The sequence below is a fragment of the Ciconia boyciana genome, chromosome 5 (genome assembly GCF_034638445.1).
Source record: "Ciconia boyciana chromosome 5, ASM3463844v1, whole genome shotgun sequence".
NCBI lineage: Eukaryota > Metazoa > Chordata > Aves > Ciconiiformes > Ciconiidae > Ciconia > Ciconia boyciana.
Window position 1 is genome coordinate 81,549,528 of NC_132938.1, and position 223,739 is coordinate 81,773,266.

General features: G+C 40.2%; 1 protein-coding gene across 10 annotated transcripts; it reads left to right on the forward strand.

Moving 5' to 3' along the window:
• Positions 1-50,628: 50,628 nt before the first annotated feature.
• Positions 50,629-214,209, forward strand: CAMK2D (calcium/calmodulin dependent protein kinase II delta). 10 transcript variants are annotated; one of them, XM_072861739.1, is made up of 19 exons: positions 50,630-50,903; positions 51,838-51,932; positions 116,972-117,031; positions 145,943-145,997; positions 154,480-154,545; positions 157,139-157,211; positions 163,080-163,182; positions 169,323-169,406; positions 170,435-170,529; positions 172,098-172,220; positions 173,270-173,353; positions 174,089-174,131; positions 178,197-178,231; positions 188,390-188,438; positions 204,618-204,693; positions 205,878-205,972; positions 207,202-207,430; positions 211,592-211,641; positions 212,177-214,209. In XM_072861739.1, the coding sequence occupies exons 1-18, from the start codon at positions 50,836-50,838 to the stop codon at positions 211,596-211,598; spliced, it is 1,440 nt and encodes a 479-aa protein (XP_072717840.1). In that variant the 5' UTR covers positions 50,630-50,835; the 3' UTR covers positions 211,599-211,641; positions 212,177-214,209. The 10 variants fall into 10 exon arrangements, with proteins under 10 accessions (XP_072717842.1, XP_072717840.1, XP_072717839.1 ...); XM_072861738.1 differs by having other exon boundaries at positions 50,633-50,903; positions 178,194-178,231; XM_072861741.1 differs by lacking the exon at positions 116,972-117,031 and having other exon boundaries at positions 50,629-50,903; positions 178,194-178,231.
• The last annotated feature ends 9,530 nt before the right edge of the window (positions 214,210-223,739 follow it).

The window sequence follows — 223,739 nt, forward strand, 5'->3', positions numbered from 1 at the left end:
AAAACGAACCAGAAGCACGAAAGCCTTGCCTTGTGATCTGTGCTCCCTGAACGTAGTATGTCATGCTGAATTGCTTTTTAAAATCTTGTAAGCGTGAAAAATATTTGTCTTGTCCTTTCCAGGTTTTCTCAATTTTATTCGAAAGCTCTTTGAATTACTTTTGTAATGGTTAGATAACTTTATCATGTTAACTTATTACTATTATTATTATTATTATTAGTGGTGGTGGTGGTGTTATTTAGTTCGGCGTAAAGTTGGAGACAAAACACTCTCCTGATACAGATAAAGACCAGTGGAAGGAAGTGCCAAGAATGGTAAGTAAATCTAAAATGGCAGTCTTTACGTGTGGGTCATGTTGTAAGACGTGAGGGAAAGTCCATGCGGTTGTGAAGCTCAGTCGTGGAGGATGAGTTGCCATAACTCATGGAGTCATTAGTGTCTGAAGACATCCAAAAGGCTCCTCTATCTGCTGGGACATGAGGCTTTTTGGAAAGTGAATTAGGCCATTAAACCCAGGAACTTTCTCTTTCTCCCTGGAAGTAATGGGTGCTGATTGGATTTCAAGCTGATGAAAGAGCCCTCATGTTTCCATCTGCGCAGGATTGTACATAATGGGTTATCTGAGGTATCATCTAGACAACACGGAAGCTTAGGGGTTTGTGACCACACCGCACGGAATAAGCTGCTTTTCCTTTCTCTGTGTTTCATGCACTGCATGTTCAGCAACCAAGACTCACACTTTTACACAGCCATCCGCATTTTGAAAGTTGCTTTTTATAAAGAGCATTAGCTTTCTGCAACAGAAAGTGAGACAGCAGCAAAAGTTAGAACATACGAGGGCAGATACTGGGCTGCAGCATTTAGGGAATAAACTAGGAATGGACTTGCTGTTAAAATTTCTTTCGGCTGAAGGAGCTTCAGATTTGGTTGATGGCAAAGAATAAGAGTGGTTTCCACAATGCAATTAGGCAAAAGAAATGAGTATATCTGAATGCTCCTTAAACTACAAGGAGATACCGAATTCCTCCCAGTGGCATTCTTCAGTGCAAATGGGGTGCTGGATCTACCAGCTTCTGCTCCAAAGGTGGGTCAGAAAATCTCTGAAGAAAGAAAATGAAAGGAAGAAAATAACATACGGTATGTTTTATAGGATTTTTTTTTAAGATATGGAGATCTATGAACAAAGGATTGTACCTTTGCTGACTATTGTGCATTACACGCAAGTCCTGGAAAAAATACTTGGGAATTTTCAGTATGTAACATTCACAGACTAACTACAGGTTCCTTTTGTCATCTTGCTTTAAACCCAGTGAATATTCATCAGCGATGTTCAAGCAAAGCAAGTAAAATCTAGTTTACTTCATTCTACATATATTATAAATTATGCTATCAGTGTTAGGTCCGCTTTTCCAAAAGATAACGTTAGCTCAGAGAAAGACACTGGAATATACAACATACCTGTTGGCTACTGACTTAATGAACTGTACTCTCAGGACAGCAGTAACTTTTCTTTTGCTGCTCTCAATCTTTGATTTTCTCATTTCCAAGAACAGGCAGAGAATGCATATTCCCACAGAAAAAAAGAAAAGAGCATAAGATTTAATTTAGCAGTTAGATAACGCAAGCTTCACTTCAGCATTCCATTCCTGTTCAGCAGAGTACTCAATAACGTACTTCATTTCATCTCTGTGGAACATATGTCAAGGTCGTGATGAAGTGGAGGGGTTGTGTAAACGGCAGGCCAGTGTGAAAATAGAAAAACGTTCTCTTTCCTTGAATAATGCTTGTTTTCACCTCTGCCAAGCAAGTTAATAATAATAGATATAAATACAGTTAACAGCATGAAAGAAGATCTAATTAAGTGTCTGGATTTGAATTAATATTGCAACAAAGGTATGTTCCATGACATGGTTAAAACTTATTTCAGAAATTCCATTCGTTTCAATTATAATCAGGGCAACGTTGCTGAAGTTTAGCTTGCGACTGAAGTAGCAGAACTGATTAATGACTGTTACTGTGAATTTCCATAACGAATGGAGAACAGGGTCCTGAAATGTCATACCAACATAGCTTGAAAAATGTATTTTTTAAATTCCTTATAAACATCAGAGTCTCAGTAAAAGTCAAGTATTTAATCAACTAAAATTAGTGCAGGCCATGATGTTTGTTGTCGTTCCCTAGATTTGCTTAAAAAGATCACTTTTGAGAATTACTTGGCAAGGCCATGTTTATTCCTCCTTTAAATGCAGCTTTGCTTCTGCTAGTTAAGATTAGCCAGCGCAGAACTGCATGCAGGAGAAAGTCACAGGGGCTCTGAAAATAAGAATGGTTCTTCATTAGAAGTATATAGAGCGCAGTTTGGAAAAGGACATCACTAGTATCAGAAGGCAGTACATTTGGAGAGATTTGCCAGAATCTAATGCGATAGACTAATTCATTCCTTTTAGATAACCAAGATATATTTTTATTTTTTAAGGTGGCTAGAGAAGGAGGGGAAGCATGGCCCTGTGAGAAAATGAAGAGTACCAAGCTGTGACTGGTATCATACATGGAGTGAAGAAACTGCCACTTGCTTAAAAGGAACATTCTGGGAGAGGGAACTGAATGTCTCTAAATACTTCACCTATCATCATCTGGTTTTCTTCTAAAAAAACCTGCAACCTGCAAAGCTTCAAAGCTCTGAATATTGGCAAAATTTTAAGGCCGAGGGTGTAACGAGTAATGTCTTACCTTTGGCCAACCCTCTTAAGTCTTTCTTTGACAGCATACCTTTTTTATAGTGATTGGTTCTAGTTTTATTTGGGTTTTCATTAGCAGATTCCATTACATTCTGTCACTCTGGATGGAGTGAATATAGTTAGTGTTGAGACAGAGCATATTGGAGCTTTTTGGTCGGTGTCGTTTATCTTTACCAAATTGTTTAGGCTCTCAAGTAATCACTAAGCAATCTCTTCGCAAGACCTATTTCTAATATACTTAAATATTTGATCTCTTATTACTACGTAGCTATGGAGGACTTGAAAATTACATTTACATCATCTCCATTCTGTTTGGACAGCAGAGGAAAGTATTTGCAGTTAATAACATTAACCTCCACAAAGAAGGGTTTGCAGAGATACGGAGGGAGTGCACAGCCCTGGCCTTCAGCCCAGATGACTTCAGCAACTCACAACCTTTTGTCTTTAAACATGATTTCTTTGAGATTTTTACTGCCACTACATTTTTCTTCCTTCTCTTTGAAAGGAAAAAGGCTAAATGATTAATTTTGCTTTCGACATCGGATGTGAAAGTCTGCTTGGAAACCCCCCTGCGTAGAATGTCAACACGAGAAGAACAAGAAGTGCCTGGTTTGCATCAGGAGGAACACGCCGTGCTGCTTCCACTCCCACCGCTCTCCTCAGCCTCCCACAGCCCCAGCTACCGAGTCATTAACAGGAAAGTCATTAAACATTTTAGCGTGTGAGGATGCCAAGATCCAATAGTTATCCCCAGATAATGAGCAAGTTCAGATGAGACGGTACCCTTTCTGGTCCCTGTCCTTTCTTTCCAGTCGCTTCCTTACTTCCACGCACTGACTAAACTTGTGGCATGGTTATATTAAAATCAGTGGAAGATTTTCTCTATCACAGATTCAGCAGGCTGAGATCTCACTGACATCTGTTGCCTTCTCATCCATGCCAGCAAAGACCAGCGTGAGGACTTGTACTAGCAGACAGTCCTTGAAGTCCAGCTAAAATCGTGTCTTTCTCATATTAGTCATGGTTGTTCCTCAGAGGTACACAGGAAAGCATTTCATATAATGTAATCCTAAACTCAGCTAAATTCATAAACAAATAATAATTGTTCTCATTGTCCTGTCTGCTTATATAGTAGGCTTGTTAAATAGACAGTGTCTTGCTAAAGACACAAGCTGGCCAGGTTGCCTTTTCCTATACTTTTAATTCCCATTTCATTACTCAAACCTAGTCAATTCTGTTTAACTAGAAGATAACCGTTACTTGAGTAAACGTGAAGAAAAGCATCCAGTTCTGATTTAAAGCAGAAAAATATGAAGAACCTATTACTTCCCATTGTAAATCTCTTGCAGTAGATAATATCTGAGGTAAAAGTAGATATGCCTTCTTTCTAATTTGATTTTTTGTCTGGCTACAGATTCCAGCCTTATGTTATCTCTGTCCCCAAGACTAAGAGTCCTTTGGCACCTGGTGTTTTCCTCTTATGATTGTACATCTGTATTCCAATCTTTAATTCTTTCAGAAGCTGAACAGATCGGTTCCTTAGAGTCTAATCATTGTATGGCACTTTCTCCAGTTCCTGAATAGGAGCTGAGGCTTTTTGGCACACCTTCTCCAGTTTTTTCAGGAGACTATGAAAAACGTGGACATCAAAAGTAAATACAATATTCCAGTATGAGTTCCACTCAAGCTATATAAAGGAAGAAATATCGCCTCCTGAGAGGAAAGGAGTACTCCTCTGCCTCTAATGAATTGTATGTCCTTTGTGACTCTCAAATTGATTGAAGGTTTCTCACCGCTCCAACCATTCTACTGGTACGCCTTCATTCCTTGTTACACCTATTCTGTGCATCACTCCATAGCTGGTTGCAGTAAAACATATTTTGTTGAAGAGGCGGAATTTCTATGATTCTATGAATTTTGCAGGTGATCTCCATCACTTTGCGGTTGCCCTATCCTCCTTGTTGTATACCGCTCCAGAAGCCTTTGTGTCACCTACAAATCTTGTCTGCAGCCATTTTGTGTGGGCTGGACCCAATACTGCGTCCCGTGAAAGCACCTCCTTTCAGCGATGACTTCTCATTGAAGGCCTATCAGGTAGCCATTCCCAATGCAATTTGGTGTACGCCCTGCTCGTGCTGTCAGAGTTATTTTAACCTGTTGATTGCTTGGTTCAAGTAGCAAAACAGTTTGGCATCCAGGAGTCTAGAAAGCCTAAATCTCATGTGATGGAAGGTAGCTGTAATGTTCGAACTCTGCCCTGCAGGCTGCACTGAGCCTAGAGCATCCCCTGCTGCTGCAATCTCGGGATGGCACTCCCAGTCAAGGAGCCCAGGCAGGGAACTGGCAGTGTAGTTTGTGTTTAGCTTTGTTGTTCCATGTGAGGCAATCTTTTACTCCTCAGGTATAGTTTATTCTTATACAGGAAAAAAAAAAAACAAGTTTGAAACTGTCCTGGAAAAAGGATTTGATGTTTTCTCACAGCAATTCCATTCTTTGTCTCAACTTCTACAGCTGTTTTCTAAAAGCTCCCTGTGCAAAACAGAAGATAAAAACATATAAAATAAAGAGGATACAGAATGAACTCTCTACTTATATTTTATATCCCAAAATATACTAACAGCAGCCATGCCTATACTGTCCAATTCAGAAAAAATACGGACGTCCTTCTCTAAGGAGTAAATTTTCAAAAGTCACTTTTTCACGTTTCATGATTCCAGAGGGTAGTCACTGTTTAACTCACACTTATTTAAATCAGAGATATTGTATTTATTCAGCTATGGCCTTCAGGGTAGCATGCACAACTGGAGTGTTTTAGCGGTTGCACTTTCCCAACAGAACACGGTGAGGATCACGTGGGTGAGTAACCAGTGCCATAAAATAGCTACTCCATTTCCATCGCTATGGACAAATCGTCATTCTGATTTTCCTGGTTCTGAGCGCAACATGCTGGTTTGTCACTGCTGAATGGTGAAATTCAGTCCATCTCACTGAAACACTCCTGTGATAGACATACCTCCTTATTTCTTCCATTTTCCTTCACTGCATACACTCTTGGTTTTGAGCAGTTTCTGTACATTTACTAAATCTACCCTCACAGCTTGCAGTGCAGGGCATTATTTCTATCTCTGTTTTACATATAGAAAATAAGATACAGGTTGTTCTAAGGTGACGGAAGAAGTCACTGGCAAGGGCTGGCAAAAGCCCAGATGTCCTGAACTGGAGTCTAATGTTCAAACCATAAGGTCATCATTCCTCAAACACTTCATCCGGTGTGCTCTACTGGCATTTCGTAGCAGCAGGGTTTAAATCAGTGTGCAGTAGTACCATGGTAGCCTCTCCATTGCCTGGCTTAGCTGCTGTGTCCTGAGTTTGGAGGCGAAGAGCAGATTTGGACGTTCTCACCATCGTCCCAATGGACTGGGGAAGCGAAGGTCACATTCTAAAATCAGCTACTACCGGTGCTCATGGTTCAGCTGGGAGGAGCGGCGGGTAGGGGAACACTCAGGCTGACTTAATAATTTGCATCCTAAAATCTTTTGCTGCATCCGACAAGATAAGTAATATTTTCCCTACGACAATATCAAATAAATTTGTCGAGCTGTCTTCTAATTCCAGAATTTATTCAGTCTGTAATTGCCTAGTGATATTATTTCTCCAAAGATCTTTTTTTTTTTTTTCACCAAGTACTTTCTGAAAATATAAATAAAAGTAGAGTTGCACTGCAAGGGCATCACTACTGCTGGAAAACAGCTCTAATAATGAAAATAGGGCAGGTCTGAGAGTTTGTAGTTACTGCTGTTTACAGGTCCAGGTGAGATACTTACTGGCTTAAATGGGCATTTTGTGAATTACTAAGGTCGATGTGACAGCAGTAAACCAAAATTGCAATTTGTTGATTACGGGGAGGGTAGATGGAAGAAAAAATACTGTAGGTGTACGGATATCAACACTCTTTTATTCCCAGAGGAAAAGACATGCAATGACTCTCTTCTGCATTGTCTCCTGAGACAGAAGACTTCCCAAGGTATGAAAGGGTGTTTCTTGTGCTGTCGTTGAGATTTATCCATCCAATACTGTAACTGTGTCATATTATGGTTCCTTAATTTACATTACAGAAACAAAAAACCCCTTTACTTTTTATTGTCTATCAAATGCACTGCATTTGCTCAACACTACTTCCACCGCAACATCTCAGTGATATTTTAGGTATCCACCATTCATTATCATCGTGTTAGGTTTCTCCCGATTCACTCAGCCCTCAATCTCTCATTCTTCTCTAGAATTTTATAAGTCTTGTTTGTCTTTCTCTTCACTTGCCATTTTAATGTATTTTCATTAAAAGCAGTAATGCTGTTCGTAATTCTGGATCTGCACTGGTCCTGTAAGCGTGTTCGTTTTTAAGCAATGCAGCTATTTCCTGATCCGTAATATGCAATAAACAGGTTACCCTGTGCAAATAGATGGAAGATTAAATCGATGCTTTTGTTAGCTGGTTGAAGCACAGGCTTTTGCGAAATTATCCAGAATGCCTTTGCCTGACCATCTGTTTCAAACGGAAATGAATCTTTGGCTTTAATTATAAATCTCTTATGAATATTATTTTTCTTTTCTTTTCTAACCCAATCTGCCCTTTTGGAGATTGCCTGAAATCTCCCTGTATTGTACGAAAGGTGGGTGGGGTTACCAGAGTGGCTGGTAGTGTGATTTCATTTTTTTTTATTAGCCTTCCGTTAATGATTTTAAATCTATGTATGCACTTGCTGCAAGTTGAAGCAAAAATCTGTGTTACCAAACTGTGTTTACAAATTTGCTACAAGATACCATGTTATGAAGCAGTCTAAGTACAAACATGTTAAACCATATGGAAAATCCGCCCTAATCTTGCTAAATTGTTCCAATGTTTAATTACCCAGATCATTAAAAGTGTGTACCCTCTTTCTAATCATGTTTTCTAATTTCATGGTCTAGCCCTCAAATCATATTATAATTCTTTATGTGTTCCCCATGAAGGTGTGCGTAGATTGAGACCAAACACAAAACCCTCCTACTTCAGGTGCTGTTCTCCAACAAAGAATTACTCATCTCAGTAAGGATTTGTCATTAAAGTGCTTTGTAGATTTTTTTTTTCCCCAAAGAAAAGGTGAAGTCATTCTTTTTATTTTAAATTAACTGGGGGGTGGGGAGGAGGAAATGGAGAGCTCTGGGCTGGGGTGTCGGGGGAGTCCTTACGATTGGGAAGTCCCTCTCTGGGGCTCTTCGCTTTCATCTTGTAAGGAGTGGGAAGGGGAGCTCGCCTTTCCCTTCCTCTGGTAGAGTGGTTTCCTTTTCATTCGTGTTCTCAGCAAACCGTTCTCCGTTTGGTTTCTTCTCGCTGGGTTGGCCAACATGCCCTTCGCGTCCAGCACATACTTTTCTCCTCTGCCTACTCAGTCTGAATCATAGTACTGTCCTAACTTGCATCTTCTGTGGTGCAGGGCAGCAACTCCTTTTTATGACCGAGAAAGAAAAGAAAAACAAACCAAGTTACACTTCTTGGCACGTTTTCCAGCTCCACTAGAGAACTTGGCCCTTGCTAGTCAATAAGAAGACCTTGAGCAAGCAGAGGAATCTTCTTCCTGCCAAGCTGTCTTCCCGAGCAAAGGCCAACTTGTAGCAACGCAGTGTGGAGATGAGTCAGTGAAAAATGGACTGAGGTAAACACTGTTAACTGATGTTACGGAAATCTCTGCAGTGTCTCCAGAGACACTCGCATTTCTTTCTTCATCCAAGAACCGCTGAGGTGGGGAGGTACTTGAACACTCCTAACTGAAATCCTAGGGTATGTGCTGGTCTTCTCCTCATAACTTTCACCCCTGCAAATTTCAGTTCCCATCCCTCCTCATCATCAGCTGTTGGTGCATGTCATGACAACGCAGGCCTACGCTCGTTATGAAAGAGTTTAGCTCATTCTCTTCAAAGGATTTCCACTTCAGAAGGGTGCCACGTTACCTTTTTATGTTCTTGAAGGTATTTTCTCTCCAGAATGACCAGAGTAACTGTTATCAAAACGTACTTTATTCAAATGGTTTCATAACATTCTTAAATTAAAAGCAGTATTTTTAAAAAATAAAGACAAGAAGAAATGAAAATGAGAGGTGTTTCTTGTTTCATATAGCTAGCTTTCTCGCTACAGAAGTTGATCCAGACAAGGCATACGTAGGATACTTGCATTAAATAATTTTTAGGAGAGAAATTTCTCCACTCTTCCCTCGTGGTCAGTTAGGCTGTACTTCTTAGGCCCATTCTAAATGTACATTTTGTACTGGTATAATTTGTTGATGTGATTTTGCACCAGTGTAATTAAACCAAGACAACATCTCCATGAACCCTTCTACAGTGGTGTAAAGGTGTTTTATAGTAAGATTGCAATAGGGTTTTTTCCCCCTTCCACACAGTATATAGATAGATATACCTATATGGGCTTCTTTTGGGGGCCCAGATATTCGCTTTGCCCTCATAGGGCAAACTGCCTTACTTTAAATTATGCTTGGTAGAAGGTGGAGAATCCTTCCTGCACCCTTTGAAAGTGTTTGACCATCGCAACTCTTCTCCATTACCTTTGAATTGTGTCGATCTGCCTGCCTCGTAATTTCCCACGGGGATTTGTGCAGCGCTTCACTCTATGCAGACCACCCAGACCTGGGATGCCACGTCCCAGATTCTGTCATCTTAGCACTCTCTGCCACTGTTAAATCAGCCCGTGGTTTTTCCCCTGTATGATTTTGCTCTATTAAGTGCTTGTACAGAAAGTGTATCTACACTAAATGTTTCACACAGCTTTTAAAGGAGTCCTGAGAAGGTTTAGCTGTTACTTTATAGAATGAGAGAGGCAAATATCTTCACACTCTCCCTTCCCCCCCTTCCCCATTTCTGTACTATATTCAGTGAGTGAAAATGACTCACGATGATTCATTCTCATTCCCTCCCAAGCTGTGTTCTTCCCTGAGAAGCACAATATTTATTTTCATATTCTCCATGAATACTGTGGCTGTGACTTCTTTTTCCCGTGTTTCTCACAGAGAAGTTTAGCAGCAGCTCCTGTAAAGAATAAGCATCTGAGGAGCATCAGAGAAAAGCTGGTATTATATCTGGAACCGACTGTTCTGCACCTCTTGGAGAATAATATATCAGCTCTTGGCAAAAGGAAACATGCTCCGAGAATTGTTCAGCTGGACCTTAAAGCTTCTGGGCTACAAAATGCAGAATAATAGGATTAGAGAAGCAGGAGATGGAAGATATCTAGAGAGTTCTCGTCACGTCCCTGCAAATGAAGGCTATGGCTTTACACACTCCACCTCTGAAAAAAAATACATCGGCGACTGCACAGATAAAATTGGCTTGCATAAAGCAGGAAAGATGATGCTTCGTCCAGTTCTTCACCTGTGTTTGAATGAAGACCTCCAAACAACAAAAGCACTCGTCTGGATTTTTACACCAGCAGATGACTGTTTAAAACATGTATTCTCAATCACTTTCTATGTGTATATTTGGTACAATAGAAGATATTTAGGTAATAAAAGATAAGCCAAGAGACTTGCAAGCATTATCATATGATGTTAGCAACGTTAGTCTCATAGCAAGACAAATAGTTGTATTAAGCTACCTGACCCTGGAATTTGGGCACCATCACTTTTCCATTCACAAATTCTACTAAATCCATGGCTTCTGAGTGTTCATCGCTAGCGTTAGGCCCTCTCTATACATATGGTCCTTGGGAAATGAAGCTCTGAATATTTGTTTCAGGTTCCAGCTGCTCTGCTTTGGGATGTGAGACGTGTGCTCAGACTCATTAAACCTACAGGGCTTGGAAGCCGTTCTCGTGGTTACGCCACAGACAATATCGCATGTGAGACCCAAGTGCTGTAACTCTTTGGCATGAAGCGCAGCGCAAGCAAGAGTTCAGCAGCAGTTCCAGAGCCGACTCCAACACGTCTCTCCGTGTTTTTCGGCTGCTGACGAAAAGGTGCTTTTTTAAAAAAGTCTGAAGTTAAACAGATGTCCTCGGAGAAGCTGAAGATGGAAATATTTCTCATGTGAGCAATTGCACACACAGAACGGAGGCTGCTTTGGTAGGTTTCTCACGAGAGCAGCAGCCTTTCCTACAGGTCGTGGGGAGCAGAGCTGCCTTCCTGTTTTCTGCCTTGAGTTTTGTGGGTAAAACATGATATGGTGAATATAAATGGTGAATATATGGTGAATAAATGGTGAAGAAAACATGATATGTTGAATTCTTAAGCACAGAAAGTCCTACAGGACTAAATTTCTCCCGGCTAAGAGGGGACAGTACTTTTTCAAACCATGGGTAAGGCAGCTATGCTACCGTGCCGCTTCAGTTGCTTCCAACTATAAGCGGAGATCCAGAGGCTATTTGAAATCCATGAACTGTTTGCTCCTGGACTTCTTGTCTGGGAGGTCAAGCTGCAGTTGCCAGTAAATAGCAGAAAAAGTAGAAGCAACTCCTGTGCCACTGTTGACGGATGGCAGGGAAATCAGAAGGAAATACTAGGTAGGAAATTATTAGTTGGTGAAGGGAGGGGAAAAGAAGGAATCTTTTCCTTTAAGCTCGCTCATTTCTGAATTGAACACAGCTAACCTGAAATACTCTATTTCTTTTTAACTCTGCTTCTCGCTTGCTTTTGCATTGCTTTCATCTGGAGTGCGAAATTCCAAGTGACTGCGAAAAAGCTGCCTCAGGAATATTCTTGGCAATCCTGCAAGCAGAAAGTACAGGAAACCTCACAAGAGAGTTTGTTCCAGCAACACTGCCATCCACGTTTCACAGCTGCAAGGACATTCAAAGCAAATCTCAACGCCGTCTTTTCCCTTCTACAGAACCTTGCTGAGGCAGAAGTACCTGGGACCAGAAAAGCTTAGTTAAGTTATGCCGCAATCATGACCCACTGAAATAAAGGGGAAAAAAAAATAAATTAATCCCCGAGAAAAGTTTCACAAACCAAAAAGGGGGCAAGATAGTATAACCCAGTTCCTGCGCGACAGGCTGGCCACCAGGCAGAGCAGGAAAGCAAAGGGGAAAGATTATTAAGGGCAAACATTTCTCTGCTGCTTATTGTAGGCACATTTGGCAAACATTTGTAAGAGACGAAGCGCCGGTGCAGTGCTGACTGTTGGAAAGAGGAAAGTAGTGTTGTCTCTGCCGTTTGTCTCTCCGGTTTTGTACCACCGCGTCCGTTCTAGCAGGCCAGCGAGGGTTTTTTTGGGACGTGCTTTTGGTAACTGATCATAGGTTAGCTTTCTGAAAGGTAAAGAAAGAGAGTGTACCCATTTATGAGGGAGTTAACCTTTCCGGTACTCTTACAGGTAGCCTAATTTAGCTGCTAAGCTTTACTGCACAGGTATATTGGCTTCCTCAGTGAATGACATGAAGTCTATTACTGGTACAAGAACTTAAATATCATCGTAAGCTCTACGCTCCATCTAAAAAGTCTGTGAGATGGAAGGGGTCCTGACCACCCCATTTTGACCAGGAGATTATTCCTCCTCAATGGAGGAGACATAAGGCTGTATTGTGAAGACCTGACTGCCTCTTGAAGAGGCCAAGCCATGTTGACGTTGCCATTAAAATACAGAGGCTTTCAGTGCTGAAACTGCATAAGAATTTAAAGGGAATAAATGTGATTCAGAACTTCATTAGCTGAGTTCACCCCGTGTTTCAGTGCTGTCTTCCTTGAATGACAGAGGAACGCGGCTTTGGCTTGTATATACTGTGCTACAGTTTTCAAAGCTCCTCAGGGTGCCCCTAAAGGAAAGGTAGTATGGCCAAGGATATACTGAGAAGTATACTGGCATAAGTGCCCTTCTGTTTGGTTTTAATCTCAGTTTTGCTTTAAGTTCGCACTGTAACTAACGCTTTTCAAGTTCATTACTCTTAGATTTATTTTCCTTGTAGGTGGTAGATGTGTTATTTACTTATTGGTATTATTGAATTTTCTCAATTCTCTGTTGGAATTGACAGATCTCTTTTTCTAATCCTGGCAACTGTAACAACCACGTAACCCTGAACTTGTTATTTAACCCACTTGTCTTCATATAGGAAAAATCATCAGAGGGCTCTCCTACAGTTTAAAACCATACCTGTATAACAGTGTGATTGTGTATCTGTGTAAACAGAGAGGCATATCAGGAAATAGTTTATCAGTAATTTTACCAGTAATTTTTATGCAGAAGTCTGACTTCTTATTTTCTAATATATAATATTGGAATAATACAGATTTCACTAGGCAAATTAAGTGCTGAGTAAAACTTCTGTGCAAATGCAAATATTTGGCGCAATAAATTAGAGTGCTCTACTACTAGCCAGAAAAATGCAGTAAATGGTCAAATGCTAGGCTGGTGAAATTATTGAAAGTAAAGTGTAATCCCTAAGTAAGAATGACTGCTGATGGGCTCAAGTCTAACTGGCACAGGGTTCAGGAATTAAAAGCCGGCCTCAGCATTAAGCATAAATCACGTATAGAAATATAATTTTGGTACAGTTCTGTTCCAACTTTTGAGGATACAGCACCGACTCCAAAAAGGCATCCTGGAGCCTGTCTTTATTTTGTGATGCCTCAGCTCCAGTTCGATTCAGAGAGAAGTTAACTAACAGCATTTCATTATAGCTACGTCAAAGACTTGTGTCAAACCAAGTGTAGGTAAGTCAAAATGGAATAAAAGTCAACTAATATGCTTCTGAGACAACATTTCCAAATACATTAAGCCTAAGAAAATATCTACATGTATTCTTAAGCTATTACAGGAATAGGAGATATGATTTTCTTGCAACAAATGACTTTCAGACAGAAAATAGTAATCATGTAGAAGGGGAAAGCACTAACAAATACTTGATTGCGCTAAATAATCCTCTCTAAAAATTTTCCTGATTGTCGTGACCTTTTCTTTTTCTCACTTAGCTGATATGCATGTTATGAGTTACCAGTTGAATTGGGTGTAAAAGCAAAAACAAAAAACCCCCAAGTCTTCCAGAATGACTTAAGTAAAAACAGATGACAGTTAGAAGATAGCTATGCTAGAACACAGTATTCATTATTAAGGAAATAATATATAGCAAGCTATATAGAGCACTGGGGAAAACATTGGGAAGAGGGAGTATACATTTTTTTCCAGTTGTTATATTATCTTCCAAAAAACCAGTCAGACACACATACTGTGTTTGCAGTAAAATTGACACAGGGCAAAGAAAGGTCCTGTAAAAATTTCAGCATTTAAAGAAAATTATTTCTGGTACACTGCGCACACACACCCAAAACACCAACAGTCAACTTTTGTTGTTAACAGTAGCTTTCCTTATACTTTTTTAATAAATCAGTATGAAATCTTTGAATTATGCCATATTGGTCAAACTGTCAGAAAAAGAAAGGAATATTCTATGTACTTATATTTTATATAACTGAACTGATGTGGCAAGGAAAATAAGTAAATCTATGTGTTAGGGTAAAAAAATAAACATGCCGTGTCTTTATGCCCTTATTCATTTGACTTCAAAACCAAATTCTGTTCTTTCTCCTGTAGTATCTGTGCCAGGTGTTTTGGGACAAGATGCAAGAACCTACCTATAGCTTTCCATGCTGGCTCTTGCTGTAGTTCGCAACAGTTACGTATTGGCCTAAATCACTGTACATGGCATTTAATATGCTAAAAACTCAATAATCTCGATGTCTATAAATGGCTAGTGCCTCCTTGAGAGTTTTGCTAAGCTGTTGGATTTGGTGACTTCTGGTAGCGTTGAGGTCCACAGTTTAGTTACCTTGGAGAGGTATTTTTGTGTCAGTCCTGGTTTTCGCACCTTTAATTTAATCGAATATCATCTTGTTCCTGGGCGGTGAGGTGCAGAGACAGAAGCTTCTGAGTCACCTTCTTTATTTGATGTACTTGAACGTATCCATCTTGCGAGTTTCTCTTCAGAAAGCAGAGCCTCCGTCTTTTCTGTCCTTGGTCATACCAGAGGTTTTATAGCCCCTTTATCACTTTTGTTCTCTTAATCCTTCTGCCTCTGCAGCACACTTCATGACACGAGGTAGCGAGTGCTGTACAGACTGGCTGCAGAGGGCTGTGTTGTTGCTTCCTATAAAGGAATCGCAACTTTTGTCTATTTGTTTGCTTATTTCTCATGCATCCTACCACCTTGCTAATGCTTTTTTCACAGCTGCACGTTTTTCAGAGACTTCAGTAAAGTTTATTGAGAAGTATCAGTGAAGTAGGAAAAACGGTTAAGTGATTAGAAAGAGATATAAGTTACGAAACGTATTGAAGATAAAAGAGACTTAATATCCTTTTTTGCTCCTGGAGTGGTTATAACATCGCAAAGAGGAAACATACACCTTCATCTTTTGCTAAGGTTTTACTTTTTTTTCTTTTTCCTTTGTTTTCCTTGTATGTAAAATAAATCATCCACGCAGGAAATGAACAGTAATGGTGTAAGTACTGAAAGCTCTTAATCATGCAGTAGGCAGTGGAAGGAGAGAGCTATCTGGAGGTAGAGGGTACCCTCAGGACTTACTACATGTATCTAGATTTATTTTAGTTTTGTTTTAAGAAGCGGCTTGCCTGTCATTTTTCTTTGATGTAGCTGTCATGCTTGATTTGTACACATATTCTCATGTTAACAGTTGCACAAAATAATAGACAGGTGAAAAAGATGCCTGGTAATTTCCTTATAACTCTAGGAAAGGTTTGTTATCCATAATTTATACTGCTGTGACATTGCAACCAATGGGAAGATGCTGGTGCGACGAGTATCAGATCTGGGCAAGCCCTATCTCCCGTTAATAAAGTTGGTTGCTAACTGTGACTGCCCACTTCAGGTCTAAACCAAAGGCTTGGCAAATGCAGGAGCAAAGAGAATCCAGGTACAAAGTGAAAGCAGCATCTTAACGCAGCAAAAGCTCCAGGCAGCGAGGCAGGATTTGGTATTATTAAGCGCTGCAATGGCCAAGGGAATGAGTTGTAATAGGCAAAAGTTACCAAGTATTCATATCCGTATTCAATATCACCGTAGCACATATGGGAAATGTATTCTAATATTGTTTTCAGACGTTGCGTCTAATCAAGTGTTTTTTTCCTGGGAAGGCATGGGAGTTGTAAGTTGGGAGTGGCGATGGTTTCCAACAGAGTCACTCATTCTTGGTAGGAGAAGCGTTTGGAAAAAGTTGGCCTATCCAGTTGAAATGCTGAGAAATTTCTAGGCAGGTGAGATGTAGAGGCGCTCACGAGATTGTAAATGCTGCTTCTGCTTTGCTAAAATGTTATGAGACTTCTGTTTCATAGGTACACGGTGGTCAAAATGCAGTTTTACATCTTTGAAAGCTTACGTCCCGCTTTCCTACAGCAATACCTTAGCACTCCACAAGAGCAGGCTCTTCCTGCCGGCTTAGAAAGCCATTTTACCTACTGCAAACATGAAAACCCTTCGAAATAAACAGAGCTACAAATGACTCCTGCAGACGCTGGATTAGGTACAAAATGCCGCCGTTTGACATGGTTACCCATACGCTCGCACAAAGACCGCACAGGCATCCCTTCAGTTTTGCTAAGAAACTCTTATCTATGAAAACTTCCAAAATCTCCATTGTTGCTCAGAAAGTATCGGTATGGACTAGTAAAACTAGTGGTTTTTTCATAACTTGGCTGGAATCACCATACTGACTCTCAGCATGCAATAAGATTTTCCCCTTGGAGTTTGGAGAGAGTTAAGAGTTAAGAGAGCCGAAATCCTTTATTATTCTGGGCAGCTGTAAAGGAAAGTATTTTGCATTTGGTCGAGAGAAATGACTTGAGCATGTATTTGAAATTGAAAGTGTTCACAAAACCAAAGTGATCTAAATTGAAACTATCATAGCTGTTCACAAGCTTTAATATTTACTTTAATTTGATCAAGGAGGAGGCAAAATTATTACTAAAAAAGAAAAAAAAGTATAACCCCTCCCGCCCCCAGTTTACTATCTTTGCACTTTTTTAGGAAACTGATTATTTCTAGAAAGTGAATCAAACCCTCGTTTAATTCATGTAGTGATCCGAATATTGTGACTGCCCCGTTTTCTTTCAAATTTCAGTGGAAGAGCTATTGAGTTTCCGTAAACTGTCAAGGGTTATTAGGCTTTCTGGTTTGCGTAGTATTGGTAGCTGAGTTGTTGAAGCCTAAAGCTAAAGGGAACTTCTGCATGTAGCGACAGAGACAACGTTCAGAAATACTTATAGGCAAGAATAACGCAAAAAGAGAGTAAGTGAAAGATACATAATATCAAGAACGTCAGAAACTATCTTTAATGAAAGGGAGAGAGAATGAATGTACAAGTGGTGGCTTAAACATTTAATGCTTTGATTTCTACATTTAAATCAAGCACGTATCTAAATACTACTTCTACTGAGACTTAAGCACATGGGTATCTTCAGTTGCGTTAGAGGCCGAGAATGTTGTCTAGAGCCACAGTACGGATGTGCCTCATTCAGCATTTGCAAAAATGTACTGCTTTTCCTTCCGGCACGGCGTGGTCCTGGAGATGCGCTTGTTCCATTTCTACCACAGCTTAAGTTTGCTTTTGATTCCTGTAGTAGGAAACACGGCCATGATGGTTATCTCCTGAACAAGACACAGCCAACGGTAAGAGCAAACATCCGTTCTGTGTCGGGTGGTGGCTATGAAAATACTATCCTACCTGAAATGCCAGTATTTTATGTTTTCTGACTCAGTGTTAAATTTATGCTTATCCCAGGCAGAGTCAGCTGTGTTCTTTCCGCTAAAGGCTGACAAGATGATTTGCCTTTCTTGTGCTTTTACTTTATCTCCTCTACAAACAAGCAGCAAATTTCAGCAGCTGGATGGCTGCTACAGTCCTTCGATTATTTACATTAAAAGGAAAGGAGAAAAGGAAGAGGAGGCTATCTGGGAAAAAAAAAATAAAAGAAAAAACAAATTTGAAGCTGTAGGGAAAATAATTATACTTTCTGAGCGCAGCAATTCAAACATATCATAAATGGGGTCAAATAAAAATAAATGTAAAGAACCATACCAAATACGATGTGCACTTATTGTTCTGTAATTTTATGGTTTAATCTATCTGGCTTTTTCTGGGAAGTGCCCCATATGCCAGGATTATTACTAGTGACAGCTGTCATTTGTTGGTAGTTCCTCCCAAATTGCTCGAGGCGATCAGATAAACGAGCCTGCTCGCCTGCCATTACCAGTTCTTACTCGTTCGGTTGCGCGTTTTCCTTCATGTCCAAACTCTCTGCTCTGACCACCACACTCAAGTATACAATTAGGAAATTCAGCCACAATTTGTGTATTCTTTATAGACAATGAAGTGTTGACGCATTGACATATTATGTTCCTACTTTCAAATATATGCGTTCATGAAGTGTAAACATTTGCTGTCTTAAATATCATCATTATTTTCACCCAGAAGCCTTTGTAACTTTTCTGTAGAAAGATCCCTGCGTCAGATAGGGAATGGCTACAGACCAGTTATCTTTACCTAATCTGCCTACAGTAGAGGGAAAATGGTAATGCTTAATATTTTTTTCATGACCCGTCATCAGTCTGTCACTTTGAAAAATAAGAAGTTAAATTAATTATTCTCATATTGATTCCCCTTTGCTGGATTCATTAGACTATCCCATCCCTGCATAAAAACCCCCAAATGCTGGTCTGGGTAAAACTTGGCAGAAAAATGCATTGCCTCCACCAAATGACTCATTTCTATTTCATTGTTTTAAGAGGTTTCCTCTGTAAATATTTAATAGATGATGTATATATCTAGATGAATATCGAAGCAGAAAACTTAAAAAACCGTGACTGCAAACTTTCAGGGTTCCTGAGAAGATAAACTTTTTAATCAGAAAGGAATTAGCAGCTCACTGCTAGCACAAGCTGATCAGATTTTTACAAATCATGAGTAATTGCATAAATACTAACATCTGCCCAAATGCTTGCCATTAACAAAAAGCTTGACTTAGGAAATGCTTGCAAACAAGACCGTCGCAGTGCTTCACCTGCGTTCTTGCAAACGAGTCTTCTTATTCACGCCACCAGCATTAGGCACAAGTTCTCTTATTCGAATCAAAAGTGAATTTGTAACTCATGACGTAGAACAGAAGAGGTGTCCGTGTATTTCTTCCACGCTTCTAATACTTGACAGCAAAAACCTTAACTGACTATTTATTGGCAGTTTCTTTACATTTCAGCAGGTCCAGAGAGACCGGTGTGCTTCAAGCTTATCAGTTACAGAGAGGATGAAGACGGCTACCAAGTAAGTACAGCCATAGTAGCTCACGACGTAGTGACCCAGGAAGAGTCTCATCTGGTAACTGATGCAAAATCTACACGTGAGACTTGTAAGCGTGCAGGGGCCATCAAAATTAATTGTACTGGAGTGTAAACTGTTGAAAAGCTAAATCTCTTCAGGGAAGGATTTGTGAAAGTGCAGTATTCTTCAGGGAACCATGCAAATCTGCATTGCAATAGCCTGTTTCCTGAGGTTTCCTTGGGGATCGTAGAGAATTTATAGGAAGGCTGTATTTTTTTGTAGTTACACTGCCTTTACCAGCTGCACACAATTCCTTCTTGAACAACTACGTTCCATAAAAGCAATTACAGAAAATTCTGGGATTCTGATTTTCATTTCCTTTAGCAGTTCTGTAGAGACAACTTCTCGTTAATAAGTAACCAGAGCGTGGATGTGCAGTGATAGAGGATACTGTGAGTGAGCCTGCATGTTTATCCTTCTTCACACTGAGGACATTTGGAAAATGCTATTCTGTTTTCATGCGTGCTGTATGCCACTCAGTTGCAACAATGAATGTGATTTCATAAGAAATATTAAAAAGAGCATAGAAAGATATATTTGTTGTGCATGTGTTGGGTGGAAGGCACAAAGGGAAATGCTGGAAGCCTTCAGTGCAAACGCTCTTTGAGGAGGGGCTGGATATCTGAGGCCACGCAGACCAGAGACTGAATTTCTACTCTTATCTTTTCCAGTGTTGTCGCTTGGGAATGCGGTACTCTTATCACTACGGAAAAAAAGGTCTTTTCTTTCAAAGCAACAGCACAATAAAAGAAAGCAAAACCTGACCTCCTTTGTTGGTAGCACTGTTGAGATGAACTGCAGCTCTGACCTATTTCTCCAGAGTTACAATTATCTGCTGTAATGGTACCACTTTACTTTTTAAATCCCGGATTACTGTACTTTGAGATTTAGAGAAGTTACTCTCTTTCTGGTTACAGACCTTGTTACTTCAGGGGCAAGCCAGCGTGAAGAATGAATGCGTGCACGGGAATGAGCAAAGACAAGGCATGTGATCAAGTCATCGTAATGAATTTGTAACTTTTATTTGAATGTGTTTATACATAAATTTTATAATTTATTTATATAATTTTTTTATTTAGATACTTGTGTGTGTGTATATATATATACACAAAATGTACTTCTATATCCATATGTGTCCCCACACAGAATGATCTAAACTGAGGTCATGCGGCGAGGGATTTGGGTTTCGTTCATTAGTTTGGCAGACTGCGCTTTGCTGAGATACGATCAGCCTCTCAATGCAACATGGGAACGATAAATATAAAAGACTTTAAGAGATGGAGCTCTTACATATTCTGAACCAAACCCCTTGGTGATAGAAGTTGACATAGCTGCCTTTAAGTCAATTTAATACTTGCTTAAATCAATGGAAGGAAGTGAATTACATTACATGAGGATCTGGTATTTATAATCTGATTTTTTTTTTTTTATTAACAGTGTATCCAACCTTACAAAACAAACTTTTCTTTCCCTGAGTTTCATATTTATCTATGTCACCAAAATGAATAGAAAATATGTTCTTACGTTTTCCTCAAGTCAAATTTCCTTAGTAAATTTTCAATCGTCAGAATGAAAATCATCTTTTTTTGTTTTACCACTCGGGATACTGTTAGCAGCATCCGCAGCAACACCGCACTGGTGACAAACGTTACCTGCCAAACCCACTCACGCAGAAATCGTGAATCAGGTTCTCACAAGGCATAGGATTAGCTCTAAAACTGAGTTTTTAAAAAAAAGGGAAAAAACCCAACCCAACCGAACCAACTCGTATCTTTTCATTTACCCTCTGCTTTCTAGCACATTTTAAGCTTTGCCCCGAACCCTAACACTGACAAAACTCTTAACACCACGACTCGTACACAATCGCATGCCAACTGCTAGAAACGTAACTCTCCATTTCAACAAGAAGGGTACGTAGTCCATTCAGGCCATTCATTTCACACAGGTCAGACTGATTTTATTCAATCCTCTTATTTTTGTCTGCCTCTTCCTAATGGAAAACCGTTTCCTTTTTTGGTCACAGATCTGCTCTATACAAGGTGATCAAATAAAATGGTTGTTCGGGGCTTGGTTTTGCCCTGTTGCCTCTGATCCCTGGCAGTAAGACGCTACGAGGACCAGCCACCGCATACATGAATTGTAAAGAGAGAAAGCCTTGCAGTGGTTGCAGAAGGCTGAGTTCAAGCAAGGATAAGAAAGTAAACCATGGCCTGAGTTCCTCTTAGTGAGGGGCCTCATTTGTTTTTTGATTCCTATGCGATGTCATTAAGTTTTGCTGCGAGGGGAATGGTGCTCGATGCAGTTTTGAGGAAGACATTTATGGCTCCATCCCCGGAGGGCTGACACGCAGGCTAAGCATCTGCTAGCATCAGCTAAATATGCAGGGGATAACACGAGTATTTGGAGGAGCACTAGGATCAGCTTTGGCCGAGGCAGCTGAGAAAGATGAAAAATTGCTGCTGTTATTTAAATTACTTAAACAAATTTTAAATATTTTCCTGTCCTTTTCCATCAAGGTAGCAACGAAGTGATTCAGATTCCACTAATGGGAAGTTTGGAACAGAAGTGAACAGAAGATATTGCCATGGTTTGCTCAAAAATGAGACAGAACGTTTTCCCGTCTGAGGGACATTTATTGAGAACACGCAAAAGGTGGGTGCATTTGAAGCGACGAGAGAGTTTTGCTATAAAAATGAGAACGTACACAAAAATCTCCAACACTAAGAATGAAACAAACATTTTCCTTGTTCTCTGAACAAACCAACTCAGAAAATACATCAGGAAAGGCAGATGAATAATCTATTCAGTCTTGGTTCTCATCTCTCCAGGGAATTTCATGTACTTTTTGAACCTTGTGGCTCGTAGCATAGCCATAACATGCATTTCTTAGATGGGACTCTTCTATCGTTTTCTTCTTTTTGTCTATATACAATTTTTTTTTGGTGATAGCAAGATATATACATTAAGATGTCTTCCACTATATAATCAGTTACATCGTTATTATGGTTCTTCTCATAATCAATTACTTTGCTTCCCAGTAAAATACACATTTACTTTCAAGGTCAAGACAATTTATAAATGTCCAATATTTAACAATTACTCGCTATATACTCAAGTAAAATTCCTAATAACATCAACAGAGATCTTGATAAAGACTTAAAATTGTAAAGTTTGTCATGAAGATTTCATGGCGGATAACAATTTCCATTAGAAAAAGCATACATTAGAAAAAGCAACAACCCTATCATCTAGTTGGACCAAGTCTTCTCGGAGAATAAAACAGACTGTATTGTCGGTCACTCTGCAGGTGCTGTTGACTCCAGCTGAATACGGTGTATTGCTCCTTGCCTGTATTCCGAATAAAACACAGATCTCCAAACAAAGGGTGCGGTGAAGGTTATAGCACCAGGAAACATCTTTTTAAGCTTCAGTCCTTCAGAAGTATCGCCCGTGTCCAAATCAAACAGGACTTAGTCTGAGCTAAATTTCACCCACCGTTTCGTGTCTGCTACAAACCGTACTTTTCAAGTATGTTATCCTCGGGAGCCCACCAGCAATGTAATAACCTAATAGAGACAGACTCATGGACAAAAATATATGTATCCATTTGTATGGATGCAATATAAGTACTAATTATCTCTCAGATGATGCAATGTTTAAATATTAGGTAATGTTTCTAGACCATACATAAAATTCTGGATTATGAAGTGTATCCCATAGACTTTTTTCAGCTGTTCATCTCATCTTCCTAGAACAGAGCACTTTGCTACAAGGAAATTGTAGCAATGGCAATTCCTTGCTAAGAAAAAATACAAACACATTATTTACAATGTAGCTTGATTTACTTTTCATTATTAAAAACTTAGATTAACTTACCAATTGTACTTTGACACCACTACATCTTAAAGACAAAAGCAGAAGAACTTTATAAAGCAGTAAACAGTTTGTCAGTTTTGAATTGGATTTCAGAGTGTGAAATTTTGACCAAAATAGGGAAAAAATTGCAATTAACATTTAAAACCTGACCAGTTCTATAGTCAAATGCTGATTAAAAACAAATACGTTTAAAATCTGAAGCACGTGTCCAGCTCTCCCCTCTTCTCACGTTTTCCCTGCTAGCTCAGATGGTAGATTTGGAAGAAGAGGAAATAAAATTTCTCTTCGCTATCTGTTATCTGACATTTGAAAAAAGTCATTGTTTGACCAGTACTGGGACTGTTAGCAGCATTTGGGCTATAAATCATTAGGCTCTAATTTGCAGCGCCGGTCCATTTTTAAAGGCAAAACAGATAATGCCCTATTGTAGAAATGGCCGCATCACCCAAGATACAGAGCCTCATCCAAGCATTAAAACACAAAACAGATGGAGGAAACCTTCCAAGGGAATATACACAGGGGAACAAATTGCTGTGAAATACAAAGAAAGAAAACTCCGCCAAGCTCAACAGGACCATGGAAAGCGTTAATGACCCAAGGATTATTTTTTCCAAAACTAAACAAAAGACACAACTATGAAGGAAGATGTTCTCCTAACACAAACATCTAATCAGAAACTAGCATATATCAACATGGGATTATCCCCGAAAGATGAAATTGGGAAAGATTTCCCATCCTAGTTACATCAACTTTCTAAGGATCAAGTTTAGACGAAATACCCCAAGGCTGACTTGACAACTTCACGGAATAAGGAAAAAACAAAAAAACAAAAACAGATGTTCTGTGTTACGGGAGACTTCATATTAATGAATCATATGCATTATATAAGCAAAGGACAAAAAAAAAAAAAAAACGAAAAGGACCATCTGAAGGTCATGAAATAGATCGCTGTTGTGCTAGGCATTGTGAAAACATGGAGTATGAGACAGCTCCTGCCTCAAAGAGTTTAAGCTCTAAATAGAAATTGGGTGGGGAAAGCGGTGAATGCCAAGTCAAGGAGAACAGTGTTGTAGCAGTAAAACCGATGGGCGTTTGGTCTTATTTCCTCTGCCCCAGGGCGGTTTCCCTGGGAAGGGATTATGCGACGCGATAGAAGGGAAATGGGAAAGGAAGAGAAGACTGGGACCGCCGCAGAGGACTGACGAGAAAGGGCTGTGGGCATCGCAAAGCAAGGCAGAAGGAAATAGCTGACCTTCCCGAGATGGCGAGGGCTCGGTCAGGGCTAGAGAAAGTCTGCTGAATGTCTGGAGTCCTGGCTTTTCTGGGCGTGTGGCTGCGCCCGGGGCTGGGGCTCTGCCTGGCTTCAGGCTCAGGCTTTCCCAGGGGACGCGTGATGACGAGGAGGGAAGGTACTAGCTGGGTCCTGCCCGGTGCGAATGTTGCGTTAATCCAATGATGGTTATAGGGATTTGTGGTGCTATGGTATATCAGAAGACGACGGCTAGATGGACAGACAGATGAAGATATATGTATTTTTTTTTCTAGCAGAAATAGAAAAGGTAGATCTCATTGACTGCAGTAGAATGGGTTTTCAACAAATGTAAACGACATTTGGGTAGGAAATCTGTGAAGCATTTTTGTTGCTGTTTCTGCATTCTGTGTCATTTGCTCGTAAGAGATTATTAACATGCCGCAACATTGCCGAAGAGTACAGGCTCCGAAGGTTACACTTTGAAGCCTGCGAAGGTCCCCTCTAAATCCGCACTTTCCGCGCACCTAAGGCACATATGAATGCATCTTGGGGTTCCTACCTGCTCTGCTACGGGGGTACAAACATACCCTCTTGTATTCTTAGATCAGCAGGTCGCTGATTGTCAGCACCTTATAAAGAGACTTCCGCAATGAAGAAACATCTGCGTTACGCAGACCACGGGAATTTCTACATGCGTAAGCGTGAACCGGGCACCCTGAACGTCAGAAGTGACTGTGTCCTTTCTGTTACTGAACGTACGCTACGTGAGTGACAAAGGAATATGTTTCTTCTTCAGACTTCCGAAGCGAATAGAGTGGAATAGAGGGAATAAAGAGATCTTTGCCCTTAGGGCTGTGTTAAGAAGGCACCAGGACTCAGTGACTGACAGAGAAAATGGCTCTGCAAGTGGGGGTCCGTTCCCCGCGACAGTGACCTCATTCTCCTTGTTTGATAAACCAGTCTGTAAAGGATTAGTTTTAGCTGTTTGGCTCTGGGCAGAGAAAATGTAGTGCATAAGCTGTGGAGAGGCATAAACTGTTCAGAGAGGAGGTGTGCTTTGCTTGCCATCACAATATCTTCACTGTCTCTTGCTCTGAAAGAATAATTTTCTACCTCTTTTTTCTTTTTTTTACTTTCTGCCTTGGCTGTGGCTCTCCTCTTTCCTTCCGTGCTACAGTTTTTATTTGCTTGCTCATGGGGGAAAAGCGATAGGTAAGAAAAGCCTAATTGAGGCAAGATTAATGCAGTTCCACTGAGAATAAGGAAAAGATTTATTCTCTCCCTCCCTTCCACAGATGCCTTGCTAGGGACTTGGCCTCGCCTAACATATGTACCTTTATTCATTTACTTCCTTCTCGTCCTCCGGGAGAAGCCTATCTCATGTAATTTATTGACTTGGCTGCCTTATTTATACCCATGTTAATAGTAAGATGCATTGAACGCTCACATATTAGTCTTATTCTCAGATGCGAATGAAGGGGGTTTATCTATGTTGAAAAATATGTACACTTGGCTTGCCCCAGCTAGGAGTTACCATAAAGAAAATGTTGAAATTGGAGCCTCTGAGCTGGCAAGAAATGTAAAGGTTTGAAAGAGCGGGATCCAGCAGAGTTGCTGAAATAAAGCATCAAGTTGAGAAGAAATGGGCAGCCTTGTGATCCTGCTCTATGATTTGCTTTCTCTTAGCTGACTCTCACCTTGGGCTGACAACCGCAGCTAGTGCCGACAAACATTAGCAAGCGATGGAGGAAGGAAATATTTATTTTAAATAGCTGTTTGCTGAAAGGCTGTGAGAGGAGACGAGGAGAGCATAGGAGTCCAATTTAATTTCTATATCCTTGACTTGGGGAAGAGGAAGGAGCTTGGGCCAAGCACTGCATGCGGTGCTTTCTGGCTAAGCTTGTACGTCAGACTCGGGCGTATCAGCAGATCCTTTACAGTTCTTTCTGGAAAGGACAGCTTTGAAGGCCACCCCGTGGCATCTCTGTGAAGTTTTACTCTGTCCAAGGGACAGACCCTTACATCAACCCAGAAAAGATTTTGCCAGAGTCAAAAACCTGCCGTTGACATTAAGAAGCTCGAAAGAGGCACTGGGCCTTTTTACCAGACAGCGGTGCGTACTGAAATGGTCTGTATTTTTTGATACTCAAAATGACATTTTCATTTTTACTTTTCAGAAGAGGAAGGCTGCTGTTCTTTGCTTTCTAATATGCAACCTCCCCCTGATATTTCACAGCTTCTCACCTTGCCGAATATACAACTCCCGGAAACAAAGTGCTTTTGGGATGGTGCGGGCGATAGCTCCTGCTCTGCTTCCCAACTGGTCTGAAACTGCCATGGACAGCCCAGGGACCAAGGGTGCATTTTCAAAGCTTTCCGTGTTTCAGCTCTGCTTTCCACGTACATATTTTTGCGCCCTTTGCTTCCCTTTGCATAAAGTGCAAGTTTTCACTTATATTCACTGCCGTTGCTTTCTCCTCCTTCTGTTACGTGGGTTAGCCCACGCTTGGGAACGAAGGGTATGCCGTTTAAAGGAGCAGCCTGACTTGCACGGAAAGGAAAGTAGCAATATTTATCTTGCTCTATTGTGAATTTCATTTCTTTCAAGGCCAGGCGGCTTTTTAACCTGCAGTTTTCTTTTTCAGCTCAAGCTTGTGGCTTGGGGGGCATCTACTAGAAGGTTTTTTTATTAAGTTCTCAATTGCCTGTCACTTCCTTGAGTTTAATTCTTTTTCTCACATCTCATTTTGCACAAAATTGTTTTTGGCTTGTAAAAGTGTCTCTTAAACACCAACTAAAATATACCGTTATTCAGTGTTGGAAATGGCTTTTTGAGTTTGGGGACTTTTCTATGATTTGTAGAAATCCTAAGGCGGGTTCAGTAGTAGAGGCCTGAGGCTGCCATCAACCTGTAGATCGGTATTTACTCCTGCTCTTAGTGCTCAAGGATGTTCTTGTAGCAGAAACGAATTATTAATTCCTCTTTGTCCTTCTGTTTGTAGAGCTTTCTTCAAGACAGTAAGTGTCCAGTTTGCTGTCATCTCAGGACATCATTACCTACATTTTTTATAGGGTACTGATATGACTTCCCTTTTACCCACTGGATTCTGGCTCCAACCAGGGAGTTAGCATGTTTTTAGCAGGGATTTAGCAGTCCATTTGTAAAGAACAAAACCAAACAAACAACCCCCCGCCGAGCCCCACCAGATGCAAGCGATACTAGCTAAAATGGACGCATGCTAATACAAAATTCCAATTGTTTTTATTTATCCGCTGCAAGAGATTTCAAGTACATCTTCACTTTTGCTCAGTGATTCCTTGATATTTTTTCTTGTCGTCTTGACTCCTGCCAAGTGATTTTTGCTATCTCTTCCCTGTTTTCACTTTTCCATCCTGTGTTGGCTTAAGGGTCTCCTTACCAGCGTACCCTTGGTTCACCCTAACATGAGAACTATCCAAGACGCCTTAAAACTTTTTACACAGCCAACGCTGCACTTATGGATCTTCCTCTTTTCCTGTGGGACAGGGAGGATTTCTAATGGGATCCTTTAAGTAGTCTTTTCTTACATGTTCTTCTGAGCTATCTGAAATTTTATTGGGTAATTATGAGGCCATAAATGCCGAAGCGCACTGTAATCGATACAGATTTGCCTGTTAGCTCCAGAAACGTAACACTCCTATACACCGACCGCATGTCCTTGTTGAAGGAAGACCATTCGTATTCCTGCCGGTTTATTTTTTTACTGCAGAATCTAAAATTTATCTCAGTTCGTTGTAAGACACGCTAAACTCTCTCAGGTTGGGATGCTCAGCAGTCCATGGCTGCACATTATGAATCTCTGCATGCCAATCCTCCGCATCAGCCTTCTGAGATGCTTTCTGCACAGCCTCAAACCAGGTCAAGAAAGCAAACTTGCCCCATGCATCTCTTCATTCCCTTCAAAACTCCTATTAGTCAGTCTGTTTGCTACGGACTAATTTTCTATCATTTGTTTGATTCCCTATATGAGCACGCTGATCACATTTAGTACCTTTTGGGGAAAGCGAATGAGATGGTAATTTGGGAGTTATTTCTGAACAATGATGTTCATTTTAAAAAAGAAAATTCTGCTGCTGCAAGGAATTAGCGATTGTTTTCAGCTCATGAATAATCAGTAGTATTTGAAAATTATTTCCACTGATCCATCTCCAAATTAAAAGAGTGGCATTTCTCCTCTCAATCCGAGATCAATGCAGAGAATTTATCTTAATCTTTCCTAAACCATCCAACCTCCAAAACTAACAGTCGCAATCAGGCGGTTGGCAGGTCACAAATACCGGCCCTGGGAGGGCTGTCATGACTGTGAGTAAGCAATTTTACTGCTCAACAGATCACCAAGAGACGTTTTAACCTTAGCAATTATTTTTCTCAAGGTCAATGACATCATGAAAGGAGCCAGAAACGTATTTCTTTGGACAATTATAAGCAGAGATTGCTCTTGACCATGATATTTATAGGGTCCCAATCATCAAGAGGCTTGCAGCAAGAGCTTATATGGGTCTCCAGAGCAACCCTGCCAAAAGTTCGGAAAAGTTCCAAAACAGCAATAACCCATGATTTCATTGTGCATGGCTAATTGTTTTCCCTGAAAGAAAATCTCACGTGTTTGGCAGGTACCTTTGTAACAAAGAGATAGCAAGGGTTGTAAATCCCTGAACAGCTGTTATTGCACAATCAAACTTTGTAACTCATATATATCTCCCCTGGAAATACAGTAATATGCTGCTAAAGTCAGAAAAAAATGGGATTTGGGGCCATGGTATTTCATTACAAGCTGTACAGCAGAAACTCGAGACTATTTTTAAGAAATGATTAGTTAGGAAATGTATCAGTATGATGTATATCAGCGTGTATATGTATGCAATGTATATACAGTGAAGTGGTCTACTAGTTCACTAAATGGAAAAAAACACTATGTAGATTGTATTTTTCTAAACAAAATGGGGGACAGAAACACAACTGTTTCCCACAGAAACAATTTCTTTCCGTCTATCACTGGTCACGAGTGAAAGGAGAACACGGGTAAGAGGAAAAACTTTGATGAATCGAAAATCTGGTCTGGTCTACTCTACTCATGCCACAGTCCAAACTCGCTTTTCTTTCATGGGGAGGGGGAGTCTCCTCTTTTGGACTAAATCCCTGTTGAATCCTGGCTGTCTCTAGTTGGATGTCTGAGCATCTAGTTTCCTTCATCACTCGGACAACCATTTGGAGATAGGCTTGGTTTTATCTTATTCAAGTGATGGTTATATGGGATTTGTGGTGCTAGAATTTATCAGAATAGATACAGATCTAAATATGTTTTTCTATTTTAAGCAGAAATAGAGAAGGGCTGGTGAGATGTCCCCCCAAATAATAATTATAATGAGATTTAGACATGTAATTGTACATAATATGTAGAATTTGGCTTCACCGTATTTGAGAAAGAGAAAATCAAATCTCAACAGCTGCCAGGGGAATATTCAAGGATGACAGGGAAAAGGAAAACCTATCTTCTGATCAGAGACTAAACACAAAGACTGAAAGAGGATGCAATTGCACTCTCCACACAGAAGTGGTATTAACAGCGTTTGGGGACAAGCTTAATGGAAATTAAAGGACAACATTGGAACAGAACAAATGGCTCCAGGCTGAAAATGGATATGTATGGGCTGCATATTAAGCAAAGGTTTCTAACCGTTAATGTTGTATTGGCATGGAGCGGAATTTTAATCTGATTAGCAGAGGAAGATGAGAGGTGAAGCCTGGCCATATAAAAGACTAAAATGGCCCAGCAGCATCCTTCTAGTCCTATACGTTTAACTCCTGTGGGTGGCATGCCTAGAACAAAGACAAGGCCTGTAGGCAGGCTTCCCTGCAAAGGAGTCGCCTAAGAAAAATTGGAAAGAAACCCAAGTAGCTCATAAATTTCTTGCCGAGATTTCCTGTTTCCTCAAATGTTGTCATGCTCATCGCAATTTCAGAGATTCAATCCATTCTGTTCATTTTTATGAATGTGATCAGAAAGAAACCAAGTAGCAAATACTCAGTTAAGTGAGTGTATTTCTAAGTTAATTAAAGATGGGACAGCGAGCAAATACAGACTGTTGCCGATGGCATGAAATGGAACCACTTTTGTTCTACAGGCTTTGCTCTCAGCCTGTTTCCCGTTTTCCCTCTCGGAGGCCATTAATTTGGTAGCATTACAACTCATCTTGTGCATTTGTGCATTTTAGGTGGCAAGCAATCTTTTAGTTTTAGGCCATTATAGATTATCATAATCAATTTATTCATGCTTTTTCAGAGTAAAAATTGTTAGAGATAATACTTTTTTTTTTCCCCCCCCCAAAAAAATACATTTGAAAAATTCTATCAAGAATACTTGGATGATTCTTTGCTGAGAAAACTTATCTGAATCTTTGCAATGAGTATAAAACTCACAAACTGAAAACAGTCCTTTATACAAAACTATAATGACCATATAAGCATGTTTTTCTGTACAGCAGTACCTTCAGTGTTTCTTCTATTATTTCCTATTTTTTATCAAGAAAGACTAAACCTTTTCCTGGCTCAACAGGAAACAGAGCCCAGGTTTTTTTACACTGTTTTTTATTTTTTACAAATATTTTTCTTTTTAAATTTTTCTTTATTTTTAAACTAAAAATGTTGGCCACAAGCTTACCATGCCAGTCACCTCTTGGCTTCGGATCTGTTGCAGGGGTTATCTGTTTCCTACGTGATTATCCTTGCAGATTGTGTACCTTTGAATTGCGTATCAACTGGATTATTTTCTCTGATCCAGGATTTCCTACGGGAGCCCCTTCATTCCCTACCACTATCTTTCTAAATGAGCTCTTTCAGTTTTAATGATGACCAGGTAGTTTTCAAGCTCTCAGCAGATAACCTCTCCAGCAGGCTTGGCTGGAAAGCTGGCAATTAATCATAGGCAGGACTGAACCCAGGCTGCCCTAAAAAGCCAGCTTCTCTGTGATAAACTCATTACCTGCCGGCAACATTTAAATTCTCTGGTCGCAGCTATTAAAGCCAGAAGAGATCAATAGATCACCATGCCTGACTCCCTCCATAAAACAGACCATTACGTTTCACGCAGCCACCTCGGAACTAAGCTGAGCAACTCGGATATGGTGAAAAATGCCTTTGAGAAGAGCAGCCGGTGTTGGCTTAGCAGCATCAAAAGATAAAGATTTGGATCTTGAGCAGTTTGCTTCCTTTTTAATCATTAGGGAAACTGGGAGGTGCTTCTACCTTGAATCTCCCTGGTTCGTGTTATTCCATTCGCTAGCTTACGGTAACTTAACTTTTCAACTTGATCAAAAATTTTGACTGACAAGCAGTATCTATAATGCCCATAACTTCAACTATGGCATTCGCTTATAAATAGTTTGCATAAAAGCAAACTATGCTCTCCTGCTTTCCTTCGGTAGAGACCCACGAGATAATTCCCTTACAAGTAGTTCAGTTATTAAATGTTTTCGTCCACCTTAAAAAAATGTCTGAAAGGCAAAGCAAATGTGCTGTACTGGGAAAAATAGTAGGGACTGATCTTCAATGCTACCCGTTAAGGACAACACGCTATGAGAACGTGTCTAAGTCTCAACCGAAGCCCTCTCCTTCTTCTTATTAGCATGTAATGCTAATAGTGCTAATACCAGAAACTTGTAATGTTTCTGTGAGCTTCCCAAAATGTGCGTAATTGGTGAAGCCAGCACCATTACTGATGCTTGGTGGTTTTTATCTTCTTTTTTTTTTTTTTGCTTTGAGAAGAAATGAGTAAACCTTGAAAATGACTGCAGGGAGGGCAGAGAACTGCATAGAACTATTTTGCTTTAATCATGTAGAAAATATCTTTTCCTCAAGTCAGAGGTTTCAAGGTCAAACAGGTGTCTTATTATTTTTCAGCTGAGATTGGGAAGGTGATAAAAGAAACGATACAACTAGAGTCCCGTCTCCACATCCTGAAGTAAAGAAGCAATCTTACATCATGGATAAACTTATTCTTTTACAGGTGATGGGTGAGTTTATTCACCAGCTATTGTTGTTCATGCTTCCAGAGCTGTTAAATTATAAATGCAGATGAGGGCTGTACTCTAACGCTCAGGAAGCAGCCTTTCTAAACCCTTTGGCAGGGCTGTTGAACTAAACACAAAGCCCTTCTCTCTCAGAATCTCTTGGGGTTTATTAATCCTTCACTTGCAGGTTCGTCAGATGAAAAGCAGCTTGAATGGTTTGATATTTTTTTAAATTGTGTCTGAAATACTATCGGTGCTGTACGCAAAGCAGATAAAGCTAGCATCGAGACACCAAAAAGCTTAGGTGATGCCTCTTCATTGGCAAGATACCCAGCTGACCGGCTACGGCTCAGAAAGCGACGGCTGGGGAACAGCCCATCACTTGCAGTTCCCACTAACAAGCCCATTAGTGATGGCTGGCAAACAAGACCACGATGGAATAAGAAACGAGTTTGCCTAGGAGGGTAAGCCAGACAATTATACGCATGGACATGATGGCTACTGCGGGCTGCTAGTGTGTTTTGCCAAATTGGCAGCTATAACACTGGCTAAAGTTACCGTCGTATCAAGAGATAAACTATCGAACGAACTATATGCGAGTGCTTTGAATGGTTTCCTTTAAAGAGACATCTTCTAAGACACGGTGTCGCTCTCAGTGAACGGGAAAATTTCGCATTATCCCCTTGCTTTCTTCCCATCCCCTCTTGACCATTTATACGGGCAATATGTAATGCGTACTGTTCCAGAAGTCAGCTGTGCGTGTGGTTTGGGGACGGCACTGGACCAGGCTCTGCGCTCCGACGCCTGCGTGGCTCTTCCTTCTGCCACTGCAAGAGACAAAATACGGGGCTGGACGGGCCGAAGGTTTGAGGCAGCAGGGCACTTCTTATGCTAGTTTGATCCTACAAGTCCTTACTTATAAAGCAGTCTTCTCTCATGTAAGTAGCTTTGAGCACTCAGACGATATGTGATTCTTCATCTGAGCATCAGAGCCACGTTTGCTACAAAACAAAATAGGCCACCGTCATTTTTCTGTAAGTCTTTCACTCGACACATCTACACCCAAGGTGAATCTGCTTCGCTGGGTTTAAGTGGGAAGCCTGCTTTTCTATGCCAAGTACTTTGCCAGCCATTTTTAAAGCTTATCATACCCCGGTATTCTACACAAAAATGACACTCATTTTTTCAGCAAGATGGGAGAATAGCAGCCTAATTTAATGCAATCCCTGCAATGCCTCTTTTGAAACTCAGACAGGATTCAGAGTTGTTCAGACTGTTCCACTTCCGAATGGCTTACTGAGTTTTGAAAATCTGTTATTCAAATCTTTCTTTGCTTTTAATTTCGTTTTCTTCCCCTTTTTACATGAAATTTGTCAAAATCAAGGCAATATCTTTTAAAGTAGTTTCAGAAAGAAAACTTGACGGCTGTTTTCTACCTAGTTCTGAAGTCAGGAAGACAGAAATATGACCGGTGGGCAAGAAGTCAGGCACCGGAGCAGCACTTAGTGCTGCTCTGTAAGCAGGCAGAGAAGTAATTTTGTGCCACGAGGAAGCTTTATCCCCATTAGATACCAAAAGATACCATTCCATTAACGGCAATATCCGATTTTCAGATTGCCATTTGTACATTTGCTCATTTTCACACATTGGAGGAGTTGTACCTTCAGCGTAAAACGACAAAGAGTGCTGCAATCTCATCTTAAGCCTAACCATTTTTCCTCCACTTTCCCACCAGCAACCCCAAAGAGCCATAACTGGCTTCATGCAGAGTTAGCCATAAATGTGACAAGTGAAGAGACCACGTAGTCACCCTCATTGTATGCAAGTCGCTTGGGACTCTTGTGTCTTCTGCAGGTATATAGATGTGTAGGAAAGGGCCAAATATATCATGAATCTCATTGAAATGGATGATTAATATGTGAACATACAAAACTAATACAATGTCATGATAGCAAGAAAAATACAAGAAAACTATTTGTTATTATACCTGCGCAGAACACTAGAGACTATGTAGGGACAGCAAAAACGAGTTCACATTTCACATTTTCGTATTTCAGTTTTACCTTTTACATTGATTATTAACTTTAAGTAGTTTACAGTAAGAGAGAGGAAAGCAATAACGTGGATAGGAGGAAGGAATGAAATGACAGACCGAAGAAAAGCCATTGTTAGTGATTTACACTGCATGGCTCAATATGCCCATGAAAGAATGTGCCTGTTCTTTTTGTGTTTTAACTAACTCATGTAGGTAACTCTGGAAATCTCTCTCTTTTTTTTTTCCTTTTTTCTTTTCCCCAGGGAGGACATATACCTGTGGGTCAAGTAAAGAGGGTCTGAAGAACGACGACATCAACAAGGAAGCAACGCAGAAACAGGAACCCGAACTGATATCCAGTCATGTCCATTAATTATGCAACTCGTTTTGTACCGATGTAAGTAGATCCTTAATTCTGAAGTAACTTGTGCCTAGGGAAAAGGAGTGGAAGAGACCGTTATGTCCCTGTAGACAGCAGCTGATGGGGAGCATGATATAGTGAAGAGATGGAGAGCATCAGAGATGCAAAACCTCAAACAGTCTGAAATTCAAGAGCAGTGGAGATACCCAAGGAGAGGAGAATATGGACCTCAGGAGAAGAAATCATTTTAGAAGCATGCATATATCGGAATTTGACCCATCTTTATATCAGATGGGATGCCTGATACAAAAGGAAATCTCTGTGATGAAGAGCAGAAGGTTGTCATCAGGCCATGGAAAAATCTCTTTGAGAATTCATTACTTCCATGTTGGAATTCAGGAACAGAGGAATGTAAGATCACAGTAGCTCATATGCTGCAACTCTTAAAGCAGCTTTTTTTAAAAATAGAATCATATCTGATCTCTCCTTCAAAAAAAGAAAAGTCTTGTACAGAAAGTTACAAAAAGTTCTGGATCAGATTCTGTGGTCAGCAGCTCCAGCAGCTTAATATGATCAAAACTCCAGTCGAGTTTTTTCGAAAGAGAGTTCAGATTCCTCTGTGCATGTGCCTGTGCTCAAGTGGCGGCAGCATGACAAACATCCAGCCGGCAACAGCCGACGTGACGAAATCGCTGAAACGGAGGACAATGACAACCAGCTTTAGGGTAGAACTCCAGCTGAACCACAGTAAAACATCACCATCACTGGAGAATTAATTACCTTATGTCAGTCAATGTAAACATGAAACATAACACCAAATTATAGATACCATTCCAAAGAAAAAGACTTCAAAGAGTTCTTGGCTTTGGGCTACCTTGGTCTGAGCTCTGTCTCTGGTAGCCTTCTATAATGCCCATAACTTCAACTATGGCATTTGCTTATAAATAGTTTGCATAAAAGCGTATGCTTTCCTTCTGTAGAGACCCACGAGATAATTCCCTTACAAGTAGTTGAGTTATTAAACGTTTTCATCCACCTTAAAAAAAAAGTCTGAAAGGCAAAGCAAATGTGCTGTACTGGGAAAAATATTAGGGACTGATCTTCAATGGAACCTGTTAGACGCACGTAAGATATATATGTACATATAACAGCAGTCCACCGGCTCTGAACATCTCCTGTGAGTCCAGAAAGGCAAACAGCATTTGAAGAGGCGGCAGCCTGCCGACTAATAAACAGCACGTTACTCTGCATCTCATAAATCTCCATGAAGTTCATTTATTCTCTTCTGAGAATGAATAACTAATGTGAAGCCTCCTCTTGCCAGTTATTGTAGCACTACACAAAGCGATTTAGATGTGGGAGCTGCTATTAATAGCAGCGAACAAGCCTCTAATTGGATTGTTATGTAATGGCATTGTTAGGAAACCTAGTTTGGGTTTGACACCTTCTGTTTTCTAAAAACAACATTAAAACCCCCAAACAAATCCATGGTTAGCAGTACGTAACATGCAACAAAGCCTAAATAATTACCAATCTTTCAAAACTCAAATAGGATTAAAAAGGGGGGGGGGGGGGGAATCAATTCATTTTTCTGAATTCTAGTAGGAATGAGGTGGAAGTGAATCATTCAACAGATCTGCTGTTCAAAGGCATACTTTAAAGTAACTTTCTTTAATACCTGCCCTGCAAATACTGACAAAAAATTCAAAGAAGTGGCCTGTTTCTGCGACTTGTGAAATCTCAGGAAGTTTGTTTTTCTGTTTAAAAAAATGGGCTTTGAATGAGTACGAACAGAATATAGTTTAAGGAGAAAGAACGACCAGAAAATATCTCCGTGACACACACTGATACAAATCACGTACTAGGATTAGGCATGGATCTCTACTTTTGTAAATGACACTACAGATGTACCTATACGGTTTGACATTTTTTAAGTAACTTTTAAAAATTTTAAAAAAAAAAAGAAGAGAGAAACAAACGGGGATGACATTTTGTTCCCTGCCACACAGAAGGAGAGAAAATTGCACTCCATTAGGAGAGAAGCTTTTATGTGGGGTGGCCCTTTGCAGTGCCTCTATTCTTGGTTATCGTGAAGGCCGGGCATCACTAATGCAACGTACAGCACCAGGAACTTCTCCTCCTGATGAAACCCAACGACTGTCCTCTAGTTGTGAGGTTATTTTCCTTTTGATACATCAAACGCAGCAGCATACAGAGCCCATAAGAAGAGGGATCCCTCCAGAGGTTTGTAGTTACGTGTATGTAATGATATTTAGAGAGATGAAAATTCTTGGTCAGCACTGCACAGCTCTAGTGCCTCGTGGTTTAATCGTTGACTGTGAAATTTCCTCTCAACATGCACGGTGCCAGCAATTATTGGTTGGTCAGTGTTATCTATACCCTTTTGTGGCCGAGGTAAATCAAGGCTGTCACTCCAGAACTGCTTCCTTAAGGAAGGAGCCCAGGATTCTCACACAAGCAATCTAATGAACACTTCAGCCGTCGATCTACAAACACACATCCTCGTGTTTGTGCAGAGAAATACACGAAGTCGCTTCCAGTTGAGTCACCTCTTAAATTTCAGGAAGCTACGAGAGCGGCAGCGGCAGCGTGGGAGGGAAGCAGGGTGCGGTGGCAGCATCGTGACCTGCACGTAAAGGAATTTAGCGAGCGAGTATAGCGGCGTGCGCCGTCCTGCAGGAGCCAGGCGCAGCCTGCGTATACACAGCGATACGCACGCCATCGCATGGATTGCCTCTGTCATCTGCAGCAGTTTGGCAACGGGTAGGGTATTTTGGGTTGCGCTCTTTTGTATCGCTTTTTATCTGGCAACAGATATATTGTACGCAGCCATGTTGACTCCATGTTATTTTCCGCTCCTTGTCATTTTACATTGTCTAGGCGATGATAAAAACCCTGAGTTATCCAGCACAGTATGTTAGGAAGGGTTTATGTCAATAAAGGAAAACTCTACTTCAGTGCCTTCGTGGTTAAAGCACCCAGAGGAAGCAGCGAAAGGGCTTACAGAGATTTGATGCACGATTTCCCGGCAGCACAGTAATTACAGCAAGCGTGCCTAAAAAGCTGGGATAACTTAGGGTTCAGCAACTGTTGAAAGGAACAAGACATCATAGAAACCAAGCCAGAATCCGAGTGGTCCAGATGTCTTCCACATGTGCCCAGCTAATTATGAAGAACTAGAATCTCTTATCCATTATATGTGTGTGTGTACATACATATCACTATGCATAAATATCTCTGACTCTCTCCAGGCTATTAACTTCATTAGAATATTTCGGAATCACAGTGTGGCAAATAAGACCAGAATCTTCTCCCAGAATAAAGTATCAGCATGCTTTCCTCCTCCTACACATCAGCTGAACTGAGTTTTCTCTTAAATGCATCTTTTCACTAGCAGGATAGTTTGTCTGTAGTGTGACTGCTCTTCTGTAATCTCACTTGCCTGAGAAGGAAGAGGGATATAGCAGCTCCTCCGAGCAGTAATGCTGTTTCCTATTTCTGTTGTGGTAGTACCGAAGGGTTCCAATAAGATACAAACTTATTTTGTCACCCATTTCACTGGAGGACGGAGTTCATCAGACCTACAAAGTTCAATCACAGTCCTGAGATGTCTTAATTCTCGATTATCCTGAATTTATACTGGTACAAATTCATACCTTTACAATACTTCAAAACCTTTTAGAATACTTCAACTACTGTCTAAATCTTTAAATGCTGTTTACATTTCAAATACCTCAAAAATATTTGAAAGTTACCTTTAAACGGTGTTTAAACATGGGAATTTTTTTCCTGTGTCTGATGTCACATTTTTTTTCCTCTGTAATACTGTTTTTTCCACCCTTTGCATTGCCTTCCTGCGGCGATAGTACATCTAGCTACAACCTGCTCTCTGTATATACTGCTGATCGCTGTTTTTCCCAGGGTATGGCAACCCGAGCTTTCTCGTCGGTGAGTGCACGTAATTATTGTCTGTCTATTGTCTATTAATATCTGTTACCATTTCCCGCTGGGTTTATCTACACTTCATTTCATGTGTCGGTCGTATTTTAATTGACTTCTGGCATTTTATGCTGATGGCCCAAATTCACGAGAGCAGTGAATGGACCAGTGATTTCCAACGCTAACGTTGCAGTCAGAGTAGTTGTTTGCATGGAGAAGGAGCTGGTTTGTTCGTGGCACCACTTTGATGCTATTTTGGGAAGCCAGCTTACAGAGCGTTAAAAACCCAAACTGTTCCTGGGCCTTCTGGCGTAGTCGTTCAAAGGAAGAAACGCTTAGCTAGGTCGTGACTAAGGCTGGGACAGAAAAGCCTTCCAGGGCGATTAAGCTATTTAAGTGCTCTTTTCTCCTTTGTGCTACTTAGCCATGGAAGGTGGAATGACAGAGGAAAAATATGAGCTGAAGGAAAGATGGTTTTCCAATGGAGAAACTGAGAAGCTATTTCTCTGCAGGACATCATCCAGGAAATACCGTTTTCTGTTTTTACCAGGTTTTTTGCCTGCTGGGCACGGGCGCCCGCCCGCCCGCCCAGGCCGTTGCCTGTTTGTTGCCTGTTTTTATCATTTATTTTTTTTTTTAGTAAATGGAAAGATCTCCCTGCAATTCTGAATCAGAAAGATTCTCTACACAGAAGTCAGGATGGAGAAGGAGCTTACCTATAGCTTGTGTCAGCTGTAGGAGACGGTGTTGAATATTCACATATCGTAAGTGAGGGTAAAAACCAGACTGTACACGAGTAATTCCCGTTGATCTTAAACTACGAAGCTCCTGCAGTACAGACTGTGGCTATCATCGCACTTCTGGTACTGTTCTATGCCAATAACCAGTACTATGAGGTGTGGTAAAATGTATTCAGGAAAAAAAAAAGAAATGGAAAAAAAAAAAAGGATCGCTGATTAATTCTGGTGATTAATGTGTTAAATCTGTATTTACAGCCAAAATAAATAGTAAAGGTACACATAAAACATAAATGAAAACATTGCGTATGTCTAATCATTACTTGAGGTATGATCACACTATATTTCATAATAATTACTAGAAAAATATTTACTTGAGCCAAAGCTTAGATACAATTAAGGAGATGAATCTAATTCAGCAGGTTTCTATGCCCTGTATTGGCCATCAATTTTGCTTGAAATCAAAATGATAGTAGCACATCCATCATATTTCACAGTTCCGAGAGAAAAACTAGTGCTCCAAGTGTGGAAAAATTCCTTCTGGTTATTTATACAAGTTACTTAGTGCTAATGCATTGAAAGGAAGATAGTGCTGTAAAGCCGATAAAGACCCAGGCTGAGTTAAAGTTCCTTCCTGTACACAGTCTTTCCGAAAGCTATTTGCAACGACTTTGTTTGCTAGAATCTCTGAAACAAGGGGCGTCCATCCCACCCGAAGCGGGCGAGCCTCTGCGCTCCTCCCATGGTGCTCCGCAGGTGCGTGTGCTGTCGGAGCCGGTCATTTATTATTTGCTCTTTCCAAACAGGCGTCTAATACAGCTGCCGACGGCAGCGGAGGCTCGTGGACGGCGTTGCCTTCTGTCTAAGGTCGCCCTTTGTTTTCCTCCGTTCAGCAAAGGGCCACTGCGTGGGAACTGCTCTTGTCCTTCTCAGCGCGGACTATATTTGGGTGGCTGTAAGGGAAAGGCCTGCCTTCCTTCGCTCCTTCGGTAAGCTATCCACGCTGCTTCCGAATGGCAGGGGCGAGCAGAAAAAAATATTGAAATTGCTGATTTTTGCCCCTCGCCTGGAAGCGCTCTCATTTGGTCAAATGTCCCACTGTGAAACGTCTCTCTTCGTTTCAAGCAAGAGGATGGTGAAGGGGTAGGCTGGAGAAGACACCTGCCCTCAGCTGACCCAAATGTAAGCAAGAAGCAAACGCTTTGCACTTTAACGTATATCTGGAGAGAACGTAGGCAGAGAACTGGCAGGATCATCTTTAATTCGCTCAATAAACAGGAAACGGTAAGGATCATTACAGTAGCCTTTTGTACCATAAAAGCAGGGAGAACAAATATCATGGTACATATAACTGAAACACAGCGGTCACATTCACAGCTGTGCCCTTATCAAGATCTTCCGCGCTACAACAATAAACGTTCTGTGGAGCTCGAGATAACACGGTAAAGGAAATGTTGGCACTCTTGCAAATGATTAAAACAAAAAAACAAAAAGAAAGAAAAAGGGGTTTCTTGTATTACCGATTTCCATTTTGCAAAGTAACTCCACTCGAAAAGGAAACCGAAACTTCCCTTAGTCAAATAGATTTGTTCCAGTGAACTGATTTAGACAATTTGCACTTAATTCAAGGAATCATTTTTACTTGATCTTTTTTGGCCAGTAAATAAGAATATCTTTGTTGCTCTGAGTATTCTGAAGTATGCTGAGTGCAATACGTGAAGACGTAAGAAACGGCATTCTGACAAAGTTAAATTAGTCTACAGGCTAGCTGTTTGGAAGTTGTACATATCTTTATTCTTATTTCCTTTGAGTTTTCTCTTACTATTAGCACTCCCTGCTGTCTAGGTCATGAAACCAGTTACTGCATTTCTCCTCTACTTACATTTAAAGTCTTACAACCATGTTTTTCTCAAAAGTCAGCCTTCTCCCCGGTCAACACTGTCTCGACACTAGCCTATGCACTGGTTCTTTCAAGATCTTCCCCTTTTCTGACCAAATCTTTTCTCCCCTCTTCGGTTCAGCCTGTGCAAACTATTGCCATCAAAATATTTCCCTTTTCTCACCACTCTGAGAATGTTCCCCTACTTCTGAAGTCTCAACATGGAGTTATTTCCCCCATAAAATTCGAGCCTGCCTCTTTTCTCAGCTCTGATTAACTCCATTACTGCTTGGTTCTGGCCTCACCTCCTCTCGGAAAGCCTTTTCGTCTCCAGTGCTGGGAATGCCTGTGTATGGGAAGCAGGGGACTCTGTTACTAATTTCCTTCTTTAACTTTCTTCATCAGAAGGATGCTCTGAATCTAAAACGTACGGTAGATGAAATTACTTCGAGTCACCTCCCTCATTTGCTTTAGGAAATGCCTGAAAAAACTACAAACCAATCCCCCAAAAGCATTCAGAATGAAGACTCAGCACGACTTAAATGATTGCGTGTGATTTCTCCCAAATGAATAGAGATGTCTTGAACTTTTATTATACATCCCTGACTTTCGGTCCCTGGTTAGACCAGCCTAGGGTTTGCTCCTCGTTGTGATAACTGGCTATAAGATCCAGCAGGCTTTTGGGTGACTTCGGAATAACTGAAGCACATCGTTTTATTCCCACTCCTTTTCACCGCCTCTTCCTGGCCCAGTTCTTCTGGGAGCTGTGGTACGGGATTCATGAGACCAGCATGGAGTCACGGTGGGTTTGCAGCATTTTGGAGTTGCCTGCATTCTCTGATGCCTTTATGGAGCTTGCTTAACGCAAGGGGGGCACAGCAGACGAGCAGATGCAGACTCCTCTGTTTCCTACTTCATTTGTAGACCTGTGAGCTTCTGTGGAGTATGTCAGCCGAGATCATAGTTAATTCATAATCTTGATGATATTGAGGTTGTCATAGCCAGCTTTTCCAGATGCATATATTTCTCTTGAGTTTGTATGACAAGGTAATATTAAAATTGGACCTCTTACCACGCCAGAGAAATGCATGTATTTCTCAGAGCCTATCACCACTGAACCAAAAGTAACAAACCCCTGGGAGCTCTGGAAGGAGATATATTTATCCTTTCTGAGTCATCCAGTCATACAGAGCTCAAGGCTGGTGCTAAAACTTCCAGAAACATTTGGAAAGCAACCACAGAAATCAATCAAACAAACCCCTCAAAGAGCGGTAAGAGGAAGCTACAGAAGCACATCGGAGCCAGCACGCACTCGTCGGGACGTCCCTTCTCCGCTCCTTCAGCTTCTGCCGCACGTGCCACCTCCTCCAGCACGCCACCTCCAAAATTGCTGGGCTTTTTGCTCACACTTTGGAGGCCTGGCACCTCCTGAAACCCTGCAAGTTAGGTTGCAATGACCCCAAAGCTGCATCTAACTTAAACGATTGATCTGCTTGTATTTGTCAATACCAGTTTCCCTGAAGTAGTTCAACTGCTCCTACACGTGAAATGAGCATGGTCAGGAGCAGACCTATGCCCTTGTACAGAGAAGATTTCATGAGCAATTTTCCAACAGTAACTTGAGTTTCTGGGGGCTGATCGGTGAGTTTTGTTGTTTCTCTTCCTCTACCTTTCCTTGGAAAGAGCTTTGTCAATGTGATGTATCTCCCTGGCATCTTTCTTACCCATGGTTGATTCTTCTACGTGGCAGATCGCTTTCCCGTTCCTCCTCAAAGGAGAGCGGGGAGGAATTTAATGAAGACTGGGTCTATATGAGTTTCAGAGAAATTTGTAACAGCTATGTCTGTATTTGTCACATCTATGTTTCAGACCAGAGCAGTTTTTTTGTTAATGTTGGCAACTCTAAACAAAGAAAGTCCTAAAGTTATTAAATGTAAACTATGTTGGCCAGCTGATGGGGAGGAAAATCCAGACCGCTTTAGTGGCATCTTGGAATCATTCAATTTTAATTCCTGAAGTTAATATCAAAGATATTTTTGCTGTATGGAAAATTTTCATCATTTTATTTCTTTCTTGTGCTTGTTCTGCACTGTACCATCTAACTGCAACATAACTGTGCACAGGGGCGCACACCCCAATATATAGTTATTGACAGCATTTGGGATATCAGCTCCTGGATGCTGGACGTAGCAAATACGGATAAGCAGTGTACAGCCTAGTGAGGTCTTACAGAATTCAGTCTGCGGGCTCTTGTGGCTCTAGTGCCCAGAAGAAAAGTGCAGTCTGGAAAAATCTGTTCTGTCTTCCTCTACAAAATGACTTTTGAGGTTCAGCAGTAATCTTGGCAGACTATAAGCTAGCCTGTCTGCTTAAGAATATGTACAGCTCAACTTGTCCAAGCTGTTCTCTTTACCACGTCCACCAGGTGATCTACTGAAAACAAGGAAAAGAATCCCATTAACTTCAGTAGCTACTGGGATAAGTCCTTATTCAACTCAGAGGGGAAGGGTGATTTGCCTACGGATAAATACAACTGATGAGGAAACCAATAATAATCCAGCTGGTCAACGGCTCAATTTTAAGAAGAAGAAATATCCCCTTCCCTTTTTAAAAAATATATCGTAACTATGCAGTAATGCTCCTAAATGTTACAGTTTGTAATACCTTTACTGAAGCATTCTGGACACTTCCAATTAATCACTGGTCTTTCCTTAGTTAGATCTGAGGATTCAAAATGTTACTGCTTAGAGCAGTGGTGTCTGCTGCCTTTGTCACTGAACTCCTGAATTTGGCATCCCATTGACATGGTTTCAGTCATCAAGTGCATAAGACAGCAACCTTCTGCATGCTATTCTGTGTTCTGCTCGTCCTTCTCACCTTCCAGTCCTTGCTCCATTGACTAATTTATTCACAGCTTGAAGAATCTTTTTTTTAATAATATCTATCATTCAAATCCATGTCATGCAAGTCAGTGGCAAAAGGCAGAATTCTTGGAGTGTTGCTGACTCTGCTACTTGCTTGTAAGAAGAGCTGTGTAAATAATGTGACATTTTGTTTGCTAGGAATGCATAAAAAATTACTCAGCTCAAAATTAAAGCGCATTAAGAAGAAATCACTCTCTTCATTATTTTAAAGGAACATTCTTAATTAAAAATACCTTCAAATAGAAGAGAAGAAAAATGTATTATTTAACATTCTGAGATGAAACTTATAACTTACTAGAGCATTTCTGTTTCTGATGTAAACGAATTAAAACATCTCAGTTTTGCTAAGCCTGTATTTTTGTCCTTGCCACGCACACACAAAGATTAAAAAAACCCGCATTAATTTTTCACCTAGTTCTCCCTGTCGTGCTTCTAGAGGTAGGAGTTAGATGGCCAGCAATGCCTGCTAGTCTGTCAGGAGTAATGCTTTTTTAGGCCAGGGAGAAGTCTTGGTCTCCTGCATACCAAGAGCGTGACAGAATCACCGAGCTATCAAATCAGTTATTCTGCCAACATCTTTCTGGTTCACTGAAAAGTAAACTAATCCTACGTAAGAGTGCTCCAGCAGGAGAATAAGAGCGAGCACACACACTGCCAGAGTCAGGCAGTAAGGTGCTTGCCAGGAGTGTAAATAATGGATAAATAATTAATTTTCTTTGGGGAACCTTCAAGGATCTGCTGCTCTGAGTGCTTATGCACACATGGTGGAACAAGCGCAGCAAGGGACTGAGCAAGGTTGCTTCCCCGTGGAAAGAAACCAAGCCCTAGGGCAGGGTGCTGAGCAGCTCCACCGCGGCCGGAGACCTGGGATGCCTGGGGCTGGCACCGGTTTCTGGAGTCAGCACTGATCAGAAGGTGTCTGGGAGGGAGCTGCTCCAGCAGAAGACATTAGGACACACCTTAGGCCACCATCATCACTTGGAGATGATGGGCTACAACGAGTGAGGCTCTGGCACCCCGAGCAGGTGATGTTACCAGTGCTTCTACCCCCAAAAAACTTTATTTAGGAAAGTCCAACAGCTCCAATGAGAAAACAAGAGAGAGATACAACCTATGGTGCAACAGATAATTCAGTACTGACCTGAAACCTGTTGCCTCCAGTTCAAACTGTTACAATGAACTGCAAACCCATATATTGTCTTCTGTGTGATTTCTCACCGTTGATCCTTTTTTTATCCTGTTCTTTCATCTTTCCTTGTTCCCACATACCTGTTTGATCTTTTCATTGATTAACCTCTCTCCATTTTTCCTCCTGTCTTCAGATTTTCATTTTTCTATCCACTTTCACATCGATTATTTTTGTTTCTGACCCTAACAACTGTTTTACCTTCTTTCAATTTCCCTTTACTTACTCCTTTTTCTTAGAACAAGTTTCCTCCCTTTGTTCCCTGTCCTCTTCATTTGTTACGTTTCTGTGATTCGCCATTCCTATTATAAAACCCATTTACTCTCTGTCTTTCTTCTCATCTCTCACTGCACACGCCACGTAACTCCATCAGCCACAGGTCCATTGGTCTAATTTCGCCTTTCCATCTGCTGTCTAACACCTCTCCCTTCCTCTCGCCACCACACAGCACTCCCTCTTCCTTTTTTTGGTCCTAGTTTGACATCTCTCCTCTGACTTTTCCATGGTACTCCTACCCGCCGCCCTCCCTGCTGATTGTGCTCGCAGAAACGTTGAGCTTTGGTGCCCTACCCCGTAGATCTCGGCGTCCTTCACCGCCTTGATGCTCGTTAGATCAAGCCCACAACCACCTTGGCCAGTTCAGGGATGTTTGTCATGCATTATCAATGCGAGCCTCTGCGGAAAAACGATGATACTTTCAATGTGCTAGTAAGGAGGCATTTGGATCACATTTTAAATCAACAAGAGAGGGATATTTTACTGATCTAACCACAGGTTTTCAGCTTTTCTGCAATAACGTACCCGTAATCGCTTCAATGTTTTCACTCAGTTGCCCCAAGGCAGTAAGCCCTTTGCCACAAGAATACGTGCAACCGTGGGAAGGACCAAGGATTTCTATTCAAGACCATCTGGTCATAAAGCATTTATTTCGCTAAACCCAAGATTACTCAGGTTTTCAGGCCATTTTCTGTCTAGACCTCTGCTGTAAATGGCTGTTGCCTTTGGTCACGAACTAAATATACAATATTCCTAGCAGTCCTCATAATGAGAAGTCTACACGAATGACCTTTTGAAAGCTCTCCGACTCCTTCAAAACATAAGCAAATAGAAAATCTGTATTTGCAAGATCAGAAATACAGTGAAAACCTCACTTCGGCTGTCTAAAAATAAAGCCATACGAAGCAAAGACCTTGCTGAATAGCAAACTCTTAAAATAAATACAATTTCCTTTGCCACAATAAATGTTGTTTCAGATTCTAAAGTTGAATATATAATTCATTCCACCGCGCTGTTAAACCACAGGAACTTTAGAGGAACAGCTCTTCAGTTTCTTACGGACTTGAACTGTTTACTGCTCTCTTAAAAAAACTTCTGGAGAAGAGAACCATGCTCTGGGATGTTTTTTAAGCCTTTATTCGGTTCATTATTGAGATTTGACTTTCTGCATCCACTAGATCGACCACAGATTAATTCCTTCTGTGGCCTTAATAGAAACCTGAAGCTCTAACCAGCTTTTCGAAGGTAACCTAGTGGGCCAGATCCTTGGCTGCCATGCTGGCTGCTTTGCTCTACTCAGGAAGAATTTGGGGAATGCATGGAGTGCTTAAACGGCAGCTACAAATTGTGGTTTTGTTTCAGCTCAAGAGTGAACTACATTGAAGAGATGACTGTTGTAACAAGAAAAAAGACTCTGAAGTGTTTCCAAGCTATTCATCACTTCCCTAGTATCTCTCCTTATGGAAATGCTCCAAGTCCTATGATACTGATCTTGTAAACAATTATTTTCTTTCCTTAGCTCCTGTAATAAAATTCATGCTTGGTATTTCTGTCAGAACTCCGTGGCCTCTTCTTGGACTTTTTTTTTTTTCCCCTAGATTGGGAAATGGGAAAAAAACCAAAAGGAATTTTTTTAGAAAAAAATCTCCGTTTGGATCATGCATCCTTATAATGTCATTAAAAACCCCACAAAAACAACAGCAAGGAAAGAAAGCGAATTGACTTTAATAATTTCTTCTGAACATTTTGTTATTAAATAATAACTGTGTGGCACAGTACTAACAGATACTTTGGCCAAATGCTTGTTGTCAGAATATACGGTTAGGAAAAAATGACATAGGGCAGGGGAATTTGTTTAATTTTTGAAAGTCTGTGTATGTCCAGATAAGGAACCCGGCAGACATGCCCTCGTAAATACTCACCATCATCAGACCACTCGGGGGTTTCAGTACTGCTGATTGCGTTATTTATGCAGATATATACAAAATTATGCACAACTCCCATGGTATGTTTTGGTTAGAGGGAACTAAGAAATACGCCCAATACTCTTTTAATGCACATTCCCTTCACTGATCTGAGAATAGATTCACTCTTGCTTCAGTGTAAATTTGCTGATCTAAATTGAAACATCCTCCAGCCTTTTCGTACCCGCGCTGCTGCACAGAACGTTTCCCCGGGGAGGAACTTGCGGAGTAAACGCTTTGTACTTGCTCGCAAGTTTCAGACTTCCTTCACTGCCGCCTTTATGCCGTGAATTTCGCGCATTTGGATGAGGCGCAGCTGCCTCGCCCAGAGGAAAATCACCCTCGTACCGAGGCTCACGCCTTGCCACTGTAGGCACACGGGCGTTCACCTTAGTTTGGGGAAGAGTTGGGGGGTTTTTAACTCTTCCTACAAGATCACAGCTCTGCATCCCGATCCTAGAAACTCCAGAGCTTTAAAGCAAAAGAAACCTTTGTGGATGCGTTTTGTACGTGTCTTCTCACGTATCAAAATAAAGATTTAGATGCTTTAGACTGCCTACTTAGACTCAAGCTACCCGCTGCCTTTTACAGCGGCGCTCTAGTTGTACCGCAAACCGACGCACTCAGCGCTTTAAACATTTAAAGCGCTTGCGCAGATGTTAATTTAACTCATTACTTATCTCTCCGCCGCTTAGTTTATCAAAGGAATAAAAGCAAAACGACACAACTTGCCCAAAGTGAAGCAACTACTCCTTGGCGAAGCCTAGGCCAGAAATAGGAGTGAAGTTACGAAGGCACTGGGGGCACGTAGACATAAAAAGGGCTTTTTAAAGGAAAAATGTCGAGGTTGGGAAATGGGGAGTTTTGGTTTTGAAAATCGCTCTAGTTCCAACAACTAGCATGGTCTTCATCTGCCGCTATTACTTTAAATATTTTAGAAAAGGAAATCTTACGGACAAAGCAAATCTGAAGATCCACGCATTTTTCACTTACCCCCCAAAATTCCAACACACAAACGCCGTTATTTATTTCAACCGCATTTTTAGTATTACTGTCAGAAACACGAAAACAATTACATTCCAAACGCTTCCAAACCAAACACATATAAAGTATCTTGCCGAATTCTCTCTTGAATTTCAGGACCACTCAAGACGGCCCGGTAACCCCTCATTTTGCGCTCATTTCTGCTCTTTGACGATGCGGGTGCGTGCTATTTTAACGGAGAAGCCTGCCCTTATTTGGGACAGCAATTAGCCCAAGGTCAAAGAACCGAGACAGCTGTTCACCATCACATTTTATCGTCACCGCCGCACGTGCGCTCTCTGCTTTGCGTTCTCAACCCTCCCCGTGCATCTGTGCCGCAAATCCAGCGCTGCTCGGACTCCCTGCTCGGACTCCCGGTCTGGTGCGTGCGGTGGTCCCTTCGCAGCGCGCGCGTCTCGACGGCTCCTCGAGGCGACGGCCGACACCCATGGCCTGACGTTCCTCCGAGCTGCCGACGCCGGCGGTGACTTCCACGGTCGGCCATTCTCCTTTCGCTGCTCCCGCTCGTGATCCCTCAGGCTGGATCCCCGCGGATTCGGGGTGACCGACTGCGGTGGCCGGTCTAAGGCAGCCGGCCGCAGAGACGAGCCGAGGGGTATCGGCCTCGTCTAGCTTGACCCTAACTTCATCGTGAAATACGGACTGTCTTGCGGTGATTCCGGGCCTAAGGAGAGTTGTCACGAATTACTAATTGTGACGAAGCTGTTTATGCCACGACAGCCGGTTTATGCCACGACAGCCGGTGCGTTTATCCCACGACAGAGCGGGGCCCGCGGGTCCGGCACGCCGTGTGCCGCCACCTCCAGCAGCCCTTGCTCCTCTCCCCGATCTCCCGCCCGGCGAGGCGCTGCGGGCCGCCGCACGAAGCCCCCGCGCCTCGCCGAGAGGCCGCCGTCCCCCCGGGGGGCACGGCCTCCCGCACAGACACACACACCCCCCCCCCCCCCGCCGCCGGAGCACGGCAGCGCGCCCCCGCCAACGAGCCGCTTTCGCCCCAGACCCGGCCAAAGGGAGGCCGGGGCCAGCGCAGCCGCGCTGCGGGGGCGGCCGGTGCGGCGGGGAGCCTGGGACGGGCCCCGGGGGCGGCGGAGGACGGGCCCCGCCCGCGGACACCCGCGCCCGGCAGGTGCGGGCGGGCCCGGAGGCCCCGCGGCCGCTGCCGCCGCCCCGCGCGCGACCCGGCGCACGCGCGGTCCCGCTGCCCTCCCGCACGCGGGCAGGGCCGCCGTGACGCGGGGGGGGGGGGCGGGGCGCCCCCGCCGCTGCCGCCCTCGCGGCGGCCCCTGGCCGCGCGCGTGCTCGCGCTTCCCGCCGGGTGCCGCCGCTGCCGCGCGCGCACGGGTGGGCCGCCACCGCACACGCACGCACACACACACACACACGCACACACACACGCACACACACACACCCCCCCCCGGCCCCGGGCGGGCGGTTTGTGACGTCAGGCGGTCGCCGAGGAACGGGGCGCAGGTGCATCCGTTTCCTCAGGGCGAGAGGCGCCGGGCGCGAGCGCCTCCCGCTGCCGCCGCCGTCCCCGGTGCGGAGCGGGGCGGAGGGGAAGGGAAGGGAAGGGAAGGGAAGGGAAGGGAAGGGAAGGGAAGGAGGGCTCGGAAGGGCTCTCCCCGCTGCCGGTGCGGCGCGGGTCCCCGGCCGCAGTGCGAGAGTCTCCTCGCTACGGCGTCCCCGACCGGCGGGGCGGGGGGGAGAGAGGGAGCCGCGACGGGGCGGCCGCGGCCGGCGGGCTGGGGTCGCTAGGGGGAGGCACGGCACCGGCAGACGGGGCAGAGGCGCGGCGGCCCCGCTGGCCGGCAGCCGCCGCGGGGGGGAGCGGAAGGCGGAGGCACCCCTCGGCCGGAGGCGCCGCGCCCCCCGCCCCGGTTTTGCTTTCCCTTTCGGCGCCAGCTCCCCCGGCGGGCGGCGGGCTCGAGGGAGGCGGCGGCCGATTTATTTATTTATTTGTTTGTTTCCCGAAAGGGCGGGGGCGAGGGGAGGGGGAAGACCGAAGACCTGCGCGGGGAGGACGCGCCAGCTGGCGGAGAGGAGGGCGCGGAGGCAGCCCCGTCACGGGAGGAGGCGGCGGCGGGGAGGAGGAGAAGCCGGCGCGGAGCCTCGCCTCGCCTCGCCTCGCAGCCCCTCCGCCGTCACCGCCTCGCCGTCCCTGGCCGCCGGAGGTACCGGCGGCCGCCCGTCCTCATGATGGCCTCAACCACCACCTGCACCCGCTTCACCGACGAGTACCAGCTCTTCGAGGAGCTCGGGAAGTAAGGACGGAGCCCGTCGGGCGCGCCCCGCCGTTGGGGGGACGGCGTGGGGTAGCCGGCTCGGGGCTGGGGAACCGGGTGGGGGGGAAGGCACCGCTGGCTGTGAGGGCTCGGTGCGTGAGCCCCGGTGGCGGGCTGCCGCCTGACCGATGCTGAAAGCCCGGCGGGGCGCCCGGCTGCGGAGGGCCAGCGGGGGGAGCGTCCTGGCTCCGGCCTTGCAGCCCCCCCCCCCCCCCCCCCGACGCCCGGGCGCTGTTTGCGGGGTGGGGGAGCGGGCTCCGCGCCCGCCCGTTCCCCGGGCTAGGTACGGCCCCGGGGCGGCGAGAGGCTCCGGGCGGGCGGCGGGGAGCTGCCCTCGGCCTCCCGCCGCGGGAGGTGCGGGAGCTGCCGTATGGTTACTTATTATTTTTTATTCTTATGGCTGCAGCGGGCAGGGGTGGGGGTCTCGGTCGGTGAGGGGACGGCGGGCGGGGCGGGGCGCGGCGCCCCCCGGCGGCGGGGCGGGAGGCGGCGCGGGGCCGGGGACGGCGGCTCTCGGCCCCATCGCCATGTTGGCGGCCCGGGGAGGGCGGGCGGCGGGGCGCCGGTGTCACCGGGGGGGGCGGGGGGGGGGGACACGGGGCCGGGAACGGGGCCGCCGCCGCACGGCCCCCACGGTGTGTGCCGGCCTTGGGGTAGTGAAAAGTGCCCAGCCGCCGGCGGTGACAGTCGGGGATGGGTTCGGTGACACGGCTTCTACCCGCGTTTCTGACTAGAGTTTGCTGTTGCGGTGAATAAAATCAATGTTGGCCGGCACTTTCTGAAAAAAAAATTACTATTTTTTTAATTCTGCCGACATCACACCTCTCACTGAAACCCGTTAAAACCTTCGCGCCGGTAATGGCAGTGAACTGTTTCAGTCGGGCTGACACTTTGTCCGCTTCTTGGTTTCCAGAGGGGCGTTCTCCGTCGTGAGAAGGTGTATGAAAATCACCACTGGACAAGAGTATGCTGCCAAAATTATCAACACCAAAAAGCTTTCGGCTAGGGGTGGGTATATTTTAACCTAGTATTTATGATGCCTCCTCCCCGTTTTTTGCATTCTTGTGGTAAGCGTTAAAAAATAATAAAAATAGCTAACTGATTTATACATATATTTCTTCGTACATTTTTTAATTATTATTTCCTTGGAGTGGGGTGGGTTTTTTTTGTTTCCTTGGTGCTTGGTTTTTTTCTGTGTTAAAATGTTTCGTGGATTGACTGCGTGGAGGTCTGAGGTTGCTGTAAAGCATTTCAAGAGAAGATGTGCAAATACTAAAACAATTTAACGTAATGCAGCCTCTTCAATTTTGTATCTAAATAACTTTGAATATTAGCTTGCAAGCATTTTGCAAGCTGATTTTTTGGGGAAGATTGAGAAATAGTAAGTTTACATTATGGCTTTTATTTTAAGTATAGCTTTACTGAATTCTGTGTTTCCATTGCATTTAAACATGAACATCATGGCTTATCTGACTATGAATGCATGAGAAAAAGTGTACTTCTACCTCATACTAAACTTTGTTAGGAGAAGAAAATTATGTTAAGGAAGAAAATTGTCATTTTATGAACTAACCATTTCTGGAGCAAGTCGTTCTGATTAAGTGATGAACTGTTTTACTGTTACAACCCAACCATAATACCTGCTGCACAGTTGGTTTATACTTTCCGCGTGATGCGTATATTTCCTAGGTATTTTCAGTATCAGTGGATATGTCTTTATGATATATTTGAGGTAAATATACACATACTGTGGGTTGCTGTTGTCGAAAGCAAGCCTTAATGGTCATATGTCAATTGCGTGTTAAGTCCAAGTCGGAGTGCTTGTGCTAGGGTGTCAGGGATTACGGGTTATTGTCCATTAACGTTATCTATGTTTTGATATGAATTTGTGGTGTGGTAAAGAACGCGGCAGTGAACAAGCAAACAGTGTCAGAGTGTAAACCTGATTATGGCCTGGCTTGCTTTTGACGCAAAGGAATCGCTGCAGGTAAAGAGCAGTTTGAATTAATTCATAAAATTTAAACATAAAATATTACATATGACATGGCATGTTCTGATAACATGCTGCTCTCTGACAAAGATCTTTCAACATTGTGTCAATACTCTGACTTTCAGCTGATGAAAGTTGTGTGAAAATTCACTTTTTACCTTTTGCTGAATTTTAGTCTTCATTCTCTCACTGCGAGATTTGTTTTCCTTTATTTTTCAAAAGGTATTTAAATTTAAAATACTCCTTTGTAGAGTTACAGATTTAAAGGGAGAGAGGTTAAGAAAACGGTAATACTTGAGATAAAATATTTTCACAAGTCTGCTCAAAACAGATCTTCCTTTTTCTTTTGTTAGCACAATAATGTGATCTGTTGAATTTTGATATTTAAAATAAACCACCATATTCTGTGTGATTTCATAGATCTAAGTACCTTTCAACGGGAGAAGCTGTAGCACGATCGGCACCAGGTTACTTAAGTGCCATGGGTTTTATGTATGATGGGATAAATCTTGAAATGCTAGGCTAAATTAATAAAAACTTCGTCTTCCTTAGAAGTCATCGTTTGGAACGTAGTATATTACAAGCTTTAATTTTGTACTACTTTGACTGTTCATGCAGGACCAGGTTGGTCCTTGGTGTAGTCCATTAATGAGTGGAAGCATATTCGGGAGAATTTGGCTTCTAAGATGGAATGAGGCAAAATTCACACAGAGATTTTTCTACAGGTTTAGCACATAAGCTCATAAAGGAAGGGGTTACACTTCAAAGCTGGACTGTGAAATACCCTTTCTTATCAGAATGCATGTGATGCCATGTCCACGAATGCAGGGAATGCATTTCCATCTCGGTTTCCAGAGATCCCAGAAATATTTGAGCTTTTTTATTTGCTTGATTGGGGTTATTTTTGTGGTGGTTGTTTTGGTTTTTAGCTTTTTGAAATCTACTAAACAGCTTTTGAAGAGCAAGCTTCTTAGAGGAATCTTCAGATTCTTATTAGGCAATTCTTTAATTGCAGAAAGGTGTGCTTTAATTGCACTTGTGATGCAAAAACTAAACATTAAAAAGCCTCAAACTGTGATACTTTCTCCTGGCTGATAATAGGTATACAGCTTATAACTAAGATACTGTTTTGCAAATCTAAATTGTAGGTTTCATTCTGAACTGCTTTATGATGAGGTAGCAGTTCACTTTGGTGTTTCCTGCTTCTTACTTGAAGTACCAGTTACAGTGTAAATCTAAAGGACTGTTCATGGGGTCAGCTTCATCTGTAACCTTTGTGCTTTTAAGCTGATGATCAGTTATGTATATCTGCTATGCTCTTATTTACAAATTGTAGTCCAAAATATAATAAAAACACTTAAAAAGAAATTATGGTTTTAAATATTTGACTTTATGTGACAATTCCAATTCCATGTTTTTCTGATTTTAGTAATAGAAATAATAGCTATTTGCAATTTAAATCTCTTTATTTCAGTATGGCAAAAAATGCTTTTACTTATTCTAATAACATATATTCTCTTCTTCAAGTACTCTTAAGCTGTACTTGAAAGTTCTGAGCTTTGACTTGGCATTTACTAAATCAGTTTATTAAATTGATATTAGAATATCAACAGCTAGTTTTGTATCAATAGAGTATGTTCTAGACAAGCTCACACGATTTGATTATGCTGCTGATTTTTAAAAGGGGGGGGGGGAAGGTATGTAACTTATCCCTCTAAAATTAAATGCAACAGTGAACAAGCACACAGAAAACTAAGAATAAAGTGAAGAATGTATGTTTGCTGGTTCTGGGTTCTGTATCGTTTCACCTGATGAAGTCGTCGGGATTTTCTTATTACTCGGTTTCTAAAGTGTGCTGTTTTGGGCTTCTCTGTGTTGTTCTTCTTGTGTTGAAAGCAATGTAGATAAAAGTGAATTTCTGTGACGTGACTTTAGTTTTCCCGTCTGTTCTAAACACCAAATAATTAACAAATCATCTTTTTCTTTTTGTCATTATCTGTACATCTTTTATCTTCTCTTTTGAGAGTCTTCTGGCTTTGATCCAAACTGATTTCATATAAACAAATCCCATTTTCTTAACAGGTGTGGGCCTTGTTTTCTGACTTAAAGGATGAGACAAGTGTTTGCTTCTCTCATCATACTTGAAAAGATCAATTACTAATATATTTTCATTGGATGTAATTTTTGCCAGTAACTCATACTGACGTTTTCTCTGTAGCGGCCAAAAGCACTGTGCCTTTGATGGCAATTTGATGGCATCTGGGAGAGGAGGGTGATGTTCCATTCCATTTTCTTTTCTAGGGTGCTTCTGTAAATACTGCCTAGACACACCTCTCCCAGCCCTTAGATTACTGCAGCAGAAATACAAACCGCTTTGTTTATGGGCATACGTATTATTAAGAGTAATGTAAGAATCAGCTGGAGGTTACCACTTCTTTGTGAAAAAGCTCTCGTGAGCTTTTCAGGGACCAGCCATTCCATTAGCTTCTGTGAGCTTTTGAGCTTTAAGCCTTGGAGGCTTCGCTGGTTATTTATCTTCCTTCTTAGCAGGAAATTTCCCCAATCTTTTTCAGCATCTTCCCATTCTTCAAAGAAGAGAGTATTTCCTATGAGCTTGTCACTGCAGATGCAAGGCATAGCCAGAGGTGACCAGAGCAACTGCACTTCCCTGCAACAAGCTCTGATGGGTGAGGAGGCTGAAAACTCCACCCTTTCGGAACAGTATTTTAGTGGCAGTATTGAGTAATCTTGCTGTGGGAAGAGTATTTCAGTGTCTAAAGCTGTCCACGTAGAGCACCTCATGATCCCTAAAGTGATTTAAAATACATTAGGGAGGTGAACGCAATGTGAAGCATATGGGGTAGTATTTTTCAGAGTAGTTTTTCATGACACAGAGATAAACGTTTTTGTTGTGTCACTAGACCAGCATTTCATTTAGTCAGGTAGCCTGTGTCAGTCAGTGCCAGATGTTTTACAGGAAGGCAAGCTCTAATAAGGCTTCCTGTACTCCATAGGAGGAGAAAATAATTCTTCCTAATCTAGCTAAAGATCTTAATCTCTGCAGCACACATTTACCTGTGCAAGTTTATCATAACATATGTATTTTTAATGCTAATTTCTGTTCTTATGTACACATTAAATTATTCCCACACATAGAGTACTGTCCTTAAGGGCATTTAGTTGCCAGTGAAGCAGATTTTGTCTTTGTGAGGACAAGAATTAAGCTTGGGGTTTTAGCTGTTTTCTTCAGTATCTTGCTCTAGTCTGTTTCTCAGGTTAATTACCTGTTGAGAAGCAGTATGTTTGCCTTCGTCCATGTGTCAAGAATGTTTTTGAAAATGTTTGTTCATATTCTGTAAGAAGGCTTACCTGCTAACATGTGGTTGTTAGCACAGCCACCTCAGACTTCTTTAATGGTTTGTGCTCTTTCTGTCCTTCAGCTTAGTCATGGCATTCTTTTCAGTTTGACATAGATGTTGTGATTTGACATGGATATGTTTGCATATTTATCTGCAAGTATTTGTTTCAATTGCAAATTACCATAATTTAGCAGGCTACTCGTTCTACCTTTTAAAGTTGAGTACATTCAGGAAGCACAGAGTCGTAGAGAGCACTCGTAAGAGGGTTATTTAAAAAAAAAAAAAAAATCTTGTTTTTGGTTAGGTGTTCTCTTCTGAAGGTTTGGAGCTTTTGTTATGTGCTGGTTTTAGTGAAAATCTGAAGAGCTTTCAGATACCAGTGAGAATGAGGACATTGAAACTCATTGTGATGAGTGTTGGTTGATAGTAATTTATTCTAACAGTTTAAATGAAATTTGAACTGAATTTTCCTGGCAGTTCATAGTTAAATTATCCATGGCAAATATTACATGATTTTGATAATGCCACTTCTGTTTTTCTTTGCAAAGGATTTATTTTCTCTCTTCATTGTGACTGTTGTTGCTCTTAGGAAAGGAGATTCTCTTTATAGCTCATACACTGATGGGCCATAAACAAATTACATCAGAATTTGAAGATGCACATATTGCTCTTGCTATCATTAAAGCTTGTTGCTGGTGTTCTTACGGAGAGGTATGTACTAGAAAAAGTTAAAATTGTACCACATATTTCCACATGGAGGATGGGGAAAAAGGAATTCTAGTATACTCTGCTGCTGTTCTTGTCACATGCTTCAGAGAAATGTCTTTGATGTGTAGGTTCATAGTTTGAAGTGATACTTTAAAAACAGTGCATACAAGCTATCCTGAAAGTTGAAGTTTGTGGAAGCGTAGCCATTGATTGCGATGGACACATGACCCAAATCTAATATGTAAAATAACTTGGGGGAGGCATGCAGAATTAAAAAGGTGTTTGCATCATCTGTCATCTCAGCTTGACCAGGCTCAGTGGGGCGGGGGGGGAGTACATAAGAGACAGTTTTCTGTCTGAACTCCAAGATTATTAAGCATGCCTAAAATTATAAATCAATTGAGTGCATCTGTCCCTCTTGGGAGCTTCCCATTTTCTCTCATTGTGTTTCACCACAACTTTGGCCTGGACCCCCTCTCCACTTTCAGATCTCTTCCACTGAAATGTTAACAACAAAGGGTTTCTTGGGGACGTATTTGGCTACCGCTTTCCTGCTGTTTTCTGTCAGAAGTTGCAAATTCTGGCACCGATGTGTGCTTCTGTTTTGTGTGTTCACTTACTGTGAACTAAAGCTTTAACTGCATATCTGAACAGCTCCACTTTCAGAATTGCTTCTGTTGGGAGAGAAGGGACAACTAGAGGCAGGGGAAAATACAAACTGAATACCATTACTCGGCGTCCGCATCTGCATTCTGATACTGAAATATGGATGTGTTCTTTTCCTCCTGGTCTGAGAGAAGTTGTGTTCCCTGGTAATGTTTTACTACTTATGTCCAAATCGTACTTCCAAATGAAAGCCTTTGGTCAAATATGAAAACAAGGAAACAAGCACAATGGTGAACACGTAACCTTTATTGCAGATTGGTTCTGTCTGTTTGCACATAATACTGTGCATAGAAAATGTCGTTTTATGTCCACTGCAATCTGAAACCACAGGTCAGCTGTGGTATTTAAGTGACGTGCATCTGTCCTCATTGACAGCAAGGTAGAAATACCCTTGTTTCTGGAAGAACTGAGACTGAATTTCTGAGAGTTTGTTCTGCGCCTAATTTCAAAACCTCTCTTAGTCTTAAAACCTAACTAAAATAAAAATGGTATTATAATGTGAAAGTCCTGACATCTGTAGGTATATATTTGTCCAAATACTAAAAATTATTTCTTTGCTTTCTCTGGTTATGATTAGTGGTATGTGAAGTCATCTCTGCTGCTTTTATTTACACTATTGTGATTCCAAGGTATGGGTTTGGGTTTTGAGTTTTTGTGGTGTGGTGTGTTTTTTGGGGTGTGGTGTTTTCTTGGGTTGGTTTTTTTTTTTTGTTGGTGACCATTTTGACTATAGCTTGGAAGATAGGAGAAGGCTGTATTTTTTATTTTTTTTTTAATTGGGAGGTGCCTGATATGAGAGATTGAAATAAAAGCTAGCTAAATATTTTGCTTTACAAATGTAAATACTGCCAAGATGGTGCTTTTTGTGTATCTGTCCTTCATTTGACCTCCTGAGAAATGTAGGCCAGGGTGTTTCATACGTCAGGGTCCAGCTTCCTCCTTCATATGCATTTATTACACCTTTGTCAAATGCTTTGTAAGGATATTGTGGGGATTTTTAAAAGATCACGTGAGAAACATAACTTCTGTTCATTGTAAAAGGTTAATAGAGAACAAAAACCTAACTTAAAGATGGAAGCTCCTTTTGTTTAATTCCTTATTAAAAATAATTATGCCTTGAATTCAAAGAAACATCTGCTGTGTTTTGGAGAGACACAGAAATCCAATCTGTCTGTTTATTCCTTGTATGTATTGAGCTCCGTGTATATCTCTCTGTGCATGTTAGTGCAAATTCCTTGTCTGTTTAATCCTAGTATTATGAGAAATGTCTTGTGCATGGTATCAGAGAGAGTGGAGGATTTGTGTGACGTGGTTTTAGTATTTTCTTCTAGGGGAGACAGTTGTGCTGTTACCCAACGTCATTTTTCCAGATTGTTGTCAGCTTGTTCTGAAATGCATTGAGATTTGGTTGTTTGAATGAGAAAACTTGTTTTAAAGCTTTGCAGCCCTGTTAATTCCTGTTGCATCTGATTGGAAGCTGCTGGATATATTCTGCTGAACTAAGAGTTTACTTAATTTCTCTTGAATCTGTTGCTTCTATAGATGCCACTGGATAGAAGCACTAGCTACAGCCGAGAGTCGAAACAGCTGGGGAGGGGGAACGTAGGCAAATTTGCAAATATATCTTATCCCTGATTTAGCTTTTATTCTAATTCAGGGCCTCTTTAGTGGAAATTGAGAAGCATAAATTGTGCTACAGCACATATTTATTTTTTGTAATTAGGTTTTTAAGTCTAGAGAATGATAGTTAATATGCTGAGCAAGCTATTACAGATAAGTCTCTGCAACTGTTGGTTTAGGTTGGTTGTATTTGGTAGAAAGGAACTTTGCCTACCTGGTGATTTGAGGTAGCATCTATTATGTGAATTCCTAACCTTCCATAAGCAGCAAGTATTTCACAGGAAACTTGGAGAGTAAAACAGGCAGGCTTAATTTGAAAAACAAACCCCAAAACCTCTCAAAAGCAACAAAGTAGATTTTATTTAATAATGGAGATGTGATGCCGTGGATATTTCCTGGTCAAGATGAAACATTTCATCTTGTGATGGGCGGCATTTTTTTTATTCTTACCACTAACCAAGAATTTATACACTGCTACAACAAGTTAACATCCTGGTGATGCTTTCCAAGAGAACTGTCTGGCATCCATAAAAATAGAATGAATTTAGGTTTTGGCAGTCACTTTCACCTTGAATGTAGAGCATGCTTGTTGAAAAAGTTCACCACTGGTCATATGGGGTTTTTTTGCTCAGTTTCAGTCAAATCAGTCAATTGGGTTGTCAGCTGGACAGCCTCTCCCCCATCCTAAATGTGCTGTGTAGGGAGTTGGTTCTTTTTATTGTGCATCAGTTTTTGCTCTGCCAACACACAGTTGGCAGGGCTGTGGAAAGCATGGCTGCGGTTACATTCCACTGGATGTAGAACTTTACCCAAACCCATCTTGAGTCAGAGGTTGTTATGTGCAGAATTCAAAGCTTCAGAATCTGATCTATAAGCAAAAAAAAAAAAGTGGTATGAACTGAATGTTTGCTGGAGTGAATGAGCATGTGCATGAATTTTGACAGATGTAAGGTGTATTGAAGAATATATCAAACCCTGATGGTAAAGTTAGTTCATGGTGGTTATGTGTATAGTCTGCAGGCAAGTATACAGCCCTTCCGAACAACTCGTCCAACCCTGTGGCCTCCAGCTGGCAGCTCTCCTTACCTGTGAAACTGTTAATTGCTTTGTACAGCACTACGGGCAATGCACTGGGTCACGTGGCAGAAAGCAGTCTTCCACACGCTCTCCTTTCCCTGCGCTGCAAATGAATAGCGTACCTTGCACAACAAGGAAGATTAAGAAACCTCGGTGTAAGTGGAAAGGATAACACACCTCTGCTGTAAAGTTTAATCATCTCGGCACGTGAGAGGAAGAGACACATAGACTTGGAGCGCTGAAGCTTGTATTTGTGGCAAGCAATGTATTGCATGTGTTTTCAGAACTTTGTTCCTGATTTAATTATAGTCAGGAACTGCTTACTTGTAAATTTTCCGCAATGTGAATGCAAGTGTTGCAGCAACAGTCACGTTGCATATTCATGTTGCTGCATGAACAGATGGGGTTCCTACATAATATCCATATTTGACAATCTGATGGGATTTGCCAAGCCTAAGCTTTCATTTAAATTTTAACCTCTTGGAGAGATAGGTTTGTGATTTAATCAGTCAAGGGAGGCCTTGAAGTTATTTGTATTGCACAGCACATTTCAAGCTAGTGCTCGGGGATGATTTTGGATTGGGAGACTTCTTGTAGGAATGGTTTTAATAGGCTATTGCTCATTAGAATAAATAGTCACCACATTCAAAGATTTCTCTTGAAACCTTCTTCATTTGGCTGATTTTATTAATTTCCTTCAGTAACTGAAGATGTATTGTGCATTCAGTTAAAGCATTGTGTAACATGGACAGAGTTCTGTTGCTGTGGTACTGCCTTGGAGGGCGGATTTTGTACTGGAGGGCAGATGACCTTCAGTTTCCCTTGGGGCAGCTCCAGGTGCTACTGAACTTTGGTTATTAAAGTCGCTTAAAGACTTGTTTTCCACCTTTTTTCATAGAAAGATGTCACAAATGCTAAGCGTCTCCAAGATGCAAGTAAACTTAGTACAGAAAACAACCTTCAAAACCTACATTTTTTTTGTTATTTATGAAACACTATAACTATGAAAATATAAAGTTCACCTTGGTGCTTTTTATACTGTGTATACTGCTTTTGAAATTAAAAAAATGAAACTCAGGTGTAAGGTAGATTGCTTAGTATTTGCTTTCCTTACGCAGCATGGACAGCTATGAAATTGTGGTTAGGATTGCATTGATATATGCTCATGGGACTGAATGCCCTGCTGATCATGGCATTAAAAAAACCCCTTTTTTCATGGCTTTTTAGTATCGCCACCCCAAAAGGAGGAAGGGGAAAAAAAAAAGTTTTCTGTCAGATTTCTGCATCTTTGCATGGTGCTCTTGCTGATATTCATCATTTATACTTAGTAAATTTTAGCATGTTAAAACATTTCTAGTTGCTCACTCTTTCAATTAAAGCCTCCCAGTACTCTTTTAATACGGGAGAAGTGTAAGATTTATAAGATGATGTGTACTGGTGCTGGATGGAAGAGCTTCCAAAACCTAGTGACATTTCTTTTGTACCTATAGCACTTTATGGTCTGCCATAGCTGTTGCATTTTTGGGGGAAGGATGAAAAAAAAGGCCACTGGTGTAGTGCTCTCTGTGTGTGTGCATGTGCACATGTTAGGTGCAGAAAAAGATCCAGCAGAGCTGGTGTGTACCCAGCCAGCTCGTTTGCTGTAGGAAATGGTTTCATGCTAAAAGACCTATTAACTAACGTAATTTTAAAGTGTAATGAGGGCAAGAATTGGTGTCTTTAAATTTTTGTTTATTTGCGGTTAACATGGTTTATCTATCTAAATTAAGTAATAAATTGCTTTCAATGCCATGTTAATCAAAACATGTTTAGAAATGAGATTAATTTTCCCAGAGTAGAAGTTGCTTATGTGTGGTCCATCCCCCCTCCTAGGAGATGTGTGTTAATATTACGGGTGTTTCGGGGACCAGATCGATGACACAGCAAGCCTTGCATACTAATGCAAGCTCAGCACGTCTCAGAGATGGTTTGGGGAAACCTGAAGTAAGGGGACAAGGACTCGCGCATTGGGTGTATTTCAAATCTGTAACAGGTGGAGATTTTTTTTAAGTTTCAAAGTCAGGAGGTTTAATATTCCCTCCACATTTTTCAAATTAGTTTTATTTTGGTCACAGGACATTCTTGTAGCCATATAAATCTCACAACGTTGTTACATCTCAACAAAGTTCATACTCCTTAAAGTACAAAATATTTGAAAAAACATTTCCTTTTTCCTTTAAATAGGATTGATTCCCCTCCATCGTCTTTAAGTAGGATTGACTCCCCTCTGTCCCCAGCTATCTTGTTGCTTACATAGTTTTGAATGGTAGGCATTGGTCATTTACCAATACTCAAAATGAAAGTCAAATTTAGAGTCAGATTTTTTTCCCTTCAGTGGTCTGTTCTTGGTCTTCCTGTTTCGTGTAACAGAATCAGTCTAGCTAAAACTGATACCTTCCACTTTCAAATCACATTTATTCACTGTCAAACTTCTGCAGGGTAAGAGAACATTTGAGCATCTGTTGCCTGGGGTTGGCCTTAAGTGAAAAATGGGAAATTAAAGTGTATCCAAGGTGAAGTTGAGTCCTTCAACAGAGTAAACAGTCCCATTCCGTAATCAAGCTCTGTTTCAAAATTAACTGGGGAGGTGAGGGGCTTAGTTCTTTCTGCTTTACTGAGGAGAGAATTTAGTACTGCACTCTTTTACTTTGAAGAGTTTTCTGATTTACAGCCCAGATTTATTCAGGGACAGTGTTTGTTGTCTGTGCCTAGGTTGTCCTTGAGAGAATTCTTCATCTTTCATCAGTGTATTTATCAAGGACGATTTTGTTTCCATTGTTTTTTTTAATATCCATCTTCCCTTAGCTTCCTCCTGTATGATAGACTTGCCATTATTATGGCCATTCTTCCTTATGTATGCTCTAAGCTAATTTTTGTATGTATATATAAACAAACACATCAGGTGAGGTCTCACGAATGGCTTTAGTGATCACCTGTGTCTGCATGGGAGGATCTTGTCTGGTAAATTTTAGTGTTTATTTACAGATTCATTTGACTGATTCTGATACTGAAGGAACTTCTTTAGTAATTTCACTTCAGCTTTCCCTTTCATCACTATGTTTCCTGTCACCCCTTTTACCAGTTTCTTACCAATTTCAAAGCTAGTTTCGTAATCTCCATTTTTACTGATCCCCAGATGTCTCGTGTTCTTTGTTTCCACATCTTAAACAATGGAGCCTTGCCAGAGGCATTGATCCCTGCCTGGAAAAATTCCCCAGAGTAATGTTTTAGAGGACTTAGTGTACCCAACCACTAACTGATGTGCATAGATGTAGGTAGATGCTTTTTTTTTCTTTTTTTTTTTTGGCACAGTTTCTCAAGACCATGCATATTTGAGACCCGAGTCAAAAATCAGTTCTTTCCATCACAGTCATGTTGTTCAGTTTCTGACATAGTAGCTTTCTATAGCCTGCTGTTACTCTCACCTCTGTGCAAGGTCGAGTGGAAACTGCTGTGAAAATAGCGCCATGAAATGAAGCTAAATTAGGAATAGTTTCTGTTGAGTGTTGAATTTTGTTTCTGCAACCACAGATGCTCATCTATTCAAGAAAAGGGCTAAAGAAAATGAAAACTGTGCAAATGTACTTACAGCAGCTTAGTTCGTTGTTTGTATTGATTCACACACTAAATAAACTGAAACACTTTCAAAATGTTGCTAATTGTTGTCGTCTGGTTCAGTCAATAAAATACAGTGTGTAAAAATGCCTAACTAGCTCAGGATGGATTGTGAGGGTTTTTCCGAGTGCACTGCATGACCTTTTTTTTTTTTTTTTCTTAGAGGTCCCTTCCCCTTAATGTTTTTCAAACTCTAGTGTATAGACAACTGGTGTTTTGTAAAGCTATGATAGTGGACAGCAGAAACTTCCTGAACAGGGAAAATGTATGAGCTTCTGGTTACGTGAATTGCGCTGTGCGTAGTTCTCTTGGCTGGTTTGTATTTATAGGATTTTGTGAGGAAATTCTGGCAGTTAACAGTGAATATGTTGGTCTGAGGGGTTGTGTAAGAGGACTCAGATACTGCTTGTCTCAGGTAAGCGTGCTGGTGCTCCGTGGCACTGCCTGTTAGAGCTTTCCCTGGGAGAGGGACTGATGGAGACCGTGGGGAGCGAGGCACTTCGCTTCCCGGCGCTTCCCGTGGGAGCTGGGCACTTGATGCGAGTTGCAGTTCCATGATAAAGTGCATCTAGAGCTTCTGGAAATAAGGGCTAACTAAGTAGGCAGGTTTAAAAATCTTTAACTCGGTGAACGTGTCTTTTCAGAACAGAAAAGTTCATTATAATTAAATCAAGTCTCTACAATCTGATCTTGAAAATGAGGTGATTTTACATAAATCAACAGTGGTTGTGTATTTAGCAATAGAGGTAAATGTGACAACTGACGTACTGAATTTTGCTAACAAGGGTAAGCGTTCATGAGATCGGTACCTGGGTTTGCATCTGTCGCATTTACTTTTCCTAAACAGAAAATAGTAATTTTTATTAAAAACTATATGCAACAAGTTTTCAAACAAAAATGTTTATTAGTAGTAAACCTGAAAGCTTCACATAAAGCCACATGCTGTTTGGCATAACCTTTTTTTTTTTTTAATGTGAGTAGTGTTTTTATAAATATGGGAGGTACGTATTTAAATGAATGGAGTATTAAGCTTCCTTGCTCTTGTAAGTATTTAGGTTGATTGACTGATTTAACTTTCTAAAGTAGAAGTGTGTCCCTTGATGTTGGGTTTGTTACTTAATAAATCTTAATAACGATCAATCAAAAACTGATGCTAGACAGATTGAAAACCAAACCAAAACAAAACTCCTATTATTTTTAGTAAAGTGTTTTGATAATTTGTTGAGATTCTCCCTGCCCCTTTCCCTGTCCTAGATCATCCTCATTTAGAAGGAGGAAGGGAAGGAGATATCTACAAAGACAGTAATGCTCCCTTGTAGGACATTGTACAAGCTGCAAGACATAGTTCTACAGAAGGGGGGAAAAAATAAGATAATAGCTTGTTTCCATTATTGAAATACAAACAAGAAGCATGAAACAAGTCTATGGTAATTCAGAATTAGTACTGACTCCTTTAGTAAATAACACAATTCTATAATCATACCAAGTTAATACTAATATTATCAGAGTTCAACAGCAAAAGTCAATAGAATCAGATGCATATTCTTTACATCTCTTAAATCTTCAGCAGACCATGCAAATTCCATATAGAAAATAGGATTATGGGAATGTGAACAGAGCTATATACCTAACGCTGCAATCGCATTCCTCTCAAAAATCTTAGTAACACATCAAAGCTCAGATATCTAAAGTTGACCTGCCTGAATCTGTATTTCATAGCACAGAGTTACTGAATAATCTCTGCTGTGATTGGGGGAAAAAAAAATTCTCTTTAATTATAGTACATAAATGCATTTTCAGTGTGAGAATGACATATACAACACCTATCTGAATTACTCAAAGTGGCTCCAAAATAAGTGCTAAAAAACCCAACAATTGTCTTAAGGAGACGTTGTCAGCTCCTTTGGGAATTTTACTACTGATTTTACCCAGAAGGTTTTTATGACATTGTGGTATGTAGCTATACAAAATTATCCATGTGAATTTTGGGTATTTACAGACAAAATCTGCTTCTGGACTTGCATGCTGGGATACACAGAATGCAAGCATTTGCATTTGATGTTTTATGTCTTTGAAGGATGACATTTAAGCTAATGTGCTTTATTTCGCAACTGTGGCAGACTTAAGTGCATCCAGTCAGGAAATTCCACTCGTGGGCAATAATTTTCTTCAACTGCTGTTAACCCGATCATGTTTAGTCTAGTAGACACATACTTAGCAGCTTCCGGTGAGATAAGAGAAGGATATGGATAGTTTAGAGTCTGTGCTATTCATCTGTCCTTCTCATGCACACTTATTCCACCAATTTTGTTAAGGTATTAAATAGCTCCTGGTTTGAGAACCATTGTTCTCAAGTCTGATGCTTGAGAAGGTTTATGAAGGAGGCCTCTGAGATTGGCGTGTGTAGGTTAGATGGGGGTTTTTTGGTTTGGTTTTGGTGGGGTTTGTGTTTGGTTTTTTTGGATTGAAATTGTTACATCCTACCTCTATGAGATGGGGCCCTTATAACTTCATTGCAAGGTAATCTGATTATTTTAAATGCTGTCTCTTTCACATTGTTCCTTTTGCTTGGAATGTGTTTGTTTTCCTTTTCTGTGTTAATGTGAATAGTCAATGGAACAAAAGGTCTTGTAGTTGACATGTTAGAAAATCCTCTTTTAAAATGCATGCTTATTTGAATTGAATGTGCTTAGGTTCTGAATATATTTCAATTCTGGCATACATTTTGACCAAAATAACTTCATGTACAGCATTTAAGCACCTTAAATGTGCAGTTAGTACCACTGCAAACTGTATGCTTATACCAGAACTCTTCTTGAAACTACAGATATGTTTCTGAGCTTAGATTTGCTTTGGTTTTATTTTACGCTCTTATTCTTTGAACTCAAGTCTGCTCCAACACTGCAAACATATCCTTAGTATGCAGTAGTGTTTTCTGAAAGTTGTTTTTCTTTTGTGGTAACATTTACCCATTCCTACCAGAAACCCATGCTGCTTTAATTTTAGTTCAGCTTTCTGAATTTCAGTTTTAACCTATCTATAAGCATGTAGAAGTAATATGTGGGGTGCCAGCTGGGATCTCTTGGTGTATCAGGGGCTCTTCTCTTTACGTTGTGTGAGTATGGACTACCTGCCAGATAGAGAAGAGGTCCTGGAGAAGAGGAAGCATTGGCATGGATGATAGTCATCAAGAGAGAAACTTTATGGTTATTTTAAAGGATTAAAAATCTGGAGGGGGGAAAAAAGCTGGTTCTCTTATTTGCAAAGTGTGATGTTCATTTAACCTGGTTTTTTGTTGGTAGTTTTGCCTTCTCAGGAAGTGAAAATACTGCCCTGGCATCCCATTATCTTGTCATCCTAGCATAAGAGCTAAAGAAAAATTCATTAAGAAAAAATGTCTGCTGCTAAGAGAGTATTCAGTAGTAAACTATTAAAGGTTTATCTTGAATGATTTTACATCAAAATATAAAGCAGAATAAGACTTTGCAATATAGTTAATTTTTAATTGTATGTTTACGGTGATACCTTTACCTTATTAGTGTAGGAAGATTCTTCATATTTTCATGAGACTTTCTATGAAATAGCTCAGTAAAATGGTCCGCCACTACTTTAGCCTGATTCTCATTAAATGAATTGATATTCTGTGGTGGATTGTTGAGTGACAAGCGTTGCAAATGCACTTGAAGTTTTCCTTAATGACTAAGCTTTCTTGCCTAATATAAAAATGAAAGGCTGCGCAGGAGTGAGCGATGTTGTCAAACCTGTCATCAAGTTCTCAGAGTTGGTTTGAGTACTTGTAACGTTCTTCCTTTAATTGACTTGGAAATTTGCAAAGGTTGATTATAAAAGGGGAAAAGCAATTTTTAAAGATGGTGGAAAAATGTAGCTTCATAGTTAACCGTGCAAAGGCCTAAATAATCAGTTACAGTTCTATTGCCTGCTTATAGCATTCGGTTGAAACACAAATTCATCAGCTTGGGTTTTTTATCTTTTCTTTGGGTAGAACTCAATAACTTATTGAAGAGTCTACAGTCCTTTGAGAGTGTTTGGAGGTTGAACTAAAAAAAAAAAAAATTAAAAAAATCCTGTATTCATTTATTCGGTGTCAGTCTGTTGTCATTACCTGAGTGTCACTAGTTTTCTTACTGTCAACAAAAGGGGGAAAAAAACCACCCCACCCCACTAATAAGGAGGTCTGAAATGGAACCTTTTAGTGTTTTGGCAAATGGCAAACAGCAATCATTTTAGCAGTTTGGTGACAATAGGTTGAAAATTAAAAAAAATTATCAGCAACTGTAGTTTTCTTGAAGTCTTACGTCTTCGTCTACTGCAGAGGTGGTAGTTAGAAAGCTAAAGTGTGCAACGGCTTAGTAAGAACTTCTTTTAATGTCCTAATAATCATCTGTGGCAAAAACCTGTGAAGCTTTGGGAGCACAGCAAGGTGGGGATCTGAGAAGAATCCATGATGAACTCTCCTTTATCTGATCTTTGCATTATAAGCTTCGGTGTAATCTCCCACGTCTGTCAGAGCCAAGGGGTAGGGCAGCGTAGTTGTTTCCTGCGATGACAGCTTTTTGCTGCATTTATCACCAGTGTCATGACCAACACTTCATACTGCGTTTCTGTTGTACTCTTGTGGTGGGCTGCGTTTGATGTAATCATAATGATATATAATTCCTCCTTTGAACTGCATTTTTCTGATTCATTGTCTCAGCAGAATTAACTTTAAAGAATAACTTGTGAAACTGTTGGATTTATACAATTGCACAGTGCCAAGGACAGATGGGGAGGCAATGCTATTAAAATGGCAGATGGCTGTCTTGTACCCTCTGCCAAAGAAATTGCAATAAAAGACCAAGCATTTGCTTTAACTTTCGATTTCTGATGTTTCTTTTAGGAAATAGCATATTATGTTTTTCACTCCTGTGTACTTGAACATCAGGAACTAAATCAGGAACCAGAGAATTGCCCTTGGGAAGACTATAAAAATTCACAGTATAGAGGGCTGATTTCAGAACTGTGTTTTGTCTTTTAAAAAAAATTAGCAAATTATTGAAATGCTGTCAGTAATTCTGTTTATGTGTTTGTAAGACTGCATCCTGTGTCAAACCAAGCATAGGATTCTGAGGGTGATCCCTTCACCAACTTGGGCTGAATCCCCAAGGAGAGCTTAAATTGGTCAGGACACGTGGGTGAAATCTGTACTGTCATGCTGGCAGTCTGTAAAATTGCCATTTCCATTCCTTTCTAAAAACATACATGTACCTTTAACAATTACTTGTACATTTTTCAATTTGGAATGGCGTTAGACAGCAAGTGACCACTAGCAGTAGTCTGACAGTGTGTTATCCCCATCAGCACTGGAGCAGCTAGGAAAATGGCAGAGTATGTCACAAACATTTTATGTATGTATAGCATTGCTGCCACTCATCCAGGCAATGTTGAGCCAAATAAAGATAACTTTAACTGTTCTGATTAGTAGAGCGTATTCACAGATTCTAGTAAGTGGACTGTGGAAGGAATTTTCAGACAGTCTGTTCAAAACTCCCTTTTCATTCTCCTTTACGCCCAGTGCTAAGTACTGTTTGTCTTGCTGCTCCTTCTCCAGTGAATACCGGGGGTTTGTGTATGTCCAACGTGGACTATGAGAACAGTTTTACAAGTAGTCTTGTCAGATAACCAGTTGATGAATACATAACCTCCTTGATAGATATAAAATAGCACCTGAAACTCTGTAACATGCTTCCATCATTCAGTAGTTGCAATGAAGATTTCACTTAGATCTTGTTTACACGTAAATACAAATATTTATTTATTTAGAAGTCAGTTGACCCTTCCTGGGAGAGAATTTTTTGCCAGTGTAAGCTTTCTTTTTACCAGCGATATCCTTTGAGTCAATCTGAGATGGCTGATTTTCTAGTGTAAACCATACTGCTCTGTTAGATGGAGGACTAGTATTTTGGGGGGTTTTTTTATTGTTGAAGTCATGTTGGTGGATTTGAAATGAGACGTGTATTTTATGTAGTAATAAAATTAAAAGTAATTGTCCCAAGTGACACTTTTCCCCCAACATCTGGTCTATATCCAGCCAGTCATTCTTAGACCACAGAATTACTATACACTTTCTACTTCTTGAACTGCACTAGGTTTTAGATTTTTGAAATATTTGCTAGTAGGCTATTTGACTAATGATTTGAATAGAGCTTTCCAATGAGGAATTTTAATTTTGAAGTGAAGAACCAGAGCTAATACCTTCCCACCTCTAGAATACTAGTAATATAGAAATCTTCTGTATTATATGGGATGCTCAGTAGGCTTACTTCAAGAAAAAGATATGCTCTGTCATTTTACCGAAGACTTTGGTGATAGTGCTTTTAGTATTAGTGAAATTTGATATTACTATATGTTAAAAATCAAATTGTAAGGTGGTGAAACAGTGTTATTTAGGAAGCTTTAGATCCTGGTTCAGCATGATAATTAATTCTGTATCTTGAAGCCTGTGAATAATCCATGGGATGAAACATACCTTACGTCTGCTTGTGTTTACATATTCTCCTAAATCGTAATTTCAAATCCATTTCAAACCCAGATTAGTGATCATCTTGGTTTGCTCAGTGATTGCATAGTTCTAATAAAAACAAATGTGTATTAGTAGCACAGGTAATTAGAGTATGTGATAAATTTGGCAGATAATGCCAGTTGGTAGTTTGGTTAATTTGAAATGTGACATCTTATATATTTATATATCTCTCTAACACATGGAACAATTACCAGGGTCATTTAGACTTGATGGATATTATTTATGTTTGCTATAAAAATCAAGAGGCAAAGAAAGCTAGTGTGCAATTTATAAATTATAGAACTGAGCATCGCTACTCTTTGTTTATAATAGTACTGAAAATCTTATTAGAATGTGGCCCTTAACTAAAAAGCCGTGTGGCAGGTTTGCTCTTGAGAGGGAGGAAGAGAAATGGGATTTCTGTCCTTGGATCATAACATAGGTTAGTTGTCCTTTCCATGCGCTGTTCTGTGAACTATCCATGCAAACTGTGAACTGATTACTGGTTTGCTTAAATAATTTTCCTGTTAAACTTTGTCTCTTTCTTGCCTCTCCTTTTGGGACATAGAGAGGGGGAAATTCTTTGCAGGTAGCACTGGGAAGCAGATGGAGAGATTTGAAACAGTTGTGTAGTGTTTAATAGAATACCAAGCAAGATACACGTTTGGCACCTTGCTTGTATTCTGCCTGCCTATTGCAGCTTCTACAGCTTCAGGTGTAATCACGTTAAGGGTCTTCTACAATGATATGATGAGCAGTATTTTTTCTTGCTCCCGCTATGGCACAAACATGACAGTCCCTATAAGCTTCACTTATAACCACTATGACATCAAATCCATCAAAAATTTGAAAGGGCTGAGGTGTAGTACAGAATGTCTTGTTTTGGATTAGCATCTCTGTGTTTTAATGACACACAGAAGGGAAATGTAAGCTTCTGTTTTAGTCTAAGATGTTTCAAACCCAAGTGATTAAAAAATCTTTTTTTAATCTTCAGAAATGAACTACTTCTGGTGTCCATGTAATACTGTGTTAACCTGTGTTACTTCTTGGTCTTTATTTTCATATGCCGTAATAAAACATTCTTTAAATTGAATAATTTTTATGCCATTAGTTGACTAAAAATAGCCTAGAGCAATATGCAACATTTTAAGAGGATGCAATGCTTTGATCAATATTAAAAACTATGGAAAAACTAGGAGTAATTGATGTTGAAAACATTAAGTATTTTTTTACTGGGGGGGAAGGGTAATGGTGATGAAAGGTGAAAGGCTGTTTTGCTTTTTGTCCTAATTTTGTTCAGATTTGGCACACTATTTAAAATGACTGACTGAGCATATGACCATAAAACATCTACAGTGTTCTTTAAACAATATTATTTCTGACAGAATTTTTCTTGCGAGTCAGGGAATAACAGGCAGCCTAACGGCTGCAAAAGACTTGTTCGAGAAATGAGCCTTCCTTCTGCCTGGGATGATGTATTCCTGTTTGCAGTGAGATTTGTAAGTGACGCAATTACTGTTAGTGAAGAAGGTGTCATGCAGGGGAGATTACCAAATTGAGCTCCTCTTAATGAAAGTCTGACATAGGATGCTTGCCATGGCTCCTAGTTTTCAGATCTACTGCTACAGAGGTGCCACATGTTCTCCATGAAATACAGATCTTGTAATGCTTGTTCACCTTTCTCGATGTCTTTGCGCGTTCCTGAAAGGGATTATCTCTGATAAGCTCCTTAGTTGCTCTGCACAGGCCTTTTCCTTCACAACTATTCCCTCAAGATATTTATAGGTACAGCATTAACAACATATGCGTTCTTAGAGGGCTGAAATGGATATTTATATAGGCTTCTACAGGCTCATTTGGCTGCGGAGGAAATTCAGCTATTAGGTGTCTTTAAATTTTGCAAGATGTTTGTATAGAGCCCTATGGGATATTTGTTTCTTGTGAGCAGTGGCCCTGCTAGGTTTTTTCACCCCTCTTCCTACATTTCTGCATTCTGCATGAGACAGAGGTGGCTTGTGAACATAAAGAAAATGCAGGAGGAGAAAAGAGCAAATAGAGGGGGTGAGGATGAAACAGGAGCGTGGTGTTTTTACTTATGATGTTGGAAAGCTGAGGAAGCATGTTAGCTGTTTCGCTTTCCTTACGATGCCTTGCCATGACACTACGGAATCAGCCTTCAAGGGATGGAAAATGTCCTTGTGCTGCACAGAATTACTCACAAGAACCTTAATTCTACAAGGCAGATTGTAATGTGGAAAGGATATTTCTCTGCTATAGTTACCTAGTATATGTTTATATATACACCATCTCTTCACGAGAAACTCTTTGAAAAGATGACTGTTTGCATTCAATTCAAATTATGCTTTTTAGATGGCCGGTAAAAAGCACGTGTAAAAGATAAGAACAGCAATTTCTGAAAAGGCTACTTCACTGAAAAGCAGAAATTATCACTTCAGTTTTCATTGAGAAGTCTCTCTCATGTAGCTTAAGGTCATTTTCACATGAAATATTCAGGCTACTGTTCCTTCCATACTTAAATGTGCCTGTAAGCTATCATTAGTTACTGCATAGATGTACAAATCTTCTGAGGAAGTTCTTCAGCTATTATTTCTGTGCATAAACTGTTCTTCTTCAAGAAATTGCTAAGCTATTAATATTAGGTTATTTTAAAGAGATCTATCCTAACTGCTCTTACCTTTCTGGCAAAATTAGGAAATACATCTTGTCTTTTTGCAAAAGCAAAAACATCATTGCTGTTTACTGCTTTTAAAACAAGTTAATTCTAAGAAAGGCTTCAGTGATGTGACCTAGTAAATAATTTTGTGAGTTTTTAGGCTTTCCAGTATGCTTTCTCTTTATGAAGCTTTTCACTGTTACCGAAGCAGCCTTGGTCTCAGTTATTTCTCTTAGAATGACAGAATACCACTGGGTAATTGAATAATTTCAAAGAATGACTAGCGAGTTTGGATAAAATGATTGTGCGTTTTATACTTGTAAGTGAAGCTAGATATCTCTGGATGAGTACCTTGTTAACTTCACAAATTTTGACGTGGATAAGACAGAAAAGCTTATTTTGGGATAATTAGGGGAAGTAGAATCTTTTGCTGAAGAAGTCAAGAGGTGAAGAGATTTGTGAAGTTTTGAAAATTTCAGAAGTGCAATGAAACATGCAGAGCGAGCTCTTCTGGTTTGGAAGAGGAAGAGGGGGGTTCCCCTTTGTTGGAGGGGGAAAAAACCAAACCCAAAAACGCAACCAAAAAACCATAACAGTACCTCTAGAGGAAAATGGATAACTGAGAAACTTCCTCAAGAAACTTTGCTATCTTTTGCCCAAATTGTGAACCAAAATCTTGCCGAACTGCTCGTGGAGGAAGGTGAATGGGAAACATTGTAGTCCTCACGTACCGTGGAGGAACTGAATATACTTCTGAAGAGGAACGTTCTTCTTTTCTGTCCAGGCAGAATGACTTCTTGACTCCTTTTAAACTTGCAGGAGAAGCTACTATATTTTTGGATTAATATTCTTCTGGATAGTAAAGAAGAAATTTTACTTAGGCTGAAGGAACTGAGTAATAGTTCTGCCTAGTCTGTCCTTTACTCAAAGCTAAGTGATTACCTCTTTTTTTTTTTTCTTTTTTCTCCCTCCCCCTTGGACAGGTTATGCTTATAGGTCATAAAGAAGCACTGGCCAAATACAAACCAAACTTACTAAGCAGAGCAGAGTAACATATTCTTCAATATTTATGTTGAAAGGAATGTAAATATTTTTAAATTCTCTCTATAAATATTGAAGTGTGATTCTGATATCCAGTGATTTGAAAATTCCCAGTACATTCACTATAGCTGAATGATTTACCTTCGTAGGCTTTTTTTTTTTAACAGGTTATCTACCAGAGGCCTTTTTTCTTAATTTGAATAAATCAAACGTACACCTTTACATGTTTTTAGGCATTTTTATCCTACTGCTACCGCACACATTCAGTACTAGCAACTGTTCGGATTGAATGGCAAGATTATATGATTATTAAAAAAGTAAATAAATAAAAAGTCCCTCCAGCTCCCCAAAAGCTTGGTCAAATGCAGGCAAAATTATCCAGTTATTCATGATAGTTCATAATTTAAAATGTAATAATTATTGCTTAGAGGTGGGTTGGGTTTTGTTGGGTTTTTTCCCCCCTTCTGGGTGTGATCATAATGTGTTTTTCCAACAAAGCTACCTTAACAAGTCTCCTAGCCTTAATGAAAATGCTTCTCAACATGTTCACTCTACTGGCTGTTTACTGATGTGCTAATCTCTAGAGTCATCTGAAGAGCCAAAGAATTTTAACACTGAGTGGATGTGGGTTAGACAAGCTTTTCTGATCAAAGGTTAACTTGTTCTTTAACAGTCTCTTCCTTGGCAGCTCCTGGAATGGTTTTTGAGGATAAAAGTCCTCCATCTTTCAACCTGGTCTGAATCCTTGGGTGACATCCCAGTCCTGTTGATACTTGAGTTGTCCTCATTGAGTCCAGATTTGAAATTTTTGCTTTTGACAGTATTTTTCTCCTGATGTTTTTCCTTTGGATCTTCACTATTTTCTTTTGCTGTTGGGTTTATCTACTGTGTAATAGTAAGCGTGGCCAGTCCTTTCAGGTTCCTTTGCTGCATGATGTTTGTTTTTTCTTCAGCTGTTGACTTCAACTTCCTTTTAAGATTTTGGAGTGAAAACTTTCCTGCATGTCACTCAATAGAAGATGACAGTAAGACACTCTTCTTCCTTTCTGTGGTTTAGAGTGTCTGTCTCTCTCCGCCCCGGTCTCCCAGATGGAGAGAGGAAGACACCTGTCTACTTTAATGGGACATCAGAAGGGTTTTTGGAAGCCTATGGAGTATCATTTCCAAAAATCGGTGTAGCTGACAAAGCATTTGTGCCAGGGAATTGTCAGAGAGGTTTGGGGCTGCTAAGGCCAAAGTTACACTAGCCCAGTGCATTGAAAGCCAAATGTCGCCATTTCGTGAACATCCTTTTGAGAGCACTCTGATGTGCTGCAGCCTTAGTTCACAAGTAATTAGATAGTAGATGGAAAGTTTTAAAATGCGTGGATGTGCAATGTTTAATTACCATCAGAATACACTTTTTATTTTATCGGTTAAAATGTAGGTTTTTATTTTGTATTTTTAGAACCATTAGAAAAGAGATGAAGGCGTAAAATCTCATTGTTATTGATGAACGGACAATTTTGTTCAGTCTGGAATCCGTTCTTTTGCATCCCATTAAACCTTTTGAACTGTCTAATTTGATCTATAAGCAGAAATACTGACACATGACCCCTAACTGCAGACACGTTAAATTGAGATATGGGTGGGCAATTAAAAATGTATCTTTAAATAGGAGTGCTATCTATGCAGTATCCAGCCCATTAAGCAAACTGTCAGACTGTAGCCTGGAATTCTCTTTGCTGAGGGAAATTGGAAATTAAAGTTCTTGAAGTAGTTTAATAGTGAAGAAAATAAAAGTGGGGATAAGGAGGATGCAAGATGGGGTTTGGAAAAGGTAAGCATGTTTAAATTTCCCGTGTTTATTGAAGTAATTTAGAAGTGAAAGGCTGAACTTTGAGTTTTCTGTGAGAGATGGTTGATATTATCTCACATTATTACACTCTGAACAAATACTTGAGGGTGGGGGAGAACTTTTATCAATATTACACCAGTTTAACCGTGGAACAATGACTTTACATTACTCTCGTACATGCTGCACCTGATTTGTAGCTTCAGTGTCCTTCTGTACGCTGAATTCCGTAGCCCTTTCAGGATGCTTCATGATATTGGATAACTTAGCTTAGTGAAAGAGGTATAGTTGTATCCCATGTAGTAGTGCTGTAGTCGTTCAGAAATACAGCTTGGAAATTAGAAGGGGTTAGAGGATGGTAGTTTGCATGAAGATCTACGTAGGATCTGGAGAAATCAGAAGTATTCAGGATGAGACTCCATTTCCTGTATAACGGCAAGCTGTTTTTTTCTTGGGTGCAGAAGCTTGATTTGGTTAATTCTGTGGAGCTTAGGTTTTTTTCTAGTGGGATACTGAATTAAAAAAACCAACGTAGTCTTAATGTGTTTTTTAAAATGTTGCTCTAATTCATTGTAATCTTTTATGAAAATCTTGAGAAAATATGATGATAGGCTCTGTGGACTGGTGTGTGTTTACTGGTAAGTTTGTACACTGTGTTCCTATTAAAACAAACAAACCTTAGTTCCTGCTTTGCTTTCCTAAGCTATACTAATGTGTTATATATAGTGATGGCTCTTCTCCCTCTGTAGTTAACCAAGTAAAAATAAAGCTCATGAAGCCATCGCTCATTGCTGGCACTCAGGCACACACTAACATAAAGCAGTCCCAGCTATGGTGGTATTGGGCGAGGTGATTTATGTGTGCTCTCCTCCGGCTTTTGTACAGCATCACATAGTGAATTCAGATAGGCTGTTGCTATTTCCGTTTGGATCTGTTGATGGATTCCTGCATCAGAAGAGCTTAGATTGTCCTGGTGGACCATGTTTCTTCGCCACTGAAAAAGCTGAAGTACAAATGCAGATGGAAATCTCAATAAAAGTGTGGGGTTGTGTTGTTTTGTTTTCCCCATGAGAGTTATCAGAGCTCTCTTTCGTAGTAGCGAGCAAAGCCTTATGTGCAGAGCTTAAAGCTATTTGAGGATTTGACGCATTGATTTTGCTTTCTGCTAAGTTAGGTTGGACAATTAATTGGCTGTAGAAACCTGATAAACTTCCAGTTGCTTAACAACACCAAAGCAAACAATAACTACCATGTGTTTTCTCTAAGCTTGTTTGTATTTAAAATAGCCATGAACATGTCAAGTGGGGACATGAATAAAATGCTGTCCAGATAAACTTACTTACATAATTAAATTGAGTTTTAAGTACTCATTTGTTTCATTTTATGGTGTTGCATTGTGTAAACCTATTAATTTGGGGTTTGTACAGCTGTTTCACACTGAGACCAAAAGGTCAACTTGTGTTTCTTTGTAGTAGTCTCCTGTTTACCTACAGCCAACATCAGATCAGATGTTACAACACTGGTGCAGTGCCAAAGGTGCCCAAACTTCTCAGCTTTTGAAAGTCTCCCGATAGGTTCAGACAATTGAAGACAATGAGTTGTTTAATAATGTCTAGTCACATACATACTTTAGAGTAAATAAGCATTGTATAATCAAACCATGGATCATTTGACTTCATGAATTAGAAGTATTAATTCTGTAAATAAGACAAATACTGATCGATGCAATGGGATTAGTAGGTTACGGACAACTTTTTTGCATGAGGGTTGCCCAATTAACTGGAAAACCTTGACATTTTATTTAAACAAAGGAAGAACTCTAATCATAAAAATTTAAGTATAGAGCCTAGGTGGCTGAAAGCTTACGCAAGATTTGAAGTTTATATGAAGTAGTGGATTTGCTCCATTATCTACGAACTGCTGCATACAAAAGTAATACAGTTTCTGTACTTCAGCTGGATGGTCTGCAGGCGGTAGCCAGCAACTTGCACCCAGTTGTGCGTAGGAATGAGTTTCAGGCATGTTTTGACATGCAGGCAGCTCTCTAGTGTCCAGTTGCTGTTTTTGCTTCCAGAAATGTTGATTGGCTTGGTGGAGAAATATTATGAACCTCCAAAATGATAGCCCTAAAAATTTCTGAAGTTTACTACATCATAAAATAGTTGATGGACAATAGTTTTGTGGCCTTGGAAGGGGTTAGCATTTTAACTCTGCTGTTTAGATGGAGTAAATAAGCCCAGAGAATCAAATATTGACAAAGAATATTTAAAACCTTATTTATAGCAGTATGTGCATACAGGAGTATTTCAATTAATAGGAATATGAGTGAAGATCGGTTAGTTATGTGTAACTTAGAGAAGTTGTATGTGCCAGTGAAAGTTCAGAACTACGTAGGAGAGTTCAGGCAAGCTGACCAGCCTTGTACAGCAGGAGAACTTCAGCTTGGGACCAATTTATTCTTGGATTCATTAGTCTGGAGGGAGAAGAAAATAGGTAATTACTTAATTAACTGCCTTATGTAGCATTTCTTTCCTTTTGGATCAAGGCTTCCTTAACTGAAAGCAGATCAGAATATTATTCATTCTGCTAGTAGCCAGAGTAGATTTAAAAAATGATTACAAATAAACCAAGAAAAGAAGGTTAGATGAGATTCAAGGCCAGAGCAGTTTACCTGCAGTTGAGGTGTATCATTTGTTAACAGTTATGAATTGGTTTGCATTTCAGACAGGTTTTGGGGGAGTTTTTTCTTTCTTTTTTTTTTAAATGTTATTTTTATACTGTGGGTCATCAGCTAGGAATTATGGATCTTTACACTTGTATCCTTATTTACTTTCTGTTAATTTATGAAGCAATAGAATGATAGGACTGTTTATGGCATTTATCCAAATCTATTCTAAAATTAGAAGTTTTGGACAAACTAATCATCAAAGGTCCTTTGTAGGAGACTTGATCATTTAAACATGTACAAACTACTGCATTTTAATCCAAACAATGAATAAATGATTTAAAAAAAAAAATTCTCTGATATTTCTCCAGTATTATAAATGGTTCGTGAGTATAATAAAGATTTTTTAAAAGGGGGGGTGAGGAGAGACTCTGGTTTAAATGTAAATTCTAATCTTTCACTTATCCAAGAAATGGTTGGCTCACTTGACAGCAGAATGCATGTGACTTCTGAACTATGAACTGGGTGAATACGATCAATGGCTCCAAATTAATACTTGAGTAACCAAGTTCTTCTTAATTAGTGTAGTTAAGTTTATGCATTGCTAAAGCCCTCAAAGTTTGTTATTCATTGTAATTTTGTTGATCACTCAGATTAATCTCTGTAGTTGCATACACACATACGTCATTAATTTTCCAGAAGGGTTTTAACTAGGTAAGTATTTTTCTGAAATGCTGAGAAACACTCAGATTCATTTAGTTTAGCTGATAAGTAGCAGTTTATAGGTATACTGTTTATCTTGGTAATATACTCATTCTGTTATTGTGAAGGATTAACCCCTTAGTTCGTTAGCAATTGTAATGATTACTTTATCAAATAGCCTGAAAGTATCTTCAGATAATTACGAGGATCAGCAGTGTTCTTCCCCCCCCCGTTTGAATTTAAGAAGGCTTCCCACAGGAAAGGCAGATCTTGGGCCGTTTGCAGTTAATACAGGTAACAACTAAACAGTCATATTCTATTCATCCTCTCTTACTGAGTTGTTACTGCTAGATGTCGAACAAAACTTTCTGCACATTTTTCTAAGGAATAAAACGGATGTGGGTCAGTCAGACAGTGGCTGCTTCAGGCAAAGAATTGAAATGTGCAGTCAGAACAGGCGTATCTTTTATGCAGTGAGAAATGAGACCTTTTTATGACTCTTTGTAGCTTTTGTCTGGAAAATTTCGGTAGGTTGAACGCTTGTTGGCCTAGTTCTGGTCAAAATTGCTTTTTTTCACGTATTACTTTCCATGGGCCTTGTCTGCAGAGTTGTCCGTTGCCAAGATTGCACAACACTTTGGTCTAGCGTGCTTTTGTTAGCAGAGAAGTTCATTTTTAATCTGTAGTTGTTTATCTTTTCAGCTCCTGTTAGTGGTTCTCCCTCTTCCCCCGTTTAGTAGTTCATCTTCATCTTCTGCCAAAGTAAAGTGATTTGAATAATTTGATTAATTAGATATATAAAATAAATCTGTAATTAAATCAGTCACATAAGCTGACCATACCTCTCTCCTAGTGTATTTCCTTCACTTTGGTGACAAGACATAATGCTGCATACCTTACGTGACATTCTGACTGCAAATTATAGTTGGCTAGGCCTTATGGCTTCTTTATTGTTGGATTGCCTTATTTTACCATAAACAAATGAATAAGAAGTATGTTTTGTTCCAGTTGAATGTTGTCTTACTACTTTTTAAAGGAAAATGGACACACTGTTTGAGTTATTGTATTATTTTACAAGGGGAATTTCCTAGGTAATCACATTTGGATTAAAGTACTTATTACAGGTCAACTGTGCATGCTTTTTTCAATATAATGGTTTAAAATTAATTTGTAGCAGTTAAGATTTGTTTTCTAGTAATAACGTTATATTGTATGGCATCAATTAAAACAGTCTCATCTTCTATACTAATGCTTCTAGGTATAAATAGAAAAGTTACTGTTCATAATTTATAGCTGATGGTTAGCCAGTTAGCTGTTCAATCTCTCTCTCACCCCTCGGAAATCTAGGAAGTCCTTTTATTGTGTGACATCCTCTGAAGTGCAAGCTTATGTTAAACCAAAGTCTCTTATGTGTAGACCTTGGTAACATCAGTTTCATGTGTTTGGTGTTACCCTTACAGCGGGGTACCAGGCTGCAACGCTTCCTAGGAACCGTGTCATTTTTCTGCAATGGCTTTGTAAATGATAGAGTGTTAATCAAAGATGCGAGGGGGGAAATCCCCGCCAGTGTGGCTGGAGTAACAATATACGCATACATGTATATACAGCCACACACACTTTTCATTTGGTTCATTTATGAAACTCTAAGTCTGTATAATTTAATTTTTTTATACCTCGCTTGAAATACACACAATTTAGTTAGGAAGATCATCAGAAAAGATAACTTAGGTCAAACTGCCTATTGTAAGGAGACTTTGTAAGAGAAGCTATGAACTTCCAATATTGAGTAGCTGAGTTACTTGAGTTTCAAGATGTATCATCCCCAAGGCAATCCAGAAGGGGTTTTTTCCCTGTCTTAACTGAAGTTAAGTCTAATAATTACTAAAAGAGATTGTATTACTTTAGTGAAATGACAGCGTGCAAGGCGTGGTCAGCAATTTACATGCTAAATAAGCTTGTTTCATACTTCAGCTTGAGACCTTCAGGGTGCACCTGGTCATAAATTTGCTGGTGTGTTATTTTTTTGAGAAAACGCTTATTAGTTGAAAGGGTGACATGGGAAGTTTCTGGTTTAAATTTTTTTTTTTTTGTGAGGCAGCTTACAGCTGAGGTATTCTATACATCTGAAAGACAACGCATTGCTGACAGCGGTGTCTCTCAGATTCAGTGTTCTGATGCCTGGTGTGGTAGGATTAGGGGTCAGTGATGAGTGGATTCAAAGGTGGTTGGGAGAAGGTGAGCTGAGGAGAATGGATCCCTTCCTTTTTCCTGCTGGCAAAAAGCTGAGTTCCTCTTGGGCGTGAAAGTGGAACCAGTTGTAACTGCTACAGATGACCTTCTCTTCCTTAGTGTGAGAAATGGGAACAGGGAACGGAAAAGAAGAGGAAGAAGAGCTGTGCAAAGGCAATGATGCCTAGAAGCTTGTGACATGAATAAAAAACTTTGAGAAACGCTGTTTTACACACTATGTGATAACTCAGAAGCATGACACACCTTTGCAGCATCCTTGGAGAGGGCGATGTTCTAGGAGCAAATGTACTTGAGAATGTAGCTGTTTTCGATACCACAGCATTACAAATTTTGTTTATTGTACATTTACTGAAAGGAATCACGCACATGATATTGAAGTAATTCAACATTGTGTTGGAGGAATGCTGTCATGCATTTGGATTAGTCTACAAATAATTGTTGGTTGGATTTGATTGCTTAGAGCTGAGCATTAATCTCCAAGAGGCACTATGATTTTTTTTTGTCAACTGTCTTCTGACCAATCATACCAAACTACAAAATTTATTTAGTCATTATTTTTTTATTAGAAAAAATGTTTTCAGATCAAATAGAACCTGAGACATAATAGGTTTTCATTTTAGGCCTGATGTCTCAAAATCTTCCCAAGTTGCCTCTCCCCTAATATCAGAGCGCATCCCTGAATATCCATATGGATGCTTTTCCCCCATAATTAAATTCACTTTTTCAGAATGCTCAGTAGCAGAAGCAAGGATCCATAGGGATCTCAGCACCTTTGGCTAATATCTGTGGATAACACTGTCTATGTGATGGAGTCCTGAAATCATGTTTCTCTCTCTGTACTTTAACGTGGCTTGAGGAATTTCTAAAATCTCTCTTGTTTTTCAAGCGTTACATAGCCACGTGTAACAACAGTAAAAGGAAGATGCTCGGGAGAGTAGGGAAGCCTTCTCTCTTCTGATCTAGCCGTGAAGGTCCAGCAGAGCTGCTTTGAAACTGTTGCCCTGCTTCAAAACTACTGCTCTTCCTTCTTGAAGCTGGGGGCAGGAGCTGTTTTTTCTGCAGTCTTTGCCGGCCATCTTTCTCCTTTGTGTACTTTTTCTCCATTCTCTGCTTTTTTTCCCCTCTCATCTGCCTGTCCATGTATGTCATCTTTACTGAATTTTTTTTGTGGCAGTGCTTTTTTTTTTAAACATGTTCTTAACTACCATAAATATTACCTGAAGCTCAGTAAAGCTAGGCAGAACCGTCATGTGCAATGTAACAGCTGCCAGTTGGAGCTTTTAAGTGTAACGTATCTGCGGTGATGCTGGCAGCAGGAGAGTAAAACCGTCTTCAGGACAGTGACCACATGCCCTCCGCTTTTTCCTTGTCAATACGGCTGGGTAAGAAGTTGTGTATCGGTCATGGTGCGGTGCAGGATGTTTACTCTGTACATGTTGGGAGCGTGAATTCTCAGGAAGGGAAGAATGGCTGGGTCAGGTAGCTGCAAGGCACACAAGCGGAATGAGGCAGAGAGGTGTGATGTCGTTGCGTGGTAATAATTTGATCAGCGCTCGTGACCAAGCTTGGTACGTCGAGTCAACTAGCCATGCAGTGCTTTGTCCTGGAAGTGCTTCAGATCGCTCTTTGGTGACTTAATGTGGTCAGCAGGATGAGAAACATTATTTTGTAATTGTAGACAGCTATGATTAGTTATTTTTCAAATGGAGTGCTCTAAGTGGGGATTTGAAAGAGGTTGCATTTAAAACCATGTGTCTGTCTGGAGCTTATCTCACCTTTCAGTGTTTAAAAAGTAAGAGAATAACTATTCGTAGTGGTTCACCTATTAGATGGTTCAAAGGGAGATTTGGGGTTCATAACTCTGAGCACATTTGAAGTTGGTAAGAGTAATTTGATTAACATTAGTCAGTTGTGAATAAGGCATGTTAATCAAGAGTGCTGTTTCAAGGGGCAGTAATACTTCTCTGCTGCTTTTCACTCCTGTTTCTACTGCAGGGAATTATATTCAAAACTTCTTGTCTGTGATTTTCTTACGTGCATCAGCAGTAAAAATACTGGCCTGATTCCTTACATTATAAGGAGTCAGTTGCACAGAGAATGTTGTTTGCAGGCAGAAATACAGACAGACACAATTTTGTTTGCTGAAGTTTTGTTGTTGGTAATAATAGAACTTGATTTTTCGAATTCTGGGATGAGATTGCATTTCAGAAAAATGTTAATTCTGCCACAAAGACTGCATGGCTATAGAAGCCAAGGGAATGCAAGTTATTTTGTTCTGTTATTTTTATAAAGCTCTTCTCAAAGTAGGATCAAAGCAATAAAATAAAATGTGCCATAATATCTGCCTTGTTATGCTACCAAGTGGAATGCTATCCTGGTTATACTTAACACCGATAATTACTTGGTTGAATGCCTTATTTCGGCATTAAATCTTGAATTTACTAATTGGCGCTTTCAATTTTGAGCATGAAGTTAGACCCTAAAATCCGAATTTAGATTTATAAATCTGTGACTTTGTTTCGTCGGTGTTGAGATTCCATGTTGTTGTCAGCCATAGCCAGATTTGAAAATCTGTAAGTTGTGTTTGCAGTATCTGTGAGAGAGTCAAGAGACACATACAGGAATGCATAAATAGGCACTTGGCCAGTATGAGCTTTATGTAGAGACATGGTGCTTTGTACGTACTTGCTATCCTTTATAGATCTCTACCTTGAGAAGAACTGCCTCTAAATGCCTATGCTTGTGACCAAAAGTTGATCTGTTGCAAGTTTTGAAGTGATACGTTCCATTTACTCTGGCATTTATAAATGAAACTTGAATTGTGCGTGAGTCCCTGTGTCTGTGAGCACTTAAATTATCCCCAGGTGTTACTGTGAAGGTGTAGTGTGTCAGTGTGCCTACACTGACAGTAATGTACATAGTATGCTTTTCATAATGTGTTTTTAACTACCTCATGGACCAAACTCTATAAGGTGTTCAATGACGGAGAAAATGCTGAAGGAGTGGAGGGAAGCTGCCACTGAATGGTTCTTTTCTGCAACCATTAAGTGGGTATGGTAAAGAACATGGGGGAACCCCCCAAAACAGTAAGAAAAAGAGCAGCCTCCCTTCCTTCTCCACTTTTTCATCCTGAATTTTGGATGGGTAGACATGAAGTAATAAACCAGCTGATTGGGGAAAAACTTGATTTTATGAATGAAGATTTTGAGGCTTACTTGGAGATTTATTTGGCAAGAGCAGAGTAGAAACTTTAAGAGCAGTCTGTGGTACAAAAAAGTGAAAGGAGCAGGAGAAAGGGAGCAAAAGGGGTGGTATAACCTAAGATAATGGAAAACAGTGCTACGTAAGGATGCTGAAACTGTGGTAAGATTTTTATGTATAGTTGGTGATATTTTTTTCTTAAATCTCTCTCTGGGTGATTTCAAAAGTAGAAGACGTTGGGTTTCAAAGATCACTTGCAAAACATCTAACTTGCCTAAAATACTGTGTTTTAGAGTGAAATGATCAACCCAAGAATGTAGGAAGGTTCAATTATTTCTGAAATGAGACTCAAGTGTCATAGGATATTTTGGTGCCTCCCTTGCCGTAAATGATACTGGGTCTCTGCCCTGGCAACTCAAAAGCCTACATGTTTTCTGTATCAGAATGCTCAGCAAGAGCTGTGGCCATCGATTTCCCCAGGTTCTCTTTTAGTTTCATTTGCTTGACGCTTCAAGCTGTGAGTGCTTACAAGCCCTACTGAAGTATTTCAATGCTTCTGTTTCAGCCTTTTAGTGTATTTAAATGTTCCTGTGGGTATACAGCTACTGAAAACACAAGCCTCATTAACACATTTTTGGTTTGCTTTTTGACAAAGCAGTTGCACATTTAAGTAATGCGCTACTCACAGCCAAGCTGCTAATTTTCATAATCTATCGAAGATACTAAGTGGATAAAAATAAACGTGTCTCTTAATCTTAAAAGATGAGTTGCTAAAACTGCACGTAGTGGGTGGGCAGCTTCTTAAAACACTTTGCTTACACCTGAAGCTGTAAAATGGCTCTTTTCAGAATTCAAAATGGTTCTGTTTCTGAATTCAGGCTTACAGATCACTGGAGTTGGGAAATTTTGTATATTATTGCAGAACTCGCACATTCATGAATACTGCAATCAGCTGCTTTTAGTATGGAAACTCCAATGTTAAGAGTGGTGCGGCCTTATTTAAAATACATACCAACAGTTGTTGCTTGGGGAAAAGCATTTCTTTTATTGCAAAACAATTTAAAAAGTAGGAAAGAACTGTCACAGCATTACCAAAACTGCATTTACACCAGGGTTGCTGAAAATGCCCTTGAATTTGTGTATTTTTTAAAGGACCACTTAGTGCCATAGGCAGTCTTAGTACTTTGTGTCACTGAAATAATTTAGCTTTGCAGTTGTTCTATTTTAAGTTTTTTGCTTGACTTTTTATAGATTAATTTCCCTGAGAGAAAAGCCTTGCTTGTTTAAATTCTTAATGGCCAGGCCTTTCTTTATGCAAGATTGTGTGTTACGATGTACATCTACTATGCTGGGAAAACAGTGGTGTGAGGGTGGGGGGAAATATCTGTGTGTGTCGCCTTTTTATTTTTTTATGTACATACCTATATAATCCTAGGCTTTTCCCTTCAAATTCATTATGATTTTGATATTCTCTTCATGTTTGCCAGTGAACTGAGTCAAAAGCTGTTGCAGGTCTTTTCAAAATTAGAAGAGGCTGAGAGATTTCACTGTATACTATACATCTAAGGAGAGAGTGGGTATTGTCTGTGTTTGTTGCTTTCTGTGGTTCCTTCTTAATGCTTCTCAAAAGCTTTTTGCCTAAAGTTATTTCAAAGTTTAAAGAAAGAGTCTGGATTTTATTATCCATAATGAATTTTGGTCAGGTCTCTGCAATACCTGGGGAGGAAGCACATTCCCTGGTTATACTGACCTGTGTATCACGGTAGCACTGAAGCCTGACTCCGAAAGGGTTGTTCAGCACTATTAGCTGGGACAACAAGAAAACCAATTTTACTAAAGCTGGAAAACTTGCTGTGCCAGATGGTCGAAACAGAGTTATGTTGTTCTTTAGTCCAACTAAGTGGATTTGTGGGATTTGCTATCAGTGAACTCTTAAGTTGTGAGATGGGTTTAGTAACAAGTTGTCAGGCTGGTGCTAGATAGCTGGAGAGTATCTCTTTTACTGCAAGCACTCGGGAGTATTGAAGCTTACACAATGAAAAGTCAGTTGCACAGTGGATGCAGAATCTGTAATGCCTGAAAATACTTTTCCCCCCCCCCCCCCCCTCTCTTAGACTGCTCTAGCTCTAGGTTGAGATGCATAGGTGAAGTGGAAGCCATTCAGTGGTTACTACTTTAGCACTGCAGTCAAGCACTTTTTAGATTTGTTCATATTCTCTTAACACGTCTGTGGTTTGCTTTTGCCTTTTTTGCCTGCTTCTGACGTTCGAGCTAGCACTTCACCCTTGCTCAGTCACTTTGTCCTTGCAAACTCCACATCTCTAGCTGCTTCATACCTGTATCACTGTGATGTTTTAAAACGCACTTAAACAGGAGAGTATTTTCAAGGTTGACTTTTATTTCTTCTTTTCTACTGTAGTTAATCGTTATAAAGTACAAATTATTACATGTCTGTATCCATTACTTCCTGAGAGTATGGCATTCCATACTGAAAAAATAAATAAATTAGACTATAGACAGAAAGCTTTTTCCCAGGGAAATTCCATTATGGTGCGCAAAGATGTTATAGGCAAATAGCTCATTCTGCCTCAGTGGAGACAAATTGCCTCTATGTAGCAGAAGTCTTTTTTTTCTTGTTCCTGGGTTGAAAATGGCTTCTGTTTTTTGGGTTTTGGGGTTTTGTTTTGTTTTGTATCTAGTACTGAAGCTCTGAAACAGTTATGGGATTTACTTTCTGTTCTGGATTACACTAAGCCTTGGAGAGTTGAGGAGAGGAAAAGTTTAGGTTAGCGTTTAATTGTAACAGCAGTGAGCAAAGCAGAAGGGTTATCGCTCAGCTTGCCTCTTTGAGATCTGAACATTAAATTTGCTGTTTGTGAACTGAGGAAAATTTGTTATAGAAATTAGTGACACCATCAACCTGGAATTTTTCTAATATTTAAATCTCAGTACAATGTTATGCTTCTAGCTTCAAGTAAATTTTGGTTAAGTGTTCCGTGGCACTATTAGGTTGTTGAAATGTAGTTCTCTGTCGCTGTCTTCTACCTAGTGTAAGATTACAGATAAAATATTCAATCTGTCTTGTTTTTCCCCGTCATTGAAATGCAGATAATAGCTGTTATCTGTAGAAATGGATTGGTTTGTTTGGAGTGGGGTTTTGTTTTGTTTTTTGGTTTGGGTTTTCTTTTTTTTTAATAATAAAGGAAATAGCTTGTCTTATTAGTAGAGGAGGAATAAAGAACTAGTACGTTTTGCAAAATGCAACATACTTTGTTAAGCAGTTTTGTCAAAAGTAGGCATAAGATCTTAACTGCTTAATTTAATATCTGTTATTTTCCTTCCTATCACCAATATTTTCAGTGACTATATAGAAACAAGATTAAAAAAAAAAAAATCAGTGTCTAGAAGAGTACTTTGCTAAAATATGCTTCTTTATTACTGTAATCTGAAAAAGCCCTTTAACTAGCAGGAAGCAAGTGCTGCTGTTATTGTCTTTAAGGTTCATTAGGAAAGCTACATAAAGCGCTGTGTCTCTTCAGACAGATCTAAATTTGTTTTGCTTCTGTATCCACAGCTGATGATATAGTACTTCTCATGCAGCGGTGATTTTTTTTTTTAATGTGTGTGTAGGATTGTTTACAAATGTAGAACAGAGACTTCTGAACGCACAAAAGTGAATGTAGGCCCAATGCCCTAGGAATGGGATACACAATTGTGCTTTGCTTTTATAAACCTGTTCCAGCTTGAGAATTAAGAGGAAAATGCAAATCTTGCATCTGAAATCTGTCACTTCACATAAGAGCTTTGTGATCTGTCTAGCTCACTGACTGCTGATAATATGATAATATTTTCACATTCTACCTTGAGAAACTGGGATCCAAATAAGAAATACCTTTTTCCTTTTGAGAGAAATGTTTTGCTGAACTTTTTGTAGAGAAATTATAAATTAGGTTGATTGTGATTCCTTCCTGGTGTAGGACATCAGGCTACTCACACAGGTACAGAAAGCAAGTCAGTTTGGTTGCAAATAGGTTGTACAACAAAGTACTTTGTGGTAGACGTACGGGGGAGCTTGCTGGTTTTGCACTGAAACCCAACAGACTGAAGCTTAACTTCTGTATACTTACACCTGATTTGCTGCGAAACCATATGGTAAATTTTAGTGATCTTTTCGCTAGACTTTGTGTTCTTACTCTGTATGGACTGTCATTTTCTTGGCCTGTAATGATTAATGGACAGTGATAGAAAATGGAACGGTATCTCTGAAAGCCTGGCAAAAGTGTTTCTGCTGTTCTTACATGGTCCTTGCAAAGGTGAAGTCTTAATGTTTCTGTTAGTGCAGTGACAATACCTAAATATTTTTGCATGCTGGCACTGTTTCTCTTACAGCTCTGTTGAGCCAGCTAGCTTGACTGGGAACAGCCAGGGGTCAGGAGTGAGGGCAACTGTGTCCAAAACCTTGAATGAAATATAGCAGTGGCTAATATGCAGAATTCAATTAGTAGTGTAACTTGGACATCACAGATGATGAGAAATGTTTATGCTCCAGAATGAGATACTTGCTAGTAATAGAAGAGTCCACTTCCTGCCTCTGGATTTTTAAAGGTCTAAAGAATAGCATTTATACTCTAGCAGGAAAGTCACTACTTTCCTTTCCAGTTTGTACCTTCCGTGCTGGCAGCATATACACCAATGTACTATCAGCCTGTATCTCAGGCATGAGAGTCATTAACACTGCTCATGTGCCTGCAATCCACAGAACTTAAGATATGTCAGTGTTAGAAAAAGCTCCCCCCCCCCCCCCCCTTAAATGACTTAGCATTCTCTCTTCTTCCATACATTTCAGTAGAACAGACATAGCAGATAGTTTCCCTCTCTCCTCAGCCTAAAGTGTTTCTAAGTTATGAAACAAAGCATGACTGAATGTCAGTGGCTTCAGCCAGCTTGCTGAACCTCCAGCTACCACTCGCCTGTGTAAGGACTGGGAGGACAGGAAACAGAAGGTGTAACTGCCAGCTTGTGGTCCTGTACGTTGCTTTCTGTGTTTAGGGATGCACAACATCCCCATGCCTTCGGGGGGTTTGTGGGTTTTGTTTTGTTCTTTTTTAACATTAAGCAGGAAGTGTTCATGGATTGGGATTTTAATTACTTTATTAGTTAATGCTTTGATAGCACAGAACATTAATTTAAGATAGCAGAACACTAGTCAGTCTTTAAAGGCAAGACTGTCTCAGTGAGCAGATGGGCTTGTAAAAGAAACGTCTATTAATTTGTGATTTAAAGGTGGGGTTTTTTCTTCTAAGTCTTTTGTACTTTGATTATATTGTAGATAAAAAGATTGAGTTAGGTTTTTTATTCTCAAATAGGAATGTTGTTTTTACTTTTTGTGTATTTCTGCTGATGATGACTGGATTTTTTTTCTCTTCAAAGGCCAAGACAATAATATCAAGTATTTTCATCCCTTTCCCTAGTGGTTCATGCATGCTGAAGAAACTGTATGCACAAATATGAAGCCTCAAAATACTTTTAAGTGTAACTTCATTTTAGCAGCCATCTGACAATCTTACGTGACAGTGACACTGGCTTTGGTTGTAGCCTGATCCACAAGGTTGCATAAAGAGACAAACCCAAGGAATCTTTTTCGCAAGAGGAAAATCTTCATGTTGATTCCTTTGGGCTCAGTCGTATGTTGTCTTAATCCTGTATGCCTGATAGTTGCACAGCTCACCAAATCTTTACTGGTATCTCTGGACTACATTTTAAAAATAGAAGTAGCAATTGAGGAAATTCTCAAGAGAGTTAAAGCAGAAATAAAACCAATAAAGATAAATGAACTAAACATTGCTTCAAAATATCCAATTAAAAATAAAAGGCAACAGAAGGGTTTTTACAAACCCTGTGGGAGGAAAAAGTGAAGGCAAGCCACGTTCAATAGATCTTTTAGGCTAGCCTAAAATATATGGAAACAGTTTACTTTGTGCATATGTGTTTCTTTTACACCATACTACTGCTGCTTCAATTGATTTAAAAAAAAAAAAAAAAGAAAAAGCAGCAGCTTGATTTCTGGCTGCGTGTAACTGGGTCCCTTGAGGAGAGAGGCAACAAAATAGAAGATTTTTCGGTGTCTCTTTCAGTATTATGTGTATGTGCTACCTCTGGAGCCAGTTTGTGGTGCTGAACAGTCTTTTGGCAGCAGACACAGATATTGATATTGTCATGGTAAAAGCCAGATTGTGGGATGTTTGAGTGAATTTTAATTAGATGGGAAACAACTACAGGAGCCAAGTTTTTGTAGCATGACTCATAATTTGCGTGCCATGGACCAGTTCCATCAGTGAGAGTTCTCCCAGAATAATGACTACAGTGACTGGCCCTCTGCCAAGGAAGGGTGTGAGTATCTGGCTTTGTATGTTTATTGAGGTGCTGATTAGCTCCTCTCTGAGTTAGAGCTCTTCTAAATTCTTGATTTTAAAAAAAATCTACCTTTTGAAGAGTGGTTGTCCTTGTTCAGGACTAAATTCAGGAACATGCAGATATCGGTGGACATGGTTGCGGAGGAGATAATTGCGCTACTAACATTTCCAGTGGTAATCAAGATTTCAGCGCTCTATCATACCTCCAGGCCACAGCTGGATTCTTAGTATTTGCCTTGCATAGCACAGGTTTTACTTGCAGTATTGTACATGTGGGAGCTGGGTGGATGAAGACTGGAGACAACTGTGTTCATATGTGATGCATAATAACCTTGCACACAGTTCAGCAGCAAAAGAGTTTATGAATCAGACTTTAAGAATGTGAAAGTTAGGCAATTCAGAGTAATGTTTTCCATGGCACTATCACTCAATTCTGCTGCACAGCGTAGGGGAGTTTGTCATACTCATTATGCAGAAGTGAAAGGGTGGTACAAGGAAGCTATTTAGGACTTGCTAATTGTGAAAGCTGCTTTAGCCCTAGTGTGCTTTAAAGATAGACAGCTAACTTAAAGCGTGTGCAGCTAGACTGATGCAGCGCAGCATATTAATGCTTCCTCAGTATAATACTTTCTCATCATGGATGCATTCATTTAAGCGAACATTTGGAGCAAAGATGGAAGTAGAGACATCCCTTTTTAAAAGGAAATTCTCTGCTTATTTTCAGATGCTCTCCCTTTATGTTGCCTGAGGAGCGAAAAGGGGGGCAGATTCCAGAGGACAATCTGGTCAGCTGTATTTGCAGTAGATACTGTTGCATGTTATGTTCAGTAGGTGCCAGAAATCAACATCTGTCCGCACCATAGTTTGGGCAATTAAAGGTTTTTCTGCTATCGGCCTAATCCTGGTCTCTTTGACAGGGAGATTCTTGTCGTGATGGACATCCAGTTTAGCTAATAAGTAGCTTTCTTTCACATGTAGTTACGTAAGCAGTCAGAAAATGGTATGATGTGTCAAGGCGTGGAGTGGTTACAGTTAATTTGGAAATCTCAGAGCAGGAAATTCATGGCAGATTAGTCAGGGTGTTGTTAATAAAGTAAAAATTACCTAAGCAGGAAACTTCTTTGCATTCTTAAGCACAAAAAGATACGTGGGAAACATCTAGGTTGCACAAGTGGAATCTTGATGTGCCGGGAGGTGAGAGGGCTTTAGGAATGCATGTGCTCTTACTAGTTCCTGTGTTGCCATTAAATGGGTCTTTTGAAATTGGTATTGAAGAGCTTGGTTTAATATCAATCCAGACTCTGGAACCCTCTCTGGAAAATGTCTACAACTGTTCTTTGAAGGAATGAGGATCATGATCTCCATTTGAAACACTTGTGTTGGAAGACACTGAAGCCAAACGTTCGTAACAGTCAGCTGCCGTGGGATATTCAGCATCTAGGCTTTCTTCACGCTGGGGGCTCACAGAATCACAGAATGGCTGAGGTTGGAAGGCACCTCTGGAGGTCATCTGGTCCAACCCCCCTGCTCAAGCAGGGCCACCCACAGCAGGTTGCCCAGCACCATGTTCAGTGGCTTTTGAATAGCTCCAAAGATGGAGACTCCACAACCTCCCTGGGCAACTTGTGCCAGTGCCCGGTCACCCACACAGTAAAAAAGTGTTTCCTGCTGTTCAGAAGGAACCTTCCGAGTTTCAGTTTGTGCCCATTGCCTCTGGTCCTGGCACTGGGCACCAAGGAAGAGAGCCTGGCTCTGTCTTCTTTACACCTTCCCTTTGGATATTTCTACACATTGAGAAGTCATCCCTGAGCTGCTGCTTCTCTAGCCTAAACAGTCCCAGCTCTCTCAGCCTTTCCTCGTAGCAGAGATAATCCAGTCCTTTCATCATCTTTGTGGCCTTTCACCGGTCTCTTGCTAGTAGCTCCTTAGCGCTCTCCTACTGGGGAGCCCACAACTGGACACAGCACTCCAGCTGTGGCCTCACCAGTGCAGAGTAGAGGGGAAGGATCCCCTCCCTTGACCTGCTAGCAACACTCCTCCTAATGCAGCCCCGCATGCCGTTAGCCCTCCCTGCAAGGGCACGCTGTTGACTCGTGTTCAACTTGGTGTCCACCAGGACCCCCAGGTCCTTTTCTGCAAAGCTGCTTTCCAGCCAGTCGGCCCCCAGCATGTCCTGGTGCCTCCGGCTGGTCCTCCCCAGGTGCAGGACTCTGCAATTACCCTTGCTGAACTTCACGAGTGAGGTTCCTGCCAGCCAATTTCTCCAGCGTGGCTCATTTTCATTTTCTGCTTAACAGTGAGGTTATAGTCAGGGCTGGCATGAGGACATTATCCAACTGAAGCGGTGACACTGGCGGAAAAAAAAAGAGTGCTTACAGTCTTGGAGGTGGAAAGGGTATAACAGCTTTGGATGCTTAAGAGAACATGTTCGAGTTCTGGTCCTCAGCACCTTGTTAGATGGGGATAGATTTTTCTCCCTCTTTTTACTGGTTAGTACAAAGTTCAACATGTAGTCCCGAGGGGGGATGGGGGTGGAAGCAGCAGCAGAGATACCTCTGTTTCTTAAGTAAAAGTCATCGTCATCAGCAACAAAATATTTTGCCTTTTGCTTGCTGTTTCTCTTAGCCTCCATTGTGATTTCATTTTTGATGGAACACTGGGAAAAGTCCAGCTCAAATGGTGCCTTTCTACTAATTGGTATAGTGCTGTGAATGCATTTCATCTAAAGAGGACAGTAAAGCTTCTTTTTCTTTGAGAGTGCCCTAGCTGTTAATAGCTGAAATACCAAAGCAAAAAAAAAAGTTAAAACATTCACAATGATATTTTAAAAGTTGGTCGATGTTAAATATGCTTTAGAAAAATAGAATTGGATTAGATTCATGAGGTGGCTTCAGTACCGGTTTCTAGAGCACCGTGAGCATTAGGCAGGAGGTGGGGGGCTTCTTGGTGCCTCAGTCCTTGCCTGAACTTTTGAATTGTGCCACTGTACAAGCAGGGAGGCACCTGGTTGTCTCTAGGCTTAGGGGGCTGGTTTAGGTAGTGAGTTTCTGAGTTAGCAATGATGCAGTAAGTCATCTTTGTGTCTGGCCCAAATTTCCTTGGCTGGGCCTTAAGGACTTGCATCATTCCGACCAGCAGAGATGTGACAGAAGTGATGTTTAGCTGGTATCCTGCTCTGTCTGCAGCTGCAGCCTTGCTTAGAGGATGTTTAGATCTTCAATGGAAGGCGAGCACCTCACCCTAGGTGCCTTAAACTAGGAACTCTTGGGTAAGGGGGAAGGTTGCCAAGTGGTTTCCACCATGTAAGAAGACACCAGAGTAAATGGCAAACGATTTGATCTTAGTAAGAAGCTTGTGAGAGAATGCCGAGTAAAAAGAGAAACTTTAAATTAAATTGACCCTGCCCATTTTTGTACCTGATGGCTACAGAGGATCCTGGTGTGATACAGTAGTAATTTGTCTTGGAGGGGACTGAATTTAAAGAAATCTGTTTGAAATTTCCCTCACCTACCGAGCTTTCTCTGTTGCCCTGGCAAGGTTTCGTGCACATGTTGGTTCAGTGGCAGCTCTGCCCTTAATTATATCTTCAGCTATTTCTAATTAAGAAAGGTTGGCTAAAGTATACCTAACTAGTCTCACCCCTCTCTCTAGGGGTATTGGTGATGAAGAAAAAATAAAGGTGTGTGCGGGTGAAAAGGGGAAGAGGAAAGACAGAAAACTAAAATTTTAAAATATACCTGTATTTCTTTTAAAGAGGAGAAGAACACAAGTATCTTACCACAGCCTGTTACTACGCTGTCTGGAAGGGGACTTGTAAAAAGAGGTGTCTTTCAGGGCATATTTTCAGATTAGGGGCCAGGATCATACCATATGCCCTTATCACTAGGAATGATTCTGTAGATAGGCCTTAATCAGTTCTCCCCTTTCCCCCATAGCACTTGTTAGAAGTAGTAGGAAAAAGTCTGTTAATGAATTATTCTGAAGAGTTTATTTTGTAAGCTACCTTCCTGTCACAGACTTGTTCTCTCAAAGGCCATAGGCAGCTGAAAAAATACTGCCGTAGGTTTCTCTGCCCTCAAAACTGGAATGCGTCCGGCTGCGTGACAGGTGGTGAAAGGCACTAAAATGGAGATTTGCTTTGGAAACCGATGAGCTGTAGTGGGACGAGGCAGAAATTGCTGAGATTTGCTGTTGTGCATTATCAATGCTTTCTGTGTCAGTTCTCATGGATGTTTGAGAAGCAAAGTGAAAGTGCTGTGGTCCTTGTTCTATGCTGAACTGCAAAGCTGTTCCATCTCCCAGAGCTGTTCAATACACATACTGGCTGTGAGCTCTTGGAATTAGCTGAAAGGGTTGTGGGCAAATACAGTATATGAGTAATGAATTTCTGTTTTATAAATTTGGTATAACAGTGGTACTCTTTCCCCAGTGCTTTGCCAGCAATTTAATTAGAACTGGCAGTTTTAATTAAATAACACAACTGGAGGCTGGGTTATTTCCCTCCTCCAGTTCCCTTACCTCAGTTGCAGAAGAGAAAGGTTTTTCTCTGCAGTAGATTCAGTTAGTGAAAAAGTGTATATGGTAAGTAGAATATCCAGCTGTACCATGGAAACCACATTCAATTTGGTTGTTTAATAGTAGTGGTACATAACAGTCATAATTTAAAGTATTTCCACTAAATAACTTTGTCAGATATGCAGCAGATCCTAGAAAAAACAATGACAATACCAGAGGCTGATACCTAGAGGGAATGGGAATTGAGCAAAACACCAGTTTTTCTTGTTGGAAATAACCTTTATCTAGTTGAGGGGGTTTCTGCTGAGTAAATTGAAATTCTTCCATTTGGCTCTGAATTACATTTAATTGTTGTTGTTTAGGTGTGGTTTGGGCTGCGTTTGGGGCGGGGGGGTTTGTGGGTGTTTGCTTTTTCTTGCCGGGGCCCTGTGCTGTGATTTTTCAAAGACATGCGTGCATCAGTGATCAGGGTTTGGCAAGAGAACACCTCAAACGTACCATCTCTAATCAGAATAACAAAATTCCTGACTTAAAGTGACAATGTGGATATTTTGAACAAATCATGTTGCTGTAAATATATTCTTACGTACTTATTTTCTCTAAATCATCAGGCTAATCAAATTCAATAATTTCCCAATTATATTGATTACTTTCTTGTTGTCTTTTGTAATATCAATAAAGTACTGTGCAATTATTACCATGTAAAATATTCCAGTTTTACCATTTCAGACCGCTAATATCAATGATATTCCAGTCTTACCCTTTCAGATAGCTAATATTGGTCACTGTACCAGCATTTGGACTCTCTGGAATATTAGAATATCTGCCCTGGGGTCTTTATTTACGGAAACAAGGGATAAACATTCATTATCTAGAATGGCCTATTGACTGCGCTTGTTTTATCCCTGAAAGCTGCGTGTGGTTTTCAAAGATTGATCATGTCTTTAATGCTGGAGTTGTACCAGGGATGAACCTGACACCGTGAGAAACTGAAATGCGTCGTGTTCTTTTGCATAGCAAGATTATTGGGGTTTTCTCCTTTTGACAGCTTTTCCTCACAGCTCTGTTTCTCTCTCATGCTCCATGCAGTCTAGGATATTTTTATTTTCCTGAGGCAGAGAATGATTCACTGTCCGTTGGCAAAACGGACAGGGTAAGATAACCCAGTTTTATAGCATTTCCCAAGAAGCTCAGTAGCTCGGGAAAAGGCTAGCAGCTTGGGAATTAACACTACACGTGCAAATACGCAAGTGTTAGTTGCCCTAATAGCAGGCAAAAGCTTAAGTGTCTTTAGGCAGGTTCTGTGCAAGCACTGACCCTTAAAGAGACTAGCTTTCCTCATGGGACTTCCTGCTTGCAGCTCTAGATGGCTTAATCTGATACAGGATTTCTAGATATTTAACAATTCCTTTGACTATCTTCTGGATATAATGTATGGCACAGAGTGCAGAATCTCACGAAAGCACACATTTAAGGAAGAGAGCTTGTTTACACAATAAACCCCAGATTTGTGAAAAAGAAAGGTTTAAATACCTAGTAATGCTTGCTTTTACTTTTATGCGTGGCTGTTTTTAAAAATCCTGTTTATTCTATCCTCACCTTAATTTTTTTTTAAAAAAAGCAAGCCTCAGACTTACTTGCCTGGGAGCATCTTCATTGACCGTCTGTAGAACGAGTGAAATGATGGCAACTGTTGCATCAGGCAAGCTATTTAGGCGTGAAGGTCTTGCTGAAATAAGACAAATTAGGAATTAGGAGGCAAAACGCTTGGAGGATTTGGGCATTTATCCTTAGTTTCAAGTATTAGAGGCTTTTGCGTTTTCATGGTTCAGCCAGTTACGGTGGGTTTGCATTGTTGTTAGAAAATCAAACTGAAAGAGTAAGATATGTATTCAAACTCAGGGTCAAAACTCTCCATTAATACAAATTAGACCACTAACCTTCAATAACAGATTCACCAGTTAGTGTTGACTGAAACTACTGTGGTGGTACTTTAACAGTAACAACAGTAATCCTCTGAGATATATATTTTTTTTTTTTAATGAGAAAAGACTCCCTTTGGGTACTATCTTTTAGTAGTATGTGTTTGCAAGACTTAATAGGTTTTTTTTAAAAGTTGCTTTTACAAACTCGGTGAATTGAGTTACAAGAAAGTGATTCTAAAAATAATGTCAAGATGATCCACTTTCAAAATTAAGACCACAGTCATGTAGCTTGGAGGTCATGGCATCAGAATCCTGGTACCAAAGATTGCTGTAATATAAAGCTTCAGGTGGTTAAAACCTATTCATGCACATGGTATTTGAGGAGAAGATTTGTTATTCTCATGAGCAAAGACTTAGCAACTTGGCAGAGCAGAAACAATTTAATATGGTGGGTTAGTCATAAACCACTTCTTTCTTAAAATAAGTTAACGGAGGGAAGATAGTCAAATTACTAGTTAATGTGGAACTCCTTTCTGAGTTTATTATTATTAGTGTTTTAGCTTTTTGTGGGCCATGTAGAAATAAATACCTGCTTTACTTATGACCTGCTATTTGGTAAATTCTGAGGTTTAGTCATTAGGATATTTTTATTAATGCAATAATATCTTTAGTCCTATAGTACTAGTACAGCCTACTGTTATTTTTGAAGAAATATTCCTCTAGGCATGTGCTTATGTATTCTTAGCATTTCTTTTTGTTATGAAAAGCTTTGGCTTTGATGTGTTTAATAAATTTCCTTTGAGTCATAATGATAGTTGCCAAACCATTGTTTTTTGTTCTTTTTGGACTCGATGCTAATTCTACAGTTGTTTCCTCCTAGGGGGTTAAAGTCCGTGAGCTTTTATTAAGATAAACATCAGTGATTTCAAGTGGATTTGGATAAAAGAAGCCCTCAGTCTCTGGTAGAATAAGTGATGTGTAATGTTTAGTTTTAAAGTAACAGTGACTACAGGAAATGTTGGAAATAAAAGTTGTTGACCTTTTCTGCGCAATGGTATTTCTGCCTTTGACTACTCTTTTTTCCCTTTCTATTAAATATGGAATATTCTAGCATCCCTCAGCTATTGGTGAACTGAACAGCCTCACTGGTCATCTTCTGTTTAAAAAAAAATTCAAAAGTTTCTCCCTCCCAAACAATTAATGCAATATCTTGTTCTAGAAATGACATCAAGGCAAAAGATGGTGATTGTTGATATCCTTTCTAAAAATAAACATTGCCAAAGTGAAGAACTTAAAGTCAGAGTCCAGAAGTTGTTCTCTGCAGCAGCTTCAAAATCAGTAACTTGCTCATGTCTGTCCGAGCCAAGTGGGTATCCTAGGCAGTCATCGTGACTTGGTGTCTTACGTGTGGCAATTACTGATTTATATTAAAATTAGCTAGTGTCAGTCAGCAGGTCATGATTTATTTCAAGTTAAAAAATTGTTTGCCACCATAGTTTACATATTGCTGTAGCTGACTGTGTTTTGGGTTTATAGTAAGCTGCCTTTTTTTTTTTTTTACTATTAGACAATATTGTTTGATCAACATTTGGAGGGAAAATGAGTACGTCTCGTGTATGTGTCTCAGCATTATTTTAGAAACCTAAATACTTGAAGGTGCCTTCAGAATTTTAGTTGTCAAATAGAAGTCTGTTCAGAGTTTATAATGCTCTTAATGGATTTAATGGGTTGAACTGTTCCTCTTTAAGATGGGGTTTGTAGGACTGGAGTTCAGCAAGGCATTCAAGTATGTACTTGAGCCCATCCCTCTCCAGTGAAGTATTCAAGGGCAAGCAGATGCTTTAGTGCTTGTTAGACTGCTGAATCAAAGCCTGAAATTCCAGGCATCTCTTAAATATGATGTATTTTTCTGAACTTACTTTCAATTCCGAAGAATTTTTTTCCAAATACTGTTGTTTCCTACAAAGTTACTGCAACTTTCTGCAGGAAATGAGCTAAGAAATGGAAAAAAGATTTCCCTAATTATGGTTTAGAGCTATTCATTCAGGAGCAGTTATATAATACTCATTTTCAGTGTTGGTGTTATAAACAGGGTACGTGAAAATATGTGGGAGCAAGTACTAGAGGATTTAGTGTTTTGCAGGCCGACATCTCTTCATTTTGACTCGTTGGAACATCGGACTGGAAAATAAAACCTCTATATACTTAATATAATACAGCCATCAGACGGCTGTGTTCTACAAATCGAATACATTTATCAAGTTCCGTTTAAAAGCAACCAGTCATTATGCTGCTCACCAAGTTTGAAGCGTCCCCTGCGTGGGATGAAGCTGTCGTTTCCGTTCGCTGTATGTGCCGACTCACTCGTGCTGCATATACTCCTTTTACTTCAGGCACTTCTGGCTGAAGCAGGAAACCAAATTTGTGATTTTTGTGAATACATCATATAGCTTTCACACCTATTAGCACAAGGGGATGTGTAGAAAGGCTTTCAGACAGATGCTTCATGGAATTAAAGCGCTGATTCAGCAACATTTTGTAATTACAAATGATTTCGGTATTAGTTTCAGAAGCTCAGTGTATGAGGCAGAGTTTTCTTCAAATTGCTCTCCTTTAATCATATTCTCCACCCCTGGCAAATTGTACGATGCAAAAAGGTGGTAAGCACCCTGAAACTCCAATTGCTGAATTGTTACATATTCCTCTGTAAAATCTGAAAAATGGAAGCTGCCATTTGGCTGGAATGTGTTGTGCTAAAGCAGCCTCAGTGCTTTTGGTCCGCTTACATGCGTGCTCTGCTTTAACTCCTGCTGAGTAAGTGGAGTAAGCTTGCGTATTCTGGAATATAACTTGTCATGTTTAATGTCTGAACTACTCAAATATGAATCATGACTGAGAAGCCTAAAAAATTTAAACAAACCAGCAGAAAATAGAAGATAGGACAAAATGAGAAATACTGTATGCAGTCAGATAGTTATCAGCAGAAATTAAAAAAATTAGAGGTAGAGGGCATACAGTCTAAAATTGAGAACCAAAGATGAAAGGAGGGCAGCAAAGGAAAGGAAGAGTTCCCAGCGTGTAAGATGAAGGACGTCCATTTGTTTCGAGATGGCAGGGGAAAATGCGGAGAGCGAAGGGCTGCAAGGACAAAATGTGAAGGGCTTTCAAAACCTAGTATATAAACATCATGCAAAAAGTGACGAGTCAATTGAGGGGACTCCAGGAGGGTCACCTGGTAAAAGTGGTGGGGAGCAGCTGGTTTGAGGTGCCAGATGAGGGGGGAGAAGAGTTCTCTCTTCACACGCTGCACCGTGTGAAGTAAGTTTTCCAGCCAGAAGTGGGAAACGGAGACTGAAGCAATAGGGAACAAAAGTGGTCTGTCTCAAAAGAAGCCTTATGCTTCTGCTTTTAAATATGCTCAGGTCTTGCACGTAGAGTTATTGCCAAAAACAAATTAGAGGTCCAAAAAGAGGAAGGGTTGAAGAAGATTTGGCTGACTATTGGTTGTAAGAATTTGCAAGTTTGAGTCACAAAGGAAAATATACTGCTGTAGGGACAGAAAGAGGTAGTAAGGAGAAGATTCAGGATGAAAAGTGCATTCAGGTTTTCCTGTTAAGGCAAAAGTAAGTCGTGCATGAAGATATATTAGGGGGACGGTACAAGCAGCAGCGCTGGACAGAAGATCAGAATAAAAGAGGTGATACAGAGGGGAGATGATGGGACACAGTAAACAGAGTTAAATGTCAGGTGAAGATTGGCTGGCAAACAGTTGTAGGTGATGGTGATCAAACTTGCACTTACTGGCTCTCAGGGCCTTTCTGTTTATATTGGCACTGAAGAGTTTTACAGCATATTACTCAATTTCAGTAGATGTACTGTTTATATAAGATCTAAAATATACACTATATATAAAACTACATAGAATTGTGCATATATTTTTATATGATACATAAAAAAATGTATTCTTTTTAAAAGTGGAGATTTATCTCCTCTAACCTGATGAGGGTATTTAACCCAGAAAGAGGTAAAACGCATATAAACAATAACTACTTTTTGTTCTCTAGGGACTGTTGTTTAAAGTTGTTTTCACTTGTGCCAGTGTGGCTTGCTGGGCCAATGCAGCAAGTTCAGACTTTTACTAATGCTCTTCTTGCTTTTCTAAGTCACTTCTCTCAGAGTGAATCGCCAGCTGGCTCTTTAAATCCACAGCAAATTAGAGTATAAAAAGGGGGGAAAAAAAATAGGATTTATTAGCTTGGACTCCGCACCGTGTGAATGCATGCTTTTAAGAACTGTTTAAAGGTTCCCAACATTTGAGTAAAATCCAGTCTGTGTTCTAACAATTATTCTGTTGGTCTCTTCTGTCTGTTCATTTTCGACATCATTAAGCACAAATCATATAAAAAAAGTAAAATCTTCTTGGCTCAGTGCTTTGCTATTAATGTCACATGTTCTCTTTACTCCTTTTGTCACCTCACTTCGAAGTAAAACATGTGCTCCTCAATTTCAGCAGCGGTGCTAGAAACAGAAGAAATGCAGGAATATCCTGCACTTTTTTTGGTCATAGCTGTCATAGAAATCAGGGCTCAAGTGTCTCGATAAAGTGGCCTGAAGACACTTGTACCACCTCTGACTCTAATCTGTGCTTTGTAGGTAGGAATGAAGTCTCTGCATCTATTTATCAAATTCGCACACACTGTGAACACTAAAATATTAACATAGAAAGGGGGTGGGAAGTGGAAGAAAGCCCTGCAGGAACATTAACCAACTGAAAACTGCTATTGTTGGCGGCCTTCGCAGCTGAGCACAAATGTGCCTTTTGTTTTCTTAATGCCTTGGGGCAGAATTTGAAAATCAACAGGTGCGGTTTTTATTCATTATTTTACAAAGCATCTTGGATTAATATATTTTGCTTGTCCTTGATATTCAGAAGCCTGATTGAACAGAAGTGTGTATGCGAACACGACCACAGAAATAACTGGAGGCATACTCGGTGCCCTGATTTCTGGTCTGTTGATGCTTTTGCCCAACGGCCTAATAAAAGAATTGGCTCTGCTATTGTTGTTGCATACTCTTATCCATTACGGGCCCGGGTATCCATGGAAAAGATGTCTTTATAACAATGAACACCTGGCGTGTGCTTCTGTTCAGGAAACATGAGGAGGGGTGGGTCAGATGAGTACTCTTAGTGTCTGAATTGTTTATTATAAGAATGTCCCCTTTCTTAGCTATAAATACTAGGAAGAGAGGAATAAGTAAAGACTGTGTTTTCAAATGTTTCCCCAGGAGCAGGTAGTGAATGCTAGAGCATTCATTTTGAAAAAGTGCTTTTGGGAATTGAAGGACCGTACTCCTTAGCATTTACCTTCTCTAAGAATAGTGGAGGGGGTAAGTGAGGCTTATCTATGAGCGCTTCTGTAGCATGAACTCAGTAATGGAAGATTCAAAGGGCTGCGTGATGTACTGCTACATGAATAAATGTGGTTCTTGTTTTCCCTTATAGGCTGAAAATGACTAGGTTGCAAAGTGCTAAAGGTCTGTAAATTCTTCCGTAAGAACCAGCTCAATCAGGGGCTTAGTAATATTGTTGGTCCCCATTGATGACATCAACTTACAGAAATTATCAGTTCTAAGAAATGGAACTGGACTGCTTCCAGAGCCTTAATACTTCTTCAGAGAGAATATAAAAAATGTATTTGATGCAGTTAGCTTGTGTATAAACCGCATTCCTAGACTTAAAGCAAGTCACTGTTGCAACACCATTCCTCTTTACGCAATACACCCTTAAACCACAACTATTTACATTCCATGATACCTAGGATACTTCATTGTGCTCTATATAGTTGTCAGAGAAGTTGACAAAATAGGGGTGGGGGTGGGGGAAGTTGTATTGCTCTGTTAACCTGTGTCTCCCCCCCCCACTGAGTTACAAAGAATTGGTTTGCATAACTGCCAGGGGAGAATGTGTGGAAAGAATAAAAGAATATGGCTGCTGTTTCAGGTCACCCAGGCATCACATTCGACATTTTGGTAGTACTGAAAGGTAAACTTTCTTTGATGCCCTTTTTTTTTTTTTTCCCCCTCTCAGAAAATTTTGCAGCTCTGTGGTTTTTTTGGCCTAGAATCTGCACACATGGAAGGGTTTATCGTAATCTTAACATTTCAATTTTACGCTTTTTTTACTACATGTAGCACATTTATTTCTCAAGGGAGACCTTGATGAACTTCATCTGTGCCACTGCATTGGAACAACATCATCCATAGACTGGTTCCAGCCAGTCCTTTTTGTTCCTCAAAAGTGAGAAGGGAAAGTTTGTTTGGACAACCGGTGTTCCGGTCGGGAAGCGTGGTCCGCCTCCTGTTCCCACGTACAACTAGGCTCTGCCACTGCTGTGGGAAGAGGGCAGTACTGCTGCAACTCTGCCTTTTCTTGGCACCTAATGGTGTCAGTGCAGCCTGTGAACTGGCCCCGGAACTTCTACTTTGGGAAGATACATTCTTTGGAATGCTTTAAGGAAAAAATAAGAATACAGGGAACCTGTGCAAAGCAGGAGAGGTCCTGGCCCGAAAGTCTATAGCAACCCTAGATGTGCTTGCGGTCTGGGGTGGGAGACCTTCAGAGCTGTCTCCTTGTTGCATGGCTTGGAACGTATGTGAATGACTATGCACTGCGCAAGTCGGTAGGGAGAGTCTCGGCCCGCTTACGTGCCTCCCTTTCTCACATGGGTTAAAAAAAAATCGGGCGGTCCTACGATAAAGAGGAGCACAAAGAAAAGGTTTTGTTCCTTGGTGAAACATTCACAGACCGGCGAAGCTGTTTTCAGTTCTAAATCCTTGATCTTACAAATGTCCTGTATGTAGTGAGCGAGGGTCAGATCTGACACAGGGTGTAAGCAGACCTCAGGTGCCCCGCACCTATGTTGTGCCCATGAAAATTCCCATTCAATAGCTACCTGCCTCAATGTTACCAGGTGTTAGGTATGTCTCTGCACAGCCCAGAAACTGCTAAAAGGTTGGGTGGTGAGGTCCTACCTGACCACTGAACTGCCTAGAAATTATGTGGAGCAGGATTTAAGGTTCTAGCAAAGGGCTTCGTCTCCTAAGCAGGCTCAAAGCTCTCCGTTGTTTGGTTCACTGTCAGTTAAAAGATCTTAAAACACCTTTTGTCTCAGAGAATAGTCTCTTGATCTCTCTTGTTAAGATAGAAGAGCTTATTCTGGTGAGATTTTAGGTGCCCAGAGGTTGGGTTCTGCGACAGTAAAGTTTTAAATTCTAATACAAACAAAACATGGAGAGAAATATTTTAATGCATCACAAGGTTTCCTTTTAATAGGAGCTTTGTTTTTCTGTGAAGGAGAAAGAGTGAGCAAAAGAAAATGGTCTTTAGTCAAAGTAATACTAGCGCTAGAAAGAAAGTACAGCTGTGTTGGGTGTAGCGCACCCCATTGTCGGAATTTCTGCAGTTGTCTTCTGATTTCCACGGGAAAATGTAACAGGGCCAAGGTGGTCTGGGGTAGGCTTTAAGGTAAATCTGAAGAGTCTCTTGGGCCTTAGAGCTCCTTGTTTTCTCTTCATTGAGCCATCCAAAGAAAAACATGGAAAAAAACTTGAAAAGTGTTGAACTGTATTGCACAGAGTAGGAAGCAGCTTGTAGAGACCATCCTCAGAAAGATTAAACAAGCTGTGTGAGAGAACAGACATCATCTCACACTGAATAATAATATATCCAGTCAGTACTGGGGAAAAAAATGTACAGACAATGCAAGGGGCTAAAGATACAAAAGTTAGCAGTGGGGTGTTGTGCTTTAACCTCAGCCAGCAACTAAGCCCTACCCAGCCGCTCGCTCACTCCCCCCAGGTGGGAGGGGGGAGAGAATCAGAAGGGTAAAAGTGAGAAAACTCGAGGGTTGAGATAAAGACAGTTTCATAGGGAAAGCAAAAGCCGCGCACGCAAGCAAAGCAAAGCAAGGAATTCGTTCACTGCTTCCCATGGGCAGGCAGGTGTTCAGCCATCTCCAGGAAAGCAGGGCTCCATCATGTGCAACGGTTACTTAGGAAGACAAACGCCATCGCTCCGAGTGTGTTCCCCCCCTTCCTTCTTCTTTCCCAGCTTTATATACTGAGCATGAGGCCGTATGGTATGGAATAGCCCTTTGGGCAGTTGGGGTCAGCTGTCCCGGCTGTGCCCCCTCCCAGCTTCTTGTGCCCCCCCCCCCCTCGCTGGTGGGGTGGGTTGAGAAGCAGAAAAGGCCTTGACTCTGTGTCAGCACTGCTCAGCAATAACGAAAACATTTCTGTATTTGTCAACACTGTTTTCAGCACAGATCCAAAACACAGCCCCATACTAGCTACTACGAAGAAAACTAACTTTATCCCAGCCAAAACCAGCACATTCTCCACCCCCTTACTCCATACCATTTACATCATGCTTAGGTCCCACACTATCCAATACATCCTCGCTAACCACCATCCCCCTTCCCATCCTTTGATATAATACGCAGATATCATTCCCTTAGTCTATGGACCACCTCTGTGAAATGTCTGTAAAATGTCCACAGAATGTCCACTGAGTTCATTTAGTCCATGACTTTGGGCTCCATCTGTTATGGTGGTCACTCAGGACAGGAGAAGTGGTGTGTTGCGTGGAGCTACTGGGCACCAAAGCCAGCTCAGGTCAGGTCAGTGCTGCACTTACACTGCTTCTTGTAAGACTTGTCCTCCATTGATTCGGGTGGTTCCTGCCATAGTAATTCCTATAATTCAGATCCTGGGTTAGAACAATTTAAAGGTATATCCGTTACAGTCTCCACCCCGGGTCCCTTAGGGCCAGGTTATAGGGTTTAACATTGCAATGAACTCCTCCCCTTGCTCCTAGCCTGGCTAGCAGCAAGGGGTTCCTGCTGTAGTACTTCCTAGAACACGCAACTCAAATCCTGGGTTACAATTTAAAGGTATTTCCATTACAATCTCCACCCCTGGTCCCTGTGGAGCAGACCATCAGGTTTAACACTGCAATGAACTCCTCCCCTTGCCCCTGCTCTGGCTTGGACTTATCCACAGACTGCAGTCCCTTAGGGGTGTACCGGCTCCAAGTGGAGCCTCCTCTATGAGCCACAGTCTCTCCAGGGGTCTACCTGCTGTGGCAGAGACTTATCCACAGCCACAGTCGCTTTGAAGTGCACCTGTTCCAGCGTGGCCTTCTCCATGGGCCACAATGCCTTTACAGGTAGACCTGCTCCAGCATGGCCTTACCCACAGCCACAGTCCCTTCAGAAGTGAACCTGCTCTAACATGGCCTTACCCGTGGCTGCGGTCCCTCCAGGGGCGTACTTGCTCTGTCATGGGCTTATCCATGGCCACACGCTTGAGGTGCTCCGGCATGACCTCGTGCACGGCCACTGATGCTTCAAGGCATACCTGCTGCAGCATGGAGTTACCCACAGCCACAGACGCTTCGAGGTGTACCTTCTCCAGCGTGGACTTGTCCTTGGGCCACAATCCCTTCAGAGGTGTACCTGCTGCGGCACAGACATAACCATGACCACAGACTCTTCGAGATGTACTTGCTGTGGACTTATCCGCGGCCACAGACGCTTCGGGGTGTCCTGCTCCCACGTGGACTCATCCACAGGTCACAGTCCCTTCGACTCGAGTTCACGCTGGAGTTCCAGCCTGGCCGGTACAGCAGCGATGCCCTGTTGTTCGAGCCAACATGGGGTTTGAAGGGTTCGAGATAATGACAGATTTGATTGGAATGAATAGATTTGATTGGAATTTGAATTTATAGCTGTTATAGTCCACCACATTGGACTCTGTAGAACATCCCTGTGTTATCAACGCTGTTTTCAGCACAAATCCAAAATGTAGCCCCATATTAGCTACTATGAACAAAATTAACTCTACCCCAGCCAAAACCGGTGTGTGGGGAGATGCACTTACGTTATTCACTGTGGACTGCAAGCTCTAATAATAAAATAACAAGAGGAAAAAGACAAAAGTTACTACAGATTATTGTTAGAAAGAGGCTTTGCTTTGGAGAAGTTTGACTTTTAGATACCTATGTTGATAGGTGGGGAGCGGTAGACATTTCTGCCACGCTGATAAGCTCAATTTGGGTGGTCATGCAGGATCAGCACTTTGGATTAAGAATCATGACACTATGGTAGAAGAGATTTATGCTGAAGACATTAAGGATATCCTTCTTTAATTATAAAATATATTATGACTTAATCCAAGAAATAGGTATAGTCTATGTATATCAGTTTTTGTAATAGTAAATTTTGATACCGCTTAATTTGTTACTTTATTTGCCTACTTAATATAATCTCTAGACAGACAGTCTGATTTTCTGATGCAGATGTCATAAACTGTAATAGGTGTATTAGAATATCAAATTGGGATTAGTTCAAGTCTTTACATTCATACAGTCTGTCAGTACCCCACATTTTACACATCCGTATTCTGTTTGTTTCAGGTTTCACCGAATTTCATTCGTTATTGTAAAGGCTGAATTTTTCATGGCTTAGTGCATTAGATCTTTTTTGTTTTCTTTTTCTTGGCTATATGTCACACTGAAGTTGTTTGAAGCTGGCTGCAAGGTTTTTTCCATTAATACAGCTGTATTATTCTCATTGCTGCCTTCTTTCTGGTTGTATCAGTGTTTCACAGGCAGTGATCTTTTTCCAATCTTGATAACTAGCTGTTGCTGTGATAGATGCCATTGTTCACAAATGGAGACTTGCTTTCGTAAAATAATCTAGAATTTATAGAGCATTCCTTCTTCTGCATTTGCTTTGCTGCTTTTTGAGCTGCTTATTTGTGTTTTGCATTTAATTTTCTTCCAGTTTCTTATGTAGACAGTGTAGGAGACCTTTTTGTAATCAAGTATAGGTAATTAAATGAGAGCAAAGGAAGCAAGTATATAAATTTACTTGCGTGTTCCATTTTTATTACATGTTTGGCTTTAAAGCTTGGCTTCCTCTTACTGATAATCGTTTTTCCCTTGCCAAACTGACAGGTGAACACAGTTTTAGCTGATGAATTATATACTGTCAAAAATGAGAGGAATTAACTTTTTGGTTTTAGGAAGTGACCTGCTATTGAATTTATTTTTTCTAGGGCTTTTCCTCTGATACTGTTGTAGCATAAGCGTTCTATGCTAGATGCTATCACAAACTTTCTGAGGATTCGTGGGATTTTGCTGCCTGCTAGGTAATTTCTCTGGCTGTCCTTGTCACGGCAGGACACTTCTTTCCTAATCAGCTCTTGTGCAGCGGCACACCTTCTTACGCTTCAGATGTTTGGGTGCTGAGTGCTCGAAGTATTTCGGTTTGACCTGCCCTTTGACATTCACCTTCGGATCACCCGTAATTGAAACCTGGCTGAAAAGAGGGCAGCAGAAATAGATATTTATGTACAGCATTTGCAGTTGCATGTGCTTGTAAAGAAGCTGCGTGGAGGAAGGAAGGAACACAGTATTTCCTGAAACGTGTAGAAGCAGTGTGCAGACTTTAAAGGCGAGTTGTCTTCTTGGGTACTCCAAAGGTTAAACTCACATTTGGTTCCCCCCATAAAAACTTACATGCTGCAAACTTACTCAGCAGGTTTCTGATGCTCCTCTGACAACGCTAAGGATTACTTTATTTCTTTGGAAGCGCAGCTGTCATCTTTTGGACCTTAATGTCCACTTAAATCCGTGACTCAAGGAGTGTTCAATGCTCTTTCTGCTGCCTCATGGCACAGCGTGCATGGTGTGAGGTATCTCCATTCACTTAGCATTTCCTTTTACAGCGGGTGTAGTAACAACTACTCCGACACAAGCAACTGAATGAGGTGAGTGCAGAGAGCTCATTATCATAATTTGTGTGACACCAGGTACCACCTAATCAGCACCAGTCAATATACTAGTTAAGTTTGGGGTGAAAAATCTGGGACTATTATGCAGTCAATAATAATAATGATGATGATGATGTAACCTTTATATATTGCAGTGCATCCTGCAGCATGTCCGAGTAAGATGTTTTTATTGTGGTTTACAAAAATATCAGGCATGCTTTTTTAATCGATACAGTTATTGTCCTTAAATCATGCAATAACAACGTAGCCTATCATTCATACCTGAAAATGTTCAGCTCTAGTATTTGTTATTTGAGCACACTATTATGTCTGTAAATAAGAGCTGAATATGAACCCTGTCTCAGCATGGTGCGCTACTTACCCTTTTACTAGTATGTGATAATTTCGTGAATTATCCTCTTGTTTTATGGCCCAGTCTGAAGCAGCCTCCACAGGCACAGCTACCTCTGACCGAATACTGTGGGCGTATGACACGCGGGGCACGTCCTTGCTTCGGCACGTAAGCTGTAGGTGTGAGTAACAACTGTATTCACCGGATGCTTTTAATTGGCAGGCTTTCCGATGTGAAGCTTTGTCTCTAAGAAATGGTATTAATTTATCAGTTTATGAGGGAAATGTGTTTTTTTCCAAGAAATGTACTAGCTGAAGCATCAGAGTTAGCAATGTGAAGTTCAGTAAGCAAGAAGAATTTAGGTAGTTGAATAAATGAAGTACGTTGTTCAGTTACAGTGGCTGTCATTTCAGAGTATTTCAGTATGTGAACACATGCAGATACCCTTTGGTTTTTTATTCACTTGATGCTAAAATCTCAGTGACGTGAGTGGGAGCCAAGGGCTGCCAGAATCTTGCAGGTTTAGACTCAATAAGTTGTTTTCCGTTAAATGGAAGAGCTCCATCTAGTTTAGGCTCTGTCATTTGAGACTTCATTTCACCTAGTAAATTGTGAAGTCATGTTTACTTCTCTGGTTTTTTTCATCTTGTTTAATTTACTGTCTGTCCACCGGAGCAGGAGCAACATGTGTGTCATGTTCATCATGCATCGTATGGGTTAGTTCTCTAGACTGCCTTTCCCAGGTGGTACCTGCCTGCTCTCGGTGGGTTCAGAGTGCTCTCAGGTGTAGTACGGTAACAGTTAAACGACGGATGAAAATGTTTAATGTATGTGAGAAATGAACCATATACGGTGTCAGTTCAGAAGCTGTGGTATAGCAATTAATAGCAAAGAAATTTCAAGTGTTTATATTCAAAGTCGGAGATGAAGTGCTTTATTATATCTGTGTTATTCCTGAAGAGTCGACATAGGAGGTATTTAGCACTTCGGAGAAGACCTTCAGACACCTTCCAGGTTTCTAGCTATGCTGGCTAATCCTGTAAATATAGATTGAGGTAGTACAGAACAGCCTTTTAAAGTAGTGCGGTAGTGCACCAGAGATAGACATCTTGTGCCAAATGACCAATAGTCCCTTGATTTTTTTTTTTCCCCTTTTTTTCCCCCGAGACACTGATCGTATTTCCATCTTTCTTCTAAAACAAGCTTAGTTTAGTTTGCATTCCAGGTCGTCTCTCTGTATGCTGTGTATAATACGGCAATTGGTCAATCCGTGATTAAGTTACAGCCAAAGCTGATGGGTGTGAAGATGCTGTAACTCTATATGTCTGTGCTTGTGTTTCAAACTCGCTGCAACTGAATTTACAAATCTTAGCATAAAACCTCAGTGGAAGAGTTTAAGTTTATAAAAGAGCTTTGAGCTTACCTTGCAGATTTTTAAAATATTTTTTAATATATTTTTGAACTTCCAAAATTTAAAATTACTTTTTTTTTTTTTTAAATTAACAATAAAGTAAACACGGAAGAAGGTTAAGCTGACATTTTCTCATGCAAGTGGCGTAGGCTTTGAGGCCTCACGGAGAATTATGATGGTTCAGTTGGCAAGTGGTGACTAGCTCAAGAACTGTACCTCTGGGCAGAAGACTGCATACGTCTTAAAAGAGTATAAAAATAATCCAAACTCAACATATGTAGAACTGATTCAATTGTTCTTATTGTTAAAGTTGACTGAAAATATCGGGAAGTACAAATTATAGAAAAAGTAATGAAGTTTCCTTTCTTCTTTTTTCCTCCAGATTTAAAAAGTGTTTCACAAACTTGAAGTGCTGTTTTAAAGATGGGGTTTTTTTCTTTTTATATTTTATTTTAAATGTGTTGTTACAGTCCTTTTGAACATACATATCTAACTACCTGGATGCTTTGCAGTAAGGATTGAGCTCTTTAATTTTCTTTTAACATCTGATGCTAAATTATTGACTCTAAGAGTTGTCATCCATAGCAACTTTTTCTAAACTTGTTCATTTCTTAGTATTTTCAGAACTAACCTTACCATGCAATTATGGTGACCCATGATAATTTTATTTAAGGGTTAAAGCACCGTATTTCAATTGTAGCATATTTTTTACGTTCCAAACAGTTGTATTTTCCAAAATTAGTATTTTGGGAAATTTGTGATGCTTATTGTAGTTGCGTCATAGTAAATCTTGTAATTTAATGTTCGCATACTTTATTTAAAAGGGTACAATTATTGTAGAGAAACCAAACTGAGTTATGCTGTACATCTCTGCTGGGCTTCAAAAAGTCTTGGAAACTTTTCTTTTAGCAAAGAATATTGTGTTAAAAAATTATGTCTTCATTGGTATGATCTGAATGAAAACAGCTAGCTTTTTATGTGTTTAATTTGTGTATTTTTTAAATAGGAAAAAAATACGAGAATAGCATGCCTAACGGGGGAAAATGTACAAAAGAGCTCCCTTCTAATTAATTGATATTTAAACATGCTTAAGCTGTGTGTTATTTGCCTTCAAAAGTTACTACTCTGACTTAATTATTCCAAATGTATTGCAGGATAGTGCTTATTTTTCTAATAAAGGGATACATTTTTTTCTTGTCAACATATTAAGTTAGATTTGCAATGTAGAAACCAAATACTTGGACTTCTCTGAGCGAGTATATTTGCTGTATGTTTCTGTATTTATTTTTTAATTCATTCTGCCTGTAGAGGCTGACATTTTGCACTGCGACTGTTTTTTCCCTTTATGATAGAGAGAACTGTGAGAGCAGCACAACTCCGTGTGTTTGCCTTCATCTCTACTCCTGAATCAGTGCGTACTTTACCATTATTTGACTCTGGAAATCTCTTTTACTTTCAGAGAATGTAAAAGTAAATAATGTGCCTTTATATTTAGTTTTACATCATATATTTCTCTATCATGGTCCTCATATTTCCTTTTTTTGTTACTATAGCATTTAAGTGTTACTGACAGCTGTGTCCAGCATATTGTGATGTTTCCCTAACATTCATACCAAATACAATTTCTGCTATCTTTTTATTCTTGCAGTCAATGGTTCTCTGATTTGGATTCCCTCTCAATTCATGAAAAGGCCCTATACAAATGCTGCTTATATTTTCTGCAAAAAAATGATGTCTCCGAGCAATCCGATTATGGTTACTGCTTGTTTTGGCCCTTTTTTTTTTCTTTTTTTCTTTTTTTCTTTACACTTCAGGTCTGTGTTGGTGAGTCACCAGCCAGTTTGTGTGTGAAGCCTGGTACTCTGTTCCTCTTGGAACAAGGCTTTGGCATCCCTCTCCTCGTATCCCTTCTACTGGAGCTGCACTATAGTGCTTGTGTCACAAATACAGATTTGCTTGCACAAGATTCGGTGGATAATGACCGTGTGTCCCTCCCTCCCCTATTTCTTGACGTTGTCCTAGTTTAAAATTTGTTCCAGTAGTTGAACAGCTATAATTTTTACAGGACTTCTTGCATACAAATTCATTGCTGTTTGTCGATGAAGCTCGCTGTTGACATCATTAATTGTGCTTACTGAAGTCTTTACTGATTAAGCCTAAATCAGTTGGATGGATGAAACGAATTACCAAAAAAATAGTGCTCATTAATTGAGGACGATTACTTGATATTAAGTTGTCAAGATCTGTCAGGAGAGCCGGAGACTTAATGTATCTCTTCTATTGCTATTTGATATGCTTTAGTAGTTTGCTTTCCACACATAGGTAAACCAGGTCGGTCAGTCTCGCTTCACCCAGATTGGTGTGAGGTTAACTTTGGGGACCCGGTTCTGAATGTTTCAGACCCAGAGCTGTCTGCCAAGTGTCTCTCCGCTGTAAGGGTGCGTGCTACACCTGAGACATCTTCCGCAGGAGAAGGTTAGGATTTTCCTGCTTGTCCGCATGTGCTTTTAAACCTGGTAGTCAAGAGTCATCTTACTGAGTGTGATAAATAAGCCTGTGTATTTTCTGACTTGTATACAGACCGTGCTCTTCAGGCTGTATTATGGCACTTTCTAGAGGTAAGCTTGGTTGCTGTTATTTATCTTCAGAGTTCCAGGCTTATGCTTTGCCAGAGTGTGACGCTTGGGTCTGTATGTATAAACCTTTGGTATCCTGCTCGAGTTTTCAAGAACATTTTAATTAAGTGCAGCAGGAGGACAGAGGAGTTGAACTGTTTGAAAAACACCCCCCCAACCACTCCCCCAAACCCCAGCTTCCACGGGTCATCAATAAATTTATCTTTGATATATTCCCCTAGCCATCATTGCTTTTGTAAGCCCCGAAGTATCCCAAAGGATTGGAATTATTACTATTTGTCATTTTATTCATACCATTATCACACTTAGGAGGTTGTGCCTGCAATCAGGAGCTGATTGTTCAGTGCACGGTGCAAACAGGCTGCCGAAGCTGGCTAGCGGGTAATGAACACAGTCAATGGCAGGAGAAACAACACTCGAGATCCCAGTTCAGTCCTTAATAGTAATCGCTACTGGAACAGCCAGGATATGTCAGTAATTTTGTGACTTGAGCCGCCAACCTGGTGGGAAGATGCCTAGTTTGTGGTCGTCGCTTCCATCACAGCTCACGCGTTTTATGCAGGGGCTGTTGATGCTTTTCACGTGACGCAATCCTCACAGCAGCGAGCCCGTGTCTTCCTGGTCCGGTGTGAACGCCCAGGATCGCTGCCACATGCCCTCGCACACCCGCTGCTCCCACCCGCGCCTACTGCTCTGTCCTTGCTCATCCAGAGCGTCTCTCTGTCCTGTTTGACGAGCCATGTGTCGAGCACCTCCGCAGCGGCCAGGCTGGAGCCAGAGCGATCTTCGGCAAAGGAAAGTTGCGGTTGCACGAGATGGAGGTTTTTGGCAGCACCCTCGCCGTCGCACCGTGCCGCCCTGTCTCCCTTGCTCTGGCACAGCCATCTGTGTAGAATTTAGTTCTGCCACTTTCAGGGCGACTCTGCTGATCTATGTTGAGATTAAATTCTCTAAAAGGAGTAGCACCCAGCACTTGATTGGAAAGAGTAGAGCTGGAAGTGCACTTTCCACAGAGCCTGGTAACTGCATGCTGGTTCAATGTGGCCGCAAATCAAGGGGCTGTCACCCCTTGGCTGCTCTAGGAAGCAGAAGCTTCTGGATTGCGGTCGGCTTGAACAGGGGACATCAGGACTCCCCACCGAAGAGAAAGGTGAAAGGAGGAGTGCTGAGGCAATTTGTGGAGTCGAGCACCAGCTAAAAGCAGAGTGTCTGGATCATGCTACTGTACTCGGGCACCTGGGAGGAGGGGGTTTATCCTGTGTTTTTTCTTGACCCCTGTTCTGACTCTTGTCCAATAGATGCTGATGTCAAACCGGTATCAGAGGAACTATGATTTAGTGGCTTGGAAAGATAACCTAGTTACACTGACGGTATTATGAGAACAGATAGCATAATAGATCTGTAAGAGTTCCATTACAAAAACAGGTAACTTCTTCGTTTTTGCTGTAGTATTTTGATGCTTAACATTCTTTTGTAGATTAAACTTCTTGTAGTCTCCAACTGCTGGTTATTCAACTCAAAACTTACTGTGCTACGGTTCTTATGGGGTGGAAGGACAGTTAAGAATTTCCCCTTTCAGTTGTGAGGAGCGTTCTCAAACATAATGCAGATAATTAGGATTGCAGAGATAGCACAACCCGAATTACTGGTGTGACATGTGAAGTTTGAGTCCCTATGAAGGACTGGTTATTATAATATCCTTGGATATCAAATTGGAGCTAGTTAAAATAATAGCAGAAGAGCCTCATCTCCAAGAACGCTTTACGGTTTATTTCTCTTCTAATTTTGAAAAATTATTTTTAGCTAATATTATGAAATTGAATCTGTGCTGCTTTTCTGCCTCTTGACAAAAGCTTAGTATTCTTAGCAGCCATAGAAATTATGCTGCAGAAAGTGAGGATAAATGCACTAGAAGTCTGTTGGAATTACAGGGTTACAGTAGGCAGTAGCTAGCTATTTTTATTATCTCCAGATTATGCATTTGATTGTCTGAGTTACCTGTGTGTGTTTTATACTGCCTGACACTAGACATTTTAACATACCTGAAGACCTTCAGGTATTTCCAGTATAAATAATTCATGCACCCCCCCAACACTCTCATATATATTATATAAAACAAGTATTATATTACTTAACCAAAATGCAGCAGAAGCAGTACTATAAATGGTGGTGTTTGAAGCAAATATTACAAAAGTGTGCTATATAAAAAAAAACAGCGTAAGTAGAATGGAGCTTGACGCAAGTAGTAGTATTTTCTCTCCAGAAGTGTCGTTAGGGCTCGATGGTGTACAAGTTCAGACCTACAGCCTGCTGCTCTGCCCGAAGGTTAAAAAGAATCAAACTGCCGGGAGAGGGGGAGCCAACAGATGGTAAACGTGGACCTACATGTATCTTCAGGTTAATGAATAATCAGCCTGAGAGGGAGGTCAGCCCCGCCGGGAAAACAATAACTGCTGGTCGTTCGTTATCAGAAGTTCCCGTAGCGTCGTATTGCGGTGGGAGCACGTGGTGGCAGGAGTGCTGGCACTCTGTCGGGGTGGCTGCCGTGTGTCGAACTGTGTTACCTGGTGCACTAGGTATCATTAAAGCAGTTAACGGGTAGGATTTAAGGCAACGCCGGAGGTTCAGGTTGTCCTTATTTTGATTAATGTTGTAACGTGGTTTATTGCCTGATAATTATAGGTCGTGGCGTGAATATTTCCTGTTCTCCCCAATAAATTGGCAGCTTGATGTTTCTAACGGAACTGCCTGTGGTAGTCCATCAAAGAAGTGGTTGGATGCAGTAACCTAATTCAATATTACAAGCAATTTGAATGTAAAATCTGAATGGATCCAAATAAAGGAGGTATTTTTTAAAGATCGCATCAGATGTTGGGGGGTTTTTGCCTCTGTAAAGCAAATACACTGAACTATGTTAATCTGCATACTAAAAGCAACTATTTTGCTTTCCTTTGTTGCAGATCACCAGAAACTGGAAAGAGAAGCTAGAATCTGTCGCCTCTTGAAGCATCCCAATATCGGTAGGAACATGTAATTGCTTTATACAGTAGATACCAGTTTAGAAAATTGAGGGAAAATACAAAATAACAAATACAAATAGCAGCTTAGGGAAGTCAAGTGGAAATATTTCCAGGCAAGACTGTTTCTTTATAATGTGGTGCTCCTCTCTAATTCTACTAACGGGATGTAATATCCCAATAGGTCACCTAAAGCAACGTGTACTGTTCTCATCTTTGAGCTATTGCTCTGCCATCAATGAGCTGTCTATGCCAGGTGTTTGGGGTTTTTTTGAGCAGTGTGTAGGAGGAGTTATTTCCAGTACTGCTCATGACTTTTTGAGACCTGCAGAAGAATTTCATCTAACAGCATATGTTGCAAAATGAGACAGACCAATGTCGATAGAGTTAGTGTTGTTTTTACTGAGATGCTTATTTTATCCTGTTTTACTTTGCGTTTGAGATTCTGTTCTTCTGTAGAAAAGACAGGTAGGTGCAGAAAGCTCTGCTCCTCTTATTTCCAGAACTGTATGTTTTCTACTCAAGCATTCATGGAAATCAAAAAAAGATATTGGGGGTGGGGTGAGGTGTGTCTCTTTAGAAACAGTAGAAACAGATAAGTACCTTGATCTTCAAGGAGCTGTATCTGGGTTTTTCAGACACTGAATTATACAGCAAGGGTATCTCTCACAAGAATATTTGCTGTAGCTGAGACTTCTGCGGAAGGGCAGGATTTTCCTGTCCATCTTGTTCCTCTGTCCCCATGTACGTTCTTAAAAGTTGTCGTCAAAAAAACTAACAATCTCACTGAATGTTTTAAATAAACACGTATGCTTGGTACTCTAAAAGCACTTGGCAGTCTGCTTGCTCTTCCTTCTAGTTAGTTTCTATCCTTTTCATTTTTGACTAACAAATATCGGTCTTCGTGACATTTTTAGACTAATATAATTGTTTCATGCCTGGGAAATAATCAGCTCCTTCCTTTTAATAATAATCATGAATTGAAAACAAATGTACCACAGTTCAAAATGAAATGTGGAATCTCTGCAAAAGCCCTCTTGTGCAGTCTCAAAAGCTTAGAGGTTTCACATGCAAATTTGGTTAGAGAGGAAGAGTAGCGTTACCTGCATTACTTTATCCCAGCCAGAGTTTTTGCATTGTACAGTGGTGCGAGACAAGGGAATGTACAGCTTGTTGCAGGGAGGAGGTGCGGCTCTTCTGCAGTTACGGAAAGCAGTGGTTACACATACGGTGCTAGTCTGACTCCAGAGTCATTTACCTGTGCCTTGCTGTAACCAGAGTGCGTTTCTGAGTTTGAACAAGCCAGGGAAGATGAATAAAAACCAGTAATAAACTGATGAAGCGGAAGAGCTGAAGTGCACAGAAGAATTCAGTTGAAACAAATGTCTAAATTGATTTCATGCGGTCGCACGTCTTCAGTTTGTTGAGTAGCTTGGACCCATATTAGGATGGAGTCCAGATCCTCTGCGGCAGGCCAGCTATTCCACATCCAGCCTTTGTATTTGTGAACGTATGACTTGAAGTGCAAGCAGGCGATGGCAGCTTTGGTGACAGGCAGGTAGGGTTCTGTAAGTCAGCACAAATTCTGTGCATCGCTACCTGCACCAGGGTGCACAGTTCAGTCAAAGGGTTATAGACAAATTCTTCTACTCCTGTTTCAGAAAAGATGCCATGTTCCTGATCTGTCTGAGAGAAGATTTTCATGACTCGGAATTAACGTGCCAGGGTTTGGCAGCAGGCATTATATTCTGTCATCGTTCCGCTTCTACTGTCAGCTGTTCTGCCAGCCCTGCCTGTGTTATCTGCCCGAAAAAAACCTCTCCCAATTAGTGTGGTTACGATAGTTCCTTGTTTGCATAATTGCTCGAGTGAAGGCCGCTTGGTATCTGGTTTCTCTCTTGGAGGAAGATCATAAATGTGGTCTGAAAGTGAGAAACCATTTTTATGAACTTAGAAAGGTAACTCTTTTCCGAAGTAATAATTTCAGGCCTCTGAAGCCCTATCACGGAAGCTCCTGGGCTGAAGAGGTTCGTGTTTGCGTGCGGAGCTGGCCGGCCAGGTCCTGCCCTCTCCGTGGCCCTGGGGCTGCAGCCCAGCCCCGCAGCCCTTCGCTCTCGCCCCTTCTCCCGCCGTCGTGCCCTCAGCCAGCTCCCATTCGAGGTGCGTGCTGCCCGTGCGCGACCGAATCTCTTATTCTTGGGTCACTGTCACATCCCTTTTTTAACAAAAAGTCCTCTCTAACGGGTAATAGTACTACATCACACTAGAAAGCACTAATAGTGAAAAAGGAAGTACACCAGAGTGAGGTAACTCAGCTGTAACAGCCGAGATTCTAGTGTGTTTTATACGTCTCAGAATGGCAAAGATTAACCCTTGTAAACAAGTTTTACTTGCACTATGTGTATGACAAAGAGTATGCATGTTTAAAACTATGAGCGAGTCCACGAATGTAAAATTCATGCTTTTCTTTTCATCTATATTTTCTCCTGAATTTACTGCCATGGATTAATTTCTAATAGCCCAGAAAATAAAAGATGTTTTGAAAAGGAACTTGTCATGTTAACAGTAAGTATGTATAATTTAAGAAAATTAAGAAAAAAATTACAAAAATTAATTTTTCAAATGCAATCCCTGTAGGAAAGCCGAGATCTAGTTTAATTGGTTGGGCAGTTTCTCAAAGGTCATCTCAGTGGTTTTCTTTATTTTCCTCCAAAGTAGTTTTTTTTAGTTACTTGTCTTTTTGAATTACACATTCGTTGCAGAGCGGCAGATTTCTGAAGTTAGAATTCAGTAATCCTTTCTCTTTTCTTTCAGGCTTATTCTTCTTTATTCTTCTGAGTTAGCATGATTAAATCTCCCTTCTAGAAGTGACTTAGTGTGAAGGTGTCAGTTTCAGGTTAACTTTGTTCCTAAAATAATACATATATAACAGTACTCCTTTTTAGACTGTTGTATGGTCTCTTCGGATAATTATCTTTCAAGTCTTAAGACTGTACCAGATAACTTTAGGGTGAAAACCCCTTTTTAGTTACCTTTTTCATACTTTCCCTCCAGTCAGAGTAAAGCAGCACAGCTGTGGTGAATCACATTTTTAGACTTCAGCCTGTGAGTAAACACGTTGTAATTTTCATGTGAGGAAGATTGTTTTTCTGTAGAGAAATGGAGTTGAAAAAAAATTCTAAACCACTGGAAATAACTTTCCAATTATCTTTCCAGAGAAAACAGAGAATTATCAGAAACTTTTACAGATCACTGGTTTTGTATTTTCAAGGTAGGTGTCCAATTAGTACCTAACTAGAAAAATACTTAGTATTTAGTTATTTCATCAGGATAAGAAAATTCAGGACTGAACTTCTTAACAATCGACATACCTATTTTTAGCTTCCCAACAATACCATTTTTATATCTATTTCATATCTGGTTCGATAGTGGTTTTATTTAATGAGTGCCATTATGCAGTTAGGAAATCTTAGGATGACATCTGAAAAAGGCTTTCAGTTTTAGTCTGTACTCATACGCACTAAACTTCAGCAGTTCCTCTGCTATTGGCAGAAGAGTCTTAAAATTGGACGTGGGTGTTTTAATTTGTTTTTTTTTTTTTAAATGTAGAATTTGAACAAAAGATTTGGAGAAGCACAGCAAATGGGGAAAAAATAGAAGACTAAATCAGAATGCTTTATTTGAAAAGGATAAAGCTCTGAAATTTGGAAATTAAGGAGACACACATGAAAATATTTTCATTTCAGTTCTTGATTTGAATCTCCCCAAGTAGTCACTGTAAAATGTTAAACACAAAAAAACTGAGAGGAAACAAACATATTTTCTGCTGCCTTTTTGGAAGTATTTATGACATCAGATTATTATTTCAGGAATCAACATATCTACCAAATGTTCACAAATAAAGTATTTAAGTATGTCTTGAGGGAGCATAATTCTTATTAGGCATTCCTACTGAAAGAATGATTTTGAACTAGGGTAAGATACCAAGTTCTGAATTCATGTATGAAAATTTAAATCGCTGATGATTATTCTCACTAGACAAGTGTTGGGAAGGGAAGCTAACTACATCAAAATCCAGCTGTCTGGCACTCCCAAATCCTTACCAATTGAATAAATCCCTCATAATTCATTTTGATACACAGATGTTGTGTAGCGTGATGTGGATCCATATGTTTATGCATAGCTACACCTATAGGAGCATATGGTCATTTGAAAAATGCTTTTTAGATGCAGCAATTTTTTTTTAATAGAAACAGATCTTGCCAAGTGCACTTGATATCCTTTTAATGTAGTCATGAATCTAGCTGCTAGCATCAACTGCCTTCTCTAAGGCGTTTGTTCTACCGCTGTATTATGTGCTAATTTTTTTATTAGGGAAAATCAGCATATTCTTTATTAGGGATATTAGGAAAACAGATAACCACAATAAAAATGTGAGACGGTAGTTCTCATATGATGGGATTATCTGTGGCAGAGTTCTAAAGAAGTCTCATTCAATATTTTTATCAACAGATTTAAAGAAAAACAGTGAAGTGGTATCAGTTTGATGTGGCGGGACTAAGGAGCCTTACAGCCAATATATGTGAGCTCACATATCTAAGAACAAAGAATGTACGTCAGTCTTAAAAGAGGAGTGCCTGCATCTTGGAAAAGAATGACTTTGAAAAGCCTGTGATGACAGGAAATAACTACTTGAACACAAATCTCATTGGTATGTTGTAACGCCCAGGGGAAATACCATTCTCAGATGCATGGAAGTAACAATCAGAAAGAGGAAAATAGTATTTATTTTGTATCTGCCAACAGAAGTCACTTCTGGAGTACTGTGCTGAGCTTTGACATCCACATGTCAATAAGTATGACCTAGGTAAAGGGAGTGATTTGAGGAGGTCTACCAGGCTAACCAGAAGGTGTTATTTATCAAGAAAAAGGCAAAAAGAAACATGATTACAGTGATGAAGTTAAACATAGGAGTTTGGTTTTTGGCAGTGAAGGTATGAGAATTGACTTAGGGGTATGATGTTTTGTGACTTGAAGTGTGTATTTTTTTTTTTAAGCTTTATACTAAGAACTGTCTATTACTAAAGATGTATTTACTCCTGGTATTCAGAACTATGTCCAGGCCGTTATTTTTGGAAAGCTGAATATTGCTGAAGAAAGGCTGAGAGGTAATGATTCTGTTTCTGTAGTGCTTAGCAAGCCGGACAGTCCTTACTGGTTATGTTTATATCCAACACAGAAGTGTCATGGAAATCTTCCTTGAAGATGTTTTCACTTCATGTACAAGTATAGCTCCACGATATCTCTGAAAGCTGAATATCTCTGTCCAGACACTGCTTTGCATGTAACTAATTCAGTTAGTTTTTCAGCATCTCTTTATTTTATTCATTTTTTTATTTGAAGAAATCCTTGATTTCTTCTTCTCTATCCAGTTATGTAGTCATGATGCCTAATGAATGGTGTAGGAAAAACGCCTAAAAGGAAAGTGGATTAGAAATAGTATTTCCTGTTCTACTTTTTCAAATCTCCGTTTCCCACTTAAGTAACGTGTATCTGAAGGTTTGTTTAAAAAATTCAGGATTTCCTCGTACTTTTCACCTACAATTATTCCTTTGCAATACTCATTGCTTATGTTGTGATTTCTGCCTCTTCTCACCTCAGTTCTTTGTTTCAAAGTAATTGTAGTAGAAAGCGAGCCCCGCTGAATTTTGTCTGAGAATTAAAATGATGCAAAATTCAGTAGCTGAACTTTCAGGCCTTGAGAGAAAATTTTGTGGGGGCTCGGCGTCTTTTCTTCCTGATCAGTCTTTGGCATTACTGGTATTTTCTCCTTTTCCAGCATTTCTTGAGTAATCTGGCCTGCTTCTTCTCTTACGTTGTGGTAGGAAATTTCTAGGCAAACATAGCTCAAGTTCCTTTAGTAACAGAGCTCCAACAGTTTGTGCCGGGCTGCGGTAGTTTGTACATTAGTCTGATTTTCAGCATTGCTGTATTTCTCAGGTTCTTACCATGATGAGATGACTGTAACATCAGTGTATATAGGTTTTCTTTTTCACTTACCACATCTTGGTAACATTATAAATAGAGTTTAGAATGAAAGATGGAAATGTAGGTTAAGCCTTACTCTTTGGAGAACCTAGTGCTTTTTCTTTGTAAGATTACACATCAAGTTATATTAAAAGCTTACCTCCTTTACTGAAAAAATACCCATGAAGGATTTGACATCTTGTGTAACTATTACTTTTAGAGCTGTTACGTGTACTAATGCTTCCAGTTTTTTAATTTAGAAATTTGGAAAGAAAATGTGTAAGGAAAATAATCATCTCTTTGCCAAGAAATCCATTGTCATTGTCCCGTTTTCTGGCCTTTATCTTCTTTTGGTGAACTTTGATTTCTCAGTCCTCTTTTAACTTTAGGTAAAGTTGTATTTTAGCACTCTGATTTCTAGTCTAGCAATCCACATATTTTTGATGGTGGAACACTGTTGCACCATCTTATTATTACTTTTGATGTTGATTTAGAGCCCACTTTGGTCATTTTGGCTTATGAGGTCCCAACAGATGATAAAAACTGCATTAGCCTGATGATGCAAGTCCTGTCCCAGTCTGGAAAACTGCAGAGTCAAACCTGGTAAAAATGTGGGTGTTTTTCCGGGTTGAGTTTGTTCTTGCGGAGTTTGTGCTGAGTTTGGGTAGTATTTTTCTAAACCAGAGTTACACTGTCTCTCTCTGTAGCTACTGGAAGGGCTTCTGCTGTCTTTACCTTCCCACTTGTCAAAAGCTGTACGCAGCAAAATGGTATGTGCAGTGTAGTAGGATCACGTAAATAACCAGAATCTCCTGGTTTTCACATGGCAGTGCTAACGTGTCTGGCTTCATTGCAGCACATCGTTCCCTGCCTGCTGCCGCCTCCTCCCTTTGCTTTATAGACGGTGTATAAGATGTGGCAAGCAGACAGGATCCATTAGCCAACTACATCAAGCTCAAGTCTGACTCTGATGAATCTTCATCCCTTCCCGAAAGGCCACAGCAGATTTTACTGACATGTGGCAGCCCTTCAGGTGATAAATGAAGTCCTTTTGGCAACAGGACAGGTTGTCCCTGAATGGCTTTGTAAGTCAAGATATTTAGAGGTAAGTAGGACTGCCAAGCAGAAACGGTGCCATGTCAGCTCTAATAGGCCTGAGCTGGTTGTGTGCAGATCTGCTTGCGTAGCCTCGGTTGGGCTGGAGCTGTGGCATTGCCGACTAGCATGAGTTGCCGTGCTTGGGAGGGCGGAAAAGTCCTTCTTCTATAGCTGGACCAGCATATGGGAACATGGAGCAGCATCTTTCCAAGGAAGGGTGGCTTTGCAGCAGGTCAAGAGGCAGGCTAGATGCAGGACAGTCTGGGTCACCAGGAAAAAAGGACAAATCACAAACTGATTTCATAAATGTGTTGGTGTCTATTTGCAATCTGCTCTGGTTTCCATGCTTGGAGCTGGGAACTTCTCACAAATTGCTGAGGAAATTTACTAGGTGTTAAAGCTTTTGTCTCTCTTTCGGTTACGGCATAATGCTTTTATTTGGACAAGAGTGGCATTGAATCTTTAGGCTTTACTCTTCTGGGTTACCGTGGAGCATAAAAACGTCTTTTAGTATAGACAGTGACACTACTCTTTGCCACACGAGGTTAATTCTCTTTCCTTTTAATGGACGACATTATTATATATAAGATTATTCTAGCTCAAGTGAAGCATTGCTGGTTGTAATATCCCTGATAACTGTAGCAACATCTGTAATATACCGAGGAAATGAGGTTTCACTAAGATTTGCCACAAATTTTGTCATTTTTTGCCTCGGAAAGTTTATGTATAATTTGCACCAAAATGGGTCATGATAAAGTATAAATCAAGTGTGAACCAGACCTTGAAGGATTTTCCTTGCCTGCTTATTAGCTGGTTTTGTACGTTTTCTTAAATGCATGAAATTTCTTTTCATAGTGTGTCCAGATTCTTCTAAACGTTTTTTCTTTCCATAAAGTCAGTTACGCTTGCGTAGCCAGTCATTTTAAATGTAAAATAGAGTAATCCACAGAAATGGGAAGTGGAATTTAAATATCTCTCTTGAGGAACCTGCTGCAGGGGGTGAGTACTAGGATGGCTGCCACACTTTCCACTTGTATTTTGATCTCTTGCTCTGTTTTACGTTCTATATATGCTTTCTGGAAGGAAAAGGTTCATAATTGCATTGCTGACTTCAAGAACCATATAAATAAGCTGGATTAAAATTTTACACACACAAGATGAATCTTTGAGAACTTACAGGTTTTTTTTGTTTGCAAGCTTTGTTTATTATGAATCTGCAACCACGTGTTATGCATACGGATAGACATCGTGACTCCCAGCTAAACCACAAATATGTAATTTTCCTCTGGACCCTTTCCTCCAAAAACATAGATCTCTACTACTTAAGCTAAAGTAAGCTTTTTCTTTCAGTAAAGCTAGCACAGACATTTTTAGAGCATTTTTAGGGGATATTGTAAGTTCTGTTCCCTTTGCTTTGTGCAGACAACGTTGTTGACGGTTTAATAGGTGAATTCTGCACTGGTTCTTGGATCAATACCCAAATGCTGGAAAAAATATTGCGAACCTCTTACCTGAGTTGGGGGGGGAACCGAAACAAACCCAAACTGAAAAGAGGTTACAGTATATTCGGTAGCGTGGATGGGTGTCACTGTTTGGATGGCATCAGTGCAACTCCTCTATGGGTGATAAAATTGTTGTCGGATAGTTTCCATTATAAACCCAGCTCCAGCCTTGACATTTGTGGCTGTGGGCTGAACCCGCTCTGTGGGACACTTCTGTCTCGGTCTGTTCCCTTTCCCAAGAGAAAATAGTTATCATTCGGGCAGCTTTTGTTTCCCAAGCAGCCTAAATCTGCCCATGTGGAGTGTTGGGCATCCTAACCGGAGGAGGGTGGGCTGTCAGCCTCACCAGCAGGGAGGCTGGGGGAAGGATCGGTACGTGCCAGCTTCTGGAAGAGGTCTCTCCAAGGAGAAAGTGTTTGGCTGGCTGTACCACCTCAGAGTGGAGTCCCACCCTTACCCCTCCTCTCTGCTCTCTCCACTTCAGTTCCCTGAGACGTGCAGAAAAGGATAAATTCGGAGACGGGGGCAGAGGGGGGGGGGGGGGGAAGGGCTGCACGACCGGTGAGGAGAAGGAAGGACATGAGTGAGGGAATGGGGGAGAGCTGGGGGTCTGAGCTGGGAGCGGCGAGAGGCGAAAGGAAGGTCTCCTGACTTTGGACCATGGATCATGTTTTGACTTAAGCGATCGTAAATCAGGAGTGGTGCTTTGAGAGCTCGCTGTGGAGCTTAGGAATGTCTTTGCTTCTCTTCCAAAGACGATACAAACCCAGGAAGCTCATTAGGAGAGGCAAGCCTCAGGGCTACTCCCATCTGTCCAGACATCTTGCTTTACTTACAGACCCTGCCCCCTGAAAAAAAGCATCGTAAATCATGGAATCATGCGGGTTGGAAGGGATCTCTGGAGGTTATCCAGCCCCAACCCCCTGCTCAAGCCATGCCCAGTAAAATTAGGTTACTCAGGGTCTGTCCTGCTGAGTTTGGAGAACCTCCAGGGAAGGAGGATGCAGAGCCACCCCAGGCCCCGCTCCAGTGTTTGACCACCTTCCTGTCAACATAAATAAATAACGTGTCTTTATGCCTAGCTGGGATTTTCCATACTCCAGCATGTGTCCGTTGCCTCTTGTCTTGCCACGTGCACCTTGGAGAAGACTGTCTCTGCCATCTCGACAGCCTCCCCGCCGGTAGCGGATGGCAGGAGCGAGATGCGTTCCAGCCTTCCCTTCTTACGGCCGACCGAGCTCCTCCTCATCTGCCAGCTGAGAGGAATAATAGCTAGCAACAAATGAAGCTGTCCTAATAAGTACTTAGGCCGGGCTGAAAGAAAAAGTTAATGTCACAGGTTACTTCAGAGGCACAACATAGGATGTAATTCAGGGTATGGTCCGTTTTCATGCTCGTAATTTTAGATCTGAGCATCGCATTAGTCTGCTCTTAGGATGCTTTCCTGGGCAAGCTGCTGCAGAAGAAAATAGTTTAGGGCAAGGAGCAAGGCGTTTGCAATGTTTCGTTCTCTAAAATCTTGCCTGCTGATCAGCAAACAGGGTACTGGAAGGAAAAGAGGATATTCTTGAATACAGCTGCATCCCTGTTAAGATGTTTCTGTTCCTTTCTTAGAAATACATCCGCTTTCATGTTTAAATATTGTGACATAAATTCTTAATGAAAGGGTAATTTGACTAAAAACTGTAAACAGGGCCTGACTTTTTGGAATGCAGTTTGTAATTGGTTGCAAGGTGTGCATTTGGAAGTACGTTTTATAGGCTGAACTTTATAGGTCTATGTCATGTCACATGCAGAAATCCCTTTTCCTCTTGCTTTTTGCATTTCATATGCATCTTCTGACTCTCTACCAATGGGATGCCCATTCAGTAAGAGATTTTATAGTATCTTGGATATTATATATTGAGAACAGCACACGGAAAATCTGGTTACTTTCTAAAAATGTAGAATTTCACATAGAAGATAATGAGCCAAGCACAGTGGAACTGTGTACTGCTGTGACACTAGGAGGCTGGCTGAACATCAGTCCGTGGCTCTTCTCTGTTTAGCAGCGTAGACCTAGGGTGTGTTCTCTGTCTATGCAAATGCACCGTATGAGTAGTGGCTGTACAAATTATCCCCGTGTCATGTTCTGGAGCAGTCACGAGAGAGGAAAAACCATAGTACAGTTTCTTTCCTTGCTGAGGTTGTGGTAACTGTGGTGGTTTTAGTTAGATTGATTTTAGATTTTAGATTTTAGTGATTTAACTGCCTGCTAGAGACTGCTGGCCAGTACATCTCACAGAAATCACCAAAAACTTCTAGATTTTGGCAAGCTTCTTGTCTACGTCTGTGTTCTCCTAAGAGAAGTTCTCTTGTAAACTACTTACCACAGCAAAATGACTTTTTTTTTTTTAAATAGCCACAGGTCTGTCCTCATCAGGACTCAGGACTGCCTCCTTAGCCTGGCACGTCCGTAGCTCTGCTGGGACGTTACCCTTTACTGTCCCCCTGCGTGGCAGCGGTGTGCCAGGGGCTGGTGCCAGTCTGGCTAACCTTCCCCTTGTGCTCGAGGGTGAGGGGACAGAATCCATCAGTTCCAGGCCGACAGCCGTCCCCCTAAGCATTCCCTGTCTTGTAGCAAGTGTTTCAGGTGTCCTTTAGGATCTTCCTCGCTCCTTCCAATGTTTGCCTTTAAAAAGTCACAAATTCCCTTTTCATCGTGATGGGAAGCTGTTGTGTTGCTCTGCTCCTGGAAGCGTCTGTCAAAGCCATGGCATACCAAAGGATGCTAGCTGGGCCGGTCTCTCGGCTTTTCACATGCTGCAACCTGGCACAGAGTGAATGCTTTTACCCTGCAAAGACCACTAACCTCCATCACTGGCAGTGGACAGATATCTTGTAATTGCTCAGTTCAGTCTGGCTTTTGCAGATTTCTGCACTGAAGACTTTCTTACTCCTACGAAACTGCTGATCCAGGATTTTTTCCAGTTGATAGGGGTTTAATGATACCTCTCTCCTCCCAGTCACCTTCCAAATTTGGAAGTTCTTTTTTTAGTGGCTTCACCAGAGTGTTAGTATTCTCATGGGCTGCCCATGGGAATGTGCTTCTAATTTTAGTTTGTCCTCTAGATGTCTGTCTCCTTTAAATACATCCAACTTCTCATTACAGCCACGCTGGGCCAAGCGTGGCCCTCTGCTCCTGATACTTGTATATTGAAGATGTTCTGCTATTGTATTGCAATCAAATCCACAGCTTCTGCTCTTGTGCTGCACAGCAGGGAATAGCACTCATGCGTATCAGCAATCGTATCATCCAAGTAGTGCTTTTTAATTAATTTATTTGTTGTGCATTTATTTACCAGGTGACCTTGAGAGTTATTTAATTGTATTCCATCAATTATACTTGGTCTAATATTGATGAGGTTACTGCTAGGATTCTGTTGAATTTGGCTCTACAGCCTTGCTGGGAAATAATTTGTTGGTGATCTGAAGTCATAATTGCAGCAAGTCATAATGGCTTGCAGCTATCTCCTGTAGGATATATATTTTGGGAGTCACTGGATGTGCTAAGTAAGAGGAATATTCAGAGAGATGCTTGAACTGCAACTGTAGTCTGGTTTTGTGAATACAGACTGGCTTCCAGCTCGCTGTTGCAGCTTCCCTTCCATCCAAGTTTATGTGGGTTTTCACTGAGCTAATTACAATCTTACAAATGCTCCCGTGGGACAGGACAAACTCTCTAATTTCCATTTATTGTGAGACTGTGATTAAAAGACAATGGCAGTTTCTCATCATAAGCCTCAAGTTTGTCATCTATTAAGTTAATATGCATTCCCTGCTTTTTGTAAAACAAACCCTTTCAATCATTTGGGATCATCGTTCACTTGTAAACTTGCACGTTAGGAAAATGATAGTAATTTATAGTTGTCTTCAGTTCTGGTAGCATGACTTACTCTGATAGTTAATTGATAGAGGGGGAAGCCACATTCACTCAGAAAATAATACAGATGGTTTTGAGCCCAGCCCAGTGATAGAGATGGAGTGGGATTGTTATGGAAACACCCTGTCTTGGTATAGTACTTTGAATCTCTCAGTCTCACGCTCTGTTAAGTTACTGAAAGCTTCTACTGCTTATACGTTGTCTTGATTAACTGCAGAAGCATTTGGTTTTCTAGGCTACGGCAAATTTTTATTCACTATGTTTGATGCTGTATGGATGTCGGCAGCATCTTACAGATAGCTAGAAATAAGAGGCTAATTACGTAACCTTATTTTTTTTTCCTTGAGACTTTTCAGACAGTCTGCTTTTTCAGATCTGTAGTGAGTATAAGAAACAGGCTTCTTTGCATCTTCACTGTAACCTGTGGCGTAGCGTAAAGATGCCTAGGCTTGCTTTTTGGTTTTGCTGATGTCAAAGAGCAGGTTAAATAAGTCAATTATTTATTGATACAATTAAACTAATAGAGGTGCACAGACCAGCTTGTTTAAAGTCAGTTTGGATATCTCTACACCATGTTCCCGTTTGCACTAAAGAAATGCCCTAGGAAACATGCTGTAGCTATAACAATTACAAATGAAAATATTTATCTGTAATTGTTGTGTGCTAAATCATGCCCTGCTAAGAGAGGGGGGAGTAGCAGCAGAAATCCTTCTGCAAAGTCAATAATCTTTGGAAACGGCTTGAACTAGTCAGTGTTAGCTAGAAGCCTCCCTTTCTGTGCTGCTGGCTCTGTGGGAAGCTCTAGCCCGGCCGCTTGTTCGGAGGAGGTAAGCTCTTCCACCTGCCGTAGCCTATTGCCGTTTTGTGTACCAACACAGCACAATGCTCAGTTAAAACAGGATAAATTAATGCTATAGTTTTATGTTCATATTTAGCAAAGAAGCGTGAGCCTATCTGCTCCCCGACTGCATACGTTCAGGGAGTTTTCACTGCGTAGTAACCAATATATTGTCATGAGAAACTAATCAGGTCCTAATAAAACCTCTGTAATTTTCTTTTCACAATAACTCTTTTCACAATAGTTACGGCCTCCTCAGAAAACTGATGGAAGAAAAAATGTAGTCCCTACATTTCCCCTGTTGCTACTGTAAAGAAGCTCTTGCATAAAGGATGGGTAATCTCCAGTCTGAGGGGACATCTGACTTTTATATACAGCAAACTGCAATGGTATGCATTGCTGCAGTGGTATGCTGGGTTGATCATATTGCTCCCATGCAGGATATTCAGGCCTGATATTTGTGAAAGAGGACACCAAGGACAGAGATGTGATTATAATTATCCTTTAGGACTGTTGCATCCATTTCAGGTCTTTTTCCTCAAAGCTGGTAACACAAAATTTGAGGACCCGATCCTATGAAAGTGGCTTCAGCCTTATTTTCATGCACAGATATAAAAAAAGCTATCAGATAAAAGCACAGAGAGGTTAAATTTACAGTGGTACTGTGTAACATAAGAAAGTAATAGATTCATTCCCCAAAATGTAGACTGTGAAATGAGAATAGGGCAAAAAGATGTTTTCTTTTGCCTTGGTTCACTTGGAAGACGTTATTTTAATTCACATTTTGTGAATGAAAAGGTCATCTTATAGAAACGTTTAGACAGGCTTCACCATCTACAAAGAAAAAGTATAACTGTGATGAAGCAGTCCACAGAGCTGAAAGATGTAGCCGAGTAGGCATAAACTGCAAGAAAATGTATGTAGCAAGATATACTAACAGTTGCAAAACCCGACAAGGTAGGAGCGTTCTGTTTGCATTTGGTCCTTTGCTGACGTGAGAGGTGCAGGAACGGCTGCGTTGGATCGGATCAGGGTAGCTGTGGGGGCCTGGGAAGGACTGTGGAGATGCACGTAACGAGATTTCCCCCGAATACTTCCCTGGTCTCCAATAATGGCAGGCCAGAGCTTCCTCAGGAAATGAAAGCTTGTCTGTATTTTAGTACCAGCGTGGGTCTCTTCTATGAAGTTGACTTTATTGTCCTAGAACGAACTTTTTTGCCAGAGCAGGTCCGTGGCCTGCAAATGCTGCCGTCACTTCAGAATACAGCATTTTCTGATCTCCGAGGGCTACTGCGCATTAGAATAATATACAGCATAATCAAGAAATAATTTAGAGATAATGCTGAGTTGGTATCTTAGCTTTTTTTTATTATTTATTGTTTTAATTTGGGAAAATACTTGTATCACCGTTTTAATGCCATATTCTGATATTTAGTATTGCAATCAAAATTGGATTCAAAATTAGAGTCTGTCTTAGTGCCTGGAGTAGAGGATAAGTGATTCGGTTGTCTTGTTACCGAACTAAATAAATAGTCATTAAGTTCCAGATGCCCTCAAAAGGTGGTACCTGTTGTGATTAAGTGAATTGGTGTGCACTGCTGGTGGTCGTAGTGCATGAAGATAGTTGTGTGTAGGTCTCCAGAAAACGAGCTCAGATCTGTTTGTCTAATGTTTATAACCGCTTCACTAGAAAGTGTGACTACGTTTATAACGTAATTCATGAGTTCTAAACTTCCCTGTCTTATAGAGAAGATAATGATACAATCCGTGATCTTCACTGCAAATCTGGAATATTTCCAGATCACACTGATTTCTGTTGTCCACAAAGCTAATGATTAAATACGTTTAATCTTTCATGAGGGACTGGCAGTAGGAGTTGCATTTGATGTAACACTTCCAGCACAACGGTACTTAATGTTAAGCTTACCACGCAGGGAGTGGAATTTTAGGTCTATCTGCATATAAAAGCTGCCCCAACTTAATCAAAAGCTGATTTATTTTTAAACTGCTGTAGCTATTTTTTTGTGGCCATCTACTGTTCTGTCAACTGGGAAACTGTTTCCGTTTAAATTAGCTGATATTTTGTTTTAAGCTGAATTAAAAGAGTATAAACTTTGGGTTTATGCCGACATAATAACGTAAACTAGAGCGTTTTTCTCTTGCGGGCAAAGGTCTTCACAAGTAGTATTTGTAATACTCGCTCCACAGTCTCCAGTGAGAAACAAGGGGAAATAAAGTTTCTTTGTCTATTCTGTTGTCATCTTCCCACTGAGAGGGATGGCAAGAATTCCCCAAGACAACTTGATTTGAAAACAAGTTACAGCTTTAAAGGCTAAAGAGAAAATACAGTAAACCAACTAAATCCTGGGGTTTGTCAGAACTAAGGTTTGGACCGGTTTATGAATGGAAGGGGATGGGGCTATTTTAATTTCTCTTCCCGGCTGATGGGGGTAAGAGGGGCGATGCCGCCCGGCAGCGGGGCTGGGGTGTTCCTGCCTGGGGAGCGGGCGGCTCTCGCGTCAGCCGCTGTCCTCCTGCTGGGAGAACCGGGGGAGCTGAAAGAGTGTTGAGGTCTCTTTTGGCTCTCTGTGATCCATTCGTGCCTTGTAATAAGAGGAATATTAGAGTTTCCGTTTTAAAGGTTATTTATTCCAGCTTGAGGTAGAATGGACTTTATAGTTACTTATTGTTTACAAGGTCTTAAGTGTAATTTTTGTGAAAAGGTAAAGCACGGTAGCAGCTTTTTCTGAACGTCTGTATTTTCAGGAGATCAACATGACAGTAATGATAATTTTGACATATATATGCATATATTGAAAAACTACATTCAACCTATTCTATGCACAGTGTCTAACATATATTAACATATATTTAAGGCCAGAGCTTAGGAGGCACTTTGTACCCCCATCCCCACAACAGTCAAGAGCAGGAGGAGCGTTCCTCGCACATTGCGCTGTTACCTGCTTAACTTGTTAAATCTCAAAAGTCATTTGTTCCCAAGGACAGACACACAGCCTTCCTATTCAAAGTGCCGCGTGGCTTGGCTGTCGCTTCCTCGTCTCGAAGATTTGCCTTGCCCGAAGGGGAGAAGGACCCCAGCATGTTTTCATTTCGGAGATCGGTCGGGGAGCAGTTTCACGTGGATGTCAGGCGGCAGGTCCTGCGAGGTCTTCCTTTCTGCCCCCATGTACAACGCTCAGGTCAGAAGCACACAGTCCACGCCTGGAAATGGGACCATTACAGAGCATTTGCTCCGACGTTTCCTTGGTGCTGGAAAGGGATGCTTCATGCTGGGCTCAGGGACCAGCTTTTTGGCAGAGGGAAACGAAGCTCGGAGTCCAGCTTCCCCAGCTCAGCAGCCTACAGGGAGGTTTTTTCCCCTGGTTCACACTCCACAGTTGGCAGTGGGGATGTCACTGGGAGCTGAATGAGGCAATTCCAGTGCGCTTGTGTTTTCTGTCCCCTAACACAGTAATGTTTTAGCAGTAAAATTTGTTTTCTTTTGTTTTTCTCTCCAAAAGCATGTTCTTGTTTGGGAAGTATTGCAGGAAATGGAAAGTTTCCAAAGTTTAGCCTCATGGAAATATGTTTCCAGTTCTTTGTTATAGCTGGAAATGAAATCTGCTGGGATTCCTTCATCACGAGTGTCACGGATTTGTTTCTGTAGGGATAATTAGTCTTCCTTATTTACTTTAAAAAGCCAATTTGCAGAGCAGTTTTTTATCTCTAGGATGAACAATGTGATATAAAAACATATATCTGCGTGCATGATTATCGCTTACATTAGAAGCTACTGTGGAAGATTATTTAACAGACTTATTGCCCTATGGGTCGTTGTGAGCTGCTTTATACAGAAATCAGAGCAGAGATCATTTTTATGAAGGTAGCGGGTCAAACTGCAATTGTATAGATGTTCTTCTGAGTGACTTTAGGGGGTTTTCAAAGATGCGAACGTCCGAGTCGTCATCTCCTTTGGCTCACTGCAGAGCTACAGCCTCGTGTAACTGTGTAAACGGGATAGGGGTGATAGAGGGACGTTGCCAGTTGGCCGACGGCTCTCTTAGCTGTGGAACCCACTGGAATACTAGAATATAAAAGTACAACAGGAAAAATGGGTTTGCATGCAAAATTTCCTTTTTTTTTTTTTCCCCAACAGATGCAGTCCATATGGAAAGGACTTCTGCAAATGTTTACATGAGTTTCTTTATTTGTATGAGCATATTTGTTACAGATTTTTGTTCTGGTCAGGTTCTTAAAGTGGTTAAGTGCCTTGGTACAATGAAGTGGAATACTTTCTGTGGCCATTTTTATCACAGCTGGAGAGGGAGTGAAATCCTTAATAATTAAGGTTTGCATGCCATTAAATAGCAAAAGACCAGCTTGCTCTTTGTGACATTACATGATCATTTATTAGATTCCTCACAAATGTAGTTCGTTTACAAAGATCTTCTTTACCAAACTGTACTGATTGTATTCCACCAAAGTGACTGGGACGCTCTTCTAAATGGGTTCAAGAAAGTTTTTCAGTTTCATTTTTTTTCCTCCATAATATAGCTGCTTGGCACAGAAAATGCGTGTTTTGTCAAAAATCTGAAAATACTTCCGTCAACAAAATGAACGTTTGTATTTTAAATCAGTATTGGCTTTTGGTTTGGGATTTTTTTTTTTTTTTTTTTTTTCATTTTTGTAGACTGAAAGTTATTTTTTAGTGTTATTAGTAAACTGAAAAATTCTATGCATCTTGGGGGAAGAAGTGGGGCAGTAAAATGAAAAATCCTATGCATCTTGGGGGGCAGGAATGTCAAGTTTTCAGTCAGCCTTCGGAGAGAGAGGGGTGCATAATGTTTATTGGAGCTTGACTAATTCAATTAGGGTGAATTTGCATGCAATTTCTAACAGCAAGATGGCAATTTAGAGTGTGTTTAATATATTCATCAGACTATAGAGCTGGTTCTTCAACCCTGCTGCATTTCCATAGTGTTACAAAGTAGACGTAGTATAATGATCTGAAAGATAATGGTGGGGAGAATAGCTTCATGCTTTAGTTATCTCCCGCTCCCGGAATGACCTGTTTTAAAACTTTAAGGCCCTCGTTCTCCTAAAGCATTGAGAGACCAAAATCCAATGACTGTGTATATAAATACTACGTTTTCAGTATTCCCCTTGGTCAAATCAATGGTTCAGATTAATTATAAATATGCTTTGTTAGGATAGTTATATAGGAGTGGTCACTGAATTCAATTGCATACAAGAACTGGATTATTGCTCAGTTATTAAAAAAAATTCTGTATGTGACAAATATCAGTAAAGATCATCTTTTATCTTTTCTTACTTCTGTAAGCTACCACAGTTCTAATCAACTTTCAAATGAAGAATTTTACTGTTACCTTGAATACACAGTCATCCCCTTTTGATTTTACTTGATGGTCTTTACTCTGATAAAGTAATTAATATGCTTTTAAAATTTAAAAAAAAAGGTAAAATGGAAAAATTTTAGGAAATTTAGCTATAGTAAGTGCTGCTACTGACTGAAAGAATTTGGCCTAGTTTTCTGAAAGTGATTGTTACTAAAGGTGCCTTAAATACAGTGCTAATTGCTTTGAAAACATCATCTAAAGCTGCTTGGTGCATGCCTTGCTCCGTTAGGAGAGGTTCTAGTGGAGAAGGTGACATTTATTTTCTGTGGTACTTCTTGAGTCATGCCACAGGATTACAATTTTCTGCTTTCCTTTTTATTTAAAATATTTAAAGTAGAGTGACTTTGTTTTCATAAGCTGATGCTTTTAAATACCTTGGGGCCTCCTCCTCATGAAAGGGGAGCATCTAAAAAATAAACAAACATACTCCTCTGAGTGGTCCTTGTATAAATTGTTTAGATTTCCGTGTTTAATGTGTTTTAAGAGAGGAAAGCCAAGAAGGGAGGCTGTGTCCTGCCCAATTATTACAACCCCCCAGTATCCCATTTTGGAGACGTGTAGGTCCTACGTATTATTTATATGGATCTGTTTTCAATGTTGGCCAGCACTGTAAATATTAAAAGGGACATAGCCTGATTTTCACAATTGGGCAATTCTGTCTGAGGTTTTATTTTCTCGTGATGCATCCGGAGTCTAGCTGCAGGCTTTCTTCTACCACATTTACATTTGGCAAAAGTATCTTATCAAAAAGATACAGAACTCTGTCTTTCCAGCAGGGATTAATAGACTCTTTTGCTTGTCTAATTAGGATGTGAGATTCTGCGCGTTGAGTGGATTTTGTTCGGTTTTTCATTTGATCTTTTCCATCACTTCAGTTTCTTGAATTGCTAAAATTCTGTACGTCACTTCATAATGAATTTTGGCAATCGATGAGCTGCCTAACCATTGTGGCAATTTCATCATCGCTGGTCTATAAAAAAGACTTGCTTTAACATGAGAACTAGGCCCTTCTTTTAGAAAAATTAAGCAAATTACATTCCCTCCATTAAAGTATGCTGTGTTGTTTTCCGACCCTGTTAGTTTTAATTAATATAATATCTCTATGTTACAGCTTGTCCTTTTATTAGTTCACACTCCATGAAATTCTTGTGTAGATTGTCATTATTCCTCTTCTTAACGTGGTCCGATGAATGCTAAAATGGTTAAAAAATGTTAATGCTTAAAGCATCAACACTGGCGGCAGAGCCATCAGTTTGGTCTTCGCAAAAATTTGTGTCAGGCTTTCTTCTAATCCGTGCAGCTATCCTCATAAGGCTTAATCTGGTGACATTTGTAAGGCTTTTTGTGGCGTTGTAAAAAATCTTGTTAAACTTACAAAATCAGGGCTTTAACTGCAAAGAGGAATTAGCTTAACCTGAAATACAGCATTTCTAGTAAACGACATGATTATATATTTAATGAAGACATAAAGATACAGGTGTACGTTTTAGTACTCTGTTCTTTTTTGAAACAACTATACCATTTTGCTGTTTTCATATATGAATAATTAAAGGTGTGTAACTCCAGCTGTTCCTTTTAACTTCAAGGATATAGGATGCGATTCCACAGTACTCCTCTGTGCGTGTGTGCACACAGAAATGCACACACGCCTGTGTTACGGTGCAGTGAAAAGCAACAAAAATCTGTTGGTTAAAGAAAAAAGGGTCAGAGTTACTACAGCTACTCTCCCTGGAGCCTGCTAATACAGAGTGATATGGTTTGGACTACCTGTTTACTTTTTTTTTTAATTAGTTAATTTTATTTGGGATGTTTACTTTTTAACAGCCAGATTTCTGATGTTTAGGCAGAATCGGTTTCTGTCTTTTAAGTTTTGTTAGCACTTAGTGCCCAAAGCACGCGTCGAAGCTAGACCTGAGGGTCTGTCTGTGCTTACACATCGCTGGTTAAGACTTGAGAAGCTGCTTGGGTTTTTTTAGGGTGTTTAGTAGCTCGGTGAGCCTCCTCTGATCACAAAACATACTTTTTCTAAAGCATTCTTCCTTTTTTCTCTCTCCCTGACGTTTCCCACAGCACGTATCTTACAGTGTATTGATGACCTGTTTAAACTGTCAGTCTTCATCCAGCGGGAATGAAGCCAGAGTCTCATCATGCCAAAAGAGTTGGTAATTTGAGGCCACCTGCTTTGACATCAGTACCTGGATTTACTTAGTCACACTTCAAAATTTGGTCTTTTATCCGCTTTGGCAAATAATTTTTTATTTCCTGTGTAGCAAGAATCTTTTACCAAAGTTAACAGTTCGGCAAACTGACTGCTAAGCGTGCATTAGACTTGAGGAGTTTTAATGAAGGCAGTGAATGTAAATATTCCTGGCATTTAATCAGAATACAGAAGTTTATTGTGTGAGGGCCTTGATGGGGGAGGGTTTTGGTCACAAATGAGTATTTTTAGCATATATGGCATTTTGTTCATACTAGTTAACACTTGCTGTTACAGTGCCTTGGGGACAAAAGCAGTCTTTCCAAATATTAAATTGCCTAATTATTTTTCCTGTCATTTTGCATTATACCGGTACATATACAGTACAGATGCAGATTAATAAGATTTTTTTCTGAAGTTGTTGACCCTAAATAACCATGAATTTGCACTGTAATAAAAAGTTGTTTATGTTTTGGATGAATTTGGAAGCTATATAGCTTTGGTTCACTGTTGCTGAATATAGACCTGTTAATAGCATACGCAGCACTGCTGACTTGCATAAAGTCATGTAATGATAGTAAGTATTACAGTATTCCGCTCGTGTATTTAACAGCATGGGGGAGGATTACTTTCTTAGATACGCAAAGCATTACTCTATGTTTAATGTCTTTCAGAAATCAGCTGCCCTTGAGCATTGCTACTGTACTAATCTTCCCAGATTAGCCTCTAAATATTTCAGATTGTTAGGTAATGGCTCTTATTAATATTTGCAAAGTTCTTTCTACCGTAACTGAGCAGCTTTATTATAGAGGGCCCCAGGCTTTCATGGTCTCAGAAGAAGAGTATTGTGTATGAGGAAGTATAAGCGTAAGGAGCAATTTCAGCTTTAACGGTACTGCCTAAATTTCTGCCTCTGAGCTCCTGAAATGTGAGCAGGGGGAAAAGGACACTTCCCTGCACGCTGAGGAGCATTGCTCATCACCCCTGGCGAGAGCCAAGTGCTGCTCTGTGACTTGGGCATCCCTCATCTCGTGGCTCAGCAGACGACGGAGGACCTCTGCTCCACGCAGCTGCCGACTCTGTTTCTCTCCGTACAGGGGATGTGTCTGCATGGTCTCTTCTGTGGTCATGTATCAGCTTTCAGCTGCCTGACGTAGACGCTGGACGTTGGTCTGTTAACGGTAGCAGAGATTCAGTGCCGAGAACCGGAGTATTTATCCAGCTTTCTTACGAGGTTTGACTGATATTTATAATTGGTTGTTTTCAAAGAAGTATCTAAGCTGCACAAAAGAGGAGCTGTAGCCACAGCAGTAACTACAGCACAGACTTAAGCAGGGTTGTTTTGTATTGAGTTTAATGTCTGGAGGCTATAGTCGTGACCGTGTTATGCACCACCGATTTAAGGAGTTTGGTTGCTCAGCAGAGATTATTTGTACCAGCATCAAAAGAGAGGAGGTGGTGACAGTGATGGAAAAATGTGGAGCACTGAGGTAGAGAGAAGGAGGTTGCAGTGAAGATGGTTGTTTTTGAAGGAAGCAGATGTCTGATCGGTGCAAACAGCAGCACTCCTGAGCAGTGGTGCGCAAGCTTTTGCATCCGTAGCTCTGCTCCCATATGCAGTTTTGTGTTTATCATGTTCAGCCTGGGATCCCAAGCGTGTTTAGCTTGGGATCTAGACTAAAAGCTAGAGGATGAATTTTGACTTTGGTCTCAGTTCTCGGCACTGCTGTAATGACTCCTGCGCTGGCATCCGTGCGAGTTTCTGATGAAGTTCTAGCAGTAGCTTTATTTTCCTTCCCTCATCACCTCGGTTTATTTAGTAGAACAGGAAAGATGACAAAGGGTGGCTTTGCAGGAAGATCTGAGTCCTAACAGTGCTAAGCCACCGCAGATCTCCCACTTCTCAGCCAAGCAGTTTTGCTGAGTGCGAGGCATTCTTTGTCAGAGACGAGAGAGCAGAAAATGCTTATAGACGAGTGTTTGGAAATAGGAAATTGAGTGGTTCAGATATTACCAGAAACCATACCTGGTTATACCTTTTCAGTGACTGAGGTTTTTTCAGTTTTTGTTTTACCTCTTTATTTTCAAATGCAACAGCTTATCCCATACCTAGTGGCAGGCAGATACCAATTCATAGAAAAGGCAGGATTAAATTAAGTCATTACAGTAAGTTCCTTCCATTAAGTAATTAAGTTCATTTCTTTAAGCTGTTTTTTTTTTCCTAATAAGAGTGATCTGCATAAGATCTGCATAAATACTTTAATACACTTTTGGAAGTGAACATGGAGGGAAAGCACATCTGTCCCTTTTTCACTCTTCTGGCAGGAAGGCAGGAAGTTGGAAGAAATAATTTGCATATTTCAGCAAATACGACACGCTTTTGTGAGTTTCAAACCCATTTTACACCTGTACTACTGACGAATGAGCCCGGTAACTTCCTAACAGTGCACTAATTCGAGACACCTAGCTTCACAGAGTTACCGGATTAATGCTTCTGCGAGTCCATAGATCTTAATCTTTAGCACCAAAGGGAAAATGAGTGACTTTAACTACACTGCCATTAACCACGTTATCCCTCTCCATGCTCCGTTAATAAACGCGAGGAATGGGATTGCATGGAAAGAGTCGTCCCTAATGAGCGGCACTCCGGCAGTTCGACACCTCCGTGCACGTTTGTGCAGCCACTGTGCTGAGCATGGACCGTAACGTCTGCTTGACGTTCAGTCTTCTCAAATACTTTGTCTTTGTTATGTGAACTAATTCAGATACCAGATTTATCAAAACTATCACTTGAGCAGTTTCACAAAAATAAATGTTTTAGGCAATAGTTTTAGATACGATTAGATATCTTTATTCTGAAGAATTTTTATCTGACTTTATCTGCTGTTTGACTTGTCTCCTTACTTGGAAGAATTTGATTCTCATTGAAAGTATGTGCAATACTATTATTTTGAATTTTTTTCTTTAAAGGCAGAAAGTCAGAAAGGAGATAATAAGGTTGCTTGGCCATTATATCAAGCTGTTTTCTGTGGAACAGACACAAAATACTATAGTTCAGCACAAGAAGTCAAATAAAGGAGATCATTTTACTTTTCAAGCTGACTGGAGCTTGCCCACGCTAATGGCTCAATACAAAGCTATAGGAGTTCTCCCTTAAATTATGATCATGATTATCGCAGAGTGGTGATTGGAAAGTATTTCAGATGCAAATCAGTGCTGAAGCCAAAGGGATATTCCTGATCTTTTGTGGGCTTATAGTATATTTGCAAAAGAAAGAGCTGTGTGCTCCCTGGATTCCCATCGGACGTTTCAAGTGGTTTGCTGAAGAGCAGCAACTTTGTTGTCAAAGGTTGTTGAACACCTTCTCTGTAACCCACGGGAGGAGAATGACCGTAGTGCTACAGCAGGCAGGAGGGAAAAAATAATTCCTCTTGTGTCCCTTCCGCCATATAATGTGTTTGTTCATGACCGCACTCGTGAAACAACTCCAATTCATAATGATCAGGTCTACCTGTAATCTTTTGAAAAAAGAAAAATGGAACTGTTTCTACCAATGAATGCTTTTTGTGTCTCCAGAGAAACAGGAATTGCAGTGTGGGTTACTGATGGGAGTTCTTCTGTTGGATGAATAATCTTTGTAATTGCTGCCTTTTGGCTTGTCGTGCCTGAATCCCGCCTGAGACGTGTGTGTCAAGAACTACATATGCTTGCAGTGAATACACGACTACTTTTTGTAGTGAATCACCTCTTACACTTTGTGAATTGCTTCTCAAATTGTCATCACGACATCCCTTGTCTGTCCCGGTGAAAGGCCGAGTTGCAGGCAGGATGCATAGCAAAGCCTGGCCGTGCCGGACTTGGCTCTGTGCTCTCGTGCCCCCTTTGCTCCGCGCTCCCAGGCTGCCTTGTCTTCTCCATAGATTCCTCTCCTTTGCCCATGCTTATTTGGGATTTTCGCATAGCAGATGTACTGGCATAAAACTGTATCTGAACTGACCGAAGAAGCCAACATAAGCACTTGCCAAAAGGCAGTTTTGATCTTCCCTGGCTGCCTCAGCCTCTTTTCCTTTCCAGAGACAATCAGGGGCATGTGATCCTGATTCAGACAAGGATTTGTCCTGTCTCACTTCTATGAGTCAGACATTTGGGAGCAAAGAAAAAGAAAGAATGTGATCCTTAAAGAAGCTATCCCCACGGACATGTCAGACTAGAGTTTGGCTAGTAAGGAAATAGCCTCACCAGGCTGAGAAAAAACCTCGTCCATCATCTCAAATGGCAATGCTTTTCTAGTCAGAAGGGAGCTATGGTTCTGCGGTGACACTGAACGGAGAAGCCCTCTCCCCAGAGCTTAGTGACAGGGGTATGACAGATGCCTCTATCCAAGATCAAATGTGTATTCTCGGCTCTAGTTTTGATATGCTGTGTGCTGGTGGGCAAGATATTTATCTCCTCTGATATAGTAGGAATAAGCTACTCTTCTGTATGGAGCTGCTGATATCTATACGTAATAGCTGTAATAGTGTGTCTTTCGCAGTCTGTATAAATACGAAGTATTTATCGCAGGCTTAAATGTAGATATCCCTAGCAGTACAAGTGGTAGACAGAAAAAAAAAGGGGGGGGGGGAGAGAAAGGAGTTTTTTACTGCCTTGAACCAAAGGCAGTGAAATGCAGCTTATTCTTCTCCTATGACTTTGTCCCTTCAGGGTCACAGTTTTAAAACTGTGCTGTAATGACTGTAGGTTCATGTTGACTTCATTCTTACCTAGGAGATGACTTTCTCATAAATGTGTGTAAGAAAGTCACTCTGTGTTTAAAAAATACAGCAGTAATTAAAGAATACAGTCCTTTGCTTCAGCTGGTTGCTAGCAAATCCACGCTGGAGCAGTAGGAAGAGTGAACCATGAAAACTGAGTAAGTATGTGTATGAATGTTGACTGTTTTGTAGCCACAAGCTGAAGCCAAGACTGTCTGGTTTTAATACCAAAGTAATATTTTAAAGGTGGATTTCATTTGTAAATTTTAAAATTTAATACTTTGTTTCAATTCTCTAAAGACGTTTCAAAAATCTGGGTTGTTTTACATGCTTCAGAGCTCTTTGGAAGCAGTTGGCAGCAAATATTCTGCCTCACCAGGAGTATTCGGTAGTTCTCAATATCCGTACGTGATATGGGAAATTGAATATGAAGGCTTCTGCCTGTCTGAATATAATGCTGTTAGCGAGCAGCGAGGAGAGGAATGCTGCTTTGAATCCAAAAAAAGTGTTCACAGAAAAGCCATGCTTTGAGTTCTTACGAATCTATTTCAGGAACAGGCAGTTTCTGTCAAAAGGTGTAATTTGCTATGTATTAAATCTTAAAAAAATTTAAACTTTTTTGGAGAGGCATATGCAAAACGTACTAGCTGCACTCCAAAATTTACTATTTTAGGGTTATGTGGCATCTCTGTGACATACCCAAGGGTCTGTACTAAATCCCATTGCTAATTTCTGAGCGCTCATTCATGAGTAGTATCTTTGATGCTTCTGTACGAAGGAGTGTACTCAAAAGCCAGCTGCTTTAGGGCTCTCTGTTCTGAGCTAGGAATTTGAGGTTACTGTTCTAGGCTAGTACTTGGTGTCTCATCTCACATTTGGTTTGCTGTAAGGACCAGACATTTGGGGCTATTGAAATCTCAATGCAAAGAGCGCAACCAGAAAGAAAGTTGATTTTGGTTTGTTGGGGTGTTTTGTTTTGTGTTGGTTTTTTTTTTTAAAAGACATGAATAACTGAAGACATGAATAAATAATGTCTCTTTAATTCCCTAAGGAGACAGTGAAAATGCACTAGTACAAAGATCTGGAAGATTCCTATTTCTTGCTGTTGCTACACTGCTGTTATTTGATTGATTGTTCTTGCACTTTAGGTGTGCTCTAGTTTTTCAGTCAATTGCATTTTATACTATTTGATATTTACACTATCTGATTCCGATATCCTAAACTGTATTGTCCCTGTAATGTCTATAAATAGGGTATGCGTTACCACAGCAGCAATGTACTACCTTGGTCTTTTACGCTCAAGGCTTGCACTTCGTAAAAACTTAGACAAATCTAGAATACAGAACCAGCCAAAACCACAAGTTCTGATTTAGACCTACTTGGCTCTTCTGAATCATCACGAGCTCTGGGCAGTGAGTCAGCCAAGAGCTGGTTTTCTCTTCAGTATTGTGTAAACACAAGATGTTTCCCTAGGCTAAATATTAAGTAAAAAAGTCATGTTTATTTGATTTTATTTTTTTTTAAATGTCATGTATTGTATGAAAAATGATTAATACATAAAGCTACCATCTGGGGAAATCTGAAAATCCTTTTCTTTCCCACTTTCTTCATCAGCTCAGCTTTGAACACAAAGCAGTTTTAGGGAACCCTGATTCTATAAGTGGTAATGATTTGGATCAAACTACTGACAAAGCTTCATGTATTGTGGGAAAATTAGCTTTGGAAATTGCCATTTCATTTAAAGTAATTAAGAAAAACCGCAGGACTTCATTCATAGTTATGCCATGATTTGAATTCTTAAAATGGAAAATGAAGTTCTGCAGCTGACTAGTGCATTCTCGGGGAAAACTTTAGATATGGATACGTAGGTGTATGTAAACATGGCATGGGGGGTTTAACCATTAGGATGCTGTAAGTTTGTCGGCTGTGACAAGCACTGGAAAAGCTAATCCTGTTTTCTAGACATCACATCCTTTTGCTTCTGGCAAGTTCTCTCATGCACCTTACTTCTTTCCAGAAATCTGGTGATTTAACGAGGTTAAATCACCGGCTCTTCCCAGCGGTTTAACGAGAGGCAGTTCCCTTGCCGAGCTCTCACGGCCCCACGCGCTCCCTCCTTTTCTCTTCCTGCCCACCCTTGCTGTCTGTAGGTCTGGCTGAGCACCCGCAGCCGGGTGGTGGGGACTCCCAGTCCCTTCGCTTTAGTCTTTCAGCTGTGGTCTTAGCTGCCACGGTGGAAATTCAGCATGGATTGGTGGGCATCAATCTGCCAGTAGATTCATCTCTTCGTGACTCTTCACCATTCATGTGGTTGAAGCGGATGGCAGGTAAGAAGATTAGAGGGAAAAAAATACATATATATGTACTAGAAATATGAGCAGGAACATAGCTTATTCCCTTTTTGACCCCATTTATTTTAGTATAGTCAAATGCTTTTAGTTTGCAATGCTGCTTTCTCTTTCAAAATCAGCATCTATTGTCTGGTTGTGGAATTTGTTAACATAGCCCTTAAAGTTTGTTATTCTGCTGAAATCTATGATTAATTGTGGCCCTTTTTTTCCCCATCTTGTTTTGTTTACAACTTTTAAGATGTAATGCTGCTGAGAAATAGTTGTATGCCATTAAGAATACTGTTTTAAGATAATAAAAGTCCAGTGACTGGGGACTCCTGCGTATGCTATTTAAAAGATTGTTTGGAGGTTTTGCCTAGGAAAAAGGGAGTTGAATCCTGTTAATACCATATATTAAGATGAAGTCTGACTGCTTTTAATACTTGTTTAGTCATGATTCAGCATGAAGGGCAAAGGCACGGTGCAGTGTGTGTCTATGTGCCCATACTTGCGGGCAGTGGTAGGAAATGACCGCAGCGTTCTTCTGTGGCATAGCAAAAGCAGAGCTCCTTTAAAAATAACTGTACAATGAGCTGCACATACAGTCTTTTGGTTTCTTTGTTTATCTCGCCTTCTGAAAATGACGATTCTGAGGGTAGAGGAATTAAAAAAAAAAACAAACCACACAGATGAGAACACACACAGATGCCATACCAGCTCTACAGTAGAATTATAATCCTCCCTTCCCCCCCAACATCAAAGACAGACATTGAAGACATGAAAAAGATGACTGGTGTTTATCTTTTTTTTTTTTTCCCCCTTTCAATAGTGCGGCTTCATGACAGCATATCAGAAGAAGGATTCCATTACTTAGTCTTTGACTTGTAAGTATTTATTTTGCATATGTTTAGCATGTTGGGGATGTGGTATTCAAAGTTTTAGATGTAAATACAAGCTCACAAGATAAATGTATGCTTCTGGTGCAATGAGTTGGACAAAGAGATGTCAACAGAGCTGGAAGGACAGTAATGTATTTGCATGTGCAAGAACTGATTTGTAAGTGTCACTGTAAGAATGCCGTATTAAAAACTTTGAATAAGTAGGGCCACTGTTGAAGTGGATTTTAATATAAAATGTAGGTATGTAAGTAAAAGTTGCATGATATCTGCCAAAGCTAAGCAAACATATGACTCAGAAAAAATAATGTGCTGCAAGCCAGCTGTCTGTAAAGGAAACGTAAAAAAACATGTGGAAGAATAGTTTCTCTACAGAAAATCTCCACTGCTGGATTGAAAGGTAAGCCTGAATTTCCTAGAGGGAGAGACTCTCTCAGTATTTTATTCGCGATTCATACCTTACTGATATATAGAATGTTTCATTTTAACACATTCAGAATATAAAATGCCCAGCATATAAAAGGAAGTTTCCTACTTATTTCCCATTTTGCTTCAGGAATTTCAGTCCTTTGAGCTGTTCGTGTAGTGACTGCGTATGTGGAGCTTGTTTCTTCTAGATAAGGCTGTTTAGCGGGAGAAGGGACGGTGACAACATGAACTATGTGTCTCAGACTCTTAACTTAAAAAGAGACACTGATGTTCTTCATTCTTCCCTGGGACAGGCAAACTTTTCCACTCACTTGAAAAGCTGCTGCTTTTGGTTCTGGGTATGGGCAAGCATAAACGATTAGGAATTGTCTTGCAAAACTGACTTATTTAAGTAAAACTATCTATTTCAACTGCAGTTTTTTCCAGGGCAGTTTATGGTTTTGACAAACAACACCCCCCACCCCCAAGAGCTTTCTTAGGCCCAACGTGCTTTTGCTGGTTAGAATGAGAATACGTTATTTCCCCTAGAAATGTGAAATAGCTCATTTCTAAGCATACCAACTGAAATACTTGCATTCAGTGTAGGTAAGTTAGAACCCGGATCTTCCCCAATCAGTTGTGTGCTTTCACGTTCAGGTTACATTCTGTTTTATTTTCTGACTGAATTTTTTTAAAGAAATCTGTGAAGACTTCATCAAGACTAGATTTCAGACTAGCAATACAAAAATATTAAATAGTCTGTCTGCAGTGAAGGCATTCAGGGTTCAGTACTCAAATCCTAACTGGGCTTAACAGGAACTTATATCCGATTTGTATATATCCCAGGTAAGCGCTCTGACTGTTGGCTTGGAAATGGCTCTAGGGCACAACATGCATACTTGTTCTCTGACATGCACTGGGGTTTGTTTCGCCTTTTTTTTTTTTTAAGGGCTACAAAGGAAATCTTTCTATGTGGATTTGGAAAAATCATCTTAATCCTGAACATTTCCAAGAAGCGCATGCAGAATTCTTAGTTCTAGGGACAATATCCCTTTTATAAACTGGTGGCATTTTTATTTTTTTGTTGTACTACTGTTGGAAAGTACTGTAGTACTACTGTTGTACTACTGTTAGAAACTGTGGCCTACTGTAATTGCAGTTAGTCCACTTCGGCCTTAAACTGAATATACAATGCCAGACGTATCTCAGGAGATTATGCCTGCAATGTGAACTAGAAGGCATCTGAACAACTTCAAAGTTGTAGATACCAGTATCTATATCTTGATAGTAACAGAACAAATAGAAGCCTGTATTCTGCAATAAAAATTAATACCTAACCCAAAGATAACGTCTTGGCAGAAAACTAGACTCTGCAGGAAGCACTCTGCACTGGCTGGAACTTCCTCTGTTTCCCCATCGATCCCATTCAGGACAAACATAGGAACAGGCTCAAACGTATGCTGTGCATCTAGAATGGTCCGCATGGTTTTGTTTTTCATCCCCTTCAAAGAAAGAGGGCTTCAACATATATATACACAGCTTTTTATGTTTTGATCAGGTGGTTTGGGGTTTTGGTCAAAATGAATTACTTTGCAAAAAAGAAAATGTGTAAATGGTAGAGGTAGTGAGCATACTGCCTGATAGTTGTCTTTGGAAAAGCAGTGTGTTGCATTCTTGAAGAACTTTTGGCTAATTAGTAAGGATGGCTGTTCACAGTTCATTTTTCATTCAGACTAAGAAATTATTGCTTTAATGCTCACTAATACGATTTATTAGTGAAACTTCATCTTTTACTGCAGTTACAAGTATGTGGGTTAGAGGTTTGTTTAAATGTATGGAGAAGAGCTGCCACAAAAAAGGTACCATATGGACTTCTTCAGTATGAAGGCCAAGTACATGCTTTTATTTATTTAATTAATTTTGATTCAACAGGAGCCTGACTGTGGTGTAACACTGTCGCCCCACCCACGCATACCATCATGTCATTATCTTAATGATTCCTTTCAGACTGCGTGGGATTCAGTACGACTGTTTTTTTAGAAATTTCTTTTAGACTGCATCCCACATAAGAAAGTGAAGAGGAGGAGTGCTTTTTCTTTGAATAGAAAAAAAACAATCCTTGTCACTTTCTATTTTGAATTTCTAATAATCTCTTTTGAATTAATGTCATAGAGATGTCTGCAGTCTGAAGGAGAAGCCTGTTGCTTCACTTGTATACCTCAGTGATAGCTGTGCTTTTATCTGGAGAAAAAACCTGATGAACATACTCTGTTACCGGCGTGCATTTGGGTGAAGAGTTCCAGTGTCAAAATGGGAAGTGGAAGTCTTTTAAAATTCATGTGGAAACTGGACATGGAACAATGAAAGATGCGCTTTCTGATAAAATGTATTGGGGTGTTCCTGTATTGGGGTGTTCCTGTAAGAAGCCCTGCATGTGAGGAGAGATAGATGCACTCAAGTATTGACATATCATATACACATATATATATACACATATAATTTATCTTTGGCTGCTGAAATATCTACATGGCGGTGTCATTCTGGAGTATGGTAGTTGTTTTGCACTTGACCAGGCAAACTAGTGATTTTCAAGTCTTGTTGATGTCACTGCCAAGGAACAGAGGCATCTTACTGATCTACCAATATGGCTCCTACCTATTTTAGAAAATTAACTAAGATAGCCTTCTGTGATACTTCTCCCAAGCAAAGGACTTGCTCCTGTTATGTTTCTCTCGCTAGATATAGTGATTTGCGGATTAATCAAATGTGCATAGTAAGATTAGTAATGGACTTCATGAAGTTTCTTACTCCTCTTCCCTTATTGGTTAAGGCAACTGTAGTTAGGATTTGCGTCTTTCTATCAGCCCATTTCAGTTGCTAAGCACGAATGAGATTGTCTTCAGCGTTAATGATGTTAGATGAGTTCAAATCCAACCAATTCTGTCAGTATTAATTGCTGTGTCTGAATGGAAACAGCTGTAGCACTTGAAGACTCTCTTGTGCAAGTCAATGAGATTCTCTTTTTTCAGTGTCTTCCATTTTAATGCACTTGTTGAGATGCAACAATTGGTACATTTAGAATCCTGGCGTTCCTGTTGAATTCCAAGTGGAGGGACTGTACTCTGTAGAAGAAACAAAAATACCCAAAAAAGCCTAATTGCAGAACAATCTTTGCCTAGGCTAAGTGCCTGAACCTTTCTTTTTCGGAAGTAGAAAGGTCACAGATAAATGTAAAAAGTATATGGCCACTGTAATTTTGTAAGACTGCTTCCTCGCACCTTCGTTATGGAAGCAATTTAAGAAATAAGAAATGTAAGCCAGAGGGAAACGACGACAGTGTGCTCATCAGCAGAGGCTTTTTTAGCTAGCTTTGCTGATTTGGGAGTTCCTTTTAAATATCTTCTATTAGAATTTCCTAATCAATTGAATGTGGTACATGAAGTTGAGTATTTTTGTACGTGTTGTTATGAATGTTTGCAATAAAAAAGTGGCATTTAACACTGTAAATGCAGTAATTTGTTTTAGTAGAAAGTCAGTTGAATGAAGCAGTCAAAAACCGCTTCTTAGCGTACCTCTTCTGAGAGATAAATAGAAATAGCATCCTTTATACGTGGAATCCTTCTGCTTGCCCCTCTCTCTGCAGTTTTTCTGAAAGACATGCTTGGTGCAGAGGGCCTTGGTGTTTCTACATGCTGCTTGTACTTTTGTTTAAACAAACCCATGTGCTTTATTTGTTGCCATTTTAGTATGTTCTTCAGAAAATTACAAAAGAACAGTGATAATCTGTGAGGACCAGTGGCTTTTAATTTGTACCCTGACTAGAGCTCATGTCATGACTGTCCTGGCATGAAATGGGACCTCACCGACGTCGACAATGTATGTGTATCAGAAAGGCACTGAGATCCATTTGCTTCCCATTTTAATCTTGTGGGGAGAAAGTAGCTTGGCAGCCGTTCATGTAGCTCTATAGTGAAGGACCAAAGTTGTTTGTGGTTTTTTTACTTTTTACCCTCTGCTTTACAATCCTCACTTATATTGTGTATAGCCTACCTGGATATATTTGTAGGTCTAACTATGCTGGTAGTTGCCTTCTAATTTAAGTATACGGACTAGAATCTGTGTATGATTCCTGCCCCACCCGAATGCTACCATCTATCGGTTTTTTCATTATTTTAGTCTAGGGGAAAAAAAAAGTTTAACAGAAGCAGCAGTCAAACTATAGGTAAGTCCTCTATTTTAATTTCCTTCTGTAATTTGATTTCAGACATCGGCCTAAGTATTTCTGTTGATCAGCAAAACCTCCCAGAGTTCCGATTTCAGCACACCTCTCCACGTAAGGCAATTCGGTGCTCCTCCTGGTAACAGAGCAGTAGTCGGAGCCATGTGTCCTCCAAAGAGTACATCACACTTTCGTTTCAGGTCGTGGCCTTCGCTAGGCAAGGAGAACCTTATAACTAAGGATCTCTTCTATTTGCGTAGTTTGTATTCATGACAGATATCTCAGGTCCTTCCCTAGCCATCGTGTTTCATAATTGAAGATACAGGGGGGAAAAAATCCACCTAACAAAATTACATCTAATAAGGAGGAGAATGCTTTGTAGCCGCTTTGGTATTAAACTGTATGGAGTATGAAAAGAAGTTTAGTGGTAACTGCTCTGTTCTTTAATTATAAAATCAGTGGATAACGTAGGTTGGTAAGGATCCCTGGAGGTTATCTGGTCTAACCCCCTTCTCGAACAAGGTCCAACTGAATCAGGTTGCTCAGGGGTTTGTCAAGGTTGGAACATCTTCAGGGATGGAAATTCCACAACCTCTTTGAGCAACGACTGCGTAGTAAATAATTATAATAACAATAAAGGAAGAAAAATCCTTCTATCTATTTGGTATTTCTGGTGTTTCAGCTTGTCTGTTACCTTTCATGCTGTCTCTGCCTGTCCACCCATTAGAGAGTCGTAGACAGCAATGAGATCTCCTGTGAGCCTTCCCGTCTTAACGGTGAACAAACCCAATTATCTCAGCCTCTCCACGTGCCTCCAACTCTAACCGTCTTGGTGGCCCTCCGTTAGACGCCGTTCATTATGTCGATGTTGTTCATGTACGGGGAAGCCCAAAAGGGGACAGAGCACTCCAGGTGTGATCTCACGAGTGCCAAATGCAAGGGAAGAATCCCTTCCTTCAACCTGCTGGCTGTCCTATGTCGTGATGCAGTGGACCTTTTCTGCTGCAGGGGCACACTGCTCATGCACGCTCAATGAGCAAAGGCCACTAACACGGCTGTAACGATTTTCTCAGAGTCAGAGGCTCAGAAGATGCAGGTGAGTTCTGACCTCTCTTAGTCCCCTGCGCTACCTTCCCCCCTTACGGCCATTTAGCTGTCCTCTGAGAATTATTCCTACTGTTTCCTTCAGAGTGACAGAGCCTGGGAATTGTTGCCTACCTGTTCGGCTGTCAGTGAAATTCACCTGCTCTGTTCTTGCTTTTATTTTTTCATCGTTCAACAATGGTTATGAATGCCAAGCAAATGTTTAGTGTCAGCAAATAAGAATGCCTAGCCCCCTCTCTTCTCCGTGCTTGAGAAGAACAAGCATCAGCTTGGTGTTCTCTCCCACTGAAACGCACTTTGATGACAAAAGCTTTTTCTTTTCTTTTTTGGCTTGGATCAAGAATGAGTGTTTTAGGGAAGAATAAGATCAAAGGATGCTTTGTTTTTTTCATTCATCACAAAATGAGAATTATTCCTCTTTACCAGAACTGTGGTAGACAAATATATATGCAAAAAGGAGGTATCAAAGACTGTCAAAACACGCATCAATCAAACATTTTGTGTTACAGCAACCAAAGCCAGTTTCTGGAAGGTAGAAGACAAAAAGAAAAAGAAAGAGAGTACAAATTAGGCAACCAGCTATTTCACCTCCTCCAGATTTTATCGCAGACTTTTGTACAAAATAGCATTCTGTTACCTGGAAGTGATTACTTTCCAAAGTCAGTGAGGTGTAAACTCAGAAAAAGGATGGTGTAGCCCAAATGTAAAAATGGAAACATGAAAATAAAGTTTTTAACTGGCCTGCTTGAAGAAAGGAGCTATGTTACCGGTTGAGCAGGTCATTTCTGTTGTCGTCTAATGTGACTGAATAACTGGGATCTACAACGAACTGGTAGTACGGCAATCTGCAAATTAGCGTTACGGTTCTGAAGATTCTCAAAGTATCCTCCTTTCTAATTTTTTAATCCTATTAATTGTATTCAATACTGATTGTATTAATTGTAGTGTAGATTTTTAAGCATCTTAATCTTTAAGCATCTTGTAGCCCACTCTGGCTTTTACATTTGGGAATTTATTGCGAATATAATGTGCTATATGAAAATTCACTACACTCATAAACAGTAATGAAATACTAACATTGGTCTCCCATCTAGGAATTATTTATGTTGGCATATCAGTAGGATCAAGGTTTTGGAAAGCAGGAAGGGGACTAACTCGTGCATCCTGTCTGTTGAGGGTGCGTTTAGGTGCCCTGGTTAGGCTGTGCACTTGGGTACTCCACGTCCTGTGCATTTTCAAGGCTTTCATCCGTTTTCAGCTGTTGATACCGCACCTGTATCAATACAGCACCTGAATATATGAAGATTTGCATTTAGCTGTGAAAGTATGCCAGTGTATTCCATAAAAGAGAAATGTTAGAGCATAGCACAGGAAAGGTCTTCCTGTTTCTTTGAGTCCACACTCTGTCGTTGACACAGGCAGCCAAGTTCCACCATTTTATTTAGAAGCGTATCAATCTTCATCTTAAAAATAGAGCAGCTGTCTCAGTTACTTTACCAAAACCTCTTAAATTACACCAGCTTTATGACTGTTAGAAAACTTCTCCTGATTTTAACCCTATATTTATTGACAGGTATTGTATGCTTATTTATTATTGTACTAATATTGTTCCTTACAGCTCTCCTCTATGGAGAGCACGGTTTATGCTCTTTGTCTTCAGTATTTATTTTCATGCCTCTTAAACTTCATTTTGCCAAGCTAAACTGACTTTGCTTCTCTGAGAAGAGATGATGAGTAAGTGAGTGGATAGCCTAGTAGCAATTTTCTGCTCATAATGCTGTTTCAATTCCCTCTTCTGAATGTGAGTGACCAGAACTGTGTACGATACAAGGAGGGACTTTACTGCTGTACGTAAGGATGCTGCTGTCACCCTATTTCAAATGCATTCCAAGACTCTGGCAGCATCCTGCTGGTGACTCATGCTAGACTGTCATCTTCGGGTTATAACAACACAGTTTTACTTCTTTTTAACCACCTCCTGCCATTAAACCACTGGTTGTACAATGAAATCCTAAGTATGCAACCATGCACAGTTGCTTCTGTTACTGGTCCTCTGGATCATACCGTTCTTCCCTCAGACTATTAATGCCTCCTAAATTATTTTAAGTGACACTTTCACTAAACTATTCCTACTTTCTCAGCAAAGACAACTGAAAATTTTCTAGGAAAAAAATCTGCCATTAAATTGATTGAGGTACACTGCTTCTACTGGTACTCTCCTTCCAACGCAGTAATCCTCCTTCTAGCAAAAGCACAACAAGCAAGCCGCTCTGGCGCATGGGTACACCTCTGTTGTGTTTTGACCTCCACTTCAAGACCCTTTTCTCTTTGTAGCATTATTGTATTCTCCTTCCTCACATCTGTCGTACGTTGCAGTTCTCAATTTATCCTGAACTGTCCTGAACTTCAGCCACAATTGTCCTTGCTGGTCAGTCCCCTTGATTCTTGTAGTTTTACTGCCTACTCTTGACATCCTTAACTGATGTATGGCATCTTGCCCAATAAGCTGCTGCTCTTTGCCTTTATTTTCTAGTTATGATTGCTCTTCCACCACATCCTTTTTATTCATGTAACGAGTTGGATGGACAAACCTTCCACTTTAGTTTCTTCACCTTGCTGGTCCTTGCATTTCTGTACAAATATTTCAGTTACTCCTTTCTGACTTCTCCCTGTCAGGTTAATTTAAGATGCACATTTTCACTTCTGAAATCTCCTTTCCCATCTTGCTTTCTCTAACAGAGTCACCGGAGGTGAATTGTTTGAAGATATAGTTGCAAGAGAATATTATAGTGAAGCAGATGCCAGGTAAGTAATTTGTTTTTCTAACATTGCCTTTAATAATTCTAGGATAGTTACTTAAATATCTCATGGTGTTTGGCATCAGTTTCACTAGCACGGTCTGTGAGACCCGAGGATTTCTCCTAGAGTTCTCTCAGACTCAGAAGGGCACAGTTTGGCATTTTGAGCTCACGACTGTGTGGTGGAGAACTCGTATGAAGTCTTGATGTCTGCTGATCTGAAAAAGCTGAAATTGGATCTCAGTTTGGAAACTTGTGATGTTAAAATCTTACCCAGTTTTCTCCTCTGCAAACTGGACATAACATTTCAGCTATATCTCATCTAGGGATTCTTACATTTGCTCATCAAAGTTTGAAATATAAGTTGGTCTTGAAAGAATTTTACATTAAATATAATTTTTGCTCTCAGTCCAGAAGTACTAATTTCCTTTTCAGATGTAAACATTTTTGTTGTGTTTCATCAATAAGCAATTATACTGTGCATCTCATAGTCTGAGCTCAAATATGAAATCTCTAGCAATTTTCTGCAAGTGCTTGTTGAAAAACTTGAAGAATAAGTTGACGATTATCATAATTTGCATGCTGACATAAAGTATCAGGGCCGTTTTTCCGTCTCAGAATCTGTTTGCCCTCATATAATAATAAATCTTAAATATTCTCATATAATTATGAATCTTAAACATTGTGGTCAATTACTTTAAAGAAAATACGTTCTACCACTACACTCTTCACAGAAAATTTATCTCCAAGTAAATTTAAAGAATCCTCATGTTTTTGTGTGTCCATAGTCACACACCACCGATACGTATTTAGTAATTTTCAGTTATTCCTTTACATTTGGAATTAATTGACTGGAAGGCATTAAGTGTCCCTAACAACAGTGGTAGGATAATAACGAACAAACAAGAAGTTACTCTGAATATTAGGAAGCTTCTGCTGTTGATTGCTCTTACTAATTTCTGTAGGAATGGTAGAAACATCATTACTTTAAGCATTTAAATGTGGAACAACACATAGCAAAGCACACTGTAGAAGAGAAAACAAAATCAGTAATTTGGGTGGGGTGGTAGGAGAGGAGCTATGTTTAAATAATTTTTGAATTATTTTTTGCCTGCTGTGTGATTCAAGCAAAACTTCTAATATTGATGCCAAAGGCCAGCATATGGTGTCATTGTGTGTTTTTAAGATACTTGTGATTTAAAAGGAAAAATTGCAATGATTTTTTTTCAGTTCTAGAATTATGACCTATTGGAAGGGGCTGTGCATATATATATATAAGATATATATATGCATTTTATATATTCAGTAAAAAGTTGACCAAATAAGTGAAATATCTAGTTATCATGCATCTCTGTATTTTTATATATTTATATATATATTCATGTGTGTGTATATATATATATCTATATATATAGTGTGTGTGTGTGTGTATCCCTCTAGAAATAGTTAATGGAGTTTATAGATGCCTATCCTAGGACTGTTAATACTGGTCTGCTCCTGCAAGCCCTTACTCACGCAAGTAGTCTTTACTCACACAAGCAGTCCAGTTCAGTGAGTCGTGAACTACTCGCCTAAGAAAGGGTTTTCAGGCTTGGGCTCCAGTTACTGATTTATGACCGTTCCTTCTGAATTCCATGGTCAAAACGTTTTGGATGAGCAGTATCAAATCCTTGGCCCTTGACTACTAGGTGTTACTTACAGTCACTGACTTCTGCCACAAGGATATCTTTAAAAAAAAAAAATTTATAAGCTCTTGTGGTGCCGAAAAACATCTGAAAAAGTTCCTGTGCTGTAAAAGATGAATGCTTCAGTTGTGCTTTTTGGCATTGTAGGCTGACCAAAACTTGCAAACCTGGGCATGGAAAAATAGGTGCTACTTAAATTATTTAAAGCACCAAAATCAAACTTTTGTCTGCATTTTTAATGTGGATTTCCATTTCATGAGTGACTCCTAACTCAACTCGTGCTTGACGATATTTTAAATGAACATGCATGCCGCCTTTTTGAGTGACTTGGCTTTATTCTACTAAGAGTTTTTAAGAAACCATTAGATTCAAATGAGAAATGTTTTGCTTTTCCTTAGCTTTTGACTTTGTTTCATTTGTTTTCTGTATACCACTTCATTTCTGAACATTTTCTTGTTTCAGCACTTCTTGTGATGTTAACTTCACCGTAAAAATTTTAAAAAGCCAAAACATAGGACTAATTGTTTTATGGCCTCCGCTTTATTTTTCCTACAGCAGTTTTTGGAAACTGGAAGAAGCTTCCATACTGCTGAGTGAAAATACCATCTAATGATTCTGTCTCATAGGTGTCATATGTTCCATGTTAAATGTCTTTTTTGGTTTGTTTTTGGCTTTGTTTTGGGTTTTTGGTTTTTTTTTTTGCTTTCCTTTGTTTTTTTGGATGTGTTAGAGCTGGAAATATCTCTATATTCAACATCGTTTTCTTCCAGTTCAATGTGCAATCGAGACTTGTCAGGAGGTGTAAAATTGTTTTTGTTCCTTCTATTTTTTTAAAGTTTTATTTTAGTTTGTATTTAATGTGATTATGTGCCTTTAAAATGTTCTCCCTTCCATTCTGCCCTTGTATCTTTGCAGTCATTGTATACAGCAGATTCTAGAAAGTGTTAATCATTGTCATCTAAATGGCATAGTTCACAGAGACCTGAAGGTCAGTATCTGGTGCCCATCAATTGGATATAAGAGTTTTGGGGGTTTTTTTGCCGCTGGGTATGGGCAGAGGGTGGGTTGTCTGCCATGTTCCCTTGCCTATCCTACTCACCCTCAAAACAACTAGACGAACAAATAATGCATGACGCCTCTTTCCAGTTTGCAAGTCTACAGGCCTAATATACATCATGGCAAAAGGGGGGAATGGTTGCCAAAAAAACCGTCTCCTTCCAAGGCGCTGGATTTATCCCATGCTGTCGAACGTGTCTGGTGTTCCATTAAGGGTGTCCACGTATCGCTGTGTACGCACACGGAGGTGAACTTTTGGCTGTGATGTATGTCAGCTTGCAGATTTAAACGCCACTTCTGTTCTGAGACCCTGGGTTGCAGTAGCAGAACAACCGGTCGCACACTGCTGCGTTAGAGTATGACGAACCCTCAGGCAAGTGACGCTAATTGCCGGCTCAATTGGACCGCGAGAAGTTAATAATTGACCTAAAACACCGCGCTTGGAGCGGGGGTTTTTGTGTTGCCTCAGTGGCCGCTACCGTTTCTAACGCCTCTGAGGGAGCGCTCGGCGAGAAAAGGCGGGAAAAGCACCGAGGATACGACCTCGTCAGCGAATCATTGGCACAATTCCGTACGCCTTTCCGACAATTTTCCTGTTAAAAATTGTCATTAAAAAAACCAAAAAGCCAAATTATTTTAGAAAAATTTCGTTTTCTCACAAAAAAAAAAAAAAAGAAAAGAAACTACCAGCAAAGCAGCAGCCGACCCGCAGCACGTCTCCGCGGCCGGCCCCTTGCCGCCGCCGCCACCAGCGTGCGGGGTCCCGCCGCGGCCCTGCCTGAGGCCGTCGTGCTCTGAGCGGCGCGGAGCGGAGCGGGGCAGCGGCGAGCGCGGTGCCCGCCCGGCCCCGCCACCGCCCCCGGCCCCGGTCCCGGCCCCGGCCCCGCGCCGCCGCCCCGGCGCCTGGCTGCGGCGAGCGCGGGCGGCGGGTGCACGCTTGGAACTAACACGCGCCCCTGGTGTTTGCATGCAGTCATTGCATTCAGCAGATCCTGGAGGCTGTGCTCCACTGCCATCAGATGGGCGTAGTCCATCGCGACCTCAAGGTGAGTGCTGCTGCTGCCGCTGCCGCTGCCGGCCCGCCCAGCCGCCGCCTGCCTCCGCCCCGCAGCGGAGAGCAGCAAAGCCTAGCGAGAGCGAGCCTCGAGCGGGGGAGATGTAAAAGGGTTTTCTTGCGTTTTTTTTTCCTGTTTTTCCCTTTCGTTTTTGTTGTTTTACTTCGCCTCCCTATGCACGAGAACGAAGCGCTAGCATTCACTGGAGAAAACCTGCCGCAGGCTTGCCGGTACCTACCTGCCCAGATCTGGGCTGTGAAGCAGCCGTCAGAGTCTGCTGGCACCTATTGTCAGTACCAGGGAGAACAGTAGCTGCTTCTCAAGCGCTTGGTGTATACGCAAGCTCTTCCTCTCTGTCATCCAGAGCTTTTGGGGCAGGGTGCGGGCGGAACTTCTCCATCTCTCGTCAGCAGAACTTGGAGTGCTTCTGGGAAGCACGCTAGCGTTTGCACGCCACGCGTTTTGGTGACGAAGGGCCAGCTGCTACGAGATTGCTGGCACAAAGACCTCTCTCTCCTCCAGATGATGACTGGGCTACGGAGCATCTTTAGAAAGCGGGAATTTCTACAGAGTTCTCACCATGATCACCTGAGGAGGGGAGCTCCTTCCGGACGAACGGTAGCGTGGGGATAGAAGCTCCAGAAAGAAAACCCCTGTCTTGAGAAGAGCGTTACCTCTTTCTTAACTGTGTACATATCCAAATGGCTGGAGACGTCCGCTGCAGAAACACTCTCTGCGTTTAAAGCGTGTTGGAGTGGAAAGGAACAAGTGAAGATCATTTTCTGTTACTGGGAAGCTCAGAGAGACAAGTCTGTCTCAAAGCCGGTAGTAAACTAGCCTTGTGGGTAAGGGAGAGGACTTAATCTGGGCACTTGGGCTTCAAGATCCTCAAGTAAAAGACGACTGTTTATTTTGAAATCAAATGGAAGTGCACTGTCTGAAATACCAGATCCTTTACAAAGGCAGAGAAAAAATGCATGTGGGCTAAGGCAGTGAAACAGGCTAATTCCTTCTGGCACAGCTTCTTTGTCTCTTATTTTCCTTTCTGCATGAGTTATGGGGAGCAGGAATTTCCTCCCAGGATAGGAGTTTTCTAGGGGTTCTCATTAGCAATAATGTTGGAATCAGAACTCCGTCATCTTTCTTGCCATCCTTCGCTCCCAGATAAACAACTGTTACAGTCATTGTCTGAATTTATAAAGTCCCTTTGTTGTCGGATAGGAACATAAAGGGTTACGCTCTGAAAGCACGGAGAGCGTGATGGATTTCAAAGACACGCACACAAAATTCTCTACCCCTTTTGGATTTTCCTGTGTCACGGTTGTACAACAGGAGACTGAGAAGTCTCTATCCAATCCATAAATCTTACATGGCAGCCGGATAACATGGAACAAGTTTAAATGAAAGGCTGTCAAATTTGTCCAGCTGCTCCAGCGATTCCTGTCCTCACCGTACATGCAGTACTATGCTTCTAGCATGAAAAGAAATCGAAAAAAAGGATCGTAGCCATGCAAGCTGACAGAATAAGGAATACTTTCTAGTACTTTTCATACATTCGCACAAAATAACTTTTTCTTTGGAAATGCATTAAATCCGGCTGTTCCCTGCTCCAAACCATGTGTGGATTTCTTACTCTGGCAAATCCAGGATGAATTGGAAAAACAGTGTGAGAAAAAATGTTTCTGCCAAGCTGTAGTACCCAGTTTCATTTCTGAAAGTGAAAACTTCAGGAAGCAGAAAACCATCCTTCTTCAGTTACTGCTTTGTGGCAAAAGAAAAAAAACAGAGAGTGAAATGAAAGACTGTGGTGAAATCCCAGCAGAACTCTCTGTACCGAAAAGAAGATGCCGAGGCCCAAGACCAGAGCTACAAGAGGAGTAGAAGATGGTTATGGCCTGGCATGGATCCTTAAACTGCAAAACTTGAGGGATTTTTTTTCCGATAACTCAGACCACAATTTGATGGCATGTTTGGGGGTGGGGAGGGCAACAAGAGGAGGAGATTCGGGACAATCTCGTTTTATTTAACTTTCCTTTTAGCATCATTTAGTAGCAAACAGAGAGGAGCTTTGGCAGCCTCTTACGACCTGCAGAAGCGCTTGTGGCTGCTCTGTTTGTAATCCTTGGTGTAGGTCAGAATGGTGGTGGATCCTGGATCCAGAAAAAATTAACGTTAGTGGTAGTCTGTCTTTAACAGATGGTAAAAGTGCTCTTCCGTGTAGGAACTGGAGTTCTTGGCAGTCAGCAGCATTGCTGCTTTTGTGGAACTCTATGATTATGACCCTCTTGCATTCCCCGTTGAAGTTAAATTAAAAACAAACAAACAAACAAAAAAGCAGATGCTCTGGTTATATTCAAGGAAAAATACACAGAGGCGTAAGTACTTGATCTCTAAGAATTAAAGACCTTTGGACAAAATAAGGCACAAATCATGTTAATTTATTTGTAAGTAATTTTAGCAGTTAAGACTGCCATTCTACATGCTTGACTGCAGCCAGTCTACCGGTCACACAGGGTGACACTATTGAATCCAAAGTAGGAGTCCTGAGTGGCCCGCGCCGGGCTGTTAATGTTTTCCAAGTAATTGCAGTCATTCTGAGTTCATGCATGATAATTAGCTAGTATGCGTCTCGTCATCCTGAAGTGACAGCTGCATGTTGTTTAAGCACATAGTCCCACACAACGTCGCCCTAAAGGCTGTTGTCTTTGGCGTAGGAGTAAATCAGGAAATCTGCTTCGGCTTCTGTTGAAACGTACTCACCTATGACAACGGTATTTCGGCAGAGCACTTGGATTGGCAGGGTAAAGACACGTAATGGAATTTAAATTAAAAAAAAAATCCTAAAGGGGGAAAAAAAAAACCCAGCAGCAGCGAACACAAAACTACTATTTTGAATGGAATCACGTTTTGCGAAGTGGTATGCGCTTGGTAGGTTAGCGCTTGCGTTTCAGCCAAGAAGGTCACAACCAAATAGGATCATCCGTTGCTGTACGAGGTTTATATAAGAAGTGCATTCCAGGAAGTAATTACTGTAAACTTCTCTCACTCCGATAGGAAACCTTCCAGAACTACGTGACTATATGTTGAAATTAGTGTAGTTAAATGACAAGCAGCGTGACATTGCTTAAATCAGCGTTGATGAACCTAGAGAAGAGCCCTCAGCTATTCCGTCAGTGTTTGATATAAGGTAGTTGAAGTGGTTAATGATAAAGTAAGTGAACATAAAGATTATATTTTATTCTGAGAGACCTTAATTTTTAAAAATGTGGAAACAGGAGATTCATCAAGTAACTATTGATGAAAGGTTTGTAATACTGTCTTTTGTATGACGTAGCAACAAAGGGACGAGTGAGGGAATGGTGTTTGTACATTGCTAAAAAAATGTCCCTTTACAGTTTGGTGAGAGGGAAAAAACCACCTTTAGACTAAAGAGCTTGTCAGGGCCAGTTGTGTTAATTAACAGAAGTATCACAGTGGTTGAGGTCTTAATTAGGCTCGAGCATATTTTGCTGCATACTTGACAGATGTATTAAAGATAGCCTTTGCTGAAAGAAGCTTATGATCTTAATTGTTTCCAGGCTCAGTACCTGCATGGGATTAACTGTAATCACATAAATAGTCCCTTGGAAGCCTATAGGAGTGCTGCTGGGTTTAAAATGAAATAGGTGTTTAAGAGTTTGCAGGATTGGGTCCCCAGTGCCAGAGTGGATGTAGTGAATTCCCTTGTGATAGATCGCTACAAAAAATGCTTCTGGGAGAGTCACGGCAATACCCTTGAAAGTGAGGTTTTGTCATTATGTAAATGTAGAACAAAACCTTCTTTAAAAATCATGGAGATAAAAAAGAAAGAAATGGCAAGAAAGTACTATAGAGGTCACAGTTCTCTGAAAAAATCTGTTGAATTCTACAGTATTTTGTAAGTTATTTTTTAAAAGATAAAGTTAAGGTTCATAGAATAAAGTTATTTGGACAATTTGCATTTGATGTATTTGCTAAATGAAGTTAAAAGGATGCATTATGAACAGTTGAATGAACACCATTATGTTCAAATCCTTTACTTTTAATTGTGCGAGTGTACTGTAGCATTTGATTTCAGATGTGACCAACATACCTTAAAAAAAACGCAAAGCGGGAACTTTTGCAAGCATAGATTGTTATTCGTAACAGGTTCTCTGCAAGCGCAAATGTGGGCATGCTGTTTTTGCTGAAAGATTTGCAATGTAAATACACCTGCCCTCTAAATACAAATATAATAATATATCTGTTATTGTTAAGCTGTCATGCAAAACATACTTATGTTTGACAGTTATAGATGCCTAATCCTGCAAACTGCGTAGGTTAGACTAGTAATCAAAGAATACGTGTCTTTTGGGGTTTTTCTGCAGCATTTTTCCTGCTAGCGAGCTCTTAGGAGTCTCTGAATTGTCCTGGCACGCAAAAAGGTGTCGCAGTTCCATACGGCCATTCTGGCCGACCTCCTTCTCCAGTAGATCTGCACGCTGTCCTTAGCCTTGCTGTCACGGGATCAGGAAGGCTGTTTACAGGCCTGGTGGTTCTTTCCAAGTAGGAATGGAAAGTGCAATTTTTGCAATTTCATGGAGAAAGCGCATGGGTTTTTTCTCTTTTTCACTCCTCTAAGTATTTGTTCTTTTCCAGACTACCATAACTAAAAGAAAAAGTGAAAACCTGTCTAAAATATATTTACTTATCTTTTCATCTTAATTTTTTTCTCTCTCTGAATAAAGCCTGAGAACTTACTTTTAGCTAGCAAATCCAAGGGAGCTGCAGTAAAACTGGCGGACTTTGGATTGGCTATAGAAGTCCAAGGAGAGCAACAGGCTTGGTTTGGTAAGTAATTTTTTTTTTTCTCCTCACCATTTAGTCAGCGTCGCCATTAAGCCTCCCAAACCGCCCAACGCTCACCCTAGTGTAAAACCTGCAGCCGTGCGACTACGGGATACGTAGCTCTAAGGGATATTTTGTTCATAGTTCAGTCTCTACAGCTGACTACACTTTAGACCTTTTTCTCCAGGAAGAATGTTCTCTTCAATTCTCACCGAATTAAACAGAGCTTGGCAGCAGACCTTACTTGTTTAGAAAGAACAAAAGAAAAAAAAAACCCACAAACAAAAATCCCCCAACATCAAAGTGACCTGTGGCTACGTCTCCAGATCTCAGAGCTCGCTTAGGCAAGAAGTGGCTCTGCCTCATAGCCTCCTCTTCACTAGCAAAGGTGGATCACCTTACCAAACGACGTAAAGTGGCAAAGGTCTCTTCTGTTGGCACAACTGTGTTCATACTGGGGATTTTGCCAGCACAGCAGTACCAGTACGGGGTAGGATGGAGGGAGAGGATTTTTAAGTTCATGCTTCTAGTAAATGTAGCTTTACAAACGTCCCTTTTGCATGTAGTCTAAGTGCCATTGACTTTCTTGATCCTGCAGCTTAGGTTTCCTGATTCCTGGCTTGTCCTAGCTTTTGTCAGCCTGTAAGTTTGACTGAGATGTAGGTGCAGGCAAGCCCCTTCTCCCCCGCTTTCCCTTGTGTACCTACAGGAAGGAAATACGGGTGTAGAGCCTGGGAGGGAGATGGGTGGTTTCCAGTCAGAGGTGCTCGGGTGACTGAGGAGTAAAACTGTAGGTTAATACTGCTGAGTGTACCTCGCTGACATCAAAACATTTCGTCTGAACAGTTGTCCATCAGCTGGAAATACCTGAAAATTTTATTCTGAAGCACTTTGGACTGTGACTTGAAGGAAGAAGAAAAAGGGGGTTGAGTACCTGAGACTGCAGACAGTCATCCACATCCAGATGTTGCTGTGACAGTACAAGTTACCTGTCCCAGCTGTTTATATTGCTGTCCTAGAGGTGACTGCCCCTTCACATCTGCAAGTAAAACTGTCCCTAAAACTGTTCTTTGACCCACTGAGGTCAAAGTAAGCTGGCTTATTAAAAATGTACAGTCATTAATATGTAAGCAACTCACGTAGTAGATCATGGAGAGCATAAACCCAGGGAGGTAAAGGGTAGTTAAAAACATCTGGAACCTTGCACAATAGTTTGGAAAGGGTTGTCTATCCACAGCTTACAAAAGTCTTCAGAAGTTGGGACTAGAGTTTCTTAGCCACTTTAGTGATTTTGAAAACATTCTCTTCATCTGGAAGGGATGAAGAGTGTGCGTGCTTGATGGTGAAGGTGACAAAGATGTATGGGAATGTGGAAGCAAACTCCGTGTGTGCGTGTGACCAGCAGATCTTCTGCTGTCTGAAGCACATTCTGTGCTTCAGACCTGCTCATGAAATGTTGGAAAGGGAGGGTGTCTGCCCTCCTAAAGGTGGCAATTGACGGTGTAAACCAGGTCTCCAGAATCGATACCTGCAGTGGATCTTACGTGTCCTGTACAGCGCTCCACTTCAGGTTGTGAGAAGAGGATGGGGGGTAGTGAGTTGAATATTATGCACTTCTCTCCAGTTCCACTAAACTATTCCTTTTTTTTTTTTGTTAATTTAAAAAAATTGCTGATTGCAGGTTGTTTGTTACCGTTAACAGATGCCCAAAGGAAACTAGTGGAAAAGATTTAATACTGGTCATTTTAAATAATAGGACATGTACAAATGTGATGCGTCTATCTTGCGTAGCACCCTCTTTGAACAGATGTGAAGCACAGGACAAAATGTATTGTAAATCCCAGGAGGAAAAAATACAGAATAAAATATTTATAGCAGCTACCTATTCTCACTTAGAGGAACTAGAAAGTGCAGTTTAAAATTGAACAAAGTGATTGTGAGCTTGCTGTCAAAGCCTAGACTAAAAGCACAAAGGATTTTGTTCAGGCAGTGGGTTGAAAGACTGAGTGTTTGAAATTTGGGTTATAACTACATGTGGATGCAGAGCCAGTACCGTTGGACATATGCTGGTAGCTTTATAAGCTAGCCTGTTGTTTTAAATCCCAGCCTTTATATAAATGGATTTCAGTAATCCACAGAAGACAGAGGAGATTGCTCTTGCACATTAACAAATAGACCAGTACAAAAGGAGTGGAATAGAAATAAGACAAAACACAAGTGATTTGTTATAACGACAAAAACATCTGGTAAACAGGAAGCATCTCAAGAAAAAAATCAGCAGAATGAACTTGACTTCAGGGATATTTTCTCTAGATGGTACATCTGTACGGATGCAGATGATGCACAGGAGGTTGCAATTCCCTGCAAAATCTTGCACTTTATTTTTTGGTCATTTGGTTCTTGTTAAGTGCTTGGTTTAGACTCGTAGCATCATAAGGACTGCCATGCTGAACTTGGTAGAAAGGAGATTGAACAGAAGGTCTTCAAAATATGTACATGAGGAAGAGGTAAGCTGGCAGCAAGATAATAGAAAGTAGTCTAATGTGGGTCTTTTTTATTTTTAATTCGTGGTATTCATAAGGCTAGTGGGTTCTGTACCTTTTCTGGAACTTCCTCTGCAAAACCTTCAGTAATGGTCTGAGTGCCTTCCTTTGTCGTCTTATGACTGCTTTAACAAGGCAAAACATGAACTCTGATGTGCTTGACGTTTTGAACTTTTTCTTGCTTCCTTCCAGAAGATTTTTCTGCTTTCCACTGGATTCTGCAGCACTTAGTGACTCATGGTGTGCTGTGATTCTAATTATAGCTCTGCATCAGTATGTTTCTCTTTTTTCTTTTTTTCTTTTTTCTTTTTTTCTTTTTTCTTTTTTTCTTTTTTCTTTTTTCTTTTTTCTTTTTTCTTTTTTTATTTTTTGTCCTTTTTAAAAATTTTTTCCTCCCCCTCCTCTTTTTTTTTGAGTGTAGTCCTGTGGTGTGATGGTCACTTTTCTGCTTAAACCATGGCTATGCCTCAGCAGGAAACTGGCTAGATCTGGGTGTTTGGATACAACCGAATACTTTCCTGGTTTGCATGTTTGTAAAACAAACCTGTTCCTTGCCTGTTTGTAGAAGATGTTGAAACACCCCACCCTGCTAGCAGGTGTTTAATGTACTGGCAAGGCGTCAGGCAAGCTCCACTGACTCACCCGCTCACCCGGGCAGGTGACTCACTGCCCCTCGCTGAAGTCAGTGGAAGGACCGCAGTTAACTCACTGGTAGCTAGATTTAGTCCTAGTTGCATCTCATCTTAGATTAAGTCAGTAGCTTCACTGAATTAGTTTGGTAGTCGCGTTAAATTTAGGCTGTATACAGTTAGTCTTTTGGATCCAGCTGTGCGGGAAGAGGTGGCTACTGCCCCGTACTTACTCTGAGCTGCTTGCTCTTGCCCCTTGCTGCCACCTTCTCCGTATCTTCTCACCAGACTGCTCGTTTGAATTTTTATTCTTGAGTCAAAGGGAGGTACGGTAGCAAAGATGTACAACTTGCACTGTTTAAACTAACATGGTTTGTTCTGCCATATTATTTTGGAATCTTGCATGAGCGGTGCTAAGAGGCCGTAAGTCTAGCAGGGAGGTGATGAAGGCGTAGGGCAGATCTTAGAGCAGTCATCTCTTCTGCTGTGTGTTTAAGATACATCTCGCTATGTTAATTTAAGTTTATATTGTGGGATTATAGTAAACCTTCAAGCCAGGTTTGACTCAAGACATGCTCACCATTTATGAAGTCAAGTATGTATGTAATCTTTGCGTAAGAGGGTTTTGAGACTATAAGCTATTTAGGCTGAGTAACATGCCATCTCGTGTACCCGTGCACCAACTGAACTCAACAAAGCGCTGCATTTGTCTTGGGCCTCTGGATACTTCTTTAAATCATACGATGACAGGAGTACAAGGTGATGCAGTCTTTTCTAGACACTGTACAGTCACAATCAGTTTCCAGCTTTGCGAGTTGTTTTAGCTAAAGTAATTACTACTATTAGCAATAGTTTTCTTAAAAGTACACACTCGTATTGGGATCCCTCTGACCAGGTATAGAATTACCTGGTAAATTAACAGTTAAGAATTTCAGGACGTTTTTTCTTTTTCACTGAAATCATGACTGGTACTATGTGTTTGCTGCTTTACACAACTTCAGAATATGTACTAAAACCATACCAATTATTTCTGTTTCGACCCATTCTGTATCTTCATCAAGAGACGAAGTTAGCTAAGTACTATATTTATTTTTGCCTTTAAGTTTATTTTCAAGTGGTGCACAGTAATGTTTATGAAGCTGTGGCAAGTTTGAAAGTCAAGAAGACTTTACTTCCCCTTTAAAATGAAGAAAAACGTTAATGTAGAGCACTACAGCCAAGAAGAGATACGAAACATCACTCTATTTAAAGCTACTTAGAACATATATTTTTCAGCTTCTTAAAGGCGCTTAAGATGTGTTTCCTGTATGATAGTACACTCTAACAATTCATAGCTCTCATATCAGGAGACTGCACAAAACAAGCTTATTTGTCATGAAAATATTTTAACTATATTCTCAGTAGAATATACAGAATGTGTTCCTTCATTTCCTCCTCCCACCCTAAAATGATTGCTGGCTGCAGGGCAAAGGCTTCCGTTTTCTGTAGCTGTAAGCTTTATACATTATCACCGTCTCTCATAAGTTTTGTGGAATCCGGTGTGGTATTTCAGACATGACGTGGTCCTTCATGAAAGCCACCAAATTCTCACCTTTCAAGAATTCCCAAGCATTTATTTTAGGCAAAGATGCTTGGAAGAACAGACATACTAACTGAAATGGTACAGAATGTTACTGGTCATTAAGTTTTTATCAACTACAGTGTCCTAAGAAAAGTCTACATTTATACCCACATTTTGCATTTCTCCTAAGAGAAAGCAGTGCTGCTGGCAATGAATAAAAAGGAAGAACATAGACATTTTAAAGGCTAGATTATCTCAGAGGTGCTTTTTGTGAACTTTTGTAAGGAGGTTTCCAAGAGTGGAATGACTTCACAAAAATGAGTTTTACAGTGGAAAGACGGTATTAGAAGTAGCTGTGTGAAATACAAATAGCAAAGGCTGTACGACGGCTGAGCCCTAAGCTGGTGGTCTTCATACTGAGTAATAGCCAGTTGTGCTCTTGTGAAAGCTAATCCTGAACATCTCTGAACATTTAATTTGCCACCATCTGGCACTGGCTGAATTGAGTTTCCACTTCTGTGTGAAGAAATTGGAACAGTGTTTTTACTTTCTTTTTTTTCTTCTAAATGAGAGATCTCCCCATACATGAGCTTTTCTTAGATCTAGCCCTACGTGTTGTTTACTCAGAAATCTGCCCTCCCGTAAGACTGAATAGGGCTCTTTAAATGCTCCTTGTAGTTCCGATACTGTAGCTTAGCTGCCCCTCTGTTTTGTTAATTAGTTCCCCATAAATGTCAGTGGAAATACTCTGTGTGCGGTAACAGTCTTCACAGCTGACAGCTGATGGACTCCCAGAAATCCCATGCAAGTCATGTTTACAGTCTTAATTTTATAGTTTGGGGCTATTTTAAAACAGACTGAATTAGGCTAACGATTAAAAAAAAAAAAGTCTTTGGCATGCGTGGTGTACATTTTCTGTCTTTCTGTATCTGCAAGGTGCTCGCTCAGATAATGTTTCCCACACTCCTCCTCCTCTGCTAACTTTTTTGACCTTGACCCTGAGCCAGATGTATTTGCACCTCACTACTGGATATCTCGCTACATGCAGAAGTCGTGCATGAAATTTCATCAGCTATCTTGTAATCTTTCTGGAAACCTTCCCCTGTTGCACCGTCACCAGATCCTTGACACCACTGTTGAATCTGGAGTGCTAGTGTAGATGGGTAACCAGCCGGCTTTTTGCTGTCCTCTCGACTCTACCAGATGTGGTGGCAGAAGGGGATGTGCCAAGTCTGCATAAGCGTTCCCATTATTGTTACTTCTAGGTGATTCACCATAAAAAGAAAAGTTCAAAATGAAGCAGTTAGTGGTCAGTGGCTTGGGAAATAATGTCCTGTGTCTTGCGCGCTGAGATGGGAATCGCTTGATTTTTGCAGAGCTTTTGAGAATAGTTGCCTTGCCTTTTGACAGGCTTTGCTGGTACTCCAGGATACCTTTCTCCAGAGGTGTTACGAAAAGATCCTTATGGAAAACCTGTGGATATGTGGGCATGTGGTAAGAAATTATTCTGAAAGATGATATTCAGTCCACCGCAAAGTATTTTGAGGGAGGGAGGTGATGCCCAGCATACATTATATTCTGCATCAGATAATATGTGCTTAGTAAAATTCAATATTAATTTTTAGAAGAGGTCATTGGATTTTTTGTTACTCTACCAGCTTCATTTTTTTTTTAATTATTTCTGAAGGTGTGTTATCATGGCATTCTTGGCCATGTCTACACAACACGCTTTCATAAACTATCAAAAAAATAGCTGCAGGCACATGATGCCTAACTAGTTAAAAAACATAACAATACGTACCGTGAGCTGGGCCTTAGTTTTGGTTCACAAGCAGCCGTAAAATCTGATCTGACCAATATACTAGAACTGTAGTTTTAAACTGTGAAACTAAATGTTTTGTGAACTGGAGTCCAGAGCAATTACTTTATCATGCGGTTCTTGAAACAGTGCAGTTTAAGGTACTGGCAAGTGGCAGCTACCTAGCTGAGAACAACTGGTGGTTTCCTTATTTTACTTCTACCCACACTTATTTGCGTGTATTTATGACAGCACTTTTCTTTAGTCATAGTGAATCATCTCTGTAAGACTAGCAGATGGACTTCTTCATTTCCTACTGACCATATATTTATACAGACAAATTGACTTGCCCAAATTTTCTTTGCATGAGATTGGTTAAAACGCAATCTTACAGACACCAGTGCAAGCCATGATAAAACCAGAGGTAAAAAATTTATTTTCCTAGCACGTCCGTGGTCATTGAAAATTATTTCTCCAGCTAGCGAGACATTTTCAGCGTTCCTGATCTGGTGTTGTGTCAGATACTCATTACTGCCCACGCTCTGCACAGGAGGTTATCTTGTGAACCCTACATTTACTACTTTCTCCAGTATGAATAAGCAGTATTTTTTAGTAGCTGGGATAATACTGTTAAGCCATTTGTTTTACATGGTTGTCAGGTGCGAAATGAATTTCTGGGGTTTGTTTCTTGAAATCACTTAATACTACTGTGACTTTTCCACAGGTGTCATTCTGTATATCCTCCTGGTGGGATATCCTCCTTTCTGGGATGAAGACCAGCACAGGCTTTACCAGCAGATCAAGGCTGGTGCTTACGATGTATGTACCATACTCTGTCTATTCAGTTATTTATAAATGTACCTCTAAAGAGGAGTTTTCTAGAGTGAGAAGTGAAATTAGAATTATTTCCTGAATTTTTTTTTAATCGGTTATCTTTATGAGCCACTCAGTATAGTAAATGTCGCTTTAGTAACATGAACCATATTGGGATTGGGACATCCTATGCTAATTTAAATCTGATTTCCCTATGGCTCCGAGCTTTCATTGTCTGGTCCTTGTATAAATCATGCAAGCTTACGTTATCCTGAGAAGCCTGCTCAGACCTCTGTGAACCCCCAAGAGCCTGTGTTTTTCCTTGTGGTTTATCACTTCAACCAATCAGTTATTCTAAATTGTTTTTAAGAAGTCTTAAGCTTCCCAAATATACACCTTGATGCTGTTGTATTGCCCACTTTTGGAAATACAAGCTGCTGTAGAGCTTTTCAAAAGGAATAGTTTCATTCACTATGTGTATTCCAACAAAAAGCATTACCACTGTTGGAAAGTAAGAACTGATGATTTGGTGACATTATGAATTTTGCAGCATCATCTGTTTATATCATATTAAACAGACAGAAGGCTGTTGGTCCTCAGATTTAAGTAATTTGTGAATGAGGAAGAGGAAAAGACAGAACTGTATAATTTTTAAGCTCTTATTTGAATCCAGTCCTGGACAGTGATGACTGAAAAGGGACTTGTTATGCTATGGTCTTTTAGTGAAAATAAACTTAGGGTCTGCCAAGTCTTCTTCCCAGTGAACAAGTAATCATGCAGTAACAAACAGGGTGACACTGGGGAATTACGATTTCAGCTGAGCGGGCAAGAAATGCGGAAGTGCAGAGGCTGAACTATGCATCTGCATTGTACATATGTAATACATACTTGTGACGTACTGTGCCTAGGTAATATCAAATTCCTATTGTCTAAGAATAAATATTTTTAATAGTGGAAAACACAAAATCCTCAAGGTTAAGGTCTGGTCACAAAAGCAGTTTAAGACATGGGGTTTTTTTCATTCCATTTACATTTGAGCAGACACTTTGAGTGCATGTATACATATTTTGCTGGGCAGGGAGGTGTTAAATTCCTAACTAGTTAGATTTATATACCATAACTATACAGTTAGCATTAAGATTTACGTTGAAAGAAAGCAAACAAGGAGTTTGAATAACAGTGCTTAACATTTTTGTCTTTATTAAAAGAGAAACTAGGACTGTATTAAGTGCTGTATGACCATATGCCTCTCAGATGTTTGGAATTTGTAATTCTGTCTGCCATTGTTATTTTATGCTATGAATTTCAACTGGCATCATGTTACTTGTAAATATAGAAATGCTGTGCATTTGAACCAAATAACTAAAAGGTCAAAATAGTAAAGGAGGAAAAACATTATTTACAAAACTGCCTAATTCAAACTTTTGTAATTGTAGCCAACTGCATTTTTTTCCTTAAAACTGATCAGTTGTACTAGCAATTAATGTTACAGAAACAGTATCGATAAAAATCCTTAGGTAAAACCGTGTAAAGATTGTACAAAGTAATATACCCATATGTATTTTTTTCTTAAGTTTCCCTCACCAGAATGGGATACAGTGACTCCCGAAGCAAAAGACCTTATCAACAAAATGCTTACCATCAACCCAGCAAAACGTATCACAGCATCAGAAGCACTAAAGCATCCATGGATCTGCGTAAGTAATTTCCACAGATTTAATAGCATCATTTGGCAGACAAATCAGCTTGTGGTTTACTTCAGCATACAGTGAAGGTGTTTAGAGGATAATTTTTGTCCTTACTCATGCAGCTATGTAACTAGGGGAGTGTAAAATTGTAATTATACAGATACAGTCAATAGTGTCATTTATCGAGGTCTCGGCCTGGGATAAGATTTTTGCAGAAATGAACTCCTTTGCCTTGACTTTGTGGTGCAGAAGTTCACTGCCAAAATTAGAGCATTATTTTAAATTCTCAGAGAAAAAAAAAGTACAAGAAAGTAACTTTGAGTTAGATAATGCTTTACATCTTCATTTCCCTATAACCATTATGATAAGCATGAAATGTAAAGGCAGGGAATTAAGGGACTTTTTAAAAGTCAGTTTGCAGGTAGCAGAGGCTGCCTGTCTGTTACTGGATCCAGGACTATTTTCCAATTCTCAGTACATTCTACACTTTGACTTTGCAGGTCGTCTGGGCTGGTACTTTGAAAGTCACAGTGAGACGTATAGCTGGTTCCCAACTCTTTATTCATTCCAGTAGGCTGCACTATCTTGCCTTTAAAATCGTGGTGCAAATAAAAAGTTGAGTTACAGGGAAAATGCGGGTACCACTGAATTTTCTCTGAAATATTTCCTGCTGCTGTACCTCACCTAATATCACTAATGCTAAAGAAAAGTTTCCTTCTTGTTTTAAAACATATTTTCCAAAACCATAATTCAGTGTATTACTTCGATTGTGTTTCTACTGAGTAACCCAAGTTCTAAGACTTTGTGTTTTTCTTAGTCCCTGTTTCTTTCAAGAGGACTTTGCGCATGGAGAAGGCTGAGTAAAATGAGACCTTGGTTTTGTTGATTTGGAAATTTCCCAAATGTGTAGAAACCTGGACAAAGGGATAGTCAGACAGGGTAGAAATTAAAGGCCTACGTTTTGGACCATGTGGGTTGTAATATGTATGTTGTAGAGTAAATAAAATGCTAGACGTCTGGCTGGGTGCGTTAAAATGATTCTTTTCTTCTTCTCTTAGCAACGTTCTACTGTTGCCTCTATGATGCACAGACAAGAGACTGTAGATTGCTTGAAGAAATTCAATGCAAGAAGAAAACTAAAGGTAAGAATGAAAACTTCTGCAAGGATGAGTAGCTAATTTTGGAAAGATAAAAGAATGTTGCCTTGTGTACCATGTGTAAAACAAATGGACCCTAAGCAATTTTTTTCTGGAATATTATGCTTAAATGAACTATTTGATAGATGATCAGCTTTTGGCATGAGGATCTTAAACTTTTCATGAAAGTGAATAGAACATAGCATAATTTTGTTGGATTCAAAATAATAACAATCATCTAATTGTTAGGAAAACAGGTTATTCTTTTAGAATTAAGGTTATTCTTAAGGTTATTCTTTTAGATTATCCTTTGTTTTCTCCTGACCAGACAGGATAACTTTGCAGATGTGAACTTTTCTAATTAGCACATTACAAATAAACTCCTCTTCCTACCTAAAAAAGAATCAAAGCACATTAGTAAAGTCTATTTCACATTCAGCTATGTGTTTTGCTGATAATTACTTTGCCTGTGAGTACTCATGGTTTGTGCATTACGCACTCACGATTGGTAAATATTTGAGATTATCAGGATTGCTGACAGGTGTGTAATTAAGATTAAATTACAATTTATGCGCTCACGGCATCACGTATGATAGGTGATGCACAGACAATCCATTCTTTCAGGGTTAATTTAGTAATTGATGTAATTTACACATGTGTTTTCCTTTTTGTTGTGTCGTGTTCACATTCAGAATTTTACACAAGTGTGATGCTAATTTGAGAAAATGTATGTGTACACAGGGGGCCATTTTGACAACTATGCTGGCTACCAGAAATTTCTCAGGTATGTTCATTGAGCTCCAGATTAATATGGTCTGTATGTTTTGATGGCTGTCATGACTAAGATCTAATTAGGATTTATTAGTACAGAAGCATCTAAATATGGTATATCTTAAGTTGTTTCCTTTGCAGAAGCAAACAAGAGAATTTAAACTATTTGGGCCAAATAGAATCTCTTGTAGATGACGGTTAGTGTAATTTTTCAGTAGAATGTGAGTTCCTTCTCTTTACTTTTTTAGTGTTATCTATCAAAAGACAGACAGTATTTTCCTGTCTATTTTGGTGGAGGAAAATCAAAAATCATGCGTATAGCTCCACATGCATAAGTAGCACCAAACAACATTTAAAAACTCACTTATTTTTATATACCTGAAATGTCATTCCAGGGTTCTGTTGCATCCTATGTTAAAAAAAAGAACAACAAAACCACATTAATTTTTTATTGCTTTGCTAAGGAGTAAGAAACGTAGTAAAATGAGTCCTTCTTTTCCTTCTCTTCTAATGCCTAGCTTGATATAACAAGAGATGTTTCCTCTTTATGATATAATTTTGTAGTGATTTTGATCTTTATACTCAACAAATTTTAATAGCAAAAGCTAAAATAAGTTTGCTGTTAGTAGAGTTAGAATTGTCCTCAACAGTAGTATTGCCAAAATGTTGATGCTATGCTGAATTTTTCATTTTGCCATTTGAGATTTCAAGTGAATAGTGAAAAAGAACGGCAAATTTAAAAATCGGTAATCTTACATATCCTCCTACTCTGTGATGTAACTGTTGGAGTGTAACGTAAATTAATTTACAGACAAAAACATGATAGTGCTTTGGGCATGTTTTGAATACTAATAAGCACTGAATCATCCAAAATAAATTACATAATCATGAATGCAAGAACGACTTGTTCAATTTGCATAGTACTTGAAATACGATTTCTTTCTTACTTAAGTTCCTATATTTAGTACACACCTATAACACGGAAGACTACATTTATGTAAATTACATTGGGTTAATGCTTAATGAATTGCCAGTATCTGACAATTCATTTTAAAGGTGGGAACGCTGTAGGCTGCATATCTTGTAAAAATGAATTATTATGAAATATCAAACAAATATATCATTTCTCATCACTTTTCATAACTGTCACCATCTATATATGTAAGGGTCAATTTCAACTTTCATGAACCAAAAAAAGCTGAAGTAATTTTAAAATAGTGTTTCAGCATGAAAAGCAAACAGGGTTTTTGGCTTTGTTTTGGATTTTTTTCACCTATCATATCTGTTTTACACCATAATGACCCATATTTTTCCTTGACGACATTTTATTCTTTCAAGTTGTTTATTAATTGCATTTCATTGCAAAGCATGCTTTTGAAGGTCATTTGTCCATAACGATGTGGTTATAAAAGTGTTTTATTTTCCTTTTTCTTTCTTCCTTTTATGTGGAATGTGTATTTCTTGTGAGGTAAGACCCTCAGCACGTGAAAGGAACATCTTTTTTCTCTTCTAATCAAAATTGCTGTTTGTCCTAAATCACTTTAATTTCTCCATGTTGTCACAACACCATTTCTTTTCAGTCTGCTTTCTGGCCTATTAGCGCTGCCTTAGGTTTTATTTATAGCTATTGCTTGTAGTTGCAAGAAATCTTTCATTGTGGGCTTAATTTAGAATATGCTAATTGCTTTGCTACTGCAAGTTCTTTAAATACTTGATTTGTATGCAGTATCTGTGCTTAAAGAAAGATGCATCAAAATATTATTAAAAATACATTCCAAGCCAAAACCAACAAAGGCAGTTGAGTATGGAATATGTCCTATCACATAAAATACTGCATAATAATCCATACTAGGCACATTTCGAAGGACACGCTGGCGATGCCATAAACACAATACTTGTAGTTATTGCTTTTGGTGCCCTCATTTTACTGGCTTTCATTGAATTGTTTACATATAACACGTAATGTTTGTTAGGCATTCAAAGAACTCAGAAGTTTTATGCACAAATTTAGCAAAAGGACCTAGTTTATTGTGAACAACAGCCTATAAGAATTAATTTATGTTTTCCCATTTTTTGTAAGGGCTAACGGTACAAAAGAGGCTTCGAAAGCAATGAACTTCTGGGTTTTTTGGCCTTAGGTTTTAGAAATAGCTCCTCCTCTTCGCTTTCCCTAAATGAATTTCTGAAGTTAATGGAGTGCTCACAATATTTGTGCTAGTGGAAAATCTAAGGCCATGTTGTACTGCGTCCTGTAAGCACACATTGCAACAGGATGTATCCTATCTCAAAAATATATGTAAAACAATTTATTTTCAATATTAATTTACATGTTTCTGTAAATAAAAACATGCGGTGGTCCTGTGGCATAATACAGGCAGATTTATTCTTGTTCATTTTAGTTGTAAATCATGGGCCTTGTGAGAGTTTTAATGGTAGGGTTGGCTGATGTTCATAATTAATAAACTGCATTTGGAGGGCTGCTATAATAATCAAATTATAAACATGAACCTGGCTTCACTTTCCAGTTTTTTTAATGTAAACAACACAATAATGGACATCAGTTCTTTCTGTACAGTTTCCGAGGTGATCTTACATTTTCCGGACTCTGAACCAGAGCTAAATGAGCACTTAACGCAGATGGAGCCGGAGACTAAGCCACAAATACAAAAATTAACTTCAAGTTTAAACCACATCCTCAATAACTCCAATATCCTCAGGTAGTTTGAGCAACCTTAGGCTTGCAAGGTCTAATTGGGGTTTTTTTGTTGTTGTTTTAAAGAGAAGGATGCCGGCAATGATGGGAGCTCCATGTCGGGACTGTCTTCCTTTGATTATGCCAGGTTGTTAGCTGCAGCATTTCCCTTTCAAAAAGGCTTCCTACTTCTATATAGGCAAAACAGCCTATATAGAACAGCACTTTCTTACAACCTAAGCCGTGATACACTTTCTGATAGGAAGACTGGGTGATAAGCAACAACAAAACCAAAAAACGCTAGGCTTGCTTTGTAATTTATTATTCTTCAAGTTTTTGGCAGTGACTCATGAAGCATTTACGCTTTAGTGAATAGTTTATTTGAATTTAGTAGGTCACCCGGCGTGTATTTCTGCTGTAAATGTTTTCAGGTTCAGAGCTGCGGTGTGCTGCTTTGCACATTAGCCCTCCAGATTTAGTAATTTGGAATGATTTGGCCCCGTTCTTGGTGCCAGTTTTAAGTGGTGGAATTTAAAGCCTAACACATGGATAACGTTATGGCAAGGGAAATTGTGCCCAACAGTCCCCACCGCTTTGAAGAAATTTGATCGGTGTGCAACATGATTCAGAAAATACGAGGTTTTCTTCATGAGAAGTTGAAGCAGCGCCAACTATTTGTTATTATTAACTCCTAGGAAGCACTCCTCCAAAACACGGCTTCGCTAGTAGATTGTTCTTCCTTTCTTAGTTGCAACTTTCCTGACCTTTCACGCAAGGTGACTGATGCTGTCATGGTGGGAAATCCCCAAAGAACCAGTGCTCAGAGGTGCTTTTTTTGTAAACCCAGTTTACTTGTCATTAGGTGGAATAGACAGTATTGTACCCCACTGTGCTCTTTAGGTACCTTATTGATCTGATATTGGTCATTTTATGTCACCGCCATATTAAGAGCATCATGAAGATGCCAGTGGGCTTTGCAAACACCTGATCAAAGTCCCTGCCATCAGAACAGTACTTTTTTCGTAGTCGTATCAAATTATCCCCATCAACAGTTGTAAACATATTGCCGTTGAAGAAATGAACGTATCCAAAGCTGCTTATTTTACACTCACCCTGCTTCCATTTCCTCTGTGCCACCCAAGGAGGTCTCTCCTTGTATAAGTACAGTTAGCCTACAGCTTTAATCAATGGAGAAAGAGCTGTATGATCATCTTAAGTATTTGTAGGTTCTGAAATATTTCGTTTCCTATACTCAGAGCAACAAAAGGAGGAAATAAAAGCTGAAAATGTATCTGCAGCTGGGAGGCAATGGGGGTTTGCTGCACAGCTGGTTGACCTCAGTGGTAACCACCTGACACTGAAATTATTTGTCTCGTTTTACAGCAGCCAAGAGTTTACTGAAAAAGCCGGACGGAGTTAAGGTAGGTTAAACACGTGCTTTAAAATACGTTTTATTAGTCACCACCTATCTGTAACTTCTGCCAGTTTTTAGAATTGTTATTTGTTTCCTTTATAGAATTTGTTAATATGTGCTTCTTACCATGTATTTGCAGTGATTAAAGTTAGTAGGTGAAGCTTAAAAAATGAAATAAAAGCAATATTTGAAAAACAAGCATTTTAATAAGTGGAAGATAGAAAACTACTGGAGAAAATGCTTTTCTTGCTATTTTAATGAAGGATGATTGTGTAATTAATGACTCAGTGTTATTAATTAGCTTAATAATATAAATAATGGTTTGGTGGTGGGCATGTTAGCTTTTTAGGTATGAGTGTTTATCTGCAGCTCTATTGCCTCCGTGTTTCCCCTTGACTTTTCATTAGATTTCATGGAAGACCAAAAGTTTACTGGTAGGCTTGGCTCCACATGAAGTGTATTCTGCCAGATGTACGTGCTATATTTGGCAGAACTTGAGGGGTTTACTATCTCAACAAATCAGCTCATCCTGACTAACAGACCTTGCTAAGAAGGGAACATTTTGGCAGCTTTCATACATGATTTAGAGCTCCTATTCTCATGTCACCAGATCCTGCAGGAGGAGAGATGCTTCACAAATGAACATTCTGGATAAATACTTTGAAAAACAGCCAGAAAAAAAAATATATATCACTCAGCAATGAAAAATATTTTATTTCTTTTCGCGGAGGACTCCTGAAGACTAAAATAAGTGCCTCAAGCTTTCATTATATGATTCAAAAGATATTCTTCTGTGCTCTGTGTGTTTACTCAGAAGTGTGTCTTTGACCTGAATTTTAATTTTCTATTTAATCTTAAACTTTTTGCTTCAACAAAACTTTGTATACTTAAATACCAGATTCATAGTATATTTGTTCCTGTTCTCCCACATACGCACACTTTTCCTATCAAAAAAATCATGAGACTGACTTAAAATGAAGTGAGTACACTACGATTTCAATGCTTCTCACTGCCAAGTAGTAGATATCCTAGTTCTATGGAGAAGCACACGTTCAGTACTATTCTATCATTCCTGTGGAAAACCCTTAACGTGTTTCATTGTGAAATATATAAATTTTATGTACTCTATCTGACCAGCTTTTCCTTTTTAAATATCATTCCTCCTACAGGTCTACGATGGTATTTGTTATATCTCAATTTTGATTATAATATCGGAAACAATTGTTGCCAAAATTTTGCCTAAATTACACTTGTTGGGATTTGATACTTTGGTTTTCAGCACATTTTATGTGTCTGCTGTTTGTCTGCATGGTCATGTGGAGCAAAGGGAGTAAATTTACGTCTGGGGAAGTCTATTTTTGTCATTTCTGTTATTGAGATGCTATATACTCCATAGCATTTTTCCACCCCTTCCTACAGCTTAAGCTGTCTTTTTCTTAAAAAAAAAAAAGCCAAAACAGAAATATACTGTACTCCATGCATTGATACTTCAAATCCAACCAGTCACATTTTCTTCTTTTCCTTTCTCTCTGACTGGTCAATTCAGAAAAGGAAGTCCAGTTCGAGTGTTCAGATGATGGTGAGGATCTTTATCGACAGATTTTTTTCCTCCTGTGAATCGTTCACACTCTAGAAATCAAACAGTTGCATTTAGTTTTGTTAACATGCTGTGAGAAGCTGCAAGACTTTAAAGTACAACCTTGTGAATTTTAAGCCTGCAGTTGCTGTATGCCATCCACAGTGAATTGTTCTGCAGTTCTTTCAAGCAAGTTTTTTATTTTTTTTAACCTGGGGACATACAAAACCGAAAAAGTAGATGTAACATTGGCCAATGCAGCTGTCCTTAGTCAATAAAAATAGTGACAAAATAGTAATCTTACAACAAGCTATTAATTTTTAAAACCTCCTTATTTTAAAAGCTAATAGTATTAATATCATAAAAAGTAACACAAACCACATTGCACAGTGAAATAGTATCGCTTTAATTGAGCCACTGTAGACCAAGATGCCATGCTAAATGCTCAGGAGCAAAAAAAACCCATTTCACAGCCTTCCCATACCACAGTGTCCCAGCTAACCTCCTTCACAGCTCAGGGCTTTGTCACCAGATGTCCCAGCTGACAGTCAGTCTCAGTAACTTCTCTTCCTCCTCAACCTCCTCTACAGTCTTGCGTTCATTTGGCTTCTGTGATCCCACACAGAAACTTACTTTATGCCTGTTTATTACGGTTTTGGACCTGACTTTTGAGATGTTCATGGTGATCAGCTGTGACGTCCCAGCCAGCTTCCGTTGCTGCTGCCGGTGGAGAGAAGGCAAATACCCGTCATCCACACCTTTCACTGGGAAGTACAACTCTCCTTGAAAAGCAAGAATTGCTGCTCAGGTGTGAGCAGACATGTAGTTATAGAGGTAGATAGGCTGTTCTTTGGGTGAACACGGAATTTCAGTGACAGAGGATCAGTGGTAGCAGCGCCCAAATGAGGGTCACCAGAAAGGTAGGGTGGGGCTATTTCTAGTATCCCAAACGTGGAAGTGTGCTTTAACTTTTTGTTACAGAAGTACCATGTGAAAGGTTTAAGTCCCAAGATACAGGGTTTGTTTCTTAAAATATTTTTACAAGATATTGAAAACAGACCAGTAATGATTCTACAGTCACGCCCAGCTGTTTGGAGCGTTTGTGTGTGTCTGTCCTGCACTACTGTCAGACCTAAGAGAGTGGCTTTTGACAAGCGATGCATTAGGATAAAAGTTTTCCTTCTTCGCAACAAAGAGAAGGTCACCACTTAAGCATACTTCACCTTCAGAATAACTGTTTCATATGAAAATATTTTCCTCCTTTTGGAATCATTTCCCTTTGCTGTTACAAATATATGCAAAATACACCATGTGTGTTCATATATTAATAAAAGCACATGTATATGTTCTACGAGAGAGAGAAAGTGTACAGGCTTATTGCTGTTTTCTCTCTAAGTTTCACAGGGTTTTACCGAGTTCTGTTTACACAGAAGAAATAACTGTATTTTGAATTACATTATCTCTTTCTGCTTTGACTAATGAATGCTGTATTCTCGATACCTTACTAAGAAGTTTTGAATATATTTCCTGCAGTTTTCAGCAGTAGCTGTAATGGATATTGTTTATTTTTATAGGACTTTCACCAAGGGAGTATGGACCCAAGCCTGCTCTCCTTACTCAGGCAAAATTGGAATTGAAATTAGATTAACCCGTTTTCATTATGTATTCAACAACAGGCATTCATTTGGCATATCACTTTATTTTTTGTATTAAGCTACTACTGAATCGGACTGTATGAAATCTGGTGAAATCTTCATTTCTTTCCTCATGTTTTTGCTTTATGTCTGTCTGCCTTTTGTTAGGGCCTTTTTATTCGTAGTCTCTTGATGACTACACTGTCATAAAAATACGAACTTGTAGTTACACAGCTTGATATGTGATTTTTCTCTTGTTTTGGAAGATTTAGTATGCCGTCAAGCAGTGTCGTACGTGTTCTCACTATTCCACAATTCTCCTGTAGAACTTTCATTTACTGGCATGGTTGGGGGTTTTTTTAAAGTTTTTTCCTGAGTAAGGAGTTCAGGTTTTGCCCATCTCACAGTCCCAGAAATCTCGAAGAAAGTTAGTTGATATATAAAATACTCGGTAATACTTACGTCTCCCCATGAATGACTTTATGCACGAAGGTGTTTATTCTCTCTCTGTCTTGAGTTCAGACACCCCTGCAACTTACAGCTGTAACTGTGAATAGATAAATGAAATTTATTTGATAATAACTAGGCCAAGTTGGGGCATAAACTAAACACTTGGAACTCAATAATGACTCATATTTTCTCTTAATGACAATTTCTGTAGAAAGACCACGGTTAAAAAAAACCCTGTTTCTCATCCTCCTGCTGTAGAGCACTGTGAACTTTGATTTTAAATCAAAGAAAATTATTTTTATTCTATATGGGAGAATAGTTCCTATCACAAATATTACTAAATAACATTTAGTGTCAAAATAACGTTCCCTGACATTAACTAACGAGGCCGCTTTATATTCTTCAAAGCCAGTTAAATGCTGGTTAAGATAAGGAAATTTGCAGTCTCTAATTAATTAATGCAAATACTGTTGACATTTCCATAATCTAGGCATAGCCTAAGTAAGAGTCAGTTCAGCTGCAGGCTTAATTCCTGCCATCAACAAGTCAGCTGCCACCCGGTACCAAAATAAAACCAATCGCAAAAACTGCTGAGGACGTGGAGTTCAGTGGCTTTCCCCAGCGGTGCTAACTTCTGAAGGCTGCAATTTAGCAAAGCCTTGGCACAGACAAAACTGAAATGTTAGCCTGCGTGGCCGAGAAGCTGAATACTGCGTCTGAGACTACAGAGTCATCAGGAGGTTTAGATCAGAAGTCAGATGTCTCATAGGCAGCTCGGTTTTGTCCACTGTGATAGGACTTCCTCTTTCTTTATGCCTTTTCACATATGTTATTTAGCGTATGGCCATTTTCTAATTGGTTTAGAAAGGCTTTTCTTTTAGAAGAAAAAATACCAAATTTTCACCCCAAAATTGCTAGAGTTTGTTTCTTTAAATAAAGTTCATTACATTTTTACAAAAAATCCATTAACGAAACAATTTTGGACTTTTTTCCTTTGTTTTGCACATTTATTATTAAGTACTGTGACTAGAAGGTTCGGTAGAACTTTTTTTTTTTTTTGGATCAAAGTCTTTCCAGGCAATATATATCTATACAGCCAGTTCTGCATGCTGCTTTGGACTGCTCTTGTTAAAATTAGACATGACCAAAATGTACGTAAAATTTTTTTTCCTAATTATTGTTAAAGAAAAAAATGACATTTTTCAAACTAGTTTTACTATACTTTAATCTTGCTTCTTAGTGCATGTAAAAAGTGGCTCAGTACATTATTTTTAGTATTTCTGTTCTTTTCATACCATGGTATTTATGAAAGCTGAATCTTAAAAATGGATTTAAAGAATCAGATACCTTTACACTTACTGCTAAACAGTTTAACTTGAAGTAAAATTTCATATAAGTAAAAGCCAGAAGTCATGTAAAGGTGTAGTGCTGTGCTAAGCTTAAGAATTAACATGATGACCTGCACGTAAAGTTAAGCAGATATGTACTGATTTGTGGAGTAAGACTACAGATGCTCTAGTGTGAAACCTCAGACTTCAGGTGATAGCCCCAAAATTGAAAGGCTGATACACAGTTACTGCAGGATTCTGGAGACTGCAGAAAATCACAGCTGCCAATTATTTTTGTCAAAATTAAAACCAAAAAAAGCTAAAGGGGCACCAGTCTAGCATCAGTTGTATTTAATCAGATCTGGAATCAGTTACATTTGTTCAGATCTGTTCCCAGGAGCCAGCAGAACAAATCTATAGATTTCTGGAGAGCTATGAATAATCAAATATTATTTATGGTAGTGACAGGTAATTAGAAATAAAGAACAGCTGGGTGCAATTATGTAATACTGTTGCATGTCAGGAAATTGCAATGGCTATTTAGGACTTTCTTCAAACCCATATTAATTCTTTATTCTTTGTAGATGTGATTAGCTGCTACTTAAAGGCTCTCTGTTCTTTTAAGTGTCACAGCTGAAGTCATCTATACTTTATATAGACCTTCGTATAGTGCATCTGAAAACCCGTAGCCAGCATGTTTGGAGGAGTTGCAGCTAGCTATCGGGTCTATTGTTAGCGTTCTTTCAAGTTCATAAGTTCATCTTTCTGTGATTCTTTATTTCCATATCTATATCTATATATAGATATCTATATCTGTATATAGATGTTCTATACAGAGAGATATAGATACGGTGCCTACTGCGAGTTCTAAGGCCTGTCTGTTTCTATTTTCTGCATACCTACAGATAAACAACAAAACGAACGTGGTAACCAGCCCCAAGGAAAATATTCCTACCCCGGCGCTGGTATACCTGGAATCTTCCTTCTCATGCTACCTTGAAGTTTTTGACTGTCTTCTGTTTGTTCTTCCTTCTTTTTTGCTTTTTCCATGCATTTACTTTGTTTGCTTTCTAAGAAACAGGTTTTGGAAAAACTTTTTGTTTGAGTTATGCTTTCTTTTTTTTGGTGAGGAAGTCCATTAGAGCGTGTTTATTAATAGAAAATGTTACACGGAAGCTGGATGCAGTAGAGTCATAGTGTTTGTAACTGGAGTTGAATTTTTCGCATGCTGTGCCAGAAAGTGAGTAGAATGCGCTTTATGTTGCTCTTAGCTCTTTGCCTGATGACTGTTTCCATCTTTTTAATGCTAACCTTTTGCCAAAAAAAAAAAAAAAGAAAAGAAAAAAAAAAGAAAAAAGCTCCATTATTTTCTGTGCTTTGTCTTAGTATAAGTATTGGTATCAAGGAGAGCTAACAGGATTATCGCTAGGCTACCATAAAATAGACCTTATTCAGATTTTCATTCCACATTTCCTAAAACTTAGCAGGACTTTGCAAGTCTTCACTGGGATCAAGAGGCATCTAGCACTAAACATTTTTGCTTGTTTCTCTTACATTTAAATCTGCAGGAGACATTACTCATTAATAAGCTCTGTTAGGAACATATTACTAATCGGAGTGCTGTTCATGAATGTCTCTATTGCAGTCTTGCTTTTATTAGTAGCTCCTATTTCTTAGGCATACACGTATCGCAGGGCTCATAAATATAAATGCCAGTGCGTAAGTACCTAATTTTGTGAGGCATTGTTTCCCGTATGCCTGCCTATACGGCTTTGAAAATGTGGATAATTCACACGCATCGGGAGAGATTTTTCCTCTTGAATGTTTCTGGGCAACTGGCACTGAAGCACGCATTGCTAAGTAATTTCTGAGGACCAGTTAACAGGTTTCATGCATGAGTATATGGCAGTCTGTTCCCAGACACAGCCATGCGCAATAGTCCGTGCTGAAAGTATGCTGGCTAACTGCCATTTCAAAGATTATTTAATCCTTTTTTAAGGGAAAAGGATTTGGGGAAATTAAAATGATGCAAAGATCTCTCTCGCTTACTTTTACGTTGCTCTGCCAAGGCAGCAATTGATAGCAATCTACATCTTCCAAAACATGGTAGTGTTTAGAGGTAGTTAACTCGTCCTTAATGCTTACCAATTCATCTGTATTTTTACTTGATCGCTTACTACTAATACAAGCAAACATGCTTAAAGAAAAGAGGCGATTTCTGGCCGCCTTGTCTGGCCTGGCTCGGCCAGGAAAGCACGTAGAGCATTTGGTATGCCCTTGTGCAAAAGAGAGCCTCTGCGGGTCTCCAGAGCTTCAAAGCCCTGTACACATTGGTCATGAATAAGGTCTCTGCATGCTGCTGCATTAGGTGAGATGGTCTTTTTTGCTGGCTTGCTGTTGAGGAAATCTGTATTAGAGACATCCAGTTTCACCCTCTGGCAACAGTTAAGATTTGATGTAGCTCTTGTCAGTGTTCAGCATTTGTGAGCTGGCTCTTCTTGCACTCCCTCACACTAATGAGAATGTATTTACCAATGGGAACTCTTTTTCTCTTTATTTTGTTCCGCTCAGGAGCCCCAAACTACAGTAATCCACAACCCTGATGGAAATAAGGTATTCAGAAAGAATCAACTCCATCTTGCTTTTCCACACCACACATTTCATCCACTATTCCACAGCAAAATAGGGCCGTTCCAGGACTTTGTCAAGGAAAATCTCATTCCTGCATCTGTTACACCTGGTGTCTCTTGAGCCTGTTTTCGTCTGTGTTCATCTGCTATGTGCGTCCTGCTGATTGCCGAGCTTCTGAAGCTCTTGGGGGAGCCGGTAGCAATTGGCAGAGTTCGGTAGCCAGTGCAGCCAGGCTCGGGGAGCGTGGTGTCTCTCGTTTCAGCCAAAAATGCTGCAGTCTAAGTAAAACCAAAGAACGCTGTTCTCAGAGCGTGGTGAGATTATACTGACGAGTTTTATGTGCAGTTGTCACCTTAGATAAAGATGTCATTTCAGTGTATCCCATCTGCTGTCTCGCAGCATGCTTATACACCATGTTGTGACGTGTCTTTTGCACAGGACTTTGGTTTTCTTCCATAACATCACTGAGCGGTTTCAAAAAACTTTTAACATTTCAAGTGACAAAGAGGTCTTTTGATTTCTATACGTTTTCTTCATGCTCTTTGCTTTTTCTTGTGTACTGTGATGTTTGCGTTTGGCAGCTGATTCCTAAAACGTGTTTTGTTTTGTTTTTTTCATGCATGGACTTGAAAAGGGCCAGGAAATATCATCATTTACATATAACACATGTTCCTAGGTTTCCTGGAAAGAATTTACTCTTCAACAAAAATTTCACTGTTTACAGTGTTGACTTAAAGAACTGACATTTCATTTATCTAGTCTTAACTACTTGTGGTTATTTCATAAGAGAGGGATTGAATCTGAGTGAAAAAATAACGCATGCAGACATTTCTCAAGCATGAAAGTGCTGATGGTGTGTATCGTGCTTGTATATCCCATCCCTTTATGTACCTTGCATCTGTCGAACACAGAGCTTTTATTTTCATGTTACTACTTTTTCAGCTCCCCAAGTTTAAACTCATAGGCAACAAACAGCCTGTCTTTGAATGCTAGTCTAATCTTTATCGCTGAAGTCCACTAAAGACCAGAAAACCCCGATAAAATATTGGCGTGACTACATCTACTTGACTTTATTATATAAATCATAGCAATTAAGATACTCAATGTCCCAAAAGGTCACAGCAGACAAGGAAACCACTTAATGCGGAGAGTTACTCCTAAATTTGTCTGAAAGATTGATCGTTGTAGTATGGCAACTGGAGCGGATGCTTCAATATTACAGGCTACATCTGCCGTGTGAGCTTGTGCATGGTGTTTACAACTTGTAGTTGTGTGGGGGTTTTGTTTACTTATAAGTACTTTATCTAATATTTTAAGTGATAGAGCATGATACATCTGTGTAGAGTGAAGTGTCTAACAGCAGCCAGTTCAGGAGAAGCATGGTGACTTGTTCAGTTTTGTTCGTCTGTGAATTAATTCGTGTAGTTTTATTTATGGATGCACATACCTTTTGTTTTTTTGAGGTCTGAGTAATGCATTAACTGTTTTGAATGTTCCTTCGGCTCAGCCTTGTGAGGACACAGTAAATAAAGGGCACTGTCAAATTTACCTTTTATTATTTAACTGTAAAATCATGTTAAGAGTGAAATACAATACCAGTCCTATCTTCTGGCTCTCAGATAAAAATAGACCAGTTAATCCTTTTTGCTATTGAGCTGTGAAGTAAAACAAAAATTTGATTGATTCTACTTTTCAAGAAGGTATACAGATTTAAAAAATCAAGTTTAAAAACCATCTGGCTTTCTAAAACTGCGTACCTATTAGATTTGACAGTGCCCTGTCGAATTGGCCCATATTATTTCATTTTTCTGGTAATTCATGAAAGACTGAGATACAGTATCCTTGCCTTTTTAACAGTGTGGTGGCTTACGTGTAAACCGTCTGATAGATGAGTCATTCCTCTACATGACCGGTTGCTTGAAGAACACTACTACAAAGATACCTGAGATTGTCAAAGTCGTTATCGTATATTTATCAATTCTCCATCGCCTTCACAAAATTTTTTTATCACAAAAACAGTATAAAAATGACAGAATCTGATCCAATATCCTTCAAATCACTGGGAGGCTTTGTTTTAATATACATTGCATACGTCACAGGAGCAGAAAAACGGTGGTAAATTGTAGCACGCAGAAGTCTGCATATTTAAAAGTTGGAATGGAATGACTGACTTCGCACAGTTGGTTTAATCACTAAGCTTAAAATGGCAAGCTCTCCTACTTGGCTGAGGTAATTCATATAACATTTCAGCTGGACTTTGTACAGTTGGATGCTAAAGAAAAAAAAAAGTTTCCTTTACATTCCTGTGAAGTAAAAGCATTAGACAGCAGGAAATGTATTTGTGTTCCCTACTGTGGAGAATGGCATTGTTTGACATCAGTTTCAGGTGGAAATGTCTTAATCGGTGTGTGACCATTTGTTTGTGAATTACATCCCACCCTGCTTCAAGGCTTTGCATGATAGCTGTAACTAACTGTCATTTTCAAAGGCGCGCAAATAAGGCTTGGCTTCTTTTATACATTCAACTTATATTTACTTCTCAACAGGAATCAACAGAGAGTTCCAATACAACCATTGAAGATGAGGATGTGAAAGGTATGATTTTACGCTTGAAACATCTGGAGAAGCAATAGCATGAGCTATGTGAATGTATTTCATTAGGTCGTTAAGCACAGAAACTCCTAATGAATCTTACGAGAGAATACTGTTTTTCCTGGTTTAAAAGAAATTACTTGTGTGCTCTTCTGGGTTACTTCTGACATGTTTCAGACTTACCTTTGACTTTTCATTTCCCAAAACACCATTTGCCATGATGTTTTGGAATGAAGAATGTAAAGTTACTGCTTATTAACTAAGATACTAGTTCCAGTAATAATAGTAGTAGATTAAAAATGTGTAAGTCCGTGCTTTGTAACTCTTACTTAGTTTATGTACTTTTAGCATGCATTTGTGTTTTGGGTTTGCCCTCTTTTTTTATGTCACCATTTAAATTTTTATTCTGTTCAGATGCCAGTGTTTTTTCATGTTTCTCTTTTGTTCTGGCCATACACTTATTTTAATCTTCTTTTATTCTTTAAAAAACTAAAATCAGTCATTTTTTTATAAAATTAGTTCTGTAACTTCACAGACATTGTTTTTGTTTCCATTTTTCCCCCTCTAAATATTATACCGTGATGTTACTCATACTTACTTTAACAACATTGTGTTTTAAAACAAAGGGTTTTTTAAAAAAGAGTGTTAGGTTTGTGTATCTCTGGTTCACAGCAAAGATTGTTTTTCAGCCTCAAAGAACAATGTTATATGTACAGGTGAATCGCAAGTCAGAGATGATAGTAAAGATAAAATGTGGGAAATGGAAAAGAAAAGAGAATTCTTAGTGAACCATTGTAGTACGAGGTTTGGTTTATGTTGGAAGTAGTATAATGCCTAAGTCACTGCTAAAAACACATATTAGCAAAGTTGTGCCCTAAAATACAGACTTGAATCTGCTGAAGAGCTTCATCGGTCTCCGAAGAGCATGGGAGAGTTTTAGAATTTAGAAGGGATTCAAACATGAAGTAGTTAGAATTCCATCAAAAATATCTAGCGCTTGGTTTCTGACTGGTAGAAGACGTGCTTTGCGTGTTTGATAAAAGTATCAGTACTGCCAGGGAACGAATTGATCGTGCAAGCCTGAAAGCACAGTCTGCTGGTAGCGGCTGTCCGAGGAGCGCGGTGTTGGAAAGGCAGATTTTATATTATGCTGTGTATGAGATTTATTGGGCACGTACATCGTGGCAGCTTAGCTCTGGCTTGCAGAGGAGAGCAGAGCAGAGCAAGCCTGCGGCAGAGCCCAGCGAATTGTTTCTGCTGCTTTCGGAACGGCTGAGGAGCTCAGCTGGCGTACGGGCTAGTATCTGCAGTCTGCTGTGCTGCGATAATTTTCCCTACTTTTGCATAGTTGGTGTTGCCTCGGTGGAAAGAAGATTTTCTATCTACCGCTAGTAGTGTTGCAGCTGTAAATTGTGACTTACGTTACTGTATGAGCTGCAGTTACCTCTAATTAAGTCGCTCATGTTGGCGCTTTGATCTCAAAGTTTCGGTGAATCACTTCACCTCCGCTTGAAGAAAGTCTTGGGCGCGTTAACAGCCAGTACCCGCTCACTTCAAATAACAACCTAGCGATAGCGGTTTGAGTTAATGCAAAGTAATGGCTTGGAGAACAATTACAGGCATCTGCAGCTGATGCAGAGGAAGATACAGTGTAATTTACCTTTATTCATAACACTTTGTATTTCTTCCTTCAAACCATTATGTGTAGTTTAGCAACTAACCTCACTAAATGAATAATTTAATTATAGGGCCTCTGCATGATGATATAACATGATGTTATAACAGTAGGATTTTTATAAAACTCTGTCAGAAGCTTAGCACACAGAATTATATCTCAGGAATACAATTATAAGAAAAACAACAATGAAAATGTTTTGCCTAATTCTTCAATATGATTCTGCAGTATCACAGTTAAGAGCAGATTGGATGGCCACGACATACTTTATTCCCAAAACAGAGAAGAGGATCTTGCAGTAATCACAGGTCTGAGAGACGAGATGCTGGTCGCGTCCTTCTCTTTGCTGTAGCTTCGTGACAGGTGTAAAATGTTTAGCAGATGAAGTTCTCTCTTATTTGTAGGTTCCTGACTCGTTGCTACGTAATAGTGATACAGAGGGCATAAAGTGGGTGAGCTGAGGCTGTACTCCAGAAAGAGCGTTGCAGTGTGCATTTTCTGGAGACTGCAGAAGGAGGAGCTGAAAGATGTTAACTGTGCTTGCAGAAGAGGAGGCAGAGTAGTGTTGTATTGCTCTTCACCTGCTTCGGTGGGAAGGTGGGATGCTTTCTCCCCACCGAGAATGACGGTTTGAACTGCTAACATCTGGGATGATCACGGTAGCCTCATACACCGATGCAGCTGTTTCAGCACCAGGCCGAACACACGGCGGTACCACTACCCTGTTCGCCAGACACCAGGTGCACATTTTATTCCAGCGTATAGGGATTTCATTTTCTGTTTATTTAAAAAACAAATATAATCTCCCTGTCATTAATTGCTTGCAAGCTTGCTTGTTTGTCACTTTTTAGTATTCCTCTCACGCTTCCAGTCTTTCCACCGGAGGCTGCTTTTCAGATTGTTTTATTATAAATTAAAGCTAACAGTACCCCTAGGGTCTAATTTCTAGAATGATTCAGGGAATAGGTAGTCCTGCAACCCTGACAGCTATTATAAGCTCAAGCTTCATGCTTTAGCAAGGCACTTAAGACAGATATTTTCCCCCTTACACCAAACTTGACTTCTGGATGTAGATTTTCTAGGACAACAGTGAGAAAGCTGTTCTCTTGTCAGGAACAGCTCCTGGCTGCAGCTGGAGATAAGATACTGATGGGGACGAATGGATTTCAGAGGTAGCAGAGAGAATTCTCTCAGATTACTGACTGACTGGGTCTTTATGCGTATGCTCAAGATGACGCTTGTCACCAAATTTGAGATCTAGAAGGAATGTTTCCCACCGTAGGTGATAAAGGACCTCAAAAATCTTTCTGCTTTTCTTCGCAGCATGGAGTACAACATGGGAAGAAGCTCTCTCCTTCCTGCGAAGGAGAAGGGAAATGGGGATGCCGCTCTGTAACTGGAAAGTAGTATTAGCGTATGTTTTCTGGTATTGCAGTATTATTCCAGTATTGCAGTGGTATTCCACGCCTCGCAGAGACTGACTCTTCTTTGCAAAGGCGTGCAATTTGTGCACTTTATTCCTCCTCCTATTCTAACACCGTGCATAGATTGCACAAACAGGTACAAGGTTCCTTCCTTTGTACAGACTACCAGCCCACTCATATTTAAAACATTCAACTCTGCATCAAGTGGTTTTCTTTTTTTTTTTTTTATTGATTTGACTTTTTAAAGTTGTGTGGATCCTGTGAGTCTATGTGGGATATAATATCTCCAGCACAGTTGTGTGTTTGTGTGCCCTGTGGGAGTGTGTGTGCATATGCATGGCTGTACAAAGTATTACAAATGTTACAATTCATTGAGAAAGGTAGCAATTAAAAAAAAAAGACTTAAATCAGCTATCACAAATGTGTCTTTAGGAACAGATTCTTACCTCATATTTATCAGGGAATGCATACAGTATTCTCCTCTCACGTCAGGATCTCACCCTGTTTTCACTTTTGAAGGCAGGTATTTTAACTTTAAGACAGTAAAATCAGGCTTACTTTTCATTTGTTATTTGTTGAAAATGTTAGTGTCTGTAACTTTGTGTTGCTTATGTATGCGTTTACATCTTTCAGGACTGGAACATATTTCGTTTACTAGAAACAGCACTTGGCAAACAACAGTGAGCTGTAGTAATTCAAGGAATAAGCTAATTCTAGAATTTGAGTCTGAAATTACTTGAAGCTGTAGTTCAGGTTCCTTGCCTAAAATAAATTTCTGACATTAACCATTGATCCTGGGCTTATCTGCCTGACAGTGATCCCTCCTAAATATAAGGATAGGAGTGGACAGAAAGAACATGCTGAAAACTGGACCGTAGGCATTGCCGCCTTCTGGGATTGCTTGTGGGATTTCTCCTTCCTGTAGTAATGAGACTGGAACTCTTTGGCAGCATCTCTTTGCTAGGAGATTGATATGTTTTTTTTCAGTAGTGCTGTAGAATGCCATTGTTATTTTTGCCAGCGATGCACACAGACTTTTATAAAGCTGAGTTGTTAAATTTATTATCGTGGTCAGGAAATCTAGATTTCTCATGGTGTATTTTTTGCCCCTGGAAATGAATTAGTAAAAGCACTAGTAAGAATTTTTTCCAATGGGAAAAATTGCTGAGTTGTAGGGCACTTACAGATTAGGTAAATTCTGGCTAATCTGTGCTACTTAATACATCTGTAAGCTACATCGCTTCAAAACATTAACCATTCAGGAGGCATGTATTTTCACATATTTTGCTGATTTATTTCATTTTATACTTGTTGTTTTTATTTTCTTTAACAGTAGAAAGAAACCAATTTGAACTGATCCATGTGGAACAGGCTTTCCTGAAGAAAAACCTTTAAATTTCTCAGAACATTTTTTAAAAAGCTCTTTCAAAACCCTGTATATCTCAGTACTGGATAGAGGGATAAATCTGCGCTGGCATCTGAACAGAGTCATTTATGGCTACAACCTTTACAACTGTTCTTTGGCACCCACACCGCCTCCCAAAAGTACATCGTTAACATTGTGTGCGCAAAGATTTTATAAGTTCTTGTTGCTTGTAATTAAATGACCGTTATTTTTCTTTTGGCCTTCTCTCTTTCTTCCTTCACATCTGCTTGACCCTCATACAGCTCTCACAAAGGAGGGTGACATGGAGAGGCTATGTTCCACCCACCACTCCTCCTCTTCCATTGCTTCTTCATCTCACTGGTCACCACCCTTGCCGTGTCCCAGCGGCCGCTCCTGCTGCCAGTGCCTGCTGAGGATTCTGATCGCGCTGTACCTCTTCATCTTTGTTTGTTCATATGTTGTGTTTCTTTCCATCAATTCAGCGGGCAAGTCCACGAAAAATGCAAACTCAGAGAGTCATTCGCTTGAGTCTGAGCTCTCCCACTCCACTCCTTCCTCTGTACTGTGTAAGTTGAGAGACTCATCTGTTCAGGTGATCTCTTTTGTCTCTCCTTCTCTTCCCTCCCCGCCATCTGACAGGCGCACAAAAAAGGTCAGTACTGTCATCTGTCTGATCTAGGAATGACCTTTTCTTAGGGTTTACAAAAATATGGAGTATATATTTTTAGATACCTATTTCTTGACCAGATTTTAATAATTGTGAAAATATTATCATCAGCTGTAACAGCAGTATAAATAGGTATGTATTTCAGAAAGTTGGCTCTTGCAGAGGTGATCTTTGCAGTAGTTTTCAGCTTAGAGATAGATTTCACTCTCACCTCTGGCTTGGGTCCTGGATAGGGTCTCCAGATTAATTACCTGTTATGTTTATGTATGTTATCAAGTTACTTTCTTTAGCATCACCATTGATAAACCAACCTTAAAGCTGCTGTGACAGCCATTCGCTCGCAGCGTTGGTTCATGACAACTGGAGAGCTTCATGCTTTGCTTAGGAGGAGATCTGTGATGATTAGTGACCAATTAACTGTAAAGGAAATCTTTAGGGTGAGGAGACCATGTTTGAGCAGTTTAAGTAGGAGAGGAAAAGGGCTTTGTGTTAGTACCTTGTATACTGGTAGGACATAAAAGGCCTGGGTAGATGCATTTCTTGTTTATAAATTAACTCAGAAATTCTTTGGAATGGAGGAGCCTTGTGAGTTGAAACAGGGAATGACTTCCTAGGATTGTAGGCTCTGCTTGCCGGATTCCGATCTTGCATCCTGTGTGTGTTAGGCTAGTTGCACTGGTACTCAGAACGGGCATTTGCACTGGTACAGGTGGGATGCAGATGGGGCCCTTGGAAACACAGGCTGGCTGTAAGTGGCCTGGACCTTATTTTAAATTTGAGTGGAAGTTTTGCTAGGTGCAACTAGTGCAGGTGAGACGGGAATCAGTCCCTGAGATGATGGGCTGTCTCCGGTCACAACTGATGACAGGTAATGTTGAAAGATTAGCTTCATTCTGACGGAGGAGCAGGATAGTATATATCAATATATAGATACGACTATATATCAAACCAGAACTACAAATACCAACAGCGCAAACTGCACAGAACCTTAAAGAGAAGAGGAATGAATAGGAAGGACATGGACCTGTATTACATTCAAAGCTATCAGTAACACATGCCATAAGGCTTTTATTCCATCCGCAGTATATGTCCCCAGAAAATCTACTAGGTACCCAACGTTTTCAGATTTGAATGCTAGCAGCCTCACATTTCCTGCTTCACTGGGTAGTTAATAGTGCTAAGGCCACTGTTAATGTTTAAACGTGGATGTTCATTACTAATTTTGTTACCAAATTTAGGAACAGAGGCACCTCAGGTAAATACCACTATCCTTGAAAAAAGTAGATTATTTTAGTTTCCCTGAAAGAGTGCAGAAATGGCATAGTATCTATATACAGTGACATTCTAAGAAAGTGAACAATCTCGTATTTATTCTGTTCATTCTGTGACTTCAGAAACCAGCACACTTCTTTGCCACTTTGTTCCACAAAATAAACTTCTCAAAAATCCTATTAAAAAGTGCAGGTAGAACTCAGGTTAAGGAATGCAACAACGATCAAATTAAACAACCATCTGCTATAAGGCAGGAAAAGTATTAGGTGAAACTATTCTGGTAAAGCTACTTGGTGGAGTCATGATGGTACTACTACATCTGGTAGTTACCCTACCAACTCAGTTTTGTTTAAATGATTCACAGTTTAGAAATTTAGGATTTGCCAAAACACTAGTAGGCAAAACAGCAGAAGTTAACCCAGTATCTGAATATGCACCAGACGTGCTTGTATTTTTTTATTCTGATGCTTCAAAATAACTTCATCCCAATAATGGGAACATTTAATTTCATTAAATAACTACGTTTAGTGACCAGAGAAACTGTAAACTCCCTGTAACATCACCTGTCCTCAACTAAGTTTTAAAAATGTGCAGTTCTGATGTAATATGATTTTAGAAATAGCCATGATATGCTGCGTTTTCTGTAGCTCTGCATTTAATAGGAATCGGCAGTCCCGTAGCCTGAGAAAATTCAGAAAACCAAAAGTGGTTACTGTCTACCAAGAACAGGATTAATTCAAGTACAAGTAAAAAGAACGTAAGGGCTGAGAGAAGACATTAGGAACACGATGGGAAAAACTGGTGGTGTGGCTAACGGAAGTTTTTGCTGACATCGTTTTGAAGTGGGGTTTTGTTGGGATAGCTCTAACGATCTGTTGCAGAATACTGATAGAGATTATAGAGGTCTCTGCAGTATTACTATAAAGAGGCATGGAGTTGTGTACATTTGGCAGACTTACATTCACCAGGAAAAAAGATAACTGCTACAAACAGCTATAGTAATGAATGATTTTCACTGGCAGCAAGCAATATTAAAAAATCAGTGAAAGTTAATACTGCTGAGACTTTTTTGGTCAACTACATGGGAGTTACGGGGCTTGCCAGAGGCAATGATATAGGCTCAAGTGATGAGGATTTTTAAATTACATCACAGGAGAATTCACATGAGTGTTTTTGAAGAGAAAATTTGAGAATTCAGAAGAAAAAAAATTACACAGTGAAGTCAGACGACAAAGTTTAGGATGGGAGGTGGTGGCCAGAGGCACGTGCAGTTTCTTTATGTCAAAAGCATCTGGGAAATGCGAAGGGCTCCAAAGATTACCCGGATGTATACCCGTACCTGACAGCTATTTCGTGACAGCACAGTGGTAAGAAGGTGGGAACCAAAACAGTCTTCAGCGTTAGCTCTGGCTAGTATGAAACTGAATTCACGGTTTGTTGTTAAGTAGCAATTATTATAATTACATGTATACATTATAAACAAGAAAAAAATTGATTTCTTAGCTGGTAAACTTGATAGGTTTTAATCCGCTGTCACAGACATGGGGAAAAGATGATGTAAATGTGGCGCGTTGAGAAAAGACAAGTTGAGGAAGGATTATCATATAGTTAGAGTAAGTCCTGGAAAATAAAACATCTCCGTTCCAGCCCTATATTCAGGAATCTATTTTTAAAGGTAATGCAGTTTTCCTATGAGTAAAATAGGCAAATGCCACATTTCTTAGAATTACTGTTTGGGGATTATTATTATGATTATTATTATTATTATTATTATCTCAACACATCTCATTGCTTTTAAAGCTTATTTAAAAGGAAAGAGATGTAGAATTGAGGGTTATTATTGATTTTGCATTGTAAAACACTAGAGGACAACAAAAAGATTTCTCTGACTGAATTGGTAGAGCGATTAGGTAGGAGCACAGTTTAAATAAAAATGTGCACAGCGGCAAAGCTTGTTAATGTCTTAGTTACCAAGACTTTAAACATTATTTCTTGAGACAGCAGCCAGATTCCATGATTAATGTAACATGTTGAGAAGCTATAGTGCAGTATCTTGTAAGTGCAGTGACCATGATAATAGCTTTGTTCTGAGACTGTAGGTGATTTGTCATTAAAAAATAAACATTTGCCACACAGTATAAATATTAGCATAAATGTATGGTAGCTCCAAGGAGAGAGCCTCTTTAGAAATAATTGATTTCATGTAAATAAAAAGAAATTATGCAGGGCATATGACGACTTGCTTAACATCACATTATGATAAAGGTTTAAATAGAAGATGCCTTCATTTTGTTTGATCTTTTTTGTCAGTATAGGGTGGAAAAGTGCTGGGCTAATTTTTCAGATATTTGCCTACGTATCTAACGAATTGCATTTTTTTCATTAGGCAAGTAGCAGGCTTACAGGTTTTCAGAAAGGTGAAAGACAGTCGATAGCCTGAAAAAAATCAGGCAAACCATCCACCCATATCACAATCTGATGAATCAGTGAATCTTTGGAATCAGCAGGCGCTAGGAAAGAGATGTTACCTGTAAGATGACAACTCAGATGTCTTAGTTCATATCAAAGTTTAAGGTATTTGGGGCTACAAGCAGTGGGGTGAGAGGTAAGCTCTGATCTTATGTACACGAAATTTTGATGAACTTCTTGAAGGAGAAGTCCCTTGGAGCACGCCATGTCACCTGAGGGTCTGGGTATTTTTTATGTAGATGTAAGATTCAAGCAGTCATTTATTCATGCTGCTCTTATTTTCTTCACAGAAATCACTTTCCTGGAATATTTGTGGAATAAATTGTAAGAGAAATGATCAGCAGAGAATTTTCAAATATTGGTGTGAATAGAATGGTTTTGAAAAACACTTTGTGACATTTGCTGTATTCCTCTGCTTCTGGGGTAGCAGTCCAGGCTGTAAAGTTGAATAGCATCCGGTGCATCCACATAGCCAGAGTTCGGTATACAACACAGGATAAAATTTCTAGTCTCTTCCTCTTTCTTTTCAAACTTTGGTTATTTTCAGAGTAGAGAAATAATATTAGTGGCCGTATGCTTTCCATGTAATTGCTATTTGTTGGGACGAGGTTCCGATTAGAAATGAAGCTAGGTTCCCCCATACTGTGCCACTCAATTTTAGCAGACCAGTGTCACCTTGATAAGGACTGTACTGTTTAAAAAGATAACACAAGGGCTAGGATTTGTCTCCCCAGATTTAGACATCCTCCAGAATGTAGATATCTATATTTGAGCTAGTTGTCTAGACTCCCTTTAGTCAACGCAAATAGGTCAGATGAGTCACACTTGTCTTAAATATCTATTTTAGGCTATGATGAATCATGCCCTGAAAGTGCTTATTTCTCTCCGTTGACTGTAAGGGAGGGGAGTTGAGAGAACAAACTCACTTGTCTGTACTTACACGTCCAAAATGTTGTGAGATGAATCCAGTCTGCTGTGTACCAAGATACGTAGTTAAGAGTACTGAGTTGAAAAGTTTTAAGGGTTTTTTCCTTGAGAAACCACACGTGAGCAAGTAAGAAGCAGAATCATTTTAACCACCTTCAAGTGCTAATCTGTAAACGGGCTACCTCATTCCTCTGGAAAGGTGCTTTACTGCTTAGCAGGGATTTCATCGCTGTCCGTTTCAAAGCAAACAGTAGTAAGGGGGCTGCAGTTCCCTGATTTGGGTATGATTTGAAAGACGGGGTGATTTGTCTTTGCTATGGATTTCACAGGCCCTGTTGCAAGTGCGATCTGCACTGCGCTCATTTGATAAGGTGTTTTCTGAAAGACCAAAAATACTGGTTTTATACTTTGCTAGTATGATGACTGTTCCTAGGGTTATTTTGTGTTAAGAGAAATATGTCAAAGAACAATAAAAAAAGTGTATTCCGACTTCTGTTAAGATCAGTGGGGGTAATTAATAACCATTCCAGTATAGTAATTACATAGTCAATCATCTAGAGTATTCATAGTAGTAGAAAAATACTCCAATATCTGAATGAAGCATAAGGTGTTTTAAATTATTATTTTCAGAACAAAAATACTGGTGTCAGTTTTGAAAAAAAACATGGGTAATATGGTGGTCAATCAGTTACCAAAGATTCTTTTCTGTGTTTCACAAAGCGTGAAGTTTTTGGTACGTGTATTTCTGAAGACTTCATTTTCACGTATCTACGGCTTATTTTTATTCTACACCTTCTCTCTGCAATTAAAATGTCAAAATATCCGTCATTTCTGTGTGATTCTTGTAGATCGAGTTTACAAATGTCTCTTGAGGTTACAGGAAGGGAAGAAAAGCCCCATGGTTCCCTCCTAGAAAAACAGTTTTTGCTGTTGTTTTGTACTTTTTTTTTTCCTGTGGTACTTGATTTCACTGGCTGTGAGACGGCACCTTGTAGGTTTAAGGCATTTATAGTGTTCGATGCTGTTTGAGTAAATGGTGTTCTTACTTATTTTGTGTTCTTTAGATATTCGTGTTAATGGTGTTCTTTAATTATGAAATATTATCCCCAGCCTGTAGCTGAGTGGGGAAAAAAGGTAGGGAAATATAGCTAGAAGTTAATAACTCATTTCAAGTTAACATATGTACTACAGGAGTGCTGCAGAAATCATTTTAGCCAGTGTTAGAAAATGTTCTGTTTTGTTCTTTTCTTCTTATTTGGTCTTTTTATAGCTCTTCTTCATAATATTTTTGCTTGAACTGCCTTTGTATTAGTCATACACCTCCTCACTTGCCAAAGCAGGGGTCGTATTTTTTTGAACTGCTAATATCTTATTACCTTAACTCACTGACTGACAGGGGTAAAGGTTATATTTAGAGAGTAGGTTCATGGTCTTTTCTTTAATGTATTTATTTCACCCGTATTCTGAGCGAAGAATGTAAAAGCTACTGTCTTTTCCACACCAGTTTGCCATTTTATGGTAGCTTTCTGCTATACTATCTGCAGTCTTTTTCATTATTAGTTTTTCAAGAAAATGGCTCAGCACCTTTGACTTCTTTTAACAATGTTCTTCCCTCATACCTCAGTTGTTTTAAAAACACCGAATGTATTTTTGCTACATAATCCTTTGCTTGCAGAGATTATATAATTTTATGCCTTAGAAGGCCACTGCTATATTCTAAGACAGTATAGATGGGTTAGGCCTTAATTTTTCAATTGGCTCTTACCACACCCCTGTGAAAAAGTAGCTGAACCAGTTTTATCAGAATCCCATTACAATTTTTGAGTTTTCCTCCTGGATCTTAGGGTATTTTCATCATTTATCAGACGAACTCTTACATGCCATAAGACTAAACACAGTCCTTGCGCTCTGAACATGTGATGATACTGTAAAGGGAGAGAAGACGACAGCCGTAATACACGTAGCTCAGAATGCCAAAGAAACGGCGTGTTTGGGTTCAGTCCGGTTGTCTCATCGCACCGTGAGAGAGCGTACGGATCTCTGGCCGGCTTTAACCAAAGCTGAAGTATGTTATTTAGGAAGTTCTTACTGCACATCAAATAAAAAGTATAATAGCATAAAATTGCCACCACATGTCAAATAGCATAATTCTCCTAGAATTCAATACAAGCAAAGTTTACTATTGGATCAAAAAAAATAAAGAATCAAATTAAAATGGTGATTGTAAGTGACAGTTACCTGGCAGATGGGAACTGGCCAGATGCCTCTTCCCTAATGCCTCGTGTGTTCCCTTGTCGTCCTTGTGTAGTTTGTAATGTGTATTTAGATGGAAAAAGAAATTGGAGGTTTGGAAAAGCATATGTTACACGGAGTCCAACAAATTTATAATGAAAATTTGGTGATTTTCTTACCGCTTTAATAAGTGCCAATTATTTCTGTCAGGCGTCGTCTGCAATAGCAGGACCTTATTCCTACCAGTATCCATTTTGCCTTAGTTCATCTTCAGTGCCCTCCCTATTTCTTCCTTAGCGCTAAGGAAAAGCAGCAGTATTTGACTTGATTCACATGGCCACCAAGTCATGGCTGCATTTTCCTTCTCGCTGCCTTCCAGTCTCCTTCCAGTTTTCTGCTGCTTGTATTCCAGTTCTTCCCTGTCTCCTTTCTCTTCCTTCCTCCTGGGCTAAACCTCTGCTTCCTAGACAATGTATTTTTAGGCTGAGATACTTTTGGTCTATATTTGTGCTCTGTCTCCCTGCACCCACACGCATACCTCCACAGACAGTATAAAATGCTAAGATAAAAAAGATCCCCCCCAAACAATCAGTAGGACGTTTGTGTAAAATCGCAGCGGCTCCTGAGATTTTTAATTATTCTTTGATATCTGATGTTACTGAATATTTCATACTGCCTTGTTCTTGACCATCTCTTTCTTGTAATGCTCACTCTTGCTCTCAAATGAGTAAGGGCTGAGAACGAGGCGGGGGTTTGCACACGGGATAAATCGTTTCTGGAACTCCAGCTTCTAAATTATGCTCCACCTCTATCTTTGGCTCTTAGTCACTTTCTGCCAATGAGATTGCATATCAGATCACTAAATAGGAAGAAACCTGATTTTCTAATATGTGCGTAATCATTTGCGTGTTGCTGAAAGGGAAGGGTAGCGTAGTTGCTTTCATGTACAGTTTCACGTGGTGCTTGTAATTTTGTAGAAAAACTGAGAAATGAGTTGGAAGGCAGATGATTTGGCAACATCTTTCTGTTCCTGACGGTCCGCATTGTGAACTGCAAAGTCTTTCCACAAGTACTGGAAGAACTGACGCTAGTGCTGGAGTTGGACGGTGATTGATTGGAGCCAGTGATACTGCCTTAATCTCCTTTACTGACTTTGCTGGCCTGCAGAGCTTCCCGATGGATGTGTTTTATATTCCGTGGACAGGTCAGCAGACACTGCTCTATTAGATGTTAGTACTGCCCAGAGAAACTTTGCTGGAACCGTATTCTGTAATATTAGGTGGGTCCTGTCAGAAAGCTTCGTGAAAACGTGTGTTCCACTGCAAATTCATTCCGGAAGAAAAAACGGGGAAAAGAGCCATTTGGCAATACAGTTCAATTTCTTCCTTCTGGGGTTGATGTTGAATTATATCTTGTAATGTAGTACAGCATCGAAGCTGTGATTGAAGCGCAGCATTTTGATGGACCCAAAACAACTTTTTTTTTTACATGTATGTGAGCAACAATTTCTGTTCTCATTCAGATTGAAATCAAGTCTCAAAATCTCAAAGATTCGCAGAGAGAAACTTCCGTCATGCACATTCCTTTAACTCATGCTATTGAGGGCACGAACAGATGCCAGTGAGTCAGGTTACCATCCAACTAAACTGAGCTGTGTTGCACACCATTCATTTAAAACAACACAAAACATCTTAATAAGCCTCTGGGCCTGGACCACAGAATGTTGTGTAATACAATATATTCAGATATTCAATGTTGTTTGCTGTTCCCTGTCAGAGTATGTATAACACGTAAGTTAACTGCGGGCTTCTCATGGTAAAACTTCAAAAAGAAATGACCAGTGTTAGTGAAAAAGGGAATATTGCCAATTGTCTCCAGCCAAGTGAAAGTAAAATTACGTGTCCGTGTGGTTTTATGTCTCTTGCGTGTGGAAACTGCAGTACCTTTGTAGACGTTTTCATTGCTTACATTAACAGTTATCCAATAACATGATCTCATTATTATGTAGCAGCTCATCAGATTTTTGCCTCATTTTCCACTGCCTGATTTAATAGTCTGTAATTTCCTAGTCTCTTGATTGGAAGGTGTTACCAGGTTATTTAATCAAACCCATTAGTTTAGTTGTATGTATATGAGATGTAGTATGCAAAACTTGTGATTTCCTCACTGCATGAAGTCTGCATATTCTGGATTTCTTTTTGCCAGCCTTTTCTAACACCACACCATTATTTCTTACTCAAGCATCCTACCACTTGGCTTGTGCTGAGAAGGCCGTACAGTGTCCACGGTTTGGTCTATGTTGTTTAAACATATGACAATGGAGCCATTGCTGATCGGCAGTCAAAACATCTCTTCATTAGAATTCTTTGTTCTTTCCTCAGCCTTTGTGAAAAATAAGGCAATTCATACTTGAAATATTCTTACCCATCATGCTATCTAGTAGTCAAGAACTACCCACAAAAAGCCTTGCTAGACCTTTTATATCCACTTTTTTCTCCATCACTTCTTTCCTTGCTGGGGGTTTTTTGGTGCTTTTTATCTGACTATATTAGGTTTGCACTTACTAAAAGAGATGGTGGAGCATAAAAGAAATTAAAAGGTTCTGTAATGCCACGATGCCAGTTCTTGCAGTACGGCATTGGAGACTTGCATTCTGCCTATGCTCCCCAACGTTTTCCTTTTGAAAAAGAATGTGAGCTCTCAGTATTTCGGTTTTAACATTCCAAGCGTATTTGCGTGTGTGTGTGTGTTAATAGTCTAGTCCACGTGTAGGAGTGTGCAGGAGAATTACAACTATTGCTTGCACGAGAGAGCTCCTACAGCCTGGTTGCTTGCATTTCTTTTTATTTCAAGCTTGGTCTTCCAAATTGATTTTCTGAGGTTTAATAAGGACTAGAATGTAAGTTAAATCCTTGCAAATGTACCAGTAAAATCTGTCTCCCTTACCCATTTAGCATTAAACTTACAAAAATCTCTATTTGAGAGCAGTGCCACTCTGGTTGAACTTCATCAGTATAAGGTTGAACTTTATCAACTGATGAATATACAGTGCAAAAATATAAACCTCTGTTCCTCAAAAAGCAAGTTTCTAAAAGTAGAAGTCAGTTTTCAAAGTGAAGTCAGATTTTCCATCTTGATAATCAAGTCTTTTAAACTTTGTCCTCCTAGAGTAACTGGTGTTAGTAATACCCATACGACTGGGCAGGCATTTGTTTACTCCGCACTGTTTTAGTGTAACTGCTATCAACATTGAGAAATACCGAACTTCTTTCTTGACTGATAGATAAAGAAGAAACTGTTTCACATACTTTGGCCTTTGAGGTGTACGCAAACACTGCTTGAGTTTGAATATTCTTAGTAGAAGTACATATTCTGCTTGTTGTTTTTAATGTATTATTCTTCTGTTACTATTTAGCATTTATTATTATTAGTTAGTAGATGCACTGTAATATCACCGAATGATCTAACTGAGGTTTATTGTAACATAGACGTGTCAAGCGTTTTACAAGCAAAGGATAGCGCAATCACAGAAGTCAGAGCTGAAAGACGCTGTGTTGTAATTACACCTGTGTGGATGCGTTACACGTAACCCGGGAGCTTTGCACCGGGCGATCTTGATTATAGGCTTAGGGCCCAAATTCCTCTTTACTTACATGTACGCGTTTGGCCAAAACGAACACCAAGTGTTACAAAGATTCCTGAAAATCAGCATTAGACACTTAAAAGGTAAAGACCCCATGTGTATATGAAACTAATTAGAGCATTGCTTGTAAAACAATAATCAGTTTCCTTTAATTTGAAGTTAAGAGTTGGGGTTTGGGTTTGTTTTGCTTTTTAAACAGCAGATCCTTCAGTGAAGGAAAGATGATTAGAAGCATGATAGGAAAGTGGATTGATCTCAACGTGTGTTTAATTTCCTCATGAATACAGGAGTACACTGAAGCCAAAACAGTGTAAAGCAGCAATATAACATCATGTCCTTTGGTCATAGAAAAGGAAGAGAAATGGCTGTTGCGCCAGCTGAGGAATGACAGGATACCTTTATTACGGCTGTTCTTCTGACAGCCTTTCAGCTGTCACCTTCCACTTCGCCTTCCATTTTAAGAGTTGTATTTGTATCTCTCTCTAGCTCGTAAGCAGGAGATTATCAAGGTTACTGAGCAGTTGATTGAAGCTATCAACAATGGGGACTTTGAAGCTTACACGTAAGTTTTCTCCTTTAGGAGGGAGCGAGGAGAGTTGATGTACTTGACACTGTATATGTAAATACGCATATTTATATATGAGAGTGTGCATTTGTATTTATGTATTGTTGAAGTTCATTCTCAGATGCCCCCAAGGAACACAAGGCGTCTTCATTGCTGCTTTGCCCTGGCTTTGCACGAGCCTGGTTGCCAATGTCAGAGGAGCTGCTAGTGTAAATCCAATGTACTACTCTGCCCAGACAGGATGATAATCCTGACGCAAAATATGCAGTGATCTATCTTGGTGTACGAAAGTCAAGTCACGTTTGTGATTTAGAATCCAGAAGACACAGCATAAGCCTCTTTTAGCAGGAAATTTTTATTGTATGTAGGGATTGATATTAGCTAGAATCCTATTTGTACTTCAGGGCATGAAAGACCACGTGGATTTTAGGTTCCACCAGCCTCTACTGAGCACTGTGCAAGAATTTGCTGGGGGAAAGTGGACTGATTTCTCTCTCAGCTTTTCTCTGCAAAGACACAATTCCATCACTACTTCTAGTCTCTTCCTACCTCAAAAAATTTTTTTAAAAAGTAGAGGAAAGCCCTTCTCAGCATTTCTTTTGGTCTCCTGTGTTTCTCTGGGTGGATTCTATCCTGTTGCAGCACAAGCCTCACAGGTCAACACTGACACTGCTTGTCCTGTTTAAAGACTTGCCAGCACTAAACTTCAGTTTGGTACGATCCCATTAAAACCTTTGTGGTACAAATGTCAAGCGGAAACTTATTCCAAATCCTTATCTAAATTGTCAGTTAAAAAAAATTTCCATCCTGCTGAAATAATGATGTGAGACATAAAAATATCCTTTGGATTGCACAGAAGCAGTTTTCAGAGTCACAAGTAAAAATTCCTACTTGTAATACCATTGACTTGTGGGGCCTTCTTTGGCAGTCTTTTTTTTTTTTTGCTCAAAAGATGATTTATATGAAATTTAGTCCACCTAAAGTAAGCTGCCAAATTTACTAATTTAGGTGAAACCAGAACTCCATTACTTGTCCCCATTTAAGTCCTGTTCTTGTGCAGTGTGATGGCACAGGTAAGTAACATGTCCAATGGGAATAAAGGAAACGTTTGAAAAGTAATCTCTCCAAAGTTGTGTTACATAACTGCATGTGTTTATTACAGAATTTCCTCTTTTCCACAGAAAAATCTGTGATCCAGGCCTTACATCTTTTGAACCTGAAGCTTTGGGTAATCTAGTAGAAGGGATGGACTTTCACCGGTTTTACTTTGAAAATGGTAAACATTCCTTTTTCATCTCTGTGAATCTTCATCTGTTCCTTGTGATTAGACCTGTTCCAGTCTAATTAGCATTTTGGTTTGGGAGTTACTTGATTTGGGCAGGGGAAGGGAGTATTATTTTTTTTCAGAGTTCCGCTGTATGTGTTTTTCTGTCTTCTGCTGCGCTCATTCACACATCATAGGGCACCTGGGATAGCGGAGGAAAGTTTCAGGTATTTGGAAAGAGAAAGTCAAGATGTATACAAGAAAAAACAAGCAAACCATAGATAAGTAATTCTCATACTTTTTTTTTTTCCATTGGGGAAAAGAGAAAATCATGCTGTGAGAATACTTTAAGGTCACTAAATCGTGTGATTACAGTGATTGCAACTAACAGTCAGCACTTCCAGTGAGTATGTGATCTATTGGGGAAGACATTGTAGTCACTCAGTCTATACTGCTGAGGATCTGATCGGCTGATTCATATATATATATATATATATGAAAACATCAATATGTATTATATATATTACAATCATGTCAGCTATAAGAAAGAAAAATTACCCATAGAGTGGATTTAATAACGTTTTGGAGGATCGTGTGATATAGGTAACCATTTTAGAGAAGACTTGACTCAAAAGGAAATAAAATATTGTAAATGAAGATATCAGTTTACCCAGTAATTTCTGAGAAATGTCTAAGCATAAAATGGGATTACTGTATTCCTAAATTCTCTTCCATCTCCCAAACAGCATTTTGCATATTTTGCCTTAAAATGTTTCCTTTCATTACCACTGCTTTTTAGTTTTCATAGATATCAGCACTTAATAAAATCTGTCACGAGAGTGAGTTAAAAGCTGAATTACTTTAACTGAAAATATCAAGTACATATGTCATTAGACATTAGAGACAGCAGTGAAACTGAAGTATTGGGAAAACTCAGTTGGGAAACTCAAGATGGTGGCCCCCACTTTATTTAATCCATGTATGGACATGGATTAAATAATATGTACTATTAAACATCTGATTGTTTTCTTTATAGGACAGGGGAAAACATATTTTATGCTGTGACTGTGCTCATTTCTACAATGCACTTGAGCTAGTTGTCGGTAAACAATAATTATTACTTTGTATCTGCTAAACTTGAGATTTTTGTTTTGTAAAATGGGGTGAGATGAGTTATTTTGGCTTATATAGAGCAGATTTAATTTATCCTCTCTGTGTGTCTGTGTGTGTTTGTTTCCTAGCTTTATCCAAAAGTAATAAGCCAATCCACACCATTATCCTCAATCCTCATGTCCACCTTGTGGGTGACGATGCTGCTTGCATTGCGTATATACGGCTCACGCAGTACATGGATGGAAGCGGGATGCCAAAGACTATGCAGTCGGAGGAAACGCGGGTCTGGCACCGTCGTGATGGGAAATGGCAGAATGTCCATTTTCACCGTTCAGGGTCACCCACAGTACCTATCAAGTAAGAAACCATTCAGACCACAAGCTTAAACTGTGTAGGTCAGGTAGTCTATAGCTGCTTTGGGCCTTAAAAACTATGAAACCGTCCTCTTGATAGTGTAATTTCTTGTGGTCATTTACACAGTGTGTATTATATTCAGTAGTGTGCATATAGTATTGGTGCAAATATTTTTAAAATAATGCTGGTTTTGTTGTTGTTTTCAACTGTGATGCCCACTGATCCAACTCAGTCCCTGAACCGACAGCTTGAAGAGCAGAAAAATGTTTTAATGTAGATAAGGCTTGATACAAGTCGCACAAACCAGGATTGGAAAACCTGGAATAGAATTTCAGGAAAACCTGAAAAAATAAAAAGCAATAGGATACATGGAGCTGCTAGAGCCGACTGGAAAGTTTCAAGGAAAAAAGTATCACTGTTCTGAAAAACTGCAGTTTGAGGAATATTTGTTGTGATTTCCAGCCACCTCTACTTACTCAGGCCTAGTTACGTTCACTGCAAGTTGATTTTGAGCCAGTTTACATACTTACTTTGTAAATGAAGTCATACAAGTACCTCTCGCATTCTTACCTCTTCTCCCACGCTCTCTTTGCTTAACTGCTGAATAGTCACTGGCTGATAGTTATGACATCTCTGCGGGTAAGCCTCAGATCTCTCCCGTCATCATGTTTCTCTTTTGTTCGTTCGGGCATCTCTGCATGCCCTCTCCCACCCTCGGAGTCATGCCGTGACTCGACGCGCGCAAACCTGAATTCCTTGAGCCAGATTTCCAGCAGTGTAAATTACAGCACGCTCGTAGTTGCAATAACAAGGTAAAGAGTCGCGGCTTCTTCAAGAGGTTCTGCTCAAGTCCTTTGCTTTTCTTCTGCTTGCAGCCTTCGCTAATGCTGCTGCGTCCCTCAGAGCCCAACCTCGCTGACTTCTGGCTTAGGTTAGGCTGTTCCCAAATTAGGCAGCACTGTATAGGCCTTGGTTTGCTCAGGTGCAAGCCCTCGGTATAGGATATAATTACATTTGTGTGAGGTGTCTTAATGTGGATAGTGGCTGAATTTCCTGGCGTGGATGATAAGAGCTTAGATTTCATCCTTCGAACTTCATCGTGTCCCATATTTTACTTCCTGCAACACTATTCTCCCATATGAAATAATACTTGATAAAGTAAGGAACATGATAGAATGAAGTGTTAAACTTCAGTGGGGAAGATTTTTTTTTTTTTAATTTAGGAAAAAAGTAATTTGATTACCTAGTGGTAACTATTGTATTTTATTTAAAAATGTGAAACCAATGGGAGCAGGAACCGTGTCGTCCTTTGTTTTTTCACGTTCCAGCTGCACTGCCGGAGTTTAAACAGATAATATTGAAAGAGTAGTTACATTTTCTTGAAATGCAGTGTTACGTAGATTTTTGATGTTTTCATAAAGGAGTGTTTTGTCAAGAGATCTGACCTGGGTATGTGTAGAGCCAGAAAGCGTAAGTGAAACAGGTTCACCTGTCCCAGTGCACCCTGGACTGTAAGTGTTTATAGCAGAATGACATGAATTGGACTAGAGAATTATTTAATCTTTTTCTTTGGGGTTTTTTTTCCCCTCTGTTTTTTTGAGAAGGGGTTGGGGGGTGGGGTGGGGAGGGGGTGTCATTTTTTTTTTTTAACTTACCCATATTTATAGGAAACAATCCTAAAGAGAAAAGGTAATTTATGACACTCATTCTTACACACCAAAACCGGAAGGCAACAAAAGAGCCATCTTACTACTATTTTTTCATGAAAGATTATAGAATTTGCCCAATAATTCCGGTAATAATTCTTTCAGTAATACTGTACAGCTTCTGCAGGTTTTTCTTTTTGAGGTACAGTGTTGTAACAGGAGCCTCCATACTTCGTTCACGTAACGTGTACGTGTGTGATGGGCTGCTGCGTGCTCTTACGAACACTCGCCAGAGGTACTTTCTCTGGAATATAAAGGCCATGCACTAGCTGCCACAGAGCAACGCCTGGCCCTTCAGACTGCACGCCTCAAGGGAATGCAGTCGTATGTACAGATCTGAGATGTGCCCCTCAGAAGCAGTGCCAGTATTTAGGACTTGGGTAATGTCAGTTCTTTACGGCTGCTCCTGCCTCTGATAAAGATAAGGATTTCTGTGACTGCTAAAGGATGGAAGGAGAAGAAGCTGAGAGGTAATTTTTTTGAGACTGTAGGGTTGTGTCTATGTCAGTGGGTGTTCTGAGCCTATGGGGTCAGACGGAGGAGATTTCAGGATTGCGAGAGGGTATCCAAGCTGAAAAGGTCACAGAGGAGGGGTGGCGGCTCAAAGCCTTAGAGCATGGCTAAGGCTGAAGGAGAGATGCTCTGAGATCGCAACATAGCCCTAGATAGGTAGCCCCTATGTAGCACTGGCAACGCTATCACTTAAATCCCTTACCTAACCCTCATCTTGAATTCAGAGGGGTTTTTTTGGACTTGCTTATATCACTGTTCTAAAATATCCTTGGGCTGATGGTTAGAAACCTTACTTTCCAGTATAGATTTTAGTCATATTCAATGTATCCTTGATTATTCTTACTTCATCGTTGTTCTCCCATACTAGGGATAGGTATGCAGACATGAGCTGTTTTATATGAAGGCTGATTAGATCACTTCCCACCTTCTGTTTTCGTAGGGTAAATAAACAGTGCTAACTTCGTTGGCTTTTTTTGATAGGATCTCCATTTTCCTGGCTACCTTAATAGCTCTTTGCTGTCTTTTTTGGTTTGAGGTTTGTCTTTCCATTAGCTTGGGTTCTTCTGAAATACTGCGTGCAATTGTGGTCAGGGCTTTATTTAACTTCACAAGGTCTTTCTTTTCCCTGTTGAGAATGCCACACCTGCTATGTTCTGGCATGATTTTTGCACTTTCGTCACCTACATCACGTCAGCCATGTATTTATCCTCAACTGTCAGTTCCAACCAATGAGTAGATAGAAACTTTTGCTGAGCATGAAGCTTTGTGCCTCCTATTATTACACGTAACATTTCTGGATTACCCAGCCCTCAAGGTTATTTGGTGGTTCTTGCACAATACTCCTGTTTTCCTTTGTATTTATGGTGCCTTCCACCGAAGTGTAAGTATACTACATGAGGTCAGGCCTACTGCTTGTGCTCAGGTCGTTGGCAAAGACTAGTGAGTCTCCTCTAGGCTGATAGTTGCCCTTCCAGCCCAAGCATTGTCATTTTTCTTTTAGTTGTATTACATATTCTTTCTTTAATCCCCATCTTCTCAAGTTTAACTGGTGGATTCCCATGTAGTGCCGTGCCAGAACTCGCCTTCTATAACCCATCCTGACCATCTTTTAGACTGCCTTGAACTTCACCTTTGCTTTTCCCAGTCAGAGCAGCAGCGTACCAATAACTCCATTTTGGAAAACTACAGAAGAAATTTAATTAAAATATTGTTCTAGATTATCCTTCCTTTCTTTTCTCATATTTGAAATGTATACGGTCTACAGCTATTTATTTCATTATTACCAATACACAGTAGTTAATAATGGCACTTCGATAATAAAAAAAATATCTTGCACATAATGTCTGAAGAAGTATTTCAAATCTAATAAACTTGCAAAAGCAATTATAGCTGGGATCTGCTTTTGCAAACGTAGTATCCCAGATTACGTCAAATCAGTTGCTGCGAGCACAGTTTTGTTTTCAGGACTACAGTAAGGAGTGTGCGTAAATCTGAGGACAGAACTGAGCTCTTTGGTAGCTATAGGTATATGGAAATGTTCCCTTATGGCAGATAATTTATTTGGAAACAAATATGAGCACAAATGTATATTTAGTTTACAAATAAATTTTATTTGTAGTTTTTGCTGCGAGTCAGGCAAGACAAACTTGGGTTCTGTCTTATCCATTGTTTCTCTCTGAGTGATATGACTGACGGTAGGGAATTTTTCTCTGTATTCCATGTTCTTAAGAACTTGTGCTAATGTGTTTCTGCAGAACTGCGTCTGCATATACACAGAGAGCAGACCCGCATGATACGGGCAAAGGGCTATTAGACCTAAAACTGACTCCCAAACCTAAATTCGGACCTGAGGCTCCCAGACTTATATTCCCTTCTTATACTTTCCTAAGTTAAATACCAAACAGCAGGAAGACTTAAGTAAAGAGTTTGTTCTGTGTTTGTACAGTGCCTAGCACAGCGGGATCCCAATCATGACTTCGGCCCCTAGATGCTACGGTAATACAAACGATACTATAAGCTGAGTTAGTTACCTACTTGCTTACGCGTTCCTTTTCTTTCGTTTTCTCTTTGCATACGGCTCTAGCATGCCTTGCATGTAAATGACATCTGATTCTTCCCTGTTCCTTGGTTTGATTTTTGTATGAGAATCTCAGTCCGTGGCAGTGTCTGTAATGTATATGCTGAGGAAGTAAGCTAAACTCAGAGATTCGCCTCTGAATTCTGCCCTCCCTCCTTTAAGAAAGCAGTTAAGGCACTTTGGCTTCCTGCCTCAGTTTCCTTTTTATTTTAACAGCCTCTCAGGCATGTTGTAAAGATGGAAAATGTCTGTAAAGCGTTTTGACAAATAAAAGAATGCTTTGCCTGAGCGTTGATTTTTTTTCCCTTTAGTTTTCTTCACAATATTGTGTTAAATTAAGTTGAGAAGATTTTTTTTTTTTAATAGTATTGGCTAACACTTGAGCATGTATTGTTCTCTGGTGGTGATGTTACTTCAGTAACTGCAATCTGTCTTTTTTCTCCTTCCTCCTAGCTAAAAATATCAGCGGTGCCGCTCTTGCATTTTCTGTACCCAACGCACCTGGTCGATACCATCTTGGCCATCCCGTTCTCTTCATGCATGTTTCTGAGTGCATGAAGTTGTGAAGGTTCTTCATGTAACACATTTGTGATGCACCATGTTGCTGTATATTCCATCCATACACTGTTAACATTTCAATGAAGGTGATGTTCCATGCAAATAGAGAATAACAAGGCATAAAAGGCAAAAAAAGTACTTGATGGACAGCAGTAGATACAGAATACATTTGTCACTCTCTCCATTTATGCCAAGTTTTGACAGACAACTTTAAAAACTATCCTGTTTATTAAAAAAAAAAAAGAAAAAAAAGAAAAAGTACATTTTACCCTCTTTTTTTAAGAACTGTTTTTTGACTCCTCCTTTTCCCCTGGGTCCCAGGATTTTGCTTTGGTTCTGGTAGGAATGGTTAGGATTTCCGCTGGCAGCTCCGTTACTGTAAAACAGATTTTTATTACAGCATGTAGATGGACGAAATCGCTGATAAATGTGGAAGTGATAATATCTTGGCTTTGTACCAGCTGAAGCCTTCTTAGTTTATTAGTCTATGTAAACTGGAAAAATCTCATTTGCTGGCTTGGTCACTTCAGAATTAACTGTCAATGTTCTGGTGAGCCGGCAGCTTCTTTTTTTCTTTTGAGTCTTTACCTTTGCTTTCTTACTACGCTAATTGAAAACTTCTATTGGACAATTAAGCAAAATGAAAAATTGCAAGGAACTAAGTGATGATTGAGGGGCAGTTTTTGAGGATTGAACTGGAAGAAGAGAGAAAGATAGATATTTATCGCTTTTAGGGCATACTGTAAATTTTTTAAGGAGGCTTTAAAAAATATAAAATTTTGGTTAAGCTATAGACCAGTTGTGTGGTTAATATACTCGAAAAATATTAGGCCTTAAAAGCTTAGTATGAAGAGTTTACTTACTTTACACTGCTGCTGTTGCTTCTCTGGAAATGTACTATGGATACACCAGTTTTCTAGTAAGACTCTAACACTTTACCACAGATTTGTTTCTCCCCTCTCAATCTGCTCTTGGTTTCTTCAAGTCCTCACGCAGCACACGGTATCAAGGACAGCGATCTTTGCAGCGTTACCAACTTGTTTTGGCCCTTGCTGCGAACGCCTGTGCGCTGCGCGGGGAACGCTCTCGGTGTCAGTTCAGAACACAAGCTTTGTAACAGGACTATTTTTGCTTCCCTTATGTTGCTGTGAAAATAGATCCTTGCAAGCATTTAGGTTTATTCCCTTCCATTTTTAATAGAAAAATAGAGGGATGGGTTATTTCTTTTTTTTCATTTGTTAATTGTTCTGTTACCGACAGGGCTAACTGTTTTCTGCAGCGCTGTATAGTGCATGATATCTCAATCAATGTCCTTTTTAGCGGTTAAAAATTTACGACTCGGCAGCCTGAAGTTTTTAAAATGGGAAAGCTTCCTAATTTGTATCATTTCACCTTTCTGTGTTGATTACTAATCAAAAGCAGTTCTTAAACATTTTGGTGTTGTTACTAGTGGATGTATGGTAGATGGATTTAAGCTTCTCTGATAATTACTACATGATTTTAAACAATGTATATTTAAAATAAGCATCTACAATAAATGTGTTGAGCCATATTAACCTGCCAATGGGATCTGTGAAAAAAGTAATGGCCTCATTTTTTTTTTCTCATTAAGTTCTTTTTTTTTTTTTTTGTGAAGCGGCTATAAGTGGCATAACTGTATTTAAAATTAACAAATTAGGTGTAGGGTGGTTTTTTTATACTTCTAACATAGCATGTGGTGTTGACGTATTACTGTAGACCAAGTTTGTCTTCCACACCAAGACGTGAGGAAATTGTGATTTGTTCTCTCCACCACAATCAAATTACACACTTCTCTTCTGTCATTTTGGAACACTGCAGTTTACCATGGGACACAGTGTACATATTTCTTGCCATAATGGTAAATGATTGATATATTTAAGGATTAATAAATTTGTGATTTCTGCTGACATTGTGCTTGTGTTTTAATTTCCCAATTAATTGTGATTTTTGCACTGGAAAACGTGTAGTGTCTGTTTGAATTAAGAAGTCAGACACAGATGCCGTTTCTTACGAGCCGAATTTGCAGCTTGAAAATACGAGTGTTTGCTTTCCTGACTTGTCTTTTGGTTAGTTCTTAACTGCCTTTCCTGAGGAGCCAATTGTACACCGTTTATGCTGTACTTCGTCGATAGACTTTGCACATACCTTGTATTTATAGGTCCACATTTAGAAATGTTTTAGGTGGTTTGCACATTTCTGTAGCTGCCTTAACTGTGTTTCATATGCTCAGCCTGTAACGCAAGATGCTGTAAGAAGAGTTACTGTACGTTTAGCGTTGCAGAGGGTAAAATGCATTTGAGTCCATAAATAATTAGCATTTAAAATAACATACCAGCTTAGAAGCTTTCATATACGTCCGTAGTGATTTTAGGCTCTTTTATCCTATGCTGAGCCACGACTGAGAACAGTCCTTCATACCAGCAGAAAAGAAGGACCGAGGGGGCAGAGGAGAGGCAACAACTTCCAGCTTTCACGGGTCATGAAACGCAGAGCTGGATCCTTGCTCGGGTTCTGCGCCAGGGCAGCGTAGTTGTGAGCCAGACCTGTAGCAGCGGCCTTGGTGTGGCAGCGATCCAGGAGTACCGACGGAGCGAGAGCGTGTTCCTGGGTCTGTGAAAAAGTCACTGCTTCCTTCTGGGTGGCATTTTGCTGTGTATTTGTAAACAAAAAGAAAAATAGTTCAGAGAGAGCTCAGAGGTTTGGAATGTTTCGGTAAAGCCCAGAGGAAGCAAAAGCGGTTTAGGCTGCTGGGAGGTTTGATATTTTGTCATATCACTTCTACCGACTTTGTTTACTCATTTTTTCCACTAAATGCTCTTCCAGAAATCAGTTTGACTTCCATTTTAACTGTGCGCCTGCAGTAAGCTGTTTGACAGCAGTGGAACTGCTACTAATTTCAGGTATGTAGAGAAGAAGAGAGATGGGTGTATAAAGCATAACGGCAAGGAGAGGGGTGGGGAGAATACATTTGCTAAATATCAGGTTGAAGAGTTGGGAGAGAGGCAGGGGTTTTTTTGGTTTGGGGTTTTTTTATTATTGTTATGGATGTCCTTTATAGCACAAATGTTTTAATGTGCTGCCTCCTGGTGGCTTTTTGTAATGCTGTTTTCTATTTAGGAGCACACAAGATGCTATTTGTTCTGAGCAGAAAGGAGCCCAATGCTTTCATCCATTCACTTTTTTAATGTAAGGAGCACAGAATATTTTAGAGGCTGAAAACATCCGTTTGCTGGGTCTTAAATATACACTATACACCTACCTGGAAGAATCAGATTGATTCTGTTCTCTAAAACTGGGCTCCCAGCACACAGTGAAGAAAATAAACATTTGTCTCCTAGAGTTGTATATTACATCCGGAGTTCATTCTGTCAAAGATTAACTTTACTGTTTCTTCAGTGTGCTATTAATCCTTGGTAACGTGTCATCTCCTTGGACTGCGTGCTCACAGAAAACAGAATTACTTCGTTCTTCTCGGGGCTTTTCTTTCTTTCTTCTTAAATTTGTACAGTCATACTTTACACATAGCTCACCTCAAGAAAAGACCATTAGTCAAAGAATTAACTGTACTAGTTGGAGAATTGATCCAAATTGCTTCAGGAGATTCAGCTTCTTTCTTCCTAACAAATTATTGGTAAAATACAGACAGCTGTGGGTGAATGGGTTAAGAGTTCAGTGCTGCAAGGTCCAACTGCTAAATGTCTGGTTCCTGCAGGGAGAGCCACTGTAGTAGAGGCCTGACCTGTCTGTACAGGAGTGTAGGGAGGTTTTGATCCCTAGGAGAGGGAAGACTTACCTATCCTGAGGACTATCTATGCCTCCCATGAAAGGAATCCTACATAGAGCAGACCAGAAGCCTTTCCTCTCCTCTCCTCCCTCTCTTGCACAGATCCCCGTGGCTGAGCAGAACAAGGTGCAGGATCTGCTTCCAAGGCAGCGTGCATGTAAAACGAGGAGAACGCAGCAATTCTGCATGCTTGTATGCTGCAGAACGGCAGCGCGAGGCTGCTTGTTTCCAGCATGTTCTTGTCCAGACTCTGAGCCCAGGCAAAAGGCACTGCAGACAGTAAGTTTAGGGAGAAGGGGAACATTCAATCACAGAGTTCAAGGGGAAGAGACTCAAGGCAAAAAAGACAAGCCGACAGAAAACAGGGTTTGCAAGGTGAAGAGACAGGAGAGCAGTATTCTGTATTTACAGAAATGTCACATTCTTTCTTTAATGTTGCCAGAACCCAGCTATGGGGCTGGACCATCTGATGAACTAACTGGAAATTTGGCCCATATAACCTTTTTCATCATCATGACCTCTAATTAGTTAACTAAGTTAGCTAGTTGAATGTGGCAAGTGGTTGGGACAAGGTTGCTTCCCTTAAAATAGCAATAGCCACAGAATATCCTCTGAAAAGTTGCGTTAAATTGCAGTGTAGAATTTATCGGGAATCGTGACACACCTCATGACAGCTAAGGGCCTAGGTCTTATAATTACTCACTTCTGCTATTCCCTGAACTCAGCCCACAGTGGGAAGATGCTGCCTCATGTCAGGGCAGAAGAAACAGCAGGATATATCACCAAGTTGCCAGCTCGCTGTCGGGTATTTCCCAGTGTCCTAGCAAGCTGGTACAGGAGGAGAAGGGAGCAAAGTTTATATTAATAAACAGCCCACTGCATTGAGAGAGAGTTCACAGCAAACAAAACCACCCTGAGCTGGGAAGGAAGAGACCACTCTGCTCTTTCACCACTCCTTTTCCCACCCTTCTCAGGCATTCAGTGTTGGCCCTCTGAGAAGACAGCGGCCCAGGAGCAAGGCACTGACAGTCACAGATCATTAAGTAACTCTTGTAGTCAAGGGACCATACTAGCAAGCCATCAGCCTGATAGCAGAGGTAAGAGCCTGTGTTTGTGTGCCTGAGAGCTCATTTTATACACACGGTTATTGCTGAACATTGGTACCTAAAAAGAAGTCAAATCCTTAGTAAGGATGGAGAAGAGAGTACTCCCAAGCATGCACCTCTGTCACGTTACAGCAAGACATCAACTTAAACACCATATAAAACAGTTGCCATGTCCTCTGCCCTGGAGAGGGGGTGAGTACCAGAGGAAGAAGCAAGAGTTCAGCTCCAGGACTGATGGTAGGATTAAGGGTGCTTCTAGTTTCGGTGAAGAAAAAGTAAGTCTATTGACACATTCATGAAGGAAGATGTTCATGGTCTATTGAGCTATTGCCTCCCTTGAACAAGTCGTTTGGGGGGATTATCCTAGAATGAAGCAACTGCAAAGATGAGATGTCAATATTGTGTAGACACAGTGATGGTACCTCAAGTACTGGTGGTAGTGCCTACTGCCCCATTTTAACCATGTGTCCTCTTCTGGTTGTCCTCTTCAAGTCTCCCCACAGTGACTTGCTGAATCTGGCAGCCACTACTTCAACCACCCTGTACCACAGGATTCCCAAAGGAATCTCAGCATGCGCTGCTAGGTGATGGATCTGCTGAGAGTTTTATGGAATATAAGCAAAAATGGCAGGAGCCCCAGAGGCTGGCGTAGGAAGCAGCTGATGATCTGTGCTACTTACTTGCAAAGTGACAGAGGATGTTATGGGCAAGGAGCATCACTGATGGGTGTCACAAGCTCTGAATTGTGCCTGGAGTGAAACAGGTTGAACTAAGTGTCACAAAACCCCAACGTAAGGGCTGGTAGACACAGGGTGAGCTTTGGCACTCGAGTTCTCTCTGGTGCTCCACATATCCCTGGAACATGCCTTCACCAGCAGCATCCTCTCGCTCTGCAGGCCTGTCCTTCCTTACCCCGAGTACTCCTGGCTCTCCTTTCCTGCAATACCTTATTAACCCATCTGTCCCTGAACTCTCAGCATGTCCTGTTTTAACAGGATTCCCTTCTAGCAGCTCTCCTTGCACAGCTTCTCTGCTGTGTTTGAGCTTGCTTGCTTTCCCTTGGCAGAAAAATCTCTGTCCTGAACTCAGTTTTCACCCTCTCACTGTACATTTCCTTGTGCCCCCCATGTTTGTTTTCTGAGGCTTGTAGGTGATGCCTCTGCTTCTCACTGCCCTGAAGCAGGGACTTGTGAACATCAGGAGCTTGGCATGTTCTCAGCATGCTTATTTGGTTAAGTTAAGTTCCTCAGGCAAATGGGCATCTGAACATCTACTCCCTGGCCTGAGCTAGAGATTCAGCATGAGCTGAGAGCATGGCTGCCCTGCTGTTCAACTGTGTCACTGGGCTTACACCAAAATGAAATCAGAAGTGCCTTGGACACTTCAAAAATCATGAAATGTAGGCACTGCTATAGAAGGGGTACAAGTTGTGCCACAGTTTTACAATCACAAGTTTGGGTGTAGCTCCTGTTCCTGCTTCAGGTTCCAAAGGCGTTGCTAAGGGATGTAGCTTTTGTGCTTATTTTTCCTTGTGTAGGAATTCCTCTTAGAAGGGCTGCCTGACAGCCCAGCTGGAGCAGAGCAGGCTTTCCTTGGGATGCAGTTAGCAGGCTGCCATTTCACTTGGCTGGAAGTGCCTAAATGCTGAATTCCCATTTTGTTCCCGAGGTCTGGTCTCCAGAACCTCTCTGGCATACTCAAATGTTGGTGCTCACATTGCAGTCCTACATTTTTCTCCAGGACAATGCTATTTCAAAAGGTGCCTCCTCTCTCCACTTATTCCCACTTTTGATCACAGTTAAAAGCTGGGGTTTTTTGGGTTTTTTTGTTGGTGGTGGTTTTTAAGACATTAACTCTGGTCATTTTACTGGTCTGGTTTTGCAAGGTTATCTGACAAGAGGTTGCATCAGCATAACAAAGGAGTTACATAGAATAAGCTTTAGGTGGGAAAGGATAGGATGCTTAAGCCAGTTTTACCACTGGAGAGGATGTATATGCAATTATTTCTCAAGTAACTGAATGCAGCATATCTACAACATACTAGTTTGTGATCAAGGGTCCAGAGCAGGTGAACAACTTGACACAGTTAATTTTTTCAGTTACATGTCTTCATGTAAAGTTGATGAAAATAGTCCTTCCTCCCTCAGTTACTGGCTCCCATAAAATTCCAATTATTGTTTCCTACCAGTAGGTTAATTCTAGTTGTGGATTAACAATTTGGAACACAAAGCTCTATGTTGATTCCCACACCTGTTTTTTTCTAGTTATCCCCACAGCACACATTAAGTGGACTTCCCCTTATCATCAGGCATTCTGTGACTACGTCTCATACAGTAACATCATGCCCTCTCTCAGGTGCTTTATTTGTGGCTGGCAACAGAGAAGGATCAATAGCTCTAAAGTAGGTTTCTTCAAACTCAAACTGTATTACAGTATAAAGCTGTGACAATTTGGATAATTACAAAGCACCCTTAGTAATAATAATTTTTAAAAATTAGCTTTTTCTTTGGGAGAAACTGAGCACCAATACTTTCTCATCTAGGAACATGAGTTCTTGGACTGTCTCCAAAAAACAGCCTCAAAAAACAGTAGCTGGACATTCCCATGAGGGTGGAAGGAATATGGCACTCACCTGGTTGTTGAAAGCTTGGTGTGGCCCTACTCAAGGCCAACAGCAACAAGAAAAGATGAGTATAAAACACTAAGTAGTCCTGAGAGCAGAAGCCAGCCTTCCTTTCTCACAGTGCCCAAACCAGTAGATTCCTGGCTGCTGTTGAGTAGAAGAGATCCAGCTACCCTACAGATGTTGAGTAGTAACAATTAGAAGCTCAGCCCATAGCCCTGCAGTGCTAAGCTGTCCATTTTGTCAAGAGGGACTTGCCTCAACATACAAGCAAAAGTAAATGTCAGGCACCTGGGACATCAGCAATTTAAAAGCAAGACACTGATCACCCCCAGGAAACCAAATTCTGCTACAAGCCCATATTAAACACTTACTGCAAGGAAAGAAAAGTGACCAACCCAAATGAAGAGAAGTCCAAAAATCAGCAGCCTTTTTTTCATCACTCCCTTCACTTGCTCACAGCCAATGCCATTGGGTCACAGTTCTTGCAGGAAAACAAAAAGATTTAAGAAAGTCAGCCAAACCATGTTCCAAGTGGAGAGGGCAACAGCCTGGCCCCTCAGGACAGCTCATTAGATTCAGCATAGTCAAGGTCTTTCTCCAGATACCTTATCTAAAACCAGGGAAAAACACCTTTTCATACATCAATCTCTGGCTTTCTCTTTCCTGTTCTTGCATGCAGACAAGAGAGGAAATAAGACACTTCATATCAGCAGCTCTGAAACGAATAATGGCACATTCTGGGTTTTTTTCCGAACAAAAGTTAGAGAGGAAAGTAGAGAGGCTGGGCCATGCCAAAACTTGCCTGCCTTGTTCATTGTGGCACACACAGTTACGGAAAACATGCTCCTTTGACCTTCATGGATGAATTCCGTTTCTCATGTGGCTACTTTAACTCCAAGCAAGTCTTGACAAAGGAAAAAACAAACCAAAACAGTATGTATGTGTGAAAAGCCTTGTTTATATCCCACTATGTTATCAAAGTTTTAAATCCTCAAACCACTGTATTGCCAAACCAAGAGAAAGATACTATCAGAAGTTCAAGTCCTTATTTTTGTCTAGTGGTTCAAATCAATACTGCACCAACAGAGGTAGGCTTAGGGAGCTTAGCTTTCTTCTGCAGTGACATATGTATATTCTTTTGGCTTTGATCAAAAGTAAATACTGTAAAGTAATACATTTTAGTCAATTAGGAAGATGATTTATTAAATTAATTCAGAAATTGTTTGGCAAGCAGATTAGTGACAGCTAATCTGTTTGTTCTAGGTGAATAATTGACAGCTTTGCTTTCTTTTCGGTCTCCTAGCAGCTGCCTGAACACACCAACTTACAAAGCCTCCACAGACAGCACTCCCTAAACCTAATCTTACTGAAAACTTACTCTGAACAGGAGTCTGAATACAGCAGAGCACCTTTACACATAATAATAGGGATCAGCAGCATGCCCGGCCTTCTGCTTCTGTTTGCAGACTTTATTTCTGATCCTCTGGTTGGCCTTGGGGCTGCCTGTAGAATATAGTGCAGGTATGTGCACTTGTAACTCTGATGGGGCAATTTCCATTTCCATGCCTTCATTGCTATTCTTTGTATTGGTAATTTTCAAACTGTCTCTTGAGACCCTGGAGAACCTGTGGATTAAAGGGTTCTGTGAAAGCTGAACCAAGTTACCCTTTAAAGACTTAAAAATACATACAGGGAGTATATTTAAGAACCTGGGAAGATTAACTAGTTTCCAGCATCTGAGAGGGGCCCAGCTAAGGTCTGCTTCTGTTGGTCACCTGCAGGGACTTTCTCCTTATCTCCAGGTCACAGCATGATAGAAGAAGTTGCTGAAAACAGTTCGAGGCATCTAAAAATCAGGGATACTTGGAAAACCACTGCCAGTGACCCACCTCAGTTTGTTGCTTGGCTGTGATACAGTGCTAGATCCTAGGAGCTGCTTGGTTTTCCAACACGAGGTGGAATTCAGCAAGGAGCAGTAGCTGTGACAGTTAAAAGGAGCCTGACTGTGTGATGCACAAGAATGAATGCTCTCAAAAACACTTGAATTAGACATGCTGCAAATCACCAAAAACAGATATATTGAAGGCATTCTGCTTCCCCTTTTTTAAGCAACACAATTTTTCTAGTGCTCTGAAAGGTTCCATAGCCGCCTTTTTTAGCTTTCTAGGAGATAAACAAAATACTGGGCAGGTAGAAGGGCTTGAAGGTAGACACTTGGAGAAGTGTCATGTGAGCTATTGATGCTGGGTTTTGTAGTCTTTGAGCCACTGTTTTGTGGCTCATTAGAATGATAGAACTGTCATCCTGCATGCTGGCAGTCAGAAACAAAAGTATTTTTTCAAAATGTGCCCAGCAAGTACTTATGCAAAGAAATCCCTCCTAAAGAGCAGTAATTTTTTTTTTTTTTTACTTTTGCCCTAACTACTCAAGGCAGCAATTAAAAGCAGGGAAGAGAAGAGGGAATTTCACTGTGTAACCCATTCATCCTTCAATAGAAGTGTTTAACTGGTAAAGCATCATGACTTTAAGAAGCACAAGCATGGCAGGCTGGCCTGTGCTGGCCCCTCCTGAGAACTGAAGTGCAAAGCCTCGCAAAGCTATCGCTGTGGTTTGAAACAGATCTGCAAGTCCAGCACCACAGTTCTTTTGGTACAAAGATGATTGTTGTTTGCACATGGTTGGAAGTGTACAGGTGTGGGCACATTGTTCTGCGATCTGCTGTTGGAGGCACTGTTTCAGTCTCCTGTTGGGACCAAACCGCTCTGCATCAATAGTTAAATACTCCGTGATGGAGGCAGACGAGCACAGCAGCCTGCTGATTTCAGGGCTGGGGTGTGAGCACTTGCACAGGGATCTGGAAGGCAGAGGTAGGAGGTTTTGCTCTTTTCCATGCAGGCCAAGAACCTGAGCTTAAGCATCCCTTGTGCAGTGTCAGTGCCATAACCATTGAGTGAATAATTGAGACAGCCTTTCTCTGTTTTGTCACTGAGAAAATAAGTAGGGAAGGATCTAGTTTGTGCCCCAATGCAGCTCAACGCAATTGTCAGAATCTCCCTAATGACAACAGCAGAAGGATACCTTTCCCTGGGCACCTGTCAGCTGAAGGTGCCACAAAGGCTGAAAAACACCATGAGGATTAATTATCACAAAGCTGAGGGCAGGAAACATTACAAGTCTCTTCATTTAACTGAATGGATGCATTTGATATCAATATGTGAACAGATACAAATAACAAAAGCTTAAAAGTCCTCAGTTGATGCTTTGCTGATCTCCTCTTTGTCATGGGTTTCTTAAGATTAGGACCCTGAGGAACACCAAGAGGCAGCATGGAAGAAGATTTACTCTCCTCTATAGTTATTTAACTATAGTTAACTTGTATAACAACAACTATAGATCTTGGTGTTTGAGTCCTAGCACATTCACACCCCTCTATAAGCCCTGTTTCCCAGTTAAGACCAGCTTTTCACACACAGTAAGGCAGAGCTGCTTTACATCCCACAAGTCTGACACTGTCTGCCAGAAGGAATCAAGGGGGGTGTCAGAGAGTGGAAGAGCCAGGGAGATGAGGAGTACACTGTTTTCAGTAAAAGGCCTTAGCAGCTCAGGGTGGTGAAGGTTTTATAGCTACCTGCTCCCCAATACAACAAACAGTATCAGTAGTCTAGAAAGAGAAGAACTTTATAGGAAGAGAAGTTACCTTGGTGTTTCTTTGACCATCCCGCTCATCGTCTTGTCTGGAGCCAGGACCAGAGCGGTCCCTTGGCCATCCAGCCGTGGTCCCTTGTCAGTCTGAAACGCGGGCTGGAAGCCAGTTGCCGCCTCCGATCAGGGGAGCTCCACAGGCCAAGCGATACCTCAGCTGTGTGAAAGCAGCAGCCAGAGATAAACACACACCTGGAGTAAACCGGGGCAGCCCCACCT

Coding starts and splice junctions, on each gene's coding strand:
- CAMK2D (XM_072861735.1), top strand. CDS start 142,392: ATGACAGATGCCTCTATCCAAGATCAAATGTGTATTCTCGGCTCTAGT. Junction 154,546..157,138: donor TATAGTGAAGCAGATGCCAG/GTAAGTAATTTG, acceptor GTATCTTTGCAG/TCATTGTATACAGCAGATTC. Junction 169,407..170,434: donor TGTGGATATGTGGGCATGTG/GTAAGAAATTAT, acceptor ACTTTTCCACAG/GTGTCATTCTGTATATCCTC.